Here is a 273,148-nt window from a genome sequence, read left to right as displayed (position 1 = left end):
GAAACAGAGGGCACACCCGGATTAGGGTAATTCGAAGGGGAGGTCCATAAAGGGGTTATTTACGAAGGTGTCGGCGAGCGTAGACAGTGTGCACCCTAGGACCTGGGCTCACATCCCTGGGCCAAAGAGGCCAGCACATGGAGCTGTTCCAGGAGACCGAGAGACAGAGAGAGCTGGATGTGTGGGGAGGATGTCTCCCAAGAGCTGACATCTTTGGTCCAGGGGGCCAGGTTGACAGGACCCCATGGGGAAGGAGCCAGAGGACTTCAGCCTCCAGTCTCCTGCGTGGCTCCCCACGTCTCCTGTCTTGTTCCCCACAAACCAAATCCCAGAGGCACTGGCGTGCGCCCAGTCAGCCTCACGGTCACAGAGGTGGGGGGTCAGGGCCAGGCGTGGAGCTGGAGGCCAAGAGAAGATAGGCACAGCCAAGGCAAAATTTGGGGGCCAGCACACCAGCTATCCCATGACCTATTACTGTGAGGCTGGTTATAAGACTCTGCCTGTGGTGTCAGGAAAGTTACCAGAAAAAGGCTATGGATTTCTCCGGCCTCTCTGAAGCGTTCGCGCCTGGTGTGGCTGGGGAGCATTAGCAAGCGGGGACAGATGTGTGCAGGCTTCTCGGTCTTCCAGATCCTTCGGAAGAACGTCGTTCGTGGAAGTCACGTTTGTCCCCTCCCTGGCCCTCTTGCCTGCAGCCGGGCCCGGTAACCCCCGCCTGTTACATTTGCCCCCTTCGTCCTAGTCCTCTCATGGCTCCCAAAAACAAGCCCCTCCGCGCACCGCCTGGCTATTGCCGCTGCCTTTCTAACCAGTTTTGGCCTCACCTCTTGTCTATCTGGTCTAGAACCAAACTAATCTTCCCAAGGTTCACAATTCTGGTTCTTTGTATTCCTGTGCTTCAGAACTGTAGTGCTCCCCACTGCCCTGCAGTGCTCCCCACCGCCCGGGCAGTGACGCTTCAATCCCTTCAACGGCCATCAAGGGCTCCCTTATCCTGCATGTCCAGCCGTTGGTTGCTCCCCTTGTGGGCCACACCTCCCACCCTGTGTGAGCAGCCCACCGTTCCACACCCTCTACCGTGCTCCTCCCTAGGCTGTCCCCTCTGCCTCCGGCGCCCCACTGTGCCCTGCCACCTCACTGCAGTGGTCCCACCACCCTCCAAGCCTCTCCTCTGCTACTCACCCTCCTCCAGCTCCCCTGGCCACGCGAGTCTCTTCCTCCTCTGAAACCATGCAGCGTTTTGCTTGCACTTGTCTTTGATGCTTAGCCCAGTCTGGTCTTTATCATAGGAATTTGGTTCATAAGGATAAGAATGTCTTTTAGGATTATTATGGACTTATAATTAAATAAGATATAATTTTAACATACCTAGGCAGGTGATGGCACACTGTAGAATTTAGTAAGCTGTACATTGTTAGGAGTAATTCTATAATAACAATGTGACTACCGTTATAATTATTATAGACACTGTGCAGTAAAGTCTTTAAGAACACAGCTTTGGAATCCGACGGAAAAACAGCCGACACTGTATCAAGTGTTCACCATATTCCAGGCACGAAGCTCGGAGCTTCGGCATGGATTACCTACATCTTCTCCTCAAAAATCTTACCCTTTACCTTTTTACCCTTTTTTTTTTGTTTTTTTTTTTTAAGCCTGTGGTGTCCTAAACACAGCGAGAGCCACTGGAGAATCAGGAGAAATCAAGAGAGATGAGAACTTGTCCTCAAGGAGCTAATAATTTTATGAAGGGAGATAGGCAATAAAGAGGAATTTTGAATATTTAGAAGATTGTTTATCTGTTTTCCACTTGCCTGTCTGTCTCTCTACCTACTAAAATGCAAGCCCTGGGATGCCTGACGGGCTCAGTCAGTGGAACATGCAGCTCTTGATGGTGGGGTTGTGGGTTTGAGCCCCAATAGGGCATAGAGCTCACTAAAAAATAAAATAAAATGACAAAATGCAAGCCTGCAGTTCATGGATGTAGCCCCACATGTAGAAATCAAATCTAGGACAAAAGGTGCTCTTCACAACCTTGTGTTGTGGCTGGAGAGAGACCAGCCAGGTAACAGTGAAACAATGTTGTGTGTGGGGAGTGCTGCCGTCATACAGAGATCAGGAGACCGTCTCTGAGGAGCTGAAGCCGAAGCAATGAGACGGAGCCAGCCTGGTTAGGACCTCGAAGAATCCCCTGCAAAGGAACTGACAGAGACACTGGGTTTGGAGGGTGAAACCATGAAGGACCCGAGGCCATATGGCAACTCCAAGTTGAAGCCAAAATACAAATCGAGACCATCTGACTTCAGAGACTACACACAGCACAGAGTATGTGACATCTGTAAACTGCTTAGGACAATGCCTGGTCCATAATAAGTGCTCAGTAAGCATTTTATACACCCACGACTAGATGGTAAGTTTTGAAATCAATCTTGTTTTAAAAGCATAAAATTATTGATCAGCTACATAATTAATGATTCAGCATGGATCTTTTTAGGACCCAAAGAAGTCAGGGTGTTTCTGGCTACTTTCAGAGTGATCTTTTTCCCCCCGATGAGTGAGCAAGAGGGCTAGGCAGTGATAGTAGAGAGAATGTCCCAGGAACTCGAAGTTGGAGAGACTCCCAGAGGTCTGTGGGAGGCACAGCAGATCAGCCCCCCACTTGGGAGAGCAGCCCCCATTTTACTGGCACTACTGGGCCAGAGTTGCTGAAAGCACTTTGCTCCAAGTCACAGTGACATGGAAGTTGCTTCAAGAGAGGCCAGTTTTGACCAATGTCCACCTTCTTGAAGGTGGAACAGAGGCTGGTACGGAGAGTCGGCAGGGAAAGGAAAGTCGATCCAAAAACCATCACAGTTGTGACTGGTCTTGGCCCCGCAGTGGGCCAGCCACAGCTAGCCAGCTCTGACCTCACTCCCAGGAGGCTGCTAAGAGCTGTTTTCGGAGAAGTAGGCATTCCTCAGAGGAACACAGAGCCACAAAGTTTCCCTGCAGCGGGCAAAAGGGCAGATGGCTGGCATGACTCACGGCCCTTTGCAGGACTTTGAGAAGATTTGGCTTAAGTGGATCTTTGCCTTGTTCAAGTTACTGGAACACGACAACAGTACAAAGAAGCCCTCAGACAAGAAGACAATTCCTGTTCCTGGCCCCGGTGGCCCCAAAGACAGAACACACACACACACACCCCGCCCGCTATTCTTTTGGAATTGCATTTAGACCTGCAGCTGACCACCTCTCTGCCAGGCCCCATTAAGCCAAAATCACTGTAAAAATCCCCCTTTCACAGATGTGAAAAGTCAGACATAACGGGGTGATGTGCCCCAAATCACAATGGAAGTAGAACAAAAATTGGACCTAAGTATGTCTGATTTTAAAGCCACTCTTTCTCCCACACCATTTTGCCTTTAAGGGGGATCTATGCCCAGGGAGGGATTAAAACTCAAATTGCAGAGAAATCTGAAATCTGACTGGAGGGCTGCCACCATGCAGAAGAAGCAGTCTGCGAACAAAGCCGGCGCTCCAGCCGGCCTCCCGTTCTCGGTGTTGGCCCTCTCGCTAACAGACAGCCCAGGGCGAAGAAGTGTGGGGGATGACAAGGATAGGGCCCCGGGGGACCGCTCTTAAACGGAGCCTTACCTAAAGGATGCGATGTTCAAAGAGGCTCAGTTTTCAGTGTGCGCGCTCCTTCCGACTCCTGGGAGAGAAGCTGTCATTGAAGGGAGTCACAATATTTGTGCGTATTGCAGACAGCTTTTCTCTTTTGAAAGCTGCACACACAGGTAATTAGTTACGTAGCTCTCGATTTATCACAAAGGCTGCTGGGGAGATGGCAGAGAGCTGGAGGGCCCGTGTGCACGTGTGCCTGTGTGTGCGTGCGAGCGCGTGTATGAGACAGAGCAAATCACTCGTTCCCACAGTCCCTCCAACTGAAGGAAAATGGCCCCTGCTTGATTACAGTGGGGTCGAGAGGAAGGAGGACCTCACATACAGCCAACGTTTAGACCCTAGTTAACACTAGACCCATTCAGTTGACTTGTGTTATAATATATTACACAGCAATAGTTGGGACCTGCCATAAAAGATCTTCACTGGTTTCATCCATTCTTTCCTTCCATTCAGGAAGTACTTGCTAGAGGACAAGATTGTTCTGGGTGATGGAAGTGCAAAGAAGAATGAAAGAGAGTGTCTTTCTCTGAAGAGTAAATGCATCTGGTGGGTTCTCTGATAAAGAACGACACTTGGGAGCCCAGGGGCAATTCTGGCTTGAAATCCCAGCGTTAGGCTCATTCCTTTGAATTAAGGCCCAGCTGCAGTGTCTGTGAATTGGGGGTAACTCAGTGGTGTGGATTAGCTGGTCCCTTTGAAATGAAACAGACCCGGAGAAAGTTAAGTTTCTATGAGGATATCAAAAGGTCCAGGAGCCTGTAAATTGTGGCATAGGCATAACAAGGGCAGCATGAGGCCATTTGCAAATCAAGAAAGACCCCCTTCCTTCCTTTTTCCTCTATCGCTGTAAGTTTCTTAAAATACACAGCTCAGTGTATGCTGCAGGGAATCATAAGACAGACAACACAGCTCACTTTAAACTGATTTTTTAAAAAGATGTTATTTATTTGACAGAGAGAGATCACAAGTAGGGAGAGAAGCAGGCAGGTGGGGGTGGGGGGAGCAGGCTCCCTGCTGAGCAGAGAGCCTGATGTGGAGCTTGATCCCAGGACCCTGAGATCATGACCTGAGTTAAAGGCAGAGGCTTGACCCACTGAACCACCCAGGTGCCCCCCCACCTTTTTAACTGATCTTTTTCAACACAGCTCACTTTAAACCTGCTGGCTCTCCACCCCAAGAAATTATCTTTTTTGAAAAATTTTTATTTAAATTTTTACTCAAACACAGTACAATATATTGTTTTCAGTATAGTTCAGCGGTTCATCACTTATATGTAACACCCGGTGCCCATCATAACAAGTGTGCTCCTTGCTAGCCACCATCCGTCGGGCCCTTCCCACACCCATGTCCCTCCATCACCCCTGTTCGTTCTCTGTTGTTAAGAGTCTCTTACGGTTTTTTTTTTTTTTTAATCTATCCCTTTTTTTACCCCTTCCTGTATATTCCTCTGTTTTGTTTCTTAACTTCTACAAATGAGTGAAATCATATGGTATTTATCTTTCTCTGACTGACTTGTTTCACGTAGGATAATACTCTAGTTCCACCCATGTTCTTTTTGATGGCTGGGTAATATTCCATTATATCTACATACCACATCTTCTTTTTCCATTCATCCATTCATGGACACTGGGGCTCTTTCCATAGTTTGGCTACTGTTAATAATGCCACTGTAAACATTGGGGTGCGTGTACCCCTTTGAATCTATATGTTTGTATCCTTTATGTAAATACCTAGTAGTGCAATTGCTGGATCAGAGGGTAGTTCTATTTTCCACTTTCTGAGAACCCCCATACTGTTTTTCATTGTGGCTACACCAGTTTGCATTCCCACCAGCAGTGCAAGAGGGTTCCCCTTTCTGTGTGTCCTCGCCAACACTTACTGTTTCTTGTGTAGTCAGTTTCAACCATTCTGATAGCTGTGAGGCAGGATCTCATCATGGTTTTCATTTGTATTTCCCTGATCATAATTGATGTTGAGCATCTTTTCATGTGTCTGTTAGCCAGTTGCATGTCTTCTTTAGAGAAGTGTTGTTCATGTCTTCTGCCCATTTCTTAACTGGATTTTTTTTTTTTTTTTTAGATTTTATTTATTTATTTGACAGATCACAAGTAGGCAGAGAGGCAGACAGAGTGGAGGGTAGAGGGGAAACAGGCTCCCCGCTCAGCATGGAGCCCAGTGCAGAGCTCGATCCCAGGACCCTGAGATCACAACCTGAGCTGAAGGCAGAGGCTTTAACCCACTGAGCCACTCAGGTGCCCCTTAACTGGATTATTTGGGGGGATTTTATTTTGATATCAATTTTGGATACTAACTCTTTTTTGTTTTCTAACTCTTTATCAGATATATCATTTGCAAATGTCTTCTTCCATTCCATGGGCTGCCTTTTAGTTTTGTTGGTTGTTTCCTTCGCTGTGCAGAAGCTCTTTACCTTGATGAAGTCCCAACAATTTATTTTTGCTTTTGTTTCCCTTGCCTCTGGCGATGTGTCTGGTAAAAAGTTGCTACGGCAAAGCTGTAGTTATCAAGACAGTATGGCACCAGCACAAAAACAGACGCATAGATCAGTGGAAGGATCCAGAAATGGATCCACAGTTATCTAGTCGACAAAGTAGGAAAGAATATCCCATGGGATAAAGGCAGTTTCTTCAACAAATGATGTTGGGAAAACTGGACAGCCACATGCAGAAGAATGAAACTGGGCCACTTTCTCAACACCTTACACAAAAATAAGTTCCAAATAGATGTAAGACCTAAATGTGAGATAGGAAACCATCAAAATCCTAGAGGAGAACACAGGCAACAACCTCTTTGACTTCTACAAAAATTTTCTCTTTTTTTAAAATCTATGTGTCAGCGGTTCAGCCAAACCAATCAAAGTTGTTGGGGTTTTGTTTGTATTTTAAGATTCAATTATGTATTTGAGAGAGAGAGAGAGAGAGCAAGTGAGGGGAGGTACAGAGGGAGAGAGAGAATCCTGAAGCAGACTCCCCACTGAGTGCAGAGCCAGACTCAGGGGTTGGTCCTGAGATCACCACCTGAGCCTAAATCAAGAGTCGGATGCTTAACCAACTGCATCAACCAGACATCCCAAGCCAATTAAACTTTTTTTTAAGATTTTATTTATTTATTTGAGAGAGAGAGCACAACCAGGGGGAGGGGCAGAAGGAGAAGCAGACTCCCCACTGAGCAAGGACCCCGATGTGGGACTTGATCCCCAGAACCCTGGGATCATGACCTTAGCAAAAGGCAGAGGCTTAACTGACTGAGCCACCCAGGTGCCCAGTCAATCAAACTTTTTATTTGATTGCGGAGTTTTAGGTCATAATATTTACTTGACACAAAAATATTGTTTCTGCTCTGATAATATACTGGATGGTTTTTTAAAACTCTGTTTACTATCATAAAATATTTTCACCACAACCACAATAATAAACAATATGAACTAGGCCTTCTAAACTCTGACCTTGCAAGATTTGACCCTCAGTGAAGTCTCAACGTTGAGACGAAGTTCTGTCCAGATGAATGCCACACAACTGTGATAGTTGGCCTTCAGGTCCCCACAGTACCTTCATTATCACCACTTGCGTGGCAAAGCCAATGCTATTTACTTTGGAAGACAAGTGAGCAGACAATTTAATTCCATGGACAGCATTCAAACTTCCCTTCCCTTAGCCCATAAAATGTCATTTCATTAACTTGTGCATTCATTTATGCAGGAAGACTAACATGCTGTGTTTATTTCATTAAGATAAAACTAAGAAACCATCAAAATTATAGAATAAAATGGCTTCAGACATTATACTTCCATCTTTTTTCTTGTTAAATAAAATTGTGTTTTTTTCAAGACTGAAGCTGTATGTCAACTTTCAGAGAATCTCCCCTCTGCATCTTAGCTGCATGGTTGTAGCTCAAGCTACCCCCATCCCCTAAGTCTCCATGAAATTTCTCAAATTGACTCCCCAAGATGTTCCTGTAAATCAGGGTCAGCATATCTCAGCTTTTGTGACTCAACATCATCTCAGTGATCTAACAACAACCACAAAAAGGTATTTTTTATTTTATTTTATTTATTTATTTGACAGAGTTCACAAGTAGGCAGAGGCAGGCAGAGAGAGAGAGGGAAGCAGGCTCCCCGCTGAGCAGAGAGCCCAATGTGGGGCTTGATCCCAGGACCCTGAGATCATGACCCGAGCAGAAGGCAGAGGCTTAACCCACTGAGCCACACAGGCCCCCCCCCCAACAAAAAAGCATTTTAATCACCATTTTGTAGATGGAAAAATAGGTTTGGGAGTTAAAGAAATTATTCAAGGTTAATCAATTGGGAAAGACTGAGTAGGGAATCCAACATGTAACTTTGAGCCTAGATCCCAAATTTCTTCATTGTGCTTTGATTTTAGTTCTAGATCCATAGCAATATGTGACAGAATTTTGATTATTTTACTTAAAAAATAACTAGTTCATAATTAAAATGTAACTACTACATAGCAGACTTTTCTCTATTTTTTTTTTTTTAGTATAATGGATCAGTAAAGTAATCTTTCATATTTTTTACTTCAGTACCCACCCTCTAACCATAAGAACTTTCTAGAAAATTATCAATTTCCTTGGGGTGATTTTTAAAATTTTCTCTTTAAATGAAATTCTGATTTTTCTCAAGAATACCTTTAAATTTCTAGACAACACTTCTCCCCCTCCCAAGGTTTTTCTGGAATAGTGATATCTTTTTGCCACATTTTGAGTGTGGAAGAGTTGAACTCAAGATTGGTTGCTTTAACCCCAGGAGTACTCTTAAACAAAAGTGTTATTTTCTCCAGTAAGGAACTAGATGCCTTAGCATGCAATCATTTGGGTTTGTTTGTTTGTGTATCAAAGTGTCTTTTGCTGCTCTGTGGTATTCTATACCCTGGTCCCTTAATGTTTACCAATAATTTTCAATGCCACCACTGGTGGGATGTCCACAGGCACTATGCATTCTTTTATTTCGTATTCACAACAATCCTAAGAGACAGGCATTTCTATACCTATTTGACAGGTAAGGAAATGTATTCAGAGAAGTTTAACTCCTGGCTCCATATCAGACTGGTGGGACTCACCTTAAAACACATTTCTGCCTGACTCTGGAGCTAAAACCCTGTCACACCCTACTTGGCCTCCCAGTTGCAAAATGCCTGAGCAGATAGGACAGGGGATCTTGAGAAAGTCCACAGATTTTTTCTGATACTCCTACATCACTTATTTATTTATTTATTTATTTATTTATTTATTTGGCTCCTACATCATTTTATCTACCATTCCCAGGCCCCCAAATCAGGAACTAATATCCTAAATCAACCCATGGCACATAATGTTTAATTGAGTGGTCTATAATACAGATGTCTCCCCAGCTGGACATCCTGATATGTGGGGGGTTGTTTTCTTTTGGTTTCTTTTTCCTTCGGGGAGGTATGTTTGATTTGAAATCATCTGTTATTTTCTGGAACAATTTTCTTGTTTGGCTTTAAGCTTGCTCTAGGCATCTCCAGATTTGTTGGTGCACGCTGCAAACATCATTAGTACTTGTTGCTTGAGCAAGTTTGCATAAAGCGTGAATGACCTCTGTTAGTGATGCCTCTCTCAGCTTAAACACAATTACATTGTGGCTACTGGGTGTGCTAGGGACCTTGAAGGAGAGAAGGGAGATTAGACCTGCTCATGATGTTCTGCCGCCAAGCACCTCAGCACAGGACCAGTAAGAGATTCCATCACACAGTGATTCCATCACGAATCACCAGGAACTGCAGGTAAAGGGTTGTAAGATTAGTAACTTCTACACTAGACTTCTGAGGTCATTGTGAGTAGAGTTGAGTTTCAGGGACGTTCATGGCTCTGGTCTGACAGAAACATTGAGGATAAGAAACCCCACCATGCCAAAACAGTTTCCTGTAAATAAGACTACAATTTCCAGTTCAGAAAAGACAAACCCAATGCCCCCTGATGAATTAGAGAACATATTAAAGAATGGGGAAAAAAAAAAAAGTAGATAATGAAGCATGAACTTGGGCAATATAAGTCTTTTTTTTTTAACTTATTTTTTATTTATTTTTCAGCATAACAGTATTCATTATTTTTGCACCATACCCAGTACTCCGTGCAATCCATGCCCTCTATAATACCCACCACCTGGTACCCCAACCTCCCACCCCTCACCCCTTCAAAACCCTCAGATTGTTTTTCAGAGTCCATAGACTTTCATGGTTCACCTCCCCTTCCAATTTCCCCCAACTCCCTTCTTCTATCTCCCATGTCCTCCATGCTATTTGTTATGCTCCACAAATAAGTGAAACCATATGATAATTGACTCTCTCTGCTTGACTTATTTCACTCAGCATAATCTCTTCCAGTCCCATCCATGTTGATACAAAAGTTGGGTATTCATCCTTTCTGATGGAGGCATAATACTCCATAGTGTATATGAATCACATCTTCCTTATCCGTTCATCCGTTGAAGGGCATCTTGGTTCTTTCCACAGTTTGGCGACCGTGGCCATTGCTGCTTTAAACATTGGGGTACGGATGGCCCTTCTTTTCACTACATCTGTATCTTTGGGGTAAATACCCAGTAGTGCAATGGCAGGGTCATAGGGAAGTTCTATTTTTAATTTCTTGAGGAATCTCCACACTGTTCTCCAAAGTGGCTGCACCAACTTGCATTCCCACCAACAGTGTAAGAGGGTTCCCCTTTCTCCACATCCTCTCCAACACATGTTGTTTCCTGTCTTGCTAATTTTGGCCATTCTAACTGGTGTAAGGCGATATCTCAGTGTGGTTTTAATTTGAATCTCCCTGATGGCTAGTGATGATGAACATTTTTTCAGGTATCTGATAGCCATTTGTATGTCTTCATTGGAGAAGTGTCTGTTCATATCTTCTGCCCATTTTTTGATATGATTATCTGTTTTGTGTGTGTTGAATTTGAGGAGTTCTTTATAGATCCTGGATATCAACCTTTTGTCTGTACTGTCATTTGCAAATATCTTCTCCCATTCCGTGGGTTGCCTCTTTGTTTTTTTGACTGTTTCCTTTGCTGTGCAGAAGCTTTTGATTTTGATGAAGTCTGAAAAGTTTATTTTCGCTTTTGTTTCCTTTGCCTTTGGAGACATATCTTGAAAGAAGTTGCTGTGGCTGGTATCGAAGAGATTACTGCCTATGTTCTCCTCTAGGATTCTGATGGATTCCTGTCTCACGTTGAGGTCTTTTATCCATTTTGAGTTTATCTTTGTGTATAGTGTAAGAGAATGGTCGAGTCTCATTCTTCTACATATAGCTGCCCAGTTTTCCCAGCACCATTTATTGAAGAGACTGTCTTTTTCCCACTGTATATTTTTTCCTGTTTTGTCGAAGATTATTTGACCATAGAGTTGAGGGTCCATATCTGGGCTCTCTACTCTGTTCCACTGGTCTATGTGTCTGTTTTTATGCCAGTACCATGCTGTCTTGGTGATCAAAGCTTTGTAGTAAAGCTTGAAATCAGGTAACGTGATGCCCCCCATTTTATTTTTGTTTTTCAACATTTCCTTAGTGCTTCAGGGTCTCTTCTGATTCCATACATATTTTTGGATTATTTGCTCCATCTGTTTGAAGAATACCGGTGGAATTTTGATCGGAGTGGCATTAAAAGTATAGATTGCTCTAGGCAGTATAGACATTTTAACAATGTTTATTCTTCTGATCCAAGAGCATGGAATGGTCTTCCATCTTTTTGTGTCTTCTTCAATTTCTTTCATGAGAAACCTCTTTGGTTAGGTTTATTCCCAGGTATCTTATGGTTCTTAGTGCTATAGTAAATGGAATCGATTCTCTAATTTCTCTTTCTGTATTTTCATTATTAGTGTATAAGAAAGCCACTGATTTCTGTACATTGACTTTGTATCCTGCCACATTGCTGAATTGTTGTATGAGTTCTAGTAGTTTGGGGGTAGAGTCTTTTGGGTTTTCCATATAAAGAATCATGTCATCTGCGAAGAGAGAGAGTTTGACTTCTTCATTACCAATTTGGATACCTTTTATTTCTCTTTGTTGTCTGATTGCTGTTGCTAGGACTTCTAATACTATGTTGAACAAGAGTGTTGAGAGTGGGCATCCTTGTTGTGTTCCTGATCTCAACGGGAAGGCTGCAAACTTTTTCCCATTGAGGATGATATTTGCTGTGGGTCTGTCATAGATAGATTTTATGAAGTTCAGGAATGTTCCATCTATCCCTATACTTAGAAGCGTTTTAATCAGGAACGGATGCTGGATTTTATCAAATGCTTTTTCTGCATCAATTGAGAGGACCATGTGGTTCTTCTCTCTTCTCTTATTAATGTGTTCTATCACATTGATTGATTTGCGAATGTTGAACCATCCTTGTATCCCAGGAATGAATCCCACCTGGGTGGGCAATATAAATCTTTACTCTTTTCCCAGTAACATTCTTGAGTTTTTCCCTCCATTGCCAAAAATTTTTTTTAAAACTTGCAAATAGGAAAATTTCATGGGAGCAAATTTGGAACACACAGAGAAACACACAAAGAAAAGAAAACATGCCTGTAGTCATAGTTCACTGTTGGTATATTTTTTTAAAGATTTTATGTATATACTTGTCAGAGAGAGAGAGCACAGTAGGGGGAGCAGCAGGCAGAGGAAGAAGCAGGCTCCCTACTCAGCAAGGAGCCCAAAGCAGGACTTGCTCCCAAGACCCCAGGATCCTGACCTGAGCAGAAGGCAGAGATGAACTGACTGAGCCAACCAAGGACCCCTCACTGTTGATACTTTTACATGTATATAAATACATATTTTTTCACATATTTGAGATCATATTATACTTTTTTTTTTTTTTTTTTTTGACAGAGAGAGATCACAGTAGGCAGAGAGGCAGGCAGAGAGAGAGAGGAGGAAGCAGGCTCCCTGCTGAGCAGAGAGCCCGATGCGGGACTCGATCCCAGGACCCTGAGATCATGACCTGAGCCAAAGGCAGTGGCTTAACCCACTGAGCCACCCAGGCGCCCATATTATACGTTTTTAAACTTAACTTTCACTTACTGTTTTCATTCAATATATTTCCCTAAAACACGATTTTTATTTAATTTTATTTTTTTTAAAGATTTTATTTATTTATTTGACAGAGAGAGAGATCAGAAGTAGGCAGAGAGGTAGGCAGAGAGAGGGAAGCAGGCTCCCCACTGAGCAGAGAGCCCAATGCGGGCCTTGATTCCAGGACCCCAAGACCATGACCTGAGCCAAAGGCAGAGGCTTAACCCACTGAGCCACCCAGACGCCACTAAAACACGATTTTTAACAACTTCATAGCATTCTGTCTTGGAGCTGCCTTTTTCATTTTATAGATCTTTATTACAAAACAATGATGTTTTCTAGTTTCCCCTGCACTCCCTGCAGACCCACCGTCTTCTCTGAGTGCCCTCATCCTCTCCTAGCCTTAAAAGAAATCTGGCATTTCATTCAGGACACAACATCAGTTGAAGCCTTCTTAAGCAATCACTGTTTTTGCCTTTACTCATCCCGTGCCCCAGGGCCACATGTCACACTTGCTAGATGAACAAGCTGAAGAGGGCTGCCCACAGAAGGCAGAAATCAGCAGAGACAAGAGCAGATACCGGAGTCTGCTGATTTTTGTGATTACCTTTATAATTTTATTTAATGTTGGAAATCATGTCCATGTAAAGCAACACACGTGTACTACTTTGATAAAAATTAAAATTGAATTTCAAAGAATTGTAGGAACTGTAAGTAGCTTGCCCCAAATCACATAATAAAATGCCACCTCATCATTTTGACTTTTTTAAAAATATTGCTCCTGAATTTGACTTTTTGCTGTCTTCTGACTTTTGTTGTTTTGGAATTTGACTTTTTGCTGTCTTCTGACTTTTGATGTTTTGGAATTTGTAGGTTGCTTTATTTGCACCTGCACTCCCCTTTGCACTTTGGGTATTGACCTTCTAATTTACATATAGTCTGTAGTTATGATACTGTTTGACTGTGTCCTATACATTGCAAATCATTTCCTCAGTTGATTTTCTGGTAGTTTTATTAACGTTATTTTTCAGATATATAGATATTTTATGCTTTCAGATAGACAAAATTTCAGTCTTTTTCTTGATGGTTTCTGCTCTGAAAATCCTTTCCTATTCAATGATTCCTGCAAATCATTTGTGTATATAACGATATATTTATATGCACAGATGTTCATACTATTCCCTTACAATCCTTTTTATTTCTGTAAGGGTGGTAATGACATTTCCTTCTGCATCTTTGCCTTTAGTTAAATTTTGTCTTCTCTCTTTTCTTCCTGCTTAGTCTAGCTAAAGATTTGTTATTCAAGGGGCCCCTGGGTGGCTCAGTCAGTTAAGCATCTGCCTTTGACTCAGGTCATGATCCCAGGGGCCTGGGATCAAGTCCTGCATTGGGCTCCTTGTTCAGCAGGGAGCCTGCTTCTCCCTCTGCCTGCTGCCCAGTCTATCAAATGAAAAAAAAAAAAAAAAAAGATTTGTTACTCAAGTCAATTTTTTTAAACAATCAACTTTTTATTGATTAATATTTTCTATTCTATTTTAATTATTTCTGCTCTACTAAGAGTTATTTACTTCTTCTATTTGCTTTGTGTTTACTTAGCTCTTCTATTTTCTTATGTTAAAAGGTAATTTTTTAAATTATTTTATTAACATATAAAGTATTATTTGCTTCAGGGATACAGGTCTGTGACTCATCAGTCTTCCGCAGTTCACAGCACTCACCATAGCACACAACCTCCCAATGCCCATAATCCAGCCACCACATCCCTCGCATCCCCCTCCACTCAAGCAACCCTCAGTTTGTTCCCTGAGATTAAGAGTCTCTTATGGTTTGTGTCCCTCCCCTGTTCCATCTTGTTTCATTTTTTCCCTCCATTCTCCTCACAAACCCCCCGCCCTGCTTCTCAAATTCCTCATATCAGAGAGATCATATGATAATTGTCTTTCTCTGGTTGACTTATTTTGCTTAGCATAATACCCTCTAGTTCCATCCACATCATTGCAAATGGCAAGATTTCATTTCCTTTGATGGCTGCATAGTATTCCACCATACACACACACACACACACACACACATACATATACATACACACACCACTTCTTTTTATCCATTCATCTATTGATGGACATCGAGGCTCTTTGCATAGTTTGGCTTTGTGGACATTGCTGCTATAAACATTGGGGTGCACGTGCCCCTTCAGATCACTACATTTATATCTTTAGGGTAAATACCCAATAGTACAATTGCTGGGTTGTAGGGTAGCTCTATTTTCAAATTTTTGAGGAACCTCCATACTGGTTTCCAGAGTGGCAGCACCAGCTTGCATTCCCACCAACAGTGTAGGAGGGTTCCCCTTTCTCCACATCCTCACCAGCATCTGTTGTTTCCTGACTTCTTTCTTTTAGCCATTCTGACTAGTGTGAGATGGTATCTGACTATGGTTTTGATTTGTATCTCCCTGATGCGGAGAGATGTTGAGCCCTTTTTCATGAATCTGTTATCCATTCCAATGTCTTCTTTGCCAAAATGTCTGTTCATGTCTTCCAGTTCTTGATTGGATTATTTGTTCTTTGGGTGTGGAGTTTGATAAATTCTTTATAGATTTTGGATACTAGCCCTTTATCTGATACATCATTTGCGAATATCTTCTCCCACCCTGTTGGTTGTCTTTTGGTTTTGTTGACTATTTCCATTGCTATGCAAAAATTTTTTATCTTGATGAAGTCCCAATAGCTCATTTTTGCCCTTTCTTCCCTTGCCTTTGGTGAAGTTTCTAGGAAGAAGTTACTACAGATGAGGTCAAAGTGGTTGCTGCCTGTGTTCTTCTCAAGGATGTTGATGGATTTCTATTTCACATTGAGGTCTTTCATCTATTTGGAGTCTGTTTTTGTGTGTGGTGTAAGGAAATGGTCCAGTTTCATTCTTCTGCATGGCTGTCCAATTTTCCCAACACCATTTGTTGAAGAGACTGTCGTTTTTTCCATTGGACATTCTTTCCATCATTTTCAAAAACTAGTTGACCATAGAGTTGAGGGTCCATTTCTGGGCTCTCTATTCTGTTCCATTGATCTATGTGTCTGTTTTTGTGCCAGGACCATACTGTCTTGATGATCACAGCTTTATAATAGAGCTTGAAGTCTGGAATTGTGATGCTGTCAACTTTGGTTTTCTTTTTCAACACTCCTCTGCCTATTGGCAGTCTTATCTGGTTCCATATAAATTTTAGGATTATTTGTTCCATTAATTTGCAAAAAAATTGATGGTAGTTTGATATGGAGTGCATTAAATGTGTAGATTGCTTTAAGTAGCATAGACATTTTCATAATATTTGTTCTTACAATCCATGAGAATGGAACATTTTTGCATTTCTTTGTGTCTTCCTTAATTTCTTTCATGAGCACTTTATAGTTATCGGAGTACAGATTCTTTACCTCTTTAGTAAGGTTTATTCCTAAGTATCTGATGTTTCTGGGTGCAATTGTAAATGGGATTGACTCCTTAATTTTTCTTTCTTCTGTCTTGCTGTTAGTGTATAGAAATACAACTGATTTCTGTGCATTGATTTTATATCCTGACACTTTACTGAATTCCTGTATGAGTTCTAGCACTTTTGGAGTGGAGTCTTTTGGGTTTGCCACCTGAAGTATCATATCATCTGCAAAGAGTGAGAGTTTGACTTCTTTGCTGATTTGGATGCCTTTTATGTCCTTTTGTTGTCTGATTCCTGAGGCTAGGACTTCTAGTACTATGTTGAATAGCAGTGGTGATAGTGCGTAGCCTGTCGTGTTCCTGACCTTAGGGGAAAAGCTCTCAGTTTTTCCCCATTGAGAGTGATATTCACTGTGGGTTTTTCATAGATGGCTTTGATGATATTGTGGATGTACTCTCTCTTCCTACACTGTGAAGAGTTTTGATCATGAAAGGATGCTGTACTTTGTCAAATGCTTTTTCAGCATCTATTGAGAGTATCATATGGTTCTTGTTCTTTCTGTTATTAATGTATTATATCCATTGATTGATTTGTGGATGTTGAACCAACCTTGCAGCCCAGGAATACATATCAGTTGATCGTGGTGAGTAATCCTTTTAATGGACTGTTGGATCCTATTGGCTAGTGTTTTGGTTAGAAGTTTTGCATCCATGTTCATCAAGGATATTGGTCTGTAATTCTCCTTTTTGATGGGGTCTTTTTCTGATTTGGGGATCAAGGTAATGCTGGCCTCATAAAATGAGTTTGGAAGTTTTCCATCCATTTCTATTTTTTTTTAACAGTTTCAGGAAAATAGTTATTAATTCTTCTTTAAATGTTTGATAGAATTCCCCTGCGAAGCCGTCTGGCTTCCCCTGGTAGAATTCCCCTGGGAAGTCCCCGGGCTCTTCTTCGGAGATTTTTGATGACTGCTTCAGTCTCCTTACTGGCTATGGGTCTGTTCAGGTTTGCTATTTCTTCTTGGTTCAGTTTTGGTAGTTTATATGTTTCCAGGAATGCATCTATCTCTTCCAGATTATCAAATTTGCTGGTGTATAGTTGTTCATAATATGTTCCTATAATTGTATTTCTTTGGTGTTGGTTGTGATCTCACCTCTTTCATTCATGATTTTATTAATTTGGGTCTTTTTTTTTTCTCTCTCTCTATCTCTCTCAGATAAGTCTGGCCAGGGTTTATCAATCTTATTAATTCTTTCAAGGAACCAGCTCATGGTTTTGTTGATCTGTTCTGCTGTTCTTTGGTTTCTATTTCATTGATTTCTGCTCTCATCTTTATGATTTCTTTTCTCCTGCTGGGTTTAAGCTTTCTTTGCTGCTCTTTCTCCAGCTCCTCTAGGTGTAGGGTTAGGTTATGTACTTGAGAACTTTCTTATTTCTTATATTGCTATATACTTTTCTCTCAAACTGCCTTTGCCATGTCCCAAAGATTTTGAACAGTTGTGTTTTCATTTTCATTTGTTTCCATGAATTTTTGTAATTCTTCTTTAATTTCCGGTTGACCCATTCCTTAGTAGGATGCTCTTCAGCCTCCATGTATTTGAGTTCTTTCCAACTTTCCTCTTGTGGTTAGGTTCTAGTTTCAAAGCATTGTGGTCTGAAAATATGCAAGGAATGATCCCAGTCTTTAGGTACCAGTGGAGACCTGATTTGTGACCCAGGATGTGATCTATTCTGGACAATGTTCCATGTACACTAGAAAAGAATGTGTATTCTGTTGCTTTGGGATGGGATGTTCTGAATACACTTGTGATGTCCATTTGGTCCAGTGCATCCTTTTAAGCCTTTGTTTCCTTGTTGATCTTTTGCTGAGATGATCTATCCATTTCGGGGTGGGGGGGTGTCAAAGTCCCCTACTATTTTTTTGTATTTTTTGTTGCTGTGTTTCTTGGATTTTGTTATTAATTGGTTTATATAATTGGCTGCTCCCATGTTAGGGGCATAGATATTTTAAATTGTTAGATCTTCTTGTTGGACAGATTCTTTGAGTGAGATATAGTGTCCTTTCTCATCTCTTATTACAGTCTTTGGCTTAAAATCTAATTAATCTGATATAAGGATTGCCACCCCAGGTTTCTTTTGATGTCCATTGGCATGGTAAATGGTTTTCCACCCCCCTCACTTTCAATCTGGTGGTGTCTTTAGTTCTATAATGAGTTTCTTACAGACAGCATATTGATGGATCATTTTTTTAATCCATTCTGATACCCTGTGTCTTTTGACTAGGGCATTTAGCCCATTTACATTCAGGGTAACTATTGAAAGATATGGGTTTAGTGCCATTGTATTGCCTGTAAGGTAACTGTTACTGTATATTGTCTCTGTTCCTTTCTGTTCTGTTACTTTTAGGCTCTCTCTTTGCTTACAGGACCCCTTCCAATGCTTCCTATAGCACTGGTTTTGTGTTTGCAAATTCTTTTAGTTTTTGTTTGTCCTCGAAGCTTTTTATCTCTCCTTCTATTTTCAATGAGAGCCTAGCTGGATATAGTATTGTTGGCTGCACATTTTTCTTATTTAGTGCTCTGAATATATCATGCCAGTCCTTTCTGGTCTGCCAGGTCTCTGTGGATAGGTCTGTTGCCAATCTAATATTTCTACCATTGTATGATACAGGCCTCTTGTCCCGAGCTGCTTTCAGGATTTTCTCTTTGTCACTGAGACTTGTAAGTTTGACTATTAGATGACAGGGTATGGACCTATTTTTATTGATTTTGAGGGGGGTTCCCTGTGTCTCCTGGATTTTGATGCTGTTCCCTTTGCCAAATTAGGGAAATTCTCTGCTATAAATTGCTCCAATATACCTTCTGCCCCCCCCCAGTCCTTCTTCTTCCAGGATCCCAATTATTCTAATATTGTTTCATCTTATGGTATCACTTATCTCTTGAATTCTCCCCTCATGGTCCAGTAGTTGATTGTCTCTCTTTTTCTCAGTTTCTTTATTCTCCATCATTTGGTCTTCTGTATCTATCTTTCTCTCTTCTGCCTCATTTATCCTAGCAGTAAGGGCTATTTTTTATTGCACCTCATTAATAGCTTTTTTATTATTATTATTTGCATTTTTAAAAATTTCTTTTCAGTGTACCAGAATTCATTGTTTATGTACCACACCCAGTGCTCCATGCAATACCTGCCCTCTATAATACCCACCATCAGGCTCACCCAACCTCCCACTCCGCCCCTTCAAAATGATTGTTTTTCAGAGTCCATAGTCTCTCATGGTTCATCTCCCCCTCCAATTTCCCCCAACCTCCTTCTCCTCTACATCTCCCCATGTCCTCCAGGTTATTTCTTATGCTCCACAAATAAGTGAAACCATATAATAATTGACTGTCTCTGCTTGACTTATTTCACTCAGCATAATCTCTTCCAGTCCTGTCCATGTTGATACAAAAGTTGGGTATTCATCCTTTCTGATGGAGGCATAATACTCCGTAGTGTACATGGGCCACATCTTCCTTATCCATTCGTCCATTGAAGGCTCTTTCCAAGGTTTGGCAACTGTGGCCATTGCTGCTATGGACATTGGGGTACAGATGGCCCTTCTTTTCACTACATCTGTATCTTTGGGGTAAATACCCAGTAGTGCAATGGCAGGGTTATAGGGAAGTTCTATTTTTAATTTCTTAAGGAATCTCCACACTGTTCTCCAAAGAGGCTGCACCAACTTGCATTCTCACCAAATGTGTAAGAGGGTTCTCCTTTTTCCACATCCTCTCCAACACACCTTATTTACTGTCTTGTTAATTTTGTCCATTCTCACTGGTGAAAGGTGGTATCTCAATGTGGTTTTGGTTTGAATCTCCCTGATGGCTAGTGATGATGAACATTTTTTCATGTGTCTGATAGCCATTTGTATGTCTTCATTGGAAAAGTATCTGTTCACATCTTCTGCCAATTTTTTGACATGATTATCTGTTTTGTGTGTGTTGAGTTTGAGGAGTTCTTTTTAGATCCTGGTTATCACCCTGCTTGGATCAACCAGGAAATCAAAGAAGAACTTATACAAATCATGGAAACCAGTGAGAATGAAGACACTTCAATCCAAAACCTATAGGATACAGCAAAGGCGGTCCTAAGGGGGAAATACATAGCCATCCAAGCCTCCCTCAAAAAAACTGAAAAATCCAGAATACACCAGCTCTCTTGTACCTTAAAGAACTGGAGAATCAACAACAAATTAAGCCAACTCCACACACAAGAAGGGAAATAATCAAGATTAGAGCAGAGATCAATGAGATAGAAACTAGAGACATGGTAGAATGCATCAATGAAACCAGAAGCTGGTTTTTTGAAAGAAACAATAAGATTGATAAACCATTGGCCAAACTAATCCAAAAGAAAAGAGAGAAGGCCCAAATTAATAAAATTATGAATGAAAAGGAAAACATCACAAATAATACCAAGGAAATAGAAACAATCATCAGAAATTATTATCAACAGATATATGCCAATAAGTTAAGCAACCTAGATGAAATGGATGCATTCCTGGAAATCTATAAACTTCCAAAATTGAGCCAGGAAGAAATTGACAACCTGAAAAGATTGATATCTAGTAACGAGATTGAAGCAGTGATCAAAAGCCTCCCAAAAAACCAAAGCCCAGGACATGACGGATTCCCTGGGGAATTCTACCAAACTTTCAAAGAAGAAATAATATCTATTCTCCTGAAGCTGTTTCGTTAATAGCTTTTTTAATTTCAACTTGGTTAGATTTCAGTTTTTTTATCTCTCCAGAAAGGGATTCTCTAGTATTTTCCATGCCTTTTTCAAGCCCAGCTAGCACCTTGATAGTGGTCATTCTGAACTCTATTTCTGACATCTTACTAATGTCCATATTGATTAGGCCCCTAGCCATCAGTAGTGCGTCTTGTTCTTTTCTTTTGAGGTGAAGTTTTTCCACCTTGTCATTTTATCCAGATAAGACTAGATGAATGAGAGAACAAAATACTAAAATAAAATACTATATGTATATATATATTAGACTGGTGAGTAGAACAGAGCCACACACTTGATTTTGGGTGTATTTTGGTCTGTTAGAAGAGCCTGCCTCCCAAAATTTTAAAGAAAAAAAAACTTACAGGCAAATGGGTGGCTCAGTGTGTTAAGCCTCTGCCTTTGGGTCAGGTCATGATCTCAGGGTCCTGGGATTGAGCCCCGCATCTGGCTCTCTGCTCAGCAGGAAGCCTGCTCCCCTTTCCCCCTGCCTGCCTTTCTGCCTATTTGTGATCTCTCTCTCTCTCTCTGTCAAATATTCGTTTTTAAAAAGTTTTTAAAAAGGAAAGAAAAACATATATACAAAAATAAGGATAAACATGATGAAGGGATGGAATATGACTGTAAAGATGAAAATTGAAAAATATTCTTAAAAAGGAGTTGATATGATAAGAAGTTGGTTGAAAAAAAGAAGGAATAAAAAGGAGGAAGGAATGTGATCAGGCTGGAGACTCAAACAAAGCCATGTGCTAGATTTAGGGTATATTTTGATCTATTACAAGAAACTGAATTCCAAAATTTTAAAGAAAGAAAAACCTCTATGTATACAGAAAATAAGGTTGATTACAATAAAGGGATAGACTATGACTGTGACAATGAAAATTAAAAAGATTTTTTTTAAGGTAATGATAAAATAAAATCATTTAAAAGGGTTAGAATAGGAAAGAGGAAAAAGTTTTTAAATTTAATAAGAAAAAAATAAAATTAAGAAATATTTTAACTTTGAAAGACTAAAGAATCATGTGAGAAAAGCCATGAATTCTCTGTGTTGCTTTCTCCTAATCCGGAGTTCTGCACTTCTCATTGATCAATGAGCTTGATCTGGCTGGATGTTCTTGCCGATCTTCTGTAGGACGGGCCTGTTGCAATGGTTCTCAAATGTCTTTTCCTGAGGCGGAATTGCACCGCTCTGGCCAGGGGCCGTGCTAAGTAATCTCTGATTCGCTCTCGGAGCTTTTGTTCCCTGAGCGCTTTCCCTACGGCTGTGGAGGACGGGAATGAAGATGGCGGCCGCCCAGTCTCCGGCAGGAGGAGCCGAGAGCTCGGGCCCCCTCCTCAGTGCACCCTCAGGGAAAAGCCGTTAGTCCCTCCCGTCTCCCTGGTCTCTGGCCGTGCTCCGAGCTCCCCTGGCCTGTGACCGGGTGTTTCTATCTCTGGCACATTTCCCTGTTTGGAGTCTCCAGACCCAGGTGATTCCTGCAAGGTGCTCCCTCGCCACTCCTCCCATGGAGAAAGGTAAGTCTCTCCAGATCTGCCACTTGGGGGTCCCTGCTCAAAGAGCAGTGGTCAGACTGTGCCTCAGATCATAGTTTACGACAACCCCGAGCTGAGAGCCCCCTCCTCAGCTCTGTCTCTGTCCCCCGGTTTCCCTGCTCTCGTGCCTGAGAGCTCTGCCACACTCAGACACACCGGCTCTTCCTGTGACCCCAAGGGTCCTGAGACCACACTGTCCCCGCGAGGGCTCCACCTCCCACTTAGCCCCTGGAGTGACATCCCTCAGCAGAGCAGACTTCTAAAAGTTCTGATTTTAGGGATGCTTGGGTGGCTCAGTGGGTTAAACCTCTGCCTTCGGCTCAGGTCATGGTCTCAGGGTCCTGGGATTGAGCCCCACATCCGGCTCTCTGCTCAGCAGGGAGCCTGCCCCACCCCCACCTCTCTCTCTGCCTACTGTGATCTCTCTCTCTGTGTCAAATAAATAAATAAAAGTTTAAAAAAGAAAAAAAGCTCTGATTTTGTGTTCTGCTGCTCTACTGCTTGCTGGGAGCCCCCACCCCAATCAGTCTTTGCATATATCACCTCAGCTTCACTTCTCCACACATCTTACCTTCCAGAAAGTGGTGGTTTTTTTATTCCTAGAATTGCTTCTATTATCTTCATCTCCTGTTGAGTTTGTAGGTGTTCAGAATGGTTTGATAACTATCTAGCCAAACTCCTGGGACCCCACGATATTTAGGTCTCCTATTCCTCTGCCACCTTGCTCCTCTCCCCAGAAGGTAAGATTATTGACCTGAAGCCATTCTTTTTTAAAATATAGATGTTTACAGTTATAAATTTTCCTCTAAGCCTGCTTTAGCTTTAGCTTTAGCTGCATCTCATAAAATTTGGTATGTTTTTTCATTTTAATTCATCTCAAAGTATTTTCTAATTTCCCTTGTGATTGAGTCATTGACCCATGGATTACTTACTGAGGAGTGTATTGTTTAATTTCTTTGTATGCCCATTTTTTACTGATGTCTAATTTAATTCTATTTCATCAGAGATCATACTTGTGTGATTTTGATCTTTTAAAATGTACTCATTCTTGTTTTATGAGCTAGTGTATGGTCTAGCTAGACAAAGTGCTTTTGAGAAGAATGTGTATGTTATGCTTTTGTGGGCTATAGAGTCTTGTAGATGGCCATTAGGTTTGTGGGCTTATAGTGTTATTCAAGTTTTCTTTTTCCGTGGTGATCTTCAATCTAGTTATTCTATACAGCATTGGAAGTGGTTCTTCCATGGGCTTCAGCTTATTCTTTTTTGTTATATATTTTTATTTTTTATATTTATATTTATTTTTATTTTATATTTTTATTATTTTAAAATTATTTTTATTATTCCTCTTTTTGAGGAAATTTTAATTGTCTATATTTTCCTAGAAAATTGTTTGTTTAATGCAAATTTCCAAAAATATTATATGAAGCCTCTTATAATATGAATCTTAAACATTTCTGCTGTATTTATGACTCTATTCTTTCTCATTTCTTAATGTTTTATATTTATCTATTCATTTTTGTTTCAGATTAGATAGTAGTTTACCTACCTCCTTGTATTTTGACAAAAGAAATTGCATTTTGCTCTTTTTTTTCTAATTAGAGAATGTCTGCTCCTATTTTTATTAATTTTATATCCTTACTTTCCTTGTGTTTGTTCTATTGTTGTTGGGGTTTTTTTTTTTGCCAATGTCTTGATAGAACATTTGATACCCTTATTTTTTATTTATTTTTAAGACTTATTCATTTATTTGAGAGAGAGAGAGCATGAGCAGGGGAGGAGTTGAGGGAAAGACTCTCAAGCAGACTCCCTGCTGCACATGGAGCCCTATGCTGAGCTTGATCCCACAATCCTGAGATCATAACCTGAGTAGAAATCAAGAGTTGGGTGTTCAACTCACTGAGCCACACAGGCTCCCCTATTTACATCTATTTTTAAATAAAAATATGATATATTTAATATAAATGTATATTTACTTATATTTTTATTAAATTCTCAAAGGCCACAAAGTTGACTCTGAATATAGCTTTGGCTATTCCTCATAAGTTTTGCTATTTGTTATTTGTTATTTTTAGTATAATTTTCTAAATATTTTACAATTATAATTTTGGTTTTTTTTCTTTGATCCAGTAATTACTTAAGAGACCATTTAAGAATCTCCAATCATGGACACCTGGGTGGCTCAGTGGGTTAAGCCGCTGCCTTCGGCTCAGGTCATGATCTCAGGGTCCTGGGATCGAGTCCCTCATCGGACTCTCTGCTTAGTAGGGAGCCTGCTTCCCTCTCTCAGTCTCTCTCTGCCTGCCTCTCTGTCTACTTGTGATCTCTGTCAAATAAATAAATAAAATCTTAAAAAAAAAGGAATCTCCAATCATTTGGGTGTGTATTTTTTTCAAATTTGTGGCTAAAGATGTGCATCAGTATTTGGCAGTATTCAATTCTATAGGGTATAGAGCGGGAGTCAATAAACTAGGTCCCTCTAGTACTGAATAAGCACTATTCGGAGTACTGCCTGTTTTTGCAAATAAAATTTTATTGCAATATATCCATATCCTGCCCATTTTTCATTGTCTATGGCTGCTTTCACACCACAACTAAAGAGTTGAGTAGTTCTGGGCTTTTAAAAAGATTTATTTATTTATTTATTTATTTGAGAGAATGTTTATGCAGCACACGCAAGTGGAGGAAGGGGCAAAGGGAGAGAATCCTCGAGCAGTGTCCATACCGAGCATGGAACCCCATGGGGGCTGGATCCCATGACCCATGAGATCATGACCTGAGCCTAAAACAGCAGTCAGACACTTAACCAGCTGAGCCACCCAGGGACCCCACAGGGTTGAGTAGTGTTTGCAATTTGGCCTTTCATAGAAAAACTTTGCCAATCACTCCATAGGAGTAAATTATGTAGGGTACAAAAACGAACAAGACTGCCCTTAAACTGAACATCTGTTTTTGTAAATAAGTATAAATTACCACTATACAATATAATTTCATAAATAAATAGAACACAATGAAAGGATTTACTGTCACCAGAAGTGACTATGTTCCTGCAAGAAATACTGGGAAGTGTCCTAAGCCAATCAAGGTGATCATAACTCAATACCAAAAGGAAACCAAAGAAAACCCAAATTGGGGGGCACCTGGGTGGCTCAGTTGGTTAAGAGCTGGACTCTTGATTCCAGCTTGGGTCATGATCTCAGGGTCTTCCGTTGGAGCCCAGCATGGTGCTCTTCTCTCCGTGGGGAGTCTGCTTCTCTCCTTCTCTCTCTCCTTCTGCCCCTCCCCCTGCTAGCACACTCTCTCTTTCTCAAATAAATAAGTAAATCTTAAAAAAAAAAAAAAAGCTCAAATTGGATCATGCTATCTGGACATACATAAATATTATGGAAAACTCAGTCCTGGGATATCATTCCTACCTCCTGGGATATCAATATTACCAGATGATTACTGAGTTAAAAATAGTAATGTAGAGGTGCCTGGGTGGCACAGTTGGTTAAGCATCTGACTCTTGGTTGTGGCTCAGGTCGTGATTTCAGGTTGTGAGATTGAGCCCCACGATCCCGACACTGGGCTTTGTGCTCAGCTGGGTGTGTGCTTCTCTCTCTCTGTCCCCCTCTCCCTCTGTCCCTTCCCTTGCACTCGTGCATGTGTGTGCTCTCTCTCTCTCAAATAAATAAATCTTTAAAAAATATATTAGTATAAATTCAACAATGCCAAGGAGTAAAATGTAGAATTTGTATCCATTTTTTAAGATAAAACAAATTACTAAAATATATTACCCTTGATTGCAGTAGGTTAATTAAGCTTCACCCTAGACCCCTTTATTTACTTTGTGGTGGGAAGTTGCTGTGGAATAATGTTATAAGAGTAAGATGTTCTTTGTAGTAATTATCAGTGTGTGTTTATGTGGCTGGGCCAAGTTCCCAATTCACCTCCGTTCAGTACCCAAGAGGCTGGCCCAGAAGGCATTAAGCTTAAAACATTCTGAAAGTGAAGCAGAAATTGGCAATGTGAATACCAGCCAAAGAAAACTTGAACTAATACTACATAAAAACTGTAGGTTTTTATGAATTCAGATGCCTAACATGGAAAAGGCATCTGAATGCCCACACAGGACAATGGGAATGAGAGGACCCCCATCCTGGATGCAGACTTCTGGTACATACAGCCTGGGCTTCTAGCCACCAGGTACGTTATACCAACCTCAACTGAATGAACACAAGCTTTGAGCAGCTTCCCAATTTCCATCCAAAGGACCCGAAGGAGTGTTCCTCCTGTCAGCATATCCAGGAAGCCAGAATTCTCTAGCACCTTCTCTTCCCAGGACCCCCTGTTATGTCATTGGTTTCCCTTTGCTCCCTCTTTCTGGCCTCATAGTTAAAGGGCATACAGGAAGACTCTTCCTCTCTGAGGGAAGTCATAAGCCTCTGCTTTTTTCTCCCCTTTCTTAGAGTGCAATTATCAGCCCAAGAGGAAACGTCAGGATCTTGTTCAGTATTCAACATTCTATTCATAACAGAAATGGGTGTCTCAGTGGAAATATAAGTAGCTGATCAGGCCCACCATAGTGTGGTCTGCACGATTGTATGGTGGAAGAATGTTGTGAGCACTCTATCAGTTCCACTGGGTGGCTCAGTTGGCTAAGTGTCTGCCTTCAGCTCAGGTCATGATCTCAGGGTCCTGGGATCGAGCCCCGCATGGGGCTCCCTGCTCAGTGGAGAGCGTGCTTCTCCCTCTCCCTATGCCCCTCCCCTGCCATGTTCTTTCTCTCTCTCAAATAAATAAAATCTTAAAAAAAAAGAAAGAAAGAAAGAAAGAAAGAATCTGATCTTGTTTCCTCAATAATGGCGGAGATTGCTAGTTGTCTGCCTGGTATTCTTTCTGTCCCCTTCTTTATGACATAATCATGATTTTGGAAAGAGTGAGAGTTGTGAAATCCCCAGTTCCTCTTAAAGAGATTAGGTAGCCCTGTGACTAAGTTCTGGCGTCTAAGATGTTGGAAACCTTTGGGGAGAGCCCCATAAAGAGGATATTTGAGTCAGTTTGGAGTCCCCATTGGCCTTGCCGTGCCTTTTCTTCCTGCCAGAACTGTGGATTCAATGGTTGGAGAGGCAATGTCCAACTTGTGACATTGAGTGACCTTGTGAATGGAAGCCATGCAGTAAGGATGCTTATTGAAGGAGTCAGGAGCGCTGATGACTCTACAAAGCCCACACATCAGCCCTTCATCGCCCACATCTAAACTTCATTTACATGAGAGAAAAATAAACTTCTATCTTCCTTAAACCACCATTATCCCAGAGCTCTGTTGCCAATAGTGGCACACAATTCCTAATACCCTATATGCCAAGCAGAATGCCTAGGGCTTGCTGGTAAGGGATATCTCCCTGTGCCAAGGAAAAGGTGGTACTATAGATACATACACCAATCTCCTGTAAATCTGGCTAATAGGAAACAAGCTCCTAAGGACTTCTGTACTCCCAGTGAACTACAAAGTTGAATTTCTGGGTCCTGCAACGTCCCATCCACCCATTCCACCACTGCCATATTCACAGAGCACTGGGAGGCCAGAGCCCAGGCAAGGTCCCAAGCTTCAGGAATCGGTAGCACTGACACCACTGACTTTCCCCATGGGAAGCAAGTTTCCTTTCTTGCTGCCCCAAATCAACATTTGGTGTGTTTGCAGCATACTGGTCCATCATAGGATTTGATCGTTGTCTCCTACGTAACCCATGCGCGGTAAATACTGGTTGGTTTATGGAGAAAGAAAGAAATCACCGAAGTTAAAAGTTACTGGAATTAACCAAAGTTAAAGTGGTGAATGGTATTTAAAAATAAAATCAGGCAATGAATAGTTAAGATTTGTCCCAGCAGTTAATGGAAGGTAAGGGAAAAGTCGCATGTAAGAATACTCGGGCTCTGGCCCACGGTATCATTACTTTCCAAGAAACAATGTTGGTGGTGGGGGACGGTGCTGAAGAGGAAGCGAGGAGAGGACACTGATGACCAGCCTCCCTGGGCAGGGCCAGCCCTGGTCACCATGGTGATCATGTCTCTCTCTGGACGACCCCTCTTCAGGCCAGCGGCCCACTGGGTCCTGCTTGGCTTCTGCTCTCTGCGGTGGCCAGTCCATTTATTTGCTTGATCCGCGCACAGAAGGACCTGCCCAGGATGCCCGTGTCTCCCAAAAGCAGGGGAGCTGGGACCCCAGGAACACAGGCAATGACCACCTCTGAAGGCTCCCCGTGAGGATGGCTGGTCCAGACCAACCCCGGAGAAACCCGCTCTTTCAAAGTCACAGCCCCAGAGTAACTTCAGCTGCGGAGCACTGCGACACCATGGCTAGTTCACCGACTCCTCCTCCCCCCAAGGAGTCTGTTCTGGCAGGAGCCTGCTCTGCACTTGAGGGAACAAACCTAAACAGGGCAAGTCCTCATTTGTGTCAGATCACGGTTCCTGAGCGCTAGTCCTGGAACTCCCACCCAGCCAGGGCACTCTTGAGTCACTGTTTCCTATAAAATACAGAAGACGGAAAGGAAGAGAAGAAAATCACCGCTGATTTCCCCAACAGAGATGACTGTTGGTTTTATTTCCTATCTGCGGTCCTTAGCACCAGTCCCGCAGTGATGTCAGCTTTTCAGCTTTTTCAGACATGTTCCCATGGGAAATTATGTCTCATCTTCCCAGTCAGGGGCATATCTTGAGACTTGCCTTGGTAAAGTCTGTGCCTGCCGCCCCCTCCAGGTGACCCCTGCTGGTCCCACACCAATGGGGTTTCGTGACCAGACCCAAGGCCTCACCTGTTCTCCTTTCCCACACCGGGGCCTGGTTTCTGCAGAGGACAGCTCTCTCTTGCATCCACAGCCAACCTAATAATCGCAGGTCATAATGCTGAAGTGTTTGTTGGGGAATCCTCGCAGGTGACACATTTCTAAAGAGAAAGAAATCTTTAAGACAGCTTTTAGCTGGAAGTGCAGTATAGAGATACACTGGGCTCAGCCAGACTTCTGGTATTCTCTTCAAGCATGCCATCCCTTCTTCGGGGCTTACCAGTGGGAGAGAAGGGCTTTCACAGTAAGACCTCCAGTGGGGGGAGCTGTGATGAGGAGCGTGGGTAAGTGGGGGATACAGGAGAGGTGCTTCTACTGCAACACAGGCAGTCACCGAGCTGGGAGCCCCTGAGTACTCTGGTCCTCACCAGAGTCTGGTCCATTCATCTTGGAGGTCATTCTCTCCGGCCTCAAAGCCTAGACCAACTACAAGGCTCCTTCTGCCCCCAGAGCACAATTAGAGGGACAGAAGCCGAGTGCCAGGACCTGACAATGGAGCAGTGCAAGGAGAGAGAAAGTTGATGACAGCTCTCTTGGACACCATGCTTCCCTTTTATAAGAAATATTTCCTAATATCCCTTTTACTTCTGCAAATGAAATTCTTAAATAATACAACCTACAAAATCAAGAGGATGTCCTACTTGTACTATAAGGTAAAAATAAAAGGAAAAGAATCAGAAATAAAGTATGTTTAAAAATGTGATCCTAGGGGCGCCTGGGTGGTTCAGTGGGTTAAATCCTCTGCCTTCGGCTCAGGTCATGATCCCAGGGTCCTGGGATCAAGCCCCGAGTCGGGCTTTCTGCTCCGCAGGGAGCCTGCTTCCTCCCCTCTCTCTCTCTGCCTGCCTCTCTGCCTACTTGTGATCTCTCTCTCTCTCTGTCAAATAAATAAAATCTTAAAAAAAAAAAAAATGTGATCCTAGCACAGGACTACACCAGAAGACACAGCAAAGAGCCCGACGCTTGCACCTTTACGGAAAATCATCATGAGCACAAGAGTTGCAAAGACAGATTGACGTTGTTGTGGTTAAATTGGTGATTTAGTATCACGAGAACTATAGCTGTCAGAAACATGCATTTCCAAAACTGTGAACAACTTCTGGTAAATAAAGTTCCAAGCAAAACCTAATATCATCTACCTTTGATTCACAGTTACATGCTAGGCTTAGATAATTATCTGTAGGATTTTCAACTACACTAATGTCTAGTGCAATTTTCCAAAGTCGTATGAGACTCAGAGCAGGTGCTTAGTGGGGAAGACCTTGTGCATTTCAGGAACTGCTTCATTCTTGACCCCCTCCCTAAGACATCAGTGGTTATGTAGGAAACAAAAGCAGAAGAAAAGTTATTAAATTTCCTTACTACCTACAGCCCATTGACAAGTCCTTGAAACAGGCAGAGGGACATTCTTTAGGAACTCAGCTGCTGCCTTGATGTTAATACTTTGCTAAGGGCAAAAGACAATCCTAGCCTGACCCTTGGGCTCCCGTAAGTCTACTTTAACATATAAAAATTCCTTTAGAAACTTCCTTTCTCTCTGACCTCCCCCCAAGATATGTGTTGGCAATCAGCCCTCAAGCATATGACACACTGATATATATCTGAAGTGTCTCATGGCTCAGATTTATTAGATGGTAATAAATGACCCTTTCCCAACAACAGCTAGCCCCCTCAAGGTCCTGGAAACCTTGCTTCCAAAATTCCTTAGAGACTTACACTATCCCTAACTGTCTCCCAACTTGAAAGTATATACTGGGCCACTCCTCATGACCCCAGCGGAGCTCTTTCTCCCCATGGGTCCTGTCCCCATGCTTTGATAAAATTACCTTTTTGCACCAAAGACACCTCAAGAATTCTTTCTTGGTTGTCAGCTTCAAACCCTAATGTCTTTCCTACATCAAGTGGTACCTTTTGTTTGTTTGTGACAAACAAAACTGCCCCCATAAATTTCCAAAATATTCCCAGTGGTGTGACCCTCCTTGAGAATCAATGCCTGGGGAGACCCCAGGAAACTATTTACAAGAAGATCGCATGCCCTAACCAGGTGTGTGCTGTGAATAATTCAGTAGAATCCTAGAAACAGAGACTCAAATTCTGAGAAACAGTACAGGCATGTGTTAGTGACATTGTTTCCCAAGAAACTAACACTACGCTTGTCCTCAGACTAAACTACACAGTCAGCACAGCAGGATTCAATCGGGGGTTTGCTAAGTCACTTAAGATGACTCTCTAAGAGCTAGAAGTGCCTAAGTCCAGAGATTTAATGCTAACCTGTATGATGGTGGTAATAAATTCAAAGAACTTTGGGTAAATTTGATGAAAACCAATTGATCAAACATCAATTCACCAAAAGATAAGTCACTCAGTGGCCAATTCATCAAAAGTCAACACAATGAAAATTATTTTACTGAATGAGTCACTTACCCCAAACTGCCAAACCTGGTACCTGAAACCTTAGACTGCTGGAACCGCTCACCCGAGTGACTGCCGTGGAAGTCAGTTTGCTACAGTTGTGTCACCGAGACAGGCCAACTGCTAGTGAATTTGGCCCTTTGGGTCTATGTCATTAAGTCACGAGAGGATCTTGTACATTTCAAATTTCACAGAGTGTGCACATCTTCCGTTCAAGGATTTGATAAATAATAAGGTAGTTCTCTCTCTGCAAGTATAATTCGCCCATTGTCTTTCGTATTATCCTCAATCATGGCCTTGTGAATGAGCTCAATCAGATATCGTGCGCCTGTCTCAAATTTCAGACTCCTTTCGCTTGAATGTTACATACGTGAAAAAATGGTTTGCCTTTAGACACAGTTTTATACTAATTTTCCTTTCCCTATTTTTGCTGTCTTTACCCGTCTTTTGGACAAAGACTTTTGTCTACTTGTTAATTTTGCTTACCCAGGACAAATGCGGAAACTAGCAAAATCCTTTTCATGAAATGCGTTCTCTCTCTCATTTTAGGTGTGTGGTGTACAAAATCCAAGTTATGTGTGAGGCTTCAAAACGAGAGAAGGCAGGCAGCTGTGCTGAAGAGTGAGCTCGGCTGTGAGCATACAAAAGGCTGCGTGGTAGAGATGGAACAGCAGAGAACATACAACCTGCCTTCCACCGGGTAGACCTGGCAGGCCGTTAGTGGGATTGCTGGGTTCCCAGGGGCCACACCAGACAGACCCTGGAAACAAAGCCTCCAAGACAATGGAAGCAACATCCTACGGCCGCCTGCGACGAGCAGGGGCAAGGTGTTGGGGAATCAGTAATTTGGTAAGTTGTTCGCTTGGCTTTTAGCAGACTGGGATACTGGCCGTTGGGAAGTTGGTTTGCCTCCTGTAAGTGATGTGAGAGGCAGAACGGGAGTTGGAAACAAGAGCGACACAGCGAGCATGGGGTCCCCCTGTCAGCAGCAGGTTCACTACGCTGCCCCATTTTCATTCTGACCTCTGCGTGGATCCCCCTCGGGCTAGCTCGGGCCCGCCAGGAACGGGGGGCCCTCAGAGCCCATCCTTCTGACTCCGCACTCACCTGGAAAGCTTCGCATGACAAATGAGCTTCCCCACAGCTTTCCCTCAGGGAGCGAATTTGTAGGTCAGGGGCCAGGGGTACCTAGTCACCTTGGCAGACATAAATCTAAACGTGCATTAATAAAAGGCCGTCTCTGTTTTGCCATCTGCCCTTTATGAGCTCTGTAAAGTGTGGGTCAAAGCCACCGGGTCTGATCACCCCGAGGACCTTGGTAAGATTAATTTCTCGCGTGGCTGCGAGTCCCGGCAGGACCCAGGTCTGCTCTGGGCCCACCCCCAGGAGGCTCTGCGGCCTCACTTTGTATCTTTACAGTCACTGCAAACCTGGTTGAGGAAGACTCTGCATTTCAGGAGGGGACCTACGAGAATTACCAAGAGAAGAAAGTATCTTTATTAGAGATTTCATCTAGAAGCCCTGACGCAGTCGCCTGCGTCCAAAGCCACGTGGGCCTGGGGGCTCCGGCAGGTCACAGGAGCAGAAAGAAACGGGATTTCTCTTCGGTCCGCTACTGGGGCCTTGCCCCTTGCGCCTCTCCTCCGCCCAGCCGTGCCTTCAGGCGCTTCCACAGAGTTCTTGCGCGGGTGAGGGGACCCCCTGGCGACCCCTCCCGCTGCCCCGCTCTGCTTCCCTGGCATCTGCCGCGCCCCCTGCCCAGGGAGCTCCTTGCGACGCTCGCAGCCCGGTGGGCACCAGAGGGCCGCCCTGGGCTAGGGGCCTCCGCCCACTGCTTCTCCGGCAGGAGCGGGAGCCTCGCCAGCTCGGCCAGCTCCTCCGGTGCAAACCCGGGCTTTGCTTGCCGCTGCCCTGCTCTTGGCACAGACGCACGGAAGGGTGAGTGAGGAACGTCTCCCTCTTCCCCTGTCCTTGCGGTGCTGCCGCATGTCCCCAAAGAGTTGTCACAAGTGCCCGCAGGGACTGCCACTAAGGCTCAGCCGAGGCCCCTGGAAGAGAGAGTGACGCCCGCTCTGCAGGACGGGAAGGTAAATGGGCCGGCGCACCAGCCGGTCGGGAAGCCGTGCAGACTCACCCCACCCCAGAAGACGGGTTTCATCAGCGTCAGGGTAAAGCGGGGCCCTGGGCTAGCCCTGACCTGTCAGACCACCCTGGAGAGAGATGGAAGGGAAGATGCCATCAACACACCCTAAAGAACACGGGTCACTTTTACAACCACGAAAGAAAGGTAGCGTTCCAAACTGCCATTGTCACCCAAGAATACATTCCTTTGCTTCATGCTTCTAGCGGGTGTGCCCGCGGCCACCAGAAGTCCCAAGAGTGTGGGTGCCGTCACTCTCGATGAATCATCTTGCTGCCCCCAGAAAGTCACAAGTGAGCAAAACCCTTCAGGAAGCAGCTGCTTCCCAGGTGCTCTGACCCTGGGGGGGCAGGCCAGCTGAAGAGTTTTCCACCCCGCCCTCCTGCTCCTGCACCGCTGGACTGGGACCCCCGTGGGGTTTGGTCCAGCCCGCTCAGGTTCCGTTTCTGGTGGCAAGGACTTCCAAGCCCCTCCCTCGTTCTGTGTCCGTGAAAGATCACATGCACACACACGTGCACGCACGTCCACACAGTTTGCTCTTGAACCAGGTGATTCCCGACTGCTGGTCCACCTGGTACTGGTTTCCTGTCAATAGTTGCTCACGCCAGGCTTCACCTTGTAAACCTGAAGAATTTTCCCGGTTCTGCTCTGTTGCTCCAAGAAAGCAGAGACCCTCTGAGCAGCCCGGAATCCCCCTTTTCCAAAGTCATTTCCAGACAGGACTCACGGAGGACATATGTGTCCTCCGGGGGGATCTAAATTGTCATTCGGCGGGTTCCTCTAATTAGTTTCAGCTTTCCCTTTCTTGCAGAGTCTGTCTTTTATTCCATGGGTCTCCCTCTCTCTCAGTCTCACTCTTTTTTCAAACCAAGTTACGAGAAGGACTTTGCTATTTACGGTTGACCTTATCCTGTGTTTTATAAGGTACGCTAAAGGATTTTTTCCCCACCCCTGCCACACGGTTTTAAAATTAATTTTGAAAGAGAATGCGAGCCCATCTGAGCCCGTCCTTCCTTGAAGGGCATTTTTTATCCTCTGTGCAGCATGTGCACAGACGACTCGTCCATAGAAGAAATCGTTTCTGGACCTCTGTTTTGTCTTATTCCTGCTGTAGTTTGGGGGATGGGTGACCCAGGGACACAAGGAACAGGAAGGGAGCGTCCTCACTCTCTGTCTGAGCTTAGTTTACGACCTAATCAGGGCTAGCGGTGGATATCCTGAAATGCTGGCCACGCTCTCTACAGAAAACATCGTTCTGCCCCAGGCCAAACCTATTCACACTTATGGTTACTCTTAGTCAGTGTCTAGCATCTTGCTCGCAGCTACCATTCTTGGTCCCCCAGTGATTAAAAAGAATACACAGGGCTTGTTCTACACACACACACACACACACACACACACACGCACACTCTGGGGGAAATGTGTCTTCCAGAAGTGTTCCTTTTATTGCTGCCCAAACCTGAACCTCTGTCGAGTGCTGTGCCAGCTGGGGACTGTGTCTCCACCCCTCCGTGGTGGGCTGCAAGGGGAGTGGGCGAGGGAAGTGGCCCCAGCAGGTGGACCGCGGCTGCTGCAGGGGAAGCTCTTCGCTTTCCCCTGTTCCGTGGCCAGGGCTGACACCCCGGCCCACACAGGTGGGAAGTGGAGACGTTTCCGTTTGGGAACATTTTCATACTCAAAAACAAAATATAGGAGCTCCTGGGTGGCTCCGTCGGTTAAACACCTGCCTTTGGCTCACGTCACAATCCCGGGTCCTGGGATCGAGTCCCACATCGGACTCCTCGTTCAGCGGGTAGCCTGCTTCTCCTTCTGCCTGCTGCTCCCCCTGCTTGTGTGCTCGCTTGCTCTCTCTGTCAAATAAATAAAATCTTTTAAAATATATATAAGAAACCAAAATATAGCACCCAGACTCTCTGAGTTCGTTCTAAAGAAGTGGTAGGACCACTGGTTGGTGGAAACCCTCCCAGGGCTAACTGTGGACCATGCTGATACTGGTTGAGGGTGAACACAGTGGTGATGAGTGTGTGCCAGCATGTGGCTATGTATCCTTTATTTCTCTCTCTCTCTCTCTCTCTCTCTCTACTTAGTTTTGCATTTGTCAGGACAGGTGAGGGCAGCTGGTCATTCCCAATTACAACCAGCCACGAAGCCCACAAAACCGAAGGCAGACCACTCTGAGTCCCTGACCCTGGTTCTACCCAACCATTCCGGGTTGGGGACTCATCATTCATCATTCAGAGGGACCCAAAGGCGACTGCTGCCCATATACGTATCTGACTGTGCTTTTAAAAGACAGTGAACCTAAAAAAACAAAACAAAAAACACGCTTCGACTGGCTGAACGCCAACTAACTAGAACCCTTGCTTTATTGGGATTATAAACTACAAAGAAAAGACAGAAGCGAAGTGATAACAAAAAAGATAAAAAATAATAGCTATTTGTTGTGTCACTTCTACGTGCCCAGTAGTTAGTTTATATAATAATTTTATATAACATACAGTATTATATACAATATATAAAATTTATATAATATTCCCCCCTGAGGGAAACCCTAAGGGTCACAGAGGTTCAAGTCACTAAGACAAGATCCTACCACTGTTTGCAAGTGGCGGAGTCAAAATTCAACCCCAGGTCCTGTGCTCTAAACAGCTATGCTGTGTTTGTCTTGTTTTGTTATTGTTGTTGTTGTTGTTTGGTTTTTGTATTTGAGCCCTAAATCAGGCAGTGGGTAAGGATTTTACACCTACAGGGGTAGTTATTAGTGCTGTTCACCAAATATTTTCAGATCGCCACCTGTTGGATACAGATTTCCTGACCTCACCGGGTTGCACGAGGGCCCGAGTCGCATTTGGGCCGATGAGCTGTGAGCGGAAATACTAGACAGTGAGGCGTGTCTCTTCCCTGTGAATGGCCCGGTTCCAGCTCCGTCAGCGCAGGTCCTGAAGTGAGAACGACACTGAGCCAAGCCCTGGCTGACCCAAGGTAGATGTGCTGTGTGCCTGGAATTTGGGGGTTATTTGATACTGTCACGTGGTCCCGCCTACCCTGACTGAAACAGCCTAGAAAGCACAGAAATGTGCCTTTATTTCCTCTTCACTGAACTTCATGATCAAGCTGTCACTTTTACCAACGTAGAAAATCTGGTCTTACCCATTGTGCTCACATTCAGTGTAATGGTCAGCCGTTTTTTGAGGGACGGATACGTGGCAAAGTCAAGGTCCTTCTCTCCGCCTTGTCCAGTGGGGTATGGGGTGGGTATATCTAAGGTTAGGGTACTGGAGGGAGTAGGAAGAGTAGGTAAGTGGACCCCAGTGCAGGAGAGGCTCGGGGGATGCCTTTGCCCCACAGCTGCCTTCCATTCTGCAGGCCGTCACGGCCCGGCATCTTTCCTCTCAACCTTTGCTGTGGATGGCCGGCTCTGCCACGGCCTCCGAAGACCAGAGGCACCACTCTGGCCCCTTTCATGCCAACCCAAGTCCTCTGGTATCGCTCAACCCTTTCGCAACATTTCTCCTCCTGCCATGGACCTCAAGGTCTTTAAGATGCCGTGAGGTAATGACCACCGCTCGGCACCATTCCCCATCGCGGGTGGTGTGGTGGGAGATGTCTTTCTCGAAGAGCCTCACCCCCTCCCGAGGCTACACCGTGCGGAGCAAAAGGCATGAGCGTCTGCTCCTCACAGGCCCTGACCTACCAGCGCTGACTCTCGGGTTTGCTGCTGGGATCAAGCCCCAGGAGAGGAGTGTGGAGATGGCGGTCAGGACTCCACACCCTCTCACCGGGAAGCGACACAATGGCGTCTTCTCTTCTCTTGTTCTCTCTCTCACCTCCTGCTCTGGGATGGGAAACCGTCTCTTCTGTCCTGCTCCTCAAAGTGCAGGACTGCGGAAGAGAAGGACGCTACAGCAGCATTTGAATCCACACGCTGTTCCCCTCCTCAAGGAAGCCTGGCTACCAAAAAAGAAAGCGCCAACTCAACTGAAGAGTGCTCGTGGAGACGACGCTGACTTACTCGTGTTATGAGCTCTTTCTCTCAGTAATAACCAGTTCTCGGGAGGCAGCCTATCCTGTCACGCTTTCCTACCTATCCTGTGGTTTGTGGGTCAATGTGATGCCCAGCTTCCTTCCCGTCTGGCTCCTGATGTTCAAAGCCAGCTTCCGGAATTTAAAAAGCCTTTCCACTCTCTGGTACCTTGCCTTTCAAGACCATTTCGTTTCAGCTGCGACTTTAAAACGACCTCATCCCACAACCCGGTTGACTTCCTTGGTCCATTCTGTACCTGCGGTCATCCTGGGAACAGTTTTGAGAGAACCATTGCCAAGAGACGGGCGAAGAAAAGCTGATATTGATGCCTTTGTGCTCTTTAGCTTTTAAATTGTATTTCCTGTTTCCCTCCTTAGAACACTGCATCGTTCTTAAGGGAGAGACTTATTCTATAAATGAGAATTAATTCTCTAAGTACTCGGATTAATCGAAGTTTGCCTAGCTCTTGGTGTGGATGAATTTTGAAACTGTTCCCTTCTAACAATACACATAATCAGAAAGTTGCCTGGTTAGTGTGCTATTTAGTAAGAATTTGTAATAACACGAATAAATCCTTCTTATAAGTTGAACTGAAAAACGAGTGTTATAATATGAGGTAGCACTGTGAAGATAGCTTTAAAAAACAATCCCAAAAAGGCTAGGAAAAAAAGACAATAGAAATAAATACATGAATTGGTATTTTTAATTTATATACTGCTCTTTAATAGAAAAAAGAATTTTGTTTTTTTAAAAAAGTGAATTTCCCAAATGACTTATAACTTGACCAACACATTATTCTTGGTTACATTTTGCCTTATAGTGTTCTTTAGCGAGTTTATCTGCCCAGCTTCTTTTCTAGGAATCTTTTCTGCAATTTTAGTAACCTTAGAAGGTAATCAAACCCCTCAATTGTGGTACATTGTTACCATCATCAAACCCATTTAAGACCTTTCCCCTCATTCCTGACCATCAGCCCAGCCCAGCCCCGCGTGCCCATGTCTGCCCCAGGTCTAGGAAGGTTCGATCACTTTGCTCAGCCGATGCAGTGTTTTGGTGATTGATCCCATCACCAAGCACTTCTTCTGTCCTATCTTGAACAGTTAATGTGTTGTCATTTGTGACTGCTTTTCACTTAGCAGAGTGTTTTCAAGGTTCATTCGCGATGAAGCATGTCCTATGTTCCTTTTACCGCCCAAACAATAGTCCGCCATCTGATATTTCGTGTATCCCGTTTGGCTTCCACAAGTAAAACACATCACTTCCTGTGCTTAAACTACAGTCAGTTTGGAAATTGCTGTAATACATACTTACTGTCAAGTACTTAGAATTAATGTTGTCTTTTTTTTTTTTAAGATTTTATTTATTTATTTGTCAGAGATAGAGCGAGCACAGGCAGACAGAGGCAGGCAGAGGCAGAGGGAGAAGCAGGCTCCCCGCTGAGCAAGGAGCCTGATGTGGGACTCGCTCCCAGGACACTGGGATCATGACCTGAGCTTAGCCAACTGAGCCACCCAGAGGTCCCAAAGTTGTCTATTTTTTAAGCAATGTAGGCATTTCGGCAAGGTGAAGGGGTAAAAAAGAGAGAAAAGGCTTGGGGAAAATAGGAAATCTCCGTGTTTTTCTATTCTTTCAGACAAATGGAATTTTATGCAAACCAGAAATGCTTTCCCACTTGTTCCCTATGGCCACACATCGCTCTACAGTTTCTGAAGCCCAGAAAACTCAGCACACAGTACTAGGGCCGCTGGGTGCTGAGTCCCCAGCAAGTGTCGCATAAAGGCTGCTGAAGGAATGAGAGCTGGCACCTGGCTCTTCCCACTGTCTCCCTGTCTCCCTCTCTAACTGCCCCCCCCCCCCGCTGTGCCGGCCTCTTCTGGTGCCCTGCGTTGAGGAGGCAACAGCAGAGGGGCTGTGGGAGAGCTCTCACTTAAGCTTAATTACAAGTAAATACAATTTCTCCAGGACGGCGGGGGAGGCAGCAGATAAGATCAGTGAAAGTGCTCAGAGGCTCAGAGGGCCTTGGAAGGCACCTCCTCTACAAATACGGGATTGGCGTTTATTGTTGCTGCTGTTAATAAAACAGATGTCCTCAAAACATTCCTCCAACCACTGACAGGACTTGGAAAATTGCTGTCCCTTTATTGGTTGCTGAAACCAAATAAAAATCAAATTAAAGTTTAATTCACGTCATAATTTTCTTCGTGGCAGTTCTGCCTGGCCAGCCGTGAGGCAGAGCCAACTCCCTCCTCCTCCTCGGGGGTATACATCACCTTCAGCCTGAAGCTTCCCCCAAGGTCAGCTGCTCCTTCTCCCTCCGCCAGAGACCCGGTGTGGGTGGGATTTGCAGCTGGAAGAAGGGCCACAGCTTAGGCCAAGATGAAAGAAGGTTGGAAGCTGCTGGATGATATCAGAGAGGACCTCCCTCCTCGTGCCCCTGGGGTCTCCATGGTAACTGAGGGGGAAGCTGCTAGGTATTCCAGCTATGTGACCTGGGCCAGGCATATCCCCCCCGGGCTGGCAAGGGGCGCTGGACCACAGACACTGAGGCCCACAGCCACATCCGCCATGTTCCCTCTTACGTTCCTTAGATCCAGGACAGGGCCTGGGATCACGGAGGCCCAGTGAAGAGCTCACATCTCTGCTCAGGAAGTGTTTTATTCAACTAATCCATGAATGTGTGAAAGAAGAAATGAAGTCATTTTCTAGCTCTTTCCTTTTAAAATCATCTCCATTCCTTCCTCTTCTTCCTTCATCTCTTCCCTTTTCCCCCATAATATATGAATAAGCTAGGATTTGCAGACGCTCTTCCAACTCTGGCAGGGGATTCCACACACACTGGGAATGAAGCCCTTGCCACTGACCGTTAACTCGGAGTTGGGCGGAATTGGGCTTTGCATCAAGTGTTCTACGAACGCAAACCAGTGATACTTTCCTGTACGTCAGACAAGACACAAAGCTGAGGAGGGGATCACAAGCACCAAGCACAGTCTTTGAGGTCAAGACGTGTCTCAAGTAAAGCTACTGCCGTTGGCATGAGAACTTCAAAACTAAAACCCAGGCAGGTCTACAAAGGCCCCTCAGAAGTGAGGCCTGCACAGCCCCTCACTCAGCCCGTCTCGTACCATTTCTGGGCCTGGACAGCAGACTGGACTCTCAAGGGATAAGAGAGACCAGGAGGCTGACACGGGGGCGCCTGCAGGCTAGTGGGGGGTGGGGCACACCACATGGAAAAGGGTTGTCACCCGGACATTGCGAGGAGGGTCCGGCAGAGACACAAAGCCCAGGCGACACAGAGGGATGCCGGCGGGATCCTCCGTGGGAGTGACACGGGAGGGCGTGGGTTTGGTGGCGTGAAGATGAGGTCCGGAGGGGCCGGAACAGGAGGATGGAGAAGAGCAAGCACGAAGCAGCGTGTGTCTCAGTGGTCCTCGTCCTGTCTGAGGCGAGCACAGCTCCACCGGGCGCTTCCCTCCTGAGAGGGAGACGCTCCGATGGGCGGATTCAAGGCAGCATGGATCTTTGCACGTGCGGATGGGAGGAGTCTCTCTTAAGGAGAACTAATGATGGCCCATCTTCTGGCAGAAGTTCAAAGAGAAGAGGATGTGGAAATTATGCCATTGGTAAGAGGGATCTTTCCTTCTCTTGCAGAATGTGATGCATTTTCTGGAACTGTGTACAAGAGAGACAACCTCTGTTCCCTCCATCACAGAAGGAGCTGAGCAGGTAGCATTCTGATTTCAATGCCTTGACCAGGACATCTGCGATGGCCGGTCCTGGTGAGTTTCCAGTCTGGCTGCTGACAGGTAGAGAAATGTGTTCTCTGCAGTCTCTTCCTCTCCATCCGCGTCCTGCTTCCCAGACTCCCCCGAGCGGGCGGGAGACGTCGTGGACTGTCGAGGGAAGGCAGCGCATGTTTGAAGAACTGAAGACGGCTCTGCAGGCAGCCCAGAGCCAGAGAAGGGCTATGTGTGCACCGAATGTCACTCAGTGAGACGGATTCTTCTTTCTCTTCTTCTCACCCACCTCTTAAAAATTTCAGGATTTCGTGCACAAGATTGGGCTGACTGACTCCAAGGTAGTGCTAGATACAGCGGATGTTAAGTGAAGAAGGAGAAACTCAGGGAAGGAAAGGGAAGAAGGGAAGTTGTGGGAGAGATCAGAGAAAAGGAAGGGGCAAGAGGATGAGGAAACTGGAGAAGGAAAGAATTAAAAAAAAAAAAAAAGGGTAGACCACAATAGTATGGACTTTCCAGCATTGTTGTGAGAGCCTACCTCAGGGCCTTTGCACTTGTTGCCTCTACCAGGCACTCCCTCTCTTCAGTGTTTTCACTTTCGCAACTCACTTCAAATGGCAGCGCACAGGGAGGCTGTCTTGATCTCCCAGTAGTCCACTGCTTGTCATCACTCTCTAATCGCTCAACTTGTTCTGTTTTTCTTCAGAGCAATTACCATCACCTGCCATATTTTATGTTTTTTTGGTTTGTTTTTCTTCCCTCAAAGGAACGTAAACTTCATGAGCACAGAAGTTCTTCCTGTAGGTTTTTCAGTAGGCTGCCTTGTAGTTTTGCTGATGATTTCCTTTACTGTGTGGAGGCTTTTCAGCTTGATGTAGTCTCACTTGTTTATTTTTGCTTTTATTGCCTTTATTTTTGGTATCAGATTCAGAAATTGCAAACTGACTGATGTCAAGGAGCTTACTGCCTGTTTTCATCTAGGAGTATTATAGTTTGGGGTCTTGCATTCAAGTCTTCAATCCATTTTGACTTAATTTTTATGTGTGGTGTAAGAAAGCAGTCCAGTCTCATTCTCTTGCATGCAGCTGTCCACTTTTCCCAACATCATTTATTGAAGAGACCATCCACACAGGGAAGTTCTTTATTTCATTTCTTGCTGGATTTGAAGCATCTGGAACAGTGTCTCGCACATAGTTGTTCACTATTTGTTCAGTGGATAAATGAAAGGTCCAGGGACTCCTTAAGAAAATAAAACTAGACCTTCCTCCTTCCCCACCCAATCCCAGTGTCTCTGGGAAGAATGGGAATTTTGATGTAGAATCTTTATCTCCTGGAGAGACCTTGTTTTATTTGCTTATAGTTTGAACCTTACCCTCCCTTTCATCATTTTTTCCTAAAAGCACCCAAACCCCAACAGAAAGAGAGAGAAAATCCATGGCTGTGCACACACCATTAAAGGAATCCTTTCTTTCATGGCCATCCTTTGGGACCAACCTCATGCCTGCGAGGCGAGGACAATCATGATCCCTTACCGCCTCCCCGAAGAGGACAGGGAGAAGCCGGGGACAAAGGGAACAGCGTGACGAGAGACTGGGCTCACATCACAGAGATCCTAGGGGATGTTATTTTTTTTCTTCTTTCTAAAGTCTCTGTAAAAAGCTCCATATTTTTGTTTCTTCGTTGTGACCACTTGGAAGACTGCAGAACGCGAGCTAGGTGACTGCCATGTGATGTCACCTCTGACTGCCGGTGTGAGACATAGCCCTGGGCTCTGTCTCTGGGGCGGGTTTGGGGGGTGACATCTGCTTGCGGCCTTGGGGAGGAGTGCAGATGGAAAGGGCTCTGTGGGATGCTGCTGTCAGTGGAGTCTGGGGCTCTGGGCCAGAACGTTCAGGCAGGAAAGTTGGAAGGAACTGATGAAAAGGCACAGCAGGCAGAAGTGGAGGGAGATGCAGGCTGAGGACAAGGGAGAAGCTAAACACAGGTGACTTGTGCTGTCTTTAATCCAGGCTAAGCTCCCCTGCTGCCCTGTGGACAGGGACCAAGGGAAATCTTCAACTCCGTTTTTGGTCAGTGTAGGCCAAAAATCTACACTTGCAGCAACTCTTAATCATTCGGTAAAGTGTATCTTAGTTGGTATAACAAATTTGTTATGCTGTAAAGAGTCTGTGGGATTTTTTTCCCACCAGGTTCCTAGCATGGATCTTCTCACATCCTTGGGATTTCCTGAGTGATCGAAGTACCTTTGTTATTCCTGAGTCCCATGGGTCACCATGCTATCATTATGTTAGCAAGGTGACTCATTGTGGGCCCCTAGATGGCTTCAGAATGGGAGCGGGTCACCAGGAAGACGGACCATTGGATTAGAGGGTCTTTAGCGGGGTCGTTGGTGCTCTGGCTCCAGGGAGGGAAGAAAGACTGGTAATGGAGTTTAATCATGGGGCCAATGGTTTAATCAATCGTGCCTAGGTAATAAAACTCTGGCCGCCAGAGCTCCGCAGAGCTTCCCGGCTGGTGAGCCCTTTGATGTTCTGGGAGCATGACGCACCCTTCTTCCATGAACAGAGGGCCCAGGACACCCCCAGACCTCACCGTATGTGTCTCTTCATTGGGCTGTTCCTGATCTGTATGTGTTTTTTATAACAAATCTACTCGTAATATAGCTCTTTGCTGAGTTCTCAGTTGTCCTAGCAAATTGTCAAAACTCCAGTGGTCATGAGAGCCCCTAAATTTATAGACAGTCATCCAGAAGAAGGGCAGGTGGCGTGGGAACCCCCGAACTTGTGGCTGGTATATAAAGTGAGGGCGGCCTTGTGGGGACTGTGCTAGCTCTGGGAACTTAGCACAGGAACTGAACAGCAGTAAGCCACTGGGTGTCAGACTAGCCTGCTTACTCAACTCAGCATAAATGTCCACTCCGTGGTGAAACCTTCCTTGACTTGATTCGGGGCTCTGTCTCTTGTCTTTTCATAACAATCTATTGAGGTCTCTATTACAGCATCTGCCTTCTTTTGGCACAAACACAACTTTTCTGTTAAGAAGTCGGCTTCCCCTCCTGTCTAGGCTCCTGGAGGACAGGGCTGTGTCCTGCTCCCGTCTGTCCCTGCACCTGCAATCATCCCTGGCCTGCAGCAAGTACTCAGCAAACGTTAGAAGAGCGATGGGTTGTTCTATATACAAAAAATACATTTTTTTGGTGAGAATCAGTTTTTGAGAGTCATCAGCTCAGAATAGAGAACTAATGACGGCAGAGTGAATTTCCTATAACTTCATTTAAAAAAAAATATCTATCCCCTATTATCAATCATCTGTCTATATTTAAATAACAAGGCTATACACACCAAGTAAATGTCTTATTTGTGACCATGAGCCCCACAGAACAACGTAGCTCTCCTCCAAAAAGGGTTGTGGATTGTGGGGTGCCCATGGACGCATGGGATAAAATGCAAAACGGAGATTCAAAGGGGTTCGTTTAAGGAGACAGAAGCTCCTCAGGGGTGAGTGGCGTCTATGTCTAAGATCTCAATGTGCATTTAGGTGCTGGACATAGGTAAGGAGGTGCCGCGAACAGCCCCAGGAAAGTCACCCGCGCCCTGTCCACAGGACAGACAACCGTACCTGCCCTGGAGAAAGTGCCAAATTCATAAGGAAAACCGACGAGCCTCTCGGTTAGTCTTTCATCTCCAGGACTGCGATTCAACGTGGTCGTGCACAGTTTCCCATCCAGCCCCAGCTTCTAAGAATCCCTCTGCACACCCCATCCATCTTCGCCCAGGGCCTGGCCGCATTCTCAGCGGGGGGGCCCCCCACCAGCCTCCCCTTAATTCCCGCTCCTCGTCCTCCCCGCCCCCTTCCCTCCTGGAGCTGGCAGGAGCAGCAGCAGGTGTTCTGCGCCTTTTATTGGCTGCAAGGTGGAGGGTGTGACAAGAAGCGTTCTATTCTGGAAGCCCTTGGAGCTTCATCTGGGACGAAGGTGGCCGGTCTCCAGAAAGGGAAGCGGTTCCAGAGAGGGAACAGATTGGAAATTAAGGTGAGGAGATTTTTTGCCTTCTTTTTTTTCTTTTTTTAAAGATTGTATTTATTTATTTGACAGAGAGAGAGACAGTGAGAGAGAAAACACAAGCAGGGGAGGAGAAACAGAAGGAGACTCCCCACTGATCAGGGAGCCCGATGGGGGCTCGAACCCTGGGATCATGACCTGAGCTGGAGGCAGACGCTTAAGGACTGAACCAACAAGGCGCCCCCAAGGTGAGGGGGTTTCTGCAAACTGGGCTCCAGCTCCATGAAAGCAGGAGGAGGAGGGAGCAGGGGCCTGGCGCCGCAGGAAGGCCGGGTTTGGGGCTCACTAATGCAATTACCCTTTTGGAATTTAGCTTAGGAGAGGGAAGAAGTAGACCAGAGGTGACAAGCTTAGACATTCTTGTTTTTGTCTGTCTCCAATCCTCTGCTGGTTAAGGGGACTGAGGAAGGAAGAAGAGGTGGAAAGAGACTAAACAGAAAGCAAGCGTGTACTGTGGCAAGGAGTGTGGCTCGGGGGCTTAACACTGGCCCTCAGGCAGGAGAGGGTGCCAGTCGCGATCTTCCCAGAGGTCTGGCTGCGGTGGAAATGCGTGGCTTTGGGGCAAGGGCTGGGTGGCAGGGACAGCAGGACAGAAAGTCATGACACAGGAGCACGCAATCTCTCTCCTCACCTGACAGATGGAGTCCCTGGCTTGGGAAGGCCTAGGAACTGGGAGAAGAAACCACAGGAACTGGATTCATTGTATCAGTGGGTGAATGGCTTCCTGTTGCTGTCTCTGCCCCTCAGAACAACATCGTCTGGCCTGTTTTTAAGGTTCTAGAATACTGGGAGCCTGGATCTGGCGATACTTGGAGGTGCACCTCACAGATCCGCTTGAGACGAACACGACAGTAATACTCCCGCGTTAGAGGCCCGCCCAATATTTGGTATCTCTCAATTAGGAAACCCTCCACACACACACACACCACGCTCCAGGCTACTCTCTCGGGAGATTATGTAAGCGATGATTTCTAAGCTGGGAAAACTCACGTAACCTTGCAAATGAGTTTGAACTCTTCTCTCTGCTTCCTCCAGCTGGTTCCTTGCTTAAGAGAATATAATTAGCAGGAAAGTCAATAAAGTCTGGACTTTTGCAAACTCTTCCCTAAACTGTAATGCGGCGGTGTTGGACGGCTGTCAGCGCTGATCGAGAATGCCCACTGCAGTTGGGAAAGCACCTTCCCTTCGCTTTCTCACCTCCTCAGCCCAGGAAGGATGGCTTTGGCCGCCGGCTAGCAGTCCCGAGTCTAAAGGCAGAACCACCCATTTTCATCTGACCCCGCGAGCAGCCACGTGCAGGACCTCGGGCTGGCTGATGACGAGGCGCGTCGGTGCTTCTCGATCTGTCTGTCCGCACACCCTGGGGCAGGGCTGTAGCAGCTCTGGCTCTCTTCCTTGCATTTATGATCCCCCAAATACATCAGATCTCTTTTATTAGCCCCAATAATCCTCCAAGAATCTACAGCAATGGAAAGCAGTTTGAATTAGCCTGGAATATGGACAGCCTGTAGCTGTCTCAGCCAGGACAGGCTAGATTATGCTGTGATGATAAACAACTCTAAAATCTCGAGGCTGACAGCCACAAAGATTTATTTCTTGCTCACGCCTCACATCCGTCTTGGATCAGCTGCATGGAGCTCCGTGCTGCTTTCACTCCAGGACCCGAATCGATGAAGCAGCCTTCTTGCGGAAGGGAGCTGGCATCACGATAGAGAGAAAAGGGAACACGGCAAACGCAGGCTGGCTTCGAATGCTTCCAGACTGTGCCAGACAACCCGCATTGCTCATACTGGTATTAACTACGTGTGTAACAAACCACTTCAAAAAGTGGTGGCTTACAACAATATGCATTTACTGTCTCAGTTTCTGTGGGTCGGGAGTTTGGGTACGGTGGTTCTCTTGATGTCTCTCATGAGAGTCCAACTGAGGCCGCTTCGTCCAAAGGCTTGTCTGGGGCTGGAAGACTGTCTTCCGAGGTGGCTCACTCCCAAGGCTATTGTCTGGGGCCTGAGTCTTCTCCACATGCATCTCTTCCTGGGGTTGCTTCTGTGTCCTCCCAGTGCAGCAGGTGACCTTTTCTGGACCAAGTGACCCCACAGAGGAAGGCAGAAGCTGCTAGGCCTTTTATAGCCTCGTCTTTGAAATCATGCATTTTGCCATATTCTGTGGATCTCAAGGGCTAGCCCTGACTCGGTGTAGAAGGGGGTTCCACAAGGCCATGGGTACCAGAAGGCGGAGATCACGAGGGCCCATAAGGCTACCTTGCTCACATTTCTTTTGTCAGATGTTGTCTTGAGGCCCAGGTGACGTCAGTGAGATGGCAGTGCCCAGCCCCCATATGGAGGGAGCTGTAATATCGAGTAAGCTAGAATACCGGCTACCATGGTGGCCGACTGAGTCTCTCTTTCTCTCTAACACATCACTAATCCAGTGATGCAATCTTTTTCCTGCTACTGCTGCTCAAAGTTCTTGCCTCTTCCAACAGCACAGCCTAATCCTGCTCAATTTTCTTCACTGGGCTTAGGGACCACTTTCAGGAAAACCTTAGAAATGTAAAACCAAAAGCCCTCAGTGGGATGAAGAAGGCTAGAGGTCACTGGTGTGATGACTCTTACGTCTCTTATTGTAAGCCAAGGCTTTGGAGAGGGGTGCTAATGTCTGCTAGGTCTGCATGGTACAGTGGGAAATGATAGCAAAGCCTTGAGGTAGAGCCCAGGGAGCTAGACAGAGGCTCGCGTCAGACCCCTGTGTACTGGCCAAAAACAATGAGGCGGGGCTCTCAGGTTCCAAGCCAAGAAGAAGCAAATCAAACACCAGAAGAATAGAGCAGTGGCACCAGGAGGGTGTAGACCTTGAAGACCATGGCAAGAGATTCAATGCTCGAGTATCAGCAGGAAGTCAGGGGTTGGGGTGGGGTCAAGGACCAGCCTCACAGCACCAAAGAGACCTCAGTTCTGAGATAAATTCCTGTCTCGGATCTTAGAATAATGGTGCCCTTGACCTGATCTTCCAGACATGTTCGATTTACATAAGTTCAGCCCTATTTTATCAAACCAAGATTGTGATTCCTACAGTTATTATGATATTGAGCTCTGGGATTGTTATTATGGTACAAAGCTCTGTCTCTCGTGGGTGCTCCGTAAATGCCTCATGACTATTAACAATCGCCATCAAGTTTCAGCACAAAATAGAGTAGTTCAACATGATCGGGGATCTAGGTCCTGAATTTTGAGTTTCCCTCAGCAACCTAGATGAATGATCTCACCAACGAAAGGGAGCTGGCTGCGAATGTTTTACACTCCTCTTGAGTGATGGGGCTCATTTCCCGCCCCCTCTGAACCGGGGAGGCCTGGTTGCTTTGATCAACGGAGAGAGTGACAGTGTGGCAGACTGGGCCTGGCCGCTGAGAGGACGGACACTTCTGCCTGGGCTTTTGGGGCCCTGAGCTGCTGTGTCTGGCTACCCTACTGGAGAGACACTGCGGAAAGGACAGAAGAGGAGGAGGCCCGATTGAGCCCAGCGCTCCAGCTGTCCCCACCAAACGGCCTACAGAAGAGCCCAGATGTCACCTGGGTCCTACCAAGTGACCTTCTTCAACCACATGGCTCGCAAACACTTGCCAGCTCCCCCATTTTGGCTGAGCCCACAGACTCCAGGTGAGCGGATGAGAAAACACACGCTTATTTACATATTGGAAGCGACAATCATCGTCTCAAGTTCTTCCCTTCTACAAAGCACTTGGAGTGCTTTCAGCAAGAGGCCTGCCACTACCAAGTGACTTTACCACTACCAGCCCCAAGATGCACCCACAAATCCCATTACAGAGAAGCTACTCGGACGTTCTGTTCCTGCAGTATTTCACGAAGCTGCTCTCCAATTCAAGAACAATAAAGTGGCAAGACACTCAACTTTGCGATTACAACGTGGGGTAACTGGGCGGCCCACATCCCCTTGAGATCCTTTCTAAACAGCTAAGCACCTGCGGGCCACTCTGGCTCAGGTGTGGCCCACACCTGACAGTGGTCTCATGGTGGTCCCGGGACCAGTGCTGGACTGGCTGCCTCAGTCTCGCCCGGGAGCTTCTGGTGCAGTCTCGAGGCTCTCCCTCTGGTGACAGAGTCTGTAGATCTGGTGTGGGATCAGAGGGAAACCAAAGGGTTCATGGGACAAACTTGCAGCTACAAGCTAATGAGCAGAGCTGCAACTTTCCCCCCAAACTTCTTTCTTTTGCCTTTAAATTTCTCCAAGTGTCCTTTGGAAAGGCCAACTTGAAGCTTGTCTTCCCGCTTCCTCGTTTAGCCGCCTCTCTAACCACCGCTTCCCTTCCTGCGGACCAGGGGTCTCTGATTTCCTTTGCTGTGCACCAGGCATGCAAACTTGGGTTTGATTACGAAAGGATGTGTCTTTTCCCCAAAGCTCCCAACTAGCGCTGATGCGCAGCCCGGGTCAGCGGCTACTAGACGAACATCAGTTTAATTCAGCCACTCGAGATGAGCCCGACATGTACGGAGCCAAAGGCCACAGCCCAGCCGGCATCAGTCACACGAGCGCGAGTCTGAATGCTGCCCCTGGGGAGAACGACAACAGACACCTGCCACGTCATCAGTAATTGTGGGGATTTAACGGAGGCGTCAGCAAAAGACGGTTTGTTACAAAGAAACGGGACCTTAACAGAGCCCCAGGCTGAGAAGCAACGGACTGGAATAAAAACTAGAAGCCCGTCAAGAGCCAGTGTGTCTTTCTACCACATTAAAAAGCAAATAAACATCAACCAGCCCTGGTTCTGCCATCATTACCTTCTTCCTCTGCATCCGGCTGGCCCTTCTCCAGATGCACAGACCACCCCCAGCGGCCGCGGGCCTGCCTCACCCGCTTCCATGTCCTGCTTCCCACACACCCGCCCGAGCAAGCCCACGGTGCAAACTCGTGCTCCCTAGCAGAGACAGACGACACCCTTCGCTTAATGTAAGATCAGCTCAGTGTTGTCAAATTATGACTTGAGGACGTCTACAAGCCTCAGAAAACCTGGGCAACAGGGCTCCCATGTGGCAGCCTCTGGCCCGAGGGAACTAACCGCCAGCCCTTTGCACGGAGCACACGCCCTCCAGCCTACCGGCTCCAGCTGGGCCCCTCACCTGTCCTCCCCAGTCCCGGCTGCTGTCGCAAGAATGCAGAAGATCGGCGGGTTCCACACCACACACTTACTTCTCATGATTCTGGAGACGTTCTGGAAAGTCTGCGATGAGCGTGCCAGCCTGGTTGAGCTCTGCGGAGAGCTGTCTTCTTGGTTGTCTCACATGGTGAGGGGAGGAAGAGAGGAGCAAGTTCCCCCTCGTTCCTTCTGACGAGGGCACTAATCTGTCCACGAGGACGCCACCCTTGCCACCCAGCTACTTCCCAAAGGTCTCATCTCCAAATACTACCACAGTGCAGGTTGGAGTTCCAACATAAGAATTTGGGGGACACAGACATTCAATTCAGAGCAGGGTCCCTGACCCCAAGATCACAGGCCAGGAGAACTGGCTTCCTGACACCTGGCCGCCATCATCCATCATGTTACGTCTTTGACTCTTGCAGGCATTTGAATTTGCAACCCCTGTGACTTTTCTAAGTGCATATTCTGAAGTCCCAGAAGAAGAGCTAGTCTGGTCTAGATGAGGTCACCCAGCCGTGACCTCGGACCGGCCTCTGGTCCAAGCAACTTAGCCACAGGAGTCATGGGACACAGGCCTCACTCAGCAGGGCCCAAGGGAACAGCAGGGCTGAGAGGTTGTGCACAAGTTCGGCAAGAAGACAGGAAGGGGTCAGAGAAAAAAAGGTTAGTAAGTAAGTAATTAGTAAGTAAGTAAGTTAGTAATTTTTTCTTCTGGGGGGCTGGGGCAGGGCAGAGGGAGAATATTAAGCAGGCTCCCTACTCAGCGTGGAGCCTGATTTGAGGCTTGATCTCACAACCCTGAGATCACGACCTGAGCCAAAATCAGGAGTCAGATGCTTCGCCGGCTGAGCCCCCCAGTCACCCCATTAGTGATTCCTGAAGCAGGATTCGTGCACTCATCTTCCGTATTTTATCTCCCTACCCTTATGACCAGAGCACAGGCATTTGCAAGAAGGTCAGCAGAGTTCCTGGGTGCGAGTGAGTTGGTGGACAGTGCAGAGCTCGGAGTGAAGATGTTTTGTTTTGTTTTAATAAATGCTGCAGAATAAGCTCCGAAGGGCAGGCATTTTTTCCACTTGGTTTTCTGATTAATTCCACACACCTAGGGGCACCTGGGTGGCTCAGTAGGTTAAGCGTCTACCTTCAGCTCAGGTCATGAACCGGGGGTTCTAGGATAGAGCCCCGCATGGGGGCGTCCCTGCACAGCAGGGAGCCTGGTTCTCCCTCTCCCTCTGCTGCTCCCCCTACTTGTGTGCTCGCTTGCTCTCTTGCTCTCTCAAATAAACAAATAAAATCTTAAAAAAAAAAAAATTCCACACACCTAGCCTAGTGCCTGACCCATAGACATGTGCTGTACAGAATGTGACCGAGGAAATCACAGAGCCGAGCCCGGTGGTACACTGTGCTGCGCTTCTCAGCTGGACGTGCCCTTGCAATTATCTGGAAACCCTTCAACAATAGAGGCTCCCTGGCCACATCTTAGACCTATGGAAGTAAACCTTCCAGGGACAGGGTAAAGGGTCTGCATTATTAAAAAAGCATCCCAGGGGTACTGATGAGCAGAGGTTATTTTAAAAACCAATACAGAAAAACTCCAAGATCTTTTCCAAGGTCGCAGATTCTTTCCTCAAATTCCATAAAATAACTAAAAAAAGCCAAGGAAGGGGGATAAGTAGAAGGAATACGGATAAACAGAAAAATCGAAACCCAGTGAGATAGACAAAACAAATTTTCCAGGCTTTTCCAGCAAGCATTTCTATCTATCAGTGTTTACTTAACACAAGCTAAATTAGCACGGACTGGATCTTAAATCTTTCTGAAAATACGCTGTATGTTAAGTAATTAGAATTTAAACAAAAACCTAAAATAATAAATAGGTATTGGGGATTGAGGAGTACACCTGGGATGGCCACCAGGTGTTGCAAGGAGGTGTTGAATCACTGTCTTTTACGCCTGAAACTCCCCATACATGGTATGTTCTCGAACTTCAATGGAAATGGAAACTTTAAAAATAAAGAAAGAAATAAAGTTCCCTGGAAGCAATTGCTCCTATTTTCCTCATGAAAAAGCAAGCGGCCCCTTTGCAATTTGTAAAAGGTTGACTTTCAGGCGACTTCTTTGTCACCTTCACTGCCCGAGAACGTCTAAATGGCCCACAGGATGGCGTGCGGGGTTTTCTCTCCGAGGAATCAGTTCTGTTCTGAGTGTTAGAGGCTGGAGGGTTTTAAGGAAGTCCGAGGGGGCCCGGCCCGAGGCGCAGAAGACACAGACGCCGGTGCCAGCACTGCTGTCCTCGTGGCCGAGTGTGTCGGCGAGTGATGGGGCCGGATCCACGGCGGACCCCATGGCTCATGTGAGCCCCGCACGCGGCTGCCCCAAGGTCACTGGCGTTTGCAGGCGCGGTCAGAGCCGGTCATTCATCACAACAATCACGTGTGGGCAGGCCGCGCTGGGCGTCGGGAGGGCTTTGTGTGCCTGGTGGTGAGCTCCCCGCGGCCTCCCAGAACACTGGTGACCGGGGGCTCGGCAGCAAGTTCATGGGACACAGAGAACGGGAGTCTGGGTCCCGCGTCAAGCCCAAAGGTTTTGAGTAGGAGCCTGACAGCAGCAGCAAGTCGGCGGGTGGGAGAGGGCCGGGCAGGGGGGCGCAGGGGGAAGGGAAGGGGGGATAACAGTGCAAAGAGGATTCTGGAAAGGATGGAAACCAGGGACCCAAAGACTCAGGGAATGAGCCCACCATCCTCTTGCTCAGGTGGTATGTGTGCGCTGGCTGGAAACACGCCCAGCATTTGTGTTTATTTTTGTTTTGTTTTGTTTTTAAAAAAGCCCCTGCCTTTCTATGTGGATCTGTTTGTTTCGTGATGCATACGGAGTCTCTGGAAAGACATGCAAGCAGTAGGTGGTGATAGTTGCCTCCGGGGAAGGAGACTGGGTAGCTGTGAGATTTCTTCTCTCTCCTGGTGTGACTCTCGCGTGTCCTATCAAACAATTATTTCACCTATTCAACAAGCTGTGTGACAGTTAAACATTGTACCCAGGGGGAGAATATACCTGATGTGGCCTGGAACTCAGAGCTGATGCGGAGCACTGAGAGCCCTGCACTCTGACCTGGGGGCAGAGCCTTCCTCGGGCTCAGCAGACTGGCCCTACCTGACCAGCACCTAACGCCAGCCTCCCTGTCCCCCAGGTCTGATAGGAGGGGAAGAGAGAGAGTGTGTCACTGGAGCACAGGCCAGTGGTCACCCGCCCCGTCCCTTCAGTGCGCGCAAGCTGGCTGGTCCACCAGCCTCCTGGGGTGGGCTCCACAGCCAGGGAGTCTCTGTCCTGCCCCTGCCCACCCCCGCTGCTGGCAACCTCGCTCCTGGAAGGCAGGGGCGAGGTCCGTTCATCATTCGATCTGAGCCCCAGCACACTGCCTGGCCCATGGGAATGCTGGGTACAATGTTTGTTGAATGAAGAGACAAGTGCGTGAATGAATGAGTCCATGACATCTTGCCCTTTACTGCCTAAAGTCCCCAGAGAGGAGAAATGTTACCCGAGGCTGACAAGTGTCTGGACAGTATCCAGTGTTTGTAGACAGAGCTTCACAGTCTGCACAGCACCTTTGTGCAAATTAGGAAAATGCCCTCCTCTGGGCAGATGCCACCGCACAGGCCACAGCTTGGTGCAGAAGGAGCCCCTAGGAGAAGGAAAGGGGAGACAGCCTACATCGCTGAGTTCGGGTTGGATTTTAAGCCCTATTCACCCCTGGGCTGGGCACCTCTGTGCAGGGCCCAAACCACAGGAGCTGGGTGGCTCTGGGATTCCTTCCCTCCGCCCCGCGGCTCCTCTGTTGGCCACCTCGTTCCCCCATTCTCCTCTCCAGCCGGCCACTGGCTTCCCCACAGCTCTTCCCTGTGTCCCACACCCACTCAGCCTCTCCTCAGCACCTGTTCTCCTGTATTTCTCAGCTGTACCCCTCTGTGTTTTCAACCCATACCACACGCTGGAGGCATTTTCTCGTTCCGTCCTGGGGTGCTGAGTTGAGGAAACTCATTTCTACACACACACACACACACAGACACACACACACACGTTAGGCAGAAAATCCGCTGAGGCTCAGGCAGTTCATGGAGCTGGATGGAGGTCCCCCGAGTCTTAAGGAACAAAGTCAGCAGTTTAACCCAAGTTCACAGGACTTCAAACGTGCCCTTCAGGCTTCTGCTCCGGCTGAGATGGAGTAACGGACACTGGTTTCATCCTCCTGCCTGAAATAACAACTAAAAGGCACAAAATAGATGAAACAGCAGTTTTGATCACTGAGCGTCGGATGACAAAGGGCAGTGAGCCTGGAGAAGTGGAAAATAAACCTAAGGAGCCCTGTGATTGCCATCACCTCCTGCTTTGAGACCGTGTCCTGATGCCACTCAGGAGGGGAAACTGAGGCCATGCCCTATGACCTCAGTGAGTGGCTGAGAGTCTGGGGACACGGAAGCAGCCAGAGTGGAGGACAGAATGTGAGAGAGGACGGAGAACCCTGGAGATCGAGCAGGGACCCTGGTCAAGACACCGGCTTTGGGGAAGGAACCCAAAAGGCTTGGATGGAACCATGCCTGGGGCCAACACAGGGCCGGGAATTGTGCCCGGATTATGTTCTTTTCAGCCATACTGACAAAAACTTCTAATTCGTGGCGCATGGGGCAATGCACTCAGGAAAGTCTTATGTCCGTGTAGGGAATATTTAGCACGAGCCTAAGCCCTGTTCTCAGTCCATCTAACAAATCACGGCGGCAACACTGGAAAGGATCAAACTGCCTCCAAGTAACAGCATCCCAGAACAGTGTCCAGGAAGCTTTATAGTAATACACAAATATCCAACACAACAGCAGTTCACAGTGCCTGGCATCCGATCAAAGACTGGCAAAGAGGCAGGAAACGTGATCCCGACTGAGAATAATTAATCACCTGCTGCAGACCGGTCCACCCCAGAACTGGCCCTATTGTTCGAATTAGCAGAGAAGGTCATGAAAACATGTAGTAGGTGCTCAGTAGATCAATAGATGTGTGCTACCATTATTATTTAATTTCTTCCTCAAAAAGCTTATCTCGAGAAGGACATTCTCATTCTCTGAGACAGAAGATAAAACTGAGGCACAACCAAGGTCCCAGAGGGAATAACCTGCAGAGCAGGGGGCTAGAATGGGTTCCTTCCTTTGCGTGTTGCCCAGGATCAGAGTCACAGGGATGCAGCCTTCGCTGTAGCCGACCCCAGCCTCCCTGTCTGGTGGCCAGAGGCCCTCCTCTTAGCTTGAGTTGGAAGGGCAGGATGCCTGCTGCCCCAGCTGCTTCCAACAAGGCAAAGCCATGGGACCTACAGGACATCTCTGGCTACTGCAGTTCAGGCTTTGTTGTGCTGAGATGCCTCCTGGCATCAGTGGTCTGCGCCCACTCAGCCCCTGGGAGGCCTAAAACATTGACCTTACCTTGAGGGAAAGAATTTGAAATTTGACTGAACCTCTCGCTCCCAAATCAGGCAGCTGGGAGAGGCCTGCTGGTTTGGCTACCTGTTGGTTTAAGATAACTTTGCAGTAAAATCCACAGACCAGGGCGATTTGGCCATTCAGCATTGTCTCTGCATCACTTGAGTATGAGCTTTGATGAAAGACTCTTCATGAACATTGGCTCTACCAGCATCGGGGGAGTTGGGAGAAGCAGCCGTCCAGAGTTAGTTGCTGCATTGAATCTGGAGGGGGGAAAACCAACCAACCAAACAACCACACAAAAAAGAGAGTATTTTAAATACTGATTTGCATTATCTGTAGGGCGGTATGAGAATCAGTTGAGATAGCCCATTCTACTCAAAGCCATCACAGAAGGAATTTTGCACACGAAAATATATAAAATGATTAGTTTTAATTTATGTTGACTATGCCTTTGTTTCAGAGGGTCAGAAGTTGTGGTAGTGGGGCGCCTGGGTGGCTCAGTGGGTTAAGCCGCTGCCTTCGGCTCAGGTCATGATCTCAGGGTCCTGGGATCAAGTCCCGCATCAGGCTCTCTGCTCAGCAGGGAGCCTGCTTCCTCCTCTCTCTCTCTGCCTGCCTCTCTGCCTACTTGTGATCTCTGTCTGTCAAATAAATAAATAAAATCTTAAAAAAAAAAAAAAAGAAGAAGTTGTGGTAGCAATTCATGGCATTAGTGTCTGTCGGGCACTGGAAGTAGACTGGTTCGATTACAGCTTGGCCTTGAGTGTCTTTCTCTTGTTACTAGATACTGTTACCGTGATTATCTCAAAAAGAGCAGCCCTCCTCCAGTTCGTGGCCGACTAAAACCATGAGGCCTTTCTCTTATGCCATGTCTGCTTTCTATAAAGGGGAGGATGCTTCTTTGTTCAATCAACATTTTCCTCCCCATTTTTTAGAAGGTAATGTTGCCTTCTAGCCAGACCTTCACAAGTAACCCTATTCATCTTGTCTTTTGAAAAAGTAATGATCGAACTAAAAGTCCATCATCTAAATTGTTGATGAAGATATTAGATGGCTAGAATTAAGTTCTGCGGGACTGTCCTTAACACTATACACTTTCATTGGCTTCAGACCAACTGGGTACCATCTAACACACTCTACCCACTAATTCTAAACCACCGGGTCATGAATTTGGGGGTTTGGGGTAGAAGGGTGTGTGGGCAAGGAGTTATCCCTAGGTTTCTGAGTATCTCTCATTGTTTGTAGATGTTTGTAAATAATGTGTCATGCATATGTGTATTTCTGCTTTTAAAACGTATCTGAAGGCTGTAATGAATACTAAATCACAAATTCATTTAAAATTGTGACTTGGGCATCATGTGCTCACTGGGACCTTACTTTGTGGTGGCTTTCATACAGCTGGCATAGTCACACAGGCAGCCTTTCCTATGTGGCCCTAGGAGGGACCCTCTGCCCCTCCCCCTCCTTTTCCTTTTGCCCCTCCCCCTCCTTTTCCCTCTGCCGATCGCTTCTCCCCGCTCTTGCTCTCTCTCTCTCAGTAAATAAAATCCTTAAAAAATAATAAAAAATAAAATTCAAAAACAAAAAAACAGAGGCTTAAATGTGGGATGAAACTCAGTATTGGCAAATATCTCCATAACCCCCAGGTCTCCTTTCCACAGCGTAAGTAGCTGCGGGGTATCTCTTCCTCACCCCAGCAGCAGAGAAGTGGTTAGTGCCTAGAAGTAGAAGCAGAGTATCTCTGAGCTTAGGGACCCCTAGCAGTGCTAGAGGTGGGAGGGAGACACCGTACTGAAAGATAGCCTATTGAGTGGTAAGAACCCCCAGATTCTTGGCTTGAATTCTAGAATGCTCTCAGCTAAATATACCTCTTGGGCATAACTACTGCTCCCAGAAAAAGTTGAGAAGATTCCCCTCTGGAGAAATTTCCCATCCCAAGCAAAAGACCCATAGATACTAACATTTGGGTTCTCCTAATGAAGAACAGTTCCCTGTGGTTAGCTCCTTAGTTACAACCTTTGCCCACACCCACAGAACTTCCAGTCAGATTTGTGGTGCCTTGTTCTTAAATATGAATGGACTACTAGACATGGGAGGAAATCCTATAGCTTTGCAGACAAAATAACTAAAGAAACAGAAAAAGTATTGTAGAAGACTGACAGTGCAGGGAGCAGAGTCAAATTCACAGAAGGGATGAGTAATAGGGGCAGACAGATAAAAAGATATTCCATCTATTAAGTGAGAATATAGTGTTATGAAAAAGGAACATTTAGAAAATGAGAAAGAGCTCTTTGTACTAAAATAACTGACATATAATATCAAAAATTAAAAGTCCATTAAATGCGTTGGGAGATCAAGTAGAGAAGATATACCAGAGAATGGAACAACAGAGACAAACAAATAGAAAACAGAGAGAGAGAAAAAAAAAAAAAAAAGACAGCAATTTAGATTAATCTGCAAAATACAAAAAATCCAGAAAAAGAGAGAAGAAACAAAGGAGAGGAAATTATCAGTAAAGCAATAACAATAGCAAACTTCCCATACTATAGGGAGAAAGAGAAGATTTGGAAAGTTTTTGGAGCCAAAAAAATGAGAACGATTCAAAGGAATTAGAAGGTAGAAGGCATTGCAGTAATGCTTTCAAAATTCTCACAGAGCGTTATTTCAACCTGCATTTCTAGTTCCAGCTAAATATTTAATTAAGTAGATAGTAGGGTTAAGGTTGTTTAAGACCTAAAAAAAATAAATTAAAATAAAGTATTTCTGTGCCACCTTTGGCACAGAAATATGAATGGATTTGTTTCAAAAGTGTGAGGAGACAAATCAAGGAAAAGGAAAAAGCAGGTTCCAGGAAGGTGGGGGTACCCCAGGGGGCACCGTGAAGGGGGTTCTTGGGCCGTTGGCAAAGAGAAGTTCAGGATCAGCAGGCTTGGGAGGTACCCAGTAGAGGCCAGAAAGAGAGGGGAGGAGGGCCCTGGAGAGATCACGTCAAGAAAAACATAAGCATAAAATTGATCAATTTATGTTGATCATATTGAGAAGAGTAGCCTATTCCCAGAAAGTTTGGAAATGAATTCATAATTATTACATGGAAGCCTGAGCAAACAAAAAATAAGCCAATTCTTTATTTTAGGGGGAAAAAGTAGTCCCTGACAGTAAAGAGAATCAAAGAAGACTCAGTGGTTGAAATGGACCTATGTCTGCCAAGCAATAAAATGTCACATATGATTTTTATATTGTTTAGTGTAATTTTATTTATTATTTTACTTATTCATTTATTTGATAGAGAGAGAGAGAGATCACAAGTAGGCAGAGAGGCGGGCAGAGAGAAAAGGGGAAGCAGGCTCCCCGCTGAGCAGAGATGTAGGGCTCAATCCCAGGACCCTGGGATCATGACCTGAGCTGAAGGCAGAGGCTCAACCCACTGAACCACTCAGGCACCCCTGTTTAGTATAATTTTAAATGTTGATTTCCTAAAAATAATAGTAACATAGCTCCTTCAGTAGACAGAAAGTGAGGGAAGTATGGGTATCGTGTTGGGGGGGGTATAAGGAAATAAATCCTTGTCTTCTATAATCAGAAGTGAGTAAGCAATGTCCAAAACAGAAAATTTGGGGAAAAAATAGCAATATAAGCATATTTAGAAATACAAGAGTAAAAAACAGAGGAAATAGCTAAAAGGTTTTTTATATGGTTGCCCCTAGGAGCAGGCAGTAGAATTGGGAGAGAAATTGGGCACATAAGTACATTTGTAAATTCTAGAAGTTATAGGGCTATTGAATATCTATCTATATATGTACATATATGTGTATATATATATATACATGTTTTAGTTTGATATACTTAAAAAGATTTAATGACAGGAGAATAGGAAATGAAAGTGCTTTTTTAGTGATAGGAGGCAAAGTTCCCATTAATTTAATGGACTTAAGGCAAAAATGAAAATCATTGTGCTAAAGTAGTCTGTCTTTAGGCTAAAACACATGTTCATCAGGCTTGATGTTGTCAAAGAAAAAGCAAAACAAAACTCCACACCCCAATCCAATGCATTGAATTATAAATTATAAAGGCACATCAAAATAAAATCTTTGAAAGAGAGTAAAGATTCTGTCTTAAAGGCACGGTGAAATTATGGTCTTTGTGATCTTTTTAAGATTCCAGAAATGAAACATAAATCCATTTATTCACTATTTTATGTCTACTTTCCAGGCAGATTCTTAGAAATACTTTACGGGAGGGTGTGGAAATAGGGTGTGTGAACCTCTAAGGCGCTTGCCTAAAGTAAGCAGACCATCTTGATTTTCCTCTTCAATGAAAGACATTTCATTTTCTTTTTCCAGGTTCTCAAAGACCCATTCCCCTGGTGCATTTTGCTGCATAGAGGCCCTAGTAAATATTAATCACTTTGGGTTTGTACAGCAGAACGCTCTCCTTTCATTCCGTGGGGTTTGTTGCGTGCTTCCAGCTGGGGAGAAACTGTCTTGCCTCGGGTTTTTGGATTCTCCTTTGCATCCGGGATCTCGGCCAGCCAGTGGACTACTGGGCTATTGCAGACTCCAGATTATGTTCGAATGATTCTCTTTCCCCCTGCCCTGAAACCATCACCATCACCAGTGTGGACAGACTGTTCTTTTTTTTTTTTAAGAAAGCACGAGAGCAAATCTCATGTGTGTCAGATGTCAGAGAAACAGTGTTATGTGATTTCCAGCAAACCAAGTTCTCCCTTCCAGTTTACCCTGGTCCCACCAACAGGTAAGTTTCTGCTCGGTTCAGGGGCCACTCATGGCATTCACTGCATGGCACGGAAGTGGCCTAAACTTGCCTAGTGTTCAGATTCTAAAAATACCCCGGCTAAGAGGTGCGGTGGTGAGCAGAGCAGTGGGGAGTATCATGTGTTAAGGGACCATCTGGACCGCCAGGAGATGGAAGGGGCAGAAGAAGGAAGTACGGAGAGTAATTTGGCTCTACTTTCTTGAGTTCTTTTGCAGCCAGAGTTGCATTAGGGCAGCTCTTTAGAAGGCTTTCACAGCGAGGCAGGGAAAGGTTCATCATCCTCCCTACAGCGTGGATGAGCACCTGCCAGGCACGGGGTCTGCCTTGCCCTTTAATCATGTCAGGGAGAACAGAGATGAGAGGCTTTTCATGATCTTCTGAGATCTCCAAAAAGCTATCTAGAAGTGCTCCCCTACCCATTTTGTGAACTTCAAAAGTCTCTACCTCCAAGAGCAGAGATCCAGACCATCTCCCCAAGGGGATCCTCCTGCTTTCCTGGATCACAAGTACCTCAAGGACAGAAAAAGTTCATGTACAATTTGGCATCAGACACGAAACCCAATGAAGGTCTTTTCCATGGCAGGACAAAGGATGCATGACCATGGACGCATGGTCAATGAGGAACTGAAGATGCCTAGAGACATGTCTTCTCCTTTGGATATTTAAAAATGATATTTATGGTGTCTGGGTGGCTCAGTCATTAAGCATCTGCCTTCAGCTCAGGTCATGATCCCAGGGTCCTGGGATCGAGTCCCACATCAGGCTCCCTGCTCAGCGTCCCCTGCTTCTCCCTGTCCTACTCTCCCTGCTTGTGTTCCCTCTCTGTCAAATAAATAAATAAAATCTTAAAAAAAAAATTATTTAAGGGGCACCTGGAGGTCAGTTGGTTAAAGTCTACTTCTTGGTCTCAGCTAAGGTCTTGATCTCAAGGTCATGAGTTCAAGTCCCACACTGGGCTATACGCTGAGTGTAGAAGCTACTTTAAAAAAGTTATTGGGGCACGTGGGTGGCTTGGTCATTAAGCATCTGTGTTTGGCTCAGGTCATTATCCTAGAGTCATGGGATCGAGCCTCACTTCGGGGTCCTGCTCAGAGGGAAGCCTGCTTCTCCTTCTCCCACTCCCCCTGCTTGTGTTCCTACTCTTGCTGTCTCTCTCTCTCTGTCAAAAAGTAAGATCTTTAAAAAATTCAAAAAATTTAAGAAGTCATTACTTAATTCAAAGGGATACATGCTTTCCTATGATTATAGCAGTATTACCTACCATAGCCAAATTATGGAAGCAGCCTACGTTTCCACTGACAGATGAAGGGATACAAGGAAGTGGTGTAGAGACACAGTGAAATACTATTCAGCCATAAAAAAAAAGAATGAAATTGCCATTTGCAATGACATGGTTGGAGCTAGAGTATAGAACTTAGCAAAATAAATCAGAGAAAGACAAATACCATATGATTTCACTCATATATGGCATTTGAGAAATGAAGCAAATGAGTAAAGATAAAGAGAGAGAGAGACAAACCAAGAAACAGACTCTTAACTATAGAGAACAAACTGATGGCTGCCAGAGGGGAGTGGGGGGAGGGGTGGGTGAAACTGGTAAGGGGATTAAGGCATGTGCTTGTCCTGGTGAGCCCTGGGTGTTGTATGGAAGTGCTGAATGCCTGTATTGTGCACCTGAAACTAGTAGAACACTGTATGTCAACCATACTGAAATGTAAGAAAAGTGATTATTATTCTTATCCAGGACATATTTTCTTTTATTTATCTTTTTATTTTCTTGTTCATAGCCAACGGACCAAACTCCAAGGAGTAATTTTTATGGAGTTTTTATTTTTTTATTTTTTATTTTTTTAATTTTATTAATTTATTTGGGAGAGAGAGCACATTCACAAGAGCTGGGTGGGGGCAGAGAGAGCAGCAGACTCCCTGCTGAGTGGGGATCATGACCTGAGCCCAGGGTAGGAGCTTAACTGACTAAGCCACCCAGGTGCCCCTTTGACATAGTTTCTAAACAAACAAAACTTTACCCAATTTTCTTCCCAACTGAGGCTACCAAGAGAGTACTTGAAGCAAGAATTGAAGTTCCAGAGACTTTTCAGAGGTGCAGCAACTATCTTTACACCAAGAGCTCCCATCTCTGTTGGTTCTGTTATCTCTGTGAAATGATCCTAATTTCCTTAACAACAACAACAAAAAAAAGTCAAGACACATACAGGCTATTCCTCTGCCTTGATTACTAGGGTCCATCCCCTGACCTACCTTTAAAACCCAACCAAGTAGTCACCTTTTCTGGGAGGCCTCCCCTGCCCTTGTCCCACCTCCCGACTACATGAAGTGATCTGCTCCTGTGTGGCTGGAATGTCTTCGGATGGTTATATGAATCACCGAATTGTAGCTTATTGTTTACTTTGTAAGAGCCTTGAGGGCAGAGACAATGCCCTATTTACATGTAGGCTCCCTAACTTAGGAACTGGCGTACCTTAGAGCGGTCGGTAAATGTTGGTTGAATTGAATTGAATGGTAATAAAAATGTTTCCTTATTTGTAAATGTAATCATACGAAATCTCATCATTCTATTAAATGATCCCATGTTTAGTTATATGCTTAACAAATTGCCTTTATTAAGATTAAAATTACATGAAATCAGTGTCCTGGAACATCATCGACATATGGCCGTGCGGCTTTCAAGTCACATAACATCACCAGCTTGGACTTAGTTGATCTGACAAAGTGAGGTGCTCATTGGCATTCAAGGAAATGTCAGACAACACCATGGGGATGGAGGATGGGGGTGGGGAGGGGGAGAGGGAGTTGTTTCAATTAATTTCAGTTGTCAAAGGGAAGTGATTCACTTCCAAGTGATTTGTTTTGACTCTGATATTATTTTCCTAGCACGGATCTGGTCTTACATCTTCTAGTAATTGGTTTAATACCATAGGGTGTTATTTGGCCCTTTTTCACATACGCACTGAACAACTCACTTACAAAATATAAGAAAGCACTTATTTTAAGAACTTGCCAATTAAAGAGCTAGATTCTCCCACTGTTAAGTTCGGTTCTCAGGGAAATTAGGAGGACTATTAGTACAGAGTTACTTTAAAAGCAGTGAAAATTATTGAGGTTAAACCCATTGGATTAGGAAAGAATAGGGGAGAGGGGTGGGAATTTAATCTTTCTAGACTGGAGAAATAAGACCGGGTGTATTAAAGCCTTTCACTAATTCATTTGTTCATTCAACAAAATTACATTGAGGCTCCCAAACAGCATGGCTGTGGCCATGGCATACAATGGGATCTTCCAAAAAGTGCTGGAAAGAATGTCCCAGAAGCTTGACAAATTAAACATCCTTCTCTAATAACTCAGCTGAATGTCCTAACTTATTTTGGCTGCTGAAGCATAAAACAAGTTATAATTGGGGTCTTAGAAGGATGGTCAACATAAAGCAGGACTCAATCTCATCTGAATTGGATTAACCCTAATATTGTGTCCTTAATTGTATATTTCTGCAGACAGGACTTAATCTACAAAGAAGCACTGGTGTTAGCAGGGTTTGTGTGCACACAGTTCAACCGTGAGTTATTGCTTATTTGTTTGTTTGTTAATGAGCTATACCCTTCGGTATGAGAAAAATAGGCAATTGAGTGTCTAGAATCTGGCTTCTTCTGGGCTTCATCCTTTGTTTTCAAGAACCTCAGAATCGGGGCACCTGGGCGGCTCAGTGGGTTAAAGCCTCTGCCTTCGGCTCAGGTCATGGCTCCAGGGTCCTGGGATCGAGTGTTGCATGAGGCTCTCTGCTCAGTGGGGAGCCTGCCTCCCCCTCTCTGCCTGCCTCTCTGCTTGCTTGTGAGCTCTGTCAAATAAATAAAATCTTAAAAAAAAAACAAAAAACAAAAACAAACCCAGACCTTCAGAATCAGATAATTGAATGTGGGTGTTCATCTGAACCAATAAGCTATCATGTAAAAACAGTAATTTTGTACCTGTTATGCCAAGAGTATAAGCTATGGTCTCTGCCTTTACTGGGCTTTTAGACTCTCAAAGGGAAGAACATATGTATAAGAAGATTTACAAAATTGGAGAAACATGCCAGGTGCTTACTGGGAAATAGGCCATAGGTCCATATAGTCTGTAGCGATCTACTGCAGTAAGACCCAGGCGGGAGAGTCTGGGCGGGGAACGAGGAGGGAGGACTTGACTAAGGCCTTGAAAGAGGGGAATTAGGATTGTAGGGGTGGGAGAACTGGAGGGCCTGCCAGGGAGCAGGGAATGGGGTGGGGGGCGGCTGCCAGAGAGGAACAAACAGGCCGGTTTTGTCCCGGTGCAACGTTAGCGTAGACCCGTTGATTAACTGGAGTCCGATGCCTGACGTGGGGCTGTGGCGTATGTATCATGCGGCCTGGATGTAGTTTGGGTTTTGAGAAAATGGCAGAGGTCGCATCCACAGGCAGACGGTGCGTATCTCGGAAAACCTGGCAAGTCTGGTAGCCGTGGGTCTGGGTCCCTGGAGGGCGCACATCCCTGGAGGCTCCGCAGAGCAGAGCGGGGCTTCTCCTTCGAGGAGGTCCCCGCCTGGCCCACTTGTTTGCTTGCCCCGCTCGCGCTCACCGGCATTCAGGCAGTGCCCTTCTGCGAGGTTGTGCTGTGGTGACCGACACTCGCCGCGACCTCGGTGACTCACGACCCCCAAGTTCGTCTCTCACGCTTAGCACGCGTCGCTACAGTGGGTTGCGGCCGTGCTGTGCGCGTCTCCCCTGCCCTCTGGGCTCTGAAGAAACGACACCTGCCCCGGATTTAGTGTCCTCCGGGTGGGGGGTGGGGGTGGGGGGAGGAGACAAGAGACCGGAGGCGCCTCTTAAAACCTGCGCTCCGACCCGGCACGGGCCACTGCTGGCGAGAGCGCCCTGGGCGCGGGCAGGTCACACGCGAAGCCCGCGCGGGGCTTTGGGAACACAGAAGCCTTTCCCCGAGCTTCAGTGACTGACCCGGAACCTGCGACACGGTCTGAGTTTACTTGTCCCCTGGTGAGGACACGTGTCGGAGCGCGGGGTGGGAGCGAGGAGCAGAGCGCGGGGCAGCCGGCGACCAGGCTGCTGACTGACGGCACATCGGGCGCACACGCGCACACGCACCGGACACACACCGGACGCACACGCACACACACACCGGACGCACACACACACACGCGCGCGCGTGCACACACACCCCAGACACACACACGCACCGGACACACGCACACACACACCGGACACACACACACACCGGACGCACACACACACACACGCGCGCGCGCGTGCACACACACACCCCAGACACACACGCGCACCGGACACACACACACACGCGTGCGCGTGCACACACACACCCCAGACACACACACACACGCACCGGACACACACACACGCGCGCACACACACACACACACACCGGACACACACACACACACGCACCAGACACACACACACACACACACACACACACACCCCGCGCCGGGAAGGCCTGGCTCTGGGAAGCGGCGCCCACACACACCCGCCCGACGACCGAGCGTGACAGAAGCTAATCGCGGAGGAGGAAAGGCCTGGGTCCCTCTGCTCTCGTCTTTATTTACAGCAAAGGACAGAAGCTTCGTCGCCTTGGAAACAGCCAACAAAGGCGGAGCGCAGAGCTCTGAGGACCGTGGGCCGTCCCAGGGGCGCTGCGCTAAGTGCAGGGGTGGGGGTTCGGCCGCGCCCGGCTCCGGCCTCGGGTATCGTGCGGTCGGGGCTGCTCCGGCGGGAGGAAAAGGCTGTTTGGCCTTTGATGGCCGCAGCCGTCGGCAGAACACGGACGTCCTTGTCTCCGGTGTTCGGCGACGAGCCTGCGGACAGAGGGCAGCGTGGCCACAGCGCTGCAACCCGTGACCGACACGGGGGACAGTCGGTCTGTCTGCTGGACGCCTGCGCTCCGCGAGTCCTGCGGTGGCTTTCCAGCCTCTCCGGCCTCTGTTCGGAACAAGCCACAGCCACCTGCGGACTATGCCTTGGTCCCCAAAGGTCATCTGCGCGCCGCTGCCTGCACCTGTCTAGCTCCTACCCTTCTCTTGCCTGTCTATGCTGAGTCGCATACACACGGCACTGGTAAAAATTCTTTTAAAGATTTTTATTTACTTCTTTATTTTAGAGAGAGTGAGTGGGGGGGACAGGGCGGGAGGGAGAGGGAGAGAATCCCAAGCAGACTCCACACTGGGCGCGGAGCCCGACGTGGGGCTCGATCTCACAACCCTGAGATCATGACCTGAGCAGAAACCGAGAGTCAGTCACTCACCGACTGAGACACCCAGGCGCCCCACCAGGGAAATTCTTTAAGAAGCTGGATGGGCTTCTGTCACAGAGCAGAAGGTGACTCTGAATTAGAAGATTGGGGCGCCTGGGTAGCTCAGTGGGTTAAGCCTCTGCCTTTGGCTCAGGTCATGTTCTCAGGGTCCTGGGATCGAGCCCCGCATCGGGCTCTCTGCTCAGCAGGGAGCCTGCTTCCCCCCTCTCTCTGCCTGCCGCTCTGCCTGCTTGTGATCTCTCTCTCTGTGTCAAATAAATAAATAAAATATTAAAAAAAATAAATTAGAATATTGTTCGCTCTTACTGCTGTGTCATCTTAGAGCCCTGTGGATGCCACCGTCACAGTGTTCTTGGCCTGGAATAGAGGACTTTGAGCTTCTTAGGGTTTCCAGGCATTACCAGTTAGGTAAGAGAACACAGTGAAGGGAGCCCAGCCTGTCTTAGTCCCACTTCCCGGAGTCCTGGGATCGAGCCCTGCATTGGGCTCCCTGCTCAGTGGGAAGCCTGCTTCTCCATCTCCTACTCCCCCTGCTTGTGTTCCCTCTCTCACTGTGTGTCTCTCTTTCTCAAATAAATAAATAAGTCTCTCTTTTTTAAAAAAGATTTTATGTATTTATTTGACAGGAAGAGACAGCCCACGGGGGTGGGTGCAGAGGGACAAGGAGAGAGAATCTCAAGCAGACTCCAAATTTAAGGTGTTCTTACTACTATATATTAGTGATGGTCACAGGAAATCTGTGATCGTGTTCAGAATATTGGGTGCTGATGTGATTTGTGTCTTATCGGCACCATCTGTAGTTGTAGTCTAATAGTCTAAATGCCAGCACTCCTGGCATTTTTAAGTGAGCACGTACTATCGCAGCAGTTTCAGAATACAGAGCAAGGACAGCGGGGACTGCTGGGGAAGCCATCAGGGAGACACGCTAACTCGGACTGGAAGCCTGGTTTCCCCTTTTAAAGTGTAAGAGCTGGGCAGCCTCTCTGAGCCTCATTTTCCTATCTATGCGGTGGCCTTTGTGACTTCCTCTTAGGGTCATTGCCAAGTTTATGTGAGTTACCACAGGGAAACTGAAAAGCAAAAGATGTGACCCATTGGCTGTGCCCTATAAATGTTAGTTCCTGAGGCTGAAAAGATCGTTTACGAGCAACACTCCAGGAACTTTTACTCAATTTCTGAGTAAAAGACTGATAAACTTAAGAGTCAGGAAACACTTTCAGTTAGAGATAATACATTTTTTTTATTTTAGTGCGAGAGAGAAGCACCCAAACTTAGCTCACCGTCTTCCTTCAGAACAAGGGAAGGGCTGGAGCACGAGCCCTCCCTCCGTGAGACTGGCGACTTTCACCGAGCGAGATGTTGCAACTTCTTTTTATTTAAAACAATTAGAAAGTGGGGCGCCTGGGTGGCTCAGCGGGTGAGGCCTCTGCCTTCGGCTCAGGTCATGATCCCACGGTCCTGGGATCGAGCCCCGCATCGGGCTCTCTGCTCAGCGGGGAGCCTGCTTCCCTCTCTCTCTGCCTGCTGCTCTGCCTACTTAAGATTTGCCGAATAAATAAATAAAATCTTTAAAAAATTATAAAGTTTCAAGGGGACGACAACGAAACGAGAATGAGAAAAACGAAATGAGAAAAATCCACGGGGAGAGTGAAAAGGCGAACGTCGGGCTGGGAGGAATATTAGGTTCCCTCCAGGCAGCGGAGGGTCAGCGCATCCGGCCGTCCTACTGCAGACAACACGGTAAGAAAAGGAGCAAAACCCTGGAAAAGGCATTTCACAGAAGAGCTCACAAACGTCCTAGAGGTGACTCAGCTCTGCAAGTCCAGAGGGAGAAGCGGAGCCACCGCCCGGGGAGAAGCTCCCCTGCTCCCCGAGGGTCCCGCGGGCCCGTCACACGGGCGGGAGGACCCCGACACACTCAGGAGAAAGAGTCTCCTCTTCAGTCACACCCTGAGGCGCTGCCGGAGAGTGATCAACAGAACTATTTTCCAGTAATTATCGAACATTATTTTTCATCAGTGTCTATGATTCTTTTAAAGTCATTTGGAAAACTTTGCTGTTCAGGCCGCCAGGAGAGTTTTGTTCTTCTCAGCGACCCCACCGGGCTGTCTTTGTGGAGTCCCGAAGCCGAGGCAGTCAGGGGAGGCCGCAGAGGCAGTCAGGGGAGGCACATCAGACAGGCGCTTCCGGTGAGGCGCTTCCGGCGAGGCGCTCGCGCACGACGGCTTCTCCACAGGTAGCGCCGGCGTCCCCCCGCCGGCCCGGAGCCTGTCGCCGCGCGGCTGCGCCCACAGAACCACGTCCAGGAATCTCTGTTCCTGGGTCGCCCGCGCTCCTCGACCAGCACCGAGTCCTGTCAGGTGGGGATACAGTGGGGGCTGCCGGAGCCCCAGGACGGGCTCTTCTAGAGAAAACCGCAACGCTTTACTTTTTCGGAGTGACCAGAAGCTATCTGGTGAGGCGAGGCGCCGTGAAACAGGGAAGGACGAGCTCAGCATCCAGTTAGGGAATGAGACGGTCCCCGGGAGGAGGCATGGTCGGAGGTCACGGATCCTGCTTCAGCCCAAAGATGTCACCGCGCTGCTGAGGAGATGCGGCGGCTCCTGGGACGGGGACGGGGGTGAGGGAGCTGAGCTTCCGAGTTAAGACTGGGTTTAAAGGGAGCGTTTCCATGATTTAAAAAAAAAAAAAAAATAGGACTCGATATAATGGCTTCTTCTTCCTCCTCTCCTCCTTCTCCTCCTTCTTTCACAATTTAAGAATTTCAGGAGCACCACGGGGGCTCAGTCCGCTGGGTGGCCGACCCGGGTGTTCAGCTCCCATCGGGACCTCAGGATCCTGGGATCGAACCCGCGTCGGCTCCGCGCCCAGGACGGCGTCGGGTGGAAGAGTCTCTCTCCCTCTCCCTGCCCGCCCCTTCCCCCATCCTGCGCACGCATGCGCGCTCTTTCTCAGTCAAATAAGTATTCAGAAAAAGAAAGGAATTTAAGGGTTCGGAACACGTCCTGGGGCGGGACGCTGCACCGGCGCCCCGGCCCCGCTTCCCGCGAAGCGCGGCTGTGGAACCCGCGGGGGCCGCCCCAGGAATCTGTGCTGCTCGCGGGGCGCGTGGAGCGAGGGACGTTCGGGGGAAACACTCAGGACGGGGAAAAGGCGTTGAGAAGGGCGCGCGTTCCGCAGGCTGACTGGGGGGAGGACGGTAACCCCAACCGAAGGCAGGGTACTTGGTGGGGTCTGAGGCACAAGACTGCAGAAAAGTGAGACGCCTCTCCGCGGGAGCCACACACCCGGCCCCTGCGGTGGTCCGGGGAGGCCCCCTAATGTGGCAGGCACGGCGGCAGGCACGGCGGGTGGCCCTGCGCAGAGAGGACACGGCAGGACAGCTTCTGTGGGACGTGCTGATGTCCTGCGGGGACGCGGCTGGTGCTGCGAACGGGAACTTTGGGACAATCAATGATAACGTGACTTCATTTGTACCCACAGGCCCGGTAGGGTCTTGGGACATCTGGGGTGCATGATATCAATGTGGTTTGCATGGTTTATTTATTTTTTTTTTTAAGAATTTATTTATTTGAGAGGAAAGAGAATGCGCATGTGCACGTGGATGGGGGAGGGGCAGAGGGAGAGGGAGAAGCAGACTCCCTGCGAAGCAGGGAGCCCCACACAGGACTCCAGGGGAGGACCCCCAGGGATCTTGACCCCACGGAAGGCAGACGCTCAACCAACTGATTCACCCAGGTGCCCCTGCTTTATTATTATTTTTTTAAACAGAGGAAAGAGGATTCAACTTATATTGTATAGTAAGACCAACACTTATTTTATATTATTAGGAAATGTGATATTCCAAGTAAGTCAGTTTTCCAAACTATTGGAATAGCCCTCTAAGATCGCACCATTTTAATCTTTCTGATGGAAAGACTGCCAAAATACACTTTTGGTATTTTCTCAAACAGAGAAAAAGAAGGAATTTAACCCTTCCCTGGTATCTTCAAGTCATCATGAGCACTGATGACTTTTTGTGCCATGGTATGGCAAGGCCCTTGGGCTATGACCTAAGAGCCCTTCTGAGATAAGTTGGGCTTGGTCTTCTCTACTTTGTTGGTTCCTGTGTCCACTGTGCTGGCTTTTTCTCTCTTGCGTGGTTATCGGCTATCAGTGACACATCTTGCTTCTCTGGAGGGGACAGTGTCTAGGAATCTACTTTAAACTCATCATCCTTTTAATTCGATATTTAATCTGCTTTGGATCTAGAAGTCATGACTCTTACGCATGTTCTCTCTTAAAAAAGCAAAAAAAAAAAAAAAAAAATTGCATTCTGACACAGGGTCGGAAAGGTTTGCCCAGGAATGAAGTGCAAATCTTTAAGATAGTCATTTTGTCTCTTTGGAGACATTTTGATTTAACTTTTGGTCTTGGCTGTGTTGCTCCAAATTGCAGTTACCGGATAAGGGACTTCCAGGGAAGTGGTTTTAGTGTACCTATAATTGAGATCCTGGGGAGATGGGAAAAGATGATGGTAGCCCCCCATCTTACCCCAAGCAACATTATCCTATTTGTTTTATGGAAATTGTAGTTAATATTTGGAATTAATTAGATTGTACAATCAGTTTCAAAAGCATAATGCAGTGGTGTATAAAATTTAATAATGCATAAAACTTGTTATGGAAATTTAAAATTTTAGGGCCTAGATGAAATTCAAACATGAATTTTGTATGAAGAAATGAAGCAAAATAGTTTTGTTAGAGTAATTTGCTTTATTACAAGGGAGAATAGCCATGGCATCATTTAAATACTATATTCATCACACGCAGTGCTTCCCAGCAAACTAATTTAAGATAGACTCTAGACTTGATAAATATCAAAAGGGTATATCACTGTCCTGTCTCTGCCTGTTTTTTTTTTTTTTTTTTTTTTTTTTTAGATCGCAGGCTTAGTAAAAACGGATTTTTTAAAAGAGGCATTATCATATACAGAGAAGACTGGAACTCATAAATGATGGGAGCAACTTCCCTTGATTATGACAGGAAGCCTGCATATGTAATCTTTATAGCGAATAAACATCTTCAATTTCTAGTATTATATCATCCAATTCCAGGAAAACATTATCATAATATGAAATAGATGAGAAAGTAAATAGCAATCAGAACTATCTGGCAATGGAAATACTAGGTTTTTCTCTCTCCTGAGTCGGGGCCGCTTGGCTTAATAAGAAAAGCTGATGGAAGGTGGTCTTGGGTTCAAATCCCAATGCCTATGTGACTTTGGGCAAGTTTCTCAATTTCTCTCAACTTTTGTCCCTCTGAGCATCATGCAATGGAAATGATCTTTCCTTCACAAGGATGGATAATATTTAAATGGGATAGTATACATTTAGCACTTCATCCTACATCCCTCTGTTGGGAATCTGTAGTCCTACACCATTGGTGTACTGGTTCTCACCTCCAATCCCTCTTGTATCTAATATCTCTGTAGAGTCCTCCAGGTACCCGGCTGGGAAGCTCATGGTTGTCCCTTCCCTCCCCTTCCTCCCACTAGTTCTGAATGACTCCCTGCTCCCAATTCTTGCTTGAGTTAGGAGTCAGATGTATCTACTTTGAGATTGCCTGATCTACGCATGCTACAAATTATGTTTAACCGTCCCTGGTGAATACTCTATAACCTGGAATTTTCTTGAGGGGAGGAATTATAGTTTTTATCTCTGGAGATGATATCTATGGAGCTGAAGTAAAATAAAAGAGAAATAGCTTAAACAATCCCAGTTGGCTCTCTCCCTATTCCTGCTTAGGCTCACGAAGCTGGCTTGTGTGGCTCTGGTGTCACTGGCCTTGCCCCGCCAAGCCAGGCAGGTCTGGTCTCCAAGGGGATTTCTGGGAGCCTTGTGGGTATGTCCCACGTTCCTTCTACCACCTGCGATGGCAGCACTGGGGGACCACTGTGATCCCCAGGGTCTTCAAGTCTCTTGCCTGCCGTCAAATGGTGAGGGGAGAGGCAGAATGGGACGGATCTCAGATCTAGCCAATGCCAGAACTCACCTCATCTTCTCACTCAATTTTCTCCTTTAATACATCTGATCAGAGGGTGCCTGGGGAGCTCAGTCAGGTAAGCATCTGACTCTTGGTTTTGGCTCAGGTCATGATGCCAGGTCCTGGGATTGAGCCCTGCATCCCCAGCTTCCTGTTCACAGGGGAGTCTGCTTTTCCCTCTTCCTCCTCAAACCGCCCCCCCCCCACTTGTGCTCTTTCCTTCTCTCTCAAATAAATAAATACAAACTTAAAGAAAATACATCTGATCGGGTTACCCATGGCATCCCCCATTTTGTACCCTTTCATTTACTTGAGCTTCCCTCTCTGAGCATTGCTGTCATGCTGGGTTGGTGCTACTAGTCACTTCGGTTTTTTATTTGCCGGAGTTGGGCAGAGTTCTCTCTCTCCCCTGCATTAAACTTGATCAGAGAAGTGCTGGAGCTTCTCGTGTCTCATCATCCTACAGAAAGTTGCATAGAATTGTCTTTATGAAAAGGGCTGAAATTCATCAGATATGCCGTAGTAAGGCATGGGGCACAGCAGGCATCTACTCTGACGGGTTGCTTCTCTTTTCAGTTTGGTCAATGCTTGTGCCAAACCGTGTGCAAAATATTTTGAATATCCCCTCTGATTCCAGAGCTGCCTCTCCGTAGGAATCCACAGATGAGTGCTCATGGGAGTCTGAGCCAGAAGTTCAACCAGAGTTTAACCAAACCTTGTTGCCCTTCCCCTTGAAAGACCAAGATGGACTGGGATGTAGAGTCAAGCCCTCAGTACCAGAGTCATTTAGGAGAGTTTTTCTCCCAGAAGTTTCCTAGACTTTTAAGCTAACAGGTGTCTGCTGATCCATTGTCCTCTGCCAGGTATGTCCAGACACCAACAAACATGAATGCTGTGCAGTTGGGGCTCAGTCAGAAGGGTCCAACTCTCCTGATTGTAATGCGAGGGGAATGGGCATAATGATTACTTTCCATTTCTGGTTAAGTAATAACAAACTCCTTTTATATTAAAATCTTCTATGCTGGGGCGCCTGGGTGGCTCAGTGGGTTAAAGCCTCTGCTTTCGGCTCAGGTCATGATCCTAGGGTCCTGGGATCGAGCCCCGCATCGGGCTCTCTGCTCGGTGGGGAGCCTGCTTCCTCCTCTCTCTCTGCCTGCCTCTCTGCCTACTTGTGATCTTTCTCTGTCGAATAGATAAAATCTTTAAAAAAAAAAAAAATCTTCTATGCTTATGATCTTGTCAGTCCTTGTCATTTAGTTTTTATTTTGTGTATTTCAAGGTAGGTTGCTAATCGCATACAAATTCATGATTGTGATAGCTTCTTGATGGATTAACCTTTTATCACATATTTTTATTCCTTTTTCCTTAAATTCTAATTTTCGTGATAATAGTGCTAAATAGCTTTCTTATTAAGGACTTCATTCATGTTTTCTTCTAGAATTTTTATTTTTATTTTTTACATTTAAAGCTTTGACCCATTGGGAATTGATCCTCGTCTAGGCCTGAGATACAGACCCAATTTTATATGTAATATATATTAATGCATACACACATGTATTTTGCTTTTGAAATATGTATATATCTGTACAAATCCATACGTACATACTGTTACAAAGTCTCTCTCCCTCTCTCTTTTTTTGAGTTTGATAGTTTTGCGGTTACCTTCACCCTACCTGCCAGGTCTCTAGTCCACATCTAGGTCTTCTGGTGGTGGTTAGGGCACCTGCAATATTAGAGAAATCCAGGGAGCAGATCTGTTCACTTCCTGGTTGCCGCGCTGTGTCTTGGTCTTCCTATTTGGCTAATCGTCAGCTTCCTAAAAAGCTGTAGCCTCAGGCAGCAGTCAGGAAGCAATTCTGTTCAGCTTCCGTTCACAAAGGCCTGTGAGAGTGAGTGTGAAACGCACAGGTGAGAAGGTTGCTCCTTATGAGTCCCAGGGAAATTTGTAAATGACTTGTCTCGCCAGAGAGGAGGGCTGGTTGAGTAAACCACGGTTCACACACACGATGAAGCACGCAGGTATAAAAAAAGATGAGTAAAATCTCCATGTCCTGATAGGGATGATGCAGGTCAGTGAGAAAAGCTTGGCATGGAACAGTGTAGATGGTATGCTATCTTTTGTGAAAGAAAAGGAGAGAAATAAGAATTTATATAGTTGCAAGAAGAAATGGTTAAGGATAAGCAACAAATTGCTATAAATGGTTTCCTAAAGAGGAGGAGAAGTGGGGACTGGGGTGAACAAGGGAATTCTCTGTATCATAAAATGCTGTAGTTGAGTTGTGATTTTTCTAAGATGTGTCTATAGAAAATGATTTATGTAAGATAGAATTATAACAAAGCCCCACCAGATAAAAAAGAAGGGTGTGTGTGTGTGTGTGTGTGTGTGCACGCGCGCGTGCGTGTATTCTGACTCTTCTCTGTGGCACTAAAACTCCAGGCAGCACTTCGTGCCTCCCGGGCTGGAACTCTGACGGGCCCCAGGACACACTCCCTCATGTGCTCTTCCTGATTCATGGAAATGGTAACTGCCTTTGAGTGCGCTTTTTTTTTTTTCCCCCAGTTTTCAGTCTTTATACTTTATCTACCGTTGCTGTATATTTATAGCAGAGGAAATGCTTGGATGTCTGAAGCTTCTCTAGCCATGGAAATCTTTTTCCTCTGGTTTTAACCCTTATGATTGAAAACCCTTTAAAATATTTCTTTTCCTGGGGCACCTGGGTGGCTCAGTGGGCTAAAGCCTCTGTCTTCGGTTCAGGTCATGATCCCAGGCTCTTGGGATCAAGCCCCAAATTGGGCTTCCCTATTTCCCCCTCTCTCTCTCTTTGCCTGCCTCTCTGCCTACTTGTGCTGTCAGATAAATAAATAGAATCTTTAAATAAAAAAAAATAAAATATTTATTTTCCTGCCTTAGAAAGTCTAGTATACTCAGTATAATTAAGTATTTCTTGGCTGATAAACCATGTTAGAATGAAGTTTTTAAATCATAAACGTTAATATAAAGCCATATTTCATAGAATTTAAAATGCCATTGATTATAGGATATACCATTATTTCATGTACCATTTAAAAAGGCTGCCAATTAAACTATGATGCAATGTTTTGTTGCATATCCTTTGTAAGATGCATTTTGATTTCAAAGATATTAAGATGTGAAAAAATAAATGTGTATCTTAGGGTAGATAAAACATAGTTATAGATATAGACCTGAAACATTAAAAGGTCAAATTAAATGTGCACTCATCACAAGATATTCCAAAAACCACAAGGAAATATTTTGCCTAGAGCAATGCTGAGTGCCTGGCAGAAAATTAAGAATGCTTGTGAGAGAATAAAGCCTTCACACAGACATTGGATGATCACTAAAATACAGAGAGAGGTATGAAAAAAATTGTTTAAAAAAATTGTTAAGCATAGACTATGTCCAGCCCCTGAGCTATGACCTTAAGCATAAGATGATAAAAAATAATGAGGACAAGATGGACCACCCCTTGAATGCTTTATACTCTAGTGAAAGAGACAAATGGAAATAAATGTAACAAACATAGTCAGACACTGGAGGAGAAAGCAGGATGGGAGGTGTAGATTTGGGAGTTGTCTTCAGAGAGATAACAGCTGAAATTGTGGGGATAGATAATGACATCAAACAGGTTTGCAGCTATGAGGGGAAGGACAGGGACCAATCCTTGGAGAGTACTTATATTAGATGGGAAGAAAAAGAGGATCCAATGAGGAAAACCAAGACCTGGTTAGAGATATAAGAGGAGAAATTGGAGAGCAATTTGCCACTGAAGCCAGAGAGAGATGGGTTAAGAAGGAAGGAACAATCACCATTGTCAAATTGCCGAGAGATGGAGCAGGATGAGGAGTGAAGATGTTATCAGAACTGGCAGTTGGGAGGTCATCAGTGACTTCCAATAAAGTAATTTCAGGAAAATGATTGGAGCAGATGTCAGACCATAATGAGTTGATGAGTAAATGCAGGAAGAGTTTATCTTGAAAAGCTTATGAGAAGGGATAGGAAGAGGCTGGAAAAAACAGGAAGGGCAGAAATGGAATCAATGAATGCAGGAAAAAAATAGACACCAAAACTCATGGAAACAGAGCAAAGGGCTGGATGTCTAGATGTAGTCAAAATGTCAGGATGGGGAGGCAGATGGCCGCCAAGGCAGAGAGGACAAGGGATCAGGCAATCTTGGTCCAACTCCTGGCTCTGTTGCTTACTGTATGAATTTGGGCAAGTTACTAACGTTGCCCTTCAGATATTAAGAAAGAATACCCAGAAAGAAGACAGATACTCCAAAAACACTCATACAGTAAATATGATACATTTCTCAGAGTTTTTTTTTTTCTTCTTACTATTTTAATGTAGGCTGATGACATAAGTCCAAATCATTATTCTAGGAAAGAAGGCTACAAGGGGATTAAATGATGTATTTCAAGTGCACAGCTTTCTGACAGTTCAGCTTTTAAGAGTATCTAGGGTTGGAGTTACAAATGGATTTCATCCTGCATGCCAGGGCTGATGAGATGCCAATGACTGCCCGAAGCACTGGCTGGGCAGAATCATGTTTGAGTAAGAGTCTAGGCTCAGCATAAGAAAGGGCTGTGGATGAAAGAAGTTGGCCAGAGGCTTGGAAGCGATGGTGGTAAGAATAGCACAGTGAATTTGCTGACCCTGAACCAGAGGCGGAGAATGGGCTTTGTATCCATCAGGTAGTTTTCCATCAATGGTATTGAGCTTTTTGATAAGTATTGACTTGTTAAAAACATCAGTGTCCATTCTCTGAGGAGTACAAATACTCTAGTTTCTACCTTCAGAGTAGAAACATAAATTGCAGCAGTCAGCTATAGCCAGGGGTTTGACGTCCTTTTGTTAATGTTAATACATATGATTGGAATCTGTGCATTCATAATAGAAGTCCTCTCCACATGTTCAAGGTAGAGGACCATGGAAACACTGGAGGCAAGATCAAAATGTTCCCTGGCCAGACTCTGGGTACGAAATAAGACATGGAGGAAATGGAGACAAGCTCCTGTTGCTTCATATACGATAGCCATAGATCATTTTATTTTGAGAGCTTTTAAGTTACTACTACCAAGCTTGCTTTACTGCAATGAAGTATCCATAGCCTATGCATCTTTAAGCAATGAAACATTAAATTTCGTGTGTGTGTATGTATGTATGTGTGTGTGTATATTATATATACATACATACATATATATATATATATAAAATTAAAAAAAACAGCAATACCATGTTTTCCAATGAAACCTTGTCTTTTTTTTTTTTTTTTTTTTAAGATTTTATTTATTTGTCAGAGACAGAGGGAGAGAGAGCGAGCGAGCACAGGCAGACAGAGAGGCAGGCAGAGGCAGAGGGAGAAGCAGGCTCCCTGCCGAGCAAGGAGCCCGATGTGGGACTCGATCCCAGGACCCTGGGATCATGACCTGAGCCAAAGGCAGCTGCTTAACCAACTGAGCCACCCAGGCGTCCCATCCAATGAAACCTTGTCTTGAACTCCAATACAGGTAAAGCAGAGCCTTTCTGATTAAAGAGGAGATGGAGGATTGGAAGCCTCTGCTATAAGATTAATTAGTTACGAAATGCAGCCCCAGGTCATTAAGCACATTAATTTGCTCTATTAGAATGATAATCTTTATGAACAGGCAAAATGTTGGAGATGTTCATAAAAAAATGACAATTTTTAAAAATTTAGTCACTTAGGGTCATTACAATCATTAAAACACATCCCCCAGGGCCTGTATTCCTCAGTCTTTTTAACAAAACTAACCTAGCAGCACCAAGAGTTAACTTCCGTACAAGGAAGGCAGTGCCAAGCCCAAGCCCAGGCTTTTCTTAACATCTCTGTGCCTCAGTTTTCCCCATCTGGTAAAATTGAAGCAGCTGGCAGTGTTCCCACACTTGATTCCCTGACCTGTGGAGTGAGGGCTATTATAGTGGTAAGGCCACATGGAAGCCACTAGATCGGCCACGATCTAGGAAAATAATACACCCAAAGCAACACTGCTTATTGGAGGGGTTGGAGACATCAGTGCCACCATCAAGGATTTGGGAAATGTAGGGATGGCTGTTCCTAGCACATCCCCACGAAACTCTCCCATGTGCCTTGTACAGAAGACAGGTGGGTCTCGGAGAACGACAGTGGATTATTGTCAAGCTGAGCTGTGGTGATTCCGCTTGCAGCTGCTGTACCAGATGTGGTTTCGCTGCTTCAGCAAATTCACTGGAAACTGGAAACTGAAAGAAAAAACTCCTGGAAACTAATATGCAGCTACTGGGCTGGCACATGCCTTTTTCTCCATCCCCATCCATAAGAACCACCAGAAGCAATTTGGTTTCAGCTGGCAGGCCAGACACCATCTCTGTCCAACTTGCCAGCTGTATGTCATAACTGAATTCATAGGAATCGTGATCTCCTTTCCCTTCCACAGGCTATCACACTAACCCATTACACTGACGATATCATGCTGATTGGACCCAGTGACCACTTTAGACTTACTAGTAAGACCTTGGTGTATCGAAGGATGGGGAGTAAATCTGGCACAAATTCAGGGGCCTTCTCAGTTAAATTTTTAGGGGTTCCGTAGTGTGGGGCATGTCAGCATATCCCTTCTAATGCATAAGTTGTTGCATTTGGCCTCTCTTACAATTAAAAAAAAAAAAAGGCGCAATGCTGAATGGGCCCCTTTGGATTTTGGAGGCAACATATTCCATTTGGGAATGGACTCCATTTTCCAAGTGACTCCAAAAAGTTGTTGACTGAGAAGACTCTGTAATGTGTCCAGAGTGCCAGGCAAGGTGCTCTGCTGTTTGGGCCATAGGCCCCAGCAGATCCAAGGGTGCTCGAAGGGTCCGTGGCTGGTAAGGATGCTACTAGGCATCAATGGCAGGTCCCAACACGTGACTTGCAGCTCAGACTCAGGATTTTAGAACAAAGCCCGACATCTATCCTCTATGGATTACTATTCTTCATTTGGGAACTAGCTCCTGGCCTGCTACTAGATCTTAGTAGAGACCTAAAGCTTAATCACGGGCCACCAAATTACCATGAGACCTGAGCTGCTCATCATCTGGCTCACGAGGAGGGATACTACACTCTGAAAGAACTATGTGAGTTTACTAATTTATACAGACAGAAATCTAGGGAGCATGTGTGGGAATGGGTATTAAGGGTATGGGATTATGGTGGAAGGAACACAAAGTGACTTCTCAACCTCCAAAACTGTGTAAGCCAATTCCTTATAACAAATCTCTTTAACATATACCACTGATCCTTGAATAACAGGGGTTTGAAGTGCACAGGTCCACTTACACATGGATTTTTTTACCGTATGGTACTGTAAATGTATTTCCTCTTATGGTACTGTAAATGTATTTCCTCTTATGGTTTTAATAGCATTTTCTTTTCTCTAGCTTTATTATAAGAATACAGTAACATAATATATAACATACATATACAAAATATGTTATTTTGGGCGCCTGGGTGGCTCAGTGGGGTAAGCCGCTGCCTTCGGCTCAGGTCATGATCTCAGGATCCTGGCATCCAGTCCCGCATGGGGCTCTCTGCTCAGCAGGGAGCCTGCTTCCCTCTCTCTCTCTGCCTGCCTGTCTACTTGTGATCTCTGTCAAATAAATAAATAAAATCTTTAAAAAAATGTGTTATTTTACATTTTTTGTAATACATGTAACATACAAAATAGTGTTAATCAACTGTTCGATTATTAATGTTATTGGTAAGGCGCCCCCAGTCAAAGGTAGTCTGTTGGCAGTTACATTTTTGGGGAATTAAAAGCTATGCTTGGGCGGGCAGGGGCTGTCAGCAATCCTAACTGTGGCTTGTTGAACTATCAACTACATAATGAAAGTCACATATATATCACCTATTGGTTTTGTTTCTCTGGAGAACCCTAATATAGGCAAGTTATGTAACATTTTTTGTCTCAATTTCTTCATCCTGGAAAATTGGGGAAAACATTTTCTATCTCCTAGAGTTGTGAGGATTTAAAAAAATTTTTTTGATACACGGAGTTTGCTGAGGTCAAAGCAGTTTTATACATTTTCGTATTTTTATCACCTAGTAGAGCTTATGGCAGAATGCAGATGTTCATAAATATTTGTTGAGTAAATGACTTTATCAATTTTTAAAATAATCCTAACATATATCACTGTATTATTCATTATTTTTTATTCAGTAAATATTTATGAATACCTACTAAGCCAAGGCATAAATATTTTCATTAAGAGGAAAATAAATCATTGATACAGACTATTTTAAACTTACTTTTTTTCTCACAGAGCTATCCTTCCTTAAATATTCATTCCATGAAAATTTTTTTATGGAAAGGAGATAAAGAATGAATAGCACATGCAGTAGCTTCACTTACTTTCAGAAATTCGTATTAATTCACTATTAAAACTAAAGAGCTAAACAAAGATCAAATAGAAGCTAGGAATTCAAGTAGTTATTTAGGCTCTTTTTCTTAGGGGAGGTAATTTCAAATTCCCTGCCCTCAGAGCAGGGGTAGGTAATTGACTGTGTTCCAAATAGTTCGATGATTTTGAGACCTTCCCCCACGGTACTGCAGGTGAATCTGATTTAGGTTGTATTTCCGGATTAATTGCAACATGATTGAAATTTGCATTTCCTTAACTGTGTTGGATGGTGTGGCTGGAAACAATTATCTGGTGGCCCAGTTACTTGGTTTGAACAGTCCCGCACGCACCCTGCGGCTTCATTACCGCGAACCCGCCCGTCCCACCCCGGGTTCCCCGGGCTCCGGGCTCGCACGCACTGGAATCCCAGAGGCCGCGACCCGTGAGCGAAACGCGAGCCGTTGGGGTAACCGCTCTCCTCGAGATCCGTTTATCTTCAGCGCAGAATCTGCAATTCCACTCGGCGGAAACTTCAGTTCTCTCTTAAAAACAGACAAATTAGGTCTGAATTTTTTTTTTAATTAAAAAATTATATTTAAACAGTCTCTACGCACTACCCGAGGCGGGGCTTGAACTCAGGGAGCCTGACGCCCGGCGCCTCCCGCGCTACCCCTGGGCCACGCGGGCGCCTCGCGACGCGCTTCTCCAACCTCGCTCCCGGGATGCGCTTTTCTTCTCACGCCTTACAAAGGGGGAGGAAAAAACCCGGAAAAGCCTAGGACTTTCCAGACTTCGTAGTCAGGCGGGGTCGCGCCCCGGGAGAGGCACCACGAGGGACTCGCAGAACCGGACTGCGACAAAGCCCCCCACCGCGGGCGCGCCCGTCCGGTGCGCTCGGGGCAGCGCCGCAGAGCCGAGCTCCGGGCGAGCTCCCGAGTTCCGCCGCGTTGCCCGGTCCTCCGCTCCCGTTCCCGGCCGGCTTCGCTCACACACGGCCCCCGCCCGCGACAGGGGGAGGACGCGCACCCTCGGGCGGGGACCCGGCGGGCGGCCCCCCGGGCGCGAAGCCCGCAGGAGCGGCAGGGCCGGACCTCGGCGCCCGGAACGCCGGCTCCGGGACGGCGGCGACCGCCGAGCGGAGCGGGAGGCCCCGGGGCTCATCCGGACCCGCGCGAGACACGCCCCCTCGCGGTGGCCCGGCCGCGTCTCCAGCTTCGCCGACTTGGGGGCGGGGACTAGGTAGGATTCAAATTTGAAGCGGGACGCCCGCGCCGCGCTCAGCAGGTGCCTCCGGCCGGCTCCCCGCGGCGGGCGCTTCCGCCCCTACCTGCCCGGCGGGCCGGAAATTACCTAGCGGGGGAGCGGCCCCTCCTTTGTTGTGCGCGGCCCTCCAGCGCCCAGAGCCTTAAAAAGTGCGCGGCGGAGGGGACGCGGGGGTGGCCCGCCCGCGAGCCCTCCACGCGCCTCCACGCTCCCGGCCGCCGTGTCCCCTGCCCTTCCTTTAAAAATGCCACTGTCCACTGGGGGCCGGCGGAGTAGAGCTAGGAGAGCGGAGAGGCGGGAGGAGAGGGAGGACTGTGAGAAGTGACGAGCGCTCCACGTCCCACACAGGTTACGCTTCGAGAAGGAGCCCAGGAGAGGTAACGCATGCGCCGCCTGCGTTTCAGGCGCGTGGAGAAAGCTGCGCATGTGCAGAGCCCAGTGGGGAAAAAAATGCAGCGGAGGGGTGACTGGCAGGTTGAGGGCGCTTTCGCTACTGGAGAACCACGGCGGCCAAGAGGCGCGTGCGCAGAGCGCCCGAAAGGGTGGGGCTCCTCCAAGGGGACGGCCTCGCGCGCCCCCTGGCGCGCGCCCGGGGAGAGGAAGGAGCGGGAGGGGGCGGAGAGGAGGGAGGAGGCACGGAGGGCGGGAGGGGGGAGGGGAGCCGGAGCGAGGGAGGGTTTATCGACCGGGCGATTTTGGTTAAAATATTCAAAATGGCGGACGGAGGAGCAGCGAGTCAAGATGAGAGTTCAGCCGCGGCGGCAGCAGCAGCAGGTAATCATTACAGCATTTTACATATTCATATTCATACTCAACCCCGGCTCCCGCTGCCCCCCCCGCGACTTAGCATAATTTATTAGTACTCAGGATTATTATAATTAACGGCGGGGAGATGGGGGGCCGGGGAGCACGGAGCCCCCGCCGGGCGCCGAGCGGAGGGGGAAAGAGGCTCGGAGCGGCCAGGCGGAGGGGAAAGACAAGGGGCAAAGGGGGCTGCGATCCACCGCCCTCCTCCTGCCCCCGGCCCACCCCGCCGCCGCGGCTCGCCCGCCCGCCCCGGCCCTCCTCCTCCGCCGGCCGCCGCCGCCTCCTCGCCGCGGTGCCCGAACCCGAGCGGGTCCGCGGGGCCGGGGCACAGGGAGAGGACAATAAAGACATTTTACATATTCATAGCCGTGGGCCGGCGGGGCGCGGGCGGGCGACCCGGGCCGGGCGGGCGCGGGGTGGGGGGGGCGTGGAGGGGGATGGAGGTGGCGGAGAGCACAATGCCGGGGAGGCGGCGCGGCCGGAGCGGACCCCGGCGGCCGGACAGCCGCGCGCGTCCCGCCGCCCCCCGCCCGCCCCGGGAGAGGGCCCGGGAGCGGCGGGGGGGCGGCCTGGGGGTGCGCCCGGGGAGAGCGTCCTGCCGGCGCCCGCGCCCCGCCGCCGCACGGGGGTCCGAGCGGGGCTGCGCCCGGGGGTCACGGCCCCGGGCACCTCGGCCGCGCCCCGCTGGTCCCCCGTGCGGCGGCCTGACCGGAGCCAGGCCTGCGCTCTAGGTGGGTAGGGGCGAGCGGTCGTGGGCGCCGGGAGGTGGCCTGGGGAGCGGCGGGGGTGGGGAGCCCGCGCGGGGTCCGCTTCGCCCCCTCCGCGGCGGACAGGGCTGAAAGGCGGCCCTCGTGGAAAGTTCCCGTCGGAGGGGGTTGCCCTCCGGGGCAGCCGCATGTGCTCCGGGCCGTCGGTCCGCGGTGCCCGCAGGTCCTGGAGAAGCCCCCGCGCCCTCGTGGGTCGTGCCTTCTCCGGGGAGCTGGTGGCAGGTCCCTGGCGTGGTCTGGTCTTCATCTGCCCCCGCCCCCGCGCCCCCGCCGGTCCCGCGCCCCCGCACCCCGACCGACGGGCCCGGGGGCCCTCGCTCCCAGGCCCCAGCAGCGCCGGAGGCCTCTCGAGAACTCGGCTGTGGAGGGCTGCCCTCCCGCGCCCGCCCCCGAGCCGGCCTGACGAGTTGGGAGCGTTCCAGATCGCCCCTCTCCCGCTGGGGGGCCGGGGGGCGGGGGGCCCCCTCCGCGGGGCCGCGGGGTTGCTTCCCTGCTGGGTGCCGGGTCCTGCTCGCTCTGCGGAGCCGAACCTCGCTCATTTGAATAATGTCTAATTCGGGGAGGTTTATATTATTGAAATGGCCGCCTGGCTTTCCCCGCCTCTCATGTTTAGTAATTCAGACCTTTAATAACAGCCACTCACAGCCCAACGCCGTGTTTATATTTTACATTCGCCCCATGTGCTTTTGTGGTTCGATATGATTCTTCTTTTTTTTTTTTTTCCTTGGCAATCCACGGGGCTCTGAGATCAAACCCAGGCTGTGCTGGGAGAGCAGGGGGGAGCTAGGCCTGGCTCCTCTAGCAGTTGCCTAGGCCTCGTTCTCTGCCGCCTGATTTATTTACTAATAACCAAAATGACTTTCCCCCTCCAACTTCCATGCACAGACCCGTCCTCCGCGGGCAGGACCAGCCCTCCTGGGGCCTTCACCGGCACTGAAGCAGCTCCTAGCTCGGCTTCAACTCTGTCGTGTTTTGTTTTCTCTTAAAAAGACTTTCTTGGAGTTTGCAGCAATATTAGGCCTAAGGAAAAAAAAAAATCTCATTCTCAGAGACGAAATGGGCCTATTCTGATTTAATACAAATAAAATCACTTTAGTGATAGTTCTCCCCTGCCCCTTGGCTTCTACCTCTAAGTTAAACACTTTCAGGCTTTGTAAAGGGCTGCAGTATTTGTAAAACCAATGGTTTTCTTTCTCTCTCTCTTTTTTTTTCCCCTTCTCCCTAGGAGTTGTAGAGTAAGTGTTTTAGAAATTCCAATTAACAGCAGTTTCAGAATGTCTCAGTGCTGCATTTCCCTTTCAGCTTCTTCATTCTGATTTAAAATGGGGCTGATACTAATTTTGTGCTATCCCTCCCTGTCAAGGCCTGCTTGTTTTAATGTAGCACTCCCTAAAGACAGAAGCAGGCTTATGTTTTCTTTGAGTGTTTGTGTCTCAGTTAAATGAGAGAACATAGAAGAATAAACATAGGCATTGTGTCTCCCCTGATCTTGGAACTTCTTCTCCTCCCAGCACACCCACCCATCTTTAAGTTGTCAAAATTGATTTTATGTTTTATGTGGAATTAGGACAGTTGGTCTGAGAAAGTCAGGCTGACTTTTGTTATGTAGAAAAAACAGTAATTTCTATTTTTCAGTCTTTCCCTTGGTAAAGTTTTCTTTCCTTTTTATTTTATACAGTTTTAGTGTGTTTCTTAAAAACACAGTGTTGCTTCTCACTGGTGGTTTTTTTTTTTTTATCCCTGCTGATAAAGTACCAGAGAAGTGTTATTTAGCACTGATGTGTTAAGCCTTTGAAATTATGAGGCACTTTATGGTCAGTTGCTAGGTACATATTTTTGGAGACATTAGTCTTCAGTTTAATTTGTAACAAAATTGTAGATTTGATGGGCTAACAGCAAGCCAATTTCACATGACCAGTTCTCATCATTTTTCCTCTCTCACCTTCAGTAGGCAGGCCCTGAATGTAGCAGGAAAAAAAAATCTGTAGCTTTCATGTGAATGTCCAGGTGAATGACTGTTTTGGAGACCTGAAGCATGAGGTCGAATGGACAAGAAGCAGTAATATGATTTCATGCCTTAAATAGCATATGTTTTTGCACCCGATTCCCAAGATGTGGTCAAACTGATGATGTCATTGGACAGAGGACAAGGTGCAGTTAATTTGATTTATTGTCCAGGGGTGAAGTGTAGCAGTGAAACCTTCTCATAGGGAAACCATTTATCTCAGGACAATTTCCTTTATAGCTGCAATTTAACCACTACCGAGGCTGTAGATATTTTATCCAAGATGATAAAATGCTGCATTTTGTAAACAAAATTACACCGTTTGAATTTTTGTAATAGAGGAAAGGATCAGTATTGTTAACTGGCCTTATATTTTGGTTGGCATTCCATGCTATTGTAAAAATTAATTTCTTCAAATTCTCAGAAGGAGACCAGGGGTTTTAAGGAAGTATAATCATGGAAGAGATCAATATAAATGCTATTTTAGAGAGGTTCTTTGTGATCTCCCAAACTCAAGTAAGAAGCTGCCAGGCTAAAGGAGAGATCATTTGCCCTCGAACCTATTTCAATGAGTAAAGCAAAGTTGATGAGCATGAAGGCTCTGTATCTTTTAGGTTGGAATTATAGTGTTTACAGTAAGGTAGATACTTGTAAGAAAGCATGTGCTTTGCAAACAGTTTTTAAAAAATAAATCGAACTTCTTTTTGGATAAGGTTGTGTATTTATTTTGAATGACTGGTGATTTTTAAAGTTATGTTGTGAGGTCATGATTCCACCTGTGATTTCTGACAGAATACTTTCCTTTTAGACCTTTTTCATCATAGTTACTACCAGTTTGTTTTAAAGTACTTATTCAAATGCTCTGAGAATGTCGTAGGATGCTGTGCCTTATTCCTAAGTGTTCCAACCTTGATACAGAATTTTAGATTACTGTTAAGCTTTAGTTTATAACCTTTCTGACCCCTTATGCATCTGTCAGGCAGTTTCTCAAAAGTTTTCAGAAGATCCACTGCCACTTCCTTCTTAACTTACCCCACCTATTAATTATAGTGGTAGTTTTGAGGTTAGATCTTGAAAATTAATGTGACAGCTGACCAAATGTTTTTAATATCTGAAAGGACCATTCTGTTTCCAAGGTGTTAACTGTAATTTTTAACATCTTTCCCAAACTAATTTTGAATTCCTTTCATTTTGTCATTGTCAAAAATCCCAGTAGTCAAGGAGAAGCAAACAGTGACTATTATTCAGGTTTGAATTGTATAGTATTATTCTGCCATATTTTTAATTTTCTATTCTCTGCATCAATAAGCAGCATAAGGGAGAAGAAATAAGCGTGTTTTATTGCTGCCTAGATTGAAGTAATTGTTAATCTGTTATTCATCTGGTTATTGGATTTTGGAATAAGTTTAGGGCTCAGAATATTAAATTGCTCTTATCAAGCCACCAAAGATGTTTAAAGGAGCCTTGAATATTTTAGGTCAGTGCTTCTAACATGACAGAACTAGAAATTTGAATGTTATCTTTCATATGTATTTTGCATTAAAAAGGAAATATTTGAAGTTTCTTGAATCTAAATTATTTGATCTTGGATTTATTTGTGTGTGTCTGTGTGTATGTTTAAGTTTTTAAAACTGGTCACTCACTTTAGTGAAATGTGTTTGCTTTGTACTTAGGAAGACTGTAAAAATACGTAGTAGTGAATGCCGTCTTATTATTAACGGTTGTTTTGTTTTGTTTTTATGTTGAAAAGCCACCGCTTTAGTCTTTGCATATGTCTTTCAAGCACTATTAAAATTATTTTTCTTTTAAAATACTCGTATATGGCTGTCATTAACTTGCTTTTATACACATTATTTGTTCAATCACACAGTTTTTGTGACTAGTAAATACTATGAAAGCACAATTTTAAGCAGGATGTGTTTTCCCAATGGAAGTGATTATGTTTAGAACTATTTAATAATTGTTTCCTGAACGGAACAAGTCATGGGCAAAACATGCTCCTTTTAGGTCACTAATGTTCTTGTTTCTGTTTCTTCTTTTAATGTTAAATGCTTGGGCGACATGCTTATTACTTATTTCTTAAAGGAAATCAGTGTTCGATGTTAAGAGTATGGATTTAGTTATCATGCATCTCTCTTCCTCGAGTTTCTGTATCCCTTCTGAATGAAGTCTTTCGTCCTCTTCCTCCTCTCTTTTAGGAAACTCTTTGGGCAGGGATTTTGCTTAATTCTTGTATTGTATTGCTTAAATAAGATAAGTATCCTTTGCAGGGGATCGGGCTTGAAAGAAGTAATGATTACAGATTGTAGAGAAAAGCAGTTTCCTTATCCATCTTTTGCTCAATATTTTTGCACATTTTGTGAATAAAGATAATAACTGAAGTTACGTTTCTTCTTAGGTTATTTACACTGATGTAAGTGTTAGCCAATTGTGTCCACGGAAGGAGGCGAGCTTAGGGTGCTTCTATCTACTCCGCCATCTTTCCAGCCTCCCTCCTATATTTCTTTTCTTTATTTTTTTGGTACTGAAATATTTCTACGTTCTAAACTAGCTGTGAACCCTTATCAACTCTTTCAGCAATAATAACAGTGGGGAAAAAATAGTATGAGTGACTTTCTGATCCATTTACCACATATTTAGAATTTGGAATATGAGAATTATCTTAAGTTTCAGGTACTCTGATTTAAAGAAGCTCCTTACACGGTGTGCATGTAGTTTATACAGTTCGGTGTGTCTTTACTAGAGGGTGTTACTGAGCATTTGATAGGTTATCAAATGTGTTCCATGGCTGATAGAGCTTCCTTGTTTTTTGTTTTCCAATTAAGCAAACACTCAGGTTTTCACTGTTGCCTAGATTTGCTGACAAGACTATTAATGAACAAAAGAAGAATCAGTAAACCTTTAGATTTATCAGATTTTTTTAAAGTACTGTCCATAAAACTAGGTATTCATCCAGAAAAGGGTATATAATATTTATTAAAAAAAAAAAAAGACAATGTGAGAAGAACTACAATAAGCTCAGTGTGAGTACTGTTAGTAGTTTTACTTAGTCTGCAACCTTGAAAGTCATTGCAAGTACAGTTTAATTTGTCACATGATTTATTTCCTAATTCTCCGTAACTTCATTGGTTTTTATGTTGGAATCATAACAATAGTATATAAAGTTCAATCAGTAAAATAAAAATTATGGGTGGTTTTTTTTGTGTTTTTTTTTGACTAGTCAACTTTCTCTTCGCAGTAGAAGTTTACAATACAAGATATAAGCATTTATGGCTGGGAAATGAACATTTGTTTTTTGTTTAACGTGGTCACCTCAAATAATGGAGTTGTACTGACTGGCTTTGTAACTTATGGACTGAATATACTTTTTTAGAGAAAAGTGACTCACCTGTTTTCTTGTTTTAGTACACTTATTTTAATGGTGTGCTTAATGAAAAAAAAGTTGTTTTTGTTTTTTTGCTGATTCATACTGCAGCAGGAAAGTGTATTCTAATCAGTCTTAAAACAGTTATTTCATTGCTTACGACATGTATCTGCTATGTATCTGGTCTTATGCCAGTTGTCTTTGGGGATAATCAGGGAAATGGAGGACTCTGTTGTGGAGGAGTTGGTATGTTTTCTTTGCAGAGAAAGTTAAAAAACAGTGTGTGTAATTATATATTAAAATATGTAGCAGATAATAATGATCAGAGTAGAGATCAGGGTGTGTCCAAATTTGTAGGCACCAGAGCATCCTAGAGCCGTTATGGCTGGAAGGTAATGTAGATACCATCTGTCCTAAAGCCTTTGCAGATGAGGAAGTGCTCTCACCGTGGGTTCGGGTTCGTGTCTTGCCCACAGTCTTACCTGTTAGGCATCAGAACACCAGGCTTCTGACTTCCTAGGCTCCTCCTCCCCACACCCCCAGTCCTCCCTCTACCACACTGCTGCCAGTCAGAGGAGACTTGAAGGAGAAGAGGAGTCTTAAAGCTGAGTTAAGAAAAGCAAAAAGAATTTGGAAGAATGAGAAGACAAGGAAGCGCATTGCTGGGGAAACAGGATCGTAGATGAAGAATGAGGCATTTGTTCTATGTGCAGGGAGGCCTTTGGAGGTTGTAGGAGTAAGGAATCCTGTGATAGAAGTGATTTTTTAGGAGTAATATGGTGGTGTGCAAGATGGTTGGAAATAGGAAGCAGAGACCATCTGTGGAAACCAGTATTTAAAAATTGCTTTCAGCACTGTTAGAGGTACAAACAGGACAGTTACCTGACCTTGACAGGCTTTCAGTCAAATAATGATATTATAAAATAGAGAATCCACGATAAATATGTTGAGGATGTGTCCAGGTGATCACACAGAATAAGGACCGTGGGAAGAAATTCTTGCCAGGTCTTTATATGAGGAACTGTTTTATTTCTGAGCAGTGGTTTTGTTTTTAGTCTTCTGCACAGTGGATTATCTAAGTGACATAGTTTCCTTTTAATCAACTACAGTGTTTAGACCAAGTTATTAACCTGAAGGGTGAGATGGGTAATTCTGGAATGCATTTTTCTTAGCCTCCTCATTCCCAGTTCCACTTTGTGTCGTTAACTTTTGTTTTACATTTCTTTTATTGCTTCCATCTTTAAATGCTTGTTATTTTGTGTTTCATGTGGGCTGCCTTTATATCCTTTCTGGAGCAAGTCAGGTGTAAATAAAACGAAATTACCATCACCATGACATAATGATAATGTCTGTATTTTTATAGTACTTTAAAGTTTATAGCAGCTCTCATTTTCATTACCTCAGTTGGTCCTTTCAGGCAAGTATTATTATGCCCATTTTATAGTTGAGTAAAATAAAGCATAGATTAAGTACCTTTCACAAGGTCATGTGCTCGGTAAGTACGAAGTGTTTAGGGAACAGCAGGACTTGCAGGTCATTTACTGCTGAGTCTGTGTGGTGCGGAGTGGTGGGAGCTGGTTTGGGACTCCGTGCGTCCGGGAGAGCTCTGAGGGCTCGGCGTTGGTGGTGTGGGAGTCTGGATTTCTGCTGCTGCGCAGTAGGGAGCCATTGAGGTTTTTTTGGTTGTTCTGGACTGGCCATGATCAAAGCCCTTAATTTTAAGTGTTTAGCAGCCAATTAGAGTCAAGGGGGATGCTAAGGTTTTGAGCTTAAGATTACCAAGAGCAGTGCCAAATAAACAGAAGTGGGGAGGTGGGAAGAGGGAGCCATTTGGAGAATGGGCAGTGAATTCAGTTTTGGAAATGTTATTTGAGACATGATTGGGTGGACAGTATTAGGTTACAGATTCATTGTGACGGTCAAAACCATTCTGCTGAACTCTGTGTGTGATAAACATACACATATTAGGATGGAGATCTGTGCTTAGGCCACTCCGACTGAGCACGGAGTCTGAGCCTCGTAAATTCCAGACCTCTCGTTCCGACTTTGCCACTGACTCTGTGCTGGTTTCCCCGACAGCAGGATGGTGACAACCCCAGTGCCAGAGCGATGCTGTGGGGAGTCACAAACTGATGGCAGAAGCATTTTAAAATACTGTCATAGATTTTCTTACAGGAGCGCACGGGTAAAATCAGCAATTTTATTACTTGTGCTGCTGTAGAGAAGGAGAAGCTTCAGCTTCAGAACAATTCTGTGGGCCCTTCCTGCGGGTGGTCGGGCTCCGTGAGCGGCCGCGCCTCGGGAGAGGAGGACACTGCCCGGGGCCTGCGGCGGGTTTGACCAGCGGAGGCGCTGCCCTTGCAGCGAACGTGAACTCTCGAGGTGTCTGTTGTCTAGCCCCGTCCATGCCTGTCCATTCCTGTCTTCGGCTACTTCCTTACAGAGCGTGACTCAACAGTTCCACCCAGGAAGTCCCCTTAGACAGGCCCACCACAAAACACTGTTTCTGTGGCAGGTTTCAGTTTTTTAAAAAAAAATCTACCTAAAATTTGGTGCCGAAGAGCTGTTCAGGGAGGGTGGCAGTATTTTACTCTGATGCTTGTCTGGGCTCTTTCTCATCCTCCCTCCCCAGCCCCTCCCCATCCTGCTCCACAGCCCCGTCCCAGCTTGAAAGGAAACGCACCAGGGCTTCTGGGTGGCCCAGTCGGTTTAGCGTCTGCCTCCGGCTCAGGTTTTGATCAGGTCCTGATCCCAGGATGAGCCCCACGTCAGGGGAGGCTGCTTCTCCCTCACCCTCTGCCTACCTCTCCCCGCCCCCCCCCCCCCAACTGCTTGTTCTCTCTCTCTCTCTTTCAGATAAATAAATAAATAAATAAATAAAATCTTAAAAAAGAAGAAGAAGTAAACCTGCTGCTCCGGTCACGCCGGCACCTGGGTGCTCTGTGAGCAGCTCTGCGCGCACGGGCCCTGCAGAGTGTCTGTGTGGTGTGGTAGACGTCTGGGTTGAGAGACCTGGTTCTATCTAGGTCACTAATCAGCTTTGTGACTTCCAGACACGTTACTTCACTGGTATTTTTTTTCCCTTTTCTTCATATTTGTAAGTGAAAGAGTTTTCACACTTTTAAAAGTCATTGGAGTTTTTTTGAGTTCTTTTTAAAATGAATTTTAGGCAGATGCTTATTGTGACTGAAACAGCCGTCGGGCAGGGAGAAGCACCCTCCCTCTTCCCAGTCGTGGCCCTGAAGACACTTCCACGGGACCCTTAAGGACTCTTGCTGAGCACACTGTCCGAAAGCTGTTGCCCTTGTTTATCATAAAGGACCTGTCGGCTATTCTGTCTCCAAAAATCGCTGATCTCTCAAGCCCGAGCTACTGTCCTAGTTTCTCTGACTTTAACACTTAATTTGTGTTCGTTTAGCTAATTCAGCACTTCATTATACACAGTCTTATTTTCTTCTGTAATTGAGTTATGTAAGTAAATCTTGTCTCCTCTAAGAGCCTTGAAAGCAAGAACACATTGCAAGGGACAGAGAAGACATTTAGCAGATAATGCTTGATGGATTAAATTAGGGGTTCTCAGTCTTTGCTGGGATTAAGAATCACCATTGGAACTTTCTCAACATGCGAAGGCCGAGGCCTTACTCCAGAGTTTCTAACGCAGTTGTGATCTGGCCATCCCTAGTTTCAGAAAGCTTTACAAATGATTCAGGAGCATTGAATGAGTAGGGTGATTTAAATTAGGGTAGTTGCATTTCAAGACTTGCTTAGACTGTTTTGAGCAGTGGTTCTTAATGTACCAAAAAGGCTCTATAATGGAAAGATACACAGAACTAGGAAACCTAGGTCTGGGGCCCCTGGGTGGCTCAGTCCGTTAAGCTGCTGCCTTGGGCTCAGGTCATGATCCCAGGGTCCTGGGATCAAGCCCCAAGTCAGCAGGGGCCTCTCCCTCTCCTCCCTGCTTGCACACGCTCTCTCTGCGTCTCTCTCAAATAAATAAGATCTAAAAAAAAAAAAAAAATGGAGGAAGTTGAAGTCCTCTTTCAGTACCAAAATTAAAAACATTAACAAAACACCCAGGTCCTTATTCTGCTTGTAGCACTATGTAGCTTTCTTTTCTTTTCTTTTTTTAAGATTTTATTTATTTATTTGACAGATATCACAAGTAGGCAGAGAGGCAGGCAGAGAGAGGGGGGGAAGCAGGCTTCCCGCTGAGTAGAGAGCCTGATGCGGGCCTCGATCCCAGGACCCTGAGATCATGACCTGAGCTGAAGGCAGAGGCTTAACCCACTGAGCCACCCAGGTGCCCTGGACTGTGTAGCTTTCTGATGCTTAACTTTTCAGGCCCATAGGATTCTCATTGATAAACTATGGGTTGTTTTCATACTTCTTTCCTTTTTCTTTCTTTTTTTTTTTTTTTAAGATTTTATTTATTATTTAGAGAGAGAGAATGAGAGAGCATGAGAGAGGTTAACTGGAGAAGCAGACTCCCTACCAAGCAGGGAGCCGGATGTGGGACTCAATCCTGGAACTCCAGGATCATGGCCTGAGCCAAAGGCAGTCGCTTAACCAACTGAGCCACCCAGGCACCCCTACTTCTTTCCTTTTAAGCTATGGAATTCTTCAGTACTGTGTTTTGGGTGAAGGCCAGTAAACACAGATATTTTAAGTAGTTTGGCTTTCATCTAAATACCATTTTAATAAGTATATTAAGAACATAGACTGACTGATAGGGATGCCTGGGGGGCTCAGTCGTTAAGATTCTACCTTCAGCTCAGGTCATGCTCCCAGGGTCCTGGGATTCCACCCCTCATTGGGCTTCCTGCTTGGTAGGGGTCTGCTTCTCCCTCAACCTCTTTCTCTAGCTTGTGTTCTCTCTTTCTGTCTCTCAAATAAATAAAACCTTAAAAAAAATAGACTGATAAATTATTGAACACCACATCTGAAACTAATGGTCCTAGTGTAAGTTGGCTAATTGAATTTATATTAGAAAACAAACAACAAACAAAAAACCTCCAAACAAAAAAAGATTACAGAGCATGATAGACTTGATCCTGTCTTCGCAATAGAGCTCAATCATTTGAGATAGGTAGTCCAGAAAGGTGGTATTTAGATTTTAAACTTGAAATATATTATTAGAATGTGAATGAACAGGGACAGCGCTTATCAGGAACTGCAGTAGTCTTTCGATGTGAGCATGAATTGGATTCTTACTAACCAACCCGACTGGTCCTTCTGCATTCACTTAATTCAGTAAATATTTATAGAGTGTCTTTTATTCCTTGCTATGCACCCAACGATTAGAAACAAAATAGTGAGTAAGATGGATACAGCTTTAGCCTTCAAAGCTTACACAATCTGTTGGGTAAGTCCTACATTAAATAATGCTGTTCTTACTTAACTGAGTAAAACATGGGAAATCCAGAGTGCTCTGAGGAAGATACGGCCATAAGCAAAAGATACCTTATGGGACACCTCATCTGGACGAGAGGATTTGGGAAGGACTCCCTAAGGAAGTGATGTTTACACTGAGACACCAGGGATGAATGAAAGTTAATCAGTCCAAGGCCAGTAGGAAGTCGGATTGCAAATGTTCATAAGTTACTCTTGAAACTGGTGAAAACACAGCACTGTCAAGGAACTCAAGTTTGTTCTGTCTGATCCAGAAAGAGTAAGATTTAGCTGAAGATGATTTTATTAGAAGGCTGTTTTTTTATGATCTTTGTCCTTTTTAATGGCCAGATACACAGGCACAATCTGTGGAAGAGATTTTCATACCCTCCAGCAAGTGTATTAATTCCCAGTGACTGTAACAAAGAACATTTACCGAGTGTTTGTGCCATTACAGAGTGCTTCATGTGCGCTTTTACATTACTCTTTCCAGTGGCCCGCGAGGTGTGTGCACTTGTCCTGCTCCTCTTCCATGTGAGAAAACTGTGTTCGGAGGAGGCTCCGTGGCGCACTAGGTCTCTGACCAGTTTTGATTGGGCGGTAGGCAGTTAAGAGAATTATCTTGCTCTTAACCATTAAATTCTGTCTCAAGGCACTTGGATGACGAAGTATACAGCAACTGTTATTTTTGAGTTTATCCTTAGTGCACTTACACAGTTGTGTGTTCCAGCGCCAGCTATATATTCATCTCTGTCTTGCTGTTTGGAGAGATGGACAACTGATGGCTGTATAGTATTCCATTGTGTATCGACACCACGTTTTTATCCGTTCATCTGTTGATGGACATCTAGGTTCTTTCCATAGTTTGGCTATTGTGGACATTGCTGCTATAAAAATTCGGGTGCATGTGCCCCTTCAGATCACTACATTTGTATCTTTAGGGTAAATACCCAGTAGTGCAGTTGCTGGGTTGTAGGGTAGCTCTATTTTCAACGTTTTGAGGAGCCTTGTGCTGTTTTCCAGAGTGGCTGCACCAGCTTGCATTCCCACCCACAGTGTAGGAGGGTTCCCCTTTCAGGGAGGGCACTTGTGATGTGCGCTGGGTATTGTAGGTAAGTGGTGAACCACTAAATTCTACTCCTGAAACTAAAACTACATTACATGTTAACTAACTTGAACTTAAATAAAATCTTGGAAGAAAATATAAATAAGTAAATAAATAAAATATTTTAATGTTTAATGAGTTGTGACTTAAAGTTGATGTACAGGTAAGTTGCATGCACTTGTCTACCATCCCTCCTACCCTCCCTTTACCCCGTACCAAGCTGCTGTCGGACCAGTGGTGTAGCTTTCATTTGAGGAAATGCGGCCGTTGATTATTGTTTCTGAGAAGTCAGTCATTTCATAGTACTGGTGTTCTCAGTCGCATATACCTTGTTTAGTCTTGCCCAGTGTCACCCTGAGTAGTTATGCTATTTGTGTCTGAAGCATTTTCTTTCCACTGCCTTGCTGAGAGCCACTACCCCCACTCTCCTGGTGCTTTCTCACGCAGTCAGCCAAGAATGCTCTTCAGGGAGACTGATACGTACACACTCGTACACCATGCCAGTCAGCTAGAAAGGAATTGGTGAAAATCCTTTGATGTTTTGAGAGATAGTGTAAACATCATTACAGCTTGTGAGGACAAATTAATAATTTAATGAGTATTGCTGTAAGAAGTCACGTTGTGAATTCAGGGACTTAGACGGTGGTGTCAGGCGCCGTGGCGGGCTCATGATGCTACTGGACTCTTGTCTTTTCAGTGATGTGATGCTACAGGGACCGGTAGGATACTGGGTCACTAATTGAGCCCCTTTCTGGAATGTGCTCGTGAGTATGTGCACATACCCCCGGTGCACAGAGCGTCATCCTGGGTGTGCCTGACCCCTCACGTATGTGCGCATAATTTTGAAAAGGAATCCTAGTGTACATCTGTGATGTAATCCACGCCTTCCTCTTTTCTTAAATTTTTGCAAACCTCCCTCCCTATTTAGGATTTGTTCAGGTCAGTGAAATAAACAGGGTTTTTGTTTGTTTGTTTGTTTGTTTGCTAGGTATAACCTTTGGGTTATGAAGGCTAACTTTTTTTTTCTTTACTTTTTTTTTTTAAGGTGTATTTAGTTGAATAACTTCTGGGGGCATAAATAACAAATGATAAATTAATGGTTGAATTATGACTCAGTGTGGCCATAGCTGATCAAGGGTGATTCTTTTATTTTATTTATTTATTTGACAGAGAGAGAGAAAACACAAGTAGGCAGAGAGGCAGGCAGAGAGAGAGGGGGAAGCAGGCTCCCTGGTGGCTGGATCCCAGGACCCTGAGATCATGACCTGAGCCGAAGGCAGAGGCTTAACTCACTGAGCCACCCAGGTGCCCCTCAAAGGGTGATTCTTAAGTTGAACAGAGAGGCCCAGTGAAGTCAGCAGAGGGGCAATTTCTACCTTGTCTTATAAAACTGGAAAATACTGACATGGCTGCAGGTTTCAGTTCTTCAAAACTAACAGAACCTGCCCTTCTTTTCCCTAAAGAGTTTATTTATTTGAGAGAGACCAGGGCAGGGGGTGGGGATAGGTTGTTAGAGGAAGAGAGAGAAGACGACCCGCTGAATAGGGAGCCCTGACACTTGGGGCTCCATCCCACGATCTCAGATCACAACCGGAGCCTAAACCAAGAGTTGAATGGTCAACCGACTGAGCCACAGAGGTGCCCCGGCCTTTTTTTAATCTAACAGTTGTTAATAAATAGCCTTCCACATCTTACGTCATCCTTTTTCAGTGGTTACACAGTGTTTTACTGTATAGGTGGACCAGCCAATTTACTTGATCTCTTTTGATGTTAGGTTTTTTTTCCCATAGTTATAAGCATCCATCTATAGTGATTTTTTTTTTTTAAGATTTTAAATATTCTCTATACCCAACATGGTGCTCAAGCTCACAGCCTCAAGTTTGAGGTGCATGTTCCACCCACTGAGCCAGCCAGGCATCCCTATAATTTTTTTTAAAATATAAATCCTTAGGAATAAGAATTATAGGATTAAAAAAATTACAGCTTTAAAAATTTTGGATATGTTGCCCTTGTGTATTTTTACCTACAGTATGAATTTTATCTGCAGTATTTAATAGTATCAGTTTCCCCCACAAGCTCTTTTAAATTTTTGCTATGTTGATAGATGAAAATATCTATCAACATATTTTCATTTTCATACTTTCACCGTATGTTGGGCATCTTCTAAAAATTTTTTTCTGTATATTTTTCAGATGTAAAACAATGAGGTTTTGTTGTTGTTTTTGCTGTATTGTACTGATTCCAGCCTTTCAGAATATTTGTGATTTTCCTGAAAATTTATAATTTAAATACTCTTTTCATGAATACCTTCCCTTTATTCCTTCTAATAATTCTTACCTGTCTATTGAGAAGTAGTTTAGGGATGAGAGAAGCAATTGGGTCACGGGCCGGGAACTCTTCAGCTGCCTTATCGCCTTCCCCTTTTCCCCAGACTTTCAGAGTCCAAGTCAGAGTCCTTTTTCTCTGTTTCTGTACATCCTATTCAGCCATCTAAGGTAGCACTTTAAAGTATTGGTGAACTTGTTTCCTTTTTTCGGAATAGCCTGAGCTCTGTGAGGTTAAGGACTGCATTTTCTCCATGACGTTTAACACGGGCTTCCTATGTTTTTGGCGCTTAACAAGGATGTGTTTATTACTTGTTTCCTGCTTCTACAGAATTAATTTTACATCTGTTACACCAAACAGCATCTTAAACACTGACCTGTATCAGCTCCCTAATGAGATGAAGCAAAGACAAAAGCATCACCCGAGAAGCCGCACCAACGCTTAACAGTCTTCGCGCTTTATTGCAGTTTGACCTCCGTAATTTGGCCGCGGAGGCGGCTGGTTTTAGCGCGGAGCAAGCGGGCAGAGCCCCCTGCTTCCTTGGCTGAGCACTGCGCAGACCCGACGGGTGTTGCCGGGGAGCTGAAGAGCGCGGGCCGTCCCCGGGCTGCGCGTGTCCGGGAACGCGTGCGTGTCCGGGAACCCGCGCGTGTCCGGGAACGCGCACGTGTCCGGGAACCCACCCGTGTCCGGGAACCCGCGCGTGTCCGGGAACGCGCACGGGCCAGCCCTCGCGTCCCCCGATGGAGGGGGACTGGTCTGCTGGTGCGCGGGGGTGGCAGCGTTTCTTCCCACAGCTTAATGGAGTGGACCAGAGGGGACAGCCCCTGAGAGCTTGTGTGTGGAGTCCTCACCCACCCAGGAAGAGCTGGGGGCCCTCCGAGCCGCGTAGCGAGGTCCAGCTCGCTCCTGGGCACCCCCGAAGGCTTGGGGCCGATTCGGCTGGTTCACGGGGTGCTGGCCGGGCCTGCGGGGGGGCGGTCCTTAGGGACTGGGCTTCTGCGGCCGCGGTGCCCGCCAGCCCTCGGACGGTGCCGGAGTGCGGGAGCGCCCCCCCCCCCCGCCCCCGCGCGCCTCCAGCGCCCAGGCCGCGCGGCCTCCGCTGCTGCCTCCCCCCCCACCACCCCCCCCAGCTCCTGCGCGCTTGGGAGCCAGTCTTGGCCTGGGTTTCAGCGGACGACCTCGGCCCGCTGGGGGCACGGTCAGCAAGTGCTGATGGACGGGAATTTGGTTTTCCCGTTTTCTTCGGTTAGCGCACGTCTAGTGCAAGACGGGAATGAATTTGTATTCCTGAGAGAGCCCGGGCTTATCACCAAATGAAAAAAGTCATGGCCCATGTAATCTAAAATTAGTAATTATGAATTTTTTATTTCATTTCCTAAAGCATTGGTGTTCGTTTTATAGATCAAATATTTAAAATTATGAAACTTTGAGTAAAATTGACTTTCCAGGGAGATCCAGCACGTGTATCTGCTCTCTCCGCCGTCCTTGGCACAGATTTCCTTCCCACCGTGGGAAGCTCGAGGGAAGGGAGCAGAGCTCTGTCTCTGGACCGGCCAGATCCGCGTTGGAGTCTGTTTCCTGTCTGTGGGCCAGTGGGCTAGTTACTTCGCCTCTTTGTAGTAATCTGCAGAATAATTTATTTCGTGGCGTGCCTGGGTGGTTCAGATGATTAAGTATGTGCCTTCGGCCCGGGCCTGGGATGGAACCCCGGATCGGGCTCCCTGCTGGGTGGGGAGTTTGCTTCTCCCTCTCCTGCTCCCCCTGCTTGTGCTCTGTCTCTCTATCTCAAATGAATGAATAAAATCTTAAAAGAATAATTTATTTCATTTAGCAACTTTATTCGTAGCATATATTTTCTGAATGTTTACTGTTTGCAAGGCAGTTTTCTGAGTTTGTGATAATGGCCGTGGTGCTTGCTTTTATGGGGTATCCCATGTGCCAAGGTTCTCTTGTCTGTGACTGTTACACATTTGCCCTCTTTCCCTGGGACTGTAGCTCACTTCCCTTGCACGTAGCAGGGCTTTGGTGACAGCCAGATCTTACTTGCATGCAGACTAACACATTGTTTAAAAGAAATAGTGCATTTTTGAAAGAGTAAAAAATGATCAGCAGAAACATCTACCTGTTTTAAGTGATTTCTCCTTGACCCTTGTATGGTAGTCTGTAAATGCTAGCTGTATTTATCATCTTGGCAGTCAGATGCTGCATTTTTCTAGCCATCTATTAGCTGTTCCGTCAGAGGGGACAGTTGCAGTCTGGGTAGGGACTGGTCAGTGGCACTGTGATCTTAGAGAGCACAGTCATACCTTACCCTTGTACAGAATGTTCCTTTTAGCACAGAGAAAGTAGAGTGAGCATAAATTTTTACTCTGTGTGCTCTTAGTTTAATTTTTTTGATCAGATATTTGGGAGGGGAAAGTAAGGGAGGAATGGAAAGATAATGCTGTTTGGACAGTATAAGAATTCATTTAGACACAACATACTTGATGGAACTCAACCTAAAATCTTTCCAGTGCTGGATTGAACTGAGGTCTAACTTGTGAGTAAAGACCGGGTTCTCTGAGACATGGGTGGAAAGAAATATAAAGAAGCTGACCATTAGGAATATAACTTAACTTCTGAGTGAAGATGGCTCAGTGGTGTTCTGTGTGAACCGAAATTGACATACAGCAGTGACAACATTGTAAAGTCTCTCGGTGCCCAGGAATGATGACAGCGGCCTTGAAGGAGAGAGGCCACCCAGCAAGAACATGATCATGCTTGTTGTGGTGTTTACACATCTATGGAGATGATGCTGGGTTGTTTAGAAAGCCTAGAGGTCAGTAGTCTCAGATTTTTGCAATGCGTAGGGCTTTTCCTAATACTTGAGGGGCGGGAAAGGGCTCAGATAAGACACAACTCACGTTAACAGTCTGTTTGTATCCAGGTAGTATCCTTTTGGCCATTTTTCTTTTCTTTTTAAAGATTTTATTTATTTATCAGAGAGAGAGGCGGGGGGGAGAGCGAGCACAGGCAGACAGAATGGCAGGCAGAGGCAGACGGAGAAGCAGGCTCCCCGCTGAGCAAGGAGCCCGATGTGGGACTCCATCCCAGGACACTGGGATCATGACCTGAGCCGAACACAGCTGCTTAACCAACTGAGCCACCCAGGCGTCCCCTTTTTGGCCATTTTTCAAATAGTTCTGTTTTTTTGTCATTTTTACAGTGTTGAGTGATGCCTGTGGAACAATAAACATTTCTAAGTATCATGTATAACATTAACTATACAGTAAGTTTGGTTAAGTTTCCACAGTCATTTTTTTAATTTGTCTAATTTCATTTGTCTAATTTACATAAATAAGCCAATTATTTGGGTATTCCCTCATCTTTTCTCTGTACCCTTTTTCTTAATTTCCCTTCCTTCTTTTTCCATTTAATTGAGAGTTGGCTGTTTTTGATTTTTCAATCCATACAACCTATTCTCCAAATCCTTCCTCTCCTTTGACTTCTCATGTGACACTTTTTTCCTGACCCCTTAAATTTAGAAAGAAAATTGTTCTTATGATGCATTATGCAGACTGTCCATTTGTTACATTTTGACCTGTCCCCACCAAATTTAAGGTGGTTTTTAAAGATTCAAAAACTAGCAAGAAATACAAAAAAAAGATGTAAAATAAAATCAAAGGCCCAATATAAAAATCAAATATTTGCTTTCAGTGGAGCATAAATACTTCTCTAAACTTCATATTAGGTGGTGCAAATAAATTTTATGCCCATAACATATAAAAGCAAATACGCTTTTGTTTTAAGGAAAGTGCAGTTCCTTGACACTAAGATTAGAAGGAAGTTTCTCCTCAGAGCCTCTACAAACAGGCTGGCATCGTGTGGAATGAGCCCTGGCCGCACTGCAGTGTGCTGTGGGCGCACCAGTGGATTTCATGGCACCCCTCTCTGTAGGCCAAATGGAGCACCTGGGGGACCTCAAGTAGAGGCCCTTCTGGGTGGAGAGGTGAGGACCATTCGAAACTGAGTCTGAGCTAAAAGAGGAAGAGATTTTGGACTATTGAGAAGGATAGAGGTAGTGCATATCCTTTAGTCAATCTTCTATCAATATTCCTTCTCTGAACTTTTGGTTGAGGAACAGAGTATGTATCTATGTTCACGCTAGTGCAGGAGAATTGGCAGTAAGAAGTTTTTTCAGAATAAATATGAAGCTGCACTGTGTTTGAAATTCTGTTTGTTGGTGCTTCCTATCGGAGGTGGAGAGAGAGAAGGTGGTCTTGCTCAGGAAGATTAGGGGGCTACTCAGGCGGCCCCTCAAAGGGTGTTACTACGTTGGCAGGCTCATTGGCAGGCCTGCTTCTCACAAACTCAATTCGATTACCAAACTTGCAGATAACTGAGTTCAAGGGAACTGTTGCTAACCAAATATGGGATCAGACAGAAATAGAAACAATGCTTGTTTGTGCGAACCTGTCATAAGAAATGTACTTGCATGGTAGACGAGAATCCTTGACTGTTCAGCAGTACGCATTCGTGCTTTAGGAGAAGCCAAATTATAATCAGAAGAGTTGCTTAATGACTCTTCCTTGGTCAAGGCCAAGAAAATGAGTTAATTGTGCTAATGGTCAGGACATACCTTTTCTGCTCGCTAAAGTATATTTTGCCCTGAACAGTCCTGGGCACCTCCTGAAAATTTTTGTTTTCTAGGCTTCCCTTTCCTATTCTTAATCTAGGAACTGTCCTCTAAAAACACTGTTTGCTACTGACAGAGAAACCTTGGTTAAGTAGGCTACTTAAAAGGTGTTATAAATAAGGGAAAAGTTTGATATTTGATATTTGGATTATGTGTGAATTTCACCTCCTCATTTTGTTCTTGTTTGCCAACCTGTTAAGGCGTAGTTAGCTCTCAGTTAATAAATATGGCTATCTTGCACAGTTTTCACTGCTTTGCCAGTGTAAAAGAACATATCTTAAAGTGCTGCCTGTAGGCAGCAGTTCAGATGGTAATTTTAATGCATATGACAGGTGTACACATGCATATTAAATTGCTCTGGTGGCTTAATGGTTATATTTTGGCATTGTAGTCAAATTTGATACTCCTATCCCGCCTTTCTTCTTATGTTCATTCTGGCAGGTGTTGGGAGTGCTAGAAGCAGAATACATAGCCCCTTGAACAACAATATGCTTTGAAAGTGATCACTTTAATGCAGACATGAAAATTACTTGTCAGCATGAAACCAGGGTTTAGGGGCCTGGAATGATTGAAATTCATTAGGTGGAGGGCCCGGTGGTATTTAGGACAGTTGGCTGTTTGAAAAAAGAGATTGTGTGTCAGGATCATTCCTTATGCCATACACAAAAATGAGCTCTGGAGCGATTAAAGATTTAAATGTTTAAAGAAAAACTCAAAAAAGTACTAGGACGAAAGTAGGAATAATTTTACTTTAGTTTTAGAAATGGAAAGCCTTTCTGACATGACACACAACTCGTAATAAGATTTGATAGGTTTAATTGTGTAAAAATATGTGAGGTTCTACCTGCCAAAAGAATCTACAGATATAAATAAACTATGTAATATATGGAGAAAATACTAGCAGCCTATATGATAGAGTTAATTTTTTCTTAATATGTTAAATACTTTTAGACATCCAAAACAAATGACAAGTATCTCAGTAGAAGAATGGTCAAAAGTATGAATAGGCAATCGCTTAGGGCTGTGAACAAATTTTTGAGCCCTGATGAAGATTCTCCGCCACAAAGACAGAACCTCCTTCAAGTTAGGAAGATAAAAACTGAAATGAAAGATGCTTTCGGTGGGGTAATGGGGAAGTTAACATGTTAGCTGGGAGAAGAGAGTTGAAATCGATTTGGCAATTACGTAGAGGTGATTTATGAGTGTCTTTTATATACTAGGTAACTTCATTACTTTAAAGGAGGAAAAAATATTTAAAATCAGGAAGTAGCTCAGTAGTGAGGGGATTCCTGCTACTCCTGCCCTGCTGTGTGGGACGGCAGGCGGGTGATTTGTTAGGCCCGCCCCGGCTTGTGTGGTGATCATTAGTTTGTTCCAAGACAAGCGTCTCACAGGTGATTGAAAGTCATCTGTTGTGTTAACTCACTTTTCCTTGTGCTCCCGCACAAACATGAATAAATGCGTCCAGCGTCCTGATGAAGGTACCGTTTTGTGGTGGTTTGAAGCCGCACCCGAATTTTTTAGCATTATGGGAATTTCCATTCTGATTCAGAACTGAACTCTGGAACTTGTGAGTTCAGGGACTCCTTGTTTTGTAATGAAGTTGTCACCCAGGAGATAGGAGTTAGCCAGCAGTCTCCTTCTGTCCTGTTTCTCATGGCCGCAGAAAGCCGTGACCTCCACCCGGCCGCTTCCTCTCTGAGACCTCCTTGTCTTCTCCAGGCACGACTGCAGATGGTCTACAGAATCTTTTCTCTGGTGCCGGGTGAAATAACTCCCCTGTCTATCTATCTGTCTGTCTGTCTAGATATTTATTTACGAAGATTTTATTTATTTGACAGAGACACAGCGAGAGAGGGAACACAGCAGAGGGAATGGGAGAGGGAGAAGCAGGCTTCCCACAGAGCAGGAGCCCAATATGGGGCTCAATTCCAGGACCCTGGGATCCTGACCTGAGCTGAAGGCAGACGCTTAACGACTGAGCCACGCAGGCACCCCGAAATAACTCCTTTAAAAAGGAGTAAGAAATCTCCTGTTTCTAAGTACAGCTGGCTTGTAGACGTAGTGGTATCAGCAAAGTTAATTGAGCAGATGCAGTGATGCTGTTACAAGGATTTTAAAGCAAGATTTGCTATAGGTAAATAAGTTAACAGCAAGTATTTTTGCTTGAGCTGAAAAATTAATTATAACAATCTCAACTGGTGGTATTAGCCTCACAGAATTGTTCTGTGTTGTATAAAATAATTTATCACGGTTGTTTTTAGCTCATGTGCCAGCCACTGTTTTCTGTTTATTGCCTCATTTAATCCTACTTCAGCACTACCACATGTATACTGTTTTCTGTGTTTTAGAGATGTGGAAACTGAAGCACAGGGAAGTTACGTAATTTTCTAGTGTTAACTGGGAATTGATGAACTTAAGTTTAAAATAATTTGAGAGTATTGCTTCCAGTTTTAAGCTAACTTTGCTTGGCTTCCTTATTTGATTGTTTAAGGAAGATATTAACAGCAGAAAATCTGTTACTGTCGATTGCTTTTCAAGATTTGGAAATCTGTTGAGTGGTAAAATATTTTTAGGGACAGTCGTACATTGAAGGGCTGCTTACTCTTTTGCACTTGTGGACACTTGTACTGTGGACATTAATTGTGGCTGGAAAGTAAGAACCAGCTTTAACACTTTTAGTTTGGGGCATTGAGGTTTCAGTTCGGAGCTGTTCAGCCTATCTGGTCACCGTCGGAGTAAGTGCCATGAATGCAGCTTTCAGCACTACACAGGGTGATAGAAACAACAGGACAGGGGCGCCTGGGTGGCTCAGTGGATTAAGCCGCTGCCTTCATCTCAGGTCATGATCTCAGGGTCCTGGGATCGAGCCCCGCATCGGGCTCTCTGCTCAGCGGAGAGCCTGCTTCCTCCTCTCTCTCTCTGCCTGCCTCTCTGCCTACTTGTGGTCTCTCTCTGTCAAATAAATAAAATCTTAAGAAAAAAAAAAAAAAAAAAGAAACAACAGAACATGGATGTCTTTGAAAAGTATGTGTGTTCAGCTTTCTGGTCTGGACCTTGGAAGAGCTGTTTGCCCTTGATGATTCTGAAAGACGGTTAACGTTAGTACTTGAAAAACAGAATGAAAAGCTCCTGGTGGGGGCACCTGGGTGGCTCAGTGGGTTAAGCCTCTGCCTTCTGCTCAGGTCATGATCCCAGAATCCTGGGATTGAGCCCTGCATCGGGCTCTCTGCTCAGCAGGGAGTCTGCTTCCCCCCCTCTCTCTGCCTGCCTCTCTGCCTACTTGTGATCTCTGTCTGTCAAAAAAATAAAATAAAATCTTAAAAAAAAGCTCCTGGTGTAAGAACCCAAATCACAGAACTCTCTTACACTGGGGTTATGTTGAAACAGTAAATGCTTAAGTCTATCCCACAGGATGGTCTGGGCTCTAGAATTGACTGATTTTGTCCTGAGGTAGATGAGAAAAGCAAATGGATGCTTTTTTCCTGTAGCTTAACTTTTACTTATGTACCTTTTATGTAAACTTCATCCAGATCAGGAGCCACAACTTAACTGATGTATGTGGACCCAACTTTGCATATTTGGAATTGTTACTTGTTTTCATTAGCAGAGTAACCAAAAAAATGAAATATCTTCATGAGTTTGTACTAATTGTTTTGCTGTGAAATGAAACTCAGATGTAGTAATATATTTATGATTCTTGCTTTGGATAGGATAAATATATCTCTACATGAATAAACAATTCAGAAAATGGTATATCAGTCCTGCTTATTAATATGCAAACATAATGAGTATATTCTCTCTCTCTCTTTCTCTCTCATTCTTTAGTCTCCCAGAATGAGTGCTTTTTTTCTTTGAGTTGAATCTTGAGGAATTTTCTGAGTTGATCCTTTATTCTTGACTGCCTCTATGTAACTTACAATCCCTGCTTCTGCTTTTGTCTCTACTTTGTATTTTAACGTGAAGCATTATTTTATGGTAATTAAGAATACTGGCCCAAGAATCTGACAAATTGATGTTTGAATACCTCACCAGTAACTTTCTTTCTTTAGCAGATATTTCATGCTTATTATGTGTCAGACATTATTTTAAGCACCTAAAAGAAAGAAAAAAACTAGGCTCTGAGAATTTACCTGTAAAAATCCTTCCTTACATACCTATGTTTAGGATTAAATGTAATAATGTACATAAATTGCTGAGCACATTGCCTAGTAATTGGAATCCAAAAATTTTTCCTACCCCAGAACCTATTAATTTATATAAGCTCTTTCTTCTTACTATTTTCAGATCTTATGATGACTTGGAACCTCCTGATAAAAACTCAAGTGTAAACAAGTGCTATAATTTTTAATGTGTCATACAAAGTTACAAACATACAAAGCAAATGATTATCCATATTTAAAAAAACTTCCTTTGATTATAAAATGTTGTAAACTGTGGAAGACAAAATTTTTCAATAGCAAATAAAACAAAGCCAACAACATGTTTAGTGTTACATAATTTTTATTCTTTTCAAAGTGGGTTTTATTTTCCATTTTATATTTTTTTTAAAGATTTATTCCAGGGGTGCCTGGGTGGTTCAGTCAGTTGGGCGTCTGCCGTCAGCTCAGCTCAGGCCATGATCCTAGGGCCCTTCCTGGGATTGAGCCCCGAGTCGGCCCCGCTGGCTCAGTGGAGAGCCTGCTTCTCCCTCTCCCTCTGACCCCGGCCTCCTGTTTGTGCACACTCTCTCTCTCTCTCTCAGGTAAATAAATAAGATCTTAAAAAGAAAAAAAAAAAAGATTTATTCCAGAGAGAGACAGCAAGTGTGCATGTATGAGTGGGAGGAGGGGCAGAGGGAGAGTAACAGATTCCCTTCTAGGCCCAGACGGGAATCTGCTTCTCTCTCAAACGAATAGATAAAGTCTTAAGGAGAAAAAAAAAAAAAGACTAGAGAGTGTACTGTGGACCTTTGAAAACCCTGTGGGCTAGGTGCCTAGCCCTCCCCCTCCCCCAATAATTTTGCCTCCCCCCAAACTTAACTACTAGTAGCCTACCTGTTGACTGGAAGCCTCATTGAAAATATAAACAGTTGATTGACGTGTATTTTATATGATATGTGTATTATATGCTGTATTTTCAGAATAAAATAAGCTAGAGAAAAGAAAATTATAGGGAAGAGAAAACACATTTACAGAACCATATGGATATTTATTGAGAAAAACTCTGCATATGGGTGGGCCGGGCCAGGACAGGATTGAGGGAGCTCGGCTGGGGAATAGCAATGTTCTGCAGCCACTGGTGGCCTTGGCTCAGCAGGGGCAGCTGCAGGGCAGCCTGACGGACAAGGGCTCCCAGACAGCCCCATCTGCCTGGAGGGATACCACTAGCACATGGCCATTGGCAGCTTCGGCTGCACATTAACGTGTTGACTTCTGGGAGACCTCCAGACTGGGTACCACACCGCGCAGGGATTGATGCCTTGCTGGAAGGGGCGCCAGGTCCACAGCTACCCTGTTCCACAGCAGGGAGGACTGGGGTGGGGAGTGGGGCTCTCCTACTCCATGCAAACCCTTCCCCTGGGCTCATTCCTCCAAGTCAGCCCAGCATCTTGCCCACCAGCCACTTAGCACATGGGGGCTCCCAGGAGATGCTGATGGCCTCCCCAGTACTTAAAGGGCAGCAGGTGTGATCCCTCTACCAGGTGCCTAAGAGTCAGCCCTGTGGAGACAAGCGGGCACTTGTCAACAAATGCCATGTGTTTTTGCTGTCAACTCTTCAAAACAAACAAAAATCCGTGTGAAAGTGGATCCACTCAGTTCAAAGCCATGTTGTTCAAGGGTCAAGAAAGGAGTGTTGGACAGAAGTCATAGCCGTTGTAGCCTAATTACAGAAGTGCTATCCCATTTTTTTTTTTTTTTAAGATTTTATTTATTTATTTGACAGACCGAGATCACAAGTAGGCAGAGAGGCAGGCAGAGAGAGAAAGAGGAGGAAGCAGGTTTCCGGCCAAGCAGAGAGCCCGATGCGGGGCTCGATCCCAGGACTCTGGGATCATGACCCGAGCCGAAGGCAGAGGCTTTAACCCACTGAGCCCCCCAGGCGCCCCATCCCATCTCTTTTGCACTGTTGTGTTAGAAGCAGATCACTTGGTGCAGTTCACGCGCCAAGGGGTGGGGGATACACAAAGGCACCAGGAGCAGGATTTGGGCTCATTTGGGGCCAGCTTAGAAATCTGTCTACCATGGAAGCGTCAATAATTTTTAAGGGTGTAAAGGGGCCCTAAAATTAAAAAAAGTTAGAGTACTGCTAATCTAGACATTCTAAATTGATAGACTATGTCTGGGAAATAATCCCTTCCATAAAATGTATTTTTGGGGAGTCCGATCTTGGGCCTGCTGAGTGAAAATGAAATGAGGAAAGCCTCTGATTTTTATGTGTGTCATTTTCTGAAGAGAGGGATGAATAAGTATTACATATTTTACATAGCGGTTTTCTAGCAACATCTTTTAGGAAAGGACACAGCGTAACAGGAAGAATAGCAGATGTTGTAAAAGCCGGAACATCTCTGAAATTTGTCATACCGGCTTTGAGAACACAAAGCGCAATTTTGTCCCAGTCACTGACACTTCATGTCATTGGTAGGAGGAGAGAATGCAGTTAATTAGGGTACCTGACCGACAGAGGAGAAATAGCATCTAACCAACATTTGTGTTATCCTGTGGGACCTGAGAAGCCAGAGTGCTTGCGTTCTCAGCCAGATTTTGAAGAGGTTCCACTCCCCAGTTGCCACTGTTATTTCAGTGGTCTTAATCTCTAGGGACAAAAATGTTGTTATCTGGTAAATGGGGCCATTTGTTTTCGGACTTCAAAATGTCTTAAGATGCTCTGCATTGGGGTAGAGAGAGAATGAATTACCAAAGCTGTGATGAATCTTGCCATTTAAAAAGGAATGGATGTGAATGATCTTGTTCAGTCTAAGTGACAGATACACACAGTTTCACAATAAAATCTTACCACAATTTTTAGAAATTATTTGGATCCTATAATGGATTTTAGCCATACTGGAATTTGTCTGGAACATTTTAGCAACCATTTAAAAATTATTACCCCAAATTCCTTCTCTTTGAGAATTGAGTTCAAGAGTTGCATGCTCTTCTGACTGAGGAGGCCAGCTAGGATCCCCTGGAAAGATCTTTAAAATGTTTATGACTCTTGGTCTGGAGATGGTAAGTTTGAGCCCCACAATGGGTGTCGTGATTACTTAAAAATAAAATCTTTAAAAAATTTTTTCATTTCAGAATATGAAATATAGTTAGATTTTTGGTTTGGGAAAGCCCTCTAATGACACTGCTAATGTACCTCAGTTATAGCAAAGGACAGAACTTGGTTTGTTTTTCTCGGGCTTACTACCCAGTTCATGTATCCTTTCTAGAGTATATGTAAGAAATAGAAGAAGATTAAAACAAGCATAAATTAGAATGTAAGTATGTAGTTATTAAACTAACGCATAATTTGGTACTAAGAATCCTACTGGCTAGAGCAAAGAAAAAAATGTTCGAAGTTCTGAACTTTGCTTGGGGAGGCTGGGAGTCAGGGTACAGTAGCGTTGTATTCCTCAAGAAAAGCAAAACTTTTTTCAGACATTTAGAATCTAAAAGGTATTTCTTGGCCTCTGGGTGGCTCAGTGGGTTGAATGCCTGCCTTGAGCTCAGGTCATGATCTCAGGGTCCTGGGATCGAGCCTGGCATCAGGCTCCCTGCTCAGTGGGTTAAAATTTGAATTAAAGTAACCTTATGAAGATAGGTACTGTTATCACTGCTGTGGTTTGTAGACGAGGAAATGGGCTTGAGGAGCTGGGGTCATCCAGCTACCAGTAGGCAGAGCCAGGGTACAGACCCTTGACTTTGATCGCTCTAGCCGCACGTGGCGCCACGTAACCATGGCACCTCCCTGATGAGAGTTGTTGGGGGAAGCAGTGCCTAAAATTTGTTTAATAAAGAATAAATAGAAGAAAATGTCTAGACTTTTTAGATCTGGAAGAGTTCTAAGACTCTTCTCCCTTATTTAGAGAGGAGTTAAATTTCTTGACCCAAGGTCTTATAGTTAAAAGAAGACTCCAGATTTTAGATTTCCAAGTAAAATGTGTTTGCTTTTATTTAGTGACTTTTTAAAAATATTGAAATTTAGTGATTTCTGTATCTCCTAGCACTATGTGGAAAACAAGAAGACCCAATTTTTAATTTCCCTTTTGCTTTCCTGTTGATAGTTTCTTCTGTCAAGAGTTTTGTCTGTTTTTCATGGGCTAATAAAAATCAGGTGTTGCTTCTTTTTACAAAATTTTTTTTAAAGATTATATTTATTTATTTGACAGAGAGAGATCACAAGTGGCAGAGTGACAGGCAGGGAGAGAAGGAGAAGCAGGCTCCTTGCTGAGCAGAGAGCCAGATGCGGGTCTCCATCCAGCATCCCAAGACCTGGAGATCATGACCTGAGCTGAAGGCAGAGGCTTAACCCACTGAGCCACCCAGGCACACCTCACATCATTTTTTGTTTTTTAAAGTATCGGGGCACCTGGGAGGCTCAGTGGGTTAAGCCTCTGCCTCCGGCTCAGGTCATGATCTCCAGGTCCTGGGATCGAGCCCTGCATCCGGCTCTCTGCTCAGCAGGGAGCCTGCTTCTTCTCTCCCTCTGCCTGCTGCTCTGTGTACTTGTGCTCGCTCTATCAAATAAAGAAATAAAATCTTTTTAAAAAATGATGTGTTTATAACCTTAGTTGCCATTAGAAAATAAGTAAATTGGGTTGTGTGGGTGGCTCAGTCGGTTAAGTTTTTGACTCCTGATCTCAGCTCCAGGCTTGATCTCAGGGTGGTGGGTTCAAGCCCTGCACAGGGCTCCAAGCTGGGCATGGAGTTTACTTAAAAACAGCAACAAACCATAAGTATGTTGTTAACTGTGAACAAACGGTGCTTTAAATTTAATTCTAGGGGCGCCTGGGTGGCTCAGTGGGTTGAGCCGCTGCCTTCGGCTCAGGTCATGATCCCGGGGTCCTGGGATCGAGCCCCGCATCGGGCTCTCTGCTCGGCGGGGAGCCTGCTTCCTCCTCTCTCTCTGCCTGCCTCTCTGCCTGCTTGTCATCTCTCTCTGTCAAATAAATAAATAAAATCTTTGAAAAAAAAAGGAAAAAAAAATTTAATTCTAAATGTAACTTTGTAAGTAAATCAGGTTATATATGCATTATTCAATTTTTGTATCTCCAATTTTTAGAAAGAATTTGAATTTATAAAGGACCCCTATGAAACAGTGCATAAGTTTTAATAAATAAATTACATAAATTAATTTTCTCCTCCCAGCTTTTCCCTCTTGCAGATCTCTTCCTCTTTCCCTCTTTTTGTTTATTGTTAGAAAATTTTCTGAAAATATTACATCCCCCACTGAATTTGTTTTGAGCTATATAGTACTTGTGAGGCTTGTATTTTCTTAGTAGTTGGAACATGGGATTTTTGTAAGTTCTCTTTTTTTCCTGCCCCTAGTATGATGATCTAGGATATATACTCTACCATACAGTTAACTTCTCAGTAGGAATTCTGTTGTTGGTCAGTAATGTAAGTATAATAAATCTTTCTGACTTACTGGGAAAAAAAAGGAGCTTGGCTTCGATACTTTTTTTTACATATATATGTTGAAAAGGTGTGCTTAAAAAGTTAGCTTAAACAAAAAGTGCAGGTACGATGATTACAGCACACAATCAAACTGTTCATGTTTTGAATTGTTTGAATTTTGCTGCCTCTAGAGGTTTTTCAAGCTTTATGTAGAGAGAGAAGACAATGGACACTAGTCAGTTTCTGATCACCAGTGAGGGTGAAGTATCAATTTCTGGTAATAGAATGAACTAATATTTATGAAAAGTTGTGTGGTTGGGAGTTGTATGTTTTACTTTACAATGTATATAACAGTTTTACTTCTTTTAAACCATTATCAGATTTATTTTGGAAAGACTTAGTTGTTTGAGTAATACGTGTTTAAGCTGTTTGAGTAATGTGCTTGTATATTCTGAATTTAGAAGCATTGCAGAGATTTGTGTGTGGTGATTCTTTGCAGCACAGTGCTCTTCAAGGACTTGGGGTGGTTATATGTTTTAACTTAAGAGTTTGACTGTAGCACATTTTATAAATGATAGACATTAAGTTAGTAGATGAACTTGTTTGCTGCCTTGCATAAAACAATCCTCTAGACTAGAATAGCTGATTTATTCATTTATTTTGACATTCATTGTTACCCATCTAGTACAGTGTTCTACTGATTTACATACATCACTTATTCTTAAACCCCCTGAGCTTAAATTAGAAAAGATGGCTTCCATCCTGGAAGAACTCAGAATTCAGTTTGGGGGAGGGGGAAGACAGATGTATCAGTGAAAATTATAATACCTTGTGATAAATATTGTGAGAATATAAACCCAAGCTTGCAAGTAGAAGAGACTCACTTAACGCAGGTGTTTTACAGGGAGGAGGGAGAGGAAGAGCCAGGGGAGATGTGGATCCAGAAGGCTAATAGAAATTAGGTTGGGAATATAGGGGTCAGGGAAGTCTACTGTATTGTGGACCAAAAATGAGAACATCTAACTAGCATTTTAAGTTTTTAGCCAGAAGAATAGCTAACATTCCATATAGTGCTTATTATGTGCTGGTCACCATTCCAGGTATGTTCTGTGTATTAACACCTTTCATTTTCACACCACCTTATAAATACATAGGTATTATAATTATATCCCCATTTTACGGATGAGGAAACTGAGGCACAGAAAGATGTGATAACTTGTCTAGGAAATAACATAGGTAGGAAGCTGTAGAGCTGGAAGTCAAAGTCAGCTGTCTGATTTCAGAGATTGGGCTTTTACTATGCAAGACGTTAAACCATGGGTTGCACTGGAAATAAACCCTTTTTAATTAACTTGTATTACTGAATCAAGTATATTATTTTCATAAAATGTGAAGCAATGGATCCTGTCCATTTTTTTCCACTTTGGGAGGAATCCTGGACATCTTTATCTTCTTCTTGCCTCCAAACTTGCTCCAGTTACCAACCCTTTTAAACCTCAGCGGGATCCCACTTTGTTTCGGCTCCCTTGCGTAACCAGCCTTTTCCATCTCTTTCCTTTTCTCCAAGCTGCTTCGAACATAATGTAAACTCATCAACTCCCTTCATCTGCTCTACACCTTTAAGTCCTTCCTCCACCCATTGAAATCTGGGTTCTAAAGAGAAGTTCATGGGGACACCTTCAGGATTGTGAGGACCGACCTGTAGGGCTGTGCCTTCTGTTTTTAATTTTGCTAGCAGTGCTTGGAAGCCCAAAGTGTATGAGTGGAGAAGACAGTCAGATGGAATCTGACAGGCCTAGGAGCTTTGTTGGGATGTACAGCAGAATGACAAGGAAGCAAGGGAGTGGACAATAGCGATAAGAAAGCCATTAATGGACCTTATGGTCTCCGTGGAATTGATATGGAACTGAAGAAAGGAGCCAATTAATGGTCTCAGGAAACAGGAGGGCAGGAGGTTTGCCTAACTAACTTGTTGAGTTGGGGGCTAGTAGATCTGTAGTGGGACTGAGGGAGTGACAGATCCAAGAGGAGTGGGGTTGCATTGCTAGAGTTTAAGGTGTTAGAGAAAGAAGAGCTCGGTGGTGGGGAGGGGGGTTCAGGATCTGGCTATAGGTGTGAACAGTTATTTCAGTGGAAGATACACCTAACTATAGTATCATAAGTAAAGGAACTCCTAACTAAAGGAACAGTTATTTAAGTGGAAAATACTCATCCCCTCTGGTGCAAAGAGGCCTTGTGTGTTCAGTGAGCACTGTGATGAGAATGAATGCAGAGTTTGCAAAAATGCTTTCTATTATCTCTGCCCCTTGCTCGCTGTTAGATGAAGATACTCATTTTATTAATGGGGATATGTTTACTTTTGTAATTGACATATTAATTTTGTTTGCATAAAATAATGCAAAGGCTTTAGTGACAAGGAACATTATTTGTACGATCAGATTGTTGTATGTGTCTTCTTTTTGGTATATTTCCTAGCATAGCAGTATTTTGACCTTAACTGTCATTCTGGGCGATCTGTTCTGGCATTTTCTTTCCAAAAATCAAAGAAGGGAAAAGGATTTGAGATGAAGATGTGGATGGACACTCATCTTTACTAGTTCAGAGTGTTTGAATTATGCTGATAGTTTTGGGGAATGTTCACCTGGGTCGGGTAGAAAGAAGGCAATAATCATGGTTTGGGAAATACCGTTGTTTTCTTTTTGTTGTTCTTGTTTATAGGTTTTATCAGAATTTAAATTATGGTGTTTAAATTTTAGTAAAAATGGAAAATGATGCTTAATAGTACTTTTGTATTTGATGATGTCACCACAGGAACATCAGGGGAAAAAATGTAATCTTCTGTTTGAGAGAATTAGTTCATTGTCAGCCTCCCCCCAAAAGAATACGACTTTGGGGCTAAACATTGATGTACACAAGCAACAAAGGTAGTAGTACAGTCTGTTGGTTTTCTATGAGCTTTGGGCATAACTGTACCTTTAGTGGACTCTGGAAGCCCCCCCCCCCCCCCCATTATTTAAGTCAACAGAGTGGATCAGACAGACTCTAAAACATGGTTTCTTGTAACCTCATAAACAGAGGAAATCTAAGTGCCTGGAATATATTATGTGCTTCAGTTTTCTGGTGTTATTTTAAAAATATATCTTAATAACACCCTGTCTACTTTTATTGTAAGTTATTTTATTTCTTCAAATTTTGTTACCTTTCCTACTTATGTTTAGATTAGATTAAAAATGATACACATACAAAGACTTTATTTTGCTAAGATTCTGTAAAAATAATTGTTATTGTAGTAGCTTCAGAACTGTGTCCCTTAGGAGATCAGTAAAGATGTATAACCAACTCAACAGTTTCAGGTAATAGATTGATGTGTGTATGAAAGAGCGACCTATTTTAAGAAAATCTCATGAGCAGACTACGAGGTTTTTAGCTTTAAAACTAATCTTGGATTCATTTGTCCCTCAGAAAATTAGAGCCAATATTTATCAGTATTTTCCTGAGTATGGAGAGAAAAGAGTTTAGAGAGAGTTTTAACTAATATTAGTGGGAAATTTTAATTTGATTTTTTTTTAAGATCTTATTTATTTATTTGATAGACAGAGATCACAAGTAGGCAGAGAGGCAGGCAGAGAGAGAGAGAGAGGAGGAAGCAGGCTCCCTGCTGAGCAGAGAGTCCGATGTGGGCCTCCAGGACCCTGGGATCATGTCCTGAGCCGAAGGCAGAGGCTTAACCTACTGAGCCACCCAAGCGCCCCTAATTTTGATTTTCTTTCATGTTTTCTCCATATCAGGTACTAGGAAAATAACATTTTTCCATTAAAAGGTCATACCTCTTAAAAGTTCCCCTGATTTGACAGCCTGAGCTTGTGTCCTGACCATAGGATGTTTCCTGCTTGACATAATAGGCTTTGCAGAGTGAGTGAAGACACCCTACCATTTTTGTCATCACTGAATATATGGTGTGACAGGCTTCATGATGTATAGTATAAAATGATTTTCTGTATTTTGTCATTCAGAGACAAGGATGGGAGAATAGATATGACATAAGATAATATTAAACTTTTCCTGTTTCTTCTGGATACACTGATTATTTAAGTCAGATGTATTTCTTTTCTAAGGGTTGGCAATTTTCTCCATTTTTTAAATGTGTTTTCTTATCTTTTTATGTCATAACAAGATCCCTCTGGATGCTTCTACAAATAAAGGCCATCCTGTTTGCTATTAGGATTATCTGAACAGATCTCCAGAGAGTCTATATTTAGAACCAGTAGTTCAGGTTTCATGTGTTATGTCTTTGCAAATGAGGAGAAGCACAGATGTTTGCAGTTTCTTCGTAGAATATACCCGCAAAACAGCAGTCCCCACCAAATCTTCCCTGAAAGACTTGAGGAATTCAAGTGCGCTTTTCCAAAGTGCTATCCAAATTTAATTCCTGTATAGTTTTCCATATTGAAGAAGCCCATGCAGGAATGGCTAATAATGAAATTTTGTAGGGGGACCTGAGATCCCCAGATCTGTTTCCAGTGTTAGTTTTTTCTCACCGTGAAGGGGAGCTAGCACCATAATAAATTCCATTGTTGATAATTTGAGAGCACTAACCAGATAATTATCTGTATTCTGTGTAATTGTGTAGTTAAGTTGCAGCTTTAAAAAAAAAATTTTTTTTTTTATCAACGTATAATGTATTATTAGCCCCAGGGGTACAGGTCTGTGCATCGCCAGGTTTACACACTTCACAGCACTCACCATAGCACATACCCTCACCAAGGTCCATAACCCCACCACCCGCTCCCGACTCCTCTCCCCCAGCAACCCTCAGTTTGTTTTGTTAGATTAAGAGTCTCTTACGGGGGGTGCCTGGGTGGCTCAGTGGGTTAAACTCTCTACCTTTGGCTCAGGTCATGATCCCAGCGTCCTGGGATCCAGCCCTGCATCAGGCTCCCTGCTCAGTGGGGAGCTGCTTCCTCCTCTCTCTCTGCCTGTCTCTCTGCCTACTTGTGACCTCTGTCTGTCAAATAAATGAATAAAATATTAAAAAAAAAAAAAAGAATCTCTTATTGTTTGACTCCCTCCCGATCCCATCTTATTTCATTATTCTTTTCCTATCCCCCAACTCCCCACGTTGCATCTCCACTTCCTCATATCAGGGAGATCATATGATAGTTGTCTTTCTCCGATTGACTTATTTCGCTAAGCATAATACCCTCTAGTTCCATCTATGTCGTTGCAAATGGCAAGATTTCATTTCTTTTGATGGCTGCATAGTATTCCATTGTATATATATACCACATCTTCTTTATCGATTCATCTGTTGATGGGCATCTAGGTTCTTTCCATAGTTTGGCTATTGTGGACATTGCTGCTATAAACATTCGGGTGCACGTGCCCCTTCGGAACACTACATTTGTATCTTTAGGGTAAATACCCAGTAGTGGGATTGCTGGGTCAAAGGGTAGCTCTATTTTCAACTTTTTGAGGAACCTCCATGCTGTTTTCCAGAGTGGCTACACCAGCTTGCATTCCCACCCACAGTATAGGAGGGTTCCCCTTTTTTCCGCATCCTCGTCAGCATCTGTCATTTCCTCACTTGTTAATTTTAGCCACTCTGACTGGTGTGAGGTGGTATCTCATTGTGGTTTTGATTTGTATTTCCCTGATGCCGAGTGTTGTGGAGCATTTTTCATGTGTCTGTTGGCCATCCGGATATCTTCTTTGTAGAAGTGTCTGTTCATGTCCTCTGCCCATTTCTTGATTGGATTATTTGTTCTTTGGGTGTTGAGTTTGCTAAGCTCTTTATAGGTTTTGGATACTAACCCTTTATCTGATATGTCGTTTGCAAATATCTTCTCCCATTCTGTCAAGTTGTCTTTTGGTTTTGTTGACAGTTTCCTTTGCTGTGCAAAAGCTTTTGATCTTGATGAAATCCCAGTAGTTCATTTTTGCCCTTACTTTCCTTGCCTTTGGCAGTGTTTCTAGGAAGAAGTTGCTGTGGCTGAGGTCAAAGAGGTTGCTGCCTGTGTTCTCCTCAAGGATTTTGATGGATTCCTGTCTCACATTGAGGTCCTTCATCCATTTTGAGTCTGTTTTCATGTGTGGTGTAAGGAAATGGTCCAGTTTCATTTTTCTGCATGTGACTGTCCAATTTTCCCAACACCATTTGTTGAAGAGGCTGTCTTTTTTCCATTGGCCATTCTTTCCTTCTTTGTCAAAGATTAGTTGACCATAAAGTTGAGGGTCTGTTTTTGGGCTCTCTATTCTGTTCCATGTGTCTGTTGATCTATGCATCTGTTTTTGTGCCAGAACCATACTGTCTTGATGATGACAGCTTTGTAATAGAGCTTGAAGTCCGGAATTGTGATGCCACCAACTTTGGCTTTCTTTTTCAATATTCCTCTGGCTTTGAGGTCTTTTCTGGTTCCATATAAATTTTAGGATTTTTTGTTCCATTTCTTTGAAAAAATGGATGGGATTTTGATAGGGATTGCATTAAATGTGTAAATTGCTTTAGGTAGCATAGACATTTTCACAATATTTGTTCTTCCAATCCAGGAGCATGGAACACTTTTCCATTTCTTTGTGTCTTCCTCAGTTTCTTATATGAGTACTTTATAGTTTTCTGAGTACAGATTCTTTGCCTCTTTGGTTAGGTTTATTCCTAGGTACCTTATGGTTTTGGATGCAATTGTAAATGGGATTGACTCCTTAATTTCTCTTTCTTAAGTTACAGCTTTTATTAGATTTGGTTTTTTACTTTTTTTGCAAACTCCGAACGCAAGGATGTTCATAACTGAGCCACAAGTGCCCAAATGAGTAGTATTTCTGGCCAATAGAAAAGGTGGACAGTCCTCTGAGTGTAGCTGCATTGGGTGGTTTCCTTGCTCATAGCAGCGTCTACAGGGTGACTAGGTTATAGCTTTCAGTCTGATGTGTTTTGGCACTAGAGAAAAAAGGCACATATCCCTCTAGGATGGCATTTCTAATGTTTCTTATGCCAAAGACTGCTGGCTGGCATTTTGCCAGGAGCCTTGGGTATTGACTGATTTATGTATATATTTAATTCAAATTTACATAATCTAATTGGGCCTTCGGGTTTTTAAGAAATGGCCTTGTTTTATTGCAGTACAGTTCATTACAATGCATATTTTTAAGTGGACTAGCCCAAAGAGCCCGTTATGATGAGTTTGCTAATGAAATATGTCTGAAACTCGGACAAACTTGATCATCACTTATGAGGCCAAGAGTTTCACTTCAGAAGGGAAGCTTGTAGTACTCACTTTTAATGGTTTGAATTATGCTTTTATTTCTCATCAGCCTGAGACTTTGTAGCCTCTGAGAATTTACTCCCTGGTACAATAAGTTATCATTTTATAGCCTCTCAGAATTTACTAACTCTCTTATACAATAAGGTGTCATTTTTCCCCCCACTAACATGTTTCATCCTTTATTTTTCTAGTTCGTTTTTTTCCCAGAGTGAAACTTGGAACTATATTAAGGGTTTTTTTCTTTTTTAAAGTATTTTATTTATTTTAGAGAGAGGGAGAACGCGTGCGTGCATGATTGAGAGCCAGCACAAGGGCAGGAGTGTGAGCAGAGGGAGGGGGTGAGCCGACTCTGCGCTGAGAGGGAAGCCAGATGTAGGGCTCCATCCAGGGCCCTGAGATTATGACCTGAGCCAAAATCAACTTAACTGACTGAGTCACCCAGGTGCCTTTATATTAAGGATTTTTAAATTTTATTTAAAATTTTTAAAAAGATTTTATTTATTATTTGACAGAGAGAGACATAGTGAGAGAGGAAGCACAAGCAGGGAAGTGGGAGAGGGAGAAGCAGACCCCCCTCTGAGCAGGGAGCCCCATGCGGGCTTGATCCCAGGACCCTGGGATCATGATCTGAGCCGAAGGCAGATGCTTAACGACTGAGCCACCCAGGCACCCCAAAGATTTTTTTATTTTAAAAAATAAAGTTCCTCTTAGATTTTTTTTTCCTTTTTAACTTAATGCTAGGTTTGTTTGTCTCAGTGTGGAAAAGAATAGAAAATACTGGCTGAAGGAAATTTTAATGTCTTTTCTGTATCACTTCATTTTTTACCTATTTGCTCCCTTCTTTTATGATTCTAGAAAAAAAATACGGCAACTTTTTTTTTCAAGAGGAAAAATTTGGATAATCCATTTCAAACTAGGAAAATGCCTTAGTGTTCTTTTAAAAACATTGTATGAGATAAGAATATTGATCTTACTTAAAGGTTATAATGGAATACAGATAAAACATTTAGTAGTCTCACTTCTGGCTAGTGAAAATTTGAGCACCATAACATTCTTTAGCTGCTGTGTTCCTGAATCTCAGCTCCCTGAGGACAGCCGCTGAACCTCTTGTTCTCCTTATTAATATACCGAAACTAGTGTTTGGCCCTGAAGGTAGGCAGGAAATATTTATTAAATTGGATTTGACATAGGGAGTGGTTGTTTCTTTGAGTATTTAATTATAATTCATAGTAGAGCTGTGTTCCGTATCTTGATTCCCGCTGCATAGAAAGCTAATGCAGACAGTATTAGTTTTATTCATCGTTTAAAAACAACAAGTACTCCTGATCATAGAGGACCTTGAAGCTGAAGTTAGAAACATTGGTCCTTGGCTTCAGCAACTGAGCATACAGGACAATGTTCTGTTTTTGATTATCAGAGGAAAACATGGTTCAGGTAGTTTTCTCATCTATCTTTTTGCTCATCCCCCTCACCCAGTGTATAAAAATTTTTATTTAGTTGGAATGCCTGAAGATGGTATGTTATGGTAATTTTCTTCCATTGGGTGATTTTTGGTAACTGTAATTCACAGCGATGTATAAGATTTACATTCTGTAACATTCCATAACGTTTATTGTTTCCCTACTGTCAGGAACAGTTTGAAGGACTGGATATATTTAATAGGAATTGTTTTCCTCAAGTAGATTATCACCTGTAAGTGTTTTTTGCCTGGAGAGATAGGTTAGGTAATGTTAACTGCCCTGAAGCTTTTTCGTAGTGCACAGGCCTGGGCCTGAACTCTGCTTTGGTGTGTCTGGTGTGGCGTAGGTTCAGGCATCTGTGCTTTAGAGCTTTTCGGATGATGCTAAGGCCTGTTTGCTTTTGAGAATTACTTTTACCTGCAAATAGGTGAATGCGATAGATCGTTATAGGTGCTGTGAGCGAGAACTGTACTGGGTGTTGTGAGGGCACAAGGAAAGAAGTCCTAGCAGGTACCTCGGGAGAGGTTTCATAAAAGTGGAGACACCTTAGCTGAGTCTTGTTCTCCCAAGTGGTTTAGAGTTAAGGGAATCCCTTGAAGCCGCAGAGTAGCCCAGGCAAATTTCGATCTACAGAGCAAGGTGAGCAAAAAGACTGGTAAGAAATAAGTGATTAAGTTTTGGAAATTGCAGTAATTGGCATGATTAAACTGTAAGGTGAAGATGATAAAAAATAAGATCGTTTTTATACTACCAGAAACAAGGAGACATTAAAAAGTATTTTAAAGGGCGCCTGGGTGGCTCAGTGGGTAAAGCCGCTGCCTTCGGCTCAGGTCATGATCTCAGGGTCCTGGGATCGAGTCCCGCATCGGGCTCTCTGCTCGGAGGGGAGTCTGCTTCTTCCTCTCTTTCTCTGCCTGCCTCTCTGCCTACTTGTGATCTCTCTCTGTCAAACAAATAAATAAATAAAATATTTTTTTAAAAAAGTATTTTAAAAAAAGAAAAAACCCAAAATATAAAGAAGGAAGAATAAGATTGGACTTGAACTTTGGAGGGATACAGGTGACAGTATGGAACATGGATTTTGGGGTGGTGGAGACCGGAGGTGGGCGATGGGTCGGAGACAGTCTCAACACCTGGTCGGGAGCGGTGGGAGGGAGGCCTGCACCCAGGGAGGGGGGTGCGAGCAGCTGGGGGGGAAGAAGACTGAAGAAGAAGCTGAGGAGGTGGAGCCTTGGAGAATCTGTGACTGACTGGATTCGGGAGATTAGGAGAAGACGGTGATTTCTCCCATAGATGGAGAGTGTGAGTGGTGGGCAGGAATGGAAGGGAAGGTTTAAAGGCTCATGACGTTTTGGAAGAAGATAGTGGGCTGGGGATGTAGCTGATGGGGGAGCGAAATGGCCGCGGGGCCTCAGTGGAGGGATTTACCTTGGGTAGGAGAAGGTGTAAAGAACATCTGTTTGGTGTGAAGCGTCTCACTCCTTCCCGCTCCCAGCTCCTGCCCGTTGTGTGGCGCCGACTCCGCTCTGCCATTTATGTTGTGTTCCCCCAGGCGAGTGATCGAGTGACCGGGCAGCAGCTTCTCAAGTGAAGGCAGCTTCTGTTGTTGCTGGAGCAGAATGGGAGGAACTGTCCTTGCTGAGCCTAAACCCGGGCCCACGAAGGGCATGGGCGGCTGCAGTCAGCTGGTACCGCAGGGCGCCCAAGAGTGAGGTCGGAGTAAGAAGAGAGACAAGTTGAGTGGGAGGGAGGGAGAGAGGGAGACGGAGACGGAGGAATAGGGCCTTGAAGACGCTGCTTGAGGGTGGGTCGTCTGGTCTCCTGGCTATTCCAGTCACTTGGGCCACCCCTGCCCCCTTTTTTAACTTATCTGTCCATGATAAATTTCCTGTGCGTTGAAATTGATAGGCTCCTGAAGTGATAGAGAAATGGTAGTGATTTGTTGTTGTTGAGACAGGAGAATAAATGTTGGAAATAACAGGAGTTCTAGCTGAAGAGTTGGTGAGCATGTTCACACCAAGTAACTTTGAGTTCCTAAGCAGGAAACAACTGAACTTAAGTGACTTGTTAGAGATCGGTCATCTGACAAGTAATAGCGAGACTAGAATTCAGATCTTGGACGTCCAGCTCAGTGGTTTTTATACCACATTCTCTTACTTAGGCTAACAGGAGAGTTTAAAAAAAAAAAAAAAAAGTGATGGTCTTTTGATGAGCTGCCTGTGGATAAAGGGAGAGATGTGTCTCCCCCCACCCCCACCCCTTTTGGTGATGGTATTGGACAAACTCTTTGGGATACAGCAGTACAATGACTTTCCTGCTCCGAAGCGCCTCAGTGCGTATCTATTGATGTATTAGGGTCTGGGTACACTGGTTACAGCTACACAAATCTTTATTTTGAGGCAGTCATAATTTTGAGTCGCTTCAGGGAGAGAGATACTTATAAAGCAGTAAAATCCTGTTTGAATGTGGCAGTGCCTTTTCACTGTCTGGATGTGCTTGTGGAAAATGTCTCCCTAGGACCTTTAATTTTGTTCCTAAATTTATAACAGAGCCACTTCCTGATGCTATCTAGTGCTCAGGGTACTTCTGGTGATAAGATTGTTATTAAGTTGGGTAGGTGAGCTGGAGACTGTATCCTGCAGGGAGCCATTTATTGTTTTGTACAGGAATAGGTAGTGCTGGGGATCATGTCTCATTTTGGGCATCAAATGGTCTCTCACTTTAAAATCTGACACTGGCACTACTTTTTCTTTGATTTAAACAGAAAAACCAGCAAATGCTCATATGCGCATGAGAAAGATAACTTAAAAACAACCTCTTTTGAGGCATTGGCAATATTTTATTTGTTCTATGGAAAATAAAAACGAGGAAGAGCACTACAGTAACATTATATACACCTGTGTCCAAATGATGAGAAGTAGATGGCAGTTTGGTCCAATGTCAGTTACTATAACTCTTTCCCCTAGAAAAATATCTTTCTTTTGAGCCCCAATATCGATTTTTAGTTGGAAATGTTAGAAATATATAGGGCTAAGAATATATATATAGTAGCTACAAATCTGAAGAAATTGGCTGAGAAATAAAACAAAAGCTTTATTAAGGACTGTCTGAGGCAGAAGAGTATTGGAGAAATTGGAAAATGCAGACTACAAATGATTGGCTTTCTAGGAAATACTAAGGGATCCGTTGAGACGAGACTCTGGCGTCTGGTCCTAATGATACCCTCGTGCGTTGCTCACTGGGCCGAGCTGTGTTACCCTCTCTACGCACAGGAGTCTTGGGATGCAGATGGTGTTTTTAACCATCGTTTTACAGAAGAGAAGTCCTGAAATTTAGGTTAAATACCTTGCCCAAGGTTTCAGAGCTAAGCTATAAATACTGGACCTGAGATTTGAACACAGGCATGTAGATTCTCATGCTCCATTCTTAATCAGTAGGCTCTGCTGCCTCCAGGTGTGTTGTTAACTCCAGAAGTGACCACAGAGGGAATGCACCTCATTTTGAAAAATATTTTATTTTCTTTTTTGAGAGAGAGAGAGAGAAAGAGCGAGCAAGCATGAGAGCAGAGAGGGTTAGAGGGAGAAGCAGACTCCCCATTAAGCCAGGAGCCCAGTGCAGGGCTTGATCCTGGAATTTGGGGATCATGACCTGAGCCAAAAGCAGACGCTTGACCAACTGAGCTACTTAGGTGCCTCAAATGTACCTCATTTTTTGCTATTTCTCATGGCTTGGGTATGTCTCCATCTCTTGAGGGCCGTGACTTTAGGGACAAGAATCAGCAACTCCTCCCCATTATATTTCTTTCGTATTTCTTCCTTTTCTGAATGTGATCCTTAGGCATTTTTTGGTATCCTGGCTGTTACCTATCTCTGTCCTTTATTTCCTTCATAGCACTTACCGTACGTTGCAAATCATTGTATAATTGTGTTTTCTTTGTTTGTTTTGTTTTTGTTTTTTCATCACTAATAATAATATCCTGTATTTATTGAGCCTTTCCTAGTGGTCTGGTTTGTTCTATATATTTTACTTCTATTATTATTTCTAACAACTCTTTTAGATAGATAACAGATAAGGAAACTAAAGCATGGGGAGTTTAAGAACCTGCCTAAATTTCCACAGCATTCACCATGGCTGTTGCTCTTAATTAGAGGCTGGCAAACCTTTTCTGTAAAGGGCCAGATGGTAAATATTTTAAGCTTTGAGGCATTTCAAGAATATGATATAGATACTTTTTTTAAATGGAGATACTTCTATAATAAGAGAAAAAAACATTTTCCATGTATTTCTAGTTACTGAAATTCAAAATACAATAATTGAGTAAAAATTTTTGTGATATGTCTATTTTTAAAAAAAGATTTTATTTATTTAACTATCAGCACAAGCAGGGGGGGCAGCAGGCAGAGGAAGAAGCAGGATCCCCGCTGAGCAGGGAGCAGGACATGGGACTCCATCCCAGGATCATGACCTGAGCCGCCCAGGCATCTTTGATTCAGGTCTGTTAATGAGGATAATAGAATTATTAGGGGGGGGGGGGCGGGTAACATTTCACTTAATTGGGGTTCAAAATTAGTGTCCTCTGTTATCAAATCAATTGAAATGTTCTTCTGTAAAGACTCTTCTTAGCCTGCGGACCACATGAAACAGGTAAGAGGGCAGATTTGGCTGCAGCCTGTAGGTCGCCCGCTCCTGTCCTTAGCTGCGGCCATGGCACTAACTGTTCAAGGCCGCAATTCTCTGTCGGGGGTGGAGATTATCATTACCTGGAAGCCTTAAATTAGAAGGCTCCAGTCATTATTCTGGGAGCTACAAACACAGTACAAATCTTTGCTTTTATGGAATTAACTGATGGTAAGTGCTTAGTAGAAAAATAAAGCCGAGAAGGGAATATGGAACAGGGTGTATGGGGAGGTTTGAGATTTTAGGGAGGGTCTCTCTGGGAAGCTTGAAGCCCCTGGGTGCCTCTCCCCAGTGGCATTTCCTTTCTCCAAACCTGCAGATAACCATCATTCTTCATGCGTATGTCGAACAACTCTACACAATGCTTTTAAAACATATGTATGTATGATAACATAGATTTTTCTGCAGTTTTTTACATGTAGTATTATTTGTCCAGTTTATTCACATTAATATGTATTGCTTTAATCCATTTGTGTTATCTGTTATCTGTCACTTTGTGACAAGCCCCCAGACGTAACTGACTTAAAATAGCAACCACTGGTTCATGGCTCATGAGACTGTGGTTAGCCACGTGACTCGCGCATCAGGGCTGGGCTTGCTCCCGGCGTCCGGCCAGGTGCTGGAGTTGGCTCCAGTTTGGGCGGGTCAGGACGAGGTGGTTTCTGCTTCACATGTTTTATCCTACGGAAGGCTGGCCCAGTGTTGCTCTCCAGGCAGTTGAGCGGGGTTATAGGAAAGCAAGAGGAAGTGTGCCTGGCCTGGAGGCTGAGGCTAGGAACTGGCACATTCTTTTATTAATGCCCATTTCTGATGTTCTCAGGTCTTGGCGCTTACACGCAGTGCTGCTGTGTGTGTCCTTGGGTACATGTGCTGCAAGAGTTTTGTTAAGGGGTGTGTGTGTGTGTGTGTGTGTGTGTGTGTATGTGCGTGCACGTGCACGGGTGAGAAAGTATGCATGTGCACATGTGTACGTACACACGTAAGCCGGAAGGGAGATTGTTGTGTGTTGTAGGGGATGCCTGCTGTTAGCTTGGTTAAGTATTACCGAGTGACTGGATCAGTTTGCAGCCCTAGCAGTGGCGTGGTTCCCGCTGCTCCCACATCTTTGCTGAGGAGTTTTCATTTTTGCCAGCCCCAGTGGCTGTGAAATGGTGTCTCATAGCGGGTTTAGTTTGTATTTCCTTTCTTATTAATGAGATAAGCACCTTTTCATATGCTTATTGGTCATTATGTCTCTTCTGTGAATTGACAGTTAATATATCTTACCCATTTTTAATTGGACTGTTTTTTCTTTCATTGATTCACAGCAATTTTTTGGATTCCAATCCTTTGTTGGTATTATGTGTTATAACACCCTTTCCCAGTCTGTGCTTTGTCTTTGCATTTCTTTTTAAAGATTTTATTTAATTATTTGAGAGAGAGAGAGAGAGGGAGAAGGCCAAGCAGACTCTGTGCAGAGCCAGAAGTGGGGCTCAGTCCAGGACCCCGAGATCATGACCTGAGTAGAAAACGAGTCAGAAGTGTAACTGACTGCCCCCGTCTTCGCATTCCTTAAATGGACCTTGAGTAACAAGTTTTTAATTTTAATACTGTTGGATCTACAGCCTTTTCTTTCATGGTTTATACTTTTTATGCCTTGTATTTACTTGAAGTTATAAAGTTTATTTTTTTACTTTTTGGTCATAAATCAACTTGGAATTTATTTTTGTGTATGGTATGAGGTCAGGACATTTTCATGGACTTACAGTTCTTCCAGTGTGATTGGTTGAAAAATTTTTCCCTTTCCTCTGCTTTTATGCAATGTCAGCTCTGTCATACATTGAGTTTCTATGTGTACACAGGTTCTGCATTTCCTTTAATGTGAATTTCATATAATGTGAATTTCATATGTGTCGGGGAGGAAGACCTCCCTCTGGGTCCTTCCAACTGGACTTAGAATCAAGTCGACATGAGACAAAGTAAAGGAGAAAATTAAATTTAATGGATGTACGTACGCACAGGGAATCCACAAGACTTGAAATTCTGAAGACCAGCAACAGGAAGCTTCTAGGAGCTAAGGGAAAAGGGAGGGGCCTGAGCACAGGAAAGGGAGAAGACTCAGCAGAAAGGTGAATGGAAACAAGATTGTTCTATCATGCAGATGATGCAGTTCCTCCTTAATACTTCAGTGCCCTTGCAGGCTCTACTTCCCAGTGTAAATCAAGGCTGTTGGGGGAGGCAGAGGGCCTTGCCTGCGTCTGCTGGGTTCTTACTACTTTTAACTCGAAATAATCTTTATGCCAAAGGGGCCCGTTTTGGGGCAGCCTCCCCTGGGCCCCGACACAGTAGAAACGCCTCGTTTTTACTTTTGAAGCTGGTACTTTCTGTTTACTACCGTCACCCCCTGTGTGTGTGGTTTGGCTTTGCGTGATTGCAGCCCCGCGTGGTCAGCCGCGCTCCGGAGGCGCGTCGATGTGCACATCGACATTCCGACTGGGCAGAGGGGCAGGAGTGGCCTGATGCTCTCCCGCAGCCCCTGTGCCACCCCCTACTCCGGAGGGTCCCATCCCGTGGGCATTTCTCCCCACATCATCAGTGCAATGTGCGAGTGCGGTACAGTGAGATACTGGAGAGAGTCCATTCCTACAACTTTGATTGCGACCTGTTGTTACAGTTGTTCTGTTTCATTATTAGTTATTGTTAATCTGTTACTGTACATAATTTTTAAATGAAACTTTATCATAGTTAGGTATGTATGTATGTAAAGAGAAAACCGTGTATGTCGGGATTCTGTATTATTTGAGGTTTCAGCATCCGGTGGAAGTGGTGGAACCTATCCTCCGTGGGTAAGCGGTGGGGGGGGGTGCTGTTACAGTGTGTTAGTGCCTAGGTCATCCTGACTGAGTTAGTGTCCTTCATTCCTTTGAATAATAATAATCGGTCTTTTGGTTGCTCGCTCTGTGCTAGATTACTATACATGTTACTGATGCTTCGATGCATTTGTTCATTTGTCTCATAACCATACTAGGAGTGAGCTGTTTTTTGTTCTCCTTTTAGAGATGAGTAAACTGAGGCACAGAGGAGGCCTGATTAGTTGGGATTATGAACCCAGGCCAGCTGGCCCACAGGTCTCAACTTCAAACCACCACACCCTCTGCTTTTTCTCATTGAATGAGTTAAAAGTGACTCTTCTAATCTCAAACAGTTGAACATTGACTTCAAGTCAACTATATCCCATCTAAAATTTGTTCAGTTACTGATGCTTAAGGTGGTAATTATTAGACTGAGTCAGGCTGGGGCCATAAAGATTTATTTAGTTTGTTTTTAAAATTTAATTTGGCTTCCTAAATGGTCATCTTTGAGATTTCCCTTTTTTCCTGAGGAAAATGTAGAAAATGATTTTTTTGGTATTTTGGAAAATGCTGTGTTTTCAGATTTCTGGATTTTACATATGAGGGCTAGTAGAGGACTTCTGTGTAAAGTGAATGGGGCCAGTGAGCATGTACATTTATAGGTCATTATTTTTTAAACCAAGATGTAGGGAGGATATGACTGTTGGAGCAACCTGAGGGAACACATTGTTTTGGATAATCTTGCCTCTTCTTGCCTGTCTAGCTGTGCGTTTCAGAAACATTCTTCGTCCCGGCTAGCCAGCTGTGGTCGCTCTGTTCCACACTTCCATGGCACTTGTTATCTATGCCAGCTCTTTTGAAATTCATAGTTTAGAATTTAATTGTTTGATAACATTTTTATTACTTTTCTGATTGCTGTGGAAATTGTCTTATGTTCCTAGCAATATAGTGATAAGCTTCTTAGGACAGGGGTGGTATTTTATAGTTCTTATTAATAGTCTATACTACCTCTTAGCACAGTAGCTAAATACAGTGCAGGTGCTTAATAATTGTGTGTGTGTGTGTGTGTGTGTGTGTGTGTGTGTGTGTGTTTAGAGAGGGAGTGGGGGAGGGCCAGAGGAAGAGGGAGAGAGAGAGAATCCCAAGCTGAGCATGGAGCCCAGCACAGAGCTCGATTTCATGACCCTAAGATCATGACCTGAGCTGAAATCAAGAGTTGGATGCTTAACTGACTGAGCCTCCCAGGCACCTCTGTTCTTTCTTTAAATGCGACTCCGTGAACAAGACTGGAGTGAGAAGGGGTGTATTTATTTTCAACTTAAAATTTTTTAGTCTTGGGCACCTGGGTGGCTCAGTGGTTAAGCCGCTGCCTTCGGCTCAGGTCATGATCTCAGGGTCCTGGGATCGAGTCCCGCATCAGGCTCTCTGCTCAGCAGGGAGCCTGCTTCCCCCTCTCTCTCTGCCTGCTTCTCTATCTACTTGTGATTTCTCTCTGTCAAATAAATAAATAAAATCTTTTAAAAAAATTTTTTTTTAGTCTTATTACACAAAGGTTTTTAAACAGACACTTTGTTCAAAGAATTGCAAGAAACAAAACATGAATCATAAACAGTTCCTGCCCTCCAAAGGAATAGGCTATTAGAACAGTTTACAAACTGTAAATACAGTTGTTAATTTGGTGTACGTAAGTACCCATCTTCCTTTCACAAAAAGGACTAGAGATTTTTGATGATTTAATCAGGAAGATCAAACGTATAAGGAGAGAGAAAGTCATTCAACATAAGCATGGAGTAAGTTACAAAGCACTGGGGCTGTGAGTGTCTGTAGAAGGAGAAGTTGTTTTGTACCCGCGGGGGTTTGGAGTGAGACTGAGGGAGGTAGCGTGTGACCTGGGCCCTGAAATAGGAAGGTAGGATTTTGACAGGTGAACTTGGCACGGAGGGTGGAATTGTGTTTAGAAAGATGGAACAGTATGAACCAAGGTCTAGTAGAGACAGAAGAAGCTGGCTGTGTTGGAGCAAAAGTAGTTCAGTTTGGCTAGAATATAGGGAAGTAAAAGCTAGTAAGTTGGGGTCAGTTGGTAGAGAGTCTTAAATATCAGGACTTAATTCAGTAGACGGTGGGGAGCCACTGAAGTTTTCTGAGTAATATGGTATGAGCCATGCTTTGGAAGATTAATCTGGTTACATCGTAGGTGATGAATGAACAGGAAAATCCAAGTGTTTTTCGTTGTTGGTTCCTTTTTGTTTTCTGTATAAAATATAATGAAAACAAACATAAGCTTAATTTGGTCATTAAATAATGCTGAATATCTTCATTAATTATTGTGTAAGAAAGTATATATTTGCGTTCTTACATTCAATTACCTTTTAAAAGTAGTTGAGGCCCTATTTACCTGTTGGACTCTAATTAAAAAAAATTTTTTTATATGACTGGCATTTCTTTGGGGGCTTCCCCACTGTCAGAAGTCATTGTTGCACTTGTTTTGTTTTAACAAAAATACAAGAGAACAAATCTACACCTTTTTTTACTTTCTAGTAAGTTTAAATCCTTGAGGGTTGTAGCATCACATGGACTCTGTGGCCAATGGCTTTAGGAGGGAGATTGCTTTGGAATTCGGCAGGGACCGCGCCCCTGTTTCCATGAGCATGAGTTACTTTTCCCCAGATTATTCTGGTTTTGTTCAGTTTGCCACCAACAGGTACCGTGTCGTGCTTTGCTTTGTACATATAAGCTCATCTCTTGCCTAGGTAGAGTTCCGTTTCATCTCGAGCGTGAACACCGTAAATTTTAGGAAGAGCTGTGTGTTCTCTCTTGTTCTGGAGACCCCACTTACCACCAGCAGAAATGGCCTTGGACCATAGCCTTTCAGAAATAATTGTCATTTTAGAAGCCCTGTTCCCAGTAGGCCTCCACAGGCTCCAAGATGGCAGAAAGAGCAGAAGTACTTGTTGCGTTTGGATTCTAATTAAATTTTTGCATTCGGATTCTTCTTCAGTTAGTTATACATTACAGAGAGCTTAATTTTCCAAATACGCTGTTCTGCTTGTAGCATTGTAAAGCTCAAAAAGCCTTCAGTACCCCTTCCTTTGGCCACTGAATGAAGTCTGAAGTTAATAACCCAACAATCAAGGCCCTCCCTCATTTCTCTCTCCCACTCCCTGACTGCTTCAGGAAAACTGTTCCTAAAACTTTTCTGGTGTCCTGTTTGTCTCATTTACTCTGTTTTCTAGGACTTTCTTATAGTCATAAGATTAAAAAGGGGGAAAAGTATGTTGAGGCCCTGAGAACTTAAGAGACTAGATTATGTCTGGCAGAGCTGTGATGAAAGCATTATCGTTTGTTCAAAAATTATTTTTTGTACTTGCTAGGTATGAGACGTTGTGTCACACCTTGCGGTTGTGATGGTAAGTGACACAGACATAGTCTCCGCTCCTGATATCCCACAGTCTTGAGAGACACACATTAACCATGAATTATAATTAAACCAGTGTTGTAATTACTAACCAGGGTGAGCGGCCCTATCAAGGAAGAGTACTTGGGGAGAATATAATGGGGGAAGGGGGCAAAGCAAATTCAGAGTGACACGTTGGGGAAGGTCTCTTCGTGGAAGTGAATTTTCCAAGCTGCGAATTGAAATGTGAGCGCTGCGGTGATCATGCGAGCCAGGCCACGAGTGAGAAGTGCTTTTCAGGCTGAGAGAACCGTATGCGCGAAGCCCTGCCCCATGGAAAAGAATTTGGGGTAGTAGAGAACCTGAAAGAAAGGTCAGTGTGGCCAGAAGGTGTTTTGGTTACTGAGAATTCAGATGACGCTAGAAAAGTTAGGCAGAGACCAGATCTTACAGAGCTGTGTAGGTCATATTAAGGATTTTTCATTTTATATAAAGTGCAGTGGGAAGAAAGTCGCAGCTGAAGGGCTTTTGAGTTGAGCACAACCCCATTTATGTTTTAAAAAACATTAATTTGCGATTAATAATATATCTTAAAATCTGACCATTTCTTATCTTCACTACCCCACTCTGGTCTAATGTCATGTAAATTAACTGGTCCCTTACAGCCCCAAGGCCTATACTTGACTTAGTCCCCTGGTGGTTTCCTTTAAAGTGTTAAGAGCACAGTTCTCTGCTCCAAATCTCCTTGTCGTTTCCCATTTCATGCACAGTAGAAGGCAGAGGCATGCTGCCACCTCAGGGTCTTTGTACTTGCTCTTCTCTTTGCCTGAGATACTTTCCCCATATGCACATGCTTCACTTTCTGACCTTCTTCAGGTCTTCATACAACTGGTGAGTCTGTCCCCGGCCACGCTGTGGAACACCAGTCTCCACTCCTGCCCATCGTTCCCTGCCTGCTCTTTCTGCCTCCTACTGCCTTCCCACATCTGTTACATTAGAATTTAAGTTTCCGTAGGTAAAGTATTCTGTAAGAAAATTTCGTGCACCAGTGTATTCTCAGTGCATGGAATGCCTGGCATGTAGCAGACGTTCAGTGAATAGTAGTTGAATGGGTGGGTGGGCGGGTGGATGAGAAGGGGTTGGAAGGGTCTACAGTAAACGCTGAGTAGAAACTGAGAAGGCTCTTTGGATGAGTCATGATGTTGGCGGAAATGAAGGTTGTGAAAGTTGCAGAGAAATGATGGATTCAGGATACATTTTGGATATATATTGGGTTCAACATCTATACTTGGATAGTTTACAGTTCCTAGTTCACTTGACAACTTCAGTGTTCTTTCCGTTAAACCACATGAAACGTATTGTTAGCTGGTGATATGTTAGTAACCAGATGAGTCTTTTTTTCTTTTTTTTTTAAAGTCTGTGCCTACTGGTGCCGTCTTATTCACTGGTGACTGTAGAATGTGGTGTGCAGGTTATTAAGAATTTGATAAATATTTCGAGTGCTTAACAGATTTGTTACTTTTATAAAATTGAATGTGTGAGACAGTAAAATTAGCAGAAGTAAAATTAGCATGCGGTAGTTGTTTTAGTTAGCCTAGGGTAGTGGTTCTCCAGTGAGGGATGATTTTGCCTTCTGGGGAGCATTTGATAATGTGCGGAGACATTTTTGGGGGCCTCATAACTTGTGGGGTGGTGCTGATGGCACTAGTCGTTGGAGGCCGGAATGTTGCTAAAACGCCCCACCATGCGCACATGAGCCCTCCCCCCCCTGCAGAGTTATCTGGTCCAGAACAATGAGATTAAAACTTCACTTTCTGTCGGAGCCAAACCTACAGTTACTCTGTTATAGCCGCATCTGACACAGCTGCTTGTCCACGCAGGCTCTGATCAGAACGGTGGGTCTTAACTTTTAAACAAATACACATGACTGACACGTGCACGCTCGTGTCCTTAAGTCCGGTTGAAAGCTACGTCTGCAAAGTAGTTCCCTTGACAAGGCTATCTCTGTTTATGCGAGCCTTCGTTTTTCGAAAGTCTTTAAAAAATCTCCTTATTGGCACCACATTTTCTTCTGAGGGTGGATTTGGAAATATCCAGTACTTTCTGAAGGTACTTTAATGAGTAATGATGTTGTGTAGTAATTTTTTTGTAAGATGAAATTGAAATATGACCATAAAGAAATAATTGTTTCTAAAGATAGTTTATTTTTACTTATTTATTTGAGAGAGAGGGCACAAGTGGGGTGAGGGGCAGAGGAAGAAGCAGACTCCGCCCCGAGCAGGGAGCTTGCCCAGCTGGCACTTTGGGATCATGACCTGAGCCGAAGGCGGAGGCTTAACTGACAGAGCCACCCAGGCACTGCAAAAATAAATCAATTTTAAAGCTGTGATCTTTTATTGTTTTGAAGCAACCTTTTGTATTAATACGTAACATAGCTAAGGATCTTTGAGTCCTGTATTTATATTCATGGATACCTAAAATTGGCAAAAGGTTCCTAGGGCTTTATCTCCATCTGAAGTTTTTCACTGATTTTTAAAATTCTTTTTAGTTTAGTTTTTTTTTTTTTTTTTTTTAAAGATTCTATTTATTTATTTGACAGAGACACAGTCTCTGAGAGGGAACACAAGCAGGGGCAGTGGGAGAGGAGAAGTAGACTCCCCGCTGAGCAGGGAGCCTGATATGGGGCTCCATTCCAGGACCCTGGCATACATGACCTGAGCTGAAAGCAGATGCTTAACGACTGAGCGACCCAAGTGCCCCTAATTTTTTTTAGTTCTTGACTTTAAATTGGAAGTGTCAGGGCACCTGGGTGGCTCAGTTGGTTAAGCGTCTGCCTTCAGCTTGGGTTATGATCCAGGCACCCTGGAATGGAGACCTGGGTCTGGGTCTCTGCTCAGCGGGGAGCCTGCTTCTTTCTCGCCCTCTGCTGCTCCCCGCTCTTGTTCTCTCTCTCTCTCTCTTTCCTTCTCTCTCTCTCAAAAAAAGTGTCAAAGTGTCAAAGATTAATGTGACTTTTTTTTTTCTTTTTATATATTAGGCTTTGAAATGTTGCAGGATGCTCATCTGTGTGTATCCTGCAGGGGGCGCTGGTGGTTTTGCAGAGTTTTTGGTGCTGTTTACCACTCAAGTAAAATTCCCCTAAACTGGAAAATTATTTAATTACTGGTTCTGCTTGTAGAATGCTGTCTTGTAATTGTTGAGAATCAACAGTTTTATTACTGTTATTTTAAGAGCTGTGTGTAGCAGAAAAAAATTGTAACAGGTTCTAAGGACATAATTCATTTTGTTCCTTATTTATCTATGTTATTTCTTGTTACAGTCTCTGGGAAAATTAAATTTATTCCAACCCTGAGTGATATTCTCTAACTCCTTTAAAGTTCCCAAACTTCATCAAAACTGGCAAGAGAACTAATTTTTACAAATGAATTCCTTTTGAAGTCCCCCCTTTCGCTTCCCTTTGTGTGTTCGACTCCCCCGCTCTTCTCCCACTCTTTCTCTCCGTCTGTCAAGTTCAAGAGCAGCTCAGATGCCATGAATTAGGTGAAACACAAAAGGGGGAAAGGAGACCCTTTTGAAGAACAAAGGCCTCCCATTAGGCTGCCATGTTCTTTTTTGACCAAACGTGCCCCCTGCATGGTTTCTATTGTTGCCCACATGCCCTGCACATAAGGTAAATACAGTAGATCCTCATTACTTCACGGCTTCCTCCTCTTCCTCCTATGCCACACACAGCCAGTGAAGCTTGCGGGCTTTGATGTCGTTAGGCATTCTTATACAGTTGCTTTATCTCCTTTAAAAAACTACAGGGGTAGAAATGGCCGTGGAGAGCAATGCACACCAAGTAAAACCCCACACTGAGAGAAAATTAGCTGATAGAGAAGCTGCAACCCAAGAATCCAGGGCAGATGGAAGGAACCAAAGATTTTCCTGCTTTTATTCTTCTGCTCTGGGCCTTTTAATACCCTGTATTTTTAAAATAATAACTTTGATTTATGCTCCCTATAGGTTGGTGAGTTAGTTTTTGCTTTCTTTGTCTATGTAACAAAACACACAAATGGGAATAAATTTAATTGCTGAGAACAGTTCTTTTCCTCATGAGAAACTCCTGCCAGTCTGCGCCTGCTTATTGGGTGTTTGCTCTGGTGTCACGTAGATGGCTTCACTGTGGGTGTGTTGTCTTCACAGTACTTTTCACTGGGATGGAGCTGAGAAATGATTTTTTAAAAAGCTTTAAATGGGAAATAACAAAAGGGATAACCTATGTAGAAGAAACTTAAAATTTCACGGAAAATTATTTCATGTTTTACGTACTTGAAATTTAGCCTGCTTATGGTCAAGTTGTTTAATGTTGCTGGCAAAGGTTATTTGCTTTTACAAGAAGTGTGAGGTTCTATATATTTACCTACTGTTAATCATTGAGAAAAACATGATCAGGTTAGCAAGTCTTTAGGAATGGCCTTAATTCACTGCGAAGATGGCGTATCAGATGATTAAAATTTTAGAATATGGTTTGATTTATTTTTATTCTTCAAAGAAATTGGATAGTAAGTGCTGTGTGGTAGGGTTTGGGGGCTGTCCAAAAGATTTGGGAGAGAGAGAATGTCGATGGGGAAAGAAAGAATGATATTCCCTTTTTTTGTATTTTTGAATTAAAAATTGCCATCTAGGGAAGAGCAAGGTTAGAGCTTCTGACTGTGTTTTATTTGATGTTGAACTAATGGTGGGCTGCTTGTGACAACATACGGTAAGGGTGTTGCCTTTTTAGGATTATAGAAGTCATTCAGTGGAGTAAAAAAAAATTAAAGAAATAATTCCTTTGTAGGAATTTGTGGGAGCTGTAGTGCCATTTTATTTGAAATTTGAAAATTCTATGAGGAAATTTTTAGTATTTGTTTCTTTTTCCACATGCATTCAAATAAAAATATATAGTACAATAGCCCTTCTCCCTTTTCTTGGTACTGAGGATTTTTTTTTTTTTAATACTAAAACCTAGCTAGAGCACTTGAAGTAAAACAAAACAAAACAAAAATTAAACGTGTTAACTACTTGAGGAAATGTTTTGACCTTCAGTGGACCCTGAATGTTGCTTTTCAGGAACTGTATCCCTTGGTTTTTTGTTTTGGGGGAGGGGGTACAGTAGTTTGCAAGAAATCCTTTGGTTTATGTAGTTGACAGCAGAATAAAAGGCAAAGAGCTTCTTGCTTTGTGCTGTGTAGGAAATTACCATTTCTGTTGTCTGTGCAGGACGCTCTAAAGATGGAGCCAGGGAGCCTCAGAGGCCAGAGGGAGAGAGACTTGCAGTTCTAATCTTTTCTTGCTGTTGCCTCTGGTCATAGGATGGATTGTTTTTCTGCTTTTGTTCCTTGGGGTGGCATCTGTCTTTAGGAGAAATCACTTCACAGTCAAACACAGATTGCTGAACTGTGGCATTTTTGCTGTTACTGTTATGCTGAATTCACTGGGAACCGTTTCAATATAGGTGCATTTAAACACTTGTTATTTATGAATGGGGAGAGGTGGAGAGCGGAATCTCATTCTTTACTGAATGCTTCATCTCCTGCCCATCACCTTTCACAAACACAATTCTGCCCTAGCACATGGCTTTTCACGAATGCCTGAATATTTATGCTAATCTGAGAGATCCCCTGCACCAGGGATTGCACATTTACACACTTTCCACATAGAGAGACACTTACGAAATTGATGATTTCTTGACACTTTCCAGTTTATGATTGTACCTTTCCAAATTAGTATTGATTTTATTTCAAATATTATTATACTTTGATGTGTACTTATAATGTTTCAGTTATTAAAGTAACATTTTAGGACTTTGTGGCTTTAAATTTAAAGAGATGCAAGTTTTTAACATATTATGAAACATTGCCTTCGTAATGATAACAATAATAATAGTAACTGGAAAAATAATAAAGTTAAATAATTAAAAAATAGAAAAGGCTACTTAACCAGGGAAGTGGAGACAGAGCATTTTAAAGCAGTAGACCATCTTTTTTCTTGAGATGCCATCTGAACAGTTACAGGCGAGATTTTAAACATTAAGTGTATTTGTGACTAAAACCTGCCTTCTCAAGAATGCAGCCTGATTGCCACAATTTCACAGGGCTCTCACTGTATAGAACCAGACTTAAATGATGGCTGAAAGAGACGGGGCATGATAAGATTGGCCAAATCTATATTTATTGAAAGATTGAGCATGAAAAGATTTGGAGCTCTACAGGAGTTCAAGGAAGTAGGATTTATAAAAAATTGCAATGAGTGACTCCCCCCCCACACCCCCCCACCCCCCCCACCCCCCACCATGGGTAGATTTTGATTTAAAAACCTCCAAGGGACTGGCAAGCTGTCCCCTGGGGAGAAGGATGTGCGAGGAGGGAAGGAATCTGATGAAATCGGACTTTATTATTATTATTTTTTTAAAGATTTTATTTTTATTTATTTGACAGAGAGAGATCACAGTAGAGAGAGGCAGGCAGAGAGAGAGAGAGAGAGGGAAGCAGGCTCCCCGCCGAGCAGAGAGCCGGATTCGGGACTCAATCCCAGGACCCTGAGATCATGACCTGAGCTGAAGGCAGCGGCTTAATCCACTGAGCCACCCAGGCGCCCCGAAATAGGACTTTAGAAAGTTACTGTGGAAGGCTTGAAACTGGGAATGGAGAAAAAAAAATTAAAGAAATATCAAGAGAGAAATATTTTTATAGACATTCATAATTTTTTTTTTCTGTAAATATTGTTAAAAATAACACAGGGATGGCATAAAATGGCCCTCAGGCTAAGAATGAGTTTTACATTTTTTGCATTTTTAAGTGGACAGATATAAAAAGCATAATACTTCATGACACTTGAAAATTATATGAAATGGACATTTCTGGATCCATAAAGTCTCACTGGGACACAAGCATACCCTCACGCTTAGTGTCTGCTGTGTAGTGTGTTTGGCTGCACCACGCGTGCTGCAGGGACCCAGGTGAGCAATTGTGAAGAGACTGGCTCGGAAAGACGTAAATGTTTGCCTCCTGGCCTTTTCCAGAACGTGTTTGCTGTAATAAAGGATTGCCTGCAGAATGTCAGAGTGAACAGTGTAGACTCTTTGCTAGGGTTAGGTATGTTTGATTTGTGTTTGTTTTCTGTGTTCTCGTACATATTCATCAAGAATCAATGCTCTTTTTAGTGAGTTTTGTTAATTCTGCAGAATGCCAAGATAGTAAATAAAAGCCCTTGCGGCGGCGGGGGGGGGGGGGGGGCTTGTAATGCTTTTATGGGGGGGGTATCCTTATTCAAGTTCATTCAATATGTTCCTACTCATTGAGATTTCAGAAGATCAAGCCATACTGAGAACTCAGTCTGAACTTCCCCAGTCTGTCCAGAGTTTTGTTGTGCTCTCTCTTGAGAGAGCATGGGAGATGCCATTGTTTGAACACCAGGAGAGGTATTTACTGCTGTTACGGAATAAAATTCAGCCAAGGAAATTCAGAAGTCTAATTAGCTGTATTAAAGGATTCATGAATTAGATTGCATCCCATGTAGCAAGTAGAGGGGAACTCTCAGGAGTTGTACAAAAATGGAAGGTTTTTATTGGGAAGGAGGATGGAGCAAGAAAGTTATTCCCGAAAGAAAAGGATTGTTCCAGGCAAGCTCACATTTCCTTAGGGGTAGAGGCAGGTTGTCTTATCCTCTAGACTACGTCATTTTCCTTTGGGGGATAGAGAGGACCCTTGTGCCAGATTACCTCACCATCACCAGTCAGAAAACTGCTGACTGACCAGCTGTGAATACGTTTCTGCGGGAGGTTGAAAACAATCAGATTAGGTTTTGAGCCTCAACTTGGTGACTTGGCCTGAGTGCTGCTATTTTGGGCCTGTTGTTCTTCACGCTGCTGTTTGTGCAAGTTTGAGGTCTTAGAATTAGTACCCAAAGTTTGCCCCATTTGAGCCAACTACATTGAAATGGGCAGTGAATCTTTCTTGAGAGTATTAGGCCTTCCAAAATTTGTAAATCCGGCCTTTTAAAATGCATTTAAAGAATTGCACTAGAACAGTTGATTTGTTGGGGTTCCTGGCTAGCTCAGTCTGCAAAGCTGGTGACTCCTTGATCTTAGGGCCCAGTGTCGTGGTAGAGTTTATTTAAAAAATTAAAATTTAAAAATAATAAAGTTAAAAATAAGATAAAACATTTTCCTTTCTCTTATCCTCTGGACCAGTAGCTTCTGTGCTTCCCTATTATACCTGCTAGGAGGTGGCCCTTGTGGGGAAGTAACCCGGAGCTCTCCTGGGCTTCTCTGGGAAAAGATAGGATGACCGTGCATGCTGTGATCTACTGCTGATTTGCCTGGGTGGAGGGAGCAGTGCAGACAAGAGTTTGAACTTGTCCATTTTCTCTGATTCTTCTGTCTTCCTCCCTCCTAACAGCTTCACATGCTCAGGAGAATAGAATTAGGGATTTTGAAATGTCATAATGAAATAAATTATTGGGTTTAACCAAATTATAGAAGTCATAGTTAAAAAGAAGTTATTTAATTTCCTTGTATTTCTTCTCTTAAATAATTGAGCCTGAACCATGAGCACTTTGTTTATGACTAATTTCTGTGAAAAAACAAAGGTAGTAAGTGTAGATCAAACTCCTGATTTATGCTGAATGACCACTAGCTGCAAATTAAGTGACCCCCCCACCGAACTAGGTTTCTTTTCCTAATCATATCTAAAGAATGACAAGGTTGATATTTTCTTTTTTACTGCTTTTGGTTCATATTGTATTACTCTATGCAGGATTTAAAAAAGTACTTTTTAAGTTATTATGCATGTTTTTACTCACTTATTAGAGCTGTAATCTCTAGCAGGAAATATTTTGCAATTTAATCCATTGCTTCTGTCTTCTAGTCACCACCCCCTTCTTCCCCAGCACTTTTAGGTAAAGTTTAAGGAATTTTATAGTAATGTGCCTGGATATAGAATGAAGCTGTCAAAAATCCATATAGCTATAGAACTAATCACAGTACTCAGTTTGATTATTTTGATTTCTTTTTTAAGATTTTATTTGTTTATTTGACAGAGTGTGTACAAGCAGGGGAAGCAGCAGAGAGAGTGGGAGAAGCAGACTCCCTGCTGAGCTGGGAGCCCCACATGGGGCTCGACATGGGGCTCGATCCTAGAGCCTTAGGATCATGACCTGAGCCACCTAGGCACCCCAGTTTGATTATTTTTGATAATTTCTTTCCCTAATTTTTTTTTTCTTAGCCTTCTAGCTCCAAGTACTGCCTAAAATAATACCTTTTCTGGTAAATGTGTATAGGAGATGTGGCAGTATTGAAGAGGCCGATGTAATTTTAAGTTACCTATTCATGTTGTTTGATTGGCTTTGCTTTTCGAAGAGTTTGCTGTAAGTATTTGGTGTATGCTCTGCTTTAGAAAATTTCAGTATTTACTCACTGCCCTGAGTTCTAACGTAGTTAATATGTTTGGTAATTAGGATTACCTCTCTGTAGACTCAACTGTTCCATCAGAAAGATTGAGGAGTTAAAGTAGTTTGGTTCTTATTTGTTAATAAGTTCAGTTGTGTATATAAACCATGAATTTTGGTAAAGTTACTTTTTTTTTTTAACAAATCAGTTTTTGTAAGAATTCTTGTCACTTTTCATTAATGTCAGCATCTCCGTCTAAGACTATTGGCACTCCTTCCACTTTCCTTTGCAGTCTTTTCTTGTTTTCAGCCTTTTTTCTTATCTTTTTGAGATACTTGTTTGGAACATGCTGTTTTAGCCCTCAGCTTTGCTGCTGCTGAATTCCAGGATTAAGTTAACTTTTATCAGATGAATGAGATCATTATAGATGGTGGAAGCACTGTGATGAGACCAGAAGTGTTCGCTCGTTCATTTGCTCGTTCGTTCTTTCTTTTTCCTTTTTGGAATCCCTTGTGCATTTTGCAGCAAGGAAGGAAGGAAGGAAGGAAGGTAGTGGTGAGGAGCATTATCAATTTGCCCAACAGGAATTAGTGTTTTTGGAAGGAGTATATATAGAGGAGTGGTTTGATTTTTATTTTATTTTGTTATTCTTACAGTGGTTGTCCTTTCCCCCCTGCAGATTATTAGAAGTTTCATGACTTCCCTTGCTATGTCTGTGATAAAGAAAAAGGACTGATTAAACCACACAAGAAATTTATTGTCATTATTTAATAGCTTTATTTCCTTTTTAATTAATTTTTCTCCTTACCATTTATATTTATGCGTATTTTTTGAAAGTCATGGTTTCTCCTACTGGAATGTATGTTGCATGCAGGCACAGGTATTGGCATGTTCTCTGTGCTGTCCCCAGCGCCTGAATAGTGAGCCGAGCTCAGGCGGCCCTCGGATACCTGTAGAATCAGTGCACCGACGTGCAGACTGCGGAGGCCAGGCGGGGGTGGCGGGAGCTCTTGTCTGGGAGCAGCTTGCTGAGGAGAAGCCACGCTCCCACCAGTAACGTTTTCTTAACACCAAGTCAGAGTCTCTGGAGTCTCTGGAGTCATTCCCAGTAGCCCCCCTCACTCCCCAAATCCTTATTATAGCAAAGTTTGTGTATTTTCTATTCTTTAGGAATTCCCAGATCTGCCCAATTCTCTGTCCAGCTTCTCTGCGTCCCCAGTCTGAAGAGCAGCAGCGCACCCCTGTCCTGCAGAATAACGCCGGTCCCCCCAGTGCCCCCAGTGCCCCCAGTCTTCCTTTAACTGATTCTCTACACTGAAGCCGGGATGATATTTGAAAATACAAATCCAGTCACGTCATTCTCCCGCTTAGAGTGATGTCCGCTGCTCTTAGGCTGAAGACTAACACATCACATGCCGCTTCTCCAGCCTCTTCCTCCCTCCTCCCTCCTCCCCTCCCTCCTGGCACTTGAGACACCCAGGCCTTTGTTCACGGCCTCACGGGGGCCGCGCTCTGACCTTCCACATCCCCTTTTGCCCAGTCAATTCCATTTCATTCTCCAGATCTAACAGAAAGAGAGTTTCCATAGGAGAACTGCTTCTTGATGTAATGTTTTCCATTTATAGCATTTATCATACTTTATCATTGATGTCTGCGATGAGACCGGGAATTCCCAGAGGGATGGAACCATGTCTTGTATCCATTGCTGAACTCCCGGTGTCTCTAACACCTGGCACCTGGTAGGTGATTAATAAATAGTGGTTAAATGGCTTAAGTTTGTCTTTTCTGTAGATTTAAGGGATCCATTACTGGTCCATAGATTTTACTTTCAAGAAATCTTAGGGCACAGCATAATCTTTTTAGGCCTCAAAGTTAAGGATAATACTGTTTATCTTTCAACACAAGTAAGAAACTAATGATCTAGTAAAATCAGCTGATTTCTGAGCTGGACTTGAATCTATTCAGGGTGTCTGGGAACTCCCATTTTTTCCTGCCCTGACATGCTTCCTAAGAGAAGATATGCTGACTTAGGGATTTAGCTTTAATTCAACAAACATTTGAAGACCTATGTTATACCAGATACTTTGCAGACTTTAATCGGCTATTTCCCCTTCATTTATCTTTCAGTGATAATAGAATTTAAAATAATTTTAACCTTAGATTTCGTTTTCAAGACCTCTGTTTCATATGATTATGTATTTGGGTGTTTGAGTGTGATTCTTTAAACAGTGCACTTTGTAAATAAAATGTTCACTCGAAAGCTGTTTTTTCACTTGGCTGATAAGTTAAATAAATGCTCTTTAATTAGTACATAACTATGCATGTTAAAGGTATTCAAATGCTATTGGAATAAGGTTTGTGTCCCCAAGTTCTTCTCTTTCCCCTGATCATGATGGTTCTTAACCGTTACTGCGTAAGCCTGATAGTATCTAATGGTTTCACATTATATGTAGAATACTGCCCAGGTATTTGGTTGGGGTTGGCAGTATGTAACAAATGTCATTAATGGACGAGAATTAGCAAACATAATTGGGGGGAAAAAGGTTTAATCTTGAGGAAGAAATTCAATCCCCTGTTTTACAGATAGAAAACAACCAACGACTGCTCAAAGATGCGGACTGAGAGCTGTTACAAGTTTTCAAATGTAGGCTTAGCGGAACCATTTCTGTTTCCCGTAGATGTCTTCCCAGCCGTGACAGAATGTGTATACCAGAGTTAAGGGAATAACCTGTGACCTACCCTTGCAGCTCAGATAACTATTGAAATACTTGGTAAATTACTTAGAAGAGCTTGAGGAATATGTAAAAGGTGAGAAGAGATGTGATTCAGAGTGGGGGCGGATACGCAGTTCTTGGTGGAAGGAGCTACAGCATAGATGGTCCAAAGGGAACAAACCAATATTTGTTGGAGTTGGGCAGTGATGAATGGGATCAAGTAGAAGGCTTAGGAAGCAGGTTTCTTGGGAGGTGAGGAAAAATTTTTCCCCTATCCTTCTAGGTTCTTTTGACTGAACATTAATTAAATTCACATCACACAGATTAGCAGGAGAGAGGCTCCAAATAGGCAGTGGGGCTTTAGGGGGTCTGGGGCCTCAAAGCAGAGGAAGAAACAATTTTGAAGGAAGATGAGGAGAGCGATTGACAAACAAATGTTTGTCATCAGGTAGAATGGTACACCGAGGAGAAGCTGAACAAGCCAGCCCTGCAGACAGCCGGCATGCCTCGGCCGTGTTCTTTGTGGTTGTCCCCAGTGATAGCTCTCTTCCTGGACCAGGCCCCTCAGTCTTAGAGGCAGTTACAGGGGAGGTAAAAATAAACAAACCTGAACCTTCAGGGCCTTTCATCTTCAGCCTAAGATAATGCACATGTCAAAGTGACACATTTTGGGGAGTCTCTTTCTGAACCCCTTCACTGTGTAGAGTGAGAAAAAGGTGGTGCTTAGTCGGAATTACGATTGGAAGCATAAGCTAAGAATTCTGACTTAAGACAATTATTTGTATTTAAAAATATAGTACAGATTTGTGATGTAAAAAAACTTCCTCTGTTGGTCTTGCGAAAATAAAAGTGGACATGATGGGTAGCAAAGATGTTTTATATTTGAGCTTGACTTTTGTTTTGTCTTTGAGATTTTATAGCTGGTTTGTTCATTTAGAGAATTTGGAAAAATAACTCCGAACACTTACCATTAGTGAACATGTTGTTAGGCTCTCAACAAAACAATTTCTGGAGCCTTTTATTTTGTGCCAGTATCAGCCAATGTCACTAAAGGGTATTGTTGGGGAGGAAGAATTTCTCCTGCCTGTCCAGGTCCTTGTAGCTAGACGAAGAATCAAGAGTTGACAGGAGACAGAGTAACAGGAGAAAATAAAACTTAATAGCATATGTATGGGGAATCCACATAGACATGAGGTCACAAAGACAATGAGGCTTATTTGAGCTTGGGAGAGGAGTAGGGGCCTACCGGCACAACAGGGAGAAAATGCATTAATAGGAAGCTGAGGAGATGTTTGGAAAGCAAAGATGTTGTCCTACCCGCTCAGATTGCAGAGAGGAATCTTCGTTAATACCTTTCATGCTGGTAAAACGACAGTTTTGAGGGGGCAGGTAAAGAGCTTTTCCTGAATCTCTGGGTTTGGATTACTTTTAACTCAAAATAATGTTCGTGCCAAGGTGCACCATCTTGGACAGCCTGCCCTTGGCCTCTACAGTATGAATAGTGCTATGATAGTTACCTTTACAAAGGTAGTTGATAGTTGACATTACGTTTTTACATGAGCCCCCCCCCCCTTTTGAAGATGAGAATCAAAGTGGATTACAAACCGATTTTGCTTTTCTTTGAAATTATTTTAATTTAGGCTTTTGTGAACCTTTGACTTTCCTTCCCTTTTCATCAAGATGGTTTCCTTTGCATGTTCTTCCATGTTCTTTATTTTTCAGCCCCAGCTAAGCATACAAAGGGTGATCTTTCTTCTAACCCCTTCCCTGAAATTAATTTGGCTAAATTACCAGCTTCTTAGATATCCTGCAGTCCTCATACCAGAGGCATTTATTAAGTGTCCATATGTGCTTGCTGCTATGTTAAGTGTTGTAGTAATAAAGTAGGAACTCTTGGGACTCATGTCTATTAAGGGCTTTTAAAGTGCCAGGTAACACTAATACAAATCACATTATCAAAGGCATTCATATAACTAGTGTCCCTCTGCCCCTGTCCCACCAAGCTAAGTGCCTTAAATGCTTTAAGATTGCATCCCCATAGGAGGAGGGTGGAGTGTTTAGTTTTCATTTGGGTCTGGTTTAGATGAAGAAATGTAAGTTATACAGTTCTCCAGAGGTCCATTTATAGGCTAGTCTTACTTAAAATGTACATAAAGTATTTGGGAATGCTCTCCCAGTTAGCAGAATGCGCAAGACTGCGATTGTCTGAATGAAGAATAGTGGCAAAAGAGCTATGGTGTGCAAGTTAAAAGTAATGCGTTTGGGGGGAAATATTCTAGTTAACACTTGTAGGATTATGGCTTTCAAGCTGTTGCTAGGGAAAGAGAATTGAAAAGTTACTGTTTGTTATTATTGCAAATAGCAGATTGATGTACTGCAGCCAAAAGACTAGTAAAAGAAAGGTTATTGGAAACAAAAGAAAATATTTTTCTGCTCTTACACCAAAATGATCTTCGTATGTTATATATAGATTTGGACACATCGCTTTGGCAAAAAAGGAAGGTCCACAAGAGCGACAATGAAAGACCAGAAAGACAAAATAATTGCAACACTTCCATCTGGGTTTTTATAAAATGTAGGATATGTAGGCTTTCATTCAAGCGGTTGTTTATTGAGGGACAACTGTGCTCTAGGCCTTGTGCTGGGCTCACAAACGTTGTTCTTTGTTGCCTTTGTCAAACAGGATACTGCTCGTCTGTGTGAACTGTGTCTCACTAACTGTTTTTCTTGCGCTGGGAAAACAAAAAATCAAGAAATACAACACAAATAAAACCTTGAAATTGTGTAAGATCACAGGTTTTAAATCTTGAATGGGCGGAATAAAGAAATGCAGAGTTTGGTTTTGTTTTATCAACATTTGGGACACAGGGTTGATTGAGTAGGATTTGAGAAATAGGGTTCTAGAGCCGGACTATCTGCATTTGAGTCTTGGGTTCGGAGCCTGCCTCTGTGTGTCTTGGCTGCCTCATCTATCAACTGGGCTGTTTTGAGGATAATGTATGCAAAGAATTTAGAACAGTTACTGAACCACAGTAAGGGCTCAGTAAATGGTAGCTGTTAATTTGAGAAACACTAGAACTTCTTAAGGATTTGGAGAACTAGATACTGGACAAATGAAAAATAAAAAACATCCCCACAATTAATCAGCATGTCCTTAAACAAATTTACTGGCAAACTGAAGATCAGATCCAGTGGAGAATGCCTTCCAGTAGAATGTAAATATTCATGTTTTTAGAATCCTGGGATATAATTAAGGTGCTTGAGATTTATTAAAAGGGGTTTTTAAGGGTTGTTTGAATAACAAAAGATTGGCCTGCTGAATGTGGAAGAGCATTCCAGGAATCAGGATTAGTTTAAGAGGAGAGTTCAAAGCTGGAAAGGGAAGCACAGAAAACAGGATGTTAAATCCGTTTGGATGGGTCTAGATCAGTGTTCTCAAACGTGGGCACATTTGTCTCTGAGGTGACATTTGACTATTGAGACATTTTTTATTGCATTGCCCCGAGCTGGGGCAGAAGGGCACCACTGGCATCTAGTGGTTAGAGGCGGGGCGTGCAGTGTAATATCCTGCAGTGCCCACGATAGCTCCCCTAGCAGAGACTTGCCAAAATGTAAGTAGTGCTGAGGTTAAGAGTGTAGTAATGGCCACCTGGTAATAGAAACCTACATTTATAATCTTATCTCCACCCCTTCCTCCATAAAACAAATATGAACACAGATTTAGCTCAGTTTAATCTAATTTGCCATGGTGCATACAAAACACATTCTTAAACTGACCACCCTGCTCTCAGTGTTACCTTTTCTCTTTTTTTTCAGTAGATCACTTTACTCCCAATGGAAGAAAATAACAATAGGTTTAGATTAAACGTATCAGGGATCTAATCCCAGCTTTTCCATTCATTTCCTATGTGCCATCAAGCAAATTATCTTGCTTTTCTGAGTCCACCCCCACCCATTTTTTTTCACCTATAAAATGAGTGTAGTAATAGTTACATCCAGAGTTGATAGGACGGATTCAGTGAGTCAAGGGCAGAAACTCCGATAGAAACAGATTGGCCACAAATGGCAGGGAATCCCTGGAAAAGGCCTTGTAAGACAGGTTTTGTTATCCTAGCTCATATGCCGAAGTTCAAGATTTAGTCTCCAGTCCGACGGGTTCAGAACCCCATTTATCAGTACGTGTCTTTAGACAGGACTCTTAAAACCAGGCTCAAGAACGCCAGTTTGTAGCTTCAGATTGTTACCGTTGCTTGGATCTTCCTTAATCTTCCTGATCTCTAATTGTTAGTGTCCAGAACTCACAATCAGACCTTTCTCTCTTCTTGCCACTCTCTTTCCCTGGGTATGTTCCTGGCTGCAAATACTATCTGCAATTTAACTCTCAAACTTACATATCCTGCTCTGTCGTCTTCCTTGTTTTCAGGTTTTTTGGTTTGCTTTTTTTTTTTAATATTTATTTATTTGACAGATCACAAGTAGGCAGAGAAGCAGGCAGAGAGAGAGGGGAGGCAGGCTTCCTGCTGAGCAGAGAGCCCCATGTGGGTGGGGCTTGATCCCAGGACCCTGGGATTATGACCTGAGCCGAAGAGGCCTTAACCCACTGAGCCACCCAGGCACCCCTCTGGTTTGCTTTTTAACACTAAGTAGCTAATGTTACTGAAATTTCCATAATGCCAGATGCCTGGCTAAGTGTTCTACATACTTTTTTTTTTTTTTTTTAATTACAGTACAGTTAACATATGGTGTTACCTTAGTTTCAGGTGTACAATATAGTAATTCAGCAATTCTACGCATCATTCAGCTCACCACGGTAAGCGGACTGTTCTTAATCCCCTTCCCCTCGTTCACCCCCAACCACCCGTTTGCTCTCTCTAAGAGTCTGTGTTTTTGTCTTTTTTTTTTTTTTTAATTCAACCAGCCAATATACAGTACATCATTAGTTTCAGATGTGGAGTTCAGTAATTCATCAGTTGTGTATTCTTTTTTATCTTTTCTCATTTGTTGTGTTTTTTACTCCACATGTGAGTGAAATCATGTAGAGTTTGTCTTTCTGCGACTGCCCTATTTCACTTAGCAGTGCACCCTCTAGATCCATCCACGTTGTTGTAAACGGCAAGATTTTGTTCTTTTTATGGCTGAGTGATATTCCATTTTGTGTGTGTGTACACATATACATGTATATATCACATCTTTATCCATTCATCTGTGGATGGACACTTGGGTTTTGTTGCTTCCACAAGGTGGCTGTATTAATAATGCTATAGTAAACATAGGGGTGCGCTTTATTCCAGACTGCAGATGCACCTGCTTGCTAACACTCTGCCATGGGCACGTCGACTTCACCGTATTCAAACTCCTCCTTTCCCTCCACTCCCAAGTTTTCCCTTCGCGGGCTCGCGGGCTCGCTTTCCTCGGTAGCTCCACCACCTCCCTGCCCGGGGCTGCAGCTCGAACCTGGTCGTTACTCCGCTCATCTCCTTCACTTAACTGTCAGCGCTACCAGACCTTCCGTCTTACTGTTGCTCATGCCTGTTTGCTGTCCCTTCTCCTAGCTGCTGCCGTACTTCTAGCTTCCACTCTCGCCTCGGGACATGTGTTGGTTCAGTTTTCAGATTTAGTCCCTGTAACCTGCATTCATAGAGCTACCAAGTAAACTGTCAAAAAAAAAAAAGGGGCTTTTAAAATTATTATATCACGCTAGGCTTAAAACCCACACAGCTTTAAGGACAAAATTTAGACTTTAAGTTGAGCTCAAGGTTCAGCTTCAGGAAATGATCCTGTCCTTGCTCACCTTTCCACGCTCACCCCCGACACCTGCTCACCTCCCCTCCGACTGGCTCGTAGACTGGCCATTTCCTGGGCTGCTTGTGCCTGTCACAGCTAAATTTTCCCTTCCTGTGTTTGACATTTTACTTATTCCTTTATTTTCAGCTGGAGAGTAGTTGGAAATGTTCTGCTTTTTCTGATCTTGTCTGCCTCAGTATTCTTTGCTTCCCTTGTTTCTGCCTCTCAAGGAAGCCTGCTGCAGCTTCGACCTCGCATCCAGTGGGCGCATCTCTTCTGTGTCCGTGTTGCATCCTTGCAGACGCTGAAGGCGAGGCTTGCTCCGGAGGCAGACTGTCCAGCCTCAAAACAGCCCTGCTCTTTGCTGATGCGTCTCCTTGGGCAACTTGCTCAGCATCTGTATCATTCAGTTTTCTCGTGCAAAATGAGAGCAATACTAGAACGTACCTTATAGGCTTGTTCTTCTGAGGGTAAGTGAGTTCCTGTGTCGGACACGTGGCCTAGCGTGCCTGGCACCCGGGAACCTGGACGGAGCGTTAGTTTGTTGTTATCTTGTGCATCCCTCATTCGTAGCAGATGTTACTGGCACCGAATCACCAGTTTAACATGTTCCCTTTTCCAGTGAGTTGTGAGCTTTTTTGAGAGAAGGGACTAAGTTGTACTCAACTTAAATTTTATTAAAAAATTCTTATGGGGCATCCACTAAGTCAGGGATAGTTGGTGGAGCCCAGACTGTGGCCTGCTTTTGTAAGGCCCTTGAGGTAAAAGGATGGTTTTTACATTTTAAAAGGATTATTCGTGGTGTGGGGAGGAGGGCAACCAAAAGAGGGAAAAGTATGTGAGCCAAGAGCAGGAGCCCACAAAGCCTAAGATACTTACTACCTCTGATACATTTGTTTGTAGAAAACATTGCTAACGTCCGAGCCAGAAGCAGTGGCGAGCCAGAAGCAGTGGCGCTTGCATGGGATGGTTGGGTGGATAGATAGTGAGTAGGTGCTACAGATCAGGGTTGTGGGGATTTGTGCGAGGAAACGGCAGCTACATTGTGAAAATACGAAAGTCACTGGAGGAGGACGCCCTGGTGGCTCAGTGGGTTGTGTGCCTGACTTGGTTTCGGCTCAGGTCATGAGCTCACGAGATTGAGCCCTGCGCTGGGCTCTGCATGGGCTTGGAGCCCCCCGAAGACTCCCTCTCTCTCACCGCCTGCCCCCGCCTGCCCCGGAGAGTCCAGAGTCATTGCTTTCTCATTTGGTGACATGGGTTTAGACTGTCTGTTCTTCGTGTGTAGGGACATTTTCAGGTCCTGCGTTTTTCTGTTGTGTTTGAGAAGTTGGATATAGGAGTGCTGTTCAGATTCCCAGGTCTCAACGTGTGAAAGAAGACAAGCATTTGCTGGCTCCTGCGGGTTGTAAAAATGAGAAGTTGGGGGGGGGGGGGGTTGTGTTTTCCATGAGGCATTCCTGCGCATCCATGCTAGTAAACAAATAGTAAATACTGACTTTAAGTTTAACTGGCTTCATATATTTTGCCTGTGTAGATTTGTAGAAATAGAGAAGGCTGAGTCATAGTAAATTTAGACTAGATTCTTTAATATTTATTTTTGCCGTTCTTAGGGACTTTGGCCAAAGCAATTTACCGTCTATCTTATTTTCTTTTTATGGCATTGAAACAATTTCTTTTCCTTTTTATTTCCTTAATGATTCAACTTTCTATTTGCTCTAAATAGTATATGTCTTAAAGGTAATATCCAATTATAATAAATATTGATTTTTAACATTTTTATAAAAAGATTTATACTTACTTATTTGACAGAGCGAGAGCACAGCAGGCAGAGCGGCAGAGGGAGAGGGAGAAGCAGGCTACCCACTGAGCAGGGAGCCCAATGTGGGGCTCAATCCCAGGACCTTGGGATCATGATCGGAGCTGAAGGCAGTCCCTTAACCAACTGAGCCACCCAGGTGCCCAAATTAATTATTATTTTTTTTAAGTTAATTGGCAACCATTTGCATATTTCTAACCTGAAAATACCAAAATGTATTTCACAGGTTGGTCAGTTGCTGTAAATCACAAAGGCAGGTAGCAGTATAGTGAGAGCTGGAAGCCCAGTGCTTCGGCTCTCTGGTAGACTGCACTGACTGCTGGTCCTGCTGTCCTGCGTAATGGATGTTCTTGGTGCAACTAAGATCAATGCATTTTAATATATGTAGTTCCCACCTCTGTATTCTGATTTGGAGGAAAAACTTTGCCCTAGAACACTGCTTTGTGGAAAAGACTTTATGTCACTATTAGGTTATGTTTTCCTCTTAAAGAGATTTTTTTTTTTTTTTAACAAAAAATGGAGAATAACTTGATGTTTAATCTTTAGTGTTAAGCTATAAAATTTTCCTCCATGCTGCCATGAGCTTTAATAGTTAACGATGATAGACTCTCTGCTTTAATATTTTTCTTAGACTTTTTCTTTTAGAATTCTGTTAATGCCTTTCACAATAAATATTTGTTGAATTGAACCCTGCTGAGTCGATGAATTGTTTTGCTTTGCTGAAACAGATTCTCTCACAAGTGTAAAAGAAGAACTTGTGGCTATTTGCTGTCTGTGCTGGGTTCATTCCTGTCTATGAAACTTTCAGTGTATTTTTTCTTATTTACTTAGATGTGGAAATGAAATGATACTGTAAATCAGTTGTTTGCTATGATGTTAGTGTAAGAGCAGGAAGCTTGAAATTGGAAGATCAAGTCTGTGCCTCGACTCTGGCACTTTGGAGAGCATTTGTGTTAGGGCAGTCTGCGTCGATTCCCTCATCTGTAGAAGAAAGAAGAGAGTAAGGCTTCATAGGGTTTTATTAGGATTAAATGGGATCACATTTAAGCCTACCTAGCACGGTACCTGGTACATGAAGAGTGGATAATAAATATTTACCGGATTAAAAACCAAACAGTGCTTCAGGTATGTCTTAAGACTATTTTACTAGAAGTTTTATAGAATCACAAAACCTTAGAATTAGAGGGGCTGTCAGAGTTCAAGGCCAGCCTTCCTTGTAAGAACTTAATTCCTTCTCTGGTACCCTTGCCAGGCGTTCGTTTCCCAGCTGCTCGCTTTCGTCTTCAGACGCGACTCCTGGCAGGTTTTCCAGAAGCTCCGACTGGAGGCTGCTGAGGGTCTGGCTTCGCCAAAGACCCGGCCCTGGAGCGCGCTCTCGGGAGATGGGTTGAGTCCGGCGTATTTACGGGGGCTTCTCACTGCAGGAATCGGTGGTAAAGGATATAGGGCAGCCACGGCAAACCATGAACCCGAGTCGTTGCCTGTAATAGGAGATTAGGGGAAGGTAAAAGGATAGTGAGAGGAAGGGCCGGAGCGGGTTCTGGCCAGAGAGGAGACTCCTCGACGCACAGCTTCAGCCTGGCCTCCTCGCACCCACCGAATGCAGTACAGAGAGAAGTTCAACTGGAAGTGATACACTCGGATTTATTCCATTTTTAAGTGAATGTTCTGATTTTTAAATAGTTCTCCTTTAACTACTAACTTGAAATATATTCCCTTTTTGTTACTTTCATCTCTTTATTCTAGTTCATTCTCTGTAGCCTTACAGAGTCAATACCTTTCTCATCCCTCGTATCAGATCAGACACCTGCCAGCTTTACCTCTAAAACACATAGAGACTCAGTCCCTTTTGCTACCATCTGAGCTTAGGCCACCATCATTTCTTTTCTAGATTACTGTCATACATGGCCCAGAATCAACCAGTAAGTTTCCATTCCTGCTGTCCTGTTGAGAGCATTTGTCAAAACCTCTGTAGTCCTTCATTCTCAAAAGAACTGCAGAGAACAACTGCCCCTGATCTTTATCTCCTGAGTTAGAGTGAAGCTGAAGAAACACTCCCCTAATTCCTGTTTTCTTGTAGGAATTGCTGAGGTATTGTCATTGTTCCTATGTTCCCTTGGGTTGCTGAACACTCAGAATGTCTGTTGAAATCCAGGCAGGGAGGAGAGGGTCCACCACATGACAAGGTGGGGTAAAGGAAGAGCGACCACGGGGTGTGCTCTGGGCTGTGGGAACACAGAGGAGCAGACAAAACTCAAAGTTTGCTTGTGAAGATTGAAATTGCTTGTTTTAAGCAGTTAAAACTCTCAGACTTCTGTTAACTACACCAGATTATTTTGAAGTATTCTGCAAAATTCCTACAAATGCCCATGATATAGCTCTTTAATGTTTTCTTGCAAGATTAAGGATATAGGGGATTTTGCCAGGGCCAGTGAATAGGAGAGGGTGTGATCATCTAGCTAATGGAGGGCCCTTGGCCCGAGCATTCCAGATCCTTCTGTTGTAATGTCTGAAGACTAGACTTTTTAGGATGGTGAAATGGAGCTGAGATCCCTTCATGAAGTTGTAACTCTTGAATACCTATATTCTGTAGCAAAAGGGTAGGCGAGGAAAAAACCCACCCACTGGCAAAGTATAGCAGTGAAGTCTTTTTAAACTTTAGATCTAGGGAGATGTCATCCTGAGAATTCATACCAGAGCTCTTTTTAAGAAACAAATTCTAAGTTTGAAATCATGCCACCTATGTGATCTGGGAAACCAGGAATAAGAAATAAAAGTGATATTGGGGTAGAAGTGCCTCAGTGGGGTAGAGGCAAATATATGGTCTTTTTGAAGGAACGTACTTTCAACCCAGGCTTCTCGGACTCCTCCTCCAAAGCCTGTATCCCCAGATTATAGAACCCAGGAAGGAAGAAGCCAACATCAGAGTTGCAGCAAAACAACCAACAATAGAAGTAGACTCTCCCCATCTCCATGGACCTTAGATTATTGGAATTAGTCAGATTATCATTCAAATTAACATACAAATGTTTTAATAATAAAAGAGGGGCGTTGAAAACCCGGGCAAGAAGCAAAGTAAAAAATGACAAGGTAGATTTGGCAAAGGAACAATTTCTAGAAAGGAAAAAAATTTAGAAACTCAGTGGGTAATAGTGGACTACAAACTTTTTAAAGAGTGAATTAATAATAGAGCTCAGGAGATTAACCAGATGTAGTACTAGTAGTTATGGATGAAAGGCAGGAATGAGAAGGTAGGAGATTTGGAGGACGGGATGAGAAGATTTAAAATGAATCTAATTTTGGAGTTCAGAGAGAATAGAAGTAGTTCTCAGCTATTGTCAATTCAAATACTATATAATGGTTGAGAATTCTCTAGAATTGATGAAAGGCATGAATTCTCTGCTTTAGGAAGCACAATGAAACCCTAAGTAGGATAGATAAAAATTCTGTCCCTAGAAATATTATAGTGAAACTTCAGAAAATCCAAAGAAAGAATCTTTAATAGGGGACAGGAAGAATAGATCATTGCCCACACAGAGCCACATTTCATAGTACTCAGTAGCAGTAATGGAACCCTGAAGACAATGAAATTATAAAATGCTGAGAGAAAATAACTATCAGCCTTAAAATTTTTACCCAGCTAAACTTTTATTTGAAAATAAAGATGAATTGACATTTTAAACAAATAAAAACTGAATTTGGTGCTGTCATACCTTCACTGAAAGAACTTTAAAATGATATACTTAAAGAAGGAAATTGAACTCGGATGGAAAGACCAAGATTCCAGAGGGAATGAAGCAGATACTGGTCACTTGGGTAAATCTAAGTAACCTCCATACACCTGTCTTAAGATGTTGGTACTGAGTAAATGCTGGATTGACAGATAGTTGATCCATCAACTTTCCTGAGAGAGTGTGCTCTCTCATTCCTCCGTGGCAAAGGGGGACACTGACTTCTTAATTTAGAATTTTTCAAGGGAAGCTGGAATTTCAACAGGACTCCCAACATGGTTAGTCTTATTTTACAAAGTTAGGAGACACATTCAGTCTCTTGGATGTGATTTAGAATGGCTGAATTTCATGAAAGATTTCTATTTATTGGTTGCCGAGCAAATTTTAAATTAGGTATCAACAAACTTTACCCCCTGTTTACCAAGATCTTAAATGTCACTCTTGATTTTTATTTGAAGATTTGAATTTCTACTCAAAATGTTCTCAGATTTTACATTCATTATTTAAAAGACAGTTCTAGATTTATTGTTTCTGAGAACCCATGCTAATCTAGGGCAAATTTTAAAATAATAAATGAAATAGAACTTGATACTCTTTAACTGGCCAAGAACATCACAACCAGAAACTTCTCTCTCTCTTATGGTCCTGACTCTAAAAAAAAGTATTTGCTAGACAGAATTTTTTTCTAACTGTTGAAATTCAGCTATGTTATCAGTAGTATACTTTCAGTGGGATTTTGTTAGGAGGGCCAAAGTCAATAGATGAGTTCTCTCAGCACATATTTTTATATATTTTTGAAAGTTTTTTTTTTTTTTAAGATTTTATTTATTTGACAGAGATCACAGAGAGGTAGGCAGAGAGAGGGGGGGAAGCAGGATCCCCACTGAGCAGAGAGCCTGATGCAGGCCTTGAGCCCAGGACCCAGAGACCATGACCTGAGCCAAAGGCAGAGGCTTAACCCACTGAGTCACCCAGGCACTCCTGAAATAGTTTCTTTTAAGGAGTTTTGTGGACCTAAGTTGATATCCTTCATCCACCATTTATTGGACTTTCTGGGCACCATTCATTTATTTATCGAGCAGGTATTTTTGCACACCTGTCAGGTTCTCGCCTGCACTGAGGTTGCTGTAGTGAACAAGATTAATAAGGTGCCTGTGCTCAGGAAGCTTGCCTTCTAGTGGGGCAAGTAAATGAGTTTTTAAATTAGAAGTACATAAATCAGAAGTACATAAAAAGACCAAAATAGGGTGACATGATAGTAACTGGGGGAAGGGGCATGTGTTTTGGGTTGAATGGTGAGGGAAGGACTCTTTGAGGAGATGGCCATCAGAGCCTGGAAGAGAGACGAAGCCTCCTGAGCAGGAAGCCTCCTAGGCTGACGGAACAAATTGCAAAGGCTGTGAGGCCCGTATGAGCCGGTGTTTCCACGTGCTACGGGAGCATATTAATGTGGTGGTTAAAAATGACCCTACATTGTGTAGAAATAGATTTTGATTTTATAATGGTGTGAGAATCACACTAGAGTGTCATAACTTCAGTTCATATCTTTTACTGGCCCAAGTGTTGCTGCTGTAATTTTTACTCTGTTCTGTTTTCAGCCGGTGAACTCAGTAACGTTTGGTTGGAGATGTTTGATTTGTTTGCTGGTATGTGGTCTGTTTTCATTTGGGCAGTTGGTAGTGACCCCACTGTAATATAAAAACATTGAAATATTTGCTAAACTTAGTTGAATTATAAATCTAGTTTTTTACAGAGGGAGATAAGAGAGAATAACAAATGATCATTGTTTATTACACATGAAAGAAACTTTAAAGGGAGTATCCAAAATGTTAAATTATGCTATAGAATTTAAGCATCTAGTCTCTTTTCTTTAGAATAAATCAGTTTCATAAATATCTAGTTATTTAGTTATACTACATAAATAAGAAACCCTTAAAATCACAGGAAAACTATGTTTCTCTTTTATTTTGAAATATACATATATTTGTACTCTTTTTCAAAAAGTAAATACTTTTTTTAGCTATTACTCTTTGAGTCCTGTGCTGTCTGTTCTAGCTCTTCAGCCTGTCAGACTGAAGCTTTCCAAGGTCAGAATCCTGTCTAGTGTCTGGTCCCGTGGAGAGAGTACAGGGCGTTACACATAATAATCTCTTAAAATTGTTTGAGTGCCTGAATAAACAAATGAATGAATATATGAACTTTACTGTGGAGGTAGTCTTTGGAGAATAATTAACCAATAATCGGCATACTTAAAAAGATAGATTTTTTTTTTTAAAAGATTTTATTTATTTATTTGACAGAAATCAGAAGTAGTCGGAGAGGCAGGCAGAGAGAGAGAGAGGGAAGCAGGCTCCCCGCTGAGCAGAGAGCCCGATGCGGGACTCGATCCCAGGACCCTGAGATCATGACCTGAGCCGAAGGCAGCAGCTTAACCCACTGAGCCACCGAGGCGCCCTTAAAAAGATAGATATTGACTGCTTTTTTAAAAAGTGCCTTTGTCATATTTGGAAAAATTAAGCATTTCTGAAGGGGATGGGGTAGCCAGTGTGAAGAACACTCATACGGACCCAGAATCCGAAAACGGATCTGAATTGAAGCTGTGCTGTCACTCATGATGTGTTCTGAAGTAAATCATGCTGTCTTGCTCGCAGTTTCCTTGTTTGTCCAGTGAGGGGATTAGATTGATTGTTGCTAACATTTTTCTCTACTCTAAAACCCTATGATTTTTATCCTTTGCTATTTGCAAGAGCCAGGAGAGATAAAGGTTGCCTTTTATGTTAGATTTGATTCTAAATCTAATGACACAGGACAGCGGTGCTTAAACTATTTTTCGTTAAATGGTAGTGAAACGCTGAAAAAGGTTTAGTGGGGGTATGAGTACACAGTGTGCTATGTTATGATTAACTGCCACTTCTGTTTTCTTTAGTGGCCTGTACTCTTCATCTGCCTATCTAATTTTTCTTAGTATTGAGATTATTTTAGTACAAACAAGTAGTGTGTTTGTAAAAAAGGGCCCAGCCAGTATGGTAAGCTGTCTGGATAGTTTAAAAAAAGAAAAGATGTCTGGATAGTTGATGGTTTCTAAGTACGGGCTGGTCTACAATACAGTACATTTTTTTAAAGTTTTATTTTCTCAGAGTGGGAGGAGGTGCTAGGTACTTCTCTTTTTAAAATTAAGCATAGCATTCTCTTTTATACCATGTTAGCATATTGTTGACAAAGTTTTCTAAAGTGAAAATCTGTTTAGTAGCATATTCAAGTTTAAGATAGAGATTTTATTTTTTTATTTTTAAGTAATCTCTGGAACCCAACACGGGGCTCGAGCACACACCCCGAGATCAGTAGTCACACGCTCTACCGACTGAGGCACCCCAGAAGAGAGAATTTTAATAGCCTCATCTTGTGTCCCAAATAGCGTGAAGTCGGGGGAGATGATTGGAGTGACGTGACTGCGGGTGCTCTGGTTTCTTCCTTTGTGGTGGCGGCTGAAGTCCGGCTGCCCCAGAGAAGGGCCGCTGCCCGGGAGCTCCTCACGTCCGGCTTGCCTGGCATACTGTCATTACTTGTTTTCTTTCCAGTTCACGTTAGGAAATGCACTTACGTTACCTTAATAACCTCTTCTCGGTGCCTCTGGGGGAGAATGAGCTAGTGAGCCTTCTTACGGGTAGATTATAGTTTTTCTATCTTTTTAGTCTCTTTTGTAACAATCTGTGTAGGAGAGGGAGGAATGATAATATGTACTAAATCCGAAGTCGAGATAGGTTCTTGATCGAATTTAGCTAAAATGCCCCCCATTTATTGATCCTTTTTCTGATAATTGTTAACCATTCCTCATTGTTTGGAATTGCTATCTTGACTTTCTACTTTGAAAGTTATTAGCAGTTCTAACGTATTTTGGCTTTACTCTCTGGAGGGAGCACTGAGTATATACAAGGTTATCGAATCATCTGCAATTAGGTTAATGGCTTTAGGATTTTCATCTAGAGCTTTAGAAAGTCCTGTCCTCATTTTTGTGGCATATGAACATTACTTCAGGGGCCAAAATTTTAATAAAATGTTCTTTTTTTTTAAATGGTGTTCTGTGGAACCGGTTGATGTTCTCATAACCAGTGTGATGTGAATGTGTTGTGGATGGTCTGTCTCTCTACCACGTTGACCGGAAGCCCTTTCTGTCTACCACTTTGAACCCCTTGAGGGTCATTGTTAATTTTTTGTTGTAGTTTTCTGATGAATGGTTCAACTATGAAATAAGTCAGAACTTTAACAGGTATGTTCTGGAGGTGCTGCTTTCTACTATAGGTAGCACAGAAAGGGTCTGTAGTGGCTGCCATCATATTAAAAAACAATAACTTTATTTTGTCTCAAAACAAACAGTACAACTAAAAAATTTCGTTTACTTCTACAGTTGAGTCATGAGTTGACAAGCTCTTATGAAGTTCGAGCAAGGACAGCATTTTGAAAGTTCTTCCAGTTAGCTTTTTTGCATTTAGGTAAAATGGGACCCTAATCTAGGGCAAAATATAGAGGTGGCAAAAAATAAAAAAATAAAAAAAATAAAATCCAGTTTTATATTACTTTGGGGCAACCTGAGCTTTTTATCTGGAAAATCTTCCTTTGTATTTGCTAGTTTCCTCTTAATTACAGAACTTTCTTGTATTATAACAAATCTTTATATTTAAAACCAGTATTGGGGCACCTGGGTAGCTAAGTGGGTTAAGCCTCTGCTTTCGGCTCAGGTCATGATCTCAGGGTTGTGGGATCAAGCCCCGCATCGGGCTCTCTGCTCAGCAGGGAGCCTGCTTCCCCATCTCTCTTTGCCTGCTGCTCTGCCTACATGTGATCTCTCTTTCTGTGTCAAATAAATAAATAAAATTTTTAAAAATAAAAAAATGAAACTGATATTGTCAAATGCATTGAAAATAATTTAAGAAACGTTTAGTAATAGAACAATTTCACAAAAACTATGTATCTCTTGAAACCAAAAAACAGATGCATATGCTAAAAATTAACCATTTGTTGTAAATCTGTACATATATGTGTCTATAAGTACAGATAAAAGTGGAATCATACCCAGAACTCATCTTACAGAGTCTTCCTTATACGCAAAGCACTTTACTGTGAAATATGGGGACTATTTGAACGTTACTGACTTCTGTCATGGAGGCTGTTCTTTTGAAATCTGATAAGCTAGAAATGTTGGTGCAAATATATAACTAAATTGATATACGAAATAGGAAAGAAAAGTTGAGACTGAAAACCTATAACTTAATATTGACCAGGCACAATTAACAAGACCAGATTTTGGAAATTCGAGTTTGTACATTACGTATGTGCATGCACATTAGGAGGTTTGCAGAGTTGCCTCTAACATAAGTGGTAACTACATTTCTTAGCAGACTCCAGTAACTGATCTAATTATAATCAATGAGCACCAAATGAGTAACTCTAAATAACTTAAATATATGTTATTGGTAGGTTGCTTTTAACTTCAGATAATGAAAACTCAGTCTGGCTTCAACACAAGGAAACTGGCTTGGCTCACAGGATTGAGAGACCCAGAGCTGCAGGGTCAACAGCCTGGGCTCTCTGTGTTGCTTTGCCCTCGGGTTCTTTCCCTGATGGTTGCAAAACACCTGCTAGCAGCAGCCAGAGAAGTACTCCTCCTGGTTGGAATCTAGAGAATGGGGAGTAGCCACTTACTTTCTATGAAAAGTGAGACTAACTGTCCCAGAAAGGTTCAGGAGCTCTGTCCTTGATTTCATTGGCTAGAATTGAGTTATGTTCTGGATTACGGTCTATTCCTGAACAAGTCAGTAGCTGGGATTGATCATTCACCTCTTTCCCTTGAGCTGAGGTCATTTGCCCATTTCCAAATGGGGAGAGTTGGGGTCGCCATCAGCATGTACTGTTACTGTAGTCCAGAGTGAAACCTCAGAATGAATGGAATTAGCAGCTGCTGTAAAAAGCAGTATAGAGGTTCCTCAAAAAATTAAAAACAGAAATACTGTATGAGACAATAATTCCACAACTAGGTATTTACCCAGAGAAACTGAAAACACTAATTAGGAAAGATATATGCACCTCTTTGTTTGTTGCAGCATTATTTACAATGACCAAGATGAATATGTAACCCAAGTGTCCCAGCTTTATCCATAATGAATGGAGATGTGATTACACACACACACACACACACACACACCAGATTATTCAGCCTTTAAAAGAGATCTCGCTCTTTGTGACAACATGGATGGTATTATGCTAAGTGAAGTAAGTCAGAGAAAGACAAACACCTTATAATTTCACTTATAAGTGAACTCTTCAAAACAAAACAAAGGTACAAACGGAAAACAGAAACAAATTCAAAATACACAAAGCAAATTGGTGCCAGAGTGGAGGGAGATGTGGGGATGAGCAAAATAGGTGAAGGGGATTAAGAGGTACAGACTTCAGTGATGAAATAAACGAATCATGGGGATGAAAAGTACAGAGTAAGGATCACAGTCAGTAACAGCATAGTAAGGTCACCAGTGGCGGGTGGCGACCACACTTCTCATGATGAGCACTGTGTAGTGTATGGCATTGTCAGTCACTGTGCTGTGCCTGAAACACAACACTGTATGTCAACTACACACTTCAATAATGAAAAATTTTTTAAATCAATAATTAGCATTTTGGGATCAGTTCTGGACCTCTAGTAGCAGCAAGACAATACTTTGACAGTCCTTGGTATAGTGAGAATGGGCTGAGGACAGACCCTGAGCAACACCAACATTTAACAATTACAACGAAGGGCGTGTGAATCAGTCTTCTAGTTAAATTTATTTTGTGTGTATTTTTAATTATGAGCTACAGAAAGCTGTTATTTGGCCTTATTTCATTAGTTCTAACAGCATATTTCATATTTGATTTACTCAGTGGTTTTCTCTCTTGGTCTCTGGTCACTTTAATGTCACTATCATGGTGTTTCTTTCAAAGAAAGAAGAAAGTGCTGCCCATTGTCTTAAAGGAAATAGAGAAGGGATTATAAGTGGGGTTTCTTTAACTGAAGTTAAAGGAAAAATGAATGGGTACTTTGTAGCGTATTAAGTGTCTAATGAGTTAGATAAGGAGGAGGAATGCATTCTTGTATGCCTTTTTTTTTGGAAGCTCCTACAAGTAGAAACTTCAGACTTACACCTACCTATATGTTAGGTATCTTGGAAAAATTATTATTTGTTTATTATAAAGGAATAAATGATAAGATTTACTACCCTGTGTCTGAAGACCTCAGTGATTAGAAACAGTTTGTGATCAGTAATGGACTGTAACTGGTAGTGGGTTGAGTATCTTATATGCGAGGACCCTCTTCTCCTTGAGGTATCACAAGCAGACAGTATAACTCTTGTCTTCTTGTGCTTGGCCTGTGTAGGACCACTGTTGACCTCTGCATCATATTTTTTAGGCAATGAGTTACTAGCCAACAGATTCAGTTCAGGGGCCCATGAGTTCTCCTTTACATTTTGTGAAAAAACCGATTGCTGGGCCTCCAACCCCCAGATTTTCGGATTCAGTAGGTCTGGCATGGGGCCTGAGAATTTACGTTTCTAGTAACTTCCAGATGATACTGATGGTGCTCCTCCGGTACTGCACTTCGGGAATCACTGTTGTGAAACATTTATGTTTAATGAAAGCAAGGAGCAGTCGTACTGAATTTGTTTAAGGAGAAGATACATGGTACTTACTGCTGTTTAGGTCAGACTGTATTGGTTTTTCTCTCTGGTGGTTGGCTATTACGTTACATGACCCACAGGGAATACGCCCTCAAATTCTACTTATTTAGTAAAAGAATAGTTACCTTTTGATGATTGACATCTCTTAACTTTTGACAGATGCATTGATTATGGCTGCTGGGCTGAAAGCTACTTTTGGCCTAGATGAAAATACTGGCATTATTTTGCTCGATGATCCCAAAGATAGGATTTTTTTTTTTTCTATTTGTTCTTTAGTAAGATCCGGTAATTGTTATTTCACTCAGTGAGTATTGAAACTTTAAACCGGTCTGAGGCCAGTACAACCCTTTGCTGTTGCCAGCTGTGCATGTTTCTATGGAAACTCAGTAGGGGCTAGCGGGATTACTGTTGTAAGGAGCACACCTGGCTTATTTGCATCCAATTTAAGTTGGGGAAATTTCACAAAAGAATGAAACGTCTGTAGACGTGTCAATGGACAGCCAGAAGGAGCTTGTCATTTGTAACCATCATATTGGTCTAAAGAGGAAGAGTGGGGTGGGTTTTCCTTACTCATTATAGTTCATGTTTCTGGAGGGCTTTGGTTGATATGCTAAAGTTTATATTTGTCTCATTGTGTTTTGTTTTTGTTTTGGGAATATCCTTTTAAATATTCTAATATATATCCGTAATTAAATATCTTTATGGTTTTAAAATTCTCTTAAAGAATTTAAAGTGCATGTAGATCAGACTCTTTTTCAAGAAAGAAGGAATTTAATTTCTTTCCAGTTACACATTGTAATCAAATGTCTTAGTTTTTGACCACAGTTGCAGAATTATGGCAGAATTTCTTGTTGATCTCTACTTTCAAGTGTTAGGAACTACTGTGAACCCCTTCTCTCACAAAAATAACTTTTTTTTTTTTTTTTAAAGAAGGCAATTGGAACTATTTATGTATTGGATTTTGTTTGCACCATTGAACTTAAGCCTTGTTTCAGAGTTTCATAAATGGTTAGGTCCATCACTGAATGTACAGAAAAAAATTATATGGACTAGTTACGTGAGCACAGAGTTACAGAGCACAGATACATACAATTTAGGTGCTTTTTACTAATAAGTTACACTACTCAGTTATACTGACTTATCCTAGTTGTACTAATTAGTTATGCTAATTCAGACATAGCTGCATGGTACAGGTGTGTGGCAAATGAGAGCGTCAAGTATTGACTCCTCTTCCTTGGTTAAGGCTGCTTGAACTTTCTTTCTTTTTTAAGATTTTATTTATTTATTTATTTGACAGGTCAGAAGTAGGCAGAGAGGCAGGCAGAGAGAGTGGGGGAAAGCAGGCTCCCTGCTGAGCAGAGAGCCTGTTGGGAGGCTTGATCCCAAGACCCTGGGATCATGACCTGAGCTGAAGTCAGAGCCTTAACGCACTGAGCCACCCAGGCGCCTCTGCTTGAACTTTCTACCGGTCTGAATTCTAAGGTTTTCTGGCAGAGTGTGGCGATCAGCGAGTGATGGTGAACTTCCATACTTGTGTGTGCCAAGTATTTCTTATTTTCTAGTGACAAAATTGTAATCCTGTACCGTTTTTTTTTTTTTTTCCAGAATATTTTGCAGTGATGGTCGTATACATTGATCTGTCACCTGGGAACATATGTGTGTGTGTATATATGTATACATATGTGTATGTATATATGGTGTGTGGATGTGTGTGTGTATAAAGCCAGTTGAAGTAGGTACTTGTAAATTTGGAAAAAGGTAACACTGGATTTGGGGATTTTTTTTTTTAGTGAAATATACTCTTTAAAGAAAAAAGTAGGCTATTTTATTCAGCTTTATGAGAGAGTAGCACCTTGTAATACATGTTCCAAGGATCTTCTAATTCACCTCCACGTTCTGAAGTCAGGGCAGGTACTACTATCCCCATCCGGTAGATGAGGAAGCAGCACAAGGGCAGGGCGCGCCTCCAGTCCCCTGTGCTCAGGCAGCGAACTACACCCTCACGGGTGGTCCAGTGTTCCCCACTGTGTATAATTGTTCGCCCTTAAAGTGTCAGGTTATTTTATGCAGTTGACTCAGTATTGCCTTTTTCTCTTTTTGTATTCATAGACTGGAAAAGTAAGAAGAGCTTTCCTGCCTTTTTAATTACCAAACTACTCTCAGTTTTCAATGAATCAATTCAAAGAAAGAATGCAGTCTTTCTATACCTGGTAAATATTTTCTGCTCATAAAAGCTATTAATTAAGTAGCCTCTGATAAATCCAGGTGTTTATGATGAGTGCCTTTAATTTTGTGGAATGACTATAAAAATGACTTACCATATTTATATATGATATTGGCTCTGAAATTTGTTTGATATTTATTGATGCGATGGAGTGATCCTTAGAATGCCTGTGACCTAGCCGGCGACAGAAAACAGTTTAGGATTGGCCTTAGTACTAGATTAGGCTGTGCTGGGTGGTTTCTTTTGTTTTGTTTTGTTTTTGTTTTGGGTACATAAATATACTAGGTTTTCTCTTTATTTGGATAATATAACATTAGCAGTAACCCCTATGTGGCAGTTTAATAGTATTTTGTAAATAATAGTTTTACAGAATTAATCTAGTAATCAGAATATTAAACCTACATTTTTTCATTTTACGGATGACCTAAGTGAAGATTAGCGAGATCAAGTAACTTGCTTAAGAAAGTTGAGCTAGCTGGTCTAGAGCTGAGGCCAAATTTTAGATCAGAGCCTACATATTTTGATTCCTACTCTAGTGCCTTTTCAAAATTCTTATCTTTTAAGTACCTTAAGTAAGAATTAACATGCCTAAGAGAGTAGACAAATCATAACAACATTTGATATGAGTCTAATGTATAACTTAAAATGTTAGTTTAGGAACAGAGAGGACAAAATGGATCTATATATATGTCACATAGAATACTTTATCTATATTAACAATGGTATTAACATTAATAAGCTACTAGGTACCATTAAAGCTTTTATTTTTTATTTTTTATTTATTTATTTATTTATTTATTTATTTTTTAAAGATTTTATTTATTTATTTTACAGAGAGAGATCACAGTAGGAGAGAGGAAGGGAAGCAGGCCCCCTGCTGAGCAGAGTGCCCGATGTGGGACTCGATCCCAGGACCCTGAGATCATGACCTGAGCCGAAGGCAGCGGCTTAACCCACTGAGCCACCCAGGCGCCCCCCATTAAAGCTTTTAGATACACTTTAAGCCTGAGGTGAACCCTTGGGCATATTTTGGACCTGTTTTTCAGAAAAGGAAACTGAGGCTTTCAAAGAGAGTGCTGTAGCTTAGGATGTTTAGAAAGTGGAGTTTAAAACCCAGTGCTCTCAGACTTAAAAGTGCATTACTAAGCTGTGAAGCCTGTTGATTTTTGGAATTAAAACTCAATCATAAATCCAATCTATCCCGTGTTAACTATTATTGATTATAGAATAATTTCCTCTCATAATTCAGCCATCCAAAACTCTGAGCCTTTTAGGGACATATTGAGGTAATGCAGAGAAACCATGTCTCCTCTGTAATGATTTTAACCATAAGAATCATATTAGCTCTTTTTATAATGTCGTTTAAATGTGTAGGTGTTACGCCTCTCTACAAAAGAAAGGTGTTTATAAAATATTTATATATTCTAAACATGTGCTTAAACTACACTAACTAGAGCAAGTTGAAAGGCATATTTCCTGTGATAGAACATTTGTCTCCGTGTTTTTACTTATTATAACCGATCAACAACGAACAGTTATTATTTTTCTCAAGTATTTTTCAGACAGACCTTTCAAAATTAGTTAAATGTTAATGAAAGAAATCAATGTTACAGCGAGGAGTATCATTTGAAAATTAATACATTTCAAGTGTTTGACTGGCTGGGGGATAAGTAAAAGCTTATTATCTGAAATGAAACAGTAATGATGAAAGTACAAAGAAAATGCCGTCTTCTTTATTAAAGTACCCAGCGTACCTGAGTTTGCCCAAACCAGGTGTATCTTTGCCATAAAACCTGACTTAGCCCCTGAGGCTCCCCTTTCCCCACAAATCTCCCATTTACCACCATCGCCTGGCCCAAGGAGGGTGGGCATGCTTAGAATGTAGGCGATGAGGTGCTAAAAATACACTTTATCAGCAGATCGTATGAGGGGACTGTTTTATTTCTGGTTGTGTGGAGAACTTACAGCAAAGAAATGTAATTTGTGTGCATTTTAACCTGTACCATTCGAAATAAGAAATGTAATTAGATTGCCTGGAATCTCTCAACTTGGGGCAGTCATATGTTAGGACTGGATGAAAGGTGAGATACACGGGCAGATTTTATTGTTGGTTTTGTTAAATCCTTTCTAACCGGAGCTTGCAAAGATGGTATGAAACTTACCGATACAGTGACGTTTTGAGAAGGTTCCGAAGTCGCTTACCTGCCTTCATGTGTCTTAGAGCCGCTCACCTCCGAGTAGAAGGGAAGGAGGTGAGGCGGGGCTGGGGGGGCGAGTGGGTCTTGAATCCCGACTCCGCTGGCATCTGCGAGGCACAGTTTTAGCAGAAGTGTGGAAGTACAGGAAGTAGAGCTGAGAGAAGTGCTGTGTACAGAATTAGGCGTCGCTTTTGTTCGGGCGATCATCTTGTTAATCCACCATATTCTTTCATCATTTGCTTTCGGCAGCACCAAGTGCTCCTGTTTCTAGTGCTCTGAGTCACAACCACCTGGGATTGCTTTCGGTGCTTATGCATCGGTGTTCTGGGGTTGGTTGGTTTGTTTGCTTTTGGTTTCAGTGGGAGGGTCAAGTTTTAAATTTTCAGAAAACTGTAGTTAACAGTACTTCCCTGTAATATTTAAAAATTTGCACAGAGGGTAGATCTTAGGTGAAGTGCTCTTGCTACACATGCAGGTTTTAATGAAGAAAAAGGAGGGGAGGAAACTTGGAGGTCATGGCCACGTTTATGGCCTTGTTTGTACTCTCAGAGGAGTATACTTGCCGCTGAACTTACCAAGCTGTATACATTAAATATATACAGCTTTTGTATGTCAAATATAACTCAATAAAGTGTATTTTCAAAAATGATTGCAAAGAAGAAAAATTACACTTCTTAAGTTATTTAAGGATTAAAGCATGAGGAAAAAAGCAGGAATCAGCCATGTCCAGGTAATTGTAACATTATTAAGACTCTGTTCTTACCATGTACAGCAAAGGTGATCTTGAGGCCTGTGGATTAAAAGTCAGTTAAAAAACACAGAAATGAAAAAAAAAAAAAAAGGAAAAAAACCCCAGAAATGTTCAAGAGTTTCACTTAAATTTTTTATTATAATAGAAGAAAAATCTTGACAGTGGTATTTATAAAATTTTCTAGCGCATAACAATACCATTATCATTTTTATAATTCTTGGTTATTTTCAAAATAACTTCTATTCTCATTTTAAATTTAAGAGCAAACGTGGGTGATAGCATAATCTTCATTTCTCAAATGAGGAAATTAAGGTTCAGCTGTTGCATTAAGTTTCTTAGGGGTGCCATAGCAAGGTACCACACACCAGGTGGCTTAAACAACAGAAATTTCTTACCTCATGGTTCTGGAAGCTAGAACTTCAAGATTGAGGTATTAGCAGGGTTGGTTCCTTTGGAAGGCTATGAGGGAGGATGTTTCATGTCTTCCTTCTTGTCTTGCCCCTGTTATGTATCTGTGTCCAAATTTTACCCAAGGATACCAGGACGATGGGCGTGGGGCCCACGCTTGACCTCCTCTTAACTTGATCATTTGCAGAGACCCTATTTCCAAGTTAGGTCACACTCTTCTTCTGGGGGACACAGTCCAACCCGTAACAGACAGTAAGTCTTTCAGTCAACATCTCTTAAGTAAGGAAGTTAGACATACCACATTGTCGTGCCGATAAAATAATAAGTTTTAAAGACATGTAAAAATAGATATATATAATATTTTTAAAATTTATTTGCCAATATTGCCTTTTGTCTGGGTAGATTTTATTTAAAACTATATGAGATTCTAAAATATTTAATAGAGGGACGCCTGGGTGGCTCAGTCGGTTAAGCAGCTGCCTTCAGCTCAGGTCATGCTGGCATCAAGCCCCGCTTCGGGCTCCCTGCTCAGCTGGCAGTCTGCTTCTCTCTCTCCCTCTGCCCTATTCATGCGCTCTCTCTCTTTCTTACTCTCTCTCAATTAAATAAAATCTTTAAACATAAATAAATAAGGTGGTAGTTAATAGAATTTGGGGTTGTGATAGGTTTCTGGCTCTTTTTTGGGTATGCGGTATGTTACCGGTTGTGGAAAGGTTGTTCAGTTCTCAGTGCTCGCATGGACTTTCACTCATGCAGTGTAGAGCCTCACAGTGTGGACTCCTCCATATCGTGAGATGTCCATCAGAATACCATTTAAATTGTTTCAAGTGCGCTCTGACCGTAGGTAATCTGTGCATTTCGTGATTCTGTAAGAACTGTGCTCCTGTCCGTGTTAATGTGCACCTTGCAATCTGAGATTTCTAGGGATGGGGATGACAGGGCTCCACTGGAATTATAATAAAACACTGGTAGTTTGTTGAGCTCTCCCCCCCTTTTTTCTTTTTTTTTCCTTTGCTATTGTTTTATTTTGATTTTAAAACACTCCCAGTACTTCAGTGAATAATCCTATAAATAAGGACATTCTGCTGCAGAGCCACAATACAGACATAAAATGCAGGAAATTAGCGTTATTACTTTACTGTCAACTAATCCATAGACCTGATTCGGATTTGCCAAGTTATCACAAAAATGCCTTCATAGTAAAAGTACCTACTGCAGGATTCTACACAGCATGTAATCATCCTATCTCTTTACTGTTCTTCAACCATATTCCTTAGTTTTTAATTGATTTTCAAGACTGTGACACTTTGGAAGAATATATTTTGTGGAATATCTTTGAATTTGTATATGTGGTTTTTGATTTTTTGTGGTTTTTTGAGTTTTTTAAAAAGATTTTATTTATTTGACAGAGATCACAAGTAGGCAGAGAGGCAGGCAGAGAAGGAGGGGGAATCAGGCTCTCTGCTGAGCAGAGAGCCCGATGTGGGGCTCGATCCCAGGACCCTAGGATCATGGCCTGAGCCGAAGGCTCACTGAGCCACCCAGGTGCCCCTTTAAAGATTTTATTTACTTGTCAAAGAGCACAAGCAGGGGGGTGGCAGGCAGAGGGAGAAGCAGGCTCCCCGCTGAGCAAGGAGCCTGATGCTGGGACTCAATCCCAGGACCCTGTGATCATGACCTGAGTCAAAGGCAGGTGCTTAATTGACTGAGTGACAGGCGTCCCTGAATTTGTGTTTATCTGATAGTTCCCCATAATAGATTCAGGTTCTACGTCTATGGCAGGAATATCACAGAAGTGATGTTGTGTTCTCACTTCCTCTTTTCTGGTAGTGTACAATTTTGATTTGTCCCTTGACTAAGTGACCTTAACTGATCGCTTGATTATGGTGATGCTTACCAGGCTTCTCAGTAAAGCTGCGTCTTCCCTTTGTAATTGCTTAATATTTTGTAGGAAAACAACATTTTCATCATCAAATTTTTGATATTAGATATTTCATTAGATAGAGCACTTTGACTGAATTTATATGATGATGGTAGTTTCCAAATTCTGACTTTCTATTATTCTTTCTGTATTTATTTGGAATTCTACAAGGAAAAAACCTTGAATTCCTATGAGTAATGGTTATAATTTTTTACAGACTTTTATTTATTCAATTGAGAGAGAATGTGAGCACGAGGGGGGTGGGCGTGGCGGAGGGGGCAAAGGGAGAAGCAGACTCCCTGCTCAGTGAGGAGTGTGACGTGGGGCTTGATTCCAGGACCCTGAGGTGACCTGAGCCAAAGTCAGACGCTTAATTGACTGATACTTAACTGACTGAGCCACGCACCCCAGTAGTGGTTACAATTTATTGTTTTTATTTATTTTGTCATATTGCCTGAAATTTAGTCAATAGAAGGTTCTTTTAAACTTGCTTTTGTGTCTTTTCTGCATATTCCCGTTATTCTTAGAGCAGTCCACTACTAATTTCTTCACCAAAACAGTAAAAAGAAAGAAAGGAAAAATAAAATGCAGAGTTTCAGCCTAGAAACAAAAAGCCTCCATAAAGATACAGAAAATATAAAGAACTAAATGAAAATTTTAGAACTGAAAAAAACAATAACTGAAACAAAAACTCAGTGGATGGCTCACAGCAGAATAGAGGGGACAGAATGAACTGGAACATAGAACAGTAGAAATTACCCAATTTGAACAAAAAGGAGAAAATAGAACAATACGTGAGCAGAGCCACAGGGACCTGTGGGACTGACAGAAAGACAGAAAGACCACAGAGGAGGAGAACGGAAAGGGGGGTGGTCTGAAAAATTCTCGTAGAAAGACTGGCTGAAAACTTCCCAAACTTATCAGAAGATACAAACCTATAGATTCTAGAGTCTGAGCAAGTTCTAAACAATATAAACCCAAAGTAGTAATAATAAAGTGTTGGTAAACTAAAGACAAAGGAAAGATCCTGAAAACAGTGAGAGAGAAATGATGCCTTTCCCTATGGAGAAAAACAATTCCAATGATAGTGGATTTCTCCTCAGAAACCATGGAAGCCAGGAGGCAGTGGCATCACATTTTTCAAGTATTGAGAAAGAACTAAAAATACCAACTTCTGTTTTTATCAAAAATATCCTTCAGGAGTGAACGGGAAATCAAGACATTCTTAGATGAAGGAAAACAAAGCATTCTTCTCTGGTAGACCTACCCTAAAAGAATGGCTAAATTAACAAAATATGTAGTTTTAAATCAACAGAATATACTTAGGACTTGTGTACCAAAGACTACAAATGCTGGTAGTAAATCAGTTTCTTTAACTTCAAGACTTCTTACATAGTTGCAAGAATGAAGCCTGAGGATATTGGTGAAGAAATTGACACATTAATCATTGGAACAGAAACAAAACCCAAAATAGGTTTACACAGGTATAAATGACTAATTTGTGACTAAGGTACGAAAACATTTGGAGCAAATAGAGGAAGGAAAATCTTTTTGACAAACAATTAAAAAAGAATTAAAAAAAAAAAAAACAACAACACCTTTACTGCTCACACTAGGAAGAAACATAGAAGGAAACCTGTAGAACAGAGTACTTGATGAATAGTTCTTAAACATGACCCCAGAGGGGCAACTGGCTGCTTCAGGCAGTACAGCATGCTGCTCTTGATGTTGGGGTTATAAGTTCAAACCCCATGTTGGGAGTAGAGATGACTTAAACATAAAAATCTTAAAAACAAAAACCCAAAACACATGACACCAGAAATACAGCCTACAAAAGGAAAAATTTGATAAATTAGACATTACCAAAATTAAAATATTTTGCTGTGTCCATTAAAAGGATGGAAAGGCAAGCTCCACAGTGGGAGAAAATATTTGCAAAGCACATATCTGATAAAAGGCTGTTATCTACAATATGTAAAGGGCTCACAAAACGCAGCCCTATGGAGGAAAAGGAACCCTCATACACTCTTGGTGGGAATGTAAGTTGGTGCAGCCACTGCAGAAACCAGTATGTATGTTCCTCAAAAATTAAAAATACAATTACCATATGAGCTAGTAATTCCATTACTGTGTATTTACCAAAGAAAACACTAATTCAACAAGATACATGAATCCCTATGTTTATTGCAGCATTATTGATAATAGCGAAGATGTGGAAGCAGTGCAAATGACCACTGATAATGGAGAAAGAAGTTGTGGTATATGTCCACACAAAGAAATATTACTCAGCCATAAAAAGGATGAGATCTTGCCACTTGTGAAAACACAGACAAACCTAGAAGGCATTATGCTAAGTGAGAGGAGTCAGACAGAGAAAGACAGATTCCATATGATTCCACTTACATGTGGAATCTAAGAACCAAATGAACAAAAAGCCGAATCAGACCTATAAATATAGGAAAAAACTAATGGTTGCAAGAGGGGAGGGGGTTGGGGGGAGTAGGCACAAATGGGGGCGGGGACTGAGAGATCTAGGCTTCCAGGTATGGGATGAACAAATCACAGGAAGAAAAGACAGCGTAGGGAATATAGTCATGGTATTGTAGTAGTGTTGGACGGTGACAGGTGGTAGCTACACTTGTGATGAGCATAGGTGACATATAAATTTGTTGAATCACTGTGTTACGTACCTGAAACTGATATAACATGTGTCAGCTGTACTTAGACCTCCACTCCCACACACAGTGAAACTCAGTTCTAGAAATCGAAACAGTCCTTTAGAAAAGGGAGATTTGGGGGATTTTTAGAAAAATCCAAAAGAATTGAATAGACATGTCGCTGAGGAGGATACACAAATAATAAGCATATGAAAATACGTTCTGTATTGCTACAATGAAAAGTAATAATATCAAATGCTGGTGTAGATTTGGAGAACCCGGATCTCTCATACATTGTGGAATCCTAAAATGGTACAGCCATTCTGGAAAATATTTGGAAATTTCTTCAAAAACTAAATATACACTTAACCATGTGACCCAGCAGTATCACTTCTGTGTATTTATCCCAGAGAAATAAAAATTTGTCCACATAAAAACATATACAGGAATGTGCTTTATATATTATAGATGAGAATCCTTTACCAGACAGGTCCTTTGCAAGCCTTTTCTCCCGTTGTGGAGCTTGTGACCCAGTGCACATCCCAAATATGAAAGTTTGTAGCATTGTTTTTGGTAATAACTCCAAACTGGGAATGACCGAAAGTCTTTTAATAGGTGAATGGTTAAACAGATTAGGGTACATCCATACTATGGAATATTCTGTTCTGCAGTAAAAAGGAATGAACTGTTGACACACAGGACAACTTGATTAGATCTTAAGGGTATTATGTTGAATAAAATATGCCAACCTGATCATATATGATGTGATTCCATTTTTATAATATTCTCAAGATGACAAAATTACAAAGGCGGATGGCAGATGATTGGTTGTCAAGGATTCAGAATAGCCAGAAGGGGAGGAATGAGTACAGCCATAAGAGGGTAGCAGGAGGGAATTCTTTGTGATGAAATGGTTCTCCTGGGGCGCCTGGGGGGCTCAGTGGGTTAAGCCTCTGCCTTCGGCTTAGTTCATGATCCCAGAGTCCTGGGATTGAGACCCATAGGGCTCTCTGCTCGGCAGGGAGCCTGCTTCTTCCTCTCTCTCTTTCAGCCCGCCTCTCTGCCTATGTGTGACCTCTGTCAAGTAAATAAATAAAATCTTTAAAAAAGAAGAAGAAGAAAAGAAAAGCAAAGAAAAAGAAATGGTTCTCCTCTATCGTGATTGCAGCGGTGGTGTTGTGGTCTACCTACACATGTGACAATAAGATGACAGAACTACACATACCCTTTTTTTTTTTTTTTTAAGATTTTATTTATTTATTTGACAGAGATCACAGTAGGCAGAGAGGCAGGCAGAGAGAGAGAGAAAGGTGGAAGCAGGTTCCCTGCTGAGCAGAGAGCCTGATGCGGGGCCCGATCCCAGGACCCTGGGATCATGACCTGAGCTGAAAGCAGAGGCTTTAACCCACTGAGCCACCCAGGCGCCCCTACACATACCCTTTATACCAATGTCATTTGCTTGGATTTGATAGCATATTGTAGGATGAACTATTTCAAGCAAAAAGAGATACTGTCATTTGTATATGGTTTTGGAGAAACAAACAGTCACCTGATGAGGAGGGCAATAAAGGAAGATCTGAGGTCGTAACCTTTGAACCTGTCTTTATATGTTAGGTGGGTAGACTTGATCATGAGTTCATCCCGGGAGGAAAGATCCTGTAGAGAGATCGGCAGTCCGTACATGTGTTTGGCTGACTGCTACTACACCGTTGACATTGTTAAAACGTATTAGTAACATCTGATTAGTCAGAAGAACATCTTCATTAGTTGAGTAGAGAAATGTGTTTTTAAATTTATATCTCACATAGACTCTGGGATACTTATTACCCATGTATCTTCACACAAATTTATGAAACCAAGAGTAAGAGACACACAGAGAGGACACCTCACCGATATCGTAGATGAAACCTAATAGTTCAAAGGGACGGCTGGGAATCATTAAGCAGCATGGGGTTTCAAATAAAACACAATAAATAAAAGCCTGTATTTCATGGATTTAAGAAATGGAATCAGAGAAGTCACATTGCAGTTGTTAGGAGAACTCTAATATTAGCCAGAGATGCCAAGACAGGCTGTAGGCCTGTGTTAAAGCCGGGTTGTCACCTGCTCTTCTCCTCTGTGGAATCTTCTTACTTGGTGGTCTTGTTTGGGGTGATTGTCCGGTTCTTCTGTCTGATCAGCTGGGAGCATTCTGTGTCTCAGCCTTGTGCCCCCACTTCCTGTCCCACTGCCCGGCCGCAGCGAGTCCGTATTTGTTGAATGTGCTCGTGCATGAAATCAGTGACTTTGCAAAACTCCATAAACTAGGAAAAAGAAAAGACATTTACAGCATCAAATCGGATGACAGGCTGAGCTGGACAGCAGTGCGACGGCGAACCTTCCGTAGAGCCGTGCGGAGTTCAGACTTCACAGCCAGAAATGCAGGATGGAATTCTACAGTGACGCGTCTACTAGGAGTCGCTGCAGTGGTCGCCCGCGTGGCAGGTGGGCTCCGTGCACGACAATGTGTGTGTCGGCAGAAGTTACGGAGAAGCGCAGAAGCTCCAGCCTCTTCACCGGAGCTCGCTGCTGTCCCGCGGGGCGGCTTTCCTAGCGACCCGGTGGCCGAGGGACTCCTCGGATCACAGCTGCCTGCACTGTCTGTCCGTGCCGTCTGCTGCCCCTCGGAGGCCGGCCGGCCCGCAGCACCGGCGCTTGTCTGCGCTCCCCAGCCTGCCCCGTCCGGTTGGACTCTCCCCTCGTTCCACGGTTTAACCGTTATCATATCAACTAAGGGGTAGAGAAGGAGGAGATGACGTCTCTGTGAAAACTTCAGTTGAATGTTTTGGAAAGTGTAGATAAAGGATAATTACTGAAAATGCTGCTGAATTAGATGTGAGAAAAGAGCTGTAAAATATTAGGGATAAATGGTTCTTTGAAAAAGATTCTGTGCTCTCAGTGCTTGATGTGTCTTTTAAGTTCTTGCCTTTTTCTTTTAAAGGTTTGTTTATTTTAGAGAGAGAGAGTGTATGCAGGGGGTGGAGGAGCGAGGGAGAGGGAGAGAGAATCCTCAAGCAGACCCTCCCCCAGCGCGGGGAACAGCACAGGCTCCGTCCCAGGGCCCTGAGGTCATGACCTGAGCCGGAACCAGGAGTGGGCTGCTTAACTGCCTGAGCCACCCAGGCACTCCACATTCTTATCTTACCTTTTATATATATATATATATATATATTCTTATCTTACCTTTTATATATATATATATATATATATATATATATATATATATTTTAAAGATTTTTATTTATTCATTTGAACAGACAGAGATCACAAGTAGGCAGAGAGGCAGGCAGAGAGAGAGAGAGGGAAGCAGGCTCCCCGCTGAGCAGAGAGCCTGATGCGGGACTCGATCCCAGGACCCTGGGATCATGACCAGAGCCGAAGGCAGAGGCCTTAACCCACTGAGCCACCCAGGCGCCCCTTGTCTTACTTTTAAAGCAGTTTTTCAATTTGTGGGTCATGAAGTCAATTCAGTAGATTGAAATCAACAGTTAAAAAATATGTATTAAAAAAAATAAAAATAAAAAAATATGTATCATATTGTACTACATCTAAGAAGGAGCATTGTTTCATGAAATTCTTCTTGAGTTTTTTATATTCTTAATATATATGTCAAATATGAAAAGCTTGAAAAACAAACTCAAGAAATTGAAGCTGAAAATACTGGAGTAAGTATTAAAGGATATGATTCACCCAGAAAAGAAGAGGAAACTCAAATGAGTGGATTTAATTTTAAAGCAAAGGCTTTGGTCCACCATCAAAAGATGAGTAAATAAATGTATGCTTATGTACTTTCTGTTAACATGAAATGTTTATGATATAATGGTTTTATAATATTTAAGCTGACCTTTTTAATTGACCAACTACAGATCTCCGTGTCATGGGTAAGAGTTTCAGCCTGTTTTATTTTACTTAAACTTTGCTCTCATGCCTCCTTGTTATGTCCTTTAGCCCCTGCTTTCTCTGCCACTTAGTAGTGGGACCTGTGAGTCATTCTCTAGCTCTCAGTTTGGTTTTTCAGAAAGAAAATCATCCCTACGATCTCTTGTTATCGGGCAGTGCTTTTTGCCAGAATGATAAAAATAGATTCGGTCTTGGTGTTTGCCCATCGAAGATTTTTCGTAAATACAGCAGACATTGTTTTCTTAAATCTGTTCCTCTTAAGCTCTGAAATTCCATATTGCAGCCTTGGGTGGGGGGGGGGGGATGTTATTCACATATACTGTGATATTCCGTGCAGAGGAATAGTGGCAGTGCTGATACCCATCACTTGATTTTGGATCTAAGAAATTTCCAGATCCTAGAACGTTCTTTTGTATTTGAGCCTTAGTAAATTATTTTAGGCTTTCTGTGGATGATGGGTTTTGGGATGAGGTTTTTGGTAAGATAACGGTTTATAATTCTTGAGCTAATAAAACATTTTTGTATTACTGAGCATCTGCTGAAGCAGTGTCATTGTTTTCTGTAAAGAAGCTGGTGAGGAGATTAAAGTAGTGGTAGATTTTTTTTTTTAAGATTTTATTTATTTATTTGACAGAGAGAAATCACAAGTAGATGGAGAGGCAGGTAGAGAGAGAGAGAGAGGGAAGCAGGCTCCCTGCTGAGCAGAGAGCCCGATTCGGGACTCGATCCCAGGACCCTGAGATCATGACCCGAGCCGAAGGAAGCGGCTTAACCCACTGAGCCACCCAGGCGCCCCAGTAGTGGTAGATTTTGAAAATAGGTGAGAATTAAAAAGACAATTGCAGGAGCCTGGGTGGTTCAGTCTTTAAGCGGCTGCCGTTGGCTCAGGTCATGATCTCAGGGTCCTGGGGTCGAGCCCCACGTTGGGCTCCCTTCTCAGCGAGGAGTCTGCTTCTCCCTCTCCCTCTCCCCCAGCTTGTGTTCCCTCTCTCCCTGTGTCTCTGTCAAATAAATGAATAAAATCTTAAAAAAATAAAGAGGCAATTGAGATTGCCTAGGTGTGAAAGCAGTGGGGCTAGGGGATGAAAAATCCTACTGAGAGGCAGACGGGATGTGCCGGCGACCAGTTGCCGAGTATACCTTCCCGTTCCCCGGACTAGCTGGACGGCCAGTCCTGGGGTGTACACTTGGCTGTTCATCTGGCCTGTGACCAGGTTGGAATTTGATAAGTGAGGTCGGTGGAGTACAGGCCTGCTTCTGTTCCCTCATACACAAAAGATGTGTTTTAAAAATCTGGTTTGTCATTGAGTTGTTATTGTCCTCAGTTGCCTTTCTAATGAGACCGAGACTAGCCATATGATCATGAGTGAAGAACTACTCTAATACAGATGCTGTGAGCCATGAATTCTGGATTCTGGAAGAGCATTTCTTCCCATTCTTAAAGAAAAGGCTCAGGGGTGCCTGGCTGGCTCAGTTGGAGGGGCATGCGACTCTTGATCTCAGGATCAGGAGTTCAAGCCCCACGCTGGGTGTAGAGATTACTAAAATAATAATAATAATAATAATGAAAAATACAAAAAGCCTCAGTTTTAAGCCTGATTTTGAAGTATGTGAATTTTAACTTTGTCTTTGAGCTCCTTTTTATACTACTGTACGCTACTATTTCCTATTTTCTGCTTTCTGTGAACCCTTTCCCCATCCCCCAAGTACAGGTCAGCTAATAGCATTTATTTTATAAGAGTATTTACTGGCCTTTTCCAATGGGAACAATTATTACCACCCTACAACTCCTCAGTGAGGTGTTAAAGGAAAGCAGTTGAATTGGATTAATTTGTGCTAAAGTGTGAATGACTGACAGCCCTACAAAATTTTCCAGAAATTTCTATTTTTAGAAGGGTATTCTTTTTAGGTTAAGTTTTAATCTGATATTTCAGACAGAGGGCCCAATAAAGTGAATGCTTGAGCTTTGTGGGAAAACTGTCTGTTCCCTTCTTTTGGGTCTAACTTTGCCTTGGTTGGGGGAGTGCAGGGGAGGGATGGATGGTAGCCAGCCTCCTACAGTCCATCTGTAGAGGCCTAGACAGCCTTCTAGTATTTAAACCTGCCTTTTAGAATGCGCAGAATACCTACATCGAGGGTGGCGAATGGGAGTTTTCTTGTCCTTTCCATTGTAATGAAGTCCGCTGCATGGGTGAGGCTCCCCGTCACTGTGGACAGCTGCATCTCAGCACTGCCTCCGCTTGCCCCTCTTTCTGTTCTTGGAGTGAGGACAACGAATGACTTGCAGCAGAAGGGACAGGGGTCCCTCTCTGGATAGCAGCCTCTGTCAGCTGGTGAGCTCTAGGCCCCCTGCTATGCAGAGGCCCTGTGCCACTCTCTTGGCTTGGGGGGGGGGGGTGGTTAGTACACTGCCAAGGCCCCACCCCTGAAAGGGCACCTTCCAGCAAACACTTCGTAGTTGGCAGTGATGGCCTGGCTGAGGCTTCAAGTCCCACTTAGCTGATTTATGAAAGACCAAATTGGTGTAAGAAAGGTAGCTTAGAAGTGCCACTGCAAACAGCATAAAAAGTAGATGGTGAGTTGCAGAGATCGTCTGTAATAACTACAGGCAGTAAACGTAAAGTTTTATGAAGACGAAAGTGGAGGGAAAGAAGCATACACTGGTGTCCCCTCCTTACCAGTCACAGTCACGCTTCTGATATTTTCTCACCAGGTACAGCTTGTATAGTCCAAGGCTTTCAAAACTCATTTGAATTTTGTATTTTGTTGTGTAATACAGTCTTTATTGTTTTACTACGAAGTGTTGGGAATTATTATTGAGTAAACTTGGTGCTCTTGAAGGTGGTAGCTTGCTTATCCTGTGTCGTGGTCTCTGTCCACTGGCACAGCTGCCTCCTGCCTCACCCCACGATCAGGTCTGAGAGGCACAGGCCCCTTTATCCTCACAGCAGCCTCGTGGAAAAGATCTCTCATTTTACAGATGAGAAAATTAGGGTTCAAAAAGGGAAGGCACATAGTCTCCCTGGTACAGAGTGGCAGTGTTACCTTTCTCTTCTGTGAACTCTCCCCTCATAGGAATTTTGTGATTCTGCACAATGGAAGGACTAGAAGTACAAATAGAGTGCTTATCTAGAACTTGAGAGAGGGTTTTGGTTCTGTTCCTACCTAATTTATTGACCTGCAAAGAAATCTTTTTAAAGTTCTGTTATAGAAGTCTTGTCTTTTGTGTCCACGTATGCATGTTGAGTTTAATTTCAACCTTAATGTTGGGAAAACATACGTACTTTGGGGACACCTGGGTGGCTGAGTTGGTTGAGCATCTGCCTCTGGCTCAGGTTGTGATCCCGGGGTCCTGGGATCAGAGGGGAGCCTGCTTTTTGCTCTGCTTGCTGCTCCCCCTGCTTGTGCCCTCTCTCTCCCTCTGACACATAAATGAATAAAAATCTTTTTAAAAATACATATTTTTAATAATCAGACACATGGCATGCTTGAAGACTAGTTCTAAATAAAAAGTTGTTAACGGGGTAATACCCTGGAGAACTCCCCTCAATTCTAGTGCACTCTTCTGTGTATCTGTACATACTGGACTTTTAAACACAAAATCTTTGTCACTAGTTATTAGTGTCCTCACTGCACTGAAAACAAGCTGTGTTAATCTGCTGCCCTTTTTAAGCCCCGCATGTCTGCTACTTCCGTAAGTGGACCACTGGGCCGCAGCGTGTAATAATGGGCAAGAAAGAGCTCAGGTTTTGATATCAGCAAAATCTGATTTTAAGTCTGACTCCAAATTATTAGTGTCACATTGGGTAAAGTGCTTTAGCTCACTCTGCCTCAGTTTCCTCTTTAAAAAAACAAACCACAAAGAAGTCAGTTATACCTACTTCGTGGGATTTTTATAAGTCTTTTCCTGAGTTGTTTATGGTGATTACAGTGGAATGTCCTGTCATAATGCCTAAAGAGTTTTGGACTGATGTTTTACCTTGTAAATTTACTTTAAATTAAATAGATATATTCTCTAGTAAAGAATACAAATATATATATTTCCTATACATGAGGTGAAATTTACTTGAAAAGACTAAGTCCATAATTTGTATGACCTTTTTTTTTTTTTTTTTTTTTTTTTGGTGATTGATATTGTAAATGATGAAACATCTTCTTTCGATTGATTTTGATGAGGGAAGGGTGCTTCATGATATGTGGCGTTGGTCTAATCTGGTCTGTTAATTTAGTAGCCTGAAAAGATTTATAGATGATGAGTTTCCATACTCTTGAAAATAATGTTACAGCTCTTGCACTACTTCTGGGTTTATATTGTTACCTTGTTTTAAAGTAGGACTTTCCCCAGACAGTGCACGTTAATATTTGGAAAATTTCCTATCAGTAGGCTAGCACCATCTTGACAGCCCTATGTTCTGCTTCTACCTTGCTAATTGTTTCCTTGGGATTATTTGGATTGTGTAGAAAGCTTTTTGCAAATCCTCTTATTACTGAAGTCATTGTTGCCAGCAGGAATAAGATTAAAGGTGCTTAAGTCTGTAGAGTTGTTTCTAATTTGTACGTGTCATTTCAGTGCCATTTTAACAGAACTCTGTCTCCTGTCTCTTCCCTTCTCCCCTGGTACTATCTCAAGTTAGGTCCGAGGAGCCAGGCCATTGGAAGAAATCTCATTTTATCCTCCTAATTATTATGCTGGCACTCAGGAGATAATTTTTCCCTTCATGCACTGCCAATTAATATGCAAATGGGCTGATAAATATTTATGCAATGATTTAAATTATGCAGGGAGTGCTTTCAGTGTGTTCTGTAAATGAATTGTTCACGGACTTCAAAGTGCTGGCTGCTGTGCTAACGAGGAGAGATTTGCATAAGGCCCTAATCACACGCATACTGATTAAGCTTCATTATGGAAACTGCCAGCTGCAATCTTTGTTTCTATTTTATTACAAAAAGGGGAACTTTTCATGCTTCAGTTGCCTTGACAATGTCAGTCCTAGCTGGTAGGAGAGACTAAAACTCTGAGCAACTGAAGTTTCCTTATTCAGTTGAAGATTGCTATGGTGTAACTGAAGTTGTATTTTGCCTCGCCCCCTAATCCACTTTCCACCTCCCACCCTTGTTCTCTTAAGAACATAGTGTAGATTTGGTAGAAATAGTAGTACCTTCTTCCCCCACCCCAAACTGCTACCTGTTTCTTCCTTGCTCTGGACTGTCTGAACCTCTAGAAGACCTCACAGCAATGCTGGACTGCAGTGACTATGTTCTAGGTGGGTACCAGCACAGTTCTTTCTTATAAGCTTTAGTATGGAAATGGCGCGTGTGGGGTTGACTATGCATAAATGCTTAATCGCATATGCAACCAGCTCGGGGAGGGAGGGGAGAGGTGGACTGCGCAGAGAAGTAGGAAAGCATTTGCAAGGCAGGAGCATACTTGAATTTGCAGTAGGTCCCTCCTACCACCAGCTCTTCTGGTTCAGAGGACATTTCAGTACATAGTGTGGATTTGGAATTCACCTTAAACAGAGTACCTTTTTGCTTTTTGGAAATTTCTATTGGGAGCATTTCATGTAGTCCTAAAAACACTCTAAATCTGAAACAATATTATAAAGTGTACCTAAAAAATGTGTACATATTAATAAAAATGTTTTGCATACCTAATGTCAATGTCTTATATAAAAACCAAAAGTGGACAGTGAAAAATAAGGCAGAGCCCCAGTGGCAGAATGGCTCCCATGAATTCTGACGCAGAGGGCCACGGCAGCGGTTCCTGCCATAGGACTGTTGGTTGATCCGTTTCCAGCTTTGAGAAACTATCAACTTTTCAAATTTTGGCCGATATTAGCCTTTTTTATTTAAAAAAAAAATCAACTTCTGTTCTTCAGAAAACAATTTTAAGTGCTGGAAAGCCTGTATTTAGAGTTCTTTCTGTAGAACAACAAACCTGTTAGGAGAGGGGGTGTGACGCTTGATTATATAAACTGTCTTTGGTAACTGAGATTTAAAATAGATTGAGACGCACTGTGACTCCTGGTGGCTCTATTTTGTGTTGAGATTTGTCTGTTTGTATGCAAAATTCTTGAAACCTCCTTACCTTACTCTGGTCACCTGGGGAGTCAGATGCTATAAACTCCCAGGACGGAGGTACTTTAGGTTGAAAACCTTTGCAAGTGATTTTTTTTCCCCTGTACATCATTTTTTGTGCTTGAAAATTTGAAGCTTAACCCCTCCACCCCCATCTCCTTCACAGTTGCTAAGGATAAAATTAAACGATAGTTCTGAAAATGTTTACATTGTTAGGCCGAAGGAATGACGTAAACTCAAGACAGTAGTAATATTTGTGTAGCACAATAAAAACCACAATCAAAACAACAAACTGATACCAAGAATTCCATCCGAGAACAGTTTGTAGACTGTGTGTTAGACTCATACACAGCTCGCTGTGCCCAGAGAGAAAAAAAGAACAAACAAACTTCAGATATCAAAAGAGAACTTACTTGTATTTACTCTTTTACATCTATGTTGGGAACTCAAGAAAGAAAAGAAAAATACCTTTGAAATATTTTTAGCATTATATTTTAGAATTGGAAATTGTATCTACACTATTTGTAACAAACAGTAACTATCATTTGAACAGTTTTCACATTGTTGTACAGTTAGTCAGAATTTTGTTTTATTTACATGTGTCTGTATGTGTGTGTGTGAAGTAATTTTGTTCAATGTCTCTAAAGCTCGACAGTTCAATAGAAAATGCTTAGAAGAGTCACACAGTACCTGTGACATAATTTTTAATTTAGATGTGTGGAAATAAGAGTATGAGTTTCACAAGCACAGGCTCATGACTTGTTAAGAATTATTCCTACTTCTTTGTATAAAAGATATGTTACCCTTTTTATGAATATTAACTGGTTCATACTTCTCCCACTTTCTTTTGCTATTCTAAAGGAAGCATTGAGCAGAACGTATGTTTAATGGTATATTAACATTTGTTCTGATCTTTGTGGACTTCGTAAGATTTTGGTTAAGTCATTCAGAAAGCTGGTTTTCACTAAGTTGTACACCTGTTCCTTTCAAACCTTAGTACTCTTTCAGTGACATTTAAATTTTTCTGTGCAGTAGATGCAAGGAAGTTATAGAACTAGTCTCCTTTATGACCACAGAAAAAACGAATTTGAATCCTTCAAACATCTGAAGAACAAACTAAAGATGATAAAACTGCTTAAGACTGTAAGACAAGCATCTGTTTCAAAACCTGTGTTAGAAACGCTATCACACAGCGTCCAGGTTGGAAATGAAATTTATGAGGAGGACTCTTGATTCTCTCTCATCACTTGTGCATTTGGATAAAGCAACTATGGACAGGGTGGTTGGGACTTCTGATGATGGTTTTGGTTTCCTAGTTAAACATTAAAGCAGATGACAAAATGTACCCTTGAGTGAAAAAATCAAATATATGTGGTTTACTTATTCTAAACTAATAATTATAGTTAAATGGTTCTTAACTCAGTAGGGGAAAGCGGGGAACTTGGTTGATAATAAACTTGATTACAAATATGCTAAGTTTGGGTTTATAGTAGAAATACAGTAAGGTATGTATTAAATGTATATTTAGGTTTTACCCTGTTAAAAAGGTGGAAGAAAAACAGACTTGTTCTTGTCCCTTGTATATCTCCTGGGATACTTTATATTGCTTGATGAAAATTTTTTACTATGAAAACCTTCATTAAAGAGATAACCCTCAAGGAGATAAACCCAGGTCAGGAGGTTCATATGGGATATCACATAGTGTTTTTAGGTGGGTGTGGTTGTGGTTCAGTTTTGAAATTATTAGAATATCTGTCATGCCTTGTGGTGCACCTTCTTGGACTGGCTTACGGTTGGGTTATGCATTTGACATATTCTCACTTTGACGCATAGTTTGGGTAGGGAGTAGATAAGGAGATTTTTTTCTTAGACATGCTTTCTTTTTATTCTGTGAGGTTGAGTTACAGTACAGTCTTTTAGGAAGAGTACTGGTGAATTGTTTTGGTTGTAACTAACAAATGCGAAGGCTTATGAGAAAAAGAAACTTTCTTTGAGAGTAACATGTTTTACTCTGTAAGGTGCTTGGCCCTAGTTTGTTTCTTTGAGGTATTTTATGCTTCATATTTTATTTATTACATTTACATGTTAGACTCTATTGTAATTTTTTTCCGGTTAGATTTCAGTTATCTTTGTTAGGAGAAAGTTAAAATTCTTTGGAAAGTGAGTTTATTTGTGGATCACTTCAGGGTTAAAGGAATCCTGAATTTCGTTCAGATAAAACTTTTATTACAATTTCCAATGTTTTAGTGTTGACACTATCTGTTTTTGAACATTAATTAATGTAACAGTCAATATTCTTTGATGTTTCTGAACATTAATTAATGTAACATAAGTTACACAAAACATCAAAAATCATGTTGTGATGTAACACTAGTTACATTTGATGTTTTTGAACATTAATGTAACATTAGTCAATATTCTTAAACCTTTCCTTTGCCACAATTTTGCCTTCCTAACCACATCCCCAATTTTTAAAAACCTCATTCACCTCTCATTCATTGCAGACTCAAGAATGAACAATCCGTCAGAAACCAGTAAACCATCTATGGAGAGTGGAGATGGCAACACAGGTAAGAGATGATTCCCAGATCCAGCTTTTTAACTAGATCTAATGGAGTTAAGAGAAGAACTTTCCATTTAACCGTGACTTCTGTTCGGCAAATGAAGAGCAGTTGGAGTGTTGAGTTGTCAAATGTAATTTAGCGCTTGCGGGAACTGGTATTGTATTTGCTTAAGATTATCTAGTTTTGGTTATTTCCCCCCAAAATACAAACGCAGTGATCCAAAGGGGCACATGCACCCCAATGTTTATAGCAGCAATGTCCACAGTAGCCAAACTACGGAAAGAGCCTAGATGAACATCAAGAGATGAATGGATAAAGATGAGTGTGAGTGTGTGTGTGTGAGAGAGAGAGAGAGAAAGAGATATGGAATACTACGCAGCCATCAAAAGAAACGAAATCTTGCCATTTGCAGCGACACGGATGGAACTAGAGGGTATCATGCTGCGCGAAGTAAGTCAATCAGAGAAAGACAATTATCATATGATCTCACTGCAATGAGGAATTTGAGAAACAAGACCGAGGATCAGAGGGGAGGGGAGGGGAAAATGAAGCAAGACGAAACCAGGGAGGGAGACAAACCACAAGAGACTCAATCTCAGGAAACAAACTGCGGGTTGCTAGGGGTGGTGGATAGGGATGGGGTGTCTGGGTGACGGACGTAGGGGAGGGCATGTGCCATGGTGAGTGCTGTGGACTGTCTAAGACTGAGGGTTCACAGACCCGTACCCCTGAAGCAAATAATACATGGTATGTTAATTAAAAAAACAAGAGATTATTTAGTTTCTCCTGCAGATTGCTTCATCTCTTTGCTGCCGTTTTTCAGAGAAACTCTGAAGCAGTTGAGAGAAGAGTCCTTTAGGGTCAAATAGTTCTGGGTGTGAATTAGGGATTTGTTACTAGCTTTGGACTTAAGGCAATTTCCCCAATCTTTTGAGACTTTATTCACCTATAAAATGGAGATAATATATTTCATAGGTCATTGTGAGTATTAAAGGAAACGGTTAAGCACAGTGCTAATAGCTACACGGTAACCATTCAGTAAAGCGTTGCCCTTGTTACTGGTGTTAATCAAAATAGTAAATATTATCCACCCCCCATTCAGTATAAATTGAAGTTATGAGGATGTCAGTAGATAGTTAAAAACACACACCTATTTCTAATCTGTTCTTTCATCTGGTAATTTTTAAAAATTTATACTTGATTAAACTCTTTATCAGGAGAAAATTAATATCATGTAAATGAGAAAACTGAGGCCCCATGAGAGAAAGGCAAATCCGTGAAGGGTAGAACGTCTCTACAAGCCCTGCTGTTCATTCATTGCATTGCTCCGAGGACATTCCACCGGGTGTCTTCATCGTGCACCAGAGCGGGCGCCGGGCCGGCCCGGTTTCTGGGGAGGAGGCACGAGTTTCAGTACTCGGCTGTGTGAGACGGAGTCAGGGGCAGGGCTACACAGACAGGAACAACTTCTGAAGTAAACTAGGTTTTTCACTTGCAGAGGGGGTTGCCTCTTTGACCCATCATTTTTTTTTTTTTTTAAAGATTTTATTTATTTATTTGACAGGCAGAGATCACAGTAGGCAGAGGCAGGCAGAGAGAGAGGAGGAAGCAGGCTCCCTGCTGAGCAGAGAGCCCGATGCGGGGCTCGATCCCAGACCCTGAGATCACGACCCGAGCTGAAAGGCAGAGGCTTTAACCCACTGCCACCCAGGCGCCCTTGACCCATCATTTTAAAACTGCCCGACTGTGGGAGGTCCTACGTCTGGGAGTCACCCCTGGAAGCAGCCTTTGTTTTCACCTCTTGTCGGCCACGACATCTTGTAATTTGAAGCAGATGAGGCAAACCAGTATAGTGGTTCCTGCCTCCATATCTTTCCATTCGAAATTGTTCTCCACATGGAGGTACTTCTTAAGCTTTTAATCCCGAAAGTGAACCTGTCTCTTGGTGGGAGTTGAGCCATGGAACAGCCCGCTGCACTGAGCGGGGCGCCCAGAGCGCGCCAAGGCCAGCCGGGGAGGCCGCCACGGGACCTGCTGCCGTGGGACCTGCCGCCGCAGGGAGAAGGGCAGCGTTCCCTTCTGTCTGGGCTGTCGGCTGCAGTCTCATTTTTGCTGTTTCTCTGTCCTCTGATCGGGTGCTCTCTTGCATCATTTTGTAGCACGGATCCATCTGCCAGTGTTCTGGCCAACGAGCTTAGGTGTGGGACTTGTTTGCAGAGGGAAGCAGGGCGGTTGATCCCGCAGGACGTTGGGGGGTGTACAGGGCACTTGCGCCCAAGGAGCCACTTCAGAGGACAGGCGTGCATTCCTCAGGGAAGACAGACTAATGGTTGGGCCAGCACTGAAAATGGGGCTACCCTAGAGTCCTTGAGAAACCCCTACGAGTAATAGACGTTTCATTGCTACCGTTTGTTGAGCACCTACATTTATTTAATAATCCCCCGAAGACATGTTTTAAAAAAATCTTAAGCACTGTTCCCATCACCTGATTTCAAGTTGAGTTCTTAATGACAGCCCTGTAAATTAGGTATTATTATTTCAAGGAGTAGGAAGTCAAGGCACAAAACCAGCCAGGAAATAAAGGCAAAATGAGGATTTACACCCTGCATATGGTTTCTTCCATGAATTGCAATAAAATAAAACAAAATTTAAGCTGTGCTTGATTTCAGGTAAAACCATTTTCAGAACCATGTATAAGAGAAGTTCTAGATGGAGCACTTGCTAAAGCAGTCTTGGGAATATCTTGACTTGTTTTAATATGCAGTGTGTGATAAACTCAGAACTGGGCAGTATCAATATAGATTTTTACTTTTTAATGTCTCTAAAACTCAGCATTTGTTGCTTTTGTAAAATTACAAATCACTTCCATGTTACAGACCTTTACATGCGCTTGAAGGTAACTAGAACCTTGAATGTCAATTTCTGAAATGTTAAGAGCCTCTCACTTTGTTCTTAGCATCTCCCACTGATGTCAGTTTGTTAGTTTAGGAATATAAAAATAACTTGGAGTTCCAGTTTGCCTATTAAGTTATAATGCTCAGTGTATCAGATATAGATAGATTTCTCAGACAATTACATGCCTACAAATTGATTTTTATTTAAAAATAAAGCAGACCTACAGATTGTTTAATTGTAAAGGATGTATGAAGTCTTTGTTTCTGCTACTTGAATGACAAGTAAAGTTCTCAGTAGAAAGAACGCTTAGTGTTGTAAGAAAACGGAAGTCTTACCTTTTCTTGGATTTGGAATACTTTCATGTAGATTACTAAAACTTTAAATATTTCTAGAAAAAATAACTTTGGTTTGTGACATTTTAGAGGGAGTAATACTGTAGAATTATTTAAGATCGCGTTTGAGAGGTGTCTTCTTTGCCTTTCTCCTGCCAGAGCGATCGTGTAAGGTGAGCAGGTAAATCTGATGGTGCGCTTTGGTCAAACAGCCCTGATGTGTTCCCAGAAAATCTGTAGTTTAGGTTTATCAATGTGTTGACTCATTAAGTGCCTGTTATATGTAGAATATTGTGTGTGGTGTTTATTATAAGGTGCTGGTGCTAATAGATGAGATTCCCTTTCAAGAGTTAGCCGTCCGTTAAGAAAACAGATACACAGAGAAGAGATTCTGGGTAGATTATTGTAATGCAAGAGGAGGTATAGACAAATATCAGAGTGGTATTTCTTTGAGGAACTTTGAGTATTTTTTTCCTTGACATATAATTGACATTCAACATTATATTAGTTTCAGGTAGACAACATAATGGCTGAATATTTGTATACATTGTAAAATGACCACTAAGTCTGTTTCTTCCTGTCACTGTGTGAAGTTACGTAATATGCAATACAGTATTATTGAATACAGTCATCGTGCTCTGATTACATCCCTGACTTACTATTCTGTGACCAGAAATTTGTACCTCATGACTTCTTTTCCCTTTTACCCAACTCCCAGTCACCCTTCCCTTCTGGCAACCACCAGTCTGTTCTCTGCATTTATGAATTTTGTTTGTGTTACTTTTTAGATGCCACGTGTCCTGAGATCTGTGGTATTTGTCATTCTCTGAGTTCCTTCACTCAGTGTAATACCTCCAGGGTCCATCCATGTCATCCTGAATGGCAAGACTCCCCTTTTGGTTATGGCCGAGTGGTATTCCGTTGTGTGCATAGACAGCATCTTCTTTATCCAGGCACTCACAGATGGACACTAGGGTTGTTTCCATATCTTAGCTATTGTGAATAATGCTACAGTGAACATGGACATGTGTGTATCTTTCCTAATTTGTGTTTTTGTTTTGTTTTGTTTTTTGGATCAATATGCAGAAGCAGAATTACTGGTATTTCTATTTTTAGTTTTTTCAGGCTCCTTCATACTGTTTTCCATTGTGGCTGAACCACTTTACATTCCACTGACAGTTACTAAGGTTCCCTTTTCTGCCCATTTTCACCAGTACTTGTTACTTCTTGTCTTTTTGATAGTCGCCATTCTGACGGATGTGAGGTGACATCTCATTGTGGTTTTCATTCGCATTTCCTAGATGATTAATGATGTTCAGTATCTTTTCATGTGCCTGTTGGCCATCTGTACGTCTTCTTTGGGAAAATTGCCCATTTTTTTTACCAGATTGGTTTTTTTATTTTTGAGTTGTGTGAGTTCTTTCTATATTTTGTCATAAATTGACTATATGTGCATGGGTTTATTTCTGGACTCTGTACTATTCCATTGATCTGTGTGTCTGTTTTTATACCAATACCATATTGTTTAAATTATTATATCTTCGTAATATAGTTTATTACAGGCAGTATGATGACTCTAGCTATATCCTTTAAGAACCAATTGATTGGTTTATTTTAAAGGAAGAGTGAGGAGCGGGGGGCGGAGGGAGATGGAGAAACCTGAAGCCGACTTCTCACTGAGCGCAGAGCCTGATGCAGACCATCTAGATAGGAGAATAATAATGATAGTTCTTACAGTTTTTTGGACAAGGATGCTGCCAAGGATGTTGCCTGTAGGGGAAGCAATAACTCCATTTCTTCTTCCTCCCAGCTCTTGATAACATCTGCTCTATGTTCTGTCTCTAGGAACTGGCCTCTTCTAGATATTGTATATAAGGGGAATCACACAATATTTTTTCTTTTGTGTCTGACTTATTTCATTTAGCATATTTTCAGGGTTCATCCATGTTACAGCATGTATAACTGGATAATATTACATTGTGTGTATATATTATATATACACCGCATTTTGTTTATCCTTTCATCCATTGACGGACAGCTGGGTTGTTTTCACCTTTTAGCTACAACTACTGTGAACACTGGTGCACAAGTCTTAGAGTGACTGTTTTCAGTTCTTTTGGCTAAATAACTAGTAGTGAAATTGCTGGGTAAATCAACACAAATTTATTATCTTTATGGTTTGGAGGTTGAAACTTCTAAAATGAGAGTGTTGTAAGGCTTGCATTCCTTCAGGAGCCTCGATGGAGAATCCATTTCTTTCCCTTTTCTAGCTTCCATAGGCCACCTACAGTCTTTGGTTTATGGCCTCTTCCTCTACCTTCAAAGCCAGAAGTGAGGCGTCTTCAGGGCGGTCATTCTGTGTGACTCCTGCTTCCATCATGCCATCTTCTTTGACTCTTCTTGCCTCCCTCTTCCTCTTATAGGCTCCATTGTGATTACCCTGGGTCCACCCAGCTACCCGGGCATACAGTCTCCCTATCTCAAGACTCTTAAGGTAATCAGATCTGCAGACTCCTTTTGCTGAATAAAGGAACTATTCACAGCTTCTGGGGGTTGGGACGTAGACATCTTTGGCCATTGTTCTGGCTGCTACACTTCTTTATCCTGAATTAAATCCTATCCACTGTATTAGAGATAATATTTGGAAGAGTAAAAAAAAGTTGTGTAAAGTTTTGTAAACATCAGTAAGAATAACCAAAGCAGGTTTTTTTGACCTTAAAGTCTTGCTGACTCTTAATCAAAGGGCAGACTTCTGCTTCTGACAGATGGTCACCTCCCCTGTGCTTGGGCTCATTCACTGACAGGGAATCATAATTTCTGATACATCTTCTTCTGTTGTTGTACGGTTCTGTTATCTATATTCTTTTTGAATTCTGTCCCTAGGAGTAATACAGATTGAAATGATTTTCCCTAACTTTTAAAAAAATGAAAGCTCTTTTGGAAGTCATTGCCATATTTTAAGTCTTCAACATGTACTTGATATTTATTTTCAAATGCTAATTTGGTATGTTATAATTTATTATAGAGTAATAATTTATACTATAGTAATAGTGGCTGTCATTAAGTATTTACCAGGTGTGTTAACCACTTTGTGTGGATTGTCTCAGTTAATCCTTGTAACAACCATATGAGGTTACACTGTTACACTGTTTTTCTCTTTTTATGGATCAGGGAATTGAGGCTCAGAGATGTTTGGTCACTTTTCAAAGGTCCCACATACCTGTAAAAGTGAGCAGAGCTGTTCTCTTGTCCTTTGAGCTATGTTGTTCCTTATGTCTTGTTTTCCATGTGCAAGATACTGTACTAAGTATGATCACTAAAGTTCAATCAAATATTGATTTTGTTCTCAGTAAACTTATCTTACAGAGAAAATATCTTGAAAATGTAGTAGCAGATTCATAAGAAGTATGCAGAGGTCTGTGAGATTTCGGCATGGGGCAGGTTGTTTCTGGCTGGGAGGGTGAGGGAAGGCTTTGTGGAAGGTGGAGCTACCGCTGGACCTAGAGGGCTGGGCCGGATTTCCGTGTGTCGGTGGGGGCGGTGTGTTTGCTCGGCCTGAAGAAGCAGTTAAGCCAAGATGGGAGGAGACCCAACCTAAAGTTCTCTGATCCCTTCCGAGTCTTCCCTAGAGCCTGTGATTTCTAGATCCTTTGTCGTTCTGTCGTCCTCACAGGTTAGATGACCCCGCTCTTCAGACTTCAGTACAACCATGACCGTCACCATAAGCTGATTGTTATTTTTGAAAACTTACCATTGGCTTATTGTAATTATTTTTTATAATTAAGGTAAAAAAGATGTTAGATTTAAATTTTTTAAATATAAAGTGTTATTTTTTTCTGGTAATATTTAATTGTTTTGAAATAATGAAACCTGTTTCAAAGCATCTGACTAACTTGCTGATTCATTGAGTTTGGGGTCAATTAACTCTAAGTCTTTTTTCTTTTTACCTGAATTACGATAGTGCTAAAGCTCCTCCCCATTCTGTTCTGACTCACTTGATGCTTCATTCAGATGATTTTTTTTTCCCCTGGGAGGATGTCAAGATCTTTTCACAGCTGAAAAGACCAAATAAATGTATTAATGCGACCCAATATATGTCTGTGATTGCATTCCAAAAATATTTTATCAGAAGTTTCTAGAAACCAGGGATATTTGTTCTGTGAAATGTATTAGTGCTGTGGCTGATTTTACAAATTATATTAGTAAGAGATCTTGAGCAGACCTCATTATCTCCAAGATAAAGAGAAAGGATCCTGAAGGGCCAGGGCACCAGTGAATACACCTGCTAGTCATCATAGTAATTGAAGAATCTTGAAGTCTTGAACCAGCCAACACTAGTTTTGGAAAACATTTCCAGATAAAATACAGCGTTTTCAGAGAAGAATCAGATATTCACTGAGGAACAGGCCTCACATAAAGTTCTCATTAAAACAGTATAGCAGTTGCAAATTTCAGACTCAGAAGAGTTGTTTTCCCTTTGAACTTTCGTTTATCCAAGGGCCATTTCTGATATTCTTACTGCTGTTATCATTATCATTTTATTTGATTATTATTATTTTTTTATCATTATCATTTTAAACTCATTACGTGTTTCACTGTGTAGACTACGTTCTCTACTGGCCAGAGTGCTCTTACATAAGCCTGAGGGTGGAAATACCAATACTGATTTTTCTTGGAGTTACTGGAGTTTTAAATAGTGAGTACTTCCCTGGGTGCGTGAGACTGGCCGGAGCACTTCTGGAGAGCCTCGGGAGCACAGTGGTGGGCATTCTGTGTAGTCTAGAAGCAAAAACCACTTGCCTGTATGAAAGGGGGATCTCCCTCTGGTGTTCAGTTTGGTAGATATCAGTTACAAGATACCGCTTCTAAGAGCTTCTGACCACTGCATATCAGAGAAGCTTGTCCTGGCCCTCCCCACTGGTGCATGTGGGGAGGATGATGGTGGTGGTGGTGATGATGATTTTAGGTGTGCGAGGCAGGGAGCTATTGTTACTGAACCTGTGAGAGTACTAAGCGGCATTGGAATTAAGTTTTTATTGAATGAAGGAGTGAGTGATCCTTTTGCCAGGAGTAACCCAATAGCAAATACAGAATTTTAAAAGTAGTATCTGTTTCATTTTACTCATTACCAATAAGAATTTGGGACATTAATAAAAGAGGATTTATTGCTAAAAGGCCATTTTAAGTACAGATTGTGACCTTTCTGTAATTTTCTCCTTTTTCCCTTAGAGGGAAGTTTTGTTTCCGGCCATGTTAATTGTGTGTGTGTGTGTGTGTGTGTGTGTGTGTGTGTGTGTGTGTGTGTGTAAAGAATTTTCTAGATGTGTTATACGTTACATTTCACTTGGAGCAAAAGAAGTAGACTCATTGCTCTTTCAGTGAGACCCAGGACGTGGTGCTCTGGCTTGGAGCAGTAGCAGCGGACACCGGGGTCAGATTGAATGCGCATTCGTGGGAAGGAGAGCGGAGGTTGCGGGGGGAGCAGACAGACACGGGGCGAGCGCGATCCAGCAGACGGGCCTGCGTTTCGGCCGGCGGTGGCCGGGGCGCCAGGCTGGAGCTGGGACGGCCCACGCTGCAGGGGGCTCGCCCCTGCCGGATCCAGTAGGTTCTGAAGCTGCGGCGCCGAGGCCGCACGTGGTCCCTGCGGGTGCGACGCAGCGTTCGGAGGACGGAACCCGGAGGACGGAACCCGGAGGACGAACCGGCTGCCCGTGCGGGAGGGGACGTCCGAGCCGGGAGGTGGCCCTGGGACGGGAGTGGAATGAGCCAGGACAGGAGCCGCGGACGGACCTCCCCACGGCTCCGAGGGCCGGCGCAGGAAGCGGGGCCGCCACGCCACGGAGCCCGCCCCGCCCGGGACCTGGGCCACGGCGTCCGCGTCGGAAGGAGGTTCGGTCCCGCGGTCCCGCCGCCCCCGCCGCCGGCGCTCCGTGGCCACGCGTGTGGGAGCCGCCGTGCTGGGCCGCGCATACACCGACCTTCCGGCGCTACGGAAGCTGCCCCTGGCCGGTGCCTCGTTGACTCCGGAGCCACCACGGGGACGAGCCGCGAAGCTGGCAGCGTCCACGGGGCTAGCGGGCCGGGCAGCCGGGGCCCGCAGCGAGGTCAGGACCCTGGAAGCTTAGCTGCGACCTCGATCGTGACAGTTCGGGGTTACCAGGGGGCTTTGAAATGGCTTTAGGTTCGAGGTAGAGGAAATTTCTGCGGACAGAGGCTTGAGCGACTGGGGAAGGGGCCGGGGCTGATGAACGTCCGCAGCCCTTGTGGCCGCGCGGCTGTGCACCGCGGTGGCCTGCAGCCCGGGCCCTGGAGCCAGACCCCCCGGTTCAGGCCCCTGGTTCCTTCCCTTACAGTCGTTACTTCGGGCATATTCCTCCTGTGCCACAATTTTCTTAGCTGTGAAGTGGGAGATAAATAGTAGCAAATCCTTGTTTAAGGGCCATGTACGCGTTGAAAGCCAGTAGACGTGCGACTCGGGAAGTGCTCAGCAGGGGACAGTGTTCATCTCGAATGTGACGATAACGGCGGCGATTCGGGAAGGAAAGAGCAGGAGAGGGAGTCCAGTGTGTGTGTGCGAAGGAGAGGAGCCAGGCGGCGGGGGTATGAAGGGATGGATGCGTCGGGAACCGAGCTCCCAAGGAGGAGGGAAGCGTGCGGTTTCTGGGCGCTGGTCCATGGCGTAGCTTGGAACAGAATAAGCCCCCCCCCCCCCCCATTTAAGGTAAGGAAATGGGAGAGTGGAGGAGTTAGAGATACATACAGTAACGGCTGTAGATAAGTTTGTAGGTAGAAGGGAAGGGAAGAAAGCCCTCTAGATAGGACTAGGAAGGAGGCAATTAGGGCTGTCCTTGTGATACTGGGAAAATGAAACCAGGGAACAAATTGCAGTGAAGTCTGGGAGTAGATAGTTCATCCAGATAAATAAACAATATAAGCAGGATTGATAGCAAAGGGTCATAATTCAAGCTGGGAACTTGCCATCAGATAAAACCAGAGGCTCCGGAGTTTCACTGCAGCTTCTCGGGCACCTTGTGTTTGAAAAGAAGGCAGGAAACTACCACTTTTTAGCAAACTCCCATCTCAAAGGTTGAAGTTGAGTGAGGAATACTTGACTAGGTTAGGAGGCAGGAGAAAGACGGAGCAGAGTAAATGTTTGGTAAATTTTTCTGTCAACAAACTGTCGGCATGGTATTACAACTTTAGAGCAAGGACTTTATTTCTGGTTTTCTTGGTCCTTGAAGCATTCCCTGTAGGTGACATGCTTAAGTTACTTGAAAAAGACGTGGTCTGAATAACTGGTAGGTCATAAGCCATTCATTTCTCTTCAGTTGGGCAGAAAGGTGTGTTTCAGTAATACCTTTCATCCAGATAGACGTTTAACAATTTGACAGACGGGGCGCCTGGGTGGCTCAGTGGGGTAAGCCTCTACCTTTGGCTCAGGTCATGATCCCGGGGTCCTGGGATGGAGCCCTCCATCGGGCTCTCTGCTCAGCAGGGACCCTGCTTCCTCCTCTCTCTCTGCCTGCCTCTCTGCCTTCTTGTGATCTCTGTCTGTCAAATAAATAAAGAAAATCTTTAAAAACAAAACAAAACAAAACAATACCACAGTTGGACAGACTAACCATTCATGGAACTCTTGTCCTACATCACTAATATGCAGTCATCTCCAAGGTAATATATATATATAAGCAATTTTTTAAAAATATACCATCATTTAGGAAGTGAAGACTAGACAGTATGATAGCAGGGGACATTTTTAGTCGATACCTAATAGCCACCCATCCTGTAGATGATCTGTAGCATAATTTCTGATTATGCTTCTTGCTTTTGTGGTGACGTAGAACTTTTCTAAGCTTTAAGTGGTTTTCTTTCTGGATTTCCGTTATCCCAAATTCTTCCCATTTTATGATGACTCATAAGGAAGAAACCACCTACACACACCCACACACACAGACACATGAACATAAGCTAAGTTTTCCTTGAAGATCTTTTAGCTGTTATTATGTTAGTTATGTCCCATAGTTACTTGACTTTCTGTAAACTTGGTTTAGAATTTGTGCTTGCTTGTTACGGCAGTGCAGTAACAGGCGCAGACCTTGTTATTCCTTGTAGGGCATCTGAAGTTTAAGCTCTTGGCAAATTTCACTTTGACTGCCTTAAATTTACTGACAGGCAGATTCCACAGGGGTGGCCTGGCATTACTTGGTCTAAGGCATAGTGTAAGTAGCCAGTCGGGCCGTGAGGCAGGCAAAGCCCATAGGGCAGTCAGATTTGTCCTGCGCTGCAGATTTCTTTTTGTTTTTGTTTTATTGAGGTGAAATGTGTATAGCATAAAATGAGCCATTTAAGGTGAACAATTCAGTGTCATTTAGTATAGTCACAGTTTGTGTAGCCCCCACCTGTCTGGTTCTGCAGTGTTCCCATCACCCCAAAGGAAACCTTTACTCGTCAAGCAGTCGCCCTCCATTTCCTCTGCTCCTCAGCTCCTGTGCCTGGAGATGTACCCGTTCGGGTGTTTCATATAAATGGAATCATAGGCTATGTGATCTTTTTGTGTCCAGCTTCCTTCACCCAGCAGAACGTTTTCGAGGTTCATCCATATTGTGGTATGTCTAATGTCTAATCTTCATTCCTTTTAACGGCTGAGTGATACTCCACTGTGTGTGCATACATTGTATGTACGATTTGTTTATCCAGTCATCTGTTGATGGACACTCGGATTGTATCTGCTCTCTGGCAATTGTGATAGTGCTGCTGTGCTCATTCATGTCCAAGGATTTCTTTAAGTACCCGTTTTCACTTTGGGATGTATTCCTAGCAGTGGAATGGATGGGTCATATGCTGAGTCTATGTTTAACTTTTAAAAAACCATCAGACTCTTTTCCACAGTAGCTGAAGCATATTGCATTTCCACAGCCAATGTACGAGGATTTCCAGTTTCTGCCAACACTTCTTATTTCCCTTTTTTTCCTGTTAATAGGTTTCCTAATGGGTTGAATAAGCTACTTTTATTTATTTATTTTTAATATACTTTTAAAGTAGCAGCTCTGCGCTCTTTTTTCTAGTAGTGTCTTTGTGTATCTCCCTCTGCATTATGGTCAGACTGTCTTGGAGAATGAGATGAGCAGTGGCTAGTAATCAATTTGTGTTTACATCTGAACCAATAATTTTCACTTTTCATACCATGGCGGGTCAGGCCTCACTATGTAACCCTAAACCACCTTTATATCCTAATCTCCCTTTCTTTTTTTTTTTTTTTTTTTTTAAATTTTTTATTTTTTATAAACATATATTTTTTATATACATATATAACCATAAGTGACTCCTAATCTCCCTTTCTTAACCATGCTAGAACTCGCAAAGCACTTTGTACCTTTCTTTGAGCAAATACCATATTCTGCCTTGTTTTGTTTGAGGACGGTGAATGTACTGGATTCTGTTTGTATACTACTTTCTGCCATCTTTTTGTAGGTAACTTCTTTAAAGTGCTTGTCTTTTACATTATAGTTTTTTGTGTTCTTGTCTGTCACACATAGCTAGCTGTGAGCAACTTTTGGTGTGGGAGTATGACTTGTTTACCTTTGTAAACCGAGGACCTAATAGAATGTCTAAAATTGTTCATTTGGATTCCTGGATGTTAAACTTGTACTACAATGACCACTACTTTTGATAGAGAAATTGGCATTTTCCTTCTTCAAATAGCCAGTTTTTGTTAATTCCATCTCATCCTCTTAAGATTCAATCAGAATGTTGCCTCCAAGAAGATTTTCCTGCAATCACCTTTTCCCTTCTCCCTTACGGGCCCCTTGCTGGGTCCCGGTCCCAGTGTGTGAGTATCTGCTGCTGTTGCCCCTGCCGTGCTGTGTGTACCTTTTACGGAACTAGAAGCACAGTTGTTACTCTGCACCTCCACCAGACTCCCTATTCTTTTTTCTTTTATTTTTTTATTAGCACTTATTTTTATCTAATGTTCAGTATTTTTTCATTTGTATTGTCTCTTTCCCCACACTAAAATGTAGGATCTATGAGGACATGGTTTCTGTCTCTCTTCTCTCTTGTTCTGTCTCTTGCATCTAGAACAGCGTCTGCCACATAGATATTTGGTGAGTTTTTCTTTAATGCGTGAGTTAATGGGCCTGAGAGCTACTTAAGAACAGGACTGTGTCGTTTTCTTCTTTACATAACCTCAGCACTTGGCACACCAACGCACAGTAACTGTTGAATATAGCATTTATTCTTACAGGAGGCTCTCTCCTCTGCACAATATATTCTTGGTTCTCTTTTGTTGTTGTTTATATCTAAATAATTATATAAAAGCAGAAAATGTGCCTGAGTGGAAAGAACAGTCTCTGTGCACGTGGGAGGTGATTCAGTCCTAAGTTTCACATATACAGCCATAACAGTAGGTTTCTCAGAAGGTAGTCCCTATAAAGGTAAAACTGTTCATTTGAAAGGAGAGATTTCTTTTCAGTTGTAAAAATGGACAAAGCTATTGGTTAAGAAGTTAATCATTTAGAAAATAGCCAGATAATCTCTGTATCAGTATTCCAAAGTAGTCACTATTGGAATAGATCAAAAACAGTAGAGGGAGCGTAGAGTTCTGGGCGGATCAGATTTGTAAGGGGAGACCACGTGCGCTGCAGATGAGAGTAAGTTCCCAGTTTAATTAGCCAGAGATACCAACTGTTACTGGAAGCAAAGAAGCCTCAGCACAGGCGCAGTATATTTAACGTGGCTTCTCCCTTGTCCCCAACATCCTTAATTGGGTGGGGGTAAGCAGCTGCCTGTGACACTCTCCTTCCAAGTAGGGTCTTATCAGATCCGAGAAGAAAAAAGGGTACCTTGCCCTTTTATATATTCAATGTTTAGGTCTCCACTCAGAGTTAATAATTTTTGATCCTCCTTTGAAATCCAGGAATATTTACAAGTATTTTCAGGGATTCCAGAAATCTCACATCTCTATAACCAATGTCTTTACTCTGATTTAATTCTCTTTGGTGATGTGAGTGATTCTGAATGTTGGTCTGAGCACCACTGTAACAAATCCATTTCCATGCATTTAGCAAAAGAATCTGAGGCTACTGACATTAGAAAAAAGAGATTTTTTTTTTTCCTTTTTAAAGTATGGCTTTCTTTCAACATAGCTGTATCCTGAAGAGACTACGAAAATACATTACTGTAAGTTTTAAATTCTGGCCTTAACATGTTGATCTGTTGAAAAACACTAACGTTATCTCTTCAGTAAGGATTAAGTGTCCTTACTTAAGAAAAACTAGGCTGTAGAGGCGTTAAGATTTGGGCAAGATTGGCACGCCTGGTGGCTTGGTTGGTTGAACTTCCATTCTTGATTTCAGCTCAGGTCATGATCTCAGGGTCGTGAGATTGAGCCCTGTGTTGGGCTCCGAGCTGGGCTTGGACCCTCTTAGGATTCTCTCTCTCCTGCTCCCTCTCCTCCTCCCCCGCCCCCCTCCAAAAAAAGATTTGGGAAAGATTTTTCTAGTTAAATTGGCCCTTAAAGGGGGTAGACTCCGGCTGCATGTTGAACACTACCTGGGACTTTGAGACATAGAGAAGACGGCGGAGGCCATCTGCAGACCCTCCCGTGACGATATGACCTTGGGTTTCTGTCTGTCCTTCCTTCCGCCATTCTTCTCCTCCTGTCTCTGTCCTTCCCTCCCTAGTATGTTATGTTTCCTGCCCCATTTATACATTGTAACGTGAGCGTTCGGAAGTATAGATTTCCATTCTCAGTTACAGAGAAAAACAGTAGGAATAGCGAAAATGAGCAGACTGTTCCCCCTTGTCCAGAACTTTTCAACTTTCTTTCTGTCTTGCTGTTTTTGTTTTCTGAAAATGGCTACCTTTTGATTACCGAGAAAATTGTACTGATTTGAGCCGGCCGCCTCCCTCTTTTCTTTCACCCATCTTCTCCTTTTCGTTTGCCTTTAAGAAATATCCTTTTTCATTATTATGATCCTCCATTTTTCACTCTTAATTATGTGTCTTCTCATTTCTTTCAAGTTCCTGTCCTGTCTTTTCACCCCATTTGGTTCTAAATCATCAGTGTATCCCTTCCCATAGAATCTTTCCTCAAAATACTGAGGTACATGTGGCTTCCAGACTCTAATCTGATCTGTTTGTCACTGTACAAATACTACACTGTTCTGATTATTGTTGGTCTATTATAGCTCATAATATCTTAATAGTATGGGTCCCTCAACTTGCTTTTTTAATTTTTTAAAAGATTTTATTTATTGTTTGTCAGAGAGAGAGAGGGCGAGCATGCACATGGACAAACAGGCAGAGGCAGAGAGAGAAGTAGGCTCCCTGCAGGGGGCCTGATGCGGGACTCGATCCCAGGACCCTGGGATCATGACCTGAGAAAAAGGCGGTGGCTTAACCGACTGAACCACCCAGGCATCCCAGCTTGCTTTTTTTTTAAAAAAAGCATTTTCACCCTTTGCCCTTCTGGATCAATTTTAGAATTCTAGTGCCTCCAGCTGGCTCGGTTGGAAGAGCATGTGATTGTTCATCTTGGGATCATGAGGTCAAGCCCCATGTTGGGTAAGAGGAAAAAAAAAAACTTTAAATAATTTTAGAATCAAGTTGTCAATTACACACACACCCCAACCCTGAAAAGAAAGGAAGGAAAAAGAGAAAATGACTTGTTGAGATTTTGATATGAAATTGCTTTGAATCCAAAGATCAGTTTATAAAGAATTGATTGATATCTTTATAATGTTGAGTCTTCCAGTAAATGAGCATTTATTTATTTATGTCTTCTTACAATTTTAAGTTCATAATTGTGACACCACCAGTTTCAGTTTTTCTTTTCCAACATTCCTTTGGCTATTGAGGGTCATTTCTGGTTCCATACAAATTTTAGGATTGTTCATTCCAGCTCTGTGAAATATGTTGATGGTATTTTGATAGAGATTGTATTGAATGCATAGATTGCTCTAGGTAGCATAGCCATTTTTAACAATATTTGTTCTTCTAATCCTTGAGCATGGAATGTTTTTCCATTTCTTTGTGTCTTCCTCAATTTCTTTTATAAGTGTTCTATACCTTTGAGAGTATAGATCCTTAGCTCTTTGGTTAGGTTATTCCTAGGTATCTTACATTTTTTGGTGTAATTGTAAATGGGATTGATTCCTTAATTTCTGTTTCTTCTGTCTCATTGTCAGTGTCTAGAAATACAAAGGATTTCTACGCATTGATTTTATATCCTGCCACTTTGCTGAATTCCTGTAGGAGTTCTAGCAATTTGGGGGTGAAGTCTTTTTTTTTTTTTTTTTTTTTTAAAGACTTATTTGTCAAGGAGAGAGGGAGAGAGAGTACAAACAGGTGGAGGGATAGGCAGAGGGAGAAGCAGTCTCCCCCCCCAGAGCAGTGGAGCCTGCAGGACTCAATCCCAAGACCCTGGGATCGTGACCTGAGCCTAAGGCAGACACTTAACTGACCAAGCCATCCAGGAGTCCTTGGGGTGGAGTCTTTTGGCTTTTCCACAGATTATCATGTCATCTGCAAAGAGCAAAAGTTTGACTTCTTTGCCAATTTGCCAATTCTGATGCCCTTTGTTTTTTTTTTTTTGTTGTTGTTGTTGTCTGTTTGCTGAGTCTAGGACTTCTAGTATTGTGTTGAATAGCAGTGGTGATAGTAGACATCCCTGCTGTGTACCTGACCTTAGGGGGAAAGCTCTCAATATCCCCCCATTGAGAATGATCTTCGCCGTGGGCTTTTTGTAGATGGCTTTTATCATATTGAAGTATGTTCCATCTATCCCTTCACTGAAGAGTTTCAGTCAAGAAAGATGCTATACTTTAAATGCCTTTTCTGCATTTTTTTCTATTGAAAATAGAAAAGAAATCCTTTCTATTGAGAGGATCATATGGTTCTTGTCCTTTCTTTTATTTATGTATTATATCACATTGATTGATTTGTGAAGGTTGAACCAACTTTGCTGCCCAGGAATAAATCCCACTTGGTCGTGGTGAATAATCCTTTTAATGTACCATTGGGTCCCATTGGCTGAGTATTTTGGTGATAATTTTGGCATCCATGTTCATTAGGGATATTGGTCTGTAATTCTTTTGGTGGGGGTCTTTGGTTTTGGGATCAAGTAATGGTGGCCACAGAAGAAATTTGTAAGTTTTCCTTCCATTTGTCTATTTGAAAGAGCTTCATAAGAATTGTTAGTAATTTTTCTTTAAGTGTTTGGTAGAATTCCCCTCGGAAGCTCTCTGGCCCTGGGCTTTTGTTTGTTTGTAGATTTTTTATTGCTGCTTCTATTTCCATGCTGGTTATGGCTCTGTTCAGGTTTTCTGTTTATCCCTGGTTCTGTTTTGGTAGTTTATACATCTCTAGGAATGCATCCATTTCTTCCATATTGTCTGATTTGCTGGCGTATAGTTGCTCATAATATGTTTGTTCTTTTAATTGTTTGTATTTCTTCAGTGTTGGTTGTGATCTCTCTTCTTTCATTCATAATTTTATTTATTTGGGTCCTTTCTCTTTTCTTTCTGATAAATCTGGCCAGGGCTTTATCAGTCTTATTAATAATTCAAATAAAAAGCTCCTAGTTTCTACTATTCTTCTGGTTTCTGTGTCATTGATTTCTGCTCTAATCTTTAGGATTCCTCTTCTTCTGCTGGGTGTATTCTTTCTTTGCTGTTCTTTCTCCAGCTCCTTTAGGTATAGGGTTAGGTTGTGTACTTACGACCTTTTCTTGTTTCTTGAGAAAGGCTTGTATTCCTGTATACTTCCCTCTTAGGACCACCTTCGCTACACTGCAAAGATTTTGAGCAGTTGTGTTTTCATTTTCATTTGTTTCCATGAATTTTTTAAATTCTTCTTTAATTTCCTGGTGATCTATTCATTCTTTAGTAGGATGCTCTTTAGCCTCCATGTATTTGAATTCTTTCCAAGTTTCCTCTTGTGATTGAGTTCCAGTTTGAAATTATTTTGGTCTGAAAGTATGTGGGGAATGATCCCAATTTTTTGATATTGGTTGAGACCTGATTTGTGACCCAGGATGTGATCTACTCTGGAGAATGTTCTATGTGCATTGGAGAAGAATATGAATTCTGTTGCTTTAGGATATAAGATTCTGAGTATATCTGTGAACCCATTTTGTCCAGTATGTCATTCAAAGCCCTTATTACCCTGTTGACCTTCTGCTTAGATGATCTCTCCATTGCAGTGAGGGGGTTGTTAAAGTCCCCTACTATTAATTGTATTATCAATGTGTTTCTTTAATTTTGTTATTAATTGACTTATATAATTAGCTGCTCCCATGTTAGGGGCATAAATATGTATAATTGTTAGAACTTTGTATTGAATGGGTCCTTTAATTGTATAGTGTCCTTCTTCATCTCTTATTATAGTACTTGGCTTAAAATCTAACTTTTCTGTTATAGGAATTGCTACCCCAGCTTTCTTTTGAGGTCCATTATCACTCCATTAGCATGATAAATGGTTTTCTGCGCCCTCACTTTAAATCAGGAGGTATCTTTGGGTCTAAAATGAGTCTCTTGCAGACAACATATGGATGGGTCTTGCTTTTTTTATCCAATCTGATACCCTCTGTCTTTTGATTGGTGTATTTAGCCCATTTACTTTCAGAGTAAATAGTGAAAGATACAAATTTAGTTCCATTGTATTCTTGTAAAGAGACTGTTACTTTATATTGTTTCTGTTCCTTTCTGGTGTATGTTACTTGTGGGCTCTCTCTTTGCTTAGAGGATCCTTTTAATATTTCTTGTAGGGCTGGTTTGGTGTTCACAAATTCTTTTAGTTTCTGTTTTTCCTGGAAACTTCTTGCCACTCCTTCTGTTTTGAATGACATCCTAGCTGGGTAAAGTATTCTTGGCTGCATGTTTGTCTCAGGTAGAGCCCTGAATATATCATGCCAGTCCTTTCTGGCTGCCAGGTGTCTGCAGATTGGTCTGCTGCCAACATAATGTTTCTACCCTTGTAGGTTACAGATCTCTTGTCCCAAACTGCCTTTGGGGTTTTCCCCTTTGTCTCTGAGAATTGTAAGTTTCACTGTTCTATGTAGGAGTGTTGACCTATTTTTATTGATTTTTGAGAGGGATTTCTTTTCTCCTGGATTTTGATTCCTGTTTCCTTACCCAGTTTAGGGATGTTCTCTGCTATAATTTGCTCCAGTATACCTTCTGCTTCTCTCTCTTTCTCCTTCCTTTTCTTCTGGAATCCCAATTATTCTAATATTTAACTGCATGGTATCACTTATCTCTCAAATTCTCCCCTTGTGATTCAGTGAGTTGTTTATCTCTCTTTTTCTCAGCTTCTTTGTTCTCTGTCATTTTGTTGCCTATTTCACCAATTCTCTCTTCTGCCTCAGTTATCCTAACAGAGCCTCCATTTTTTATTGCATCTCATTAATAGCCTTTTTGATTTCAAAAATTAGATTTTAGTTCTTTTATTTCTCTAGAAAGGGACTCTCTAGTGTCTTCTATGCTTTTTTCAAGCTCAGCTAGTATCTTTATAAACGTTATTCTGAATTCTAGCTCTAATATCTTATGTCCATACTGATTAGATCCCCTTATTAAACTCTCTTATTCTAGAAATAGATCATTAGATTTCTCAGGATACTCTATGTACTTTATAAAAATCATCTGAAAAGAAAGTTTTGTTTCTTTTTGCAGTTGGTATATTTTCTTTTCTTACTTTGTTGGTTGCCTGAGGCTTTCAGTAGCTGGCACACTTATCTTGTTCTTAATATTAATGGGAATGCTTTTAATGTTAATTTTTATCAAGTTAAGGAAGTTTATTTCTGTTCCTATGCATAGAATTTTTGTCATAGGTGGATATTGAATTTTATCTAAGGATTTTCTTTAATCTTTTGAGTCAATTAAATGATTTTCCCCTTTAATTAATGTGATGAATCACATTGGTTTTTTTAACCCTTAAATCCCAAATATTTTATCTTATTAGCTTATTTTTGCTAATACTATTTAGGATATTTTTATGTATGTTTGTGAGTAAAACTGGCATGTATTTTTGTTTGTTTGTTTTGTTTTCTTTACTCATCTTTTTTAGGTTTTGTAGTGAGGTTATGCTGACCTCACAAAATGACCTTAGAAATTGTTTCCCTTTTTTCCCCATACTCTGGAAAAGTTACTTAAGATTAGAATTATTTGTCCCTTTGATTTCTGGAAGCAAGCAGAGTAAAATTGTTTAGGTTTTCATTTTTCCTTTTGGGAAGATTTTTACCTACATATTACATTTCTTCAAATGCTGTAGGACCCTTGGCATTTTATTGGTTCATGATATTCTGTTTTTAGCAGCATTTTTTATTATGTTTGCAGCATTTGTTTTATTATGTTTAAAGCATTTTTTATTATGTCCTTCTTCCTGCTATCCTTAAATTATTTGCTCCTTCCCTTTTACTTTTTTCTTCAATCTTAGCAGAAGTTTGTAAGCTATATGATTCTTTTGAAAGAACCAAGTTTGGTGTTTCTGTTATGTGTTCTTTTCCTATTCCATTAAGTTTTGGCCTTACTTTTATAACTGCCTTTCATTTAGACTATCTGGATTAATTTCTTGTTCAGTATTTGATCCTGTTCTGTACCATTTGACAGTAGTAAACTACCCCATCCTTGTAGGATTCTTTTGCCTGGCTCCTGAAGCACACTAGTCCTTGAAGATTTTTTTATTTTTTTCTCCCTGTTTTCTCACTGCTTCCTCTCTGGTTCTTTGTCTCTACATCTCCTAATGTAGGTGCTCTCTTACCTTCAGGCTTCTTCTCTCTGTACCCACTCTTAGTTGATTGGCATTTTTACTCCAGATTACAACTATCACTTCTCTGTGAGTAATCACACAGAATCAGGGGACCCTGTCCTTGTCTTGGCTCTTCCACTAAGTAGCTATGACATTTTGAACAGTTCACTTAAGATTCCTTAATCTGGGGGCACCTGGGTGGCTCAGTGGATTAAGCCGCTGCCTTCAGCTCAGGTCATGATCTCAGTGTCCTGGGATCAAGCCCCGTATCAGGCTCTTTGCTCAGCAGGGAGCCTGCTTCTCTCTCTCTCTCTCTCTCTGCCTAACTCTCTGCCTACTTGTGATCTCTCTCTCTCTCTCTCTGTCAAATAAATAAATAAAACCTTAAAAAAAAAAAAAAAGATTCCTTAATCTGTCACCAATAAAATAAGAAGGTTGGATTCAAGATCTCTGAGGTCTACCTCAGTAACACTGTTCTTGTGGCAATCTTATAGAATCTTTAGCTTTGGACTTTGTCATTTCTAAATGCCTTCTGGATCACTTTTCTTACATGTTTTAGGGTTTCTCAAATTCTGTATGTTCTATTTTAATCTTCTTACATCGTTCACCTTCTCTCCCAACCTGTTGATTCCCCCCTTTCTTTATTTGGATGTTCTATTTTCTCTGACACGCATTTGGTTTTGGCTCCCACCATCATTGTCTCCCTGTACTGTCTTCAAATTATGTTAAATGTGTGTGTATGTATGGGTGTCTGTTCGTCTGTTCCCCTCTCTTTTCCTTTTAGCCCAATTTAGGTCTTTATGATTTACAAGAATGATTTCTATGTGATATCTACTTTCTTCCATCCCTTACCTCCTCATGGAGCCTCAGAATTTTACTGAGAAAACAAAACAAAAAACCCTTCTTTTGCATCTTGAATCTCTGTTTATCTGAACTGTTGTCTAGGAATGTTCTTGTACTTCACTAGCTTTGGGTGTCCTGCCTTTATTTGTCCTCTGAGCTGGTAGAGCCAGGGTACTTAAATAGCATTAGCTGTAGGCCATTGCCATAGGCTCTGTACCAGAGGTAGAAATTAGCCAGTCTTTTCATATAGTGCTTTGTGATTTACAAGGGGTATATCATTTTTGCAGCGACTTGATAGTGTGTAGAAGTTTCATGGACTCCATGAGAGTGAAATTTTTGGTTCTGGAAGAGTTCCTATATTGGTGATGTTTTAATCTTTGGGTGCTTGTCTCCATTTTTCAAAACCTCGTCTTCTTTTAGCCTTGTGGATTTGTGTAATATATATGGAGCATAATTCTCTAAGGGTGAACAATCTTAAAATCAACCTCAGTAATGATTTTCTGCATAGGAATAGAGACAGCAGCTAATGACCAAATGTGTAACTTTAAAATAATTAAATTTCTGCATGTGGCCAATAAAAGTGACCCTTTGTATGTCTAGATGATTCTTTCGTTTTCTGCTTATGGGAAGCCAGGGAAAAAATACAAAAGAACAACCATTATGAGGTTTTAAGCAGGTAATATGTATAGACACTCCTTTTATAATTATCTCAAGGAAACCTTTAATAGTTCCTTGGAGTCATGTGATCTACCTCATTATTGTTATTAAAGTGATACATTTGCCAGATGTTAGTTCGGATATATAATGGCAGAAGTGGGTAGCCATTTAGAAATACTGCTTAAGGTTCTGGCTTGTCCTGTCCTGACCAGCGTTCTCCTTGTGTGCACACACTGGAGTGAGGACGGGAAGGGAGGTTGTCGGAGTGGTCAGAAGCAGAAGTTCAGGGCCACATTTGTGAGCCTCGGTGATTCTTGCAGGTTCCTGTGGCCTGTTACATTTTATTGCATACATGGAATTTTGGTAATTTCTAAATTATTTCTGGATATTATAGTTTGAAAACAATATATTATATCCTTAATAAATATTTCTGAACATTCGGATGGTATGTCTTTCCATAAATTAGTCCTATCCTATCATCAGACTGCAGCATAAGTGGTTAAAATGCACAGGCATAACATTTGGAAGATTATAATTATAGCAGGGCTCTTGCTAATTACATGTATGCAGCAATCTATACTTTCGGATTGAAGAAATCAGTAAGACTATTTTGTTTATCATGTAAATTGTTGTTTTTGCCATCAGATTATCATGTATTAAAAGTGTAAGTTAAGAATAAATCACCTTGGGGTGCCTGGGTGGCTCAGTGGGTTAAGCCTCTACCTTTGGCTCAGGTCATGATCTCAGGGTCCTGGGATCGAGTCCTGAATCAGGCTCTGCTCAGCAGGGAGCCTCTTCTCCCCACCCCCCCACCTGCCTCTCTGCCTACTTGTGATCTCTGTCAAATAAATAAATAAATAAATAAAAAGAATCAATCACCTTGCAGAGTCACCAGTGAATTTCTTCTGCCCATGCCAAATATTGAGAATGGGGAGACCAGAAGAGCGCGTCAATCCCTCCTTGGAAGTCTGTCTGTACCATTCTTTACAACAGTAGTAGTGATGATAATCTTTTCCTTAAGGCATGTAAGTGCCATGCTTATTGTGACCCCAGTCCCTGCATCGCTTCTGAATTCTGTAACACCATCTTATGATTAGAATTCAGTATTTATATTTTTGTTTCTGTTTCTTAAGCTTTCTGTTCATTTACTTGTCCCACAGTCCTCCCTTCAGAAAAGAAAACCTTGTGCTGTAAATCCCTTCTCGTCCCTGGGGGTACTTAGGAAAGTGCTTCTACAAAATAGTATGCCCGATCAATGCTTGTGACTGAAGTCTAGTGCTTGTTTCAGTTGAGTTTGTTTTTAACAGTTACGTGCTTTTGCTTGCTTTTTAGGCACACAAACCAATGGTCTGGACTTTCAGAAGCAGCCTGTGCCCGTCGGAGGAGCCATCTCAACAGCCCAGGCCCAGGCTTTCCTTGGACATCTCCATCAGGTAGAATGCTCTCTGCTCAGCCATAAGGGAAAGTAAAAACCGGAAGCATGGAATGTGAAGGCCTGGGGTAGTTATATCAGTGTGTGGGACTTTTTAAATTGATTAAAGCCTGGTGCTAATCACATCTGATTGTGTCCTTTTGAATGGTTAGTCTGGAATCATAGTTTGACTGTATTGTTATTGACCTCACAGCTTTGTGGAAAAAAAAAAAAAAAGAATTCTTTGTTATGAGTGGAATGTTCATAACAACTGAGTTACTGTTTTTATCACTATGGGTCTGTGAGGCTCACTGAAGGTAGTAAATTACAGAGTCATCCAGAAGGACATGGCCACCATTGCCCAAGACCTGTGTAAGGCTCTCTGCTCAGAATGTCTTCATAAATTGTGTCTTCATATGTCTTCTGAGCTCATAAATTATGTCTTTAGACTACCTCAACTTTTTTTTTTTTTTTTAAAGAATTCTTATTTATTTGACACAGAGAGAGCACAAGCAGGGAGAGGGAGAGGGAGAAGCAGACTCCCTGCTGAGCAGGGAGCCAGATGAGGGGCTGGATCCTAGGACCCTGGGAACACGACTGGAGCTGAAGGCAGTACCCCCACCAACTGAGCCACTTAGGCGCCCCCTCCCTGAATTTTATATAAAAGAAGCTCCTGCACTTGAAACAGGTGCAATTTTAGAAAGGTCCTCAAAAGCCCATTTATTCTCAAATTCAAAGGGATGGTGTGCAGGAGGCAATCAGCACCTTCTGTTGGAGTAAGGGCTTAGCTGACACAGTTTTGCTCAGGTGCATAGCTTTGTTTGTGTTTCGCAAAGTAGAGAAACTTCTATATGGAACTTTTAGATAAAATATTAAGATGTATTAGCATCTAAAATAATTTAAGAATATATTATAGAAAACCAAAAATGTTATCTTCATTTCAGTTCTTTCTTCTGAAAACATTTGTAGGGGAGCTCGGGTGGCTCATTCGGTCTAGTGTCTGCCTTCAGCTCAGGTCATGGTCTCAGGGTCCTGGGATCGAGCCCCGCATCAGGCTCTCTGCACACTGCGGAGCCTGCTTCCCCTCTCCCTCTGTGCACTCTCTCTCTCCCTGTCTCAAATAAATAATCTTCAAAAAATAAAAGTAAAAGTGAAAAGTAAAAACATTTGTAGCTTCCAACAAGTTTTCTGGTTTCTTAGAGGAATAAAATTTTTGGTAGTCAATGTCTATGGTGCATATTAAGCCTCTATCTGGCTTAAATTTGTGATGGTCATAATGTATTCAAAAGTCCCCAAAGATACAAGATGATATGCAGTCTTTTCTTCACTGGATCCAAATTCTAAGAAGAGTGCGACTCTTACATCAGCTTCAAGGCCTCCAGCTGCTGATTACCAAAATCACTGAATCTTCAATATGCCCCAAACCAAAGGACTTTAAACCAAAGAATTTGATAGGAAATCTTGACATTACGGATTTCTCCAGCAAGATGTCAGTCCCCTCAGAATTGCTCACCGTCTGATTAGATACATAATTAGCATAAGTATGACACTTACCTTCTGTTTCTAGCCCTCTTATTGACTGGGTTCACACTCTGACCTTTTCCTTACCATAATTACAAATGTGTGTACACGTATACAAAGTAGATGACTTTAGTTCTGTTACCCTGTAAGTTCCATGAAGATGGGCACTTTTTCTCATTTATATTTATCCCAGCATTTTCCAAAGAGCCCAAAATATAATAGATGTTCAGTAATTATTTACTGGATAAGTGAATGGTAAGGTTGTATAGGAATAGAGAGGTAGAAATAATTAGTTCAACCTGTACAATCTAAGACATTAATCAGAAAGGATGACCTTGGAGCTACAGTTTGAAGGATGTTGGGAGTTCGCTAAATTAAGTGGCAAAAGGATGCTCTCACTCTGTTTTCAACTTTCTATTTTGAAAATTATCAAATCTGTAGAAAAGTTATATCTACAGAACAGTTTTCAACCAAAAGCCCTTCACCTGGAATCACCAACAGTTACTGTTCTTATCTTTGCTGTGTGTGTGTGTGTATGTACAAACACATATAAAAAATGTACTTTTTTTTTTTTTTGGAATCAAGTTGCAGGCGCTGTGACCTTCTACTTCTAAATACTTCATCACATTTTTCCTAAGAACAGTATTTTTTTATACAACTCTAATATAAATTTCAAATTCCAGAAATTTAACATCGATGAAATTTGTTATCTAATGTTCAGTCCATATGTAAGTGTTCTCTGATCTGCAGTCCAGTCCACACCTTGCATTTGGGTTTCCTGTCTGTTTGGCTTCTTCATTCTGTAAGAATTTCTCAGTTCTGTCTTCATCTTTCATGAGGTTGACATTTTTAAAGAGTAGATACCAACTGTTTTAGAGAAGACCCCCTCAATTTGGGTTTGTTTAATTTTTCCCTCGTGATTGGATCCAAGGTTTTGACAGGAATACATTAGGTCTGTGGTATCACATTGTCCCATTACTGTGATACAAAATTTGATCATTCGATTCAGGTAGTCCACTCAGCAAATAAACCATGAGGGGGTACTTGAAGACCTGTAACTGTCCTGTTTCTCAACAGACTTCTGCCCAGAAACAACATGATTTAAATAAAATCCCACAGAAACTTTATTTCCTTTAAATCTGTGTACCCAAAACTCTTTCCTCTGGCTCTCTGGCTGAATTCTTAGCCTTTGGGTCTTAAACATATTATCTTTTCAGATAATCCTCCCTTGACTACACTGCATCTAGAATACGTTCTCTGTAAGTGTCCAGGTTTGCTTCTGAGAGCTCTCAGCTCCTAGCAGGACTATTAGTTATAAATAAAGGGCGTCTCTCATCATTTTCACTCTGAACTCCATCTTGAGCTCATATTAACACTTGTATTTACCTTCAGGAAACTTTGATGCCATGTGATGATCCAAAACGGAACTTACTGGCTTCCCTGGCAATGACGTCCCCTTTTTTTCAGTCTCTCAGATTTGAGCCCTGGAATAATTCATGACTTTTTTATCCATATCCATTCAGTTGCCAGGATCCTGTGTAGCACCTTGCAGTGCCTCTTGCGTTAACTGCTTTTCCTGCTGACAGCTGCTGTTCTCCTTCAGGCTTCCGCTTATTCTACCCTCGTTCATCTTCTTTTTCTTCTAACATAGTGTTTTTGTTTTCAAGACATTGACTTTTTTTTTAAGGATTTTATTTATTTATTTGACACAGAGAGAGATCACAAGTAGGCAGAGAGGCAGGCAGAGAGAGGGGGAAGCAGGCTCCCTGCTGAGCAGAGAGCCCGATGCGGGGCTCGATCCCAGGACCCGGAGATCATGACCTGAGCTGAAGGCAGCGGCTTTAACCCACTGAGCCACCCAGGTGCCCCGACACTGACATTTTTTAAGACTGTTGCTCAGTCGTATGGTACTTACATACGACATACGTAATGCTGTGTTCTTAGTGGATCATACCAGAAGGCACATGTGTCATTGCTGGGGACTTTGTCTTTTGTAATTAGTTGAGAGCTATGAAGAGATACGGAGAATGTGTGACTGTCATGTTACTCCTCCAGTTTCAACCACTAGAGCGTCCGTGGGTGACACTTGCCAGAACAGTTCTCGCCGACATGGTTGTCAAATAATGATCCTTATTCTAATGAAAATCATGGTTTTAACTTTGTGGATGCATGAAATGTATTAAATAAATACTATGACACTTTCATGTGTGGTTTATAGGACAGATTCTCTATTTCAGCCAGCACTCTTGAGTTATGACTATAAATGTTTTAAGGACTTGACTGGGTATGTATATATAAGGTTTTTACTCTGGTGTGTACATGAAAATTTTGAAATTAGAATGAGTAGATAATTCTGGTTGTTTATAATGACGACAGTGACGTGTATGAGTAGCTTGTTCTCACGTGTTCTTTAATACGAAAGATGAGTTGGGCTTTTAGGATCTCAGTGTCCGTGGGTACAAACAGGATGGCACCTGAGGAATGCCTTCTACAAGTACGGCATGCCTGCTGGCGCTCGTTCGGAAAACTCGTCTGCTAGACTTTAGAAAAGAAATGTTAGATGTGTTTTTGGTGACTATCATAACACAATAAAAATTTTAAAAGAAAGAATGAAGGTGAAAGCTGTTGGCGAGAGAAAGAAAAAGAAAGAAAGAAAGAAAGAAAGAAGAAAGAAAAGAAAAGAAAGAAAGAAAAGAAAAGAAAGAAAGAAATGTTAACATAATTTTCTGGTGGGAGCTTTTCCATAAAGTTTTAACCCTGTAAGATAGACCTCTTTGTGTTCTCAGTTCTAACTCAGTGACATACACTTAGTAGGGATTCTTGAAATACTTGTCAATGTCGACTTACAGTGATGCAATATCCATAGTACTAGACTAGAACTTTACCTGATTATTGTACTTGTAGGTCCAGCTCGCTGGAACAAGTTTACAGGCTGCTGCTCAGTCTTTAAATGTACAGGTAAGCTGGGTCAGGGGATTATGGATCAGTTTTACACTTTTTTACCATACTTTTTAGATTTTTTTATAATGAGCATGCAATAATATAATTAGGAAATATTTAGAAGTATTAACCTTTCTTCATTGCCTAATGTCATTAAGATCCAATAATGATAATCACTGACATTAATGAAAATTCAGTTTGTATTATGCTACCATGCATGACAAAAGGTGAACAGGAAAAGTGTACTTTCAGAGTTGGATATGTAAGTTTAATAACAGCTTCTCAGTTATGTAGTGATAAACATACCTGAACACAAAGCCACATAGTGTCTTAATGCCCTTTTGTTTCCAGACGTCTTTCTCGTCATTTTCTAGTGTGGAGGAAAGAACACTGGGCTGAGGTACAGAGGTCTTGGGTTTGCATTTTCCCTCTGCCGCTGGCTAGCTGTGTGACCTTTGGCAAGTCACTCCACCTCCTGATGTTCCTTTTCTCTTAACATTTATTTAAGTAGGGAAGTGTAGAAGCTTGGCAGGGTTCGTCTCTGCTCTAAAATGCTGTGATTCTAAGGTTTATAACTAAACCTGTTATAGCCTTGATGGGCTTCCTACAGTCAAAATTTTAAAAACCAAAGTTAAATCTGGCTACTTTGCTGATACAAACCATATGGTAAAACATGCAAAGTTCGGTTATCATGCATTACTCCATAATTCAGTCGATCTGTTGCTTCCTTTCGTTGTAGTGTTTGGGTTACTGACAGTCAAGAGGGGGAAACCGTTTTCTAGAAGATTGATTCCAGTGTTGCTAATGACTGAAGACCTTGGGTTGAGCATTCCATGAAACCCAGTGGAATATGGACCTAGTAATACATGGAAGCGAATAGAGAAAAGAACAGGAGATAATGTGACCTTCCTTTCTGAGGGAGCGGAGGCGGAAAATTGCCTTGGTTGCCATGGTGAACTTCCATCCCTTGGAGAGATGTTGGCAAACAGGCTGTGTCCCCAGTGCAGCATGTTTACAGTCCTGCACTGTAATTCTCTCTCAGTGACTGGCAGGATTAATCAGAGCCTTTATGTTAATTAGCCTTGCTGTGGTCCCCAAAACAGGTGGTGGGAAATATGCAAATCTATGCAGAATTTTAATGTTCTGCATAACCAGTTTTAATTACCATAAAATTTCCTCTTAGTGTCCCTTTTAGGAGTGTGTTCTCTTTCCCTCTTGACTGCAGCATTTTCCCTCTAAATTTGTATATTACTTGACGGGAGATGCTAAATTTACGTTTATTTTAAATATTAGATGGAAAGTTTTGTGGGTCAAGTAACCAGTCTCTGAGAGGATGTATAAGGAAGTTTAGGCTGACCACCAAATACATCTCAGAATGTTGGCTTGGACGGTCTGGCGTAGAGGTGGATGGAGAATGTGCTCTTCCCTTACTCTGTATTTCCAAAAATTAAGGATTTGGGTTTCTAAACAATCTGCTGATTTGTGGAGGACCCAATTATTTTTGCTTCTTCAGAGTTGTAATTGCAGTTTGGCTACTATTGGAATAAAAAATCTACACCAAAAACTTGTATGTGGATAATTTTTATATTTTATTTTTCTACTTTTCTAGGTTCCATATTTGATCATTTCTCTTATAGTTGGAAAACAGCAAATAATAAATTTTTTAAAGAAAAAATGTCTAAAAACTTATTATGTTAAAATTAGGAAAATACAAAGATTGGTAAGAAAGAAAAAGAATGAAACCAGAATAGATAAATCCATGTTGTAAAAAATTCTTAAAATACAGAGTTTTTAATCAACTATTTGAAATCTCTTCTTCCTTCCCACCATCCCCCGCCCACCTCAGTCTAAATCTAACGAAGAGTCGGGGGACTCACAGCAGCCGAGCCAGCCTTCCCAGCAGCCGTCAGTGCAGGCGGCCATCCCCCAGACCCAGCTGATGCTGGCTGGAGGACAGATAACTGGGGTGAGTCTTCACTGAGAGAATTATAATAAACTTTCATAAACTTTCTTTGTGTCAGAACTGCCATTGGCCAATACTCGGATTAGAACTGTTTGCTATGCCTGGCACCGTTTTCTTTCAGGATTTTTCTGTACCGTAGGCAGCTCTGAAAAAGGCATTTGTCCTAAGTTTTCAGAGTATCTTTTCTGACTTTTGCAGATGCTCTGGATAAACTAAAGACTTCTTTAAACTCGTGTTTCAGCTGCTGCTTCATCGTGTGGTGGGGTCATCCTGTGGCTGAGACCATGACATGGGTGTAGTCATAGTGATCAGTTTGGAGTTCTGCTACTGCTGCAGAACAGAAGCGAGAGAAAGCGCTAGTACCTACAAAAGAAAAACATTCTTTTTAAGATTCTGTGTAGTGTTCTCCGATGAAATCCCTGGTCTCCTATCTTGGTTCTGCAGTTTGCTGTTTGGGCTGATGATCTTATCTCTCTGCCTCAGTTTTCCTTCAGTTAAATGGAGGTGTTTCCCATGTGCGGTGCTGTCTCACAGTACTGTTACAAAGATTAAGAGCAACAATACTTGAAAAACTTAAAGAATGGTGCTGTGCACATTACAGTCAATAAAGGTCATTTACTATTATTGGTAAGAAATTGGCCTTTATGGATATATTAAGCTTTTAACTTTTCAACTCTCTTTTCTGTAAGACACAAAATATTTTCCAGGGTTAAACACTTGTCTGTTATTTTTGTGGCTGGAAAAGCTAGGAGAATTATAAGAAAAATTATTTGTTATTGTTAAATTCACATCACATTAGCCCACACAACTTTTTATTTCCTTTATTTTAGTTAAGTATGTCTTGGTAGTGGGAAGGCTCTTTTAAGAATTGTTGTGAAACTATTCTCAAAATCCCCTTAATGGAAACAAACCATAAGAGAATCTTAACTTGCTGGTGGTGGGGGGGTGGGGGTGGAGATGGGGTAACTAGGTGATGAGTATTAAGGAGGGCACATGATGGAATGAGCACTGTTGAATGCTCATTAAATGCTACTGATGAATCACTGAGCTCTACCTCTGAAACTAATAATATACTATATGTTAATTGAATTTAAACAAAATAAAATTTAAAATAAAAATCCCCTCAGTAAAAATTAATATGTTTATATACTAGAGAAAATATTTATAAGCAAATATAGCTTGATAGGTATTTTGGATGGTTTGATTTTGATACTTACGCCTCTGGTGCGGAAGTTCTGTTGGATCCTTCTAGAAGGAGGGTTGTGCCACCAGGTGAATGCACCTAAGAGTATATCCCAAGGTGGGGCACCTGGCTGGCTTAGTCGGAAGAGCATGCGAATCTTGATGAATCTTGATCTCAGGGTCGTGAGCCCAAGCCCCATGTTTGGGGTGGAGATTACCAACAAAAAGAAAAGCATACGAAAAAGATTCTGTGGTTCCTTCTTGTTTGATGGGAACATGCCACCAAAAGGAAGGCAAAACACACTTACTACTTTGTATTTGCAGTAAGTTGCATTATGAAAGCCAGTTTAAATCTGCTCTAAATACATTTCTTGTTTTACTCTATGGGTTTGTTTTGAGAGACTAGTGTCCACCAGAGTCCCAAGGATACCAGGTTCCTGTGGCTGGTGCTTCCATTAAACCTGGGCTTTAGCATTCATTTGCATGTGAAGAGCGGCTGTCCCCACCTGTTTCACCGAGATAATGTATTGGAAAGGGATGTAAAGTTGCCCAGACGCAGTGCTTTCAATAATAGAAAAGACTGGGTTAGGGAGGGGCTGTAGGGAGACTTGGAAAAGAAACAAATAGAGCTCATATTCTTTAGTCATATCTTAGGACATAATGGAAATGATGGAACATGGCAGAGATTCATGCTAATGGGAAGCAGCTGGGCCTTATCAGTTCTTCCCGTGGTCAGATCCAGCATCCTTGTTCCTCATTCATCTGACTAATCACTTGCTGTTCTGTTGGGTGTAAATTTCTTTTCATATCCTGTCAGCATTGATTCTTTTTTTTCCTTGCTTACTAGTTAATTACTTTTTTGCCTGAACCCTGGGACCCAGGACAAGCTTGAATGATTGTTTAAGTCCAGAGTGAGGGCCACCATTTTAATTTAAATGTTGGGCTGGGAAGTGTAGCTTGATTGCCGATGAACGTTTCTGTCTCGGGCTCCCCGGTGCGGTTGGCCAGCTAAGGTCTTGGACCGCCGGCGTTACCTGCCGCAGAGCAGGTGCCTCGCACTGGGGGCCCTTCTCCTTCACACCTTTCAGACTGTGGCTTGTGCTTGTGCTCAGCTCACGTTGACGCCGGCGCAGCAACAGTTACTGCTCCAGCAGGCCCAGGCCCAGGCCCAGCTGCTGGCCGCCGCCGTGCAGCAACACTCGGCCAGCCAACAGCACAGCGCTGCCGGGGCCACCATCTCCGCCTCTGCCGCCACGCCCATGACGCAGATCCCCCTGTCACAGCCCATCCAGATCGCGCAGGTGAGTGTCTCCGGTGGCCCGGGCACCTGAGGGAGGCAGAGAAGGGCCGGTTTTCTGTGGTGCAGCATTCAGTGTGGGCCCCTCAGGACCCGAGAAGCTCCGGCTCAGGAAGGACACGGCAGCCTTCCTTGCTGCCACCGAGCTGGAAATAACACGTTTGTTTGCTAATTTGAGTTGATATTATAAACACATAACTGATTATTTGAATAACTGACTGTTTATATGAAGTGACAATTCTTGAATAATTAGTTGGCATATTTCTGGAGCAGAGGATGACTGTATTTATTTTAATTAGCTAATTATGGCAGGCCTGGTTCTTTCACGGGTGTGGCGGCGACCGGTGCCGCTCGAGTGGGCGGGATGGCACGGGCTCTCTGCTGCCAAAGGAGGCGCTCACTTTCCGGAGTGCGGAGAGTGGGCTTTGGGTTCCACATTCACGTTTTAGGGCAAAGTATCCACAGATACTAAAAAGTTATTTACGATGCACAGACAGTGCTACCAAGGAAGAAAGGTCAGTGAAACCCTTTATCTTGAGAAGAGGAAGAAAGTACAGGTAGTCGTATCGGTAAGTCCTACCAAGAATTCTTCGGAGTCTAGTGCGAGACGATGGTCCTTAACCGCCCTAGAGGAGACTCCGAAGTGCGGCAGTGGATTTGCAGTGTAGCTCGAATTGGACTAGATGTTGCAAAGGAGCCAGTAAACTATTGAGTAAAGAATACGTGTCAGACTAATTTTTATGACTGTTCTATACAAGCTTTACCAAGATGTTTAATTTTGGCCTCTTGCTTCATCACCAAATTCACATTAAGTGTGTAAGATCTGAGACCCTGTGTTGACATTATTCTAATAAGATAACGTGCACAGAAGCACATTGAAAACTATGAAACACTAAGCCGAGATAAGCAAGTTCAGTATGCTGTGGATTGGATTTTTATGTGGATAGCTCTTTTTAGTTGTTTTTACACTGATTTTGCAGTTGAGTTAGACTGGTACCAATTTTAATGAATCATTATAGATACTTTAATTTATTGATGCAAATTCAGACATAGTGCTCTCAATTTTTATTTAAGAGAAAGATCAGTTGAATATTCAAAAACTCAACATACTCTTTCCTCACTCGATTTGTAAAACCCATATTGGTCTTTACATGTTACAAACTCAACCGTAACCGTTTGTTTTGAGGAAATTCGTAATTACTCTTGGAAACTAGGTTTGGCCTGAGTCAGGACGCAGTAGCTTGCCACACAACTCCTGAGTCCTCCTGGCCGCTCCGGGTTCTTCTTTGTTTCCTCTTCACGCACATCCCCAGGCACACCCCGTTCCGAAGACGGAAGACTGTAAAATAAATATTGACTCTTTTTTATTTGGATGACCCGGTTTATCCTCTGCAGACCCTGATGATTCAGGGAGTTTGATTTCGGGATCTCCAAGCTGTGTTTTAATTGTGTTTTCCAGGATCTGCAGCAACTGCAGCAGCTTCAGCAGCAGAATCTCAACCTGCAGCAGTTCGTGCTGGTGCATCCGACCGCCAACCTGCAGCCCGCGCAGTTCATCATCTCCCAGACGCCCCAGGGCCAGCAGGGTGAGCGCCGGCGCCGCTCCTGTGGGCGCACCGGGCCGCCGCGCGGGGGCTCCTACACCGGCTACTTTCGCCGGACCGGGAACTGTCCATCAGCACAACCGCTCTACTGCATTGACTCTAACTTCCAACTCAGTACTCGTGTTAAGAAAAATGCACCTTTCGGTCAAGTCCTTCACTGCCTTTCCTCGGTTTAGTCACGAAGGGGGAACCGAGAGCTTGGCCAAAACCTAAATGAAATCTTTAACATAAATTACTTCTAGTATTTTGATAGTTTTTCTTGAGAATGTATTATGACATGTGGGCTGAGCATTAAAAGCATATGCTTTTAACAGTCATTTGTTTTAAAGTTTGAGAAGGACAAGGGTATTTACTATATTAGAAGTTGCAGGTTTTTGAGTTATAAAAAAAAGTTTGAGGCCTTTTAATACCAAAAGTTGTTTTGTCATTTCTGTACCAAACAGTTAAGTTCAGTCATGTTTGTAAGATTGGTTACTGGAGTCACTGTAGAGAGATTTCAGGGTATCATGCCTTTACCCCAAGACACATGAGTGCATCTCCACCAGTGCCTCATTACTTCTGTCCTTTAGCCCTCTTCGTCTTGGTGATTCATTCTAAAACCTTTCCTTGTGTAAATACCTGTCCCACTTAATAGACAGCCTGCTCCCTCCCTGAACCAGACAGTCCTCTGGTCCAGCATCTACTGGCAGTTTCCAGTGCAGTCTGGGTTAAGAAGGTGAGCTCTTTTTAGAGTTTCAGGCTGCTTCCATTTAGAGTAAGTACTTATTCATTTTCATCCATTCCTTACTAACTAACATAAAGGATTTGCCAACCAGAGAGCCCCTCGGAGCCAGTATCAAACAAATGCGTCACGTTTACTTTAATGGTTCTTGTCTTCCTGCCCAACTTGTATTTAACAAGATTGAATTTTTAGCAAATAAGACATTAAGAGTTTTAAGACTGATAAAACTATCAAGAGATCAGTTGGAAATTTTCACTTCACTTTCTTACTCTCGGTTTTGCTGTATGTTCAAAGCAATCTTGAGTGTTTCTGACACGACATGTTTGTGTTTTACAGGTCTCCTGCAAGCGCAAAATCTTTTAACGCAACTACCTCAGCAAAGCCAAGCCAACCTCCTACAGTCACAGCCAAGCATCACCCTCACCTCCCAGGTCAGTTTTCTCCCGGGGACGGTTGTTTTCTCTTACCCTGATGTTTTGACGGATTCTTGGACTTGGTTAAATCATAAAACACAGCAAAACCCCATCATACCCTGATAAAAATAATCCAGATAGTTTTCACAAAGTGATCAAAGATTCAAAACAGAACTTACCAGCTTGATAAAGCAGTGCCACCAAACTGAGGTCGTCTTTGACTGCCTTTAGGGAGTTCCTGTTTGCTCATGTGTTTATAAAGAATAACTTTTGTTAGTGGCAGATGAGCAGTGAGTTCTGGCTATTTGAGCATCATCTCATCTCCCTGACCCCTCCCCTCAGTTGTCTGTAGAGATTTCCACTTGCATTAGGAACCTAGTGCCTCGGTTCAAACACATCATTGGCCTTGGCACTTTCTCAGAAATTGCAGAGACGTTCTGACCTCTCTGTTCTCTTTCCTTTTGGCTCTAAGATCTTGCTTTGGCTCATTTCTATTAGAGTTAATGTGTCAGCATCTTGAGATTTAATAGATCATTTGCTTCGTAACCACCTGTGACTCTCAGCAGGTCATTTTACCTCCGTGGACCAGCATTTCTTCTTCTGTTGTTGAGGAGGTTGAACTGACTGATCTTGAGTCTCTCTTCCAGCTCTGATTCTCTTTGTTTATAGTCTTGAAAGTTATCATGAGCACATTGCCACATTTGACAAAATGCAACATCTGTTTATGTTTTTAAAAAAAAACTCTTGCAAACTAGGAATAGTTTTCAAACCCAGTAAAAGGCATCTACCGAAAACAAACAAACCCCACATCATACTTCCCATTAAAATCAGGAATAAGGCAAGGATGTCCACTGTCCGCACTTACTCAGCATGGTACTGTAGGGCCTAGCAGTGCAGTAACACACGAAAAGGGAATAAAGCACATACAGATTAGAAAGGAAGATGTAGACCCGTCTTAATTGGTAGACAACATGATGGTCAATGTAGGAAATCCTAAGGAATCTACAAAAGGCTGCTGGAATTAATAAGTGAGTTTAGCAAGAATGTAGGACTAGTGATCAGTCAGTATTAGCAAGGATTGTTTGGAAGTTGAAATTAAGAGGAAAAATATTTACAGTATTTATGGGTAAATTTAACAAGTCATCTGAAGGACTTACATATTGAAAACTACAAAATATTGCTGAGTGAAATTAAAGAAGACCTAAATAAATGGACAGATATGATATGTTCATGAATCAGAAGACCTACATTGCTAAAATGTGAATTCTTTTCCAAGTCAAGCTATAGATTGAAACAATTCCAATCAGTACCCAACAGGCTTTTTAAAATAGAAATTGGTTGGGGCGCCTGGGTGGCTCAGTGGGTTAAGCCGCTGCCTTCGGCTCAGGTCATGATCTCAGGGTCCTAGGATCGAGCCCCGCATCGGGCTCTCTGCTCAGCAGGGAGCCTGCTTCCTCCTCTCTCTCTGCCTGCCTCTCTGCCTGCTTGTCATCTCTCTCTGTCAAATAAATAAATAAAATCTTTAAAAAAAAAAAAAAGTAAAATAGAAATTGGCATGGTGTTTCTAACATTTATATGGAATTGTGGAGGACGTAGAGTAATCAAACAATTTTGAAAAGTAAAAAAGTTGAAAGACTACCTCATGTCAGGAAATGTTATAAAGCTGTAGTAATGAAGGTAGGATGATAATGGCCCACGGATAGAAGTGAAACCGAATACAAGGGTAAGGAGACCTACACATCTATCGCCAACTGATTTTCCACAAAGATGCCAAAGGATTTCAGTGAGAAAAGGAAAGCCTTCGGTTATCCATAGACACTCCCCCCCAAAAAGAATCTTGATTCTATTTTACACAATTTACAATGATTTATTTGAAATGGGTTATGGATCTAACCTTCCAGAAGAAAACTTAGGAAAAATCTTTGTGTCCTTGGAAAGAAAATGACTTCCTCCTCCTCCTCCTCCTTCTTTTTTTAAGATTTTATTTATCTAAGAAAGAAAGTAAGAGAGAGAACGATGCGGGGGGTGCAGAGGGAAAGGGAGAAACAGACTCCCTGCTCAGGATGCCCCGCCCTGTCCTAGGACCCTGGGATCCTGACCAGGGTGGAAGGCAGATACTTAACCAACTGGGCTCCCCAGGCACCCGAAGGTAATGATTCCTTAAATAGGACACAAAAAGGGGTGTTGGGTAGCTCACTCAATTGAGCATCTGACTCTAGATTTCAGCTCAGGTTATGATCTCAGGGTGGTGGGTCAAGCCCCACTTTGGGCTTCATGCTCAGCAGGGAGTCTGCTTTTTTCCTTTTCCCTCTTTCTCTGCCCCTCCTCTGGCTCTTGCATGTGTGCTCTCTCTCTAAAATAAATAAATATATATATATATATATTTTTTAAGAATAGGACACAAGAAGCAGTAATCATAAAAGAAAATGATTAATTTATAAAAATGAAAATTCTTTGTTTATTAAAAAGGCACAGACTAGAAGAAAATATTCTTCAAATTTATATCTGATAAGACTTACGCTCAGAACTTAAAACAAATTCATACAACTCAATAATATTTTAAAAAGGGGGGTATGTGCAAAATATTTGAAAATACTTCACCAAAGAAGAAGGTATGTGAATGCCCAGTAACCATATAAAAAGATGCTCAAGATCATATGTCATCAGGGAGATGCAGAGGAACTATCACTACACACACTAGAATGGGCAAAATTTAAAAGGCTGTGACAATACCAAGTGGAAAGCAACTGGGTTCTTTCATATATTGTCGGTGGGGCTGCAAGTTGGGGCAAACACTCTGGAGAACAGTTTGGCAGTTTCTTACAGAGTTAAATATGCAGGTACCTTATGGCCCAGCACTTCTGCTCCGAGAAATGAAAGCATATGTCCGAGCCAAGACCTGTATATAAATGTCCAGAGCAGTTTTATTCGTCATCATCCTAGCCTGGAAACAACCTCAATGTCCAGCAGCTGGTGACTAGGTGACATCGTTTTTGGCATATCCTTATGATGGAATGCTGCTTGGCAATGGGAAGAAATGGACGTGTGAAACACTCACCAACGTGTGTGCATTTTGGAAGCATCGTGTTACGTGGAGGAAGCCCAGCACGAAGGGCAGCAGACTGTATGATTCAGCATGTGTGGTGTCTTAGAAGGCAGAACTGTAGGGACAGAAATCCTGTCAGTGCTTGCCAGGGGCTGGGGGCGAAGGGTAGAGATTGGTGGCAAAGAGCACAAAGGAACTTTTGTGGGGGGTAGAATGTTGTATATCTTAATTGTTGCAGCAGTTCTATGTCTATATACAGTTGTCAGAGCATCAGACTGTACACTTTTAAATTTACATTTCATTGTGATTATGCTGCATATAAAAATCAGGTTGGAGTTTGGAAAAAAGCCTGTACCAGCAGTTCCTTCCCAGCTTCCACACTCAGCTCACAGGGCAAGGCTGGTGTGGCTTCACCTGACCCCTGGGCATTGACTTCTCCTCTGCTGTTGCTAGCTTTGGCCCGGTGCAGCCTGAGGTTTCTGGAGTTGGGGTAACTTATCTGTAACCACCCCACCAAGAGGGACGCTATTTTTAGTCCTTTTCTCATTGGAGGACGGGGCTTCTTCAAGCCTGGAGATGAAGTCACAGTTCAATAGCCGAGACTCATCTCTGCCGGGCAGCCAGGGTCCCTGGGGCGTGCGCAGCTGCAGGATTCTAACTCGGTTGGTGCGGGGTCGGGCTCCTCGCGCACGGTCAGGGTGAACGACCTGCCTCGTCAGCAGCATCTGACAGAGATGAGCTTGGTTGTCCTCACTGAGACAGGACGACAGAGACGCGCTTACTCCAGTTGTGGGCCTGGGTCGTGTCTACCGCGTGGTTTCTGGGCCGGCTGGTTCGGTTGGAAAGAGCACATCACTCTCCAGGTTGAAGTTTGGGGTGTAGGACGCATGTAAATTACAAGAAAACTCACAGCCGCAGGCTCTGGCTGTCATGCCGGCTTCGACGCCCTCAGCTGGGCTACTTCCCAGGAAGGCTTGAGTCTGCAGCTCGGCTGTAGTCAGGCAGCACCTTCCACGATCGAAGACTCACACCGACAGGTGCCAATCAGGGCTTGGGAGCAAAACAGAGTAGCCTTATGTTTGTGTAATAAGGAAATCTAGTATTTTATTCAAAAGAAGAAAGATTATACCTTCATGTCTTCAGATAAACTCTAGATAGATTTAAATAAATATTTAAAAACAGAGAGGAAGCCAACACACTGTTAAAGGAATTTTATCTGAGTTAGAAATAAGTGAAAGCTTTCTCAGATTTGAAGCAATAAAATATTAGAAAGAAAAAAAAAGTTCACCCAAATGACAGTTTAAAACCTATGTACACTGAGAAAGAAAAGGAAAAAAACAGATTGCGAAATCTATTTGTACTAATGCAACAAAGATTTACTCTCTAACATCTGGTGAGCTCCATAGGGATTAGAATAAAGAGACCATTAATAGACACATGGCTATGGATCTAAATTGATTGATAAAGAAATACAAGTAATAATTGACACATGGGAAAATTTCCGAGTAATAAGAAATTCAAATTAAGGCAATAGTGAAGTACCATATACTCCTTTAATTAGCAATACATCTTTAAAAACTGCTACCACAATCATGTCGAAGAAACTAGCATTTTATAGTGAGAACCAACATGATGTATATCAAAAGCCATGGAATTATTTATGATGTGCCCTTTAACCAGGTATAGAAAATCACTTCTGGGGGCGCCTGGGTGGCTCAGTGGGTTAAAGCCTCTGCTTTCGGCTCAGGTCATGATCCCAGGGTCCTGGGATCGAGCCCCACATCGGGCTCTCTGCTCAGCAGGGAGCCTGCTTCCTCCTCTCTCTCTGCCTACTTGTGATCTCTGTCTGTCAAGTAAATAAATAAAATCTTTAAAAAAAAAAAAAAAAGAAAGAAAGAAAATCACTTCTGAATTTATCTCAACTAGTTACAAAGGTGGGAAAAAGAATCCTATGTATAAAGTTTTTCATTATGTTATGTGGTAACTCTCTTAACGAAAACATAAATGAAAAAAGTATCTAGCAATGAAGAAATTGTTAAGTTAGTTAGGATAATATCTCTTCAGTCAGCCTTTGAAAATGATAATTATGAAGCAGAGCATAAAATTATATATATTATAATTACAGTTAAAGTTAAGAATGTAGGGGCCCCTCGGTGGCTCAGTCATTAAGCATCTGACTTCGGCTCAGTTCATGATCCCAGGACTGGGATCGAGTCCTGCATCGGGCTCCCTGCTCAGTGGGAAGCCTGCGTCTTCCTCTGCTGCTCCCCCTGCTTGTGTTCCCTCTCTCTCTCCCTCTCTCTCTCTAAAATCTCTAAAGTTAGGAATGTAGATCCAAGGCAGAGAAGAACCTGGTAGAGGTAATAAGTAGGTTTTAGGGCATTGTGTATGGTGACAGTATCCAATCACGAATGTGTCCTTATCTTCTGACTCCTCAAGATGCACACATTAAATGTATACAGCTTCTTTTACATCAGTCATACCTGAGTAAAAACAAAGTTTACTGTTTGACTTTGTGCCCTGTGGACCCTTCCAGTGTCTTAATAATATAAAAGTTACTCTGATGTGTGAGATGCAGGACTTGTTATTGAAGATATGAAAATTACTTAGAACTTGTATGAGATACATGTAGAGGTTAAATAGACATAGTACAACAAATGAAAACAGCATAAAAAAAGAAAAGAAGTGTAGGTCTACGAAAAGATATACAAAAAAAAGAAGCTAAGTCATTTAAACTGTAGGTGATTTACTCTCCCCTTAAACTGTTTTTATAACACTGTGTTGTAAGTTGGAGATGTGCTAGTGATGAACAAAACGGATGTGGTCCCTGCTCTTTTGAAACTTACACCTTAAGTGGCATATTGATGAAGAGATTCTTTAAAATAGTCTAATTTGTTATGTATGCTCTGAACACAAGTATCTTATGCACACATATATTTGAAAACCCGAGTATAATGGGTTTCATTTTTGAGTAGTTAATTTTTTCTCCTGGACTGGACGTGTCTAACTGTAAGCGTAGCCGTGGCACACACGGGCTGGCACGCTGCCCTCCTCGCCGGGCCGGTACACTGTGCCTTCCGCAGGTCCCACGGTCCACGTAGTTCTTACAAAGGCTGCTGCTCCGTAAGTTGTTCGCGTGTGGCACATCCCAGTGGGTCATTGTGTGCGCTTGTTCTCATGTCCTTCCGTCCCCGGAACAGCCAGCAACCCCGACGCGCACGATAGCAGCCACTCCGATCCAGGCACTCCCCCAGAGCCAGTCGACACCAAAGCGAATCGATACCCCCAGCCTGGAGGAGCCCAGTGACCTTGAGGAGCTTGAGCAGTTTGCCAAGACCTTCAAACAAAGACGAATCAAACTTGGATTCACTCAGGTAGGACGCGGAAGGTTCCCCGGCTTTGGTGTCGCCTAGTTTTAGATTGGAACTTGTTCTTAGCCGTTTTCTGCGTTTATAGATTTAGATTGCTCATCATATAGTCAGTATAAATGTATGATTTAATGTTAGGTTAAAATCTTTAATCTTTAATGTTAGGTTAAAATCTTTAAGATGTCTCTCAGAACACCGGCCTCTGAAGTCATAATTAGACCAATAAAAGGTGAGAGTTTAAAAGATTATGTTTGGGAATACTGTAATTATAGTGAGGGTTTTATCTGTGGGACATCTGGTTCTAGGCCTTAGTGCTCTGAGTAAAGGTTGCAGGGGGAAAGTCTGAGAGAATTGTTTCAAACAGATTTTTGGGAGGGAGTAGGGGGCCAGTGGAGAAAGACAGACAGACACACACACACAATAAGCCCAAACTGAAAGTAAACAAACAGAAATCTGTTAAATCTGAAAAGTCAAAATTAATCAAAATCCAAATTAATTTTTTTTAATGTCACCTAGCAGAGGGCTTTTAATGTGGAATAAGTTTAACGGTCTGAACAGGCATCTGGGTATGCGGGACCCTTGTTCCAAGTGCTACCACGGTTACCTCCGATGAACGGGTCACAAATGATACTTTGAAAGCAGGGAAAGAATTAAGCCGCATAGCAGTTATGTAAAATTATATGAGATCATTAGATGGAAAACAGTTGCCGAAGTATAGAGGATTGGGTGTTTTTATGGAATCAGGAAAAACCTGCTGTTTTCTTAGAATATAATTACCATGTGAAGATTAAGCCACTAGTTAAACATTGTCCAAATTATTTTCAGTTGAAAGTAAAGTATGCGCTGTTGTGGTAGATCAAAAACCAGGGATGATATCCCTCTTTCCTCTGTGTTTTTAAGAGCAGACTTTTTGTTCCTTATATTTCTCTGGTAAGTTATTTTTGCTTAAAGAAACTAATTACATATTAGGAACATGAAACGATTTTTTAAGTAGATACAGTTTTAGAGAAAATGTAGTTATCTTTGTGAGCAAACAAATTACAATTCATAGAGTTCAGTACTTTTGAAATATCTTAACAATCTGGCTTGTTTTTAAAAAAGAAAGCTAGGAGCACCTGGGTGGCTCAGCGGGTTAAGCTGCTGCCTTTGGCTCAGGTCATGATCTCAGGGTCCTGGGATCGAGCCCCGCATTGGGCTCTCTGCTCAGCGGGGAGCCTGCTTCCTCCTCTCTGCCTGCCTCTCTGCCTACTTGTGATCTCTGTCAAATAAATAAATCTTTTAAAAAAAATTTTTTTTTAACTTTTACCCAAATAGCGTTTAGCCTTTCTGTGGCATTTGAGCCAAAACATTGCTAGTGTTGTTTCTCCTTCTCTTAACTTTCTCTTTCTTTTTACGGAAAGGAGCTTCGTTATGGTTTGGTGCTTTTTGGCTTTATCCTGTTATCTGGGATGACTCTTACTGATTTTTCAGAATGACTTTGACATACCACTGGCAGCATTTTGCAGAATTTAACTGCGTGGATTACAGCACCTATTACTGGTGCAGGATGGGAAAATCAACCTTTTTTTTTTTTTTAATATTTTATTTATTTATTTGACAGAGATCACAAGTAGATGGAGAAGCAGGCAGAGAGAGAGGGAAGCAGGCTCCCTGCTGAGCAGAGAGTCCGATTCGGTACTCGATCCCAGGACCCTGAGATCATGACCTGAGCTGAAGGCAGCAGCTTAACCCGCTGAGCCACCCAGGTGCCCTCAACCTTTATTTTTAAGTCACACTATCCCAGTTGTAGTTTTTCAAAGGTTGCTTTGTATCCTGTTTATATACACACACAGGGGTAGTTGTTAGTTTAAACAACACGTTAGTGTTTTAAACAGCAGGTTTTTTTTTTTTTTTTTTTTTTAAGATTTTAGTTATTTGAGAGAGAAAATGCGAGAGAGAGCATGAAGGGAGGAAGGAGCAGAAAAAGAAGCAGATTCCCTGCTGACAGGACCCCCGCCCCCGACACTGGCCTTGATCCTAGGACCCTGAGATCATTACCTGAGCCTCCCAGGCATGCCCTAAACAGTAATTTTCTATTTACTTAATTGGTTAAAAGATTGCTGTAGGTGTCACTATATAGCTGGGAGGCATACCAGAGTATAACACTTTTATCACATGTGGTAGATTCATTATTTCCAAATTGCAGCCTTTGCTCTTTTAAAAAGTATCAGGGGCTCCTGGCGGTCTCAGGTGGTTCCATGCCTGACTTCAGCTCAGGTCATGGTCTCAGGGTCCTGGGATCAAGTCCCGAGTCAGGCTCCCTCACTTGGTGGATTGATCTCAGGGTCATGAGATCGATCCCCATGTCAGACTCTGCACTCAGTGTGGAATCGGCTTAGGACTCTCTCTCCCTCAGCTGCACAACCACCTTCCCCGCCCCACCGCCTCACATGCTCTCTCTCAAATAAATAAATAAATCTTTTTAAAATTTTTTAAAGTACGAAGTAAAATTGTATTATAAATCCCACATGGATAGTTGATGGCATGGCTCTATGTGTAGCCACCATTAAAGACATTTATTTTTATAGTGATGTGATTTTTGATGTGTTATTTTTGTATACTTACCAATAGCGTTACTTTTCATAGAAAGATATTACAGAAGTTTTTGGGAAATTCTTAGCAAATTATGCAGATATGATGTCAGAAGACATTTATTTTCATCTGACTACTACAGCAGCTCTTCTTCTCAGAGAATTGCAAGGTTTAGTTGGCGCAGCTTTCTAGAAAGCTATAATCTAAACAAATAAAGTGGCCCAGACCTGCATATATGTGACAAACAAAGCATGTTTGTAGTGAATATTTATTGATTGACTGAAGTAAGATCTAACAAATGTATAATGATACCGATATAGATAAACCTGTTTCTACAGATACATTTGTATATAAATGTAATGGACACCAGTTATACCCATTCACACCATCCTGGTTCTTTCGGTTTTACTATAATTGGAAGGAAATCAATAAGCAGTCCATTTCTGCTTTTAGAGATTGTATGTTCAAAGCTGTCAATGAAACTTTTTGTGATGGTGGGAATGTTCTGTATTTGTGTGTTCAGTACAATAGCCATTATCCACGTGTGGCTACTGAGCGTTTGACAGACAGCTAGTGGTGCTAATAAGGAACTGAGTTTTTAATTTATTTGATTTGAATTAATTCAAGTTTAGGTAGCCACATCAGTTGAAGTTCTGATATTCTCTCTACCTCGTTTTATCATATAGTTTGAACATTTTTAAAAGATTTTATTTATTTATTTGACACACAGAGACCACAAGTAGGCAGAGAGGCAGATAGAGAGAGGGGGAAGCAGGCTCCCCACTGAGTAGAGAGCCCAATGTGGGGCTCGATCCCAGGACCCTGAGATCATGACCTGAGCCGAAGGCAGAGGCTTTAACCCACTGAGCCACCTAGGCACCCCTAGTTTGAACATTTAAACCTATACCTCTGTTAAACTTTTTATCAGAAGTTGCGTACCAGTAAGAAAATGGAGTTTTCTTAAGAATGTTTGTTTTGGGGGGGGGGGGCCCTGGATGGCGCAGTCAGTGAAACATCTGCCTTCAGCTCAGGTCATGATCTCAGGGTCCTGGGATCGAGTCCCTCATCGGGCTCCCTGCTCAGTAGGAAGTCTGCTGCTCGCTCTCTCCCACTGCCCCTGCTTGTGTTCCCTCTTTGTGTCACGTAAAGAAATAAAATCTTGGGCGGGGGGAAGGTTTTTTTCCTTTCCTTAACTACCACCTAGATGCAGGTGCTAATAAATGATGTAGTATCGGATTGGGAGGGCTGGGGGTTATCCAACGACTAGGATAATCTCAGTTCAAAATAAGTGTGGTTGCAGTTGTTGGAAGTTGGCTGTTGCATGGTAGAATTGGCTGTGTAGTACTTAGGACTAGAAATGTTACCTTTCTGTCCTGCCACTAAACTAATTGAAATGAAAGCATGAATCATTTAAACTCCATGAGTTTCTATTACCTGTATATAAAATAACTACTAAGATAACGGCTTTTTTCAGCTTTAACAGGAGAGATTCAGCTGGAAGAAAAGCACTGTATACATTTCAAAGGTTATAGGCTTATAAAGAAAGACATCTTTTGTAATATATTCAGGGGATCATTGTTCTATTGCTATAAGGTTACCAAGTTTCCAGTGCCCATGAAGGTTTAACTAAGTGGGTCAAACCTCTCTACTGTGAATTTCTGTCTCTATAATGGTTACAAAAGTAGTCTTTTAGGATACCTGTTTTTGTAACCAACTTTGAAATCCAAACTAAGGGTGGAAAATAGATTTTTTCTCACTGCTTCCAGAAATACTTTACGGGGGGCAGGAGGAACGTGCAGAGAGAGCGAGGCCTTATTTCTAGATTCTACAGTGATTTACAGGAAGTTTGGCTAGTTCAGAAGGACCTGAAGTTATCTAAGCATTTACATCTATTAACTCTATAGGACACACAGGTAACTGGCTTTAAGGATTATTTAAATCATTGTGGTTGTATCAGTTAAGGGGCTTGATAGGATATCAGCACTGTCTTTTGAAACTTAGAAATATTTGGTAGCTTGATTGTTACATGAGGTAGCAAGAAGAGACTCAAAACAGAGAGAAAATCGGAGTTACAAATTCTGTCATAATTCAGGCCTAGTAACCTTCCTTGTTGAATGCTGTGCTTGGCCCAAGGTTGGATGCATTTGTGGGACCCGGTAAAGGGAGTGATTGTTGAGTCTTTAGAACAGTTTCTGCAGCAGCACCCTTGAGTGAGGACTTTGGACATTAGTGAGACAAATTACTTCTCTTCCTCTCCCCCTCCTGCTCTGTATTACCGTGCAGGGTGATGTTGGGCTCGCTATGGGTAAACTGTATGGAAATGACTTCAGCCAAACGACCATCTCTCGCTTTGAAGCCTTGAACCTCAGCTTTAAGAACATGTGCAAGCTAAAGCCACTCTTGGAGAAGTGGCTAAATGATGCAGGTGAGTGACTGTATAAGACACTTCCTCACTGTCCAGTGGAATTTTGCAGCAGATGTTTACACATGGGTTTATGTTTCCTGTTACACTCTTGGTACTTCAGAACATCGAAAATCACTCATGTTGGAAGGGTCATTGTCAGTTATGACACCGTAAGTCAGAGAGTCATGCACTTAGCTCTAGTAATTACAAAGTACACAATGAACAATGATTTTTAGCCTTGGAATATTTCTTGTATTTGAACTAGAGTTAGGGATAGTCGAAGCAAGAGGATAAGAAGTCCTGTGTATTTAGATAACGCTTGAAAAACAGATTTATAGGTTCTTCCTTGATGGATCACCGTAAACTTCCTATTGATCATATTTCTGCTTTTGTTAGTAATATTTCATAGAGAAAAAGTTGCACTGCTGGTTTTAACTTCGGTCTTTTGTACTGAGATTTCCTTTTGGAAAATTTGGATTTTGAGTCACAGAATCATAGGCTCTGAGAGCCGTAAGGAACCACAGAGAGCTTCTAGACCGTGGTTCTCACTGTAGATATGAACAAAAGTCAGGTCTTTGGAAAAGACAGACCTGTCATAGCCACCCTGGGACGATCTGCTTCCACAGCTCGGTGGGAGGCCTCAGCATGAGCAGTCCTACTGAGTTCCGCAGGTGCGGGGGGAGGCCTCAGCATGAGCAGTCTGTCTTACTGAATTCCGCAGGTGCGAACACCTCATTTTCTGTCCAGTGCAGACAAACGCAGAGATGTCTGTGACATGACCAGGGCCATTGGACTATTAAGTGCCCGAACCTTGTTTAAACTTTACTTAGAAAGATCTATAGTAGAGAATGATGTTTTAATGTAGGTTATGAAAACCTTCCCGTGCTTGCTTTTAACTTAACTTATTTTTGTCAGTTTTGTTGTCCTTAATATATGTATCACGTGCATGAATCACGCTCCACTAACTTGACTTCTGTGTTTTCTTCTTTCTTACAGAGAACCTCTCATCTGATTCAGGTCTCTCCAGCCCAAGTGCCCTGAATTCTCCAGGGCTGGGAATGGAAGGCTTGAACCGCAGGAGGAAGAAACGCACCAGCATAGAGACCAACATCCGTGTGGCCTTAGAGAAGAGTTTCTTGGAGGTTAGGTTTTTACTTCTCTTGTACATATGATTGTCTGTGTAATGTTTGGTGCTGTAGGTGACAAAAGACGGACTTGTCGGCCTCAGTCCTGTAACCTAGTGGAGAACAGTGGGCAAAGCCGGTTACTGAACATCAGAAACAGAACCAGCGTGCAGGGTGCAGGAAAGCCCAGGCTCGAGCCATGTGAGCCCCAGTGGGACAGGCAGCAGCTGCCCCGGGAGAGCGGGGGAAGCACTGGAAGCAGAGGAAACGCAAGAGCAAAGACATCCAGGGAGGGAACTCCTCAAGGTAGATCCGGCGACACACGGATGGTTTGGTGTGACTAGTGTCTGGGCGCCTGGAATAGTCGTTTGGTACCGGCAGGCTGCGGGCCTTGGATCGCCAAGAGCGGGTTGGCCTGTTCGTTTGTTAGTTACTGCCCCAGGGGTATCGCAGTCTGAGCTTCCCGTCACATTTTGACTTCCCTAATGTAGAAAAGGCGGGAAGAACACTGAGTCAGGAATCTTTATCCATTCGACGTGTGACTGGTCAAGTTACTGGATTTCCTAGGCTGAAGTCTCTTTATCTGTGAATCCCCGCCCTTCCTGCCCAGTAGGCTTATTGCAGGCCTCACTGTCCTGGTGAAGGCATGTCCTGAAGCATGAGAAGCTCTTAAATTCCTACTGAGATAACGAAGTTGTATTGATGATAAATCGAATAAAATTGATAATTTTATTCAAGATTGATAGCCCTTAAGAAAAAAAAAATATATATATATATTCAAGAATAACTTGGGGCACCTGGGTGGCTCAACTGGTTAAGCATCTGCCTTCGGCTCAGGTCATGATCCCAGGGTCCTGGGATCAAGCCCCGTGTTGGGCTCCTTCCTCAGTGGGGAGCCTGCTTCTCTCTCTGCCTGTTGCTCCCCTGCTTGTATTCTCTCTCTTTCTCTCTCTCTGACAAATAAAATCTTTAAAAAAAAAAAAATAACTTACTCTTAATTAATATGAATAAGTTTAATAAATATATGTTCATTAGAATGTTTATCTGTAGAAGTTCTTCGTTAAAAGCCAGCCAATATGGTCATAGGTATCCCAGCTTCATTCTCCGATTTGTCGCTCCCCATTAGTTTATTTATGTCAGTAGTTTAAAAAGCTGTCCCCCCACAAAAAATTTTTTTTAATTAAAATAATAAAAAGGTATTCCAAAAGATGATTTTTTTTCCCCTTTAGAATCAAAAGCCTACCTCGGAAGAGATCACCATGATTGCTGATCAGCTCAGTATGGAAAAGGAAGTGATTCGTGTTTGGTTTTGTAACCGTCGCCAGAAAGAAAAAAGAATCAACCCACCAAGCAGTGGTGGAACCAGCAGTTCACCTATCAAAGCAATTTTCCCCAGTCCGACCTCACTGGTAAGGATAAAAAATAGAGGACGCAAGCTCAAGGACGGATTTCTATAATTTTATAAATGATCTATGAAATTGACTTACTTCCTAACAGTACTTTATTGTATATAGATGTTCACGTTGAGTAAGTGTATGTAAATTTATATTTTAAATGTTATTAAGTGGGACACCTGGGTGGCTCAGTTGGTTGAGCGTCTGCCTTCGGCTCAGGTCATAATCAAGTCCCACATCAGACGCCCTGCGCCGCGGGGAGCCTGCTTCTCCCCGTTCTTGTGTTCTCTCTCTCTCTCTCTCTCTCTGACAAATAACTAAATAAAATCTTGAAAAAAAAAAAAAAAAGACGGAGGTTTAAAAAAATTAAATGATACTAAAGTAATTAAATCTCATGTTGTCATTAAGCCAAGAACTTAGTGATCTTTCTTTTTTAAAGTGAGCAGTTTTAATCTTTTCCTGTTTCATGGTGGCTTGCTTCATTATTCTCTTCTCTGATGTAGTTTATTAGGTTACTCTGGAACTGTGGGAGCAGATTTGCTGGGTTCCAGTGACCTGAAAAAAAATCTTTAGTTGCTTTTTCTTCATGTTGGGTCTTGGGGTTTTGTTGTTCTTCCTTTGTTTTGTTTTGAGGGGGAGCGGGTGGGAGTTCTCAAGCAGACTCCCCACTCAGCACGGATCCAACGCAGGGCTCAGTCTCACCGCCCTAAGCCGAAATCAAGAGTGGGATGCTTAATCGGCTAAGCCACGCAGTTGCCCCTATATTCATGTTGGGTTTTAAAATCCAGTTTATTAAACTTACATGAAGAGGTGACAGTGAATTCCATATAACCGTTAGCTCTGAACTGGTATGAATTCAACCATCTCACGTCTTCACTCTCAAACATATGTGGGACTGTTCTTTGCTGACCTCATTGAGTAACTTGAATGCATTGCTTTGGAAGAGTATTCTAGAACTGAGGGAACATGCGGCGGTCATGTACTCCCCTGATCTTAAGGATGATGGCAAATGTGACTCCATATTTCCAACCAGAATTCCACAGATGAGAAGTAGATTGTTGGGTTTGGATTTTTTATCTTCCCTTATTAATTTGTTCTTATTATATTTGAGTATCACTCGAAAACTGCTTTTTAAACTAAAGTCATCATTAAGAGCACGTACTGGTTGTTAAGGGAAAGCTGTGGTTGTTGAGTGGTTGGGCTTTAATCATGAAGTTCCTGACATAGTAGTTATGAAAAAGATAGTCTTTAGATACGGTCCTGTTTTATGTAGGTGGCTATTTTGTGTTTTGGATCTATTTGTTACTGAAAGGAAGACAGTGTTTCTTACAAAACTGTAGAAGTATTTTATGTTATTTCAGAAAGAAACTGCAAGCTTTTAAAAAATTTGCCTCACATTCTTTCTATAATATCATTTCATTAAAAACAAAAACAAGACACTTGTCTCCACCTGACCAAAAGTAAAAGCAATCCAAGATTCCCTGATTCTCTGATCCTGTTGAATAGTTTTCGTGTAGATTAAGTTGATAATTGGTATAATATTTTTTATTTACTTGGAGTAATTCTGACTCACCATCATTGAAATTTAGGAATTTCTAAATTATTTCTTTTTAAAACCTGGGCAAAGCCATTTTTCCTATCAGAAAGAAAACCAACTTCTAATAGCAGCCTTTGAACATGTCTATTTTCTCAATTCCAAGATCAAAAGATGATTATAAAATTATTCCCTCTTAGGCCCTTTTAATTCTTTTTTATCTGGAATTTAAAAATTGTTACAGGCAAAATACATCTTCAGTATTGGTATACATTTTCTGATTTTTTAAAAATGCTTTTGCATATTTCCATTTCTGACCTCTAGGTGGCAACCACACCAAGCCTTGTGACGAGCAGCGCGGCCACGACCCTCACGGTCAATCCAGTCCTCCCGCTGACCAGCGCGGCGGTGACGAGCCTCTCTGTTACAGGTAACGTGACAGGTAAGGCAGCCGGGCTGTGCTGCTCGCGCACCAGCGGCAGGCCTGTGACAGGTCTCTCTGAGAATTGTGAACGCTACTGCGAATTAAGGCTCTAAACGACAAATATGTATCACTTCTTTGTAAAGTCCTATATAAAAACCCTGAACTCCAGAAAAGAGGCATAATTAATTTTTTCAGAAAAAATAACTTTCACGTAAAGTTGTTTTTTTTTTATCTCTTTTGTTCTTTCCCACATTACTCTTATCTTCTACATTGTTCCAGACTTACCTTTCACAACTCCCAACTTTTTTTCAAGTAACTCCTTAAAAACCTTCAGTGGCTGCAGCTTTTTGTATTCTGGAAAGCATCCAAGTTCATCATCAATTCACGGCAGGTTACTTCCAGTCTGGATCTTGTCCTCCGCTAGTCTTTTTTCCCTTCCACCCTCAGTGCACAGGAAGATTCCATCTGTGCCTTTGTAAACATCCCCACCGCCTGAAACCTTAGCCCTGCCTGCACTTCTCTCCGATAGCAGGGAAACTACCCCAGCATAGGTATCGATTCTTTCTGGAAATACTCTTGCTTTTCCAGGAAACTGTTCTTTTCCACCTGCTTATATTATAAATGATTATATTTTTCTACTTTTGTCTTTTCCAGTAGACTTTGCGCTTCTTAGAAGATCTAAATATTCTTTTTGCAGTCTCAGTGTCTAGTTTAGTGCCTGACACATTGACTATAAAATGAATAAATAATTTTTTTTCCTTTGGCCTCCTTTAAAATAGCACATTTCCCAAGAACTTTTAAGATAACTCAGTGTTGGGGCGCCTGGGTGGCTCAGTGGGTTAAAGCCTCTGCTTCGGCTTAGGTCATGATCTCAGGGTCCTAGGATCAAGCCCCGCATCGGGCTCTCTGCTCAGCGGGGAGCCTAATTCCTCCTCTCTCTCTGTCTGCCTCTCTGCCTACTTGTGATCTCTGTCTGTCAAATAAATAAATAAAATCTTTAAAAAAAAAAAAAAAAAAACAAAACAGCGTTGTCATCAGAAGTTTTTTAGTGCTATATTCTGTAGTTATTCACCGGGTTGATTACTGCTAGTAGTAAAGCCTCGAATGAATTTGTGCTATTTCACAGTCAAGCGTGAATTTAACCTAGAGTTGAGGAATTTGATTGTCTTCACGCATGTTTTAAGTTTGTTATAGCACTTCTTTGGTTCTATGATCTCACTGGGCTTTTATATAGTTATTAAATTTCTAAGTCATTAGGAAATCTCATAATTTTGTTTACTTATTTAGAGTAGCACTTCTTTAAAAAGGAGGCTTAAAGCGGAACCCAGTGCAGGGCTCGTAGTCATGACCCTGAGATCAAGAGTCGGCTGCTTAACAAACTGAGCCACCCTGGCACCCTAGAATAGTATTTTTTTTTTTTAAGATTTTATTTATTTATTTGACAGACAGATCACAAGTAGGCAGAGAGGCAGGCAGAGGGAGAGGGGGGAGGAAGCAGGCTCCCTGCTGAGCAGAGAGCCTGATGCGGGACTCGATCCCAGGACCCTGAGATCGTGACCTGAGCTGAAGGCAGAGGCTTTAACCCACTGAGCCACCCAGGCGCCCCGAGAATAGTACATTTTGACCTTTTTGGGGTTTTAGAGCTCCTGGAAAACTTGATGAAAGCTTTAAACGTTCCCTTCACAAAATAGATAAAAGCTCAATTTTTAGTAAAATACAGGGAGGTTCATAAATGACAACTCCCATCAATCCCCACCTCATCGGGGCCGTCTTCGGATGCCTTAGGAGTGGAGATTGGAAGAAACCCCGTGTGCGCGAGGGTACAGTAGACAGTGTTCAGTACTTCGGCTTCGTGAGCAAACTGGGGGCGACTGGCCGCTGTTGTTTGGGGCATTAGGAATGTGGAATTCTGGCCTTTAAGGAACTCACCATCCGCCTGCCTGCCGCCTTCTGTTAAATTATAAACTGAACTTTTCCTTCCCAGCAAATTATATCATATTTTATTAGGACTAAAAATACCCATCTTTTGCAGAACAATTCCTTGTAGTTCAACTAGAACTTGGTAGAACAGATAGCTTTGCAAATTTTCTAAAAATGTGGCAAAAATCTGAAACAGAAGGTAATTTTTAGGAGATATACATCCCGAAAACAGCTAAAACTTTCCTATCAGTTTTTGATGGTTCCAGTTAACCAATGACATTTTCCTGAACTCACTTGCTTGGCCCATTTATGTGCATTTAATTATAACTGTTTTCTAAAATGTTGGTAACTGGGGTGCTGGGTGGGTGGCTCAGTCGGTTAAGCGATTGACTCTTGATCTCAGCTCAGGTCTTGATCTCAGAGTCGTGAGTTCAAGCCTCCTGTGGAGCCTACTTAAAAAAAAATAATAAAAAATAAAAATCGAAGTGTTGGTAACTTCTTTAGAATGAATTTTTCGTTCAGTTCTTAAAAAAATTGAACATTATCAGAAGCTCAAATGGGAAAAATAATCACAATGAGCTATTTATATTTGCCTTTAAATCTTTTATGTACATATGTACAGTTCTAATAGTGTTCAGTGTGTACTTTTTTTACTTCTGATCTTACAATAAGTACTATCCCCTGTTAATAGTTTTTACATTTCTACTTTTGATTTGCCCTTATTTAATTAAATGTTTGTATTAGAACTTCGTAAACATTTCCATTTAAGTGCCATCATGGCTGAGTTCTACCTAGAATGACCAGCTTTTTCCGTTTGAGTCCCAAGAAACGCCTCAGTCTCCGAACCACATAACTGGTCTTGTTTGTTCAATATTATATCCTTTGTGTCAAGCACACCACCTAGAATATAAAATAATGTAATATACTCCGTATCTTATATGCTAATATAAGATACTCAGTAACTATAAACTAATTATTAAAGGAATGAAGTTTTCACTATTATAAATAATGCTATAATGAGGACCTTTATTTTTTTTTTAAGATTTTATTTATTTAAGGGCGCCTGGGTGGCTCAGTGGGTTAAATAAGCTGCTGCCTTCGGCTCAGATCATGATCTCAGGGTCCTGGGATCGAGTCCCGCATCGGGCTCTCTGCTCAGCAGGGAGCCTGCTTCCCTCTCTCTCTCTCTGCCTGCCTCTCCATCTACTTGTGATTTCTCTCTGTCAAATAAATAAATAAAATAAAATCTTTAAAAAAAAAAAAAAGAATTTATTTATTTAAGAGAGAGAGAGAGTATGAGAAGGGGGAGTATCAGAGGGAGAAGCAGACTCCCTGCTGAGCAGGGAGCCTGATGCGAGACTCCAGGATCATGACCTGAGCTAAAGGCAGTTGCCCAACCAACTGAATTATTTAAAACTGTAGGTGATTTATTTTCCCCTTAACATTTTAATCTTCCTGGTTTTATAATACTGTGTCGTAAACCTGGGCAAAGCCATTTAGGACCTTTACTTTTATGTAATTTCAGGTTTACAGAAAAGCTACAAGAATAGTTAAGAGAAATCCCACATCTCTTCCCTTAGATTCTCTGTATGGGAAAATCTTGCCATATTTGCTTTTTCTCTCCTTTTTCTCTTTCACTTGCTATGTATGTGATGTTTTTCTGAACTATTTGAAGATCAAATTAATGGATATGCTACTTTATCCCTACTTCAAGACATTACCACATCTAGTGAGAATACAATGATCAAAAATCAGGAACTTCGGGCGCCTGGGTGGCTCAGTGGGTTAAAGCCTCTGCCTTCAGCTCAGGCCATGATCCCAGGGTCCTGGGATCAAGCCCCACATCAGGCTGTCTGCTCCACAGGGAGCTGTTCCTCCTCTCTCTCTCTCTGCCTGCCTCTCTGCCTACTTGTGATCTCCATCTGTCAAACAAACAAACAAATAAATGAATGAATGAATGAATGAATAAATAAATAAATATCAGGAACTTAACATTGACTCAGTCCTCTATCTAGTAAACAATTCACATTCATGTTTTGCCAGACGTGCCAATGATGCCTCTTAGAGGAAAAAATCTTAAATCATGCATTGCATTCAGTTGCTGTGTCTCTTCTTAAACTGGGGACAGTATGAGTCTTTCTTTGTATTTTAGGAAATTGATTTTCTGAAGAATGTAGCTATTTATTTTGTAGATGTTGTGTCTGACGTTTCCTCGTGATCAGATGCAGATTATGCAGTTTGGGCAAGAAGACCGCAGAAGTGATGTTGAGTCCTGCTTGGTGCCTGGTGTGGACGCACGTGCTGTTGATCAGTCCCACTCCGGGTGGCACCGACTTTGACGGTCTGATGAAGGTGGTTTCTGTCAGGGTTTTCCATCATGTCGTTACTGTTTGACTCTTTACAGCAGTAAATGGGGAATTTCTTCACACCTTTGCCCACTAGTGTCCATTGATAGTTTTTGCATGGATCTCTTACTGTGATTCTCAAGTAATTGTTATTTCTTCTACATTCATTAGTTGCCTTTCAACCGTAAGGATCCACTTTTCCTTTTCCCCTATTTATCTGTCTGTATCAGTATGGACTCAGACGTTCTTTCCATATTCAGTAGGTTAGAATCCTACTATTACTTTTTATTTTAGTGTTCAAACTCTTTTTCATTTTGCCAGTGGGAGCCCCTTGGCGGTAGCTCCTGTGCTTTTTCGACATGTCCCTCATTCTTTGCTTTCTTAATTCTTTGGCACAAGATGTTCAGCCTCATCCTGAAGGTTCTCTGCACCAGGCCTGGAATCAGCCATTTCTTCAAGGATCCCTAGTTCTTTTTAGTGAGGGAAGGTATGCAGATGCCAGGATCTAGATGCATCATTGATACTATGCGGTCATTGCTGCTAGGGCATCTCAATAGAAATAGGTACACGTGTGCATATGCGTGCCTTCATATGTGTGCTTAGACCGACACATGTAAATTTATTTTTATACATAGATCCGTACATAGCTGTGTGCACTTTAGCTACTTTTATTCAGATCCATGAGTTCATACTGAGAGCTCCAGTTCCAGTCCGGCACCCTAGAGTTTACTCCTTTCTGTCCGTTTTCCAAGTTAACTGCCTTCACGGTGAGGGAGCAGCCTGGCTCCCACAGTAAGAGGAGTATCGTGACCGGATTGCTGGGTCCTGTAGTGAAAACAGAGTGGTTTCAGAATGGCCAGTCCACGCCTCTAAACGGAGAGCCCCCTGAGTCGAGTTCCCTGGTTGTTTAGGGTTCTTGCCTTTAGCCTGAAGGCACGTGATACAGAGACTGTGTAGCTGTTTGGGTTGGTTATTTCTCTGTTCTCTTCAGTGTAGCTACATTATTCATGTGAAATTCCAATATTGATACTCAATATTGGTGTTCTTCCTCTCATCCTTGTGGGGGTTTTGTAAGTATATAAGCTAATAGCATATCATGAAACATAGGTTTCAAAAGTCAGGACTATACAGAAAGTTCTCTTCAGAATAAAGTCATTCCCTTCTATTGTAATTCTCTTTCTCTGACAACTCTGAGCTTGGAATCTCCTCAGGGCTCTGCTGACGTGAGTAATTCTCACTGCTGGACTCCAGTTGGTTTCCCTACCACCAAATTTCAACTTCTTATTTGCGAGTCTATCAAAATCTCAAGTCCTCTGATATCTGTCCCCAGAACTCTTACTTCCTTTTTTCTTCACCATCATTTGGAATAGGATTTTAGAAATGAAGAGCAAAGAACCATATCCTCAGTTTACCATCTTCTAAGAGAAATCTAGTCTTATTGACACAGTCGCTTTTATTTTCCCAGTATTTAGCATAGTGCTTGGCACGTGACCGCTCTCTGGTGAGCTTTCCTAGAAGAGACAGAGGAATGCTCGTGGGTGTACTACTCCAGAAAGATATGTGCGGATGTGTCTCAAAGACGAAAATTCGACAGCCTTCAATAATCTCAACTAAACATGCTCTGCCCCAATTTTCTTCCCAAAACGTTGTTCCATAATGAATCCTGGGCAACCCCATACCCATTAGCAGTCCTTCCCCATGGACTCCTCACCCTAGTCCTGGCTGGTCTGCTTTGTCTCCACGGATATGCTTGTTAAGGACATTTCATACAAGTAGAATAATGTATTATTTGGTGTGTGTTTGGCTTCTTCTGTTTAGTGTATAACATTTTCCAAGGTTTATCGTCTTACAGAATACCAGTACTTCATTCCTTTCTTCTGGTTTTGTGATATTTAAGTGTGTGGATATAACAGATTTTATCATTTATCAATTGATGGACATTTGAGTTGCTTTCTGTTTTTGGCCATTTTGAACATTGCTGCTGTGAGCATGTATATGTAGGTTTTTATGTGGACATGTTTTCAGTTCTCTTGGGTATATATTTAGGAATGGAATTGGTGCTTTATGTGGCATACTGGAGTATTATGAACAACTTTATGCCCCAAAAATTAAGGCAATTTAGATGAAATGGATAAATTCTGAGAAAGACACAGATTATCCAAACTCATTAAAAAAAAAAAAAAAAACTTAAATAAACTTAAAGCAAGCAAAGTAAATGAATCATTAATGTAAAGGCTTTCCAAAAAGAAAAGTCTAGGCCCAGATGGCTTTAGCAATGAATTCTGTCAGATATTTAAAGAAGAAATAAAGTTAATCTTCAGCTCTCTCTTCCAGAAGACAGGAAGGACAGCTCATTGTATGAAGCCAATATTACCTTGTTACTAAAGCCAGACAGAGATTTCACACACACACAGTAAGTATAGGCCCATATCCCTTATGAAAATATACCAAAAAACACTCAGCAAATTTTAGCAAACCAAATCCATTAATGTGCAGAAAAGATTATTCATCACCACCAAGAGGGCCTAATCCCGGGAATGTAAGGTTGGTTTAATAATAACATCAGATAATGTACTACACCACGGCAGCAAAAGAAAGGACCAGAACCACAGTATCATCTCAGCAGATACAGGAAAAGCACTTGACAAAATCCAACACCCATTCATAATAAAAACCTGGAATAAAAGAGAACTTCCTCACCAGATAAAGAATAAAGAGTATCTATTAAAAACCTACCGCTAACAGCATACTTCATGGTGAAAGACTGAATGCTTTCCCCATAAAACTAGGAACAAAGTGAGCTCTTGTCGACGAATTAACATTGTACTAGGAGGTTAGAGCCAGTTTAACAAAGGGGGAAAATGAAAAACATCCAGTTTGAAAGAGGAAAAGTTAAACTCTGTTTGCATTATTCTGTATATATAAAAGTCCCAAGGAGTCCACATACCAAAAAAACTATTAGGATGAATAAATGAATTTCGTGTTGTTGCAGGATACAAGATCAACATGTAAGAGTCCATTGCATTTGTACATGCTATCAGTGAGCGTGTACGAAAATAAAACTACAAAAATAATTTTATTCACAATTAGCTTCAAAAAGAATAAAATACTTGGGAATAAATCTAACAAAAGAAGTGTAAGACTTATACAGTGAAAACTGCAGTTTGCTGAGAGAAATTAAAGAATGTCTAAATAATGGAGATATTCCATGTTCGTGGTTTAGAAGACTCAATATTTTTAAGATGACAGTATTCTCTGAATTGATCTATAGATTCAGTACAATTATAGTAAAAATTCTAGCAATTTTCTTGCAGTAATTATGATAAGCTCATCCTAAATATATATGGAAGGGACCCAGAATAGCCAAAACAATTTTGAAAAAGAATGAAGCTGGAGGACTTAAATATCCTGATTTCAGAGCATGGTGTAAAGCTATGTCATGAAAACAGTATGTGGCCAGCGTGAAGACAGACAATAGATTAATGGAACAGAATTGAGAGTCCAGAAACAAACCTTTAAATTTAGGCTCTGCTGACTTTTGACAGAGGTACTGAGGCAATTCAGTAGCAAAAAGATACTCTTCACTATATAGTTCTGAGAAACCGGAAGTCTGTATTCAGGAAGATGAATTCAGGTCCTTTCCTGATACCATGCATGGAAATTAAGAAGTCGAAGGGATCAAAGGCCTAAATTTAAGAAATAAAATTTTTAGAAAACAGGAGAAAATCTTCATGACCTCGGGTTAGGCAAAGAGTTTGTAGATACAACACCAAACACAATCCATAGAAGAAAAAAAATGATAAATTGGAATTTATCAAAAGCAGAATCTTGTACTTCAGGAAACATTTTAAGCAAATGAAAAGACACCCACAGCCTTGGAGAAAACATTGTAAATCATGTATCTGATAAAGGAACTGTGTCTAGAGCATGTAAATAACTTACGGTTAAGTAGTAAAAATATAAACAACCTCATTTTTAAAAAGGGAAAAATTCTAATATATATATATAATGCCAAAGAACATATGGAAATGACTAACAAGCACCTTAAAAAGATGCTCAGCCTTGTAACTCATTAGAGAATTGCAAATTAAAACCATAGATAAAATTTCCTACTCACTGTATAATTGCTGTCATCAAAAAGACCAAAAATAATAGTTGCTGGCCAGGAACCGTCCTGCATCGCTGGGGTAGTGTGAAGTGTGATGTAGCCATTTTGGAAAACACTTGGGCGGTGTCTTTAAAAGTTAAATGTAAACTTATCATTTGGCCTGGTAAGTCCGCAAGAGAAATGAAAGCGTGGCCATGCAAAAACCTTGGTACAGATGAGCCTAGCAGCGTTCTTCGTAATAACCAAATACCGGGAACCCAGGCAGTGCCAGTCAGCTGGTGAAGCCCTCAACACGGTGTGGTCTGCCCATGCGCTGGAGTACTTTCCAGCCAGGAAAAGGAGGTACTGATTTGCACTACAACATGGATGAACCTTGAAAACAGTGTGCTGACAGAAGCCAGATGAAAATGATTACAAATCATACAAGTCCATTTCCGTCAAGTGTCCTGAAAAGGTAAATCTGTAGAGAAAAGCAGATGAGGAGGAGGGCCATGGGCAGAGAGGGGTGTGACTACGAAGAGCCACAGGCGATCTGGTCATAAACCCGGTGCAGTGGGTGGTAATTGTACAACTTTGTAAATATATGAGAAACCATTGACTCTTACGTTTAAATTATATCTCAAAAATGTACTTTCTAAAAAAACAAAGATGAGGCAGGAAGTGAGAGGATGTGCCTAACACTATATATCCTTGCACGGAACTTCCCACTAACCTTCTAGGTGGGTGATGGCATCTTATTTTGTTGTTGAGGACATTGAAGCTGAGCAAACATCAGTTCTCTGGTCAAAGTAGCCCAAGTAACTGTGTTGCCAAGAATATAAGGTCATAAAATGTTGATTAAAATGTGATTCACTAGGGCACCTGGGCCACTCAGTCAGTTGGGTGTCTGCCTTCAGCTCAGGTCATGATCCCAACATCCTGGGATCAAGATCCATGCTGGGCTTCCTACTCAGAGGGGGGTTTGCTTCTCTCTCTCTGCCTGCCACTTCCCCTGCTTGTACACTCACTCTCTCAAATAAATCAATCTTCAAAATAAAATGAAATCAATTAAAAAAATAAAATGTGATTCACTAGGTAGGAGAATTTATTTGAAAATTACAAGTGCTCACATGACATATTCTTTTTTTTAAGATTTTACTATTTACTTGACAGATCACAGGTAGGCAGAGAGGCAGGCAGAGAGAGAGGGGGAAGCAGGCTCCCCACTGAGTAGAGAGCCTGATTCGGGGACCGATCCCAGGACCCTGAGATCATGACCTGAGCCGAAGGCAGAGGCTTTAACCCACTGAGCCACCCAGGTGCCCCTCACATGACATATTGTTATTGAAAACACCTGGAATGTGGTTCAAGGATGACAACCAGAAAAAAACACCAGGGAGTGGTTTCTGGAGTCATCTTCTAGCCCAGGTTAACTTCACTGCTGAGGATGACTGGGACCTTCTTTGTATACATAGGGGATTTAAAGAGAGTGATGCTGAATAGTCTGTCTGAAAGCAGTGGAAATGGAGAGTGGGGAAAAAAAATCCTATTTTAAGTTTTTAACCTCAAGATAAGAAATCTTACGGAAATTACAGTTTCAGCACTTGGAAAGGGAAGTAGTACCCATAGATAAGGGTAGATCAAGGTACATAAGGTGAGAAATTAATCAAGAAAAGATTGAAAGTACATTGAAATTTCCTAGTAGTACAAAGATAAATGAGAAAAGACATTTGCCTTTCTAGATAGAACAGGGGCAGTTCTTCCAGGTGTCAAAAGTGGAAGAGTGTGAACCTGCCCAACGTAGGACCCAGCACAACATCAGGGGCTCAGAGGGAGAGAGTGATCAGGTAGATTTAGAACTGAAACAGTAACGGAGCCTGATTAATGATACAGGTGTAGCTGTATTTAGCAAAAACAGCAATAAAGAGGCAATTTTATCTATTTTTGAGAAGGGGGAAAGAGGAATACATGGTCCCTTTTTGATAAGCAATAAGAAAGATGTGTTTATGGGATTCACTGAGTCCACGTAACACTTCTGTGCAGCAGAGTGGGGGCCGGAAGAGCAGACTCAGTACCGAAACAGATGTCTGATTTCTTCCCAGCTCCTTGCCGTGTGAAAGAAACACTGCCTTAGAGCTAAAATGAGGAGAGTTGAATTCTGGATGTTCTTAGTATAGACCAGAAGGCTCAAAAATAGGTTTTAGGAGGACAGAACTGAATTTTTTAAGAGAGAGTCTTTCTTCTTTAGCTTAGTGATAGATTTTATCACCAAAAAGTTCTCTTTTACATAAGGTCTTTGTTTCAATGTATTTATGGGTTTGAAATATTTATTTTGATTGGTCTAGTTCTTCTATAATGTATCAAGTCTTTTATACCTCACAGAAATACTACGCTGAAAATTTATAGGCGCTTTTTGTCTTCTTGAGCTCTCTGTCCTGAGAAAATACCTCTGGGGTTCTGCTTTATACATATATATGGTTGGGGAGACCCTAGAACCAGTTCCAGCTGGTGTAGGCAGCCCACGTTTGTGATTATGTGGCATTTACTGAGAACTGACAGAGAGGGCCTCTTCTCTAGTGCCTTCTGTAAATAGCATCAGAATTACAGCTCACTGGGGACGGCTGGCATCTGCTTTATGGAAGGTTTTCTATGACTGCCTTATGAGTCATTTCTGCTTTGGGCAGAGAGAGTGTATTCTTTTCGTCACACTTGCCTCTGTGACTCCACAGGCCTAACTTCTAGACATATTTTAGACCTCTGTTGGCCAGCGTGGCAGGCATTAGCCACCTGTGGTTTTTAAGCACATATAATGGGGCTAATTCTAATTGAGATGTGCTATTACATACAAATCACACACTATTTTCAAAGACTTAATATAAAAAAAAAAGTTTTGAGACTGATTTAATGTTAAAATGATAATATTGTGGAAATAGTTTAACCTATTCCTTTTTAATATTTTCAGTAGGAACACTAGAAAATTTTAAATTACATAATTATTTAAGTTTCTGTTGGACAACATTGATCTCGAACATTAAGTAATTCCAGTGAATGTGTTTTAGTTTCCAGCACTATATTTATAATGTCCGTTAGTTGTTTGTATACAAATGTTTGTTCTCCTTACAACAAAAAGAAGTTTGGGCATCTTGATTCTTTTTGTAATGATCTCTCAAATAACAGTTTCCTCGAGCTTCATTTTTCATTCTTTTCTGGGATTCATCATACCCTTGCATGCTACTGTCTCCGGGACAGGGAACATGTTTCCGACAGGCTGCGGGGGAGCTGATCTCAGGCAGAGCGGCTCCGTGGCCTCTGGGCGCGCCGCAGCTGTTCCCCGCTGTTCGCAGATGTGGTTGACGCCGAACTTCAGAGGAACACCCAAGTTTTAGTTCTCGCCTTCGCTGTTTTGTTCTGATTTTTCTAGAGAGGCCACTGCAGTTTCTGATGGAACCCGCTTCTCAGGGGCCGGGGCGCTCGCGCGTTTCCTCCCCAGACCGGCCCGCCCCGCCGGCTGCCTCCTGATGTCCCGCCTGGACGGCTTGGGCGCCGCGCGCGGGGCGGCCGTGTCGCTCTTGCCTCTAAAGGAGGATCGCGGTTTGGGTTCTCACGTCGGTTTCCTCAGAGCCGCTACGGGTGGCAGGGACACCCCCGCGAGAGGCCACCGGGCGGCCGGTGACCGGTCACCGTGGGGTCGCGGCGCGGCCGGACGCAGGCGTCGGCGCCGCGGGGGCTCACGCTCTCGCGCTCTCTGCCCCCGCCCGCAGGCAGCACGGACAGCACGCCCAGCAGCACCGCCACCGTCATCGCCGCCGCGCCGCCCGCCGCCGCCGCCGCCGCCGCCGCCTCTCCCGCGCTGAGTCCCTCCCCGTCGGCCTCGGCCTCCACCTCCGAGGCGTCCAGCGCCAGCGAGACCAGCACGACCCAGACCACCTCCACGTTGTCCTCGCCCCTCGGGACCAGCCAGGTGATGGTGACCGCGTCTGGGCTGCAGACGGCGGCCGCCGCCGCCCTCCAGGGAGCCGCCCCGCTCCCGGCCAACGCCAGCCTCGCCGCCATGGCCGCGGCCGCCGGCCTCAGCCCGGGCCTCATGGCGCCCTCGCAGTTCGCAGCTGGGTAAGCAGCGCCCGCCTCGGGCGCGTCCCGCAGCCGCTGGGGGCCCTCCCTGCGGTCGCTCTTGGGGAGACGCCACCCCCCTCAGGGCCCCCCGACTCTCCTTAAAGCCGTGGGCGGGGGGCGGGGCGGGGGGCGGCCGCGCCGGGGCTTCCTCGCGACGACGAGGGCGAGGACGGGGCGCGCGCCGTGGGGCCCGGAGGGGGCCCCGGTCTGTGGCGCGAGCGCTGCCCGCCGCCGCCGGCCGCTTCGCAGACCCACACGAGCGAGCAACGGGACCCCGGTTTACTGTCAAGCGTGGAAGGGTCGCTTGAAATGCGGTCCTTTCTCTGGCACTTCTGTGTTTTGTTCTGGAAAAGGGGAGACAGTCCTTGAAAGAAGAGTCACCAGAACCGCGGGTTTTAGGTCCGGGGCGGGGGGGGCTTCATGTCCTTATTTGGCTGCGTGCCGGGAGCAGCCGGAAAGCACGAGGCAAGCCCTGGTCCCGCACGGAGGGTGACAGAGACGTCCTTGACCTCCGAGCCCCGTTGCCCTTGCCCTCCGGCGGGAGCTCAGCCCGGCAGCCGCGCCGTGTAACGAGTGGCCCCTCTTTTGACCTTGCAGAGGTGCCTTACTCAGCCTCAACCCAGGGACCCTGGGCGGCGCCCTCAGCCCGGCCCTCATGAGCAACAGCACACTGGCGACCATTCAAGGTCAGTGGACCGTCCCCCTCGCGGCGCTCTGCTTTCGCGCGCGCGCTTGTTAACCGGGGGGTCTGCTGTGCTCGGGCGAAGGTGGCGGGAGGGCTGGGTTGGTGATGCCCATGAACCGCACGACCAAGAAAACGTCCTTGTAGAAAAGCTTTTTTTCCGCACGCGGTATAGGGATCGTGTGTAAGAACAGGAAGTGTCTAAGAAACGAGGACTCCGTGCTGCTGTTTGTCTCCTTAGGTGAGCAGACGTGGAGGCAGAATTCCCCCCTGACAGACTGACCTAAGTAGACAACCAGGACCCATCCCAGGCAGACTTGACCCAGAGACAGTCTCCAGTCCCCGCCGCGCCCCTAAGAGCGGCTGTAGGAGGTGGTCCCGGAGTGAGTTAACTTTGAAGCCCGTTCTGCGGACTCCGGGCGCACTTGCCGTGGTTCGGTTCCGTCCCTCGCCCGTCCCCGCCAGCACAGCCCGCGCAGGCCCTTGGACGGTCTCCTGTCGAGGCCCGCGGGTCGCCTTCGGCCTCCGTGCTGTCCAGGCGGGAGCCGCTCCTTCCAGACGGGAAGGGTTTTGCTTATTTGGCTTCGGAGCTTTGTGTCTGAAGATGCTGTTAGGGGATTCAGGAGGACAACCGGAGACATCAGTGTATTAATCAGAGAATTTTTTTCTTAAGATTCAAATGTTTTGTACTTAAATGAGAGTTCCTGGGGCCAAACAGAAGCTGTTAGCCAACCTCAAGTCCGACCAGTGTTTCCCGAATGGGGTCTGCAGTCTGCGGTAGTGAGTGGGAGGGACGGACACATCTAAGACGTGACCTCGGTCACTTTCTAGGGTTCCTAGACCCAGCTCCAGCCACCGTGCCCTCCCCACCCCCAGCGGCGAGGCGAGCAGCTGTCGCATACCAGCAAGGTGTCGGAGAGTTCAAGTGGACTCCGATACCGTCTCCCTAGAGGCAGCGCCCGACATCCCGGCTTGGGGTCCAGCCCTTCAGACCGCGGTCGCAGGCCCCGGCGCTTCCCGGGGCCTTCTGACCAGTCACAGATCCAAGGGCCCCGCAGTCTCCTCCTTAGGATGCGTCTCGTGCTCCGCTCGCAGAGCTCAGGGAAGCCGTTGCTTAACGCTCAGCAGCTTGTGAAAGGGCACGAGGAAGGGCCAGGTCCGCAGCCAGAGGGGAAGGCGCGGCAGGTGGGGTGCCAGCCCGAGGACTCTCTGGCCAGGGGAAGCTTGGGGCCTGGCTCAGTGGCAGGTAGAAGTTTCCTGGTTCTCCCAGAGGGGAAGCTCTCCAAAAAAGACCCAAAGCTGTCCTCTTGGGTTTTAACAGAGGCTTCATGACTGTCATGATCCACGAAGTCCCTGGCCCTTGGCGGAGTCAGGCCCCGTCCCCTCTCCCATCCCGCGAGGCTGGGGGTGGGACTGCAAGTTCCGACCCTGTGGTCACGTCGTTTGTCTTGGGGCAGCCAGTCCCTGCCCTTGGGTGGGGTCTAAAAGCCACCGTCCCTGATACTAAGATACCCATTCCACCTTTCTGGCTCTGAAGCGTTCTCAGGAGCTGTGGATGTCGACTCGATCTACCTAAGAATTACTAATTTGGTCACTCAGGTGACTGAATGACCAAATCCGTATTTCTTATTAATCGTTACGTGACAGTTGGCTTACGTTATATTGGGTTTCTCATTGACTAAATCGTATGTAAAATTGATGGTTAGGGCTGTAAACTTTTTGATATGAGGATTTCTTTCTGGCATAAGATTTGTGATAAATTACTTTTCCTCTTGCGTGAGGGTGTACCTCTGGGCTCTAGTGATGCCACAAAGGCAAATGCCTTCTGCAGGGCCCAGCTGAGATTAGAACGAGTACTTTCTGGGAAGCTCTGCAACTGTTCGATGACTAGAAGCCTAGAACCTCAGAAAACGTCAGGCTACGCCAAGTCTTGTTAATCATTTTGTTGTTGTTTTTTCTTGTTTTTTGTTTTGTTTTGTTTTAAAGATTTTATTTATTTGACAGGCAGAGATCACAAGTAGGCAGAGAGGCAGACAGAGAGGGGGAGGAGGCAGGCTCCCTGCCTAGCAGAGAGCCCGATGGGGGGCTCAATCCCAGGACCCTGAGACCATGACCTGAGCCAAAGGCAGAGGCTTAACCCACTGAGCCACCCAGGTGCCCCTAAACTTGCTTTTTGTATGCCATGTCCAGAGTCAGAGACTTTCCCTTCAGTCCCCCTAGCTTGCTTTATGTATTCTGTTAGAAATGAACCGGATTTTTAGTGCCATTAGAAAACCCCTCAGATCTTCACGTGCAAATGTGGTTATATGGGTGGGAGGGCCATGGCGGGTTGTCAGATCGCAGAAGAAGGGATTAAATGAGAGTGCCCAATTATTTAGAAGTCCGGTGATACCTTCTGTGGGGACAGAAGTGACAGCATCGCAGAGAGATTCTCCCTCATGAGAGCAAGTCCTAACCTTAGTGAGCCCCTTAGGCCACCTCGGCCTGTGCTGTCCTCACCCCTCCCTCTCTGCGTCGTCGTCGTCCTCCGTAGGAGTCCTGGGAGTCCGACGTGATGCCTCAGCAAGGGCGGCGCTAGCCGCACCTGCCACTTTATTTGGTTATAGATCATGATTTTAGCACTAAAGTCATTTGGAAAGATGGTTTTCATCTTTTTTTTTTTTTTAAGTGCTCAGATTTATGAATAATGCCAGTTGGCTAAAAGCAAATTATATCTTAATGCCCCAGTCACTGTATCTAGTTTGCCTTTTGAATCAAAGTGTAAAATCAGCACTCTTCATTAAAGATGAAATTATCAGACTTAATATTAATACTCCTCAGAGGGCGAGGTCCTCTAGGAAGTTGAGGCCCCGAGACGGCCTGGCAGCTCGGCTTTGCTCGTTCCTGGCCCCCCCACCTGTGCTGCTTGCGCCCATTCGTTCAAATACAGCAGTTCAGGCTCTTCCAGAATTACAGATGCGCTTCAGCTGGTGGCAGGAGAGCGCTGGGATTAAGATAGAAAGTCAATAAAGGGTTGCCCTTTTCCACCGAGGTTGTGGGAAGACTACATTAGATGTGCTACTTTGGCTTCTCCAGAATGGTTTTAACGTTCTCCTTTCTGCCTGTTTGTGGGGGTTTTGTCTGTAGCTCTTGCCTCTGGTGGCTCCCTTCCAATAACGTCACTGGATGCCACTGGGAACCTGGTCTTTGCTAATGCAGGCGGAGCCCCCAACATCGTGACTGCCCCCCTGTTCCTGAACCCTCAGAACCTCTCTCTGCTCACCAGCAACCCCGTGAGCTTGGTCTCTGCCGCCGCAGCCTCCGCAGGGAACTCTGGACCTGTAGCCAGCCTTCACGCCACCTCCACCTCCACGGAGTCCATCCAGAACTCTCTCTTCACAGTGGCCTCCGCCAGCGGGGCCGCCGCCGCCACCACCACCACCGCCTCCAAGGCACAGTGAGCCGGCTGGGCTGCACGGGGCTGCCACCAGCCTTGTCCACTCGCGGCACGATGGGCTGCCGGCCAGGCTGAGACTGAAAAATGTGATTGGCTTCCTCTTGCCATGTTTCCGCAGCAAGGGAGAGGAGGGAGAGGAGGAGAAAAACGCATACCAGAAACAAAGGATGGAGAAAGGACAACATTTGCCTAATTTTGTAATAAAACACTGTCTTTTCAGGATTGCTTCATGGATTGGAGAACTTTCTAACCAAAAAGTTTAAAAAAAAAAAAAAAAGCAGAAACAAAAAATCAAAAACAAACAAACAAAAAAAGAAGTGAAAGGACTACTTACCATTTCCAGCAGTCATGATGACAAGTTAAGGTGGGTTACCAATTCCAATATAGGAAGGGGATTTCTTGTTTGTCTAAATTTCTTTTTTTCTTAAAAAAAAATCATTTTTATGGGTCTGTTGTACAGGCCATTAAGTCATAACAAGGTGTTTATAATCGTATCAATTGTGTTGGGGGTTCCTTTCTTAACTGGTACAATTTAGGCAGGCCTGTATTACTGTATCTCTATTATTATTGTTGTTGTTGTTATTGTTTTTTATATATATATATATAGTTTGGACATGTTTATCTCTTGCTCCTGGATCCTATTTCAGTGAGCTCCCACACTGTGGGGAGGGTGGGTTTGGGGGTAAGGGAGACTTACGTTCTTAACTGCGGGGAATGTTCTTGCTGGTTTCCTTATCCTTGATGACTCTTACAGAGGTGCTAGAAAATTATTTTCTTTTGCCACTTATGCAAGAGGCTTGGTGCAGAAGCTGAAGGCAGTGTGTGCAAACACGCCCACTCCACACATGCCCCCCCCCCCCCCCGTCAGGTGGTGCCTTCGGAGCACTTTTGTGTAGGAAGGAATTCCTGCTGAACTGTAGCTCTCACTCACCCCAGATCACTGAATGACCCTGAGGCCCAGGTCCTGCGGCGCACGGGTGCTGCTTCCGCGACTTCCCGTGGGGACGGCCGTGCGCGGCAGGGCAGGATCTGGGCCCAAAGCGCAAAGACTACTGCAGACCCCTGACTGGGCGGTTCTCCTGATTTCTTATCTCCTGAAAAATGCTCCTACTGTTGGTGTGTTGGTTTGTGTGTTTCCATTTCATGGAAGCTTTTCATCCAAACTTCCTTTCACTGACTTGGCAAAGAGGGACTGATTGAGATTGGGAAACTGCCCTTCTTTCGTTTTCCGAAGGAAGCCACTAGACGGCTGCCATCAGCTCTGTATTCCCAAAGAGGAGTGATGGGAGGAGTCTGAGGCTCCCCCCTTGCCCCCTGGCCGCAGACCTCTCTTTCACGGGCCGGCGCGTGCATGCCTCTGAGCCGAGTCTCTCCTTGCTTCCCCGGCTGCAGAGCGCACCGCTGGCTGGGCACGGGGTCTTGAGAACCTTCCTGAGCAGGAACTTTGCACACACCTCAAGTGTCTCCTTGGTTTGCTAGTGATGCCCCAGCTATGCCCCAGCTAGGCGGGTCACAAGGGCAGCACACGTCTGGCTCTACGACGGAGAAGGGGATTAGCTTCTGGAATTGTTGGCAGGGAGTTCTAGACTATGTAAACGAGCCCGTGGAAAGGAAGAGTTGATGAAGTCGATGCAGAGGAATGAGGGTAGCTTGGACATTCAGTTCCCCTTCCTGTCCGCATGCTGCGAGGACGGTATCTACCCGAACGGTTCGCGGAAGACCGGATCGCTGCGCTGGGGCTCGTCTGAGCTCCCCTTCGTGTTGGAGGTCACGGTTCCCGCGTGCTGTCCGTGGGTGCTCGCTTCTGTCTCTGGTGGCCTGAGACTGCACTTGCACCCCTGCTTTTGAGCTGGGGTCTCAGCGAGGGTGTACAGGTCATCTGCGTTCTGAGTGTTCCGCTTGTGTCCCCGAGGGAGCTTGGGGTCTGTGTATCTGTCTCTTTGCGGCGTCGGGAAAGGTGGTGACAGGGACACGGTGTGTGTGTTTCTTCGTGGTCGTCCAGGTGGGAGACAGGCACCTTAACAGTAAAAGGCCGGAAACATTTGTAGTCCCTTTGTTAGTCCTTCTTTTGTTGCTTCTGTCTTCCTGTTTTATTTCAGAGTATTTAATTATCAACCTAAATTTCCTCTTCTCACCGTTCATCTTCCCTAAAATCCCTCCAAAATCTGCAAACTGCAAGCAGGGAAACTAACAAATGTCCATCCACCTTTTTAATGAGTGGTGTGTGTTGTTTTGTCTTTTATGTTGTTGTTGTTTTTAACTAAGCTTGAACCAAAGTCAATTTTTAGCAAGCTGCTGTACTAATGGACTAGTTTATAACGTGCATTTCAGACACATTGAGGAGATAGATGCTACTGACAATTTCTTTTCTCATTTGTCTTTATTAATTTTATATAAAAGTTGCTGCTTGTTTTAATCATTTATGTTGGTAAATCGTAATACCCTCTGGGCAGACATTAACTTGATTTTAACTAGTTTATTTAGTTCGGTGTGTAAATAGAAGGGCAGTGTCAGTTACTAGTTTCTCTCCTCTCCATCTTGCTATTTCTCTGATGTAGTTACGTTTACTCTTTTATCCTGACTTGACACCTCTGACTTTAGTCCGTGCAAATGGTTTAGGGCTCTCAGTGAGACTGTGGCTGCCCGTTGGAGCGATCCCTCCCCGGGGGGGTGGTAAGTTAGGAGGACGGGCTCAGGGAGGGAAATGCTGATGCCCACCATCCCGGATTAGAGGCTTCAGCATTAATTTCCCAAAACAGCTACCAAAGGAAGTGTGGAGTCCTCGGGGACTCACACCCAGTGGGTGTAAAGGAAGGGCAAGGAAAGGCTGTGCTTGCTTGTTTTCCTGTGTGGTTCAAAAGATGCCCTGTCTCCCAGGTACGATTCGCCAACGGATTTCTTTTTTTTTTTTTTTTTTTTTTTTGGTGGCGCTTCGGGATTGTTTGGGGTGTTCGCTCTTCGGCGACTTGGAGGCGAATTGCCAACGGATTTCAATATTCTAAAAGATATTAAGCTTTAAATGTCAGTACAATGGCCTTCCATTCCCTGCCCTGTGTGTGTGTTCTCCGGCCATCCTGGGATAGGGGGATTCTGCCTTTCGGTGTGTGCGGATCACTTTTTGAGTATAAACCTTAAACCAGCGTAAAAATCTGTGTTTAAAAGAAATAAATCCTTAGACAAAGGTAACTTTAAAAATTTTTCTCATTTTTTTCCTTAAAGACAGGTTGTAAAATGAAAGGCCTATCTGCACATGTACACGTGGAACACTAACACTTTGTTGACCGGTGTTTAGCTTAACATCGCCTCCCCATCAGCACCCCTAGACAGGCTCCTGATCGTACTGTTTCACAACCCAAACTTTAGTCCTTTTTTTACTTTATATTTCTTTATCATCTCAAGAAATGTTTTTTGCTTTGAATGACTCTCCGAAGCGAAGGTACTCAGACTTGACTTTTAACCCCCTTTTATGGGACAGTCTAGAAATTAAGGGGGCCCTTTGATGAAAAAGAGGTGTTTGGTAGTTTCTGCGTTTCTCAGCAGATGGGCCAGATAGGTCATCATTAACTCATTGTACATTCTAATTTTATCCCCCCTAATGATTATGCAAATTTTATTTCATTCCTGAATTTGGTGAATACATATTAAACCAAAGACTAATTCTGAATGCATTTATGGTGATACTATATTTGCCCATGGTAATGGGCCCTCCCTAGGGAGTGGTGAATGTAACTGAATCCTGCTTATCACAAGCAGGCAGTTTGGACATGAACTTTATACCCTGTATGAATCTGAAGGACAGAGCAGAAAGACCTAGAAAAGGGCTTTTCATAGGAACAATATTATTGTTCCTACTTTAAGAAATAAGTTGAGTGCTATATTAGTTTAAATGTTTCTGAAATTATATAGGCAGCTTTTTAGAATTAAAAAAATGTTCATCTCCATTACCTGATGCAGTACACACTTCCATTTATTTGATAAGAACAACCAATACCATCCCAATTTACTCAACTTACTACTCAAGAAATGGAACCAAAGTAATCCAATTTTGATTTTGTGTAGGACCATACCGATCTGTACTTCATAGTGGCATTATTAGAAATTAAGTTTTTTTAAGGGAAAATAAGGTTAGAATTAAAAGATTTTTAGTGAGATTATCATGCTGTTTTGTTCTACATAGTTCATCCATTCTTGGGGGAAACAAGCACAATTATACCTCTGTTTTATATTATTTTGTCCTATTCTCCCTCATGTAAATGGGAAGGTGGGGGAACCCTAGTCTATATTACCCAGAAGCACAGACATTGCTTGATGCAATATTTAAGGTCAGCCCAATCTTTAACATTAAATTTCCTGTTTAAATCGCAGGGAAAGCGGGATACATTTGCAAATACAGGAAATCACTGCAGATGTTTAAAGTTCTAAATCCTGATGGTAAACATAGAATTAGTGTGTAACAAACACCTGGCTCACAGAAGAAACTCTGTGTAGCTCATAATCTAAAGTTGTTCCCATCCCTTGTCATCGTCACAAAACTTTCTTGGGGGGGGGGGGCAAAACCCCTTGAGAGGAAGAAAAGGGAGAAGTGCTGGTGCGGAGAAGTCTACGGGCGCCGCAGACTGCTGGTGGCAGGCGGGGACGTGACAGGGAGGCGCGCCCACCTGGCCTCCTGCCGGCTGCACCCCTGGGGCTCAGACCCCTTAGGGGCAGCTTGAGAACCCTCAGTTAAAGAAGAGCCTCAACAACTTAGTATGAGACGCTGGCCACATTTTCATTAAAGCAGCATTTAAAAGGATGACTTTAAAGCTTTATTTATTCCTCAAATTATTGGAACTGAAAATGTTGAGAGACCAGCAGTGCTAACGGAGAAAATGACTAAAGTCCTGAAATTTAAAGTTAGTTACTCAAATGTGCAAGAACGGATGGATGACTCTGCTCAGAACCGCAATGCGTGCGTGTGTGTGCGCGCGTGCACAGAGGCCTGTCGTGTGCGACATTGTTCGTGTCGTCACAGCCCTGGCCATTCTGATGTCATTTTCTGGCTTAAAACATTTTGACGACAATGCTATAAAATGGTAAATCTTTCTTAGCATTTACCTTCATTTTTGAGAAGGAAAAGGAATCTTTTGCCGTCGTTTAAGGACAGGAAGGGCCGCCGGGAGGCCGGCTCGCGCGGCGGCGGACGCAGCACGGATGTGCCTGTGCGCTTGGACGGGCCTAGGGGGACTAGACTGCTTCGGCCGCGGAGAGCGGATTCTAATCCTGTTCTGCCTCTTCTTTTCTTGATCCAAAGAGATGAAACGGGACACCCCTGAGATTTCCCGTAGGATCTTTGAAGGATTTCATGAGGAGGGCAGAGAATGTGTTTTCTCCTCAGATTTGTCCCGTTTACAGCCAGATTTGCGTGCGGGTCGTGAGCGGGGGCTGTCTTCCGCCGCTCCGCGTCCATGCAGCTCGGAGTTCCTTGTTCCGGCTCTTCGCCCTACTCGCAGGCTTCCCTCCCAGCAGTAGCTTGAGCGGCTCTTTCTTTGATTCTGTGGCCCGGAGCCCCTTTCCCTCGTCCCTCTCTGCCTTTCCTTTCCGAGTGGCGATACCTTAATCTGCGAGGGTGATGCTGGGGGGTAACAGCTAGCTTCTGGCACCTTCATAAAATACCTCAGTGTAGCTTAGCATTGTTGCAGACCTGGTTTTAATCTAAAAACCAAATAAATAAAAAAGAAGAAAACTTTATAAATAGTGGAAATAATTCTAGCTGTAGCATTTAGTTGAACTGATGTTATTATGATCGATAAACATGATCGATGCTGTATGTATTCGGGTCCTGTTTATAGGTTACAGTTTATAGGGTTAGGGAGGGTTGGGTGGGGAGAGGAGAAGTTGGTCATGTTAGAAGGAAAATGTTTCTCATGTGTGTTTGTTTTTCCTTACCCCTGTCTTGCCAAAGGAAACTTAATTACCCCTGTGATGGGTTTGGGATTCCCTGGCCTCGCCCTGGTCAGCCCCGGGCTGCCGTGTGCCGTGGTGGCAGGCAGGTCACACGTGGGTTGTCCTGGAGGTTCAGGGTCCTCTAACACATTGAAATCCCTTCCTATGGTCGCCCTTGCCCTTGCCCCCCAGACCCTACCATCCTCGCCTAAGGATTCATTACCTCTCTCTGTAGCAAGAGCTTAGGCGAAAGATGCATGTGCGGCCGTCTGGGGCTGTGGTGAGAAGGGAGGCAGAGCTGGGCAGCACCATATGACTGGGAGAGGAGAGATGAGGGCGGGGACATCCTAATCGAGGACAGTTAAAGTAAAACAGGTTCTTTTTGTCACCCTCTGTCATGCTATTGAATGTTGTGCTGGTAGCCCAACATTTTAAAACTCGACTTCCTCTTTCCCTGCCCAAGGCTAATTCTGTCTAGACCAAAAATGCAAACAGAAGTAAAACCAGACCAAGCAGTTGGAGGCCAGCTTGCTTGCCTCACACGTGCGACTTGAGGCGTGACCTTTGGGGACCCGCAGGTCAGTGAGGTTGAGGAGGATGCTGTTCTCGGTGCACATGTGAATGAGAAATGATGCTGGTTTGGGAGAAAGTGAAGAGCCCTTTCTGTCCAGACAGGCCGTCCGTCTTGGCTCTCCACGTTCAGATACAGACTACAGCTCCGAAAAGGTTATTTTTAAATAAACCATCCATCTCACAGAACTTGAGTGGGATTTGGTTTAGACACCAAAGACACTGCTATGTCACTGTTTATTCTTAGGTTTTCAAAACCAGCAGAGAATAGGAATCAAAGGCTGACGTTTGGAAGAAGTTGCACCTGTGACTCCTTCCTGTCCCTCTCGCCTCTGTTCTCGCCTCCCTGACCCCCTTTCTGAAGGAAGTCTGGTCGCTTATCCTGGCTTTGGAAAAGAGACTGCTTTCACTTCACTCCGTGCACTCTGTGAGGATGGGGAGTCGCGCAGCGTAGCCGTGATGGTCTTACACTTGCTGGCAAAGTGGAGGGGAGGGCGAAAGATGGAGGTAGAAATTTTTTTATTTCCCTTTATCTAACACTTATAAATAGAACCAGTACAGCCTGTTTGAATTCAGCTGATACCTAGATGTGCTATCTCTGTTCTGTCACTTGTAAGGGATAAGCATTTTCAAGAGCAGGATTACATGGAGAATCAAAAGACTTCCTTTACTCTCCCAGGGAGCTGTATGCCTCCAAAATGGTTTTATACATGGTTCTAGAGTTTTATATATGAGTTCTAGAGAGTTCCGAAGTTCGCTGTCTTGGTGTACTCTTGATGGGATGTCTCTTCCTCTCTTAATATTCTGTCCAGAAGTGATCAGGTTGCAGAACTTCATGAAAGCTTTACTAATACTCCGGTGGTTCTGCCGTTATATGAAAGTGGTATTAATCTTGTGTGACTTTTCAAAGCGCTCGGTAGGTTTGTAAGTAGGTGATCGGGATATTGAGGCAAGAGCACGCCACGCAGACATTAAGGAAACCAAGGTGCGCGTGTCGGAGCCACTGAGCCTGGAAGTGAACCTCCCCCGGCTGGGGAGGGAAGGCGTCCCCGCATCTGCCCGCGGCTCTGTTGCTTGGCACCACCTTCTGGTTCAAACCCAGGACACTGTCAAAACGTTCAGACCCCAAAAGTAATTTACCGTAAAAAAAAAAAAAAAAAAAATACTGAGGTCTGCTGCAAAGTTCCCCTGTGTTTTCTTTGTTGACTTGTTCATCCTTGTTTTAAGTTGGCCACGAGCTTACAAAAGCAGCTTTTAAGGCTTCTTTCCTAACCCGGCAGCAGCACTGAGCTCTCACATTAGATCCCGAAGTCTGCAGGCAGACAGCCGGAGAGCGTGCTGTGTGCGCACAGGAGACATCCAGACGCTTCTTGCAAGTTGGAATCTCCTTGGAATGAAACAGTGAGAAAGGACAGAGCCCAGGAGAGCAGAGACGATGCTCCTGCCGAGCCCTCCCGGTGTCTCCAGGTCTGACAGTACAGCAGGAAAGGAAGTGCACTTTCAGAGGCTGACGTGTAGGCGGTTATGTCAGGAAAGGCTGTGGTCGTAGGCACGTGGGGGTGCCACGTCTCTGGCTCCAGTGGTGCCCAGGTCTGCAGAAGGCTCAGACCTTCCTAAGAGCGGAGCGGACTGATGCCCGCCTGCGTGTGATGAAAACCGCAAACCCTGGGGGTGGGGGGTGGGGCGGGCAGGGGCCGCGGGGAGGAAGGAGCATAAGACTTGGCAGTTCTCGGCGACATCTGTGGGGCGGTGCCCCTGAGACAAAGGGAGAGGCCAGGCTTCCTCCAGCCTCTCACCTCGGCCTCAGGGAGCAGACGTGCGTTACTCAGACGCGGGGGGCGCCCTCTGCAAGGGAACGGACGTCCCGGACCCGTCCTCTGCGGTAGTAGCAAAGGCTAGGTGAGTGAGTCGGGGGCTTCTGCCCACCCAGTCCGCGAGCTGTCGTATACCTCATTTCTAACTCATGGTTGAGTAACTTGCTTTAACTTTCGCTAAACCCTTCAGAGTTGCCAAGTCCGCCCTCCCTCCTCTAAGTAACGTTGAACTCTGGCCTATAGCATCACGGGACCTGCAGCCTAGGGTGGGACCTCCTCGAGCCTCTGAATGTCGCTGCTGAAAAGCTACTGCAAACCGAGGGCAAATTGCAATCTTCTATTTCCTTTTGTTGCAAGGGGCCTTCACAGGTCTCTTAACATCTCCTTTCCCCGCCACCCTGCGTGCGGGGAGCTGGCCCGCTCTCCACGCCCCGCCCCTCCTGTGTCAGATGCCCCTGGTGGGGTGGAGGCCATCCCCTTCCTCCCTGAGGCCTCAGGGTTCTGCTTATTTTCAGGACTTTGGGTGGAAGGGAAAAGACACCAAAGGCTCCTTTAAGCTGACTGCTGCATACACATTTCACTTTTTTTCCTTTGACATGACCAAAAAAAAAAAAAAAATCCAAATATTTAAGTTTTATTGTTATTAATATTATTATTTGACAATCTTGTATCCAGTGGGCTCTCTAGAAGCTGCATCCCCAGCCCTTTCACCTTTTCTTTGAATGTAGTTCCCAACCTTCGATTCCCACCCCCCAACGTCGAAAGAAAGCTTTGCCAGGTCTGAATACTGCTGCTATAAGCCAGGGGAGGGTGGTTTCTTTGTTTTGTTTTGTTTTTTAAATTTCCAGCCAAAACCAAAGATTCCTTAATGATTGTATAAACTCAAAACAAACAAAAAAACCAAAGAAAAGGGAAGTCTTCAGCATCAATCCAGTCTGTGGTGTCCTGGTGTCCAGAGGAGTGGGGGTGGGGGCCTTTGACCCCCCCCTTCCCAGGAAAGCAGGGGGCTCTTCCATGTTTTGGGGTTCGCGGAGGTGGCACCCTCAGTGGCTTCGGCTCTGACCAACTTGTGCCGTGGAACCAACTGGCATTTCAGATTTACCAAAACAGTAGGCAAAATGCCATCACTGTACTGAGGTGACAGCTGAGGACAGCAAACTAGAGTCCTGCGGGGGCTGAGCACAGCGGCCTGGCCGCGGGACACCCAGAGTGGAGGGACGCTGAAGACACTGGTGCAGGACTGGCTGCTCTGCCGGGTGCTCGGACCTCCGGGGTCATGACAGTGAGTACAGCCAAGGCGCCCTTCAGAGCCTTCGCTCTCTTCCTTTACTGGGGCCGCTGGGAAGGGGCTGCCCTGTTTGCGAGAAGACACGCAGAACGATTCCCAAGCTCTCCATTTCTCCTTGCCGTGGTTGGTTTCCTTTGGCAGCACCGCTGTGCGACTATGCATCGTAGCTCACGACCTCTGTGCTAGGTAGATGCCTGTGACTTTTTAACTTGGGGGGGTGGGGGGCTTGCAAATGAAGGAACTTTTTACATGGATCTTTTTAATCTCAGTTGATTGGGGGAGGGGGGTATTTGGTTCTAGGGTCATACAAGCTCTATCCCAAAGCAAAATCCAAATGTTAATAATATTAGCCTGATGCAGATACCAAAGATGATTTCTTTCCTGCAGAACCTTAGACTTGTGTATTAAGTACGATTACCCAGCACTTGCATTAGTCTAACCTCAGTAATTCCAAAGCTTAGATGTATATTTTGGTATATTTCTGGGATATTAAAAAAAAAAATGTCGTTTAACTTGTTTGTTTCAGTGTAATGCTCTTAAAGTCATAGCATGAAAATAACTGAACTGTCCTATTCTTAGTAGTTTGAAATAATAGTATTTTTGTATGTTTTGGGTGTGTCTATGTATGTATTAACATAACAGTTTTCACTGCCTAGGTGTTCATAATAAAAAAAGAAAATGAAAAAGTTCTGAGTGTACATAATATTCATAATAAACTTCCACCAGGTTCAATTTGGATTGCATATTTGCTGATTACTGTTCCCAACTGGGATTTTGTTTTGTTTTAAAGAGACAGTGATCGTGTTTTCCTAAAGATGTTTTCTCTGTCTTTACATCTTTACTCCCCTCCTCACCTTTTTCTTTTCTTCCTTTTTTTTTCTTTTTTAAATATTGATTCAGGGGTGTTTTTCCACTGTTGTCAAGGGAGAGTCATGAGGCATACTAGCCCCTTGGTCTCCCGAAACTTTTTGTTTTACGTACTTAAATTTAAAATGTGAGTTTGAGTTCTCTTTTGTGGAAACTTAAGGCGTGGTGTAAATGATTCTTTCCAAAATTGTCCAGCAGCTTTAACGAGGCAGTGACAGTTTCCGAGTAGCTGGGTGGGAGTCCTTTTACAATTCTCCTTAGATGACTTTGCAGTCTGGGTGGCTGTCGTATAGCCTCACTGGCCCAGAGTGCTTGCTTAGCCACATTCCCTCTGCTAGGGATGTTTTATAAGAATCTGCTGATACCTTGGGAGTTTGGGGGACCTTGTTATCTGGGCCCCTGGAAAACATGTGTTTTCTTGATTTCAAAAACCCAAAACACAAGCAACTTTACATTTTGGGGAATTAGCTGATGTGCCTCCCAGAGGCCTGAGGAGGCGGTGGGGAATATGAGCGGTGCTGTCTCTTTAAAAGTGCCCTTTATATGATTCCCCCTTCTGGGGCCTCCCACAGGGGCTGTAGGCTTGGGCGAGATTGCGTAGGTGACAGTGAATCAGAATGAAATGGTAGATTTTGTGTAGATGCATTTGTCTGCTGTAATTTTTATATATATATAAAACTTACTGTAACTGTACAGTTCGTTTCTGTTGTAAAACATCATTAAACCATTTTCCAAGTGTTTTCACATTGTTGGAGTTTCCTTGAAATTGCTGTTTGCTGTTCTGGATGCTTCTTGAACAGAGGGTCACATAAGCCTTCTGGTTTGTCTTTTCCAGCAGAAGCCCCACCCCTGGCGGGGCGGGGAGGCAGCACCTTGGTTCCTAGCCCACCCCCACCCTGGGTCCTACACTGTGCTTCCTCCTGTACCCTAAGAGTGTGCTCTGACCACACCTCTCCCTCCTCAGACTGTCTGGGTTTTCCGGGGTGGGGGTGAGTGGGGAGCGCTCATTCGAGAAGCAGTAGTCCCCAGGGTTCTGTTTGACCAAACACAGGGGCCACTGACTAGCCCTGCAAGAGAACTCTTCCGAGCTCCCATTTCACTTATGTCTTTGACAGCAGACCTGGTACTGAACTTGACTTTTCCACATTTACTGTTTGTGCTCTTGGGCCCCCTCCAGCCTTCCCTGGCACATTCTGAACACCCACTCTCTGGGGTTCTCTGAAAGAGGCTGGGCCCGGACTTGGCATCTGCTTCTCCTGTCAGAGGGCACACAGCGTAGCTCCCTCCCTCCTGTGTGGACTAGTTAGTTCACATTTAGTGCTTCAATGCAGGCCACTGTTTGGAAATTTGAATTTTAAATAAGTGAAATTCCCACGGAGAGCAAACTTGAGCTTGTTGAAGAACTTTCAGAGGCATTCCTGTCTAACTGGGGGCTATGCCCGACTGCACCTGCCCCGTGTGCTCCCCAAAGGAGACAGCTGTTGTCTCAGACGTGCCTGGCCATCCTCCCCAGGGCCGACGGTGGGAAGGGAACCCGGCTCTTCCTCTCCCCTGCTCCTACCTCTCCCCTGCTCCTACCTCTCCCCTGCTCCTACCTCATGACCATCCACCCATTTCTTGTGTTTATACCTTGCAGGTAAGTTTGGGGGCTTTTTTTAAAAATACAAATCCTACATTTGGTAGAGGCAGCGGCATGCTCACTAGCCTGGGAAAGCCTTCAGGAAGCAAAACGCATTTGTCAAACCTAAATAACAGGGGTAAGTAGTGACTAGATCCTTACCCTGTAGTCCTTTCATAAAAATGTGGTTCTAGGGAGGAGCAAGACGGCCGAGGAGGAGAACCAAATAGCCTCAGGTCCCAGGAGTTCGGCTAGTCCGCAAACCATCCTGAGCACCTACAAACTCAACAGGTGATCGAAAAGAACGGCAGCAGGTCCATGAAGAGAAAACCAACCGCTTTCCGGAAGGCAGGGCATGCGGAGAAGAGAATCGGACGCGCTATGCCCGAGAGGCCGCGAGGTAAGGGCCGCCTCCTGGCAAGCAGCAGAGCAGCCGGGCACAAAACGGGGACTTGTACAAGTCAGCTCCGCGGAGGGACGTCACTCCGGAGGCTAAGCAGGGGGTGGAGCCCTCGTGGGCACAGTGTGGTCTCAGGACCCGCACGGACACAAGAAGACCAGGGGTGTCTGAGTGGCAGAGTTCCCAGGTATTGGAACAGGGACGCCACCTGCAAGACAGAGCCGAGGAGGGGCTCTCCGCTCAGGGCTGCCTCAAACCACGATCAGAGGCAGCCCGGGCAGTGCTCCTCGACGGGCCCCACAAGTGGTGGACGCGGGGAGACTCCCGCCTTCCTCCTCTGGGAAGAGCGGCACAGGAGTGTGTGGCAGGATCCGCTGGGTTCGGAGACCCCACACGGGCCGCGCACCAGAGACAGAAACACTCGGTCACAGGCCGGGGGAGCTCCGAGCGCGGCGGGAGGGACTGACGGCTTTTCTCCGAGGTCGCACTGAGAAGCGGGGCCCTGAGCTCGCAGCTCCTCTGGCCAGAGACCGGGGGCCGCCATCTTCATTCCCATCCTCCAATGCGGTACGGAAAGCGCTCAGGGAACAAAAGCTCCGAGCGCGAACCCGAGCAGATCGCGTAGCCCGGCCCCTGCCAAGGGCGCTGCAGTTCCGCGCCGGCAAAAACAATGGAGAATCACAACAGGCCCAACAGGCCCAACAGGCCCCTCCTGCAGAAGATCAGCAAGAACGTCCAGCCAAGACCAAATTCACGGATCACTGAGAACTATGAAACTCCACTGCTAGGGGAAAGCAACACATACAATTTATGGCTTTTTCCTTGATCCTTTAGTCTTTCAAAATTTAAATTTTTAAATTTTACTTTTCTATTCTATTTTTAAAAATTTTTCCACTTTCCTATTTTAATGTTTTTTAACTATTTTATCTTATCAATACCTTACAGCAAATTCTTTCAAGACATGTCTCCAAAGGCAAAGGAAACAAAAGCAAAAATGAACTTTTGGGATCTCATCAAGATCAAAAGCTTCTACACAGCAAAGGAAACAGTCAACAACAACAAAAAAAAGAGGCAAACCATGGAATGGGAGAAGATATTCACAAATGACACTACAAAGGGCTGATATTCAAGCTCTATAAAGAATTCCTCAAATTCAATATCCCAAAAACAAATAATCACATCAAAAAATGGGCAGATGAATGCACACATCTACAAAGAAGACATATGAATGGCTAACAGACACATGAAAAAGTGTTCATCATCATTAGCCATCGGGAAGATTCAAATCAAAACCACACTGAAATGCCACCTTTCACCAGTTAGAATGGACAAAATTAACAAGACAGGAAACAAGGTGTGTTGGAGAGGATGTGGAGAAAGGGGAACCATCTTACACTGCTGGTGGGAATGCAAATTGGTGCAGTTACTTTGGAAAACAGTGTGGAGAGTCCTCAAAAAATTAAAAATAGAGCTACCCTATACCCTGTAATTGCACTACTGGGTATTTACCCCAAAGATACAGAGGTATTGAAAAGATGTGCTATCTGTACCCCAACGTTCATAGCAGCAATGTCCACAATCGCCAAACTGTGGAAAGAGCCAAGATGCCCTTCAACACACAAATGGGTAAAGAAGATGTGGTCCATACATAGAATGGAGTATGATGCCTCCATCAGAAAGGATGAATACCCAACTTTTGTATCAACATGGGTGGGACTAAAGGAGATTCTGCTGAGTGAAAAAAGTCAAGCAGAGAGAGTCAATTATCATATGGTTTCACTTACTTGTGGAGCATAAGGAATAAGACGGAGGACATTAGGAGAAGGAAAGGAAAAGTGAATGGTGGGAAATCAGAGGGGAAGATGTACCATGAGAGACTGTGGACTCTGAGAAACTGAAGGTTTAGAGGGTAGTGGGATGGGGGGGTGGGGATTAAGGAGGGCACCTTTTGCATGGAGCACTGTGTGTGGTGGATACACAACGAATCTGGGACACTGAAAAAATAAAATATAAAAAATAAAAGTAGATATAAAGAGATATAAATAAATAGCAAAGTAAATAAATATATATTTAGATATAAAGTAAATAAGTAAAATAGATATAAGTATAAAAAAATAAAAATATATAACAGAAAACAATTTTTTAATGGTTATAAAAATCATTTTTAATTTTCACTGTTATATTCTATCCCTTCATTGTATTTAAACTTATTTTTTGTGTACACATAGTTTTTTCTTCCTTTAAAATTTTGGGATGCAGTTTTTTCTAATAGATCAAAATATACTCTAAATCTAGCACATGGCTTCATCTGGTCTCCAGCCTGATCATTCTTTCCTCTTTTTTCAACCAACTTCTTAACAATTCCTTTTGGAGACTTTTTAACTTTCATCTTTACAGTCATTTTCCATCCCTTCATTGTGTTTACCCATATATATATATATATATATATATATTTTTTTTTTTTTTTTTTCTTTCTTTAGAATTTTGGGAGTTAGTTTCTTCTAAGAGACCAAATGTGTGTGGCTCCGTTTTATTCACCAGTCTAATACACACACACACACACACGCATCCTTTTTTTTTTTTTTTTTTTTTCTTTCTTTCTTTCTAATTTTCCACCTTTCTTCTCCCCTGGGTTTCTGGTCTCTTTTGATTTGGTTACTGCATATTTTTCTGGGGTTATTGCTACCCTTATAGTATTTTATTCTCTTTTCCGGCTAGTCTTATCTGGATAAAAATGACAAGGTGGAAAAACTTAACTCAAGAAAAAAAACAAAAAACAAAACAAGAGGCAGTCCTGACAGCTGGGGACCTAATCAATAGGGACATTAGTAAGATGTCAGAACCAGAGTTCAGAATGACCACTATCAAGGTGCTAGCTGGGCTCGAAAGAAGCATGGAAGATACAAGAGAATCCCTTTCTGGAGAAATAAAATCCCTTTCTGGAGAAATAAAAGAACTAAAATCTAAACCAAGTTGAAATAAAGCTATTAATGAGGTGCAATCAAACACGGAGGGATCCCTACTGCTGGGATAAATGAGGCAGAAGAGAGAATGAGTGATGAAGACCAAATGAAGGAGAATAAAGAAGCTGAGCAAAACAGAGACAACTATGGACCATGAGGAGAGAATTTGAGAGAAAGACAAAACAATATTCGAATAATTGGGCTCCCAGAAGAAGAGAGAAGGGGGCAGAAGGTATATTTGAGCAAGTTGTAGCAGAGAATTGCCCTGATTTGATGAAGGGAAAAAGCATCAAAATCCAGGAGACACAGAGAACCCACCCTCAAAATCAACAAAAATGGGTCCCCACCCCATCATCTAATTGCAAAACTTACAACTCTCAGTGACAAAGAGAAAATCCTTGGGACAAGAGGGCTGTAGCATACAATGGTAGAAATATTAGATTGGCAGCAGACCTATCCACAGAGACCTGGCAGTCCAGAAAGGACTGGCATGATCTAGTCAGAGCATTTAATGAGAAAAATATGCAGCCAAGAATACTATATCCAGCTAGGCTGTCACTGAAAATAGAAGGAGAGAGAAAAAGCTTCCAGGACTAAAAGAATTTGCAAACACCAAACCAGCCCTACAGGACATATTGAAAGGGGTCCTGTAAGCAAAGAGAGAGCCTTAAAGTAACAGATCAGAAAGAAACAAAGACAATGTACAGTAATATTGACCTTACAGACAATACAATGGCACTAAATTTTTATCTTTCAATAGTTACCCTGAAGGTAAATGGGCTAAATGCCACAATCAAATGACACAGAGTATCAGAATGGATTTAAAAAAAAAAGACCCATCAACATGCTGTCTGCCAGAAACTCATCTTAGACCCAAAGACACCTCCAGATTTAAAGTGAGGGGGATGAAAACAATTTACCATGCAAATTGAACAAAAGAAGGCTGGGGTGGCAGTCCTTTTATCAGATAAATTAGATTTTAAGCCAAAGACTATACTAAAAGATGAGGAAACACTATATCATACTTAAAGGGTCTGTCTAACGAGAAGATCTAACAATTTTAAATATCTATGCCCCTAACATGGGAACAGCCAATTATATAAACCAATTAATAAAATCCAAGAAACAAGAGGGAGGGTCAAGATGGCAGAGAAGCAGGAGACCCCATGTCAACGGGTCCTCTAAAGTGAGTTAAATATCTACCAGAAACTGAACACCCAGGAGATCAGCCTGAGATGTAGAAGTGCACACTTCTGAATCTCTATGGGGGCAGAAGACATCAGTGGAGAGGTAATGTAGAAGGGGAATGCTCAGACTGATATTGTAAGACAAACAGAAGGGGGAGTGAGCCACCAGAAGCGACCCACTGGAATGTAATACCCCAATAGGAAAGTGCCCTGTGGTTGGGGACCAGCATTAACTTGGAGTCTGGTTAAAAGCGCTCAAAAAGAGCAAAAGATCTGAAGGGGCAACTGGTGGAAATGGACGGGCCCACATGAACACGGGCCTAAGCCCACATTCCCAGGACCATCACCACTGGCAACCACCCATGCCAGAGAGAGTCCAGCGGGGCCTACAGTCCCTGAACCCGAGGCTTTCTGCTGCTTGCACCACCGCTCAACTGGGTGCACTCCCGCCCCCATCTGAGAGAGCCTGGTGTGGGCACGGGCTGGCAGTCTCTAGGAATACAGCCTTCCACGACCTGGGTGACCACAGGGTCTGAGTGCACCTGGCGTGGGCCTGGACTCCAGACAGCAGTCCTGGCAAAGGCAGACACCTGAAGTGGGCTCACTGGACCAATATCGCTGTGGTTTTAGTGGCGCGGGGGTGCAGAGAGCAGGGGCCTCGGGTGAGCGATGAGATGGTGGCTGGGGGTGTGCACCCCTTGCAGGAGGCTGTGCTGTTCAGTAGAGTTTGCACAGGAGGAGTCTGTGTGCTCCGGACCATCCAGAGGGGAACATTCTAAGGTTCCTCTCTGAGGCAGAGATTGGGATGCAAATGGATTCTTTGCTCTCACCCTCTGAAAAGCTGCAAAAAGCGGCCAAAGAACAAAAATCTCCAGAGAACAAAAGCCCCAAAAATCGGTTACATGGAGTCCAGCCCCTTGACAGCTTGCAGGACGACTCAACCCAAGCAAGACTGACAGGAGAACGACCCAGCAGGCCCCCTCCCTAGAAGACAAGCCAAAAGAACTAGAGGACAAGCACCACAGGGTCCCCATAAAACTGTAAACCCTAATTGTCAGGGTAAACAATATATTAAGTTCCCAGTATTCCCCTGTTACCTGTATATTTCATAGATACTTTTTTTTTTTAATTCATTCTCACAATTCTTGTTCTTTTAAGTTTTTTAACCCACTTACCATTATGATTAGAGGTTTAATAGAACATATTTCATAATTTTTAACCTGAACTTTTTTTCATGGATATACTGGTGTTTTACCTATTCTTTTCTTTTTTTAATACACATACAGATATAAGCTTCAAGGTAATCCATTTTTCCTATTCAATACTATCCCTATATATAAGCCAGTTTTAATTTCCCTGTAGCTCTGTAAAGTTGAGTCCTTTAACAAAATAACAAGATACACCCAGGAAGAACAGAAATCACCTTCTTTGCTCACATTGAGGATTTAGAACCACCCTCCTATCTTATTCTTCTGTCAGTGTTTCTGTGTATCTGAAAAATCACCAATACACCAACTCTCTTTACACCTTAAAGAACTGGAAAATCAGGGGCGCCTGGGTGGCTCAGTGGGTTAAAGCCTCTGCTTTAACGGCTCAGGTCATGATCCCAGCATCCTGGGATCGAGTCCCACATCGGGCTCTCTGCTGAGCGGGGAGTCTGCTTCCCTTCCTCTCTCTCTGCCTGTCTCTCTGTCTACTTGTGATCTCTGTCAAATAAATTAAAAAAAAAAAAAAAGAACTGGAAAATCAACAACAAATTAACCCAACCCCACACATAAGGGAAATAATCAAGATTAGAGCAGAGACCAATGATTTAGAAACTAGAGACACAGCAGAACACATCAATGAAATTAGAAGCTGGTTCTTTGAAAGAATCAGTAAGATGGATAAACCACTGGCCAGACTAATCAAAAAAAAAAAAAAAAAAAAAGAGAGAGAGAGAGAAAGAGAGCGCCCAAATTAATTAAATGGTGAAT

At 43.2% G+C, this 273,148-nt stretch overlaps 1 protein-coding gene, 1 long non-coding RNA gene and 1 pseudogene across 9 annotated transcripts; 1 reads left to right on the top strand and 2 right to left on the bottom strand.

Moving 5' to 3' along the window:
* The first annotated feature begins 83,263 nt into the window (after nt 1-83,263).
* On the top strand, nt 83,264-255,710 carry POU2F1 (POU class 2 homeobox 1). Of its 8 annotated transcripts, XM_059147093.1 has the most exons (17): nt 83,761-83,792; nt 143,697-143,810; nt 186,509-186,574; nt 210,376-210,476; nt 214,880-214,933; nt 216,762-216,881; nt 219,173-219,361; nt 220,817-220,943; nt 222,019-222,113; nt 228,342-228,515; nt 233,364-233,505; nt 234,481-234,626; nt 235,838-236,017; nt 237,861-237,978; nt 250,074-250,422; nt 251,023-251,111; nt 254,234-255,710. In XM_059147093.1, the coding sequence occupies exons 3-17, from the start codon at nt 186,517-186,519 to the stop codon at nt 254,545-254,547; spliced, it is 2,256 nt and encodes a 751-aa protein (XP_059003076.1). In that variant the 5' UTR covers nt 83,761-83,792; nt 143,697-143,810; nt 186,509-186,516; the 3' UTR covers nt 254,548-255,710. The 8 variants fall into 8 exon arrangements, with proteins under 8 accessions (XP_059003077.1, XP_059003071.1, XP_059003070.1 ...); XM_059147094.1 differs by lacking the exons at nt 83,761-83,792; nt 143,697-143,810 and adding an exon at nt 83,264-83,395; XM_059147088.1 differs by lacking the exon at nt 143,697-143,810 and having other exon boundaries at nt 83,687-83,792; nt 237,861-237,966.
* On the bottom strand, nt 131,809-132,150 carry LOC131815182 (large ribosomal subunit protein eL33-like; annotated as a pseudogene).
* Nucleotides 220,408-222,607, bottom strand: LOC131815319 (uncharacterized). Its single transcript, XR_009347649.1, has 2 exons — nt 222,275-222,607; nt 220,408-220,696 (listed from the first exon to the last, which is right to left on the bottom strand). It is a non-coding gene; the product is annotated as an uncharacterized LOC131815319 (long non-coding RNA).
* Nucleotides 255,711-273,148: the final 17,438 nt, after the last annotated feature.

The sequence above is a fragment of the Mustela lutreola genome, chromosome 14, assembly GCF_030435805.1.
Source record: "Mustela lutreola isolate mMusLut2 chromosome 14, mMusLut2.pri, whole genome shotgun sequence".
Classification (NCBI taxonomy): domain Eukaryota; kingdom Metazoa; phylum Chordata; class Mammalia; order Carnivora; family Mustelidae; genus Mustela; species Mustela lutreola.
The sequence above is the reverse complement of the archived record's forward strand: the minus strand, read 5'-3'. Positions and strand labels throughout refer to the sequence as shown.

Coding starts and splice junctions, on each gene's coding strand:
- POU2F1 (XM_059147087.1), top strand. CDS start 83,732: ATGGCGGACGGAGGAGCAGCGAGTCAAGATGAGAGTTCAGCCGCGGCG. Junction 233,506..234,480: donor GAAGTGGCTAAATGATGCAG/GTGAGTGACTGT, acceptor TCTTTCTTACAG/AGAACCTCTCATCTGATTCA. Junction 234,627..235,837: donor TAGAGAAGAGTTTCTTGGAG/GTTAGGTTTTTA, acceptor TTTCCCCTTTAG/AATCAAAAGCCTACCTCGGA.